General features: G+C 45.8%; 3 protein-coding genes across 13 annotated transcripts in view; all 3 read right to left on the bottom strand.

Moving 5' to 3' along the window:
- Nucleotides 1-2,383: 2,383 nt before the first annotated feature.
- Nucleotides 2,384-66,946, bottom strand: LOC144100046 (fatty acid synthase-like). Its single transcript, XM_077633094.1, is given in 29 exon segments — nucleotides 2,384-2,705; nucleotides 3,205-3,462; nucleotides 4,192-4,452; nucleotides 5,823-6,099; nucleotides 26,679-26,865; nucleotides 27,958-28,200; nucleotides 28,957-29,200; nucleotides 30,316-30,669; nucleotides 31,689-32,044; nucleotides 33,212-33,331; nucleotides 35,897-36,226; nucleotides 37,587-37,796; nucleotides 38,628-38,773; nucleotides 39,825-41,049; nucleotides 42,022-42,195; nucleotides 45,006-45,008; nucleotides 45,198-45,452; nucleotides 46,422-46,638; nucleotides 49,661-49,918; nucleotides 50,143-50,346; nucleotides 51,816-52,045; nucleotides 53,771-53,960; nucleotides 54,367-54,753; nucleotides 55,550-55,851; nucleotides 57,353-57,586; nucleotides 60,433-60,555; nucleotides 61,116-61,316; nucleotides 64,825-65,151; nucleotides 66,814-66,946. Coding segments are annotated over 29 exon segments (7,629 nt in total). The 3' UTR covers nucleotides 2,384-2,525.
- Nucleotides 66,947-91,000: 24,054 nt separating this feature from the next.
- LOC144100922 (fatty acid synthase-like) lies at nucleotides 91,001-162,297 on the bottom strand. Its single transcript, XM_077633844.1, has 29 exons — nucleotides 162,139-162,297; nucleotides 152,102-152,240; nucleotides 150,652-150,978; nucleotides 149,483-149,683; nucleotides 148,585-148,707; nucleotides 147,182-147,415; nucleotides 145,146-145,447; nucleotides 142,974-143,360; nucleotides 141,289-141,478; nucleotides 138,447-138,676; nucleotides 134,691-134,894; nucleotides 131,933-132,190; nucleotides 129,785-130,001; nucleotides 126,839-127,093; nucleotides 124,863-125,039; nucleotides 122,324-123,548; nucleotides 121,156-121,310; nucleotides 118,467-118,676; nucleotides 117,643-117,972; nucleotides 113,218-113,337; nucleotides 109,836-110,191; nucleotides 107,509-107,862; nucleotides 103,936-104,179; nucleotides 101,931-102,173; nucleotides 100,049-100,276; nucleotides 98,146-98,390; nucleotides 94,918-95,178; nucleotides 91,762-92,019; nucleotides 91,001-91,309 (listed from the first exon to the last, which is right to left on the bottom strand). The coding sequence occupies exons 1-29, from the start codon at nucleotides 162,139-162,141 to the stop codon at nucleotides 91,196-91,198; spliced, it is 7,590 nt and encodes a 2,529-aa protein (XP_077489970.1). The 5' UTR covers nucleotides 162,142-162,297; the 3' UTR covers nucleotides 91,001-91,195.
- Nucleotides 162,298-192,011: 29,714 nt separating this feature from the next.
- LOC144100920 (BAI1-associated protein 3-like) overlaps nucleotides 192,012-243,793 on the bottom strand; it is a 334,037-nt gene continuing 282,255 nt past the window's right edge. For 4 of the 11 annotated variants that reach the window (XM_077633833.1, XM_077633836.1, XM_077633834.1 and 1 more), the window contains 24 exons: nucleotides 240,856-241,065; nucleotides 239,414-239,517; nucleotides 232,509-232,632; nucleotides 230,825-231,100; nucleotides 229,829-229,918; nucleotides 229,302-229,361; nucleotides 227,676-227,800; nucleotides 226,408-226,498; nucleotides 225,536-225,592; nucleotides 223,882-223,979; nucleotides 223,472-223,523; nucleotides 221,628-221,797; nucleotides 220,664-220,787; nucleotides 213,484-213,552; nucleotides 212,709-212,783; nucleotides 211,952-212,053; nucleotides 210,263-210,478; nucleotides 209,229-209,297; nucleotides 208,295-208,441; nucleotides 205,015-205,303; nucleotides 203,782-203,820; nucleotides 198,299-198,422; nucleotides 196,606-196,802; nucleotides 192,012-194,434 (listed from right to left, as the gene is read on the bottom strand). In XM_077633833.1, the coding sequence (XP_077489959.1) occupies nucleotides 194,349-194,434; nucleotides 196,606-196,802; nucleotides 198,299-198,422; nucleotides 203,782-203,820; nucleotides 205,015-205,303; nucleotides 208,295-208,441; nucleotides 209,229-209,297; nucleotides 210,263-210,478; nucleotides 211,952-212,053; nucleotides 212,709-212,783; nucleotides 213,484-213,552; nucleotides 220,664-220,787; nucleotides 221,628-221,797; nucleotides 223,472-223,523; nucleotides 223,882-223,979; nucleotides 225,536-225,592; nucleotides 226,408-226,498; nucleotides 227,676-227,800; nucleotides 229,302-229,361; nucleotides 229,829-229,918; nucleotides 230,825-231,100; nucleotides 232,509-232,632; nucleotides 239,414-239,517; nucleotides 240,856-241,065 (2,994 nt within the window). In that variant the 3' untranslated portion in view covers nucleotides 192,012-194,348. The remainder of the gene's footprint in view (nucleotides 194,435-196,605; nucleotides 196,803-198,298; nucleotides 198,423-203,781; nucleotides 203,821-205,014; nucleotides 205,304-208,294; nucleotides 208,442-209,228; nucleotides 209,298-210,262; nucleotides 210,479-211,951; nucleotides 212,054-212,708; nucleotides 212,784-213,483; nucleotides 213,553-220,663; nucleotides 220,788-221,627; nucleotides 221,798-223,471; nucleotides 223,524-223,881; nucleotides 223,980-225,535; nucleotides 225,593-226,407; nucleotides 226,499-227,675; nucleotides 227,801-229,301; nucleotides 229,362-229,828; nucleotides 229,919-230,824; nucleotides 231,101-232,508; nucleotides 232,633-239,413; nucleotides 239,518-240,855; nucleotides 241,066-243,793) is intronic. The other 7 variants (XM_077633838.1, XM_077633840.1, XM_077633839.1 and 4 more) reach the window with 4 other exon arrangements.

Raw genomic sequence — 243,793 nt, 5'->3', positions numbered from 1 at the left:
TATGTATAATGAGCAATCTCAAGCATATTTGATATAAAGGACCTTGATTGATATTTTGGTCTCAATGTCTGAGAAAAGTCACTTTTGCAAAATTTCGAAAGTTATTTTCTTAAAAAGTACAGCTTTTAACCGTTTTAAGTCTGTTTTAGCTTAAACTACAGGAGCAAGTGAAAGCTGAAAAATAAAAATTGTGGCTGAAGCAATGCAACTTTTATATAAAAATTTTCTGAAAACGCCGTTTCTTATTATTTTACTGAACCAAGAAAGGGTGGCAAATTATTGCGTGGTTTCATTAACAAAGTCACATAAAGTAGTGACACTTGTGAAATATTCTAAAACAATATTTTTCAATGTAACTCTGTTTCACGCTTGATTTCAAAATGTTAACATCCAAAAAAATTTGCCTATTCGTGGAATCCTCGAAGAGCGACTCGATAAGCAAAACAAAATTTCTTCGAAAAAATACTGCTCCTCAACCCTATTCACACAAACACCAACTGATCCAGTTTTTTTTTTTTTTTTTAAGAATCGGCACGGGTCGCTTATGGCGCTTGGAACGTTTCGTGTGCAATGCCCCAGTATTGAAAGCGAAAAGGACAGTGAAAGGTATGTGTAGTTTGCAATGCAACAACGTACGTATTTGTGGCACCTCGAGTGGAATTTCTATGTGCTGCGTTTTGCTCCTGTGGCAGACACTTACGTACTCTGCCCTTGTATGTACTACATCGGCGCTGAAGGCCGACTACTATGCTGGGATTTTCTTCCGAACACGAAGTCATGGCGTCTGATGAACGTGTATTGTTTTAACCGCCTAACAGTCGCCTCACTATTTCCTAAAGCATGGAAAGCTCATTTCATTGACGTGGCTACGGTGTCATTTTATCGAAAGGCTTTAATTTTATGCGCTCGGAGGAACCACAGTGCCCCAAAGAATCTTTAGCACAAAGTTAGTCGTGGGTAATAAAAACGTACAGAAAACGTAGCAGTGGTCGATGCTGAAGGAATAGGTCGGCCGTTCGTTTCTTTAGAGCATTCAGTGCTGTTCGCACACTCACCCAGGTCAAAGCTATGCGTTTTAGTACTCCCCTCTCGTGAGTTAGTATGTAAATTTATGGCTGATCCCATCACTGGACATAATGTGATTCTGGTTCTCGTTGAAATTGGCCTTTTCAAATTGAAGCCATACCAGGCAGTTCCGAAGCTTTCTTATTTCTTACAAACCAGGAATTGATTACTGGTCTGCCCTCAGAGTATAAATCTTGTTTATACAAAATTACCAGCCACGTTTTCCGCTTAGAAAATGCTGCACAGAAACTCGGCGTAATTTCTACAGTCACGCGTTCCGCAGAGCCATGTCAAATGAAGTTCCCGGAAAAGAGCGTTTACAGCTTCTTCTGGTTTGCTATGTTGGATTTCGAAATGATGAAACCTTATTTGGAGTCGTAGGCATCACTTTACCATCAACAATAGCTCAAGTCTTATATAAGCAGTATATACTATCAGCTGCGAGACATTTTCCATTTCACGAGAGACTATTAGCACAGCTGAATGCCGCTACGCTGAAGCAAATTAGCTTGGCTGTCAAGACTGTCAAGGCTGTTTACAGCTATTTCCTGGTAAATATTTTGCTAGCTGCTGCACAGCTGTCAGTTTCGCTCGGCCTTTGTCTTTCAAGAGTCTCCGAGACCTGCTGGACGGCCCAGGTTTAAATTTCGTCGTCATAGCATTCCGCCGCAGCCGCGAGTCGCGGCGGAATCGTTGTACTTGTCGAAGCCTGGTCGGGGAACTTGGTGCAATCCGATAGGATGTGCATAGTGTCGTTGTGCAGGCGACTAAATAAAGTTGTTTCCTCCTCGTCCTCTAGTTGCTTCACTGCACAACTGACGCTGGCACACACTGCACTTAGAAGGCCAATGCCTTCTAGGTGCGGAAAGCGTGCACGTTAACTTTAGCTGGGTCCCAGGTAACGTGACTAGCGCTATGACGTTGTTGCGCATGGCTTCCACAGTGCGCATCAGAGCAGGTTACGTTCAGCAGGTTAGAGAAACACGCAACTTCTCGCCACTCCGTGGTCTACAATATAGCGGTCCATAAGACATCATCAAAACTCTTCCAAAGGCCATGAAACAGAATGATTCATTGGCTTTCTTGCTAATCCATACGCGCGGTTTACTGTGTAAACACAATTGCAGAAAACCGGCATGCGCATCAGCACCTGATTCTAGAAAATAGTTCATTCCCCGCTGTCGGCGAAAGAAATACAGGAAACTGAGATAGCCTTACAGAGAACGGAGATACTCTTCCTCGATAAGAGCCTTCCATCCTTACTGTAATCTCCTGTGTGTTTTTGTTTTTTGTTTGTTCTTTGGTTTCGTGCGTTTTTCACCGTATACATGTCACGTGTTTTCCCGATGAAATTCAGTTGCTAGACAGCGCCCGTGTCGTCTTCTCCTTCCTAGCTCCGTTGTCCGTTTTGCGCTGGTCCACAATAAGGAATAGAGGGCTGGGTAGGAATCATCCAGTCATTAATCACTGCAGTTATTGGTTTGGGCGTCCCCTTCTCTATGTTTGCCTCCACAGTCCTCAACTCTTCGCTGCAGGACATGACGAGCAATGATGGCTGCGCACTGCTGAGCACCTTGTCCTGAGACGAAATCTTCGTGGAAGCCATCTACCACTTTCACCTCCACTCTTCCATGCACAAACTGCAAAAAATGTTAGAAACACGAGAGTAGAACTTTTATTTCCGCACATCCTCCTTCTCAATCACAGTACGCATGTTGGAATGGGCGCGCAATGCGCTCCACGGATTGAAAAAGAAGGTTTAAAAAAACAGGAACAAGGATAAGCGGCACCATGTTCTCTAAAATCTGAAAGCGACATTCGCTTTGAAAACTCTATAAATATTCATATTGGATTAACGTACGACCAATTTTCAACGCACCACATATTCAAAGTCGAGTTGCTGCCATGCATGGCTTCCTTTTTCCATAAATAATGGCAGAAAATGTCAGTGTCATTGTAGTGTACGAGACATGCAATGAGGCTAAACGGACGTTTTCAAATAGTGTACCCTAATCACAGCTGTAGCCCGTAGCTTGCCATGCAGTGCAACCTTCTGACGTTTTTGAGCTCTTCGAGAATTTTTGAACAGCCAAGCTTTGAAACAAGACTGCCGTATTGAAAGAATTTCTTTGTTCTCACTTCTGAAAGGCCGTAGTCTGGTGGTAGCTTCTTCGGCATAGTTTCTGGCTTGGAGGATTTGACAAGCATGACGTCGCCGCAGAAGTTGAGGTGCGGCCGATATTTCGACCCCACCATGAAAAGGTCGCGGAAGACTTGCACCGCCGTGTCCACGTCCTGGGGTCTCGTCCTCAAATCCGGAATGGCCTTCAATAAAATGGCAGTGGCTGCCTGTTTCTTGGCATCCCAGTCTGGGCATTGCTTCAGATGGCTCCGAAACTGCGCAAAAATGGTGTTGATTGCTTCAGGGGCCGCGCGAGTTCTTGTGGGAACGCGCTGTACGCTGTTTTGCTCCATTGCTCAAATTGTGAAATCGCGAGAAATGCAAAAACATCCTAAATATTATTACGAGGTTAGTTCAGCAGCAGGAACGATAGGCCGCGCACAGAAGACGCACCAGAAACCAGGTCACTCAAGCACTAGGTGCAGCGTCTTTGTGGTCGTCGACTGCCCAGCGACAGAACAATATTTAGCCGCCACTCGGTGCGAAGATGTGTTCTCAAAACTCGTAAAGTCCCCTTTTCATTAAGTTGGCACTGCCTGCATCTAAGCAAACCTTCATTACTGACAAGAAAACATAGCACATGATGACTTAGGCCAACCTGTAAACTATTCTCCCGAGTGGCCAGGTGAACGTAGCAATTTTCGCACAACTGTTATACTGACAGTATCCGAGCCTGATATGAATTCCTCCACCTCGAGTTTCAAGGCACTCTTTCCGAACAAACTGCTGGATACTTACGCTCACTTTTTTAAAGTCTATACCCTTCTTCCTGCTTCGGAAATACTGGCACGGCTTCGTGCTTGCCCAAGCTGCATATAGTGATTTATATTTTCTGACAAAACAAAGGAGCAGACGGAAGAGGAAAATGGACGCTATAATCTCTAGATCGCACCAACTGACCACCGCTCAGTCAACGTGTGTAGCCTGCGCGCTCTTGAATTTACCTCGGAGACATCGACGTCTGCCTGTTGCATCAGGAAGGCCCTGATCAAGAATGACTCGAAATCGCTCTGCCGTCCCTCGTAGCGGGACTGGAATTCCTGCCACCGAGCAGCAACGTAGAGGGGAGAGCCATCAAGCAATGTGAGGCTATCCACGGACGCACCGGAGTTCTGGAGCTGCACGGCCATCTCGAACGCCAGCGTGGCTCCGAAGGAGTATCCCGCAAGGTGATACGGGCCTGTAGGCTGCACTTGTGTGAGTTTCTGTGCAAGAGAGAATTTAAAGATAATGCCCAAAACAGCACTGTTAGTTTTTTTAAATTCTATGTCAATTTGAGAGCCAAAACTTTGGGTCGAAATTGGTCTGCAGCCTTCCTGCTAGAGCGTCGCTCCTAGCCGATATGCAACTTGAGGACCTTTAACCCCATATACCTTACAATATCAAAATCTTGTGCTTCATCCTGCCGCTCAGCCCGGGCTTGGAGGGATAAATGAAACCGCGGTTCGGCCCCAACCATGCAGTCGGGGCTCACGAATAATAACGTGACCAGAACCAGGGGATAGCGAACAAAATAGAGCTTTACTCAGAATCTCCCCAGACTGGTGACACGACTTACCCTCGGAGGCAGCCAGGGGATAGAAGGGACGGGTGCACTGCAAAATGAGGGAGAGGAGCAGAAATCTTCTAGGATGATTCCCGCCCTCATGCAGCGCAATCCCTCGTGGACTTTTTCCTCATGTGTTCTCCGCCTCTCGATCTCAGTACCTCGGGGTGCCTCTCAAGTTCCCCTTTCTCACCAGATGGCGTAAGCGGTCTCGCTCTGTTGCGGGAGCTGGTGGTTTCTTAGGCAGCGCATAAGGGTGTCTCGCCTCTATTTAATCTAAATTAATGCCCGAGCAGAAATTACAGTTTCTGTAAACAATTTTAATTGCGCTAAACCAAAAACAAACAACCGAAAGAAAAATCTCTGAGGTTTTTCGCACGGTCATGGGCCCAAATCCTCACCGACATGAATGCGCAGCACCACCCCCTTTGCCAGTCAAAAGTGGCACGCCTAAAGTGTCCTCACCCTCCTGCAAGCTCTGAAAATCTGCGCAAAAGCTTTCATTTCACGTCACTGCCACCACTGGGAAATTGGCACTGAACACCGAAAGCTTCTGCAGCAATATTAAATGTTTGATACACCCCATCGATTTTCTGTGACCGAAAAACAAGTTGGTTCGAGCACAGGAACCGTCTTACAAGTCTTATTTTGCAGCAGCTAGGAACGATGTGCCGTCAATATCGGAATGTTCGCCAAGCCTCCCACCGCACAGTAAAGTTTTCTCACAGGTACAAGTGAAAATATCACCGCTTAGTAACTCCAGTGCGAAAGATGCTGTTAGCTGTTGATGTCCAGGCCACGGAATTCAATCGATTCCAAGAAAAACTGGACGTGGTCTATGGACGTGGTATTGTCTTGAGCAACCAGCTCGAAGGTGCCGGTCAACGTGCATGAGAATCTAGCTGGCTGCCACGCGACCGATAATATATGCACTTACGACGCGTACCGCCAACAAAGAATACCGGCCGAAAACGACGAGAACTTCATCACTGTAAAACTGCCAGCGCCTGTCAGCCCTCATGTACGCACCTGAAGGTATATGGCGGCCATCTCTTGTATGGAGTGTACAGGGATGTCGGTGGTTCTCTGTACTCCGACTGCGCGAACAGGGAGGTGCACCGCGACCTCAGAGAGATCGTTGACATGACCGTGTATTGAGTGCACCATGAACAGAGGCGTGGCTCCATCGCGTCCGTTCATCTCGATCAAGACGCGTTCGGGAAATAGGTTCCGCACGATCTTCAACCGCAGTGCCTGAGACTTGTCTGTCGAACCTGGAAGGCAAACAAGATTTTTACGTTCTTCACTGCATGCCACCCCACCGCCTCCACTATCTCCTTAAGACGGAGAGCAAACGTCTGAGATGCTGGCCACATCGATCGTAAACCTTGAATGCTTCAAGGCCTGAGTCCGGTCATTAAGGCATGTGTCCGCAATTATTTGAAACTTTGCAGCACATGCATGGGTAATGGACGCCCGTTCCTTCCACTCCATCTTTCTATTTTTCTTCGTCGAGTTTGGCATCTCGCCTTCTTTTTCTCCCAATGCACGGTTGCTCCGCGTCCTTTGGTTCAGTAGCTCGACACCTGTCCTCTGAACCACCACAGCGCGTCATATATCGTCTTGCGCTGTGACGACTGCGCACGTACTTGCTTTGTAGTGCTCGCTCGTCGCTGTGCGGCAAGGGAACGTGAGAGGCATATCACATCATGGACGTCTATAAGCGTGCCTTCGTCGCTAAACGTATCCAAACCATTCTGAACCCCACAAGGTAGGCAGACTTGCAGATATACGTACAAAGACCCGATTAGTCGCACTCAAAGGCGAAACGAGCCGATCGAAAGGCTTCAGCAATTTTGATCATACCACTAGCAGAAACCGCTATAACCGCCCTGTAATAGGTAAGCTAGTGTTTGTCAGACTACTTGCATCATTCAGATGTACTGCCTGAAGCTGTTCCGAAGAGTTTTAGAGCTGTGAAGAGCTCATTGTTTTCCTTAAAAGCGGCGCTGCAACCTGCTGACCTCGAGAAATTTACCAGTGGTTTCGGCCAGATTTCGATTCGTTGTTTTGTAACTGCTGGGTTCAAAAAACCATGGCGTGGCCTCCATGATGACTTATTGTCCCCACCTTTCTGCAACCCAATGCGAATTGAGTTTTGTTCGTCAGTGCCTACGTCATACCATGGCTTATGTCAGCAAGTTCATAATGGCTGGCCTGATGAAATTTTGAGACTTTACGTCTTTTTAAAACATCTACGCCTCAACTATTGCTGGCATAGGCTGGAACAAATGACTGCAGTTCCAAGAAGCTTAATTAAGGTCATCGCGGAGTAAAAATCTACCCTCCATTTGCCTGAATCTACTGCTGGAATTTTAATATATGTCCTCTGCCATTATATTAAGCGTGTTTGAGACATTTTTATGGTAAACGAAGCAAAACATTCTTAAAACCGACTTCTACCAGTATTGTTTAGTAGCGCGGCTAATTACTTCATATGTCACCTGCCCACAAATCCTCTTGATATCAACGTAATCGGTGTCAGTGTAAAACCGATTACGCACTCATTATAATGTCCATGACTTTTTCCATGTCGAAAAACAGGCAAAATAAATGCTTCATCCAGAAAACACGACAATGTATTAGTAAAATAGTCTCACATTTGTTTTTGTTTGGTGTTGAAGATATCTCATCGTTCCACAATATACAACCATCATCACAGGGCAATGCATCCCAACAAGAAATAGTTCTCCAGACAAAACCTAAATGTAGCAGTTTGAGCATGCATTACATGCTCTGCAATGTGCAATGCAATAACAGTAGGTATTTTACTTCTGTAGCATTACAGCGGCCAGGCAAATGAAGACTTGGCCCTCGTCAGTCGGTGTAGTACATCCTTCGAGAAAGGAGAAAATACTTATGACCTCGAACGATCGCGTCGACGCGAAAAGATGGGATTCACCTCCAGCTGCTTCGGACCAATCGGCGCAGATTTTCTCCTAGCTTTTTAGACTGACAGTCTCTCGTGGTATGGCTTACAAATAACGAACTTTTATCCGACCGCGATACAGCTCGAATTCAAGAGCATGCGGGCACTTGCACGTACCAGCCCAAGTTCGAAAGCATGGCCGGTTTAGTGCCAGTGCTTACTAACACAAGAGCACGCGGCCGTTTGGACGCGGGAGACAAAGCTTGAGTTCTTAGGCGGTTCTTAGGCCTACGCTTGGTGACACTTGATGACACGCTTGATCAAAGAATGAGAGAGCATGCCAAGCATCATTTCTCCCCGCGTGTTCAGCTGCTAGCCTCTCGCACTGTGGCACCAATTTGGCGGGTCGCACGCGCTATTTTGATTTACTGCGTAAAGTGGCCGCCGCGAGTCAGTGTGCTCAGGAAATCGGAGCCCAGATGCTAGCACATTCGCCTCCACTTCAATTTCATCGATCGCCCGAGAATTTTTTTCTTCATAATGCAAACATTCGAATCGAAAATGATATGGAAAAGCTCTAAAGGCAGCATTTGCAGGCGACGCTTGAAAGCTACCCACTGCAATCCTGTGTTCATGTGTGTTGTACTGAACTGGTGTCACACGCACTTTCCCGGAAGAAAGTCAGGAGAATTATCCCTCTTCAGTTTCACCGAGCTATGGACAGTGAGAAGATAAAACATTACAGGTGTACTCATGAACCGTTGATAAATCTGCCTCGGAGAAAACGCAAAACAAGACATTCCTTTTTCCGCAATGCAATATATTATGAGACCTAATGCATTTTCTTTAAAAAAGCTTGCATAATGTAGCATTTTCTGCTATTGCCGGTTGACTGTCTCAAGGAAGAAAAAAGAACTGGTACGGTTTTAACGTACTTAAACCGTGTGGCCGTCGTGCGAAAGCATGTGTTCAGCCTGGTTGGCTCATGGTTTTCCTTTGCCTGGTCGTCAGCACGTCTGGCGACGATATTAGATGGATAGTGGTATTAGTTCCTAAAGAAAATGATATGCGATGCACAGCGAGAGAGTGTGTATATTAGTTCGATAGTAGTATTAGTTGATGAAGACCACGGCGTGGAATCCACAGCGCAAGAGTTTGTTGGAGTTTAACGCGTGGCGTGATCGGCTGCGGATACCATGTTAAAAAAAATAAGTGGTGATAGCACAGTGCTCTTTTCTAGTGGCCAGCAAAGCTATCAGTTCGCGCTACCGCGGATTCGAACCTCATTCGCGGCAATATTTGTTTTATTTGTTTATTCATGGTTTGGCCTCGGTCACCCTTTAGGCCAAATTTCACACAAACTCTGTAAGCCGGTTTGACTTCGTGAAGTGATGGTTTCTCACTTAAAGAGCACAGGTTGAATCAATGGGGGAAAAAAAAGTTATCAAAAATGTATAAAACTCTCGATTAAATGAAAGCATTTTCCAAAACTTTCACAACCAGCGCTCAAAAAGTTGTACAGAAAGGATTGTCAAGATTAAGAGACAAGGGAAGCCAGTTCTCCGCTTAAGCTGCACTTGGAGAATATTAAACCATTCTTGCACGAGCAGAAGTAACATATTTAATAGCGGATAAAAGGACCTAGAGACAATTGCCGCTGAGCACAGGGCAGGAGCTACAAACGCTTTAAGTTCACATTTCTGGCAGAATGTCTACTTTGTGTGGTTCCTGCCCCCCCATCCGATGGTGCACACAGGTGCGGGTCACTTTTCGACAGCTAAAGCTGCCTGCCCTGAAAAGAAGATGTTGCCGTTGCATTTACCGTGATAGCATCATGATTATGGACATAAACGCAGACTAGGTGTTTCATTGTTTCACAGAGTAAGACATCAATTGCCCTTCTAAAGAAAGGGTCAAAATTTCTTATTGCCGGATAACTATCGTTGTTCCTTATTGCTGTGGTTAGTGTTTATTTTTATTTGGTTATATTTTTATGCTCCCCTACGATGTCTAATGTGGTATGTGTTTGGTTTTTTACGCTGCTGATATGGTATATTCACAGTAACGTAGACTTTGCTAATTTTTACACGAGTTGTGTGACGGTATACCCCTGCGCCAACGCTTTTTAAATCCAGCGATCGATTTCGATTTGCTTCTAATCTAGAGTCTATCTATTCTAGATTTCCTTCTAAGCTAATGGTTGTCTGCCCTTTTTCTCTCCAAAGTCCTGTCTGTTTCGCTCTAAGTTTTGCTTACAATGATCATTCAACAATTGACCCAATAGTCTGCGCTACTCACTTCCATTGGTACTCGCTGCCAAACCAAAAATGAAATCCCACCGCCCCTCACGTGCCCTTTTTCTGGCAGCACTGGGCCGCTCCTCCTGCTTCTCACGCCCATCTCTGAGGCCACTCCTCGTTGCCTATACCCCATGTTTTGTTTGAGCCGTTCCGCGCGAAACTCAGTTTCTTCCACTGGCCGACTTGTTACGTACGCCGAGTGGACCTCGGTATCGCAACAAACACTCTGTCGCTCTGTCTTTCCCACCGTTTGGCAATAAAGTCTGCAGTTAGGATCATGCCTTGAAATTCAAGTCTTGTGGCGCTCTGGTTTAAACTGCCATTCCCTCCCCAACGACATTCGAGCGCTCGCCGGCTTTGTAAAGATATACTGCCGCGGCCGGCCACCAGCGCGCCGAACGTGCAACCGCTGCCGGCGCTCCCGTCCAGGGCGCACAGCGTCTTGGCAGTCTGGCAACTTGGCAGTCTGCCAAGTTTCGAGCCACCGCCGCCGTTGGACCCGTCGCAAGATAAACACGCCGTGAAACATCCTTACCAGCGCGCTGCCAAAAGGCTTCGGTCGCCGACGACGGCGCGAAACTGAGGAACGAGCTAAGAAAATCTAAAATATTAAAATTATTTACTATATACTTTAACAGGAGTGCGAATCTAATCAGAAAGTAATCATGTGCGCGCTGCTTTCCGCGTGCTGCTCATACCTCGAGGCCAGCGCGTCCCGTCGCTGGTCACAAAGTCCACACCAGCATAGAGGTTCTTCTTGAACACGCCCAGATCATCTGCTTGTGCGAAGCGGGCCGGTGACCCAGTGATGGCTATTCCTTCCTTCATCATGGCCCCCTGAAGCGGGAAACACAATCGGCGCAAAAATGATGTCTACAACTAAGTAATTGCGAAATATTCTCGCACTTTTTCTGCGCGCGCTTTGAAACAGTGCTTGAGACCTATACGCACTGAAACAGGCAGAGGGAGCCTCCATTTCACTATTTTCGCGTTTTTTTTAATGCGATTTTGTAGCGCAACACTTCAACACATGAACACACAGGGAGACGTAGTGTTGAGCTACAAAATCTCGTTTTTGAATCATGAGGCAACTAGGCCCCAAACAAACGCTGCTGATCTTGCTGTACCGCAAGGAAAACTTTTGCTTGGTTTAAAGACAGTATTTAAGGTCTAAAGGATACAGTACCCCTTCGGTAAAAGCAGAAAACCGGTGTACGCCTGAGCAGTACTTGTCGTTGGGCTAGTCGGTTTGCTTCCATGCCCCATGCATTACCGCTCCGTTCTGTAGTCCTTGTTTTTGTGCTTCGTTTTTGTCCGCTGAGTCCTGCAAGCCCGGGCTCCGAAATTTTCGGAGCCCTTCACTACGGCGTCTCTCATAGACCAAGTCTCTTAGGGACGTTAATATATATAATTATAATTATAATTGGTTTTTGGGGGAAAGGAAATGGCGCAGCATCTGTCTCATATATCGTTGGACACCTGAACCGCGCCGTAAGGGAAGGGATAAAGGAAGGAGTGAAAGAAGAAAGGAAGAAAGAGGTACCGTAGTGGAGGGCTCCGGAATAATTTCGACCACCTGGGGATCTTTAACGTGCACTGACATCGCACAGCACACGGGCGCCTTGGCGTTTTTCCTCCATAAAAACGCAGCCCCATAAACCAAAATCAAACCAGAAAACCGGTATATCTACGCTGAAAAAAAAAAGAAGTACAGGCATAGCACTTATGTAGAACAATCGTCTGGCTAGACAGCCGAAAACGCGAACCCTCTCAGTAATAAAGCAGTGCCACAAAATCGGGCTGTAGAGAGAAAATGCCGTAGTAGTTTTAATCATCTAAAATGTAGTGGTAAACATCATATATAGTTGCATATGCAAATGTTTCTAGATATACTTCAGTTGCGAAATTCTTCGGCATGTCAATGGGGATTAGCCGACCCGCCGCTGTTTTTGCCACCTTGGCGCTCAGGTCGCGGATAGTGCTGTCGAAGCAAAGCGTCCTTGCCTAGTTGGGCAAAGGATGGGCCTGCCTAGGAGTGCCGAAGTCGCTTTGCAATGTTATTTGCGGCCTTCTTTCAACAATCGGCATTTTTTTTTACTTCTATATCGCGTGGCTACGAGCTTGAGAACGGCAGTGTTTCATTTTTTTTTTTTTGCTAACGTGACTTATGCCCCGAGTCTGCTGTAGCTGTCGCACAGCAATGGTAGGCACCTGCTGCGTTCACCGTGCTAACATCTGTTGCAGGTGCGCTGTTATGATAGGGTGCTAAGACGCGAGTGTTGGCGTGTAGCGAATTAATTTTAAAGGGGCTTGCTAGTCACGTACCGTGCCAGGTCAGGGAACCCCTCCGTGCACACGTGTCCCGGCGACATCATTTCTCTTTTTTTTTAATTTGCTCGCCGCGCCGGTTTTGTGCTTTGCGTTGGTATTCATGAGGCTCGTAATTTCTCAACTTGCTGTTTCAATATGTGCGAATTAAAGGCAGCTTATACTGTTCCCATAATTCTCAGTATTTTATTTCATTTAATTTATTTTACCCTCTAGGCCCGAGGGCACTGAAGAGGAAAGTAGTTGTACACAATGGTTGTGTACAGGGCATTTCAATTCTAATTATGCAATTGTAGCTAAGACAAAACAAAAATTTGCGGTGGATTAGCTCTGGTTAAACCTGGAGTGACGCGGCTGCTACAGCTGGCCGAGTGGAACTTGATCAGTTGAATTGCAAAGTCAGTCTTTCGCCGCTTCGTTTCGCTGGGCGTTCCTTCTTTATCTTCGTCCCACATGACACGGCGCATGCGCACAGCTGTTGCAGCTCGGTTTTGCCGGCACGCCGCGCCGCCGGCAGCAGCTGCTGCTCCGCACCACGTCGCTGGTCACGGTACCAACCACGTGACGAACCACGTGGTTCATCACTTGGCGCAGCCACAGGGTGGCGGCGCCTCCACCGCCACGCTGAAGGCTCGAAATGCTATCGTAATGTAGCTATCGCTACAAAACGCTGACAATAGATGATGTAGGCTGTAGTTCCGGGAAGGTGGCTCCAGTCCTTTGCTGTTCGTGGAAGAAACGACTCTGCTGCACATTTTGTTTTAAAGAAAGGAATACCTGTTTTTTTTTTTTTGTGAATGATCCAACTCGTGATGGCGCATATGATGGAGGCGGTATAAAATCGGGTGGGCTGTCTGGCGTTATGGTACGTTATTTTGTGCAGTTAACACAGACGAGCGTACTTTCGGCGTCTAGCAAGAGATGTTTACTGTAATGTATTCTTCATAGATATTGCGCTAAGGGTGCGATTAGAGTTCTGAAGGATGAAACGTGCCGAGTTATTGTGAATAAAGTTCAAAGCGCTGATTAGGCTTTCCGTGAAGAGGTCCCAAGTGGACACAGCATATTCCGACTTACTGCGGACTAGATATTTACAGAGGAGAAGTTTCAGTGAGGTGGGAGCAGAGAAAAAGTTCGGAAGAAGGTAGCCGAGGGCACGGTTGGCGTTGTTAAATATGAAATTGATGTGAAAATACCAAGTTATATCGCTCGTTATGCGGACGCTTAAATAGCGGTATGAAGACACTTGCTCTATTTCGATGTTATCAAGGTGGCAAGAAGTGGGGTGGGTAGAAATGCTTCGATACACGTAGTACTTTACATTTGATTTTGTTTAGTTCTATTTACCACGTGGTACACCACTCACAAATTTCATCAATGTCCTTTTGGAAAAGAAGAGTGTCCTTATAGTCGTCATTTTCACGAAATATTGCGCAGTCATCTGCAAAGAAATGAATGTTGGAAAAAAATGAATGTTGCCTGATGTAATATTATTGCGTTAATACCTACACCGTTATTAGAGTAAGTATGTATGATTAATAAAGGTTGCTTAAGCTTCACTAACTGTACACATTGTGCATGCTGCACATGTGCAATAACGTCGCTATAATGATACTGGAGATGTAACTTAGCTCGCATACCGGCATGGCATTGAAACCTAGGAAAAAAAAGAGACCGTCTGAATGAATAAATCACAAGGAATTGAAGCATTTCATACCACAATTAGCCAGACTTAACACGGCGGGTGAATGGTTTTTCCCATCGATCAGCAATTAATTTTTTTGCAGACAATCACCTGCCTTCCTACCACTGCCGCCGTTTCACCTAAGGACTTATTCGCCGTCTCTACTGCTTTCGACTAACATTTATATATATCTTCTTCGCACAAAGAGACTACCAGTTACCTACTGCGGCGGTAACTTGTATTGTCAGAGTGATACACCTATTTAACTAAAATTCCTTACGATACCTCTAACTGTCGTTTCCTCTTAATGCATAGTGCTGTTAGTAGGCCTCTTACTACAAATTACTCTTTTCAAAGGCTTTCTGCTCTGTTCTTAGCCTCAATGTAGCCTCTTTTGCGAGCCTTTCAAGCTACGGCTGAATAGGTGATAGGAAACCTCTACTTATCCGCTGCGACAGACAACGACTGGAAAGCCCCAGGTCTCATCGGTGTAAGTTTCTCGCTTTGAAAGTCCTCACGACCGTCATTGTTCTTCCCTTGATCAAGGGTTCGTGCACATATTGCTTCACTGCTGTCAAACTGTCCACTCTCAGGCCTACCAATGCACTCTGGCTGTTCGGGCCCTCAATCATTCCATGTAATTTATCCTCTGAGCTACTTACTGAAAAAATATCGTTAATTAGTGCCACCGCGCTTGCGTTCCCGGCATATTAAATTCCTCTGAAAACTTTATAAATATTTCTCAGTTGAAAGTTCTGCTTGAGTATTGCGCAAATACCGTTAACAACACGGTAAAGACTCAATTCTGTCCCCAAACACCTCTCTTAATTAGTGTCTTCAAGCTCCTAATTTGAGTGTACTGGGTAACGAAGCTTGTACAAATTTTCATGTACACTAAGACATATATCCTGGACGCATTGTGTACTCACTAACTGCGTGACCTTTCATATTCTCACGGAATCAAGAATTTTTTACAACTCGTTAACATTTCTATTGAGGATACTGTTGTGCGCTGCAACTCTCTCGCATCTCTATACACGACTCCGGTCTGCATTGCAAATGTGTTAAGACGCAGCTTAATCGTAAAAGTCATGTACCGGTATGATAGTAGCGATTGTCATAGCATGTTTCAAAACAGCGGGGAAAAGAAGATCATAGGGCCAATTCTAAAAAAAAAATTGTGGGAAATGTCGGTAAGCCCACGTTCGCTAATATACTTCCTTCGACGATTATCGCATATTGATATCCTGGATTTCAATCCAATTTTATTTGAAAGCTGGTGGTATCTCCAGCTTTCAATAATCTGATGTAATTCGAGTATCAACGGCTAACAAATACACTAGAGTAGTACTACTGAAAGCCAAAACATTGCTCCTATATGCAAGCAAACGTCAGTGCTCACCATCGCACTCAAGTCACTTGTGCAGCGTTGGGCTGTACCTTGTTCAATGGCACTCACATCTACTCCGCGCACATTGCAGGACACGATCTGTCGTACCCTGGAGACGACTGCAGTGTTTCACTGCGATAATACTCTATATTCACTGACAGTTGTATTTTCCCTGCAGGATGACAGCGAAGGATCTGTTGCCGCAACGTGGGCTTGAAACACATTTTGTCCAAAAGCGATTAAATGCCAGGCTGCTTTTGATTTAGTGATTTCTCTTTATTTTGCGTCAACGAAGTCAATCACCGAGACTGATCCGCAATAAAAGCTTGTTCGTGACACCAAGCATTTTTACTTATGTATTTCCTTCTAAAGAGCCCGTTGACAAAATGGGGGGGGGGGGGGGGGGGGGTGCTACATAAAACGCAAACTGAAAGGAGCAAGCTTGCAAAGCAATAATACCTTCAAATACGTTAACAGAACGTCAACAAACAGCATATTTAGAAATGTTAAAGTCAGATAATAGGCAACGATTATATGCAAAATAGAAAACAAAAAGAACAAGGTAAAAAGATGTGATTAAGAACTTTGCCGTTATAAGATGGCCGCTGCTGGCAAAGGACAGGTTTAGTTGGAGAGACATGGGCGAAACCTCCTGCCCTGCAGTGGACGTAGTCAGGCCTATGATGATGATTATAAAGTACAAAAGAACAAAGAACACGAAAAGAACAGAGCTAGACCTTGTACACGAGTGATGCGCCAAATGCGCACATTGAAGATCCCCACTTTGCAAGTATACAGCATAGGTACAAAAAGGCGTGGATGTCAGATAGCCAATGTCATCATTTTTTGCCCATAACAAGCTACGTTCAGTTTATGACGTCGCTTAGCCATTATGAAGGGGTGCGCGTCACTCCAGTGGATGCGTATCTACACCCGTAATGACCAAAATGCTGGAGGGCTGTGAGAGCTATTCTTGATATTATGAAACTGCGCCGTATAAATTAAACGCGGTCGGGTGCACCATCCTCCCTGCGGAGCGAAACCTTCGGTACGTGCGCTTGCAATAAACGGATGCGTAGCACAGCTGCTTCGATGTACCAGCCACCCGACCCTTCAGTTTATCCGTTTTGAAAAGCCTCATAAGATTCATAAGCACAATCATGAGCGACACTGCGTTCAATGAATGACGAGAGCCTCACCTATTGAACTCCAATTATCATTCTGTCACGCTAGCAGGTATGACTCTACCTTCGTACGCTGTAGTCTTCAATTCCTTACATGGAAACAAAAAAGTTTGAACATTTGAAGAAATTCGCTACGGAAATTTCTGTATCGCTGGCCTTCATCAAATGGCCAGCGTAACGGACCACTGTAAGAATAAAAAGTTGTGAAAATGATGAGGACACAATATGACTGTATGACAGAGCGGACCATGTGTCTGTCTTGCCGTCTTCTTGGCAGTTTAAGCGGTTTTTCATCCCCAAAGTCCCGTACCGAGTAGTCCCAACCTTACTGCTGGAGGAATGAAGAACTGGTAAGTCCTCCGAGCGTCGACCGCTTCTAATATTAACACGATTTAACAGTAAAGTAGAGCCTTATTGTCAACATTCTAATGCAAGTCACTGTCGCCAAACTATAACCATTTTATGACCATACTGTGGCGGTGTTTATAAAATTCATGAAAATGCACCGCAGTGTTGGCCTAATGGTCTGACATCCGCCTCGCATGTGGGAGGTGCGGGGTTCGATCCCCAGCGCTACCGGGGCGGCACCCACTGCTGATACAATGGTAGAAGCTTTTCGCTGGTCTGATGCTCGGCTTATTTAGGGTGAAACGCTTGGGAAATGGGTCTGGGACCTCCCCTTGAGTAGAAGAATATTCCTTGTTCCGTGGCGCTCTTTGGCCACAGATGCCCTTGCGCCATAAAAATTCATCATCATCATTCATGCAAATCCAAACGCCGTACCACCGCTCACAGGGGTTGCTGTTATAAAGTTGTCTTCCCTTCCTCTCAATCAAAACGCGTGCCATGCTCACTGGTACTATGACCTTTCTGCTGAAATAACTTGCGCACTTTTCTGTGTGGTTTTTGTGGCAGCGTAATTCATGAAAATGTTTCAGTGAGAGTAACTCAGCTTGGAAAGCAGCCACGCCTGCAGCCGCGTTGCAAAAAAAAAAAGAAACAGGATCTACATTCTAGGTTAAAAACCGAGCCCTCTATAACTCGTGGGAGTGGAGAGTGTTCTACATCAAGTCCTCATAGTTTTCATTTGACAGATAGTATCATCAGTCGATGTAGACGGTTTCACTTCACTTCACTTCACTTTAATACCTTAAAAACCCTCGTTAGAGGGTATTACATAAGGGGTGGGGCACACAGAAATGAAAAACAGAGAGACTAAACAGATAAGTTGAAAGTTATACAAATATAAGATTATCACTAAGCCAGTACACGCGTGATTTCTTTGATGAACAATGATTGGCATGTGATAGCAGCAAGTTCACGGGGAAGGCCGTTCCAGTCGTTCGCGGTCCGGGGGAAGAATGATGAAGAAAATGTAGTGGTGCGGGCGCGAGGTCGTGACACTTGCTGCTGATGGCCGGTGCGGAGGGAGATGCGTGGTGGTGGTGCGCAGATGTAGGGTTCCTGTCGTAGCTCAGAGTAAAAAAACTTGTGAAACAAACATAAACTAGCAATGTAGCGGCGATGAGCAAGGGTAGGTAGGCTGGACTGTGATTTGAGGGATGATATGCTGATATCAAAAGAATACGATGAATGAATGAATCTAGTTGCTCGGTTTTGGACTGCTTCAATTGAATTACAGAGATATGCTTGCTTTGGAGACCAGATGGGAGATGCGTATTCTAGTTTTGATCGGACTAATGATTTGTATGCGAGGAGCTTGACATGCTGAGGTGCAGGGCGTAGGTGACGCTTTAAGAATCCTAGTGTTCTGTTGGCGGATGATATGATGTTTGAAATATGCGTATTCCATGTAAGATCATGACAAATATGAACACCAAGGTATTTGTATGATTGGACAAGATCGAGAGGAACGTTAGATATGCTGTATTGGAACAGAAGAGGGTAACGGCGACGATGGAACGACATATATTTGCATTTACTTGTGTTAAGTGTCATTAGCCATTCACTGCACCAGTCTTGTACATGAGTTAAATTATTTTGAAGGGATTGTTGGTCAAAGGTGTTAGTGACGACTGCGCAGGTGCGCGTCTAGAATGCAGTGGTCATGTATCCTGAATAAGAGTATCAAGCACCTAGAGCCGTTCATTCTCTGGCAGTACAGGCGCACTGGATGCGATTACATGCCTCGTGTAACTACACACCGTCAACTATAAACCACATTTGGGACCCGACAAAACACGCTTCACCTGCCTATCAAAACACATCCCGGAGCTCCTCAAAGTGCACGCGGCATGCGCGTTTCCACCTTTCCGACTTTTTAGGGCGAAAGCCTTATTACTAGCCCCATACGAGAAAAGTCGGCAGCGAGTGCTAGTGAGTGTGCGTAGTCGCAGATGACACTGAAAATTTCTCAGGTGGCAAGGATGGAAAAAAAATTATTGGCGACAAATTTAAAGTGTTCTTGACCCTTACGGGTCACTGGGCGCCGTGGTCGATCCTCGGTCCAGAATGGCGCACTTGACGGCTGCCAACGTGGCTCGGTGTACGAGAAATCGTTGCGCTTCCTCGTCCTGGCTGGTCAGCAAGTCCTCCCATTTGTCACACTCGGGTGGTCTATTCTAGGCTCTAAGTCTGCCTTAGGGCAGGTCCATGTGACGTGCTCTAGTGTAGGTTTACCCTGGCACCATGGACATTCTCTACATATTGTGTAGGGATGACGTCAACAAGCGGCCGCGGTGGCTCAGTGGTTAGGGCGCTCGACTACTCATCCGGAGTTCCCCGGTTCGAACCCGACCGCGGCGGCTGCGTTTTTATGGAGGAAAAACGCTAAGGCGCCCGTGTGCTGTGCGATGTCAGTGCACGTTAAAGATCCTCAGGTGGTCGAAATTATTCCGGAGCCCTCCACTACGGCACCTCTTCTTCCTTTCTTCTTTCACTCCGTCCTTTACCCTTCCCTTACGGCGCGGTTCAGGTGTCCAACGATATATGAGACAGATACTGCGCCATTTCCTTTCCCCCCCAAAAAACAATTATTATTATTATTCTTAAAGTGGTTTTTGATGAAAAGAAATGGCGCGGTAATTGTCTCACATCTCGGTGGACACCAGAACCACGCCGCAAGGAGAGAGAAGTGGGAGTAAAATAAGAGAGAAAGAGGTCGCAATCTCAGACAATCATATAAATTATTGTTCTTCTCGTGACTGAAGGAAGGATGGAAAGTGCACGGGCCGGCCCACTGGCTCGACCTGAACCACAAACGCTGCCGCGTGCAGACAGAGGCGAATTGAAAGGTGTGCGAAGAAAGAACAAACAGTCGCGTCTGCCGAAGCGACGACACAGAGTTTAAAAGAACCCCCCCCCCCCCCCCCCTCTAACCGCAGGTATCTCTAATCAATGATTTCTTTCGCTGCATGGTTGACCCGCACTGAAAATTTTCACCTGTAATATAACAGCAAACATACACGACCTGGAATAAAGCGGTCGGGTTCTGAGATTTCTGCGGCTGTTTCTGGACACTGAATATAAAAGCTTTGTAAACTTTGTAAACATTGACTGCAGGGCCACTTTCCTAATATTTCTTTCCTGCCGTTAGTGTGCAGTCGCAAAAATCGAAAAACCACGCTATGAAATCTCTGTTTCTCTGTTTCTCAGGCGCCTGCCCGGTCGAAGAACGCTCGTAATTTCGTTGGTTGTAGCCCTTTCAATTTCGTAGGAGCTGTATTCAACATAAATTTCTCACACTGGCAGCGTTAGACAACTTTAACCTCGTAATCGCTCTCTTTGCTGAGGATACCACTTCTTGCATTAGACCAAATTATAAAACTGTTTTCTGCCAGGTTACTGCAGATATGAGAAAAATTGCATGCACGCAAAGTTATGACAAATTCCGTCCTCGATAGATGATATCCCGCTTTATGACAGCCTTAATGAGCAGAGCTCATAAGCCCGGTTCGTATAGCTTCATGCGCAACAACCCAGCATTGGCTGGCAGCAGTCCGCTGAACAGTCGAACAGGGTGGTCAAAATAAATGCACGAATGTATCCCTCATTAATTATTACGTGATCTTTAAACGATAAGACATAAAAATTCTTCATTATGTGCTGACGTGGTCGACGAACTTGAACTTCCTTTTGCAAAATAGTTGGCCTTTCGATCGTTCTTTCACTACTAAATTCGCCATTGCAACATTGCGTTACGTTTCGAGGCTTACTCCAGTGCCTTTCAGAAGTGTACAACAACACTCACCGTGCTTTCTCCTTAGACACAAATTTCGATAAAAACGCGAATGGTACACCTATGCAGCATAGGTACTTCGTAAACGACGCTGACCATTTGCAGTATACAACGTGGGCCATTAAATTTCAGCTTGAAGTGCGCAATTCAGACTTGAACAGTCATGAATACGAGTATCCGTGACTTAGTATTTCTGTGATCGTAATTAGTTGGAGCCTGATTGTTGATAGCTGTAATGCTGAAAACTGTTGCGATAATGCCGCTTTCGGATGCGTTCTTTTCTTTTAAGATCCATACCTGTGTAATATGTAACCTTGACTACATTGAGGCAATACCATTGGTCTACGTCGATACGGCCGCTATCTAATGTTAGCCCGAGAATAGGCTGGCAACCAGTTCCCGCCTAGGAAGTATGTCCATGTACAAACTCAGCCCTGGCTCGGCAAGACGGGTTGGGCTGAGCATTTTTTGAGCGAGTTAGTAGCGTTGGCTCCAATTTTGGGCCGAGGTTATATTACCCTTGGAATTAACACTATCGCTTTCATAGTGTGATCAACCTGATGCAATTTACTTTCGCCAAAAACTCCGTTACTGTTTTCGTGAAATGCTTTATTACTGAGTTAAGTTAGGTTAAGTTTAGTTAAGGACAACGCAGCGAGCCATAGAAAGAAAAATGATAGGTGTAACGTTAAGAGACCGGAAGCAGGCAGATTGGGTGAGGGAACAAACGCGGGTTAATGACATCCTAGTCGAAATCAAGAGGAAGAAGTGGGCTTGGGTAGGACATGTAATGAGAAGGCAAGATAACCGCTGGTCCTTGAGGCTAACGAAGTGGATTCCAAAAGAAGGCAGACGTATAGGGGGTGGCACAAAGTTTAGTGAGCGGATGAGATTAAGAAGTTTGCAGGCATAGGGTGGACACACCAGGTTATGGAGAGGGTCAATGGAGAAACCTGTGAGATGCCTTTACCTTGCAGTGGGCGTAGTCAGGCTGGCGAAGGAGAGGGTTCATTGGAGAGACATGTGAGAGGCCTTTGTCCTGCATTGGGCGTAGTCAGGCTGATTACGGTGATGATGATGATGATGATGATGACCATAAGTTACTATCACTGTACTCCTCCTCTTCCTCTCGTGCGTACGAGTGCAACGACATATCTGTTGACAACTTATTTCACTGGTACAAGCGGCTAGTCAGTTTTTCATAAATCCTGGAGGGCAACAAAATATTTAAATATGCATTTGTAAACGGGACGCAGAGGCAATCTGAGCCTCTGGAAGCCACGCTGGAAACGAATAAATTATCGCGCTTGGAATGCAGCGGCAGGTACCTACAAATGCATGTTCCAAGGATAAACAAAAAAATCGAATCATCATGACTTCTCTTTCGTAGCTGTTACATCATGAAGCCAGCGTTCTCTGCTCCCTGCGTGACAGAAACACAGGAGTACGTGAATAAATACTACTGCGCTGACTGTTCGCTGAACAACCGGATTAGGCAGCTACCGCTGCTCAAGATTGTCAGTAAAGCGAGACACTGGCCACGATTAGTTACTTAATATGAATACCTCCACAAATCGGGCTTCCGAGCAACTGTTCTAAATTAACTAACTTTTGTAAGCATTGTAGCGCGTTTCGCGCCCCCTCGATATGCATCCTGCGTGCCCACGACATGCAATCTCCGAGGCTGCAAGTGTCACTTTTTTGTGTAAGTGCGAACGGTCAGATTGTTGCCACGTGCATTTGTTTTTGCTACCACGGGCAAACAGTTTCGCTCTAAGAAACGAAGAGCACGTTTGGAGGGAAGACGCGCCACTACTGTTATAAATTTTCGCTCCATCTGAATCTGCAATTTTCTAATAGAAATCTGCCGACACAAAGCTGTTCCAAAACGTTTCGAGGTTTCGAGAAGACTTTGAGTGAGAACTCGAGCAACATCGCACTGTTCGGATAAAGTTGACAGATAAAACAGAAAGAAATGGGAGAAAGTGAATGAAATAAAAATGAAAATATTGGAAACTAAACCAAATTTATATCGGATGTGATCGTTTGTACCCGTAATAAGTTCAGAACCAGCATCACCCACTTCCACACGGTTGTGGAATCCTTACCTTGTCGGCCCACGAGGAGTCCTGTGCGCATTAAGGGATGAGAGAAGCTCCTCTAAACTCGTGAAGGGGCCAGGCGCTGTGTCCACTCCTTCTGAATGAAACTGAACAGACAACCCATATGTCTGCATCTTATTAGAACTATGAGTCCGTCGGAATATTCGCAGGCTAAAATGATATCGTATTTTAAAGGGACCATGAAATCACATTTCCTCTTGTTAGAAAAAACGCAAAACTTACGGTGTCTCATCATTCGTCGTGGCAACTGCAAAAATTGTTGAGCTAGCATCACTAACACCGAAGATATCATCCATTAAAAATAATTCTTCCCTCTGTCCTCAAGCCATGGATGACGATGCTTCGTACTAATAGTAAAGAAAACAAACATTCACTGCACTTCACCGTGCCCCTTCATGCCCAAGTTAATTGAGCATCCCCAGTCCAAGGTTCACCCAGATTCCCCATTTTACGTCATTAGAGGAAGGACGGCTAAGAGCGCTCTGCGAGTCGTCTCTTTAAATGTTTATCAATTGATAGGGTGCATGCAAAACCTTTAAATTGGCTCGAATACTTGCAACGACAACCTCTACATATCTGTTCAGTTAGCATATAACCATCAAACTCATTTCATGGTCCCTTCAAGCAACCCGGAAGTATATTATGCCCCAGATAATGCCCGCTTTGAGAATAGATAGTTTTCTTTCAAAGACGTACTTTCTTTTGGGACTTGAAGCCAAACTCTCTGGAAGTTTTTATTGTTGATGGAGGTGATGGTGGCTGTTACGGTAAGTCGGCATGCAACAGACACACCTTGGAGAGCAGGAGATGAGAAATCCGCCGCTGTTGTGGAGTTGTGAAGTTCTGCACTCAACGTTGCGAAGATTTTCAGTTCGGAACGCACAGGATATTGTGGTTCAATTTTTTTTTTCATTCACTGTTAACTAATCGTCAATAAGAAAATCACCACAACACTAATTCCTCTACTGTTATCCACAACGTTATATAGAACACAATATATCCATCTGCTTTCCTCGATTTCGACAAATGCTGGATTTTCTAGTAGGATGCTTTCGTTGTGCTTCTAGTCAAATGGCGGCTACTTTGATGTCAGTGCAACATAACTCTAGTCTAAGGATGAAGCCTGCAACTCGGATGGTGTTATTCACCCTCTACCAAAGTGTAATCTGTAAGCAGTGTTGCAGTAAATTGTTATGTGCTTCTGATGCTAGTGCCAGAAAATTAAGAGCCTGATGCCGGCAGTAGACAACAGAACCGTAGTACAGAGCAGGATGAAAGTACTAAATTTTTTCAGCAGTTCCTCTTTTTATTGTTCCGCACAACCAGGACTGCCTCCATTCTCTGTGATGGTTCTTCAGGGCCGGACCTGGCAAGCATTGCCAGCTGCGCCGAGCTTAGCTCCTTGACCCCAGATGAATGTTGTGCGGGAGGCTTCGACCACAGTGGCCTCCACTTTCTCATGGATGAACTGCAAAATTGTAGAACGGGGAGTGAAAGATGTGTTAAATTGGCAGATCACTCTTGAAAATGCGAACAGACATATTAATGGTTTTCTGCCAACGCCGGCAATTCGCGTCATGCCGTTTCCACTCCGTATGGTACTCGCTACTACATGCAGCTCGGATAGAAAGTGTGACGTCGACATGTTCTAAGGAGGCCGCATTTTTCGGTCAGAATGTTTGGTGTAAGTTTGAGCAAGCAGTGTGAAGGAAAGGGGTCTTCGATTGGCCATCTTTTAGCCAGCACTCAGTAATTCCTCGTATAGCGTTTTTTTTTTTTTCAAAAATATACCGCGAAAAATATGAAAGCATATGTGTGATTAAAAATTTTTTACTGTATCTAGGCTTTCAAATTGGCTCGAGGACATTGACTTGGTCTCCCACGCAACTAGGAGAACCTGCAAAGAATCTACCAAATGTTAATTTTTGCCAACCAATATCCCTCAAGAGAAAAGTGTACAACAGCTGTATCTTACCGGTACTCACCTACGGGTCAGAAACGTGGAGGCTAACGAAAAGAGTTCAGCTTAAGTTAAGGACAACACAGCGAGCCATGGAAAGAAAAATAATAGGTTTAATGCTAAGAGACCGGAAGCGGGCAGAGTAGATGAGGGAACAAACGCGCGTTCTAATATCCTAGTCGAAATCAGCAGGAAGAAATCGGTTTGGGCAGGGCATGTAATGCGAAGGCAAGATAACCGCTAGTCCTTAAGGGTAACGCAGTGGATTCCTAGAGAAGGCAAGCGTAGCAGGGGGTGGCAGAAAGTTAGGTGGGCGGATGAGATTAAGAAGTTTGAGGGGATACAGTGGCCACATCTGGCAAAGAACAGGGTTAATTGGAGAGACATGGGAGAGGCCTTTGCCCTGCGGTGTGTATAGTGAGGCTGATGACAGTGGTGGTGATGATAATGGCTAGACATAGTTTTCTTAATTTTTGAATTTTTGATGGCGCTAATAAAATTTTGATAGTGGCTTTTTAATGTGGGCAGATTATCTCGTATACGGTGGAGGCGATTTTTTACAACGACAGCTGCTTTATATTTGGCCGAGCCATTTAGAGCAGCATGGAGTCTACCGTCATCGAGGGTCGTACCGACAATCTGATTCGTAGCTAAACGACTGCGCGGCAGCTGAGTGCGAGAGAAAAGCCTCGTAAGTGCAGCTGGCCGCCGCTAGGAGCCCTAGTTTAGCCGATTGGCTGAGCCGACGGGAGAGGAGGAAATGAGGGTGTGCGGCCCAGCCAATCCGTTACAAAGGAAAGTAGGTGACGGCAGGGGGCGCTGGCACTGCTTAGGGAATAGAAATAAATCAGAGAGCTGTTGTAAGATTAACACTAGGTGCCCATGGCAAAATAACAGGCACCGTTCGAAAGACAGAAAGTTAAGAGTGAAATACTATAAGAAGATCGCCTGAGGAAATACCACGATAACAATTAGCAGCTGAGGCATTTAAATACTTATACGAAAAGTGCGTTGACTCACAGTGGCGGAGAAGGACCTAAAGACTAACCAGTAAGCATGCAGGAAACAGGGACAGAAAAATAAAAGCTTAAAACAGCAGGTGAAAAATGAAGAAGGTAAGACCTGGATTATTTCAATATAAAAGAAAGAGACCGTAGAACTAAATACAAATGAGAAAAGACAAATCAGAAATGAATCGTTCAGTGATAACTCAAGAGGCAGCGCTCTGCTCTTTGGAGATAGGTGACAGTTCCGTAGAACGCGAAGCTACAAAAAGAAATTTAGGCAAGATTATGAGACATGTGCAGTGTGTTGTATATGTTAAAGAGTAATTGAACATTTTATATTAAATGTGGCGAAATCCATCCGGATGTAAGCAGAGTCAATCTCTTTGAGACCCCAGTGCTTAGAGATAATAAAGGTATTGTGACTGAATCTGCGGTTGAAGTTAGTATACAGGGGTTTTAAGATTGGTGGCTCAAAAGCAGTACGGTGATGCAAAGTTCCAAGTTCACGATTAAAAATTGTATTTAATCCGAAAAAGGAAACTTTATAGATTTTACCCTTAAATTTGACAGATTACTAAAATGAATATAGAAAGGCGAGCATGGAGGCACCTTCCATCACTTCATTTCAAAGCGGAGTCTATGTTCTATCCATCCATCAATCCAGAAGGGAAAAGCCGGGTGCCGGTCGACGGCATTTCCTTTCCCCAAAAAACAATAATTGTTATTATTATTGTTAGCTTACTCTCGTCCCGTTTGGTTAAAGCTTCGTTTCGACTGGAGACGCTTTGTCGCCGGCTCCCTCCCCAATTTGGCGAAGCCTGCGGAGCGTAAGCTTGCGTATTTCGGCCATGGATAGGGTGACGTCATAGTCTCTCTCCAGCGTCTGCTGCACTTCGACGCCAATCAGAGAGTCCATGCCAAGGTCACCGAGGTTCTTGTTCGGATCCAGACTCCCACCGCCTTTCACACCTGCAAACGAATGCGGGAGGGATAAGATTTTACTTGGTGCGGAGTGTTCACTTCGACTGTAGCAAAATGCATGAACCCTTCCCCGCGGCTGCATCTCTGCAGAATCCGTAGGTACCACTTGACTACTTAAGGAGGAGGAGGAGGAGGAGGAGGAAAGGCAGGGAGGTTAACCGGAAGAATAATCGGTTTTCTACCCTACATTGGGGGAAAGGGGTGAGGGGATAAAAAGCGGTGTATTCTCGTACGCGCCTTCTCTCCTGCTCACAGGTAATAAATATCACGGGCCCACCTGTACAAAGCTATCTTTTAATGCAGGTAATTGCGAGGATTCTATAGGTAACGACGTATTACGACACCTGTACCGTTTACGCTGCTCAAAGTTTACCACATGAAAGGTTGGTTTATGGTCTATGGTAATGGGGGTTTAACGTCCCCAAGTGACTCAGGCTATGAGACACGCCGTAGTGAAGGGCTCCGGAAATTTCGACCACCTGTGGTTCTTTAACGTGCACTGACATCACACAGCACACGGGCCTCTAGAATTTCGCCTCCATCTAAATTCGACCGCCGCGGCCGGGATCGAACCCGTGTCTTTCGGGCCAGCAGACGAGCGCCGTAACCGCTCAGCCACCGCGGCGGCCCACCACATGAAAGGTATGGCCGTAATATGACGGCGCAGTGAAGTTATTGTTATTTATCGGACCGCTTCTTGCTTCCAGCGTCGCCATAGCAATGTATATGCTGACCACAATAGCCCGCGAACTGAACACAATAATCAACTACACTTAAAATTGGTTCTAAAATGTAGGCGGAGGCCCTTTTATCGCTGTCAAACCCAGTTAATCTATTTATAGTTGCTACTACCCCTTGGATCATGGGAAAATATAATTATCTTAAACTTTTCCTACGCCCTTAACTTCTCTAAAAGTACACGAGGAAAACCTTGACCAAGAAGACGAGTAAAACCAATTCAGTGAGGCAACCGGAGGCTGAGTCAACGCGTGAACAATGCTACCCCCTAAAAAAAAGAAAGAAAAAGAACCCGGCTATTACGCATAGACAATGCTGAATTACCATCTCGTCTCCACTTACCAAAGATATGTGTAATCGTATCCACGAGGTCCCGTCTCTTGACTTTGGTCTCGTCCGGGTTTGCGGACATGTCGGCCTTGACGACGCTGCGGACGACGGGCTGCCCCTGGTTCAGGAATAGGTCCAGCACGTTCAGGCAGCTGCCGATTCGCTGGGGAGCGTAGCCGGCGAGGGTCATGTCGGCTCCTTTCGTCCGGTGCAGCACGCCAACGTCACCAATCACACCCCACTGTATGGCCAGTCCTGGGCGAACAAAGGGCTGAATTTTTGCTCTTAATCTCGCGATTTCTCTAAAGTGCGTTTGTCAAACCGTTTACCCTTATGGAGGCGCTGTAAAAATTGGTACTAACCTTTAATATCAAATAAAAGTTATAAATTTTATTCAAAGCGGTTGAAAAAATTGGTTACAAAATAAAAAATACGGAGATTGTGCATTTATTCAAATGCAGATAATGAGCGCTAGTTGGTTTCCCCTTTTCTCGTTCCTTTTAAAAGCCTCGCGATTGAACCTTTTGCATAAATCGAAAATCTGATTTCTGCGTCATCAGTGGGGCCCCGCCGCGGTGGCTCAGTGGTTAGGCACCCGACTACTGATCCGGAGTTCCCGGGTTCGAACCCGACCGAGGCGGCTGCGTTTTTATGGAGGAAAAACGCTAAGGCGCCCGTGTGCTGTGCGATGTCAGTGCACGTTAAAGATCCCCAGGTGGTCAAAATTATTCCGGAGCCCTCCACCACGGCACCTCTTCTTCCTTTCTTCTTTCACTCCCTCCTTTATCCCTTCCCTAACGGCGCGGTTCAGGTGTCCAGCGATATATGAGACAGATACTGCGCCATTTCCTTTCCCCCCAAAACCAATTATATTATATATTATCAGTGGGCGGCTTCTGCTTCACGAAGCACGCAAGCCACGCCTGTATACACTGTTCAATTTCATATTGAGCGACCATCTACACTTACAATGTGTACGAGCCAGTGATCTGAATAGGTCTATTAACTCACCGGGCAGACCGTCCGCAGACCTCCGTTCGCAGATGCGCTCCATGGCTGAGTTGGCGTAGCCGTAGTTGGCCTGCCCCACGTTGCCGTCGCCAGAGACAAAAGATGAGAAGGCGACGAAATGGTCCAGATCCGGGCAAAAGTTTCGAGAGAGTTCGTCTAGGTGCACTGTGGCGTCCACTTTTATTCTGCACACATCCTCGAAAGCCTCCGCAGTTTGATTCTCGAGCAGGGCGTCACGAAGCACCTGAAAACAAGGAGGGGGTTGGTTTTTGAAAAGTCATGTCTATATCAGTCCGTTTATCCCAGCAGAGTACACCACGTCTCGTATATAAGGCTGCCTTTTGGTGTGCGAACAACAGCCTAGAGTGCGGTTGCTACCATACACGTAATAATTTATTTACAAATGTAATGGCAGTTAGAACAAGGTCATGTCAACGTTGATGTGCAAACACACGCAGTGTACAGACAAATTCATTGTGTAGAATGTGGATTGAGGAATTTTTCAAAAAGGAAAAGTTATTTTTTTTTACCGGCCTTGTTAATAAGTTTACTGGAATTCATAACGGATCTGTGAAAGGCATAACACTCCACTGTTACTGTTTGATGTGTTTCTTCGCGATATATACTACCATAGCACATAATAATCCGAGGAATAAGCTATATGAAATGTGACATTCATCTTAGAATATCTATTGAAAGGGTGAACAAGAAGCATTAAATTGTCATTGCAAGCATCGTTTCGAAACTTATTCATTCAAGCCTGCATTATAAATGCTGAACGCCAACAGCCTGATGAGATTTAGAAAGTTATATATGAAATACACGTGACTTCTTTGAAGGGCAATCAAGCATTACTTGATAGTTGTGGTTCATGAATCTCTACCGCTAATTTCAAACACGCTAGCCATGATTTTGCCTCTCTGGAATATAGGCATCCCTTCAACAGCCTAAGAAATAGAGCCGTAATTTTCTAGGCCTGCAAACCCACGAGTCTATTATTCCTTTGTAGGTTTTAGACTGTGGGGTTTAACGTCTAGAAGCGACACACTGCCGATGAGGTAGTCTGTGTAGTTGCAGACTCTGGAATAATTTAAACAACCTGGGGTTCCTTAAAGTGCGATATCGCACAGCGCACGGGCCTCTGTGAAATTCAAATGGTCATTAGCTAACGTGTTCATAACAATGGAAAGCAAGCCAAAGTTTGCAGTACCGTGGAAGCCTGAATGTGGGAATGAACTCAGCTGTGCTGCCTTTCCCGGCGTGAAAAATTTTCCACTTCATTCTTGGAATCAGCGGAGATAGTACACATATATAAAGTGCGTCCTATTCCCACAAAGGCTCATCACAGTTTTCTCTTACCAAGGCGACGTTGAAGATTCCGCCGACAGGTCCCATGGTCGATGCTTCCTCAATTATCTGCTCAGCCCCCTGCTTCGTACTGGCGTCTGCTCTGCTCACGATGACTTCGGCCCCAGCGTTCTCCCACTTCCAAAGACATACCCGCTGATATCCGTTTTGCACTCCCGAGCGGGAGTTGAGCAGGAGCTTTCGGCAGCCGCGACCAACCATCCAGTCGGCGAGCTCCAGGCCGGAGCCGCCCAGGCCTCCGATGATGACGTAACATTTGTGTGCGTAGAAATAGGTACGCGTCACTGCTTTCACGGCGAATGGCGGCATTGGGACTGTCTCGCGAGTGTTCTCTTCCGGCCGAACCTGCGAGCAGAACTCTTAAAATTATTCAAAAGCTGACCATATACAGTATGTTTCATAAAATAGGCCGTCATAATTGCAACACCTCTGGCGCACCGCTCTTGATTTTTTTTCATAGGTAGGGGTAAATAGGAACTGTAATAGAGTGTGGTTCCTTTTTACAGTGGTAAAGGGTTGCACGTGATACAGCAGCAGCTGCGAGATCACGGAATAAAACAATAGGCAGGGATGTCGCGTGGTACGGTTAGACTTGTCATTTGTGCATTTGAAAGTGCTACCCACCCGCCGCGGTGGCTCAGTGGTTAGGGCGCTCGACTACTGATCCGGAGTTCCCGGGTTCGAACCCGACCACGGCGGCTGCGTTTTTATGGAGGAAAAACGCTAAGGCACCCGTGTGCTGTGCGATGCCGGTGCACGTTAAAGATCCCCAGGTGGTCTAAATTATTCCGGAGCCCTCCACTACGGCACCTCTTTCTTCCTGCCTTCTTTCACTCCCTCCTTTATTCTCTCTTTTACGGCGCGGTTCCGGTGTCCAACGATATATGAGAGAGATACTGCGCCATTTCCTTTCCCCCCAAAACCAATTATTATTATTAATGTGCTACCGCTCCTTCTACCAAGGTACTGTCAAGTACATTAATATCTACATTGAGAGCTAGGTAATCACAATAATCTTCCAGTTCTTCTGAGCATTTCATGTCCTCTATCTTCGCTATTGTATTTTATTTCTCTTTCGATATCTCTAGTGTTGTGCCATCGCTCGCAATAAACTTTCCTTTGTTAACAACGTTCGCTTGAGGGGTAGTACATGGCCGACGCCGAGAATTAGCAATGTGTTCTGTCCACTATGGTCCTGTCTGAACGTCTACGTCATTCGTGTAGCATTTTTCATCGTAACCTACCCAAAGCAAATACGCTCGTGGTGCCTGGCACTGTTCATGTTTTTTCGAGCTAATTTACAAGTCATACACGCGTGAAGAATGCAATATTTTGGAGTTTCTTTAAAGTGCACCCTCACTTACTTCCAGCACAACTTTCCCGATGTGCTTTCCAGAAGCCATGAAGCGGAACGCCTCCTCCGCCTGATCCCGTCTGAAGCGAATGGCGTCCAGTGGTCGCACCGCGCCGGAAGCGATGCCCTCCTGGACGAGGTCCTTCACGCGACGCTTGTCGGCTGCCATGAGCGGGCCGTCCTCGTGCAGTGAGTCCAGCAGAATTCCACAGAAGGTGACGCTCTTGAGGAAAACCGACATCCCAAGCGGGGAATCCTTGGCCAGATCGAACTTGCCAATCTCAAGAAAACGGCCGTGAGTCGCCAGGCAGCGCACGCTGGCCTGGAGCTTCTCTTCAGACAAGGAGTTGAGCACCAGGTCTACTCCTGGTGTAAAGGAAGAGGGCGAAAGCGAACGCAAGCTTACTCAAAGCAAGGCGGATAGATGTACTCCCACAGACACAAGGTCTGTTCAGGAGAAAGAGAGCAGATCTCATTGCTTGTCGGCTTTTTTGTAAGTTGCTGATTTCATTTATTTTAGTACAATAGACCAAATGCAGTTTTACGAAAGAGCTCATTAGCTGACGTGATTAGGGCCTTAAATCAATTTCCCCGAGTATTTCAATGAACAGAAGGCTATAATCACGCCAACGAAATATTGCGCCCACTAAAAAAACCGGTCGGTACGCGGGTGGACTTGAGATTGAGCCCCGCACCTGAAAAATATCATGCTGATGCTTTGACTGCTATGTTACCGATGCATCACTGCCACATTTTGGTCGGCGAAAAGTTAATATTCTTCCGCGTGCATTTTTAAGCATGACGTCATTACACGGCCGCGCGAATTCGCTAAATGCACATATCGGCTTAGAAAGGAGCCCTTTTTATCAACCACTCCTGCTACTAAGACTTTACAACAACAAAATTTTTTTGCCTACTTATCAACATGTATTTTACAGTCATTTATTTATTAATCATCAGTGATTCACGCGGATGTTTTGTGATGCACAAAATGACGGTGGACTAACCAGGGGTTTGCATCATACAAGGCTGTATTCTTTGACGTTTTTGAACAAACCTCGATTGCAGTGACGGTCACTTAACAAAAAAAAACCTAATTCAGTCTCTAGGAATTGCAAATAAAGAAAACTGAATAATTATCTTACAGCTAGCTTGGTAGATATAGGTGCCGCCGTAGTGGCTCAGTGGTTATGGTACTCGGCTGCTGACACGAAAGACGCGGGTTCGATACAGGCTGTGGCGGTCGAATTTCAATGGAGGCGAAATGATAAACTCCCGCCTACTGTGAGATGTCATTGCACGTTAAGGATCCCCAGGTGGTCGAAATTTCCAGAGCCCTCCACAACGGCGTCCCTCATAGCCTGAGTCGCTTTGGGACGTTAAACGCCATGAAACCAAAACCAAACCCTAGTAGCGAAGCATTAGTAGAAGAGGCGATATACACTGCAGAACGCCACTTCGTTGCTTCATCTGGTTACTTGATTACGTATTTTCTAAAGTCTGCTCTCATCACACTGCGGATGTCTCACTTACCCCTGCCTCTGGTTTCTCGCAGAACGTGTTCTTCGAAGGATAGGTCCCTCGAATTGGCGATGTGTCGGTCCTCCAGCTGCGGAAAGCGACACTTGAGAAACCCTCGCTTTTCCTTGGAACCTAAGGGATGAGACGCAAGGGTATGGCGTCGTATTTTTTGAACTGTCGTCAAAAAACACTGCTTTCGCTGCACAGTGCAAGCTCTTGAAGAGGGCAGTAGTGGGAAGGCCTGAACTGCAGTATGGGAAGTACTAAACATTGATTTCAGTAATGAATGAAGCATGCTGCAACGAAATCATGCGATAAAAGTAAACTATCCTCAACGAAAGCATTTAACGTCTGCACACAAAATGAAGGACCAAAACGCTGTGTGCCGTAGGTTTCCCTTGAAAGATCTCTAGAAACGTTTTGTGGATCATCGAAAATGATGCACACAAAAACCTTCTACAAAGAAAAAACAACTGGAAGCAAAAGTGAATCAACAGCATTTCCATGCAACTATTTGGTTTCAATTTAAGCAACGGACTGATAAATCTTCAGGAACTGCCTCTGGCCACAACTCGGCCTTGTCATGCTCGCTGGAATTGTTCCTAAGATATGGCAGTGGCATCACAGTATACGTGAGTAATAAGTGTCTCGCCACCTTCCATTTCATGTCATGATTATATACAAATACAAAACCAACAAGCTTAGCTTTGGAAGCCTTTGCATGCAACACGAGAGAATGCTGCCGCGCTGTGTGCTGCCCCAGCTATGGTACAAATAAACAACTTTTGGAGGAACAAGATTGGCATTATGCGGATAAACGCGGCAACTGCGCTCATTTTCAATTGGTCACTATTTTGCACAAAATTATATGCGAGAAAAGGAAAGAAAACGAGGATGGAAGTATCTGCGGCGTGTTTATAGCTATCAGAACACTAACGCTTAGAGACGTTGATGATTTAGGATGCGCGAAACGATCTTTAATAGCTCCTTAACTTCTGTACCCTGCAGATATTCAGTAAAAAATGCATTGTCAGGCTTGTCTCGGTCTAAGAGACCTCCTTGAAGACCGGTACGACGAAGCAGCGCTGACGGACGGGATGGAAGAAGGCACAGACGCATGAGCTGAACAAACAACCAAATGGTTTATTGTGAAAGAAGGGAGGGGGATATAAAGCAGCAGAGAAAGCCAAAGCACAGAAGGGAAGCAAATGAGGCACAATGATGGCGTGTCATACAAACGGGACCTATCAAATCATCACTGATTAAGAAAGGGGAGCTTCTATGGGAATAGAGCCACCGATGAATGGCTTTCACACGAGTCTTCAAATTCGTGAATGTGATAAGCCTCTGGTATCAGGCGCGAAGAATGATCACTATACTTGGCGATGATAGTGATCCGGTTCAGAAACGCCTCACAGTCTGCGCAATCTGCGGAATCAGTAACAATGTAATTTCGGCGTGACTGGTTTTCAATATATTTCGCGTGTTCGCGTTGTCGTTCATTGGCGCACCGTCCCATATGAACCAACCAGCCCGACTCAGCCCTCTCCTTGAAGACCCCTGTATTATCTCTGCGCGGTTTCTTACTCAACAAGATTATGCAACTCGCAGTCCAAACAACTTTCCTTCTCCTTTTCAGGAAGTGATACATATGGTAATGCTCCTGGCATATTCCTGTACAGTGATCAGAGATTCTAACCCATGTTATTTGAAATTTAGTTTCCTTGGGCCACATTAAATACCAAACAGAGCAAAAAACTACCCAGAGGATAGTGTAAAGAGCTTGAAATCGTGATTGAGCCCCTAGAGTTCAAAGGCGAAGCAGATGATAACAGCAAATATATATCGTGGTCTTCAACACACAAAATCGAATTTCATAATGAAAACATCTTCATAGGTCTTTGTGCAACTGATTTCGTATCAGTATTAACTACTGAGATTATTTGCCTGGTTTCATGCGATTTCAGAAATTTTTGAACACTTAAATGGCTATGTATGGCTTTAAAAATTGCTGCATTATTTTTTAGCCCAATTTTATCTTTATTGCGTTGTGCTTTTCGTTTTGTTTTATTTTTAAATTTCTACAACACTTTCGTTCTGTATTGCGTATTATAATCTTTTTTGCGTGCATTACTTCTACCGGAGCCGCAGCGTGTACGTGGCTGCAATAATTTTCTAGAAGTGACAACAGCATGAATCACGAAGTTACATGCGGTTTGTACTAGCCCAGGTTCTCAGCCGACAAATCAACTTGCCCCTTTTTTTCATTGAAATCTTCTTTTTATCTCAAGAATCGCCTCATTAAGAGAAGAATTCAGCTTCGTAGTTTCTACTTGCGGCGGTTCAGTACGTATTGATTAAAACAAATGCGAAGACAATGGTTTAAGTTAGAAGGTGGCATTGAAAAATGCTAAGGCGCCCGTGTGCTGTGCGATGTCAGTGCACGTTAAAGATCCCCAGGTGGTCGAAACTATTCCGGAGCCCTCCACTACGGCACCTCTTCTTCCTTTATTCTTTCACTCCCTCCTTTATCCCTTCCCTTACGGCGCGGTTCTGGTGTCCAACGATATATGAGACAGATACTGCGCCATTTCCTTTCCCTCAAAACCAATTATTATTATTATTATTGAGGACGATTGATGTGCTGTGCACAAGTCACCCCTGGATTAGAGGCGCTGCCCTGGCTTTGACACTCACCTACGGTGGTGAACACGGTGCATCCCATAGAGAGGGCGATGGAGATAGCTGCCTGGCCAACCCCTCCGCTCCCGGAGTGAACCAGAAGCGATTCCCCAGGCTTCATGTTACCGCGTACCAGGAGTGCGTAGTAGGCAGTGGAGTACGCCATGGGGATCGTTGATGCCTCCTCTAGTGACCAGGCTTCGGGAACCTCCCAGAGGAAGTCGGGATCCGCTGAGACTACCGTAGACATTCCCTCCGCGGGCACCAAGCCCATGACCCGGCGGCCCTGGGTGTCACGGCCCGAGAACTCCATACCAAGGAGGCAATCACGGCTGGCCATGTTGCCTGCCCGTCGAGAATGCGAAGCGCGTTGAGCAAGCTCACGTGTTTGTCTCACCGCTCAAACCAATCAGCTTGATGCTCGGTCTTTATGCTGATAACCATTTGGCGCTTTTTTAAAACACAGGCCTTCGTGATACACCTATAAGTCCTGGAAATAACCCCTAACAAGATGTTCCCGGCGTTTTGATTCATTTATTCCATACCTCAATATGGTCACAAAAGACAAAAAAATAATTTTCGTAATGGAGTTCCGCAGCGTTCCCGAATTTGGTCCAAGATCGCTTAGCATGATCTTGGCTCTTCTCGAAAGGCCGGTGCTAGAGCAATAGACGGCACGGTGTACAGCATCACATGGCCATTACACACGGTTGCACCACACCGGATACTTGGCTTTGCGCATTGTCCCCGTCAGTTAGCAATAGTTTGGAGGCAGTGGACAATTAGTCTGTAGGCACAGTGCAGCCTGTCCCTGTGTGTAACATTAAGATCTCTCTCCTCCTCCCAGAGTGTAATTAAAGCTTAGCTGTGGCTGACTTTCTTGCGGCAATTCTTCAGGACGTCGTGCATCTGCGATGGCATATGCCTTTGGCGTAAATAGCTGCTATTTTCGTGCTATATATGATATTTTTTCCAGCTATCTTTTTTTTTCTTCGCCTTTATGTACCTCAGTCCATGGGAGCAATCCTCTACCTTGTGCTGGGAAAGCACCAGCCCTTCCCTTGTTCATTCTTTCTCTCCATTACGAATGCTGAATTACGTATGCTAAATTTTGGAGAAGATGCAACATGAACACAGAGAATTAAAAAGAGAACGACAAATTTAGCATACCGAACCGACTGGCCTCGGAGCAAAAGTTACTCAATATTCAGCATTCTGAAAAACACTAGCGAAGCACAGTGCTGAAAATTCTGGAATACAGCGTTTTTTTCATTGAGCGTACTTAGCATTGTGCATTGTTATATCCCTCTTGTGTTATCCATATGACAGCTTTAAATAGTGGCGCTATTAATGTCAACGTTTCGGTGCGATAAGCTTTACATAATGTCGCAATTCTGTCCCGTTCTTTCGTTATTCAACAAAACTGAGGTTAGAAAATTAGTTTCCAGTTCACAGCACACTCAACAAAAAAAATCCCTGCGGTTGACGCCTCTTCTCTTATCGTGCTATCAAGTATTTCGGGAAATTTCCGTGTGCTAATAACAGAGCTTCCTGACCACAAGCACCCTTTGATTAGGTGACTCTGAAGGACCTGACAGTGCTTCAACAGTCTTCAGTTGCAGTAAGCTTATTAAAAAAAAATGCCGTGGACTCACTTCCCGTGGAGCGTCATCATAGAAAGCAGGGACTCGTAGAACAAGCTCACCTGGCAGAGCGTCTGGAGAAAGTTTCCCCGTGGCAAGCATGACGTCGCGGAAATTCAGCGGAGCATAGTACACGTTGCACAGCACGTTGCCGACCTCGCCAGGTGATGGTGCGTAGCGGAGAGGAGATTCGTACCACTGTAGACTTGATAGGTCGCCGCGAGTCTGTACGTTGAGGAAGGCATACTCTGTCATCCTCTTCGCAGCTCCATCTGCAACACGTATTCAGGCATTTTCTTTAGCCTCGTGTATTCCTTATTTGAAGCCTGTTTTACTACTATATAACTTTCCGTCCGTTGGCCGAGGAATCCTAGTAAACTACATAATTAACTATTCGCCGTCAAATGCATATAAAGACCCGGTGAACGACCGATGAACAATGATTGTAAGTCTTGGTCTGGCGTCCGGGTTTCGAGAAACATTTAGTAAGGCAGCGCATGCTTAGTCGACATTATGAGTGGCAAGCTACACATAAGAAGACGCATGCTTTACTCATTATCATATCGACACACTATGCATCCCAGCAGCTATGGGGCAGACCGACAACAGCTGCTTAATTGTTCACGCTTCTTCTCCAGATTTGGAAAACGTTTATCGAAAGCCTGATTTTGACCCCACCTCATGCATGTTTTAGCAAATTTTTCTTTAACCTCCTTGCCAAGCCTATTTAAAGGCAATAATCTAACCTAAAATCCTCACTCCACAACAGCCTCAGCGGCTTTATGTTATTTCCGCTCACCTTTGTACTTCCTCACATGAAGATAACACGAGTTGTATTCTGAGCTCTACTACTTAGGCTATTTAGTTTTAGCTAAAATATCATAAACTCCTGTTTCTACGCTAATCCATGCTGTTCTGTATTTAGGTTCCATCTATTCTTTCAGGAGTCTGTCTGACACGATGCGGTCATTAGGTGGCATATATTTTACCCTTCAGCAATAACTAAGACATCTTTCTATATTGGTCTCCAGCACGTATCCCGAAGGAAGCTGTTCGAATTTGTGCAATACTCAAAACATTCACGACGAAGGCGATCCACTCACGTGTCTGAGTAGCCACGTGCCTGTATGATCCCCACTGTCCATCCCGATAGACGTTCATGACCAGGTCCCTTTCCAAAATCTTTCTGAATTCTTCGCCTTCCAGCATGAAGTCAACCGGGTTTTTCTGGCTCACGTCAAATAAACATCTGTGAACGACGCCAACGTAAAATAAGCGCAGAAAGCAGGGTTTAAAAGCAATAGTTCATTTTACAGAATATTTTATATGTAATTGATACAAAATGTATATTTTAGATGTAGCAAACATCCCTCGCATTCGCAGAAAACACGGCACCTTTAGGACACCACCCCACAGAAAGGTCATACCATTCTTAAGATAAAATTCTTACGAAGCCACAAAGAGACACGAATAAGAAAATTACGGAAAATAAAAGCATGCCAGTTCTTCAGCGCCCGAGTTGGAAAATGATTACCTTCGGCAGGCGTTTCGTTAATAGATTCTGTCTAACTTTAATTTAGCTTAACAGTGCGCTGAAAGACCGATGGTACTTCTGTCGATGAGGCATGCTTCAAGAATTGCTGCTTTTGTTGCTACCTCGGCGACGCAAAAAAACAGTTTTACGCTTTCTTCGCATACACTTTTTCCCATCTCCGGTGGCCGCGAAGCACTTTGAACTTAACTGCCCTGTTCACATAACTGGCGGTTCAAATTTGTTGCTTGAGCAGCTATACGTAAGCTCCTGGAATTCTAGTATTACTGGCACATTTGTGAGTATATATTTCTTGAGTGGCTTAATCCATCTGAGATGCATTTATTAGTAGTTCTGTGAAGACGTTACGAATCACTGCGGCTCACTAACTCATTACACTTGTGCTCGTTTTGTTAAGCGAAAGTAGTCAGAAATTCAACTTTTCAGAAGATCGTTCAATTTGACACTTTTATGCGGTAACTGTATGCTAGCTTGCACTCACCAATGTCCCTGGTCAACTGCACCTCAAGATATCTCTGATGTCAGTTGGCATAATGTTGCGCTCAGCCAGTTAAGTTCCCTCTACTACCGCAAAAAGCGAAGTAGTGAAAAGAACAGATCAGCAGACGAAAATCTGGGTGCTCTTCACTCTGGCTTTTTGCACGTGCTCTATGCTTGTGACCTAAACTTCTAACCAAGATTGTGGGATGCTGGCCCTAGAACTGGCACGCGAAACCTAATTTTGTGGATAACGTTTCATAATGCATACCTTATACGGTTCACACATCTCTCCACTCGTAGGCAGTTCACCAAACCGACAATACCACTGATGCGGGCATCGTCAGCGAGCAGCCAAACGTTCTTCCCCGCCGGGTTCTTCTCGCCTTCGAAAACATTGTTCTTGAGGGTTTCAACCCAGTGAAATTCCGAATTTTTTACTCTGACCACATCTTGCTTCTCTGCCGCGGCGACCACGTTGGCTTTTCTAAGTAGCATCAACGTCGACCACTTGTTCGACTTCAGGCCCACCAAGAAAAAACCGGAAGCTCTGAATGCAGACTCTACCACTGTCCTTGCGTGATGTGACAGCGGAACTCTCCCTTCTGTAGACAACAATCTCTCGGCGGGAGTCAGGGCTGTACGGTGATGAAGAAGAACAAACCCGCCCTCACCACAGCACGTTGAAATTTGTTCAACTAAGGCCTCAAGACTGTTTCTTTCGCTAGGCACATCGCGCACGACGATCAAATCAACCTCAGGTAACTTCGCTCTTGACGTGCAGGCCAGATCCCACACAACTATCCTGGCCCCTTCCGGCAGTTGCTCCATTGCGATGGTCTCAGGGCATGGGTGGGCTATGGTGTATTCAGACTTGATCAAGACATTGGAGAGAGGGAGCAGAGAGGACACCAGAGGTGTTAAGAGCAGATCGCTTCCGTCGACGGTCAATTCCAGTATTCGCATCCTCCTCGAACTTGTATTTTCCACAGCTACGTCAAGAAGGTGCCTTAGGGAATCTTCGCTGAACAACGCTGTGTTAAGGAAGTCTTTGTCCAGGTCTTTCCTATAATTTGCTAGTGCGGACTGAACTGCGAAAGCTAGATTTGTATCAGGGCCTTTCACATTCTTCTCGATGTCGGCTAAAATCTTCAAGGTGACTTTGTCCTCGGCAGGACTTTTCAAGAACAGTTCCAGCTTTCCTTCTGCTGTCTTGCACCGGCCCTTTGTAAGTTTTGATAACTCCGATATGTTTTGGCCGCATGCCGCAAGGATGCGCCCAGCCAGCAAGTTGCATACATCAATGTAATCAAGCACGAAGCCTTCCCGTTCGTTCTCGGTGGACTCGTCGTCGATGTATGGGACAAACTTGTACTCGTCGAGACGCTGCGCGGGCTGCGCATGGCGTCTGGGAGCAATACTTGTCTTCAGGCCTAGAATGGCAATTCCTCCAGCGCGGCATGTATTGAGACAGCTGTCGTATACCGTTGGTATGCCTGCAGAAATACAAACTTCCCATAGTTCTTATTCACTTGCACAGCTCTGGCAGGCATCAAAAGGGATGGGGCAGGGGGTAATCAACAATTCGTTTGTAACTAGAAAGAGAAAACGGTTTCATTATTCAAAAGTGCCAGTAGATTGGCAAGAAATAAACGAATATAAATGTCCAATTGCTTGAAAGGACCTTCAAATAGCACCTCATTCCTGAAAGGAATTTTAGAGTTTAGTAAAGCAGAAACTTGAGAAAGATATCGTATTTGCGTGTTTTGTAGTCAGCCAACATACAGCTCTTGTGCGGCCCTAGTTCTCATCTTTGTTAATGCTCAACTTACAGAATATCACTTGACTCCTCATAGAGTTAATTAGTCACGGCTCTAACACGTGATTTCTTTAAAACAGTTTTTCGACTAATAAATTAGAACAAGCACCGGAACGCGAAGTAACTGAACACTGCAGAGAAGCATATACTTATTGGTGCAATTTGGGCTGAAGGCTGCAAATTCTACAGCAGGTTTTTTGTTCAGAGTAAAAAATTTTTGGGATTATATAAGATCCTTCCTGAAAACAAGCAGTAAAGAAACAATCACACTACATCTTAGGTGTTTAGAATGGTTTCCCAAGAAATGCGCTATTAGTACGTCTTCTGATTTGATGTTAAAACGGCTATTATAGAAGCACTAATTATGCACGTATGGTCTTACTATTCTTCGTGTCATGTATCTAACTACTCTATTACTTCAACTCCAGGTTTCACTACAGGTCTTCCGACATACGCACACACGTGTGTGCGTGCCCGCGCTCGTGTGTGAGCGTGCGTGCGTGCGTGCATGAGTGCGCGCACATCTGTACGTTCAGATACACTAAATCACAAAAACCACCATTGTGGTGGTCCTTAATGACTTAGGCGAGAAGGTGCACATTTGTTGCTTCGGCTCACACCTACCGGCGTCACGAAGGTTTCCACTCACCAGCATCTCCGCACTCTTCAACGACCCGAGCGTGAAGATCAGGGTCAATGCGACATGACTGAATCTTCACTGGTAGCCTGAATGTTTTCCTGGGGTTCGGAAACAGAGAGATCTGCAGCATACCGTCTAAAAACGTAACCCAGTTGTCCTCCCACTTGATGGTGCCACAGCAGCCTGTGCGAAGTCAACCAAAAAAAAATAGCAAGCCTTTACTCACCGCATGGGGGTCGCAGGGGGAAGCAAGAATTAGTCTATATTGAAATATAAGGAGAAAATTGCGATTTCACATAAACCACCCCATGACCAGAAACAATAATAGCGACATTAAGGAGGCTATCTTCAGCACAGTCTTCATTAAATTTGTTCTATTTTTTCAACCACCCCTCGTTGGTAGATGTACAATAGTTCCTTAAGTCCTTCAAAAGGCATTAGTATTTAGTCTTTTGCCTACCAACTCGCAGCTGATTTGCTTATAAATAATAAGAAGCATGGGAGTTGACCTAACTGTTTCTAGTCCCAAGTTTTGAAACCTCTCTGTGCGGTTTATTTTATGCCCTGTCACATGCACTGGAGTAGCGCCATTGAATAAATAAACAGCTGCAACAGCATGAATGAGGTGTATTCGTTTTGCTGCCTAGTGTAAAATACTGCGAAACTACCACTTCAACTCTCAAAAGTGGTTTTTTTTTTGCGTCTGGCTACGAAGAGCGTAGGTATCAACTGTTACGCGGATTATATTTGTTGGAACTTTTCTGCAATACTGTATGGATAGGATATGATGGAAAATTCTTGAGTAAGCGGGTGTGATAAAACACCGCGTTCAATTCCTACCCTCCGGCTTTAAAATTTCATTGAAACCCGCCGTGGTGGCTTAGTGGGTTTGGCGTTCGGCTCGTCATCCCAAAGTCGCGTCATCGAATCTCTGCTGTTGCGGGCACGTTTCAATACAGGCGAAATGAAAAATACCTCCTGTTCTATGCGACGCGAGTGCAAGGTAAAGAACACCAGTTTGCCTCATTAATCGGGAACCCTCTACTACGGCACCCTTAACAGCTCTTGATTTGCTTCTGGGTGTTAAGATCCCCATACCACCTACCACAAATATCATCACAAAAATCGAAGAACTCAGACATTTCAAGACTCTCATTTCACTCCCAAATTCTCGCTAGCAGTACAAATGTTGTCCACTCCGCAGCGCCAATACTTACCGAAAAAACAGGCTTCGGTAGTTTGCTCACGTTTGCAGAGAATCTTCATGTTTTCGGCACTGAGTGACTTCTCTGGGCTACTTTAAAGTGCCGCAAGCAAATACCAGAACAACTAACTTTCACAAAAATTGCGTGTAAGTGTCGTTAACGCAGCTAAGCTTGATTAAAAGGGTGTAAAATTTTAACCTAGTACACTAGGGTTTTAGAATTGCGATACCAAGCAGAATTAATTCGAGTAAACCGGAACTGTGGTCCGTAATAGCTAGGCCAAATGAGGCCACTAGAAAAGTGAAGGTTCTGATGTTCTGATATATTAGGGAAGCTAACAGGCAAAGAGATGATTTTAATTTTTTGGGGGGTGGGGGGGGGGTGGGGGGGATTCTAGCCGGCTGCCAGCTAAAATGCAATCACGTTCAGTACTGTGAAGTCGAGCTCATGAATGTTACTGTTCACAAAAGAACGAGCTGTGGTCTCTATTATGCCTTCATTTTGTAGTTAATGTAACCATGAAAACACTTTACAACTAGAAATATATGGTACTTAAGTTCTTAAAGATAAATTTAAAAGGAGATCGATGATGAATAAAAAGTTTCAGTGCCTGGTTGTTCCTCCATCTCGTTCCATTACCGTGCTGAAAACTGCTTGTTTTGCAGCGCATAACGTTTTGAACAATGCCTGCAATTTTCTGGCTGCGAAATTCTAGTGCCCAAAAATTTTTGTCCTATACGGAAAGGAGGCATACCATTTGGTGCGTGATTATAGTGAACACAGCGTGCGAGAAGCGGTACAGCGAAGAGGAGAAACATGAGCACCAGCGCTGCTTTTTTTTTTACTCAGAACATCCAGTTGTCCTTCTGCGTCTTAGCCATGAAGGACGCATTTAAGCACAGCTCATTGCTATTCTTTACTGCGAAGGCCATACTAGTCAACTTATGCTTCTTCTATGCTTCTTCTCTTCCCTTCCCCGTTTCTCGCGCGCTGTTTTCACTATAACTGTTGTGCTGCTTGTAACAGAAACATTCTCCAATAGTTCATGTAGAAGGATTATCATTGAACAAAATTTTTCTGTCCTGCACTGACCCTAGATTGCAATCTTGCAATGCGCAAGAGCGACATCTTCTACATAATAATAATAATAATAATAATTGGTTTTTTGGGGAAAGCAAATGGCGCAGTATCTGTCTCATATATCGTTGGACACCTGAACCGCGCCGTAAGGGAAGGGATAAAGGAGGGAGTGAAAGAAGGAAGGAAGAAAGAGGTGCCGTAGTGGAGGGCTCCGGAATAATTTCGACCACCTGGGGATCTTTAACGTGCACTGACATCGCACAGCACACATCTTCTACATCTGATATCCATTTTTTTAGAGTACCGCATAACCTGCAAAGCTATGAACATTTCATTTTGTGCCGACACATCCGCCCGTCTCTTTTAAATATGCACATGTAAAGAAAATATGTTATAAAACCCCAGTTACCATCCTTCCTTGAATATGCCCAGCTTGTTCTCTCGCCCGCAGGTGGCGACTAACCAATCTGTAGAGGTCTCGAAGCTGTTCAGTGACACTGAGGTCTTGAGCAATACCGTCGCGGAGTCCGCAATAAGTGCTAGTGACTTTCATCCGTAACGCAGAGCAGGTCCAGTGCCGTACAAGAGTGCACTGTGATGATAGTTTTCAGCGTTGTTAGTTAACGCCAGGTCACGTAATGATATTAGTGCAAGTTCTAACATGGGACGCGCTCGAATAATGCTGCTCTTTACCTAATCGTCGCCTACGCGCTGTTTTCCTAATATGTGAGACGCCGTCTTCAGAGAGTATCTAGTGGCCACCAGTAACACTAGCCAGCAGAACTCTTATCCGAAGTCTTTGAATTTTATCTATTTCCTTGTTCGTATCATTCCGTACTGATCAAATGGTACAGCAAGGTATAGGCTCAGACAACCACAACGCACGAAGCATTCACTTACTCTGGAAGTCAATCTTCAACACAGCTTGGAACTTTCCTTGGTACTCGTAGCCCCTCAGCCTTAGTGCCTTGTAGAAGTCGTCGGAGTCCAACTCGTTCACAACATTCTCGGATGGTGGACCTGGCGGATCTTTGTCCAAAACTTTGTCACCGTCACCGGCTATGTGCATGCGGCCGCTAACCACCACTGTTCCTGCTTCGCAGATCTCGAACTCTCCCGACGCTTGCAAGACGTTCATCAGGAAACGTACTTGACCTGCTCCAAACGAAAAACGCTGCAGTACCTTTGGTAATCTTTTTTTCGACAGCTTGCCTGATTGAGCCGACATGCCTAACCAATTTCTTCACCATACACTCATTTACTTCGCATTGAAGATCAGGCTGTTCGAAGCAGTATTTTTGGAGTTTTTAGGTACATTCAGGTTTTCGGAAAATTCTTCATCGCTGTATTTGCAAAAGTTATGTGCACTGCTGGTTAGTAAGAAGTCAGTATGTAGACGTTATACCCACGGGTTTATATCCCCTTTATAGCGAGGCTGCAACAATTTTCATTGACTAACCTGTCATCTTTGAAATGACTGTATTAATTTTCTTAACAGCGAAGATACCGTACTGCCGTCTTCCTAAAATCCTCCAATCCACACTTGCGCACGCTTTCTGAGTATTACGTACTCCGTGGCTGTCTTACACCCCGGTGCATCTACGACAATATTTATTTGGGACTTAAGACCTGACCTTACAAAATACGTTCTGTTGCTTTCCTGTCTCGTGCTCAGCAACAACAAATGCCGTATATGGTAGGAATTTTTCGGTGGTACCATTCCATGCTAAATACCTTCGCTCACGGCAGATGCCAGTGCCCGAATAACATTTTAATGCTCAAATGCAAAGTAACGCGTCTATGTGCAGAGCCTGCGTTGTCGGCAGTGTTTTCATCTTCCTGAGAAAAATCACACCCTGTCGTAATATTACTTCATGATCACCACACAGTGCATACCTGCAGCTGTTCCGGCAACTTTAGGCACGTTCCTTTCACTAGGCCTGCACACTGCACGGTCTTGGGGAATTTAAACCAGAACAAGTGTGCTGGCAGTTTCTCGTTGAAAATGGTTTTATAAACACGCTTCTTGCAGGCACTGCTGACGCCGCAGCGCCTCATTTATATGCGCGCCTATTTACTTACATACGGTCCAAGCAATAATATACACGCCTTCATAATACTTACCCTTCTTGTGCAGAATGGTGGCCCTGTGAATTCTGACATCCTCGAAGATCACAGGTATCTGGTGGAATGGCTTGCCGTAGCGTTTCGCCAAATTCTTCCAGGCCATCATCATGTAACCGGCAACAGGAAACAGTGTCCGTCCGCCAACAAAGTGACCAGCCAAGTAGGCGTCTCCTTCGTTGTCCTCAAGGTCAACCGTGACGACATCCTCCGCCCACTGCGCATTTTTCTTGGTATACAATCCGAAACAAGTCGCAGCATCAGCTTCTTAAAAGTGCCAGGGTCCCTTTTTACACTCTCAGAGACATGACACATTCGCCGTGTGAATTCCGTAGTGTGACGGTTTCGTTTTGGGCCATCGCAGCGTTGTACTTGGAAATTGCCGTTGTGCGTCACTTTTTTTGCGTTCCCTTTACCTCCTCAAATTCGCGGAACTAAATCCTGACAGCAGCGGCCGGGTTTCTTCTAAACGCAGACTGGAAAAGTACCAATGTGCTTAGATATACCAGTGCCCTTTAAGGAATCTCTCGTGGTCAACCCTAATCCGGAACGGTCCACTCAAGCCTCCATCATACCCCATGGGCATCTTCCTTTCTTCATCTCTTTGTTTTCTTTTTAAATTGTCATGCAATGTCAAGTATTTCCCAATAGGCAAGACAAAAGGAGCTGATTGGCCTCCTTAATAGGTCATGCCTTCACCGGGCATAACATGCATTAACACTTCACAAAAATAAAAATCTTGCTGAATAATCATTGTACATAACTGTCAGCTCTAAGAGGAAACAGTTCTGCTCTCTGTTCTGTACGGAAAAATAGGATAATAGTCACAGGACGAAATGGCAGAAGGAGCAGGGACTGCATACAAAATGTGTTCGTTAAACACGAAAACTACCTTTGGAACATTCAGCCCCGCTACGATACCTTGTTCTTGTGCTCGTGATGTCACTTACAGCGGTACACGGTGAATTTAGAGCGAGACTAGCCAGCGGCGCTTCCAGCGGTAATACCGAAGTTCTCACGTGGCGTTTGCGGTCATAGAAGGGCTTCGCAGAGCTGAAGTCCACCCTACATACGTGAGCTTTGCGTTCGACGTAACTAGACGCGAAATAGCGGCAAGACTTTGTGGAGAGTTAACTTAAGTGTGGAGAGGAGCGTAAGTTTCAAGAAAAAGCCTACCCTGAAATGTCAGAAGCGATAGACTGCACGAATGCATCAGCGAGGGATTCGGCTAGAGGAGCTGTTCGTCGCAACGGACGCGGAATTTCACTCCTAGTTAATTCATAAGACAATCTATATGTATCACCAGCGCGAATACAATCAGGAAAAAGAACACGCAGATAGGACAAACGCTGAACTTTAAGCTTTATTTGAAGGGACTGAAATGCGCACTTATAAACACGCCAGGCCAAACGCCCACCAGGGGGAATAGTCAAGGTAACGTGACGGTCAGAGCGTGCGAACGGACTGGGAATCACATGGTGTCCAGTACATCTATGATATTGTTACGTGACGGCCAGCCGAAGGGGTTGACTGATGGCAATGAGATGATTTAATGGCCGCTCTCCTAGCGCGAGCGCTCCGTCCCGCGCCACTGCCAACTTCGTCCTCTTCGTCACGCTACCCGGGGCCACCGAGCGATAGTCCCGATCGGTGAATGAATGAATGAACGAAAGACTTTATTGTTAAGGAGGATTCTCGCGTCGTAGGTGGGTCCCTCAGTACAGAGCCCCAGTGGCCTTTGCAGTCTTGCCAGCCCTGTCGATCAGCTTGAGCTGTTCTTCAGGCTTCGAGCAGGACAGCGCAGCCTCGCACTGCTCCGGTGTTGGTTCGTTTTTAGCGCTGCCTGCGTTTTCTGACAGACCGGTGTAACATGATAAAGCACTGAGTGCTCCCCGCAGAGCGGGATTTTGCTGTCATATGTTGAAGGATATATTTTGCTTAGTAAACTGAGATTGGGGTATGTATTAGTCAGAAGTTTTCTCCAGGCAACCGACTGCTCTCAACTAAGGTTTTTGTGGGAAGAGGGTAGGTCCTCCTGAGGGCTCGTTAGTGTTCTAAGATGGCTCTATATCCTTCCGTGTGCGCCTCCCGGTGGGTGTATGCTCGAGCATTGGCGTCCGCATGTTGGTTCCCTTCGACAGCCTCATGGCCTGGTGTCCACGAGATTAGGCATCTCGTGAAGGTGGTTGTTGTCGCCTTGAGTATGCGGATGACCGCAGTGGATATGCGTCCACTGCTGTACCTTTTGCACGCCTTTTGCGAGTCTGTAAATATGTGTGCCTCGGGCTCCTCGCCCTGGCGGGTGATGGCGAGTGCGGTAGCTGCTCGATCGGTGACAAAGAGACGCTCAAAATGATGATGGGCTTCAGAGCTTGGTAGGACAGGAAGGAGAAAGTGGTGTGGTGCTGGCCACTATGATGAAAGAGATGGCTGAACGATTCCTGGTCCGCGAAGCTTCCCGGCCAGAGGTCAGCACGAGCTGACGGCCGAGACACCAGGACGCGCCGAACGGCATGGGCTGGGGAACGGAGTCGTCACGTGTGGGCAGCGTCTCGGGTCGGAGGGGTCGGCAAGTCGGGTCCTTGCGTCAGGTTCAGTTCGTCGTGTCGAATGGTCTGGGCAATGGATGGGGCAGGGAAACAACGGCGAGATCGGTTCGGGGCGGAAAGGCTGGGGCACGGCTGGGCGACGCAGGCCAAGAACTCACGGCCGACTACCTCGGCTGAGGCATGCGCCGAAGCTCCAGGACCAGGATGCGGATGAACTCCGCACCTTACACCAAATGTTACGTGACGACCAGACGAAGAATGAGGCGGGTTGACCGATGGTAGTGAGATGATTTAATGGCCGCTGGCCTAGCGCGAGCGCTCCGTCCCGCGCCACTGCCAGCTTCGTCTTTTCCGTCACAATATAAAGCACGAGCGGCATGTGGAAAAAAGGAATCGAAAAACAGGGTTGAGGGCCACGAATTAAAAATGCAAAAAAGAAAAAACAGAGTTGAGGGCGCGACTTCATAAAAAAAAACATGGGAAGTCGAGAAACGGTCGAAAGATTAGCGATACGAAGGATCAGCGCCAAATCGTCTCGCTGAGGCAATGCTCTATAATGGAGCAGTAGTCTCACAAGGCTTCCGTATGGAAGCCGAAACGTCGGTTTTGACAAAAACCTTTGGTCGGCGTCTGCCTTTTTTTTTTGTTGAAATGAGTCTCACATATTCCCGGGAACCTTAGCTGTCTTACCTGTCCAGAACTGCCGAACTCGTTCCACTTCGGCACTGTCCATCGTTGCGAGTGGTCCCAGCTGACGAGGTGGCCGATGCTGGGCGTGCCGCGTGGTACGGGGAAAGGCACCGGAGGGAAGAGAGCGGAGAGTTCCAGCTGTACGCCAAGCGTGTGCAGCTTTCCCAGCGCGGTGAGGAAGAACGTGCGGTTGTCCGTGTCGCGCTTCATCAGGCCTAGGCAGGTCGCGCCTGAGCCTAGGGCGCGCCGCAAGATGGGCTGCGAACAGTTCAGGTTTTAAGCCGGAGGAAGCAGAGATAGGAAGCAGAGCTCCTCCTCGAGAAAACTTAGTTACACTATGGGTTGTAATGTTCTGTGGCGAGGAGAGTTCTTGCACCTCATGATTTTCATTTTTAACCTGACGCAATTTATGTGTTACTCTCAAAGCGTTAAGTCTTTACAGAAGGGAGTGGGATTCCCGACTGTCGAAGGAGGCTGCTCACCTGGAAGAGGCAGTGGGGTGCGATCTCCACAAATATCGCGTCCTTAGGCATATGCTGCAGGGCCTCGCGGAACAGTACGGGCGACACCAGGTTGTTGACGTAGTACTCGGCCGAGCAGAGCTGGGCGGCGGGCTCGTGCCAGCGGCTGGCTGGTACCGAGGAGCTGACCCAGCGCTTGCTTCGACGCTTAGGTTGCGGAACCACCTGTTCGACGCAAGTGCATCAAAAGAAGAAATGAGGTAAATGAAAGTCCATTTTAAAGTAAGAATTGTAGAATAATAAATGAATTATAGTTTCGTTCTTCAGAGATCAGTGTTTTCTGCCTCAGCCACGTGTTGATTCTGCAGTAAAGAGAAAAGGTTTCATTATTTCCTCAATTCCTGTCGCCGAATCCTCTGCGTCCGAAAACTGTTCTGTGAAATTCCTTCAAAATATTTACGGCTGTCTCTGTCAATACCAGATTTACTCTCGTTTGGCGGTACTAATCGGGTCTACAGCCCTGTAGAAGTTGGCTCCACTGCTCACAAGTTTGGAACATTCGGTTCTCGGAGTGCCGATCATAAAAGTTTTCTTCTTTTTATTTAACATTGTTTTTTCTCATTGTTAGCTTACATTATTACTGCGCATTTTACTTCTCTTTTATTCGTCAAAACTATACCCGTAACATCACGCATTAAGTCATTTCTGTATTGCCAATGTCCACAAGGGTATGAGCCATGCACAAATGGTACAACAGAAACAACATTGTTTTTATGAAAGTTTTTGTTAAAGAAGTGCAAAAAAAGAGCAAAAAAGGTATGCCATGTCATGAATGAATACCCCAATGCATTTAGTACAGTAGCGCTTTTCACTGACAGCAAGGATGGCTCTTCAAGGCTTTTTTTTTTGCTTTTTGAGCTCTAATTATTCTTTTCCGGATTCTTATAAATAAGGATATCAAGACCTTGCCGACCTGCAGCCTACTCGCGCATAAATGTTGTGTGCCGGCATTTTGCGGAATGCTGCGCGTAGTTGCGCTAGTCTTGCTCACTGCGGCTAACACCTTCAGACGTTACGCGACTTTTCTCTTGTTAAAGGCATCCTTTTCAGCTGTCTCCACCTGTGCAGCACCACAGGTGCAAAGCTCCAGCGGGGGCTGGAAGAAAAGATAGAAGATGGCGAAGAAAAGCTCTGCTACTACGATGTCTTCAATCCGGAATTGTGACAAATGTACAATCCGGAAGTAGAGAGAAATACACTAAGAAAACTGTCACGGAACTTTAGGCTCAGGACCTTTTTAAAGCTGATCAGTCAGTGATGGAGCCTGGGGAATGAAAGCTAGAGCATTCATGTTATAAAGTCTGAGGCGTAATCTTCGCAATAGCCCAGGGTATGGGGCGGCGCTACAGCTGCGTTGTCGCATTGCATTTTCTGAAAAAGCTAGTTGATTCATGCCGACTGAAGAAATCTCTTCACAAAAGTAACCGCTTAAACACATAAAACCGTGGTGTACCATTCTTCAGTTTCAGCCGCAGGTCCCGTAAGAAAAGTCGCGGGGGAAAGGTTTTGGTGGTTCCTCTTGTTTACTGAGCTGCAAAATTTTCGCTTCCAAATATTCAGATGAATTCATGCACTAAAACCCTAAATTATAGCGACTATATTTCTGAGGAGCCCCGCTTTTAAAGGCTACTCACCTTTTCTAGAGCCTGTCGGAGCGCGGGTCCGATGCTCTGTACATATTTGCTGTGGAAGGCCACATTCATACTGTCCACCATCGTAGCGAACACCCCTTCGGACTTTAGCTCCTCAACCAACTCGGCAACGGCCTGGACAGGCCCGGATACGGTCACCGAGTCCTCGGCGTTGTGGCATGCGGGAGCCACGCCGTCACGGCAGCGCTGAGCCACCTCTTCCCATGTAAGCCCTACGAAAAAGCCGTGGTAATTTCAGCAGTCTACAAATTTTGTAATTTAAGGCGTTACGACCGTAAGCATGACACTGGAGAGAAACGTCCGCTTATTTTTGCTTAAACGCTCGTTTTTCTGTTCATCACTATTAAAACTTCAGCAAAAAGAAATTTAAGGACGCACACTTCTGCCACACCACGACTATGAAGAGGAAATGCATATTCCCAAATTTGTAATGTACGCTTTGTCCTGGCGCAAATAAAAAAATCACTTTCACGTAACAAGCGACACCCAATTTTCTAAAGTTCGGGTGCCTTCCGACTACAGCTACCAGCCGAAGAAATTTCTTCCCTGCAAGGGTCCCCTTCAACTGCCTTCTGAATCACCTTCAAACACCTTCACGGCACCCCCGATATGAGTTTACTAGTTTGTACCTCTGAGAAACTTGGAATTCACTTGAAGTTCACGGACGTACCACTGATCTTTCTGTCGCAAAACGTCTTTTTACGTCATGGAGCCGCTTGAAGTTACTAAGATAGGTGTGCGGCTGAGTAGAGGTGAAGGCTCATGAGTAACGTAGCAGGAGTCAGACACCTCAGTCACCTGATTCGTGGCCCTTTACCCATCATGCCTTAAGCTCGCCACTGGCGGTGATCGGGAATTCATCCCGAAAAGACTGCCTGGTCTGCTCTCATTGCAGCCTAAGTGGGTAAATGTACGAGCAACACAAACGGGAATTATTTCTTTCAGTTCAAGAATTTAATTTCGTTGCATCTAACTTGAGGAAAAGATGATCCACATCAGTGCACAAATGCACATGTAGGAGACAGACGAACGAAGCGACACCCATCGAAATACTTCCATTCCTAGAATATGCGCTATTTCGCATATGACAATTTTAATTTCCTTTCACGTTCGTTTGCTGCCATTAAGTTCTACGTTTGTCAGCAGAAAGGCTTAGTTAGAACCCTAGAAAAGCTTTAAAACCCGCATCTTTATGGGCAGCAGCCGAGCACAATAACCACTGAGCCACCACAGCGTATCATTTCAGTTAAGATCATAGAACTAATATGTTTTTTGTTGCCTCTAGCTACGAGTCCTTGATTGCTAAGAAGCACTTGCTGCATAGTACCTGAAGAGGTTTATTGCAACTATTTATTAACAAGACAATTAATGGCTCAGTTCGCCCACTTCCTAACTTCTGCCAGCGTTGAAATCATACGGCTTCGTAATTTTTTTTTAATTTACAAGAGGCGATCTTTAATTGTTTATTGTTAGATTCCAAAGCGCCCTGCGCTATAGAATGTATGCAGTCAACTAGACATCCCTAATGGGAACTTTAAGAGCAACTAAATTCCGGTCTTTGTTCTTAGTAAAAATAAGTTTTGTGGCTCTTTCCGGCTATGATATCGAATGACAGGCAGGAAAAAATGGATTTTCGGCGGAGAATAATGCCTTTAAAATTATAACGAAAACGGTCCCTTCCACTCAATTTAGAGTTCTTACGTCGAGACCTGGAAGCACGCCATGATGGTCGTTAGGAATCGAATGAAGGTCCGGCTTAATATCACCAACGAGCGGAACAAATTGTTTGATTCCTGTATTAATTTTTTAAACACTCCTAGCAAACAAGAGCTCCATAATTAGTGAAACTAGGCTATATGTCACTAAACCTCTGTAATTGATAGATGGAGACCCAATTGAGTTTTTCCCTGAATGCACATAAGCAGCGTGCTACTCACCCACAGCGGCCATGGCTCCAGGCGGCACGTTGCCGACATCCACACATTGGCCTCGCCAGTAGGCGCACAGCACGGACTCTTCTGCAGTGAAGCAGCCATCCGCATATCCGCAGGCAATCTCTCCCACCGAGTGACCCACGATGCCGTCTGGCTGCACGCCGACGGCGCGCAGCATGTCCACTAGCGCCACCTTTTCAGAGAAGAGAAAAAAAACATTGTCCTAAAACGACAGTCTCTAAACCTGAATTCACCAGACGAACTAGCAGCCAGTGCACGTGGCATCACGTGACGTTCTACTTCTGGCCCATCGGCTTCGCACCTGTCCCGTACATTTTTTTGGCGTAGCACTGATAAAGACCTCGTGCGCCTGGTTAATGGGCTTATGGCCATGAGTTAAGATGAAAGCCGTACCACAAAAAATATATCCTTTCCTTTGAAGCAGGCACAAACACTGGAGCCAATGATCAAGAAGCTTGGTAATCACATAATCTTCTAGAGGCCCGTAAATAGCATATACTCCGTCACGAAAGATGCAAGAAACATGAAGGGTATAGGTATGCCGTGTGCACACATCTACAAAACCATGAGAGGTGAACCTGAACAGCAGTAATGGATGCCAGCGTGGACGCGTGATTCTTTCCGAGGCTGTTATCGCTGGTCACCACTTCCATGAGGTCTATGCCAAACTGCCTGAGTGGCTCGGCCGACTTGCGCATGGATCGGGCGAAGGTGTCGAACTGCATCATCCCTCGGGCCATGCCCTTCCACTGACAGCCCATGCCGCTGAAGACGAACCACACAGGGCGCTTTTCTAGCGGCGTCTGCTCGACGGTGTGGAGAGGTTCTTTGCCGGTGCCGTCAACGGGCACCACGGAAAACCCACGGTACGGGAACTGCTCGGCGCTGCGCTGCCCGACCCGGTTAAGGAGTGCGTACGCAGAGTCGGGGTACGGCCCCTCGGCCTCCAGCCTCTCCAGGCTGCGCTGCAGGGGAGAAAGTACACTCTAAACACGAATGCACCTATATGGGAGTAAAAAGGGGGTAAACTGTCCTCTAGCGAACACCCCCTTATAAAACGGTGTGCGCTAGAGGCCAGTTTTACTCCATTTTTACTCGTTTTGTTTAGAGTGTAGCCCGAGAGGCGAAGTCCTGAGCATCACAACGCTTGAACGGTTCACAAGACGCAACAGCAATTTGCTGAAGGAGAGCTAGCTCCTTGTAAGGCTAGGGCAAGAGTCCTATTGTAATGCTTTGAAGTGCAAAATGAAATTCATGCGAATGCGGTAATCCCAAAACTATAGTGTTACAAATGCAACCCACTCTGAGGCCAGCGCATCTCTGATTCCCCCACCTAATTAATACTATGGTCTGAGTGATATGAGGCGGTTTCGAACGAATAATGAAATTCGAAGTGATCAACTCTTTAAGGTTCAGCAGTAATCAGAGGTACCCATCCTTGTTTTGAACTTATTCTTTGTAAATACGCATAAAAGACTGCAACAGTTCGCTCTAAACTTCTACCTTGTTTGGTGCGGCTGTTGCTGGTGGCTTTTGGTCTGTATTTGCATGCATGTGCTTGTGTCGGAAATTAGATTCCATCCGCCTTGAGCACTGAATCAGTGAAACCTGAACTAAACATTGCAAAAATTTACAGCGCGCTAAAAATATATTCTTGGTAAAATTATTCACTTTGTGAATGGTCTGGCGCAACCGTTGAGAAAAGAGCGGTTCTGTATAAATTGTGTATTCTGTATAAATATTCTGTATAAATAATCTCACCGCCAGCGACTCCGCACTCCTTCCAGACACAAGAACGAGCCGCGGGAGCCCTGTGCTTTCACGGGGGATGCTGTTTACGTGAGGTCCCGGGTTCGACTCCAGGATGGCGTGGGCACTGGATCCACCAAAGCCAAAAGAGTTCACGCCCACTATGCCACTGTTGAAAGGCGTATGATTGGCCACGATCTCGACGCTACCGTCGTGCAGCGCTGGAATGTCGGGATTTGGTTTCTCGAAGTGCAGATTGGCCGCTATGGTGCCCGTCTCCATGGCTAGGAGCACCTTGGCAATCGAGCTGAGGCCTGCGGGTAGATGACAATATACAGGCAGCGGTCAGGCTTATAACAACACATGACAGAAATCCAAGTTTGCCTGTATCTACATATTACCCTGCAGTGACCACAAACATTACGTTCCCTGAAATAGCAGCTTATAAGCTGACAGAAGAAAACAATAAAATAATCGCTGCTATTTCCGCGAACGGTTGTTGCTGCAAGCAACCTGCAGTGCTGGATAAACGCGTTTCCCTGTACCTCAATTCACTTACGAATTGTGATCTGGGAGCGACTGGATAGTAAGGCAGAAACTTGGGCTAGTTGGATATTGTTTGAACTAGAAAATATGAGTTCAAAGCGCCTGGATAGTTTGAATTGTGATCGGGGAGTGCCTGGATAGATTGGATAGCTGGAAAAAATATATTTTTGTTGCCAACCGTCTCAGCAAAAACGTCTCTTCTGCTCGCAAAGCAACTACATGGGAAGAAATTGACACACATAGTTGATATTTATTAGCAACGAAAACAAGAAGTACCTGTCCTATGTTGCTCTTTTAATGCGCAAACGTTGGACAATTAATGCGAAAGACCATCTCAACCACGCGCTGCCATCTGGACTCTGAGGCTCCTGACAAGTCGGTATTCCCGTAGGGCATTCAAAACGCACCTGCGACCTTTCCCTCCAAGTGCCATAGCGACGGCTATAAATAGCGCCGGAGGGCAGGACAGCGACGACGTGCGCAGAGAAAATGACGCACAAGTTCCAACATTGTGCCTAAGCCGTGAGCGTGGCACAAAATAATAGGAATGGGGCATCTCGCATTTCTGTAGAACATAAAGCGATAAGAATTTTGACGGGTGCACAGGTTCTCAACAAGGATGAATGCAGAACGGCTACAGAAGCGTTTGCATAAAGTCATTGGGCCAGCGACGTATAAAAATGCCTTGCAGTTTATCTCGTCGTCAAGAGTAGGTGCATGCGTGTATATAATTGCGAGAGATGGGCGGAGAACAGTATAGCATCGTTCATTGACGGTAACCGCACCTTGAAATGATTATTTACTGGCTGCTGGACGGGCGTCATCCTATCGAACTTGGGACCACGCATGGCCTCCGTGGCTGGTTTCGAGGCCGATAGTCACTTCTATTTTCTGTGAACAGAGCGCCGTTGGCGTTCGCATCTCGAAAAGCAAAACTAGTGAATAATGATGATTGCTGATCTTTATGGCGGAGGGGCATCTTTGGCCGAAGAGCGCCATGGCACAAGGTTGTTTATTCTCAAGGTGGGGGTCAACGACCCATTAACTAATGAAAGAAAGTTGTCTAAGGCGACAGACTGAAGGAGCAGCATGAGCAACAACCAAATAGAACACACAATGTGAGAGTAGGTGGTGATGGCCAAATTGTAGAAGGAATCTGAAAAAGAGGCTGCTCTGTTTAGGCTGCCCTGCCTCATGTTTCTGTTCCGTGCACTGCTTTGTGCAAAGAAGCGAGGTGTAGCGAGAAGTAACGGAAGTACTCATACTCACCAGAGGCAACATCGTTGTGTCCTACGTTCGTCTTGACTGCTCCAATCTTGAGAGGGCGCTCACGGCCCGCAGGACAGAACACTTTAGTTACCGCTTCCATCTCCTGCTTGTCTCCAGCCTTCGTTCCGGTGCCGTGAGTTTCGACGTAGTCTACTCCGCGCGGGTCAACCTTGGCTTCGCTTTATATATCCCGAAGGAGTTCTTCCTGCGCCTTGCTCGAAGGATAGGTGATTCCTGGATCGTCAGATTAAAGGCCGTTCAAGCGCGCCTTGAAGAAGCCGACCAACTAGGTCTCTTCAAACCCTAATTGTCGGTTCCTGATTTTATTTAACTCTATATGTGGACAATACGGGATGGCCAGTGAGCCAAAAGGTCAACAAAAAAGCTAGGAGCCAGAACATACTGCATCAAACGAGTTTCTCGGAGATCAATGGAAGCTATAAGCGCAAGATGTTGTCTTCCTGAAGTGCGCGGGTTACTCTTGAACGAGAGGGAACTGCCCATAGGCTCAGGATGTCGCCTAGCGCCCTTAGCTTCCACTCTACGGCGGACATCTGGTCAGATGCAGTACAAAGGCAGTGCAATACATGCAAGTGCATGGTTGGCAGTCAGATCATTGCGCCTTTCTTATCGAACCTGTCCTTTGGGAGTGGTCCAGCTTGAAGAATATCTCTTTACTCTTCGAGCAATCAAAAACAAAAAAGTCATTGTTTTCACAAGGTTCGTGGCATCCTGTGACTGAATGAAATGCTGGTAATTAACACAAGTTTCCACAGCGATGCCAGCTACCCTTTTGAAATGTTTTCCGTGGACGCTGCATTATGTGTCTGGCTCCGGGTTCCCTCTTTTGGATAAGCGGGACAGAGTCACCGGGCTAACAGGCACATATCGTGTGGTATTTGACGGGACACCCAATATGCTGTGGACTGGGAGCACCGACACGAGTAATCGAATGGTCCCTGAAGAAGCAGTTAACTCGTTCCAGCAACTACAATGAAGGACAAACCTTGCATCATTTTCTGCCCAAGAAAGGTGTACTCTCGTTTTCATGTCTGCCGTTAGGGTGTGCGTGACAACGAGGTTGCGGATTAGCGCGGCTCACTAGGTAAGGATCTGGGAACATAAACAACCGACCAGATGTTCAACCTTGTGATAAAGGAATTTTAAGCGATAGGGAGGCGATGCATAACGCTGGTTTCAGTTGTAGTGTATTACTCTTGGAAGGGGTGCTTTTGCTGAGGGTGTGGAAATAACCTGGTGCAGCGCCAGACATGAGGCATGAGACACGCCCTCACTTGCGGCATTCAAGTTTCCATGCACCATTTCCAATGTACGGTCACTTATCCATCCAAGGTGAGCGTCCGACGTTACACACGGAGCGAGTGGGAGCGATGCAAAAGGCGAGAAAAAATCTCCGCATTTTTCCAGTTTACTCATTGTGTTTGAAAAAAAAAACAATCAGTAATTGCTGATCTGGCCCATGAGAAAGGTACCTTGTTTTTACGTCATCTGTGAAGTCACTGACAAGTGACCACTTTTTGTGGCGCGCTGTCATGGCTTCTCATGGGTGTCGTTGTTGTCATGAAAGCAGGCTGCATAAACAGGATACATCGCCTAAACAGCTGCTGCTATAGAAGACAAGTCAAAATTGTCGCTGCTTTGTATGCGTCGAAAACAGAAACTGGCTGTTTTTATCACCTCCGCTTCCGCCGCTGTCATGACCTGTCGGTGCTTCAACAAAGAGAGCACCAAGGAGAAGCGCGTTCTCTCTGCTGTCTCTAAATTGCGGTCATTGTCCTACTTTTCATAGTAGCCGAAAGTACCCTCACAACGAACCACTTAGCTCTACCTACAGGCAAGGTGTTAGTGAATTTAACTGACATAGACATAATTACTGGAATGAGTCTTTCCGTCTAAATAAGCCAGCTGCGTAGTTGAAGGCTCCTTCGCTCGTCATTGCACCCAATTCTCTATGGTGAGCTCGGCTGACTTCTGCCGCCTCCTAGAGTGCAGTGAAACGTCCCAACTTGCTTAACATATCTAAAGGAACGCGTCAGCGATGCTTTAAATGCTTAGGAAAAGTTTATCTTCCCTGTAAACTACATTAAATAAAACTTTTCTGTACTTTAAACTTTGGTTAACCCTAGTGAGAAGCGAAAGCTTCCTTTGCATGGCTACGTTCACAAGCGCCACACACACTGCCGAACGGATTGACAGTAAAGCGTCGATTAAATGCCCGATGGGGCAGTTGCCACCTGCCACGGTAGGCAGATTGTGATTATGTCAGTAGGTGGCATGACCTGCCACGTGACACCACGTGACACCTGCCACTTGACTGCACTAACACTGCCCTCTTGAAAACCTAGCGTAGTGAAGCTTTCGCTTCAAAATGGCAGTGTCTCCAAGAAAGCAATATTTGACCAGTGCTATCGCTGTGGCCTGGAAGCGCGTCCTTGGTGAGGTTCCACGTCAGTTTTCTGCCATGTAAGGTATGACCATGCTGCTGCTATACGTGAAATATTGGTAACAGTGCGCCTCTCTGATAATAATAATAATAATTGGATTTTTTGGGGGGGAAGGAAATGGCGCAGTATCTGTCTCATATATCGTTGTACACCTGAACCGCGCCGTAAGGGAAGGTATAAAGGGGGGAGTGAAAGAAGAAAGTAAGAGAGAGGGGCCGTAGTGGAGGGCTCCGGAATAATTTCGACCCCCTGGGGATCTTTAACGTGCACTGACATCTCACAGCACACGGGCGCCTGAGCGTTTTTCCTCCATAAAAACGCAGCCGCGCGCCTCTCTGAGAGATGTCAAAGTAAAGGGTGGATACCAAAGAAGTCAAGGATGAGGTTTCGCACAGCTATAGGTATAGATGCCAACTATGTGAACACCAAAGAGGACCGTTCTCCTTCAATAAGGTAAATCTGCTAGAGGAGTATGATGCTGTCTGTAAGTTCAAAAAGGCGCTTTGATTAAAAGTTGCAATTAAAATTTATTTAATTCAAGATAAGATTTTCTCTTTAATCATTGCGCCAGGTTACAAAATATGTCAGATAGTACCATTTCAATAATGACGTCACCTTGAATTTTGTAGCCATCCGCGGAGGCCTTGGCATGAATCACCTTGGCGTAGATTCGACATGCCTCCGAGACTCTCTGGATGAAGAAGGCACCGACAGCTTCGCTTCTGACAAATCCATCACCTGCACCCAAAGTATTATCAACCGCACACACTTTGTTCCGGTTCTGCCACAGCGGGGGTTAAAAACACCTTCTACGAAAGCTCTTCTGATTTTTCTTCGTTATTTGTTACACAACAGTCTACCCGCGTGCCTGAATATTAGATGCATGTATTGCTGCTTGTTCATAAAAACAGCCTAGGCGTCCGAAAAACTGAGTCGGTTGCTGGAAGCTCTCCAAGTAGGTATTAGTGGCGCGGTAGATGCGCAGTATATTCAACGTTAGCATCGGTTTCGAGTTATGCTAAACAGTGGAGCCTACACAAACGCGTATTTGTATTTAATGTTCGCTTCCGCCAATTCCTACTATTTTCCAAGAGCGAACCCAACTATGCATTTGACATGGCTACTTGGAGCAGTGGGAAAGTGTTGTAAACGAATACATTTGATTACGATAAAGCCACGTTATCTCAGGAGGTGTCCAGGGTGCGGAGGAATAGTTAATATTTCATCGCTGGGGCAGGAGTAGAGCACCAAGAGTAGCGGACTAATTTAAACTGGACAGCCATTAGCGGCATACTCACATCGAGAATCGAAGGCCTTGCACTTTCCGTCTGGAGAAAGCATTCCCAAGCGCATGAAGCCCAAAGACATAGCCGGCTTCAGGCTTATCATGCTTGATCCAACGATGGCCGCTTCGCACTCTCCTGAACGAACTGCTTGCACCGCCTGGCTGAACGCTGTCATCGTGGATGAGCAAGCCGCGTCCACGGTGAAGCTTGGGCCTGAATGCGTTTTTTTAGGCTTGAAGTTTATTACTTGGTTCGTTGTAGAGGTAACAAATGGGCAATAAAGCAGGAGCTAAAAGCCTAGTCTGAGAAGGGCTCCTGCCCTATCGAGCAGTAACGGTAGACAGGATGTAATTTCACACAAAACTATCAAGCATATGCAACAAATCTTGTACAGACAGCAAACGAAACTGAACAGAACAGAAAAATGTAAAAGCACGGACAAGCATCTAAAATATATCTAAAACGTAGCACACGTTCAAACAGAAAGTTGAATTATTGTATTCTAACAAAGCAACATAAGGGGAACCTATGAAGTTAAGTATTTATTATTTCACTGTCCAGCAAGAATTTTCCTAGTGACTTCTTTGAAATACGTGACCTGAAATCAATACTGTTTCCTAAGTTATTTAAAAGTAGAGGGGCTGTGTAGTTTGCGCGTTGGGTGCCATAGTTTGAACGTACCGGATTGGTGTCTTACGCCCGGTATTCCCATGTAGCTTATTTTTTTATGAATTACGCAAGCTTGTAATAGAATATTTGTGTGTAGGTTTAATGATTTACTAGGTCTTATTAAGTAAGCCATGATGCCATTACAAAGACCATTCAAAGCTGGGTGTAGCCATATACCTCGCCCGACTCTTGCATAAAAGCTTGGAACTGCCACTTCCGCCGTCCCTACCTGGGTCAGATGCACACACCAGCCCATCAAGTAGTAAGGCGTAGCGCACGATTGAAAGTTTTAAATATTATCTTTATTCTTCGCGGTGTTCGCTAGTGTCGGCAAACAAATGACTCATGTTGCTCCTGTCCAGAAAAGCAGCTCATTTCGAGCTCCTATGCCTACTACTTTGTTGCGGTGACTCGATCTTCTGCTTTACACTGTGACGTTTAACATTATAGTAGGATACAACTTTAGAACACAGCTGTTGAAAGCAATGGGCAATAGTTCGCACCGTCCTCTCTTACTTGGCCGACGAATTAGAACAGTAAACGACATCAGCTTTTGGATGCTTACCCATATCATACAAGCCGGATTGAGGCATCAAAATTTTTCAATTTATAATTTCTTCTTGCGACTACCCTTTTTGTTCATTCTTCAAGAAAAGCTTTAATAAAAGGCTACATTTTTGTAGCGAAGGGATTCTGTCTGGCGGCCGTGAACGTAGGCGGAGCTTAACTGCAGACATACATCGTATCCGATTATCGAAGATCCATTTGTAAATTATTCAGTTTATTCGATTTAAACGATTTTTCCATTGAAACTGCCTCTCTATCGGAGATTTCATTCCTAGGGGTGTGGGATCTCCTGGCGCCTCTAGCTTGGATCATAGAACAAAATATCAAATTGGGCTGGCTGAGTGGGTAGAAGTGTATACTGTACTCCGTATCACTGAACTCAGCCGCAGCTGCTGCATTCGCCCGAGCACTGCTTGTTTCATCCTTGGACTTTAATTAAAGCCTCTGAGCAAGGGCACCTCTCTCGGATTCCCGCGCACCATCTTGCAAGTCTTCCTGCTAACCAGCTGAGTACATCGTTTGCGAAAATTATTGATGCCCATCGCGACTTCCTACCAACCCAATTTACACCAGCCTCTAGACCCTCTTCTCCATTATGGAGTCTAGCTGCACCAACCTCGTGTGCTTCTTTCCATGCCGGGCATCAAACAGAAGGCTGATTTATCGACGGCAGCACTAAAACCGACAACTCTAGAATATTTTCATGAGAAACACGGACACCGACTGCACGTATACACCGATGGCTCAGTGACCCCTTCCAGTTCCTCGGGCTCCGTAGTCATCCCCGTAAGGACCATAGTTAAGAAAGTGAAAACACCACACCGAACTTCATTGACTGGCGCAGAACTTACTGCTATTTGTGTCGCCATTGAGCATATCAGTGAAGAAACACCCCAGCAATGGTCTGTTTCCACCGATTCAAAGGCAGCCTTCCAAGCGTTGCAATCTGCTCTACGTCATGGGTCCCATGAACAACTTGTCGACGAAATCCGAGAGCTCTACCACACAGCCATCAACAAAGGGCACGGTATTGTTTACCAATGGCTGCCAGGACACAGCGGCATCGCAGGCAACCACCGAGCGGACGAGGCCGCGCGAACTGCTCACCATGAGGGTGAATGTCTGTCCATTCCCATCTCGAGAGCCGACGCAGCAGGTAGGCTTAGACCACTGTCGCGGGACATCACGCTTGCCGCGTGGAATTCAGGCCAATTATCGCATTCGCGTTTAAAAACCTTCGACCCAGATCTGAAATTTCGGCTTCCATCCGGCCTACCCCGACGTGAAGCAACTTTGTTGCGTCGCCTGTGGCTTGGTGTAGCTTTCACCGAGCACTACTACTTCTTAATAGGTATGGCTGACAGCCCTGCATGTGCCATCTGCGGGTGTGATGAGACAATAGCCCACATTCTTTGTGAGTACCCTGCCTACAGCGCCGAAAGACAGTCTCTCTGCCATGCACTGGAGCAGCTCGACCTACGCCCACTGACAGAAACGAAGATACTCGGCCACTGGCCGCGGCGGTCGTCGGCGATGAAGGCCTCCAAGGCACTGCTCCGCTTTTTGAAGACTTGTGGCCTGCACGATAGGCTGTGAATACTGAACGCTGTGACTTTACATAGTGACTTTAATTTCCTGTTACTGTCTTTTCTACTTCATCTTTTTCTCCCCTCACCGCTTTCCCCCCGTGCAGGGTAGCAAACCGGCTATTCGTCTGGTTAACCTCCCAGCCTTTCCTCCTCCTCCTCCTCCTCCTCCTTGTAGCAAGGTCGTACCTCTCCCTCCTTTGCCAAGCTTTCACACTGCTTGTCATTGCCGCCATGCCTCGCTGTGCTGACCCCGAGAGCACACACCAGATGTCACGCTGTTTCCCTTCCTGCGGTAACCTTAGCAGTACTCGTGCTCGCACGCGCGGCCCGAGGCGCCGAGCGGGCTGGAGCTGAGGAGGTGAGTAGATACGGACCCCGACATAGTTTTCGGATGGACTGTGTCCACTAACAGCTCCTGCCTCGACGCACCACAATTAAACAGCGTGAAGAGCAAGGCGCACACACTACCGTGAAGGTACGGAAGCGGACCGGACAGCCCTTAACCAGCTTTTCGTGCACCTGCCTGTTCCTTCTTGCTTTAGTTATTCATTTAGTAAGCTATTTCGTCGTTTGTATAATTAGCTAGACTATCATCACCATCATCGTCATTATCATAATCAGCCTGACTACACCCACTGCAGGGCAAAGGCATCTCCCAAGTCTCTCCAATTAACCCGGTCCTTTGCCAGCTGCACCCACCCTATGCCTGCAAACTTCTTAATCTCATTTGCCCACCTAACCTTCCGCCGGCCCCTGCTATGCTTGCCTTCGCTCGGAATCCACTTTGTTACCCATAAAGTCCAGCGGTTATCCTGCCTTCGCATTACATGCCCTGTATGTAATGCAGGGCATTACATGCACGAGGCTAAAGAAACGCGAAATGCGAACGCACGTACCATTAAAATCAAACGTGTAGGAGAGCCGGTTGGAAAGCATGGATTTGCAGGTTCCCAGTAAGGTGAAGCCATCCATTTTCTCCGGGTCCGAACCAAACGCCTCGTCAAAGTCTCCGATGCCAGATCCGACGAAGACGCCAATTTTTTTACCGCGCAGAATCTCCGGGTCGTAGCCGGCATCCACGATGGCCTCATACGACGTCTCCAGGAGCAGCCTCATCTGGGGGTCCATCAAATGTGCTTGGCGAGCGTGCACCCCGAAGAAGGCGGCATCAAAGAGGGACAGGTCGCGTATCCTCCCGAAGCGCTCAGGGAGACCGAGGAATCCTGCGTGCCGCGGAGGCAGAGAGCGCAAAACCACATTGGAATTCATTAACCGGTGTGCTGGAGCATTTAGATCAACGCCCACTGACGTAAAATGAAGATTCTCGGCCACTGGCCGCGGCGATCGTCGGCGGTGAAGGCCTCCAAGACACTGCTCCGCTTCTTGAGAACTTCTGGCCTGCAGGATAGGCTGTGACTTTACCGAACGCTTGGTGCGTTCAATTTCCTGCTACTCTCTTTTCTCGTTAATTTTTTTAACCCTCAACCACTTCCCCCCGTGCAGGGTATCAAACCGGTTTTTCTACCGGTTAACCTCTCTGCCTTTCCTCCTCCTCCTCCTCCTCCTCCATGAACCGGTCGTCGTTTTGGGCAACGATTATTTTGTGCAAGTTAAAACTTTTAATCTTCATTTATCTCCTGGTGAATGCACAACAAGTGGCACAGAAAAGTAAATGATACTTGTGTTGTGTTGTGTTGTGTTGGGTATTATGGCACATAGGCAACTGAGGCCATCATGCGCAATAAATGATACTTGCTCCCTTCTTATCGGGCAATAGCCTGAATCACGGGAGTATTGGCACGGGTATTGAAATATACCGGACGTGCTAAATTTGCGGTTCCTGCAGATCGAATCGCATTTCGAGACCCACTGCCTCCGTACTGCAGAGGCACTGCTGTGTTAGGCGGCCACATTACCAGGGAAGTGAATACGAAGCTATGAAATTACACCAACCACACACAGGCTTTCCGAGATCCCGTGACCTGCATGGTTCCCAGTGGGTGAGCGAAACCGGTCCTTAGCATCTTCATGCAACATGGCTTCCTCTGTGCTTGGACCGAATATGTTGCATTAAGCTTACCACGCTACAGGCCGCCATCTGCTGTATGCTTCACTCCAAACCTAAGGCAGTTTCTGAGCGACTGGCCGGAGCGGCTGTGGACTAAATAATGACAGGTACGGGAGTGAAAGGCGGGGTCCTGTTCGAGAAATTTTTGAAGATGGAGCGGTACAACAAGGTTATAAAAGAACAAGACACGAGTTCGCTCTGCTGTGATCTGCTGAAAACGTAATAAAAAAGTGTTTTTCTCATGTCACAAGGCATTGTAAGGCCGTATATTAGATAACCGATCATCACGAGGGCTGATGATGATGATGATGCATTTCGTGCTTAGATCTACTCTCGACGACGAGATCGACTCTCAATGTTTTTGTTTTTTTTCAAACGCGCTAACTCTACGTCTTATTATAAGCCGCCTTCTGAAATTCCTTGTGAAAAGAATGCTAGGGGCCGTCTTTGAAAAGTTCATTTCACCATTTTCCTCTTTAATTCCTCTCCCGTGTGCAGCCACCAGCAATGGTGTGAAGGTTGCTAGCCGACAAGGAATGTCACTCCCCATCTCCGTTGTCAAATGCCTGACTTCGCAATGACAAAAATGTTTATGCAGAGAAAAAACCTTTATAATATTGTTACGTGGTGGCAAGCCAAGGAAAGCACGACATGATGACAGAATGAAGAAATGATTTAATGGCTCAAGGGCCTAGCGCGAGCATTCCGTCCCGCGCCACTGCACTCTTCTGCGTCTTCATAACAATATGCAGCGCATGCGGGGTAAATATACTTAGTGAACAATCTTGCACACACTCTTTGCGCCTGCAGCTCATACCTCGGGGCCAACGGTCTTCACTGTCGGCGACAAAGTCAACTCCCGCGTAGAGCTTCTCCTTGAACTCAGCCAGGTCATCTGCTTGAGCGAAGCGAGCCGAGAACCCCGTGATCACTATTTCTTCCTTCGCCATGGCCTCCTGGAGCGCAAAAGAGGTTGACCGCAAGAACTGGGTCTTCAATCTGGCATAAACTGCTACCAAAGATCAGCGACGCATGCTTTGTATCACCGCACTAAAATGAGCAGAGCTCACGTGGGCACCTTGATCACTGTCCCTGGAACAGCGTCTGGAAAGCGGTGGCATGACCTGCTCTTATGGCTTTTGGCCACTTGTGGAGAAAGCTACCAGAAGAACACACTAGTAAAGAGACACCGAAGACAAATTGAAGTAGATCGCTACCACTATCACCACATTGCAGCGCCGAACAGGTCACTTGTATTGAAAAGCGAGCTCCTGTAACCGAAAAAAAAAGCCCCCAAAATTGAGATGATGCTGTCAACGTCGCAGGTGGTTTTTCAAGAAAAAAAAAGATTTTGATGATTTAGTGATCCCTGTTAGTAGACTTCTTGGGCTAGATTACGACCGCAGATATTTCCCGGATACTGTCTTGAGGTTCGTAATGCGTTGGGCGCTGTGATCAAAGGAGTCAATTTTGAGAGAGGTGAGTTTTTGCAATAGCTCACGCCCGCCATTGCACTTTAATGTCCAGGTCCTCAATCACTAAGACAGACGGACGGACAGACAAACAAACAAATACAGTAAAACCGACAGAGAGACAGACAGACAGACAGACAGACAGACAGACAGACAGACAGACAGACAGACGGACGGACGGACGGACGGACGACGGACGGACAGGACAGACAGACAGACAGACAGACAGACAGACAGACAGACAGACAGACAGACAGACAGACAGACGGACGGACGGACGGACGGACGGACGGACGGACGGACGGACGGACGGACGGACGGACGGACGGACAGACAGACAGACAGACAGACAGACAGACAGACAGACAGACAGACAGACAGACAGACAGACAGACAGACAGACAGACAGACAGACAGACAGACAGACAGACGGACGGACGGACGGACGACGGACGGACGGACGGACGGACGGACGGACGGACGGACGGACGGACGGACGGACGGACGGACGGACGGACGGACGGACGGACAGACAGACAGACAGACAGACAGACAGACAGACAGACAGACAGACAGACAGACAGACAGACAGACAGACAGACAGACAGACAGACAGACAGACAGACAGACAGACAGACAGACAGACAGACAGACAGACAGACAGACAGACAGACAGACAGACAGACAGACAGACAGACAGACAGACAGACAGACAGACAGACAGACAGACAGACAGACAGACAGACAGACAGACAGACAGACAGACAGACAGACAGACAGACAGACAGACAGACAGACAGACAGACAGACAGACAGACAGACAGACAGACAGACAGACAGACAGACAGACAGACAGACAGACAGACAGACAGACAGACAGACAGACAGACAGACAGACAGACAGACAGACAGACAGACAGACAGACAGACAGACAGACAGACAGACAGACAGACAGACAGACAGACAGACAGACAGACAGACAGACGGACAGACGGACGGACGGACGGACGGACGGACGGACGGACGGACGGACGGACGGACGGACGGACGGACGGACGGACGGACGGACGGACGGACGGACGGACGGATGTACAGGCAGACACAGACAGACACAGAGAGACGAAAGACAGACAGGCCAAGTGACAGGCAGGCAGGCAAACAAATTTTAAAGTGATAGCTCAATGCAGAAACTCGTTTCAGTCGGTGTGTAGATTTGACATTGAAGTGACCTCCCGACTTAGCGACCTCGTAAACGCAGGCTTAAGTCAGATGCCGACGCATAATTTGACTATGGCCAATGCGGTGGTGTCGCCAAAATTGCCTGGTCATTGCCAACATTGGCCCACTCCACAAATTTCGCCCAGCCCCACCCCCTAAACTTTACTCTCACGGATTTCGATAAAAAACGATATCCAACGTAATTTGAATGTGCCCAATACAATGGGGACCTAAGAATGTGGCCTTGGTCGTTTCTAATTTAGCCCACCCCCGCTCCCGAAGTCTTACCTCGGATTGGAACTGAAATCGATATCCAAGCTGAATTGAATGTGCCCCACATGATGCTGAACTCCAAATTTGGCCACGGTCAATTCCAAACTTGACCCACGCCACCCTTAGAATTTGAGTTCCCGTATTAAGACCACAATTGATATCCAGGCTAATCAGTAAGGGCGCAATACGATGATAACCTACAAATTTGACTCGGGCCACTCCCAAAATCTGGCCTACCCAACCCCGAAATTTGGCCTTCTCGTATGCAACAAGCCAAGAGATAAGAAACAACAAATCGCATTGAAAGCAATAATATCTATCGTTCGACCATTCGGTGCGAGAGTTAAAGCGCTGTAATTTTATTTGACTTTTTTAAGTGCATCACTTGAGCATCCCAAGCGCAATAGGTAATTAGAAAGTTCTCAATGCTCTCTTCTTTGTCAGCTGTTCAAGAGCTGTGAAAGACCTGTGTCACTTTAAACGACCTTTCAAGTTAGTTGCTGCGTTTATATGGTGTTTCTACTCCCAGCGACCAAAGAGGTCTCAGTTTTCTGTAATGTATCAAAAGAGGGAAAAAAAATCGAAAATTCATGTTTGGGGAAAGAAAATGGCGGAGTATCCGCCTCACATATCGGTGGACACCTGAACCGCTCCGTAAGGAAAGAGGTAAAGGAATGACTGAGAGAAGAAAGGAAGAAAGTGGTGCAGTAGTGGAGAGCTCCGGAATAATTTCGACCACCTGGGGATCTTTAACGTACACTGACATCGCGCAGCGCACGGGCGCCTTAGCGTTTCGCCTCCATCGAAACGCGGCCGCCGCGGTCGGGTTCGAACCCGGGCACTGCGGATCAGTAGCCGAGCGCCCTAACCACTGAGCCACCACGGCGGGTCTCAAAAGAAGACCTATAATCTTGATTCAATGCATGTTTTCTTGTGCGTGCATTGACTTCATACAGCCCATAAAACGTTGTTCCATGTTAAACGCCGGCTAAATTCTCTGTTTCTTCATTAAAGAGTCTCTCTCTCTGTTCCATGTCTTTCAAGATGCAGAAGCACATAGCGAGATAATGGAGAAAACATAGAGAAAGAACTGCTGTATCTGCTGCTGAATTTTTTTCCATGCATTCATTGAACACCCAGGCGCGAGAAATGCACTTTGAATTAACGCTGACAACGCGAATTTATGCTGCGGTCGGACTAGGACGTAGGGTGACTTCTCAAACCTATTTAGGCCAAGGTTGCGCAATGCCGAGCACTCTGGCAGCGTTTCCCTTCCCTACTGTTTCTGAAGCACCGCTGTGCCATGTCCTAGACTCAGCATTCAGCTTCCCACGTTTTAATGGCAGTCGCCTTAGCAAACACCATCAACCACAGGAAAAATGGGGCAAGACGACGGATATACGAAAATTAAATGTAAGGCGTCCTCTCAGAATGTTCTCGCTTCTTGTCCTCTTGTGGAGCTTATATGCGGACAGACTTTTCAGGTTTCAATCCGATATCCGTGGCAAAGTGGTATTTTCTGCTTTTATCAATTTTCTTAGACCGCAAATGTATGTGCTTAATCAATGCACTAAATCAGTACACTCGAAAGACGAGAAATCACTGCTGCAGAAAAAAAAAAACTGTCATCCTCACCATCACACTTAGGCCACCAGGAACGCGTTCGGCTGTAACTTGATTGTTGCTAGCCGCATGCACTGCGCGCGCGTCACAGGCCACAGAAAGACGCAGTTCCCAGAGGACTGCCCTTGCAACATTTGGCACGCTAATCAAACAGGGTTTGTCATGTACTGCTTATCCTTTTTAAGTGTTTTTGACACCGCTCGTCACTGAAGCAAATGAGTTTACCCCTTCTACTAAAAAAAAAGAGACTGAGACTCCAGGCAGCTGACTCGTCATTGCAGACATTTCTGAATCGCGGCGAGAAAAATAAAAAAAACCTGCAGTGCATTGCCTTCGACGGTAGATAAAATCCGCCGTACATACGCCTTTACACTTTTTGTCCGTACAGCTGAACAAATTTACAGTCGTGAGCAATGTGGGAGCGAAGACACGTTTCGCACATAATTATGAATTCTCTGGTAATTTCTCCGCGAAATTTCAGGATGACTTTTGGTTAATAAATGACTAGATTAAAACTAGTTTGCAGGCAGAAGAAACTGTCCTGGACGCACATAATTAATGAGTAACAAAAAAAATGAATGCTCAAACATTCTTCTCATATTGCTGATGACTGTACAAACCACCCTTCCTTTGACGCATGCACAAAAGTTTCTGGAAGAAAAATCGTATTATTCGTGACCGAAACTCAGTCCACAGATACTTGGGAATAAAAATTTACAACAATCATCATGAGTCGCATAAGTTTACTGCAAAACAAAAACCTTCACCTATTTCTCTCTAGCACCGGAGCAGTCGCCTCGCGGTATGGGCATCGGTCTCGCATGTGGGAGGTGCACGGTTCGATCCCCAGTGCCAACGTGTCTTCACAGGTGATACAATGGGTGCACACTTTCCCCTGGGCGAGTGCTAGGATTATCTGAACATTTCACATATTTGCCTGTCTGGTTGAGTTTTAAGACGTATAATAAACTGCACATCTCCAGCAAAAAACTAATTTCAAACCCAACGTTTCGAAGCCGGCTCGGCTCCTTCATCAGGGGTGACCGGGGGCAGTAGCTAGCGTCACCTCAGTCACCCCTGATGAAGAATCCGAGCCGGCTTCGAAACGTCGGGCTTCAAATTAAAGTTTTTGGTTGGAGATGGGCAGTTTGTGCACACGGAATAGTTGCAATAGTTGCAATAGTTGTGTGCAGGCAGAAAATTGACGGGAAATGAGACTTTGACGCCCTCTTGTGTCGATGAAAGTAACTTCATTCATGGCGCTCTTTGGGCAAAGTTGCCCTTGCGCCATAAAACACATTGTCATCATCATAATTCTCGGCATGTAACGTTCTGCCACGTCAGCTACGGTCACCTTATCAAAGCGATCTGCATTTGTTAATTTTTACATGAGAGAAAACAATTTCGAAATTTGAGAATATTCGAGGGATTCGCATTGGAAACGTCTGCCACACTTGCCTTTATGAAATGGCCAGAGCAAGGGAGATCCCTAAGCGTGAAAAAGCGGTCAATAATGACGCCGACATATAAAGGCAGACGCAGTGCACCGTATTTTGCTATTCTGCGTCCTCGTCGTTTAGAGCGCTGTTAATCATCGCAAGGCCCAACCAACAAACCCAACCCCTACTCTTGTCACACGACATGTTTTAACGTTCGAATTCAATGATAATGTGATCCCACTGATATATCATAGTCACGAAACTGTACACATTATTCAAAAAGCTTGAAATCTGGGGAATCAGGGGACATCTTTAGCGACTTATGCAGTCATACCCAAATTATAGACCGCAGTTTGTTAAAACTGAATCCTATCAATCTCAGTTAAGAACAATAAAAAAAGATGTTCTCCAGTGCAGCATTCCGAGTCCACTACTATTCGATGTTTATACTAATGACCTTAGAAACATTTTATTAATCCAAAATATGTTGATATGCGGATGACACCCGTATCTTTTTTGCCGCTCCTGATTGTAAAACACTCCTAATCGAACTAAACTCCGGCCTTACAAACGTTCGAAAATGATCAGTAGCAAACCAGTTATGAATTCACGTTAATGAAACATAAGCTATTCTAGTTAGGCGAAAATTTAGTACGGAGAGCTACAAATAGTCGATAAGATCAAAATCCTGGGACTAACTTTTTCCCAAAATATGTTGTGGGATAACCGCGTTGACTTCGTTTTAACAGGAACGGTATCATGGCTAGGACGTGTTTGTCATTTCAAGTGAAAATTGTTCTTTGTAAATGCATTTTTATTCCTATCTAAATTAGTGCTCTCTGGTTTGGGGAAAACTATGCGTACAAAGTTGAAAAGATATTCACTAAAAAAATTTTCTCAGGTTCCTTTATGACTTCCCTTATCACAGCCACACACGCAAAGCTTTTTTAAAAAACCTGCCTTAATGCCAGTGCAAAATTTTTTTTATAATTAAAAGCTAACTCTTGCCTTCAAACGAAAAATAACAGAAAATCGAATGTTTCTACAAGAATTCTCATTCTTATAAGAGAGCGTTACAACTTACACTACCAGTCACAAAGAAAAACGGAATGTTATAATACATTGCATTAATTACCTTGTAGAAAAATTGCCGTTCAGCTTGCCAGCCCTCCTTAATCAGTACAGTAAACCTGGGGTTCACTTTTCCAAAAAAGCTAAGCAATACGCCAGTGAAAGCACTCGTGCCAAAACTACCCCATTGACTTCTTGTTTTCGCTCTTGTACGACGCCGATGCGGTGGCTCAGTTGTTATGGCGCTGGGCTTCTGACCCCAGAGACGCGGATTCGATCCCGGCCACGGCAGTCGAATTTCGATGGAGGTGAAATTCTAGAGGCCCGTGTACTGTGCGATGTCAGTGCACGTTAAAGAATCCCAGAATTCCCCATTAACCATTCTTTGTTCGTTTCTCATGAAGGTCTGCATATTTATTAGTGTTTTACTGCTAGGTTACATTTTCATTGCAGATGCTGTAAATTTCGAAAATTTGTGTGTGTGATTCAGAAGCTGTGAATAATGTATTCTGAGTGTTTCCTTTTGCTTACTGTCGCCTTGTAGAAGGGGGCAGTGGCCTTTGATGACGCTGCCGTGCCTTCGGGCAGCTTTTAGCTGCAGCCCACTCCATCTCTTCGATGGAAATGATCTGATTGATTGATCGATCGATTGATTCGTCGATCGATTGATTGATTTATTGATTGATTGATTGATTCGTCGATCGATCGATCGATCGAACGATCGATTGATTGATTGATTGATTGATTGATTGAGTGGATGATTGATTGATTGATTGATTGATTGATTGAGTGGTTGGTTGATTGGTTGGTTGATTTATTGATTAATTGAGTGATTGACATTGTAATAAAATGCATTGACATCAAAGTGCAGCTCCAAGGCTAACAAATTAGCAATAACTTTCACTACAGTGAATCATAACGCCTGCATTGCGTTCTGGTGCAGTGAGCAACCTGCAGGCACCAACCAACCAAAATAGCCGCCGCGGTGGCTGTGTGGTTACGGCGCCCGGCTGCAGGCCCGAAAGACGCGGGTTCGATGCCGGCCGCGGCGGTCGAATTTCGATGGAGACAAAATTCTAGAGGCCCGTGTACTGTGGGACGTCAGTGCACGTTAAAGAACCACCTGCCTTCACTACAGTGTCTCTCATAGCCTGAGTCGCTTTGGGACGTTAAATCCCCATAAACCAAACCAACCTGCTAATATACCGATCTGACTCGTCGCAAGGCCTATGCAGATCTATAAGGACGATAGCAGAATGGAATGATTTACCAGCATCTCTCTTACAGTGCAGTACATTAACAACGTTCGAAATAGCTATCTCCATTTCATACTAAACGTTGTTGTTGTCGTTTTTGTTTTTGTTTTTTATGTCATACGCCTAACCACTTCGTGATTACATCTCGCCTAAAATGAAGGCCGGCAATGTAGAAAAGTTTTCCTTTTTCCTTTTCGGTGTGAAATAACTGTGCGTTTTTAAAGTGAATGTTTATTAACACTACTGTAAAAACAAAAGGAAAACATTACGCTGCAAGAAATATGATTGTGTATATGCCGATGACTTTGTATTTTTATATTTCTGTATAATGAAAAGGAAACCTATTACTCCTCATGTGTCACGCCCCACCACTGTAACGGCCCCACGGCCAACAGTATTTGCAAATAAAAATAAAAAATAAGAATGTGTGGCTTGTACGATAGCGTGCATTTTCAGAGTGCCTTAGCTAGAGCGACGCTGCTAGAAACGCAGCTGCTGCTGCAGCCACGCCAAAAATTAGAAAATAACTGTGCGCCGAGGTCAGTAGCTACGCCCTACATGTTTAGTATGCATGGAGAACGTCAGAAATCAAGCCGTCAAGCGTTCATTGAACTGCTGTGATACCTTGAAACGAGGCATGTCAGTTCCGTGCGCGACCAAAGCAGAGGTGGGCGAAAAAAAAATGCGATAATGTACATTGAACAAGGGGATCTGGCCTCTAGAGATTCTTTTGACTAATAGGGAAACAACGCTGTGGCAGGCACGAGACACGTACGGTTTTGCTATTCACCTCTTATTAACATGCCCCCGCAGTGGCAAGTACTCTATAACTGGCTTCCCTGGGCTGGGCAGCCTATTGTCAAATCTTGTAAGCTTCCGCTGCGGGTGTAGTGAAATAGTTGTGAGGAAAGCAAAGGCGCTGAAAACTTTTTATGTTCTTCATGAAAACATTGTTTTTTTCTTTCTAAAATAGTACCAAAATTCTCAATTTGCAACCGCGCAGCATTCTTTATGCTAATCAACAAAATGCTTTAGATGAGCCTTACTCGCCTGAAACCGGACACGGACTCTCAGAAAATCACGGAAAGCTAGACTCCTCAGTATCCAGAGATAGTTTTCTTATGACGAGCCTATTAACTCCCCAGCGCACTTTGACGAGCTATATCTCGTCCAAGTGCGCTAGGGGTTAATCTCGGTAGATATGACCACGATTTCAAAGCTCACGTCAATAACTCCACAAAGTGGGCTCTAGAGTCCCTGTACTTTGTCTAAGTTACCATTTGAGTAACTAAGAAAGAATAAAGTCAGTTCTGTAGCACACAGTCTTTTTTGGAACGGGTATGCTGACCAAGTACCGGGATAGATTTCAGTAACTATATATATATATATATATATATATATATATATATATATATATATATATATATATATATATATATATATATATATATATATATATATATATATATATATATATATATATATATATATATATGGAATGCTCCTGTTCGCAACGCAGGCACACCCCACCTGAAAGCACAGTAACTTGTTGCAGTTAGCACTGAAAGGAGGCTTTTAAACGTGGCACCGGTGGTCTTGAGCCCAGCAATATCAGACAAGATTGAAACGTCGGTTAAATTATTGGTAGCGGCGTGAACTTCGCATGCTTTCAAGAGTGGATTTGTTTCCTTTGCCAAACGTAAGTATAGAGTTTATTTGCGTTTGAAATTTACCCCAGGACGTAGCCAACATGCCTGCCCCTATTAGGAAGTAGGCTATAGCCTACTTCCTAATAGCATAGTAGCATAGTAGGCTATTAGGCCTAATAGGCCTAATAGCCTACTTCCTAATGAAGCAAACGGTCCTCTATATAGAGGACCGTTTGCTTCATTTTTCTCTCTTAAACGGTTGTTTCTGCTTATAGTGTAATCTACATTCTTTTTTCTTCTTACAGATAAAACTTGCTACCTATCCCCCTCGGAACAAACCCTACACGCCAGCGAAGTACAACCTTTGTTGAGATGGTCGCAGATTGCTTCTTCTTATTGGCTAGCGGCTGAACGCTAAAATATTAAATTCCAAATGATTTGAAGGTGACCATGTACCTTTGCTTTTGGTCGTGACAGGCTCACAATCACATGCTTAGAAACCATGAAGTAGCGAAACACTGTAGGGCATAATTTTTCGCCATTTGTGTGCTTCGTTTAAATCAGAGGTTTGGTTAGCGGGGTCCCCAGACACGAATGATTCTCGAGCACGTATTTGGATTATGTGCATCATTTGTTCTTTTAGTTACTTTTGTACGACTTTAACAGTGGCAATATATGAAATGTAAAGCTGTGAAGGAGAATTAAGGTGAGTTTGGTTTTAATGCCTGACAAACGAAATTTTCAGTCGTTCAAATCTGTTCTAACGTTGATAGGTTTAAAACCGAATCCACCGCACCAAATCCACCCAGCCCCTCTCTACTTTTACGGCCCACAAAGGGTACTCGAGAAACCTATGGTTCAGAGTCACTCGTCTATGCTGCCTGACAAGCAGGGGGCTGTGCTAGTCCTTGCGAATAAAATTAAACAAACATCGCATCTTTCCGTGGTAGTGACTTTAAACGGTCTAAGGTGACGCTGCCATTCATCGAGGGAAGTATACGATCTGGTTATGAACATAACTTGCGGTTAAAGCTCTGCACCTTTCTAAAAACAGTATCTCGAAAACCTGACGCGTACCAACGTTAAAAAAAATTGCATAGCTAGGTTTATCGGCTTAGCGCATGAATAACCGAAACCTGTTATAGCTATGGTTTAGCCATTCAACCCTGACTTCTGACGTGCGACCACCCTCAGGTTACACATTCCTCTACCACCATCATAACCCCCTCCTTGCATAACCCTTTAGGTTCTTACCGTGGTTTTTGCGATTCTAAATTTCAAGGGCATCCTTGGTTGCCTTTTTTCACTACGTCCTTGTTCGCCTGTTTGTGAAAGTTTGTTCATAAATGCTGCCTGGAAGACCCTGCAGTCTTGCTAAGTTCTGCTTATTGTTTTAGTCGCAGGCTTCAAGGCAGATTAATATTTTACCACAATAATTTTCTTTTTTAAACCCAACAGCGTTAAGGGTGCCATTCAACGATAAATCCGGCGTCAGTGTTGTTCCCTGAAAATCCCGATTATATGAGAGGGTCCTGAAGTCACAACTGCGTGTAGCCCGCGGGTAAGTTAAACACTCCACAACGAGCCCACAATACTAAACTTATGACGTCACTATGCACTTCCTCTTAGTCTACAAGGTCATGACGTCATTCCACCACCACAGGGGAGTGCTTCTGAGCAAAGAAATGCAGTTGCTTGGGAAAGAAAATGGTCAAGCCGGGCCTCTTAAGTCAGGAGCCGGAAGTGCTGACCCTCGACCACTCGGAACGTTCGTTCGACATGTTTAAACACAGACCTTGTGTTTTGGGCTAAATAAAAAATGAAGATAAACATAGAAATATAAAGTTAGGTGCAGTTCGCCTGCTTTGCCGTCGGCGGACGCTGCGCTACACGCACCGCTCCAGGGAACAACTCATGAAACAGCCCTTTTCGGCGTTACCAGCATCCTGCCTGGCAACATCCCTGCCTCGCGGCGCGTAAACGCTTTTCAAAGACACCCCCCCCCCTCCCCCCGGGCAAGTGGAAAGTGCCGCCACAACACGGCGCCGATGGAACAAAGCGCTAGCTTTCTTAACCTGACGGACGCGCATCTTAGCCCACGCCTACGGCTCTCAAGAAGCCGAAGACTACGGAGGACGATGATGTCTGTATGAACTTCTAGTCTCGAGCACAGAGTCATGATGACTTCACTCATCACGGAGCCGTAAGAGCCGCTCTCCACTTTCTTCTCCCCTGCTTTGGCTTGCTTGCTCAACGCTTCCCGGCAGCCACCGCTCTAGTCGCTTATCGGAGCACCGGCTTCGCTGGCGCGGCGAGCGAACGACGGACTGCGCGCGTGTTGTGCGGTGTGTTGGTGCGTTCGTGACTGTTGGCTTTTCAGCGAAGCCGCTCCATCGCGTGAAGGTTTGCACAGCCCGACCGTGGCGTTCGCCGCCACACCCGCAGCGGAGACGTCAGCTGGACCGCCAACGGGCACTCCTCCAAGCGGCTAGCCATCACCGCTGAGTGCCTTCACCCTCACACTGTCCACAGGACACTGCCGTGAGTCCGTCGCTGTTTCTTGTGTCTTTGTATTGGTTTCCTTTTCCATTTTGTTATGGTGGCTGACTTTCGGTTCCTTTTAACGTGCAATGATCCTGCAGTCACGACAAGCGACGGGAAGTGCTGCACTTTGAGCGCTCGTGTGCAGCTTATCTTTTTATTTTGCAGGAGTGCAATTTTCCGACCCTGTCGATGTTATTTTTCTCGTTCCAGTTTTCTTGTTCGTGTTTTTTTTTATGGCGGACTCGTGTTTCGCAGGGTCTGTTCTTGCTACGCTTGTCTTTCGCGCGCTTTTGGCTGTAACAGTCTCGTAATTGCGGTGGGTGTCTTTCTCGACGAGCAAAGGGTTTGTTTGTGTCAATTTCCTCCGCTAAGTCGCCTCCCACTTATTCGAACCGATGCCACACGTCCTATTAGGGGATTCCGATCGCGTCGTCGACTCTTTGTGCCATGTTCAGGGCCCTGGCCATGGCTCATGCAACTGTCATCCCAAGGAACTGGGCAAGCTGGTTCGCCAGCTGAACCTCACGGACGCTTAGGTGTCAATACACCGCGGGCTCTTCGCGTCAACTTGCGCGAGGGGATTAATTTCCCGCAGGCTCGACCGTTTCTAAATGTCTTCCACACTTGTTCCCCGTCTCGTGTCGTGTGAGCCAGTTCCATTTCCATCTGGCACTATAGACCTCAGCGACCGCTTTCCCTCCACGGTCTCCGTAAAATGTGCGTCCGGGCAATAAGCTTCTACCTAGGGCATGGACTTCTCAGAACTGCATGACGTCTTCAGTGCGGGAGGGATCGGGGCGGAGTTGATCCACACCATCGCCTGTGACGACGGGGTCAGCATCGGGACTAGCGGAACCATTAAGAAAAATTGGCGAGATATTTTAGTTCATGCTTGCAAGGCAAGTCTAGTGCGTAACGTGGCCGCACTTAATGACGTGCGCCGCATGCGCATAGTGGAGGCACCTGATTAGCAGCAGACACACGTCAGGGGCATTCGTAGGACCCTGCATAATTCTTGCACGCTCGTAGCCTCCGCCAAAAGAACGAACGAAAAGCACGGAAGTCCGCACTGAATACGTCAGCGTTCCGGACGGCAGTCCTAGCGCACTCTGCCGATGTTGAGCCCATTAGCGGTCACTTCGCAGCACTCTTTCCAACGCTGTTTATTGCAGCAAGAGCTACGCTGGGCTACCAGTCGAGCATTTCGCGGTACATGGGAGAGGCAAGTTGTGCGCATGCGCCGTTACCATGGCAAACGGAGAGAAGCAGCAGGTGCGCTTCGCCGTCGCCGCGGCCGCGCGCTTCGTCACCGCCTCGCCGCACGCCGCTCTATCTACCGAACCGCGCTTCTCATGCCCAGCATTGCGTATAAAAGGCGGAGATCTAATGGGCGGCTGTATCACAACGTTTGATATGAATGCACAGAAAGAGAGTCCAGCCGCTGCTGAATGGCGCTATAGACAAGAGAAGATTAACTCATCTGATCCTGAGGTTGTCGCCTAGCACTTGGCTACTCAACAAAAATAGAATGAGCGTAAGAAAGCGTAGAGAGCAGTGGAGACGCCCGAACAGAGAGAGGAACGGCTTTCCAAACGGAGATGCCAGACTGCCGAGCGTAATAGACGGCGCATAGCCGCCGAGATTGAGCCCAATGTCTCTCATGGCTAAACATACAGTGATGACAAGCTCAGCCAGGGAAACGTACCTCTCGCTAAGTATATCCTGGCATAGCCGAGCTAAGCCACTTCCATTTTCTTTCGCCAAGGAAGGTTTTGATGGCACATATGCTGTGTTCTGCGATGATTTTCCCCGCACACCCGACAACGCTGAAAAATTTGGGGGGGGGGGGGGGGGACACTTAAGCTCCACCTAGAGGGGTATGACGCAGCGGCGGCTCCTCTTGCCTCCGCATACATGGACACTGTTTCCCGTTTCACAAGCACAATCATTATGTGACAGACCCTCACGGCATATATATAAAGTCCTGCTTTAATCAAGCCGTACAAATATGCCTGCGTGGCGTAGCGATGGCGTCTCTGACACGCAACCCGCTAGAAACCGTGGGTCGGGTGTTTCCAATGCGCCGCTGATGTGGCTGGCGCCATCTACGGGAGCCTCTTGTAATCGACTAGTCCGGCAGTTGGTTCTTGATAATCACAAAATGAACAAGGGAGGGGAAAGCCTCAGGATGCTTGCGAACGTTTCGACTATGGGACTTGTCTTCTTGTGGGCAAAGCGTTCATCACCGGCCGAGTTTAAATAGGATCTTCATTCCGAGTCCTCTTGTCCGAATGTTGGCAAGCACGCTGAGGCTTTCCCTTTCCTTCTTTCTCTTGTTCAGTTTGTGATTACATTGATTGCACTAGTGTGTTAGATGCACAGTTGGCGAACTGCGCGCTCAGCTCGTTCATCATACCGTTTATCATGTAGACGCAAGTGTGAATGCGGCAATTAAATGCTGCACCGGATACGGGTAACCATCTATTAGTATGTGATGATCCAGCTGTATAGAAACAGCTTTACGTCGCCGAGGCAGCAAACAACGCGCTGTGCAGTAAACCTGCACAAAGGAAGACCGTCAGTCAACAGGTGCCTGTGATGTCCCGCTGCCGCACTCCACGCTAAGGTCATTGAAGGGGCATCTCTTTGCCGTGGATTGCCACACAGTTACTGATAAATTTTATAGGTGCAAATCTCATTTTTCAAATGCTGCACCAGAAGTGATGAACCAGCCTGTGTAAGGAGGTCTGTCTCGCACTGAGCCCCACAGACAGCTATCCGTATCCAAGGAAGCGCAGCATGTGCAGCTCAGACCTGCAAAATGCAGATCGCATCGCTTAGACTGTGTAGTGTGTTCACAGCTAACGCGCCAGAGTGCATCTACTAAGCTCCTCATGGCGGCCTGCTTGTGATTGCTTTACTCCTTACAAGTTAATCTTAATACTACGTAGAGTGGCTAAACAGCTGTGGTGCGTGCTGGGCTGGAGTACATGGGCTCCTAGAATTTCGCCTCCGTCGAAATTCCACCGACGCGGCTGGGATGCGAGCCTAACATTATACGAGCAGGATGTGTGCATGGCACATATACGAAACGGCTGTGTATGATGGCACGTTGGTGCATTTAAACGCAGCTGTTGTAACCGCCGCATCGCCGCTGCCAAAAGCTGGTCAAAGCGCGGGAAGATGGCGGCTGGCAAAGAGAGTTAGATGGCGAGAGTGCTACATGCGTCTGGAAGAGAGGGGTCAATGCACACGTAACCGCAAAAAGTTCGAAAGCACATCGTTTCCGCTTTGTTGAAGACCTGCGCATGTCGTCGGGTAAAATTTAATAAAAAATTACTGGCAGTTTATCATTGCGAAGCAAGAAATATTGTACGAAAGCAGTCTTTTGGAGTTGGATGTAACAGCCACGTACCTGTAAGCGCGATTGAGGTGTCTGCCGACACAGCGAGTCAGTCAGGATTCATTTCTTTCCTCAGCATCAAAGTCTGCAATGTGGTCAACCCCAACGCCAGTGAACCCATAGAACTCCGGTGGATTATTGGTGCAGTGCCCAGAGCTGCCAGAGCTGCCGGAGCCAACAGACATGTGCCAAATGCGCTTCTCATGACCACCCCGCTGAGAACTGTCAAGTTGAACGACACCTTTGTGTAAACTGTGAGGGCAGCCACTCTGCATGCTCACGCTCACGTCCAGCATCGAAGAAAGAAAAAGAAATAGTAACACTATAAGTTAGAGAGAAAATTACATTCAGCGAAGCGCGAAAACGACATTAATTGCGAAATGCAAGCTACTCCGCTATGATGCAGCCATAGAGTTTCTTGCTATTAACTAGAGATAAAGCTGGTGCACCGTTTATAGGTTCCTGAAAATTAGAATACCCTAAATCTTTTTTTTCTCGCTAAACAAACCCTTTAAGCCTTGTGTTCAGCATGTTATCTTCAGAAGCTCGACCTCTTCGGAGCCTCTTCAGAAGTTCTAAAAGTGCTTCGATTAATTTTATGATACACATCGGCCACTTCCTCTTTCCTGAAAGGAAGGCTGGGGCCTTTATTTCACGTGTCGGGAGCCTCGAGATCCTTGCCAAACGAAGGATGGTCGCTAAGATTACCCGACCTTCTTTAAAGGCTGTACTATTAGCCACTTTTAAAAATTTCGTTCATATTTCGTCAGTAGGTAGTACAAAGTAACTCTTTACGCCCCCTGCGCCACCTTTGTTTTTCTTGTTTTAATAAAATTGCGCAGAAAGCGGTTCTTATGCATAACTTGACCTTGGCGCATGATAACCTCACATGGTTTTGAGCCACTCAACCCAACACACAACAACAGCTGCCAAACAATTTTCCCCATTTAAGTATCAAAACTTCCGGGCATTTCGGGCTGCCGTTGGTGTAAAACTCACCTCTGGTTAATCCGGACATCAGTACTCCAGCAGGAACAAAACTGTTTTAATCATATTAAAAAAAACAGAGCCTAACCAAAGCCGTCAACCAACGCCAGAATTCTCTCCTATGTTTATTACCACTTTCTTTTTTTGGCGGAGGAAGGGGGGGGGATTGAAGGGAGCATTTGTTTTACGCTTTTGCGTATGGTAGCAGCGGCAAACGCAATTCATTGCGTTAAGATTGCAGGTGCCGTTCACGCGAAACGCTCGCTTTCGTCCATCCGTCCGGGCGTGCCATGAAAAAGCAGGTGGAAATGAAATCAATTGGCATAAATCAATTCAATTGCCACGTACCCACCGTGGCACAGCGCATCAGCTCAGAGATGAGCACCGTCCCGAAGAACTATCTTTGCAAAACTGAGCCTTACGGGTGCTCGGCAAGAGCAGCCTAGGTCTGACAAGCCCCATTGGTGGCTGTGTTTGAAGCATACCTGCCTGTGCAGGGGCGCATCGCTTAACCACAGCACCACTGCGCCAGTGTATGAAATAGAAAGTGGGCCTATGAAATAGAAAAAGTTCTTGTGCGGGAGGGACCTCTAATACTATTAGATTGTACTTTTAATGACACCTTAAGCTTTGTCGAAGTTTTGTTTTGCAATAACATGCAACTTAAAATGTCAGAGATTTTGTGTTCACAAATACACTAACGTCATGCTTTTCATCTTCACCATAGTGTTGCCTTTCAAAGGTGACCTGTAAATCCTGTGTGAGCGAAGAGCTCAATTTATTTTGCAAACAAACGTCACACACTTATAATATGGTCGATTTGAAATAGCCAATGCTTCTTCAAAACAAGAATGCGAAGTATACGATTGAAAACACACCAGACTGTATGTTCCGTTAGCACTATTAGCGTGAAAGCTCTAGTATATCGGGATCATACAGCATATATTTTCTGCAATAGCTCAAGTTGTATGCTAGAAACTCGGTTCATATATATATTTGTTTATGGTGATCAAGAAGAAGAGCGGTAACCTAGCGCCTACTGAAAAAGCATGGGGGGGGGGGGGGGGGGGGATCAAATGTTTATATACTCTCCCGCGGCTGGATAACGGTGGTCAATTTAAAACAAGGCTGTAGGAAAATTGGCTGAACAAACGATCAGCAAACAAAGGGTAAAGAAAACAAAAGTTTAATTTTATGAAACTAATAAAGAAACGTAGCTGTACGATTAAAATAACTATGGTCCTTAAAGGGTCAACGCCCCGGAGCGACTGAGACTAACGTCCAGAGAGAGAGAGAAAGATAAAACGTTTATACATTGCTCATAAAAGTATCTTGGGAGTACTCATGGCTGGAGTCCCTAAGTGCAGTCAGGGACACAACAGTGGAAGGCCCGTGACAGCTGGGTGTCATGAGCGACAAGCGTCAAATATGCGAAGTTGTGTGCGGCTGACAAAATAGAAACAGCACCAACGTCACCACTGACTTATTAGCTGTGCTCAGTGTATTCTTGGTTACATTGGAAAGTGATAGTGGAAGCAGTGCAAGCGGGATATACTGCACGCAAATAAAAAAAGAAACGCTTTCAGTAGAAAAGAAAGGCAGTCGTGCATAGCCGACATTTTGAGTCAGCCACGTGGGGCACATGGAAAACAGCTTGACTGCGCTGGTTCGCAAAAAGTAGTAAATCATCAAATGCTATATGACTTCGTTCATTGAGTTCACGCTGCAAGACTGAGGCAACAGTATGCTGAGTGCAGTGCGCAGCAGCACAGCTGCGTCAGAAAAATGCCAGCTGTACGTCTCGGTCATTCCTCCGGGTCGGGGTAAAATAACACTCTGCACAAGACACGTGCGATATCACTATTGTAAACAGTTCTGTTCAAGGAATAAAACTGAACTGAACAGGTAGACGAGTCCATGTAGAAAGAAAAGCAGTTGTGGACACAACTGCTGTGTTAGGGAGGGGTGAGGACCGCGTAACAGTGCGAAAATAAATAAAGAAAGAAAGAAATAAAGGAACAGAGAGAGAAAGAGAGCGAGAGAAAGAAGGAAATGAAGAAAGAAAGGAATAAAGGAAAGAAACAAAGAAAGGAAAGAAACAAAGAAAGGGAAGAAAGAGAGAAAGAAAGAAAGAGAGAAAGAAAGAAAGAAAGAAAGAAAGAAAGAAAGAAAGAAAGAAAGAAAGAAAGAAAGAAAGGAAGGAAGAAAGAAAGAAAGAAAGAAAGAAAGAAAGAAAGAAGAAAGAAAGAAAGAAAGAAAGAAAGAAAGAAAGAAAGAAAGAAAGAAAGAAAAGAAAGAAAAGAAAGAAAAGAAAGAAAAGAAAGAAAAGAAAGAAAGAAAGAAAGAAAGAAAGAAAGAAAGAAAGAAAGAAAGAAAGGTAAAGAGCACGCATTTTCGTAAGCAGAGGTACTTTTAAGGGACTCCAGTCGACAACTTCCGCTGGAGCACTGAAGGTTTGAAACATGAAACTGCGAGAAAAAGCCGGTTATACTTATGCTCTACTAGCTTGAATTTCCATTCGCCGATGGCTGCGGCAGAAGAGGACATAGTAACCAGCGGCTTCTCAGCCCTGTTCCCGCAAGCCGACAGCTTTGCCGTATTCAAGGAAAAGCTGTACGCGGGAGCTGACTTTGTCACGGACGATGAGACCCGCTGGCCTCGAGGTATGCGCGCTATAGAAACAAGGCTGAATTCTACTGTTTTGTAGCGATAGCTACACTACGCCACCTATTCGACCCTTCAGCGTGGCACCACTTGAACTCCGTGGCGCCACTTGAGCTCCGTGGCGGCACCGTTGGTGACGTGGTTGGTCACGTGGATTAATCACATGGTGCGGCCGTTGGTCACGTGGTGCAGAGCAGCTGCTCCTGCCGGCAGCGCGGCGCGCAACAGTTGCAACAGCTGTGCGCATGCGTCGTGTCAAGTGGAACGAAGATGAAGGAAGAACGCCCTGAGAAACGGAGAGGCGAAAGTGACTGTAATTCGACTGACAATAATTGGTTTTTAATAATTGGTTTTTGGGGGAAAGGAAATGGCGCAGTATCTGTCTCATATATCGTTGGACACCTGAACCGCGCCGTAAGGGAAGGAATAAGGGAGGGAGGGAAAGGGGAAAGGAAGAAGGAGGTGCCGTAGTGGAGGGCTCCGGAATAATTTCGACCACCTGGGGATCTTTAACGTGCACTGACATCGCACAGCACACGGGCGCCTCAGCGTTTTTCCTCCATAAAAACGCAGCCGCCGCGGTCGGGTTCGAACCCGGGAACTCCGGATCAGTAGTCCAGCGCCCTAACCACTGAGCCACCGCGGTGGGTAATAATTCGACTGAGCGAATTCCACTCGGCCACATGTAGCTATCGCGTCAATCCAGGTTTAACCAGTGCTAAACCACAGCCATTTCTTTATTTATGTCAATAAGTAAAAATCGCCCAATTAGGCATTAGTGTACGGGGGACAAGCAAAAAGCTGCAAATGCGAACAAATGTAAACACAAACACACCCATCAGCAGTGCATCTACAGGCACTTTCAGGAACTTTGGAAGTGATGTACAAACCCTGTAAACTGTTCAGTGTTAACTGTTTGCAAAACTCGAATTGTGCATAAAAGAAAATAAGAGAAACAGTCGAAAGCTTATGGTACATGGTACTATTATTCGTCTCTTAGTCACCGTAAATGTGTTTGACAGCGGCTTGAAAGCTAATATATTTCAATATATACAAAGCGGACCATTGGGCATTTGTTTACGGGTATAGTGTTCGATGACGGCTTGAGGAATGCACGCACAAAAAATGGCTCTGGTTAAACCTGGAGTGACGCGATAGCTACAGCCGGCCGAGTGGAGCTCTTTCGCCGCTCCGTTTCGATGGGCGTTCCTTCTTCATCTTCGTTCCCGGACGTGGATTCTTTCTATCCCCCCTCTCCCCCCCATTCGATTTCGCCGGCTCGCCACGCCGCTGGTAGCTGCTCCGCACCACGTGACCAACCACGTGACCAGCCACGGCGCCGCCACGGAGCTCAAGGGGTGCCACGCTGAAGGCTCGGAATCCTTGCGTAGTGTAGCTATCGCTACAAAAGAGAGCGGTATGCTTTTGCGGCTTGCGCAGTCAAACGTGCAGGCCTACACGACAGCCATGTCCGCATCTGGCACCATTATCCACATTACCTTATGAGTAATAAGCTTCAGCCTTGCAACAAATTATTAATAGAAAAAATGCCGAAGTCACTCCCGTTGAGACATGTGCAAAAGATGATAAATCAAACGAGACTATTGCAGTCAAGAGCAATTCTTTACGAAAAGACCGGCAATGGGCATGAAAAGAACCAGCACATGCGACCAGCTAGATTACCTTTTCGAGACGACCTCGTACCGATAAAGACTATCCAATGAAATTTCAAGTTCGTTATGACGAAATGAAAAGCGCAGTATCTTTTTCGCTTCGACTGCTGCGGCACAGAAATACTATTAGTAATACTAATAAAGTGGTTAATTGAAACTTTAATAGTCCACGCGATCACCTTCTCCGCTTGGTATAAACAAATTTGGGTCATTTCTCGCGCCATTCGAAAACCGCGCGCCTGCGGGGAGCGCAAAGCGCTGTATCGAATCCCGACACTCCGTCACGGTTTCTGATCAAGGGTCTCGCTCGAATGAACACCACCTTGCTATGTCATAAGCAGAAGGGATCAGCACGAATTTCAGCGTGGCGCATTACGCTACGAAAAGCTTTTGTGGTCGTCCTGCTCACTCTGCAGGTCGTACGATGACGTGGCTAATTTTTTATGTACCTTGAGCTAGCCGCAGAGCTCCAGGTTCTGTTTTAATAACGGGAGCGTGCAATCACGTGAACGATGCTGATGGCGAGGCTTTTGTGATTGAGGGATTAGCCTTGCTCATAAAAAAATGTTTTGCAAGCTTGGGTATCACCTTTTGAAGCCAACGCTTCACTACGGGAGCTCGTGCTTCGATCGCCGGGTGGCCAGTTTTCACCTTCAGCTGAGTTAGAGATGAAACCTTGAAAAAGCTAAAAAAAATTTCAATCAATATTGATGACCGGGAGTCGAACCCACGGCTGCGCGAACAGATCTCCTTTAAGGACCGCTCAGCGAGACCATTAGGCATCGCCACAGCTTTTTTTTTCTTGCATGGGAATAGTGCCTAAAAGAAAAATGTAATAATGCTTACTCTACAAAACACCAGGCCACCATACCCTGCACGGCCCCTCCTTCCAAAACATCAAAAGTCTGGGAGGCACACACATGCATCCAGATAGGGGAGACAGCTGGGCGGCTCTTCCAGGGCAGCGTATACTCCCTGCACCAAAGCGCATTGTTCACGAAAGAAATATTTCGACGACCGTGGTGATTCGGCGTGATTGTCCATCATGCGGTTCTTCTAGAGACTAAATAGTCCCAGCAACATAAATAGATCCACCACGCCTCGTGCCTCACACTCTCGCGCTGTGCATTGGAGAGCGTTGTCTTCATCAACTCCCATCTGCTCCGTCCCGCGGCACTGCCTGCTCATCGTCGTCTTCTACGCAGCACAAATCCGTGGTTTCGCTCCGATTCGAATGTAGTAAACATTGTCTGTATTTTTTTGCAATGTATAACCAAAGCAGGTGTTCGGTATGCCCCTTTGTTGTTAGTTTACTTTGCGATGTAGTCTAATACCCCTGTCACACGGGCATTTCGAGGGCCCTCGAACCGTAGTCTATCGACTCAAAGGCGATCGAGCGCTGCCACACGGGCAATTTCAATGGCGATTAAGTCAATAGCCTATCGAGTCAACGGAGTAGCGCAGAACTCCATCGAGATTTCGAGGGCCTTCGAGCGCTGCCCAAGGTTGCTAGCGTTGCTTCGAGCGGCGCCCAGCGCACTTTCGTACACGACACATTCACGGTGCAGAAACATGAACAAACTTTACTCGCATAAAATTTAATGCAAGCAGTCTGTAAAATTATTCTAAAATTATATTAGACTGGTTTTAAGCGCATTAATTTTGCGTTGCAGTCTTTGCGTTGCTTGCGTATTTAACGTTGACAACATGGCGGCACCCTGCCCGCCCGCTTCACAGCGATAACAGCTTCGTCGCTAATGCCTCAAAGCAATATCGTGTTCTAAGGTGTTGTATTCGCCTTCGATTTGCCCATTCTTACCCTCGTATAAAGTTTCAAGAGACAAATAGCTCTTGTTTTTCAGATATCATAGCAATTTCCCAGGTCTTAAGCCTGACGAAGCAGCGCTCCGACGCAGTTGGACTGGCTTTGTTTTAGCTCGTCTTGTATTAGAGTGGCTACAGCAGTGTCTGCTCATGTCCGTCGCGTACGTGCAATTAAAAGGGTTTTGAACGACTTTAGCGTATGCGTGTATTTCAGCATTTAGTATACATTTATCAAATATTTTTGTTATTTCTGCAAAATCCAAAGTAGCGATTGTGGCGCCACACATCCGTAGCGTAAGACACGAGAACCATTTCAATGGCCATTGAGATTTGCCGTGTAGCAGCGACGAGTTCGATGGCGATTGAGAATCTCGAAGACCCTCGACTCGAGGGTGATTGAAACTGGCAAGTGGCAGGGGTATAAGGCAACAGGCCTTTATTTCTATGCGAACCATACTTTCAGAAAATATAGCCATCCTCAGAAAATCGGAATAGTTTATCTAGAAACCAAGCGCTGTCATCTGGCCGCGCTTCATCAGTGAAGTTCAGGTATGCAGCGGGGTCATGAAAATGCATAAAATGTCATAAGCACCGAGGTAGGAGGTGTCTTTAGACATTAGCTTTAAAATGATAAAAAACCATCCGAGTCGCCTGCCCGAGAGATTTTGTCAACACAAGAAAAAAAATATGTGGCACACCACAGGAGCAGCACTAGAGCCAATAAGAATAACTTCCTTCCGGATAAATCTGTAATCACCATTCTACTCTATTCTACAAGATAATGTTCCAGGGACGAGTTCGCCGACGATTATCTACCATCGTGGAGGGAGAGGATAGCAGGTTTATCCAGAAACACGGTATTGCTGTTGGCTCGAATTCACCTGTATTGCGTCATATCTTTTATTAAGATTCTCCTTAAAAACCTCGACAACAGTTTTGCCGCTCTGCACAGCTAAAATGATGAAGCTTGAAGGTACACGGTTTTCGAGCCATTTCGCACAGGCACATCCCATTTACACAAGTGGCACTGCAGTCTCTCACGATAGTCGCAAAAGCGTGCGCACGGTACTATGAAATTATCCGCATTCCCCATAGCAGCACAAATCACGCGCAACAGTGTCGTGCAGTGTTGAATTATGTGCAGCCATGCTAGCGGGTAGGCGGAGTCGGAGACCAGGCGAAGCAAGAGAGTACCATAACTACAGACGCAGCGCAACACTAAGGAGGTGAGAGAGGCGGCCGCAGTGACGACAAGGGATGCACCACCACTAGACACACTCTTGCTTTCGGGGCAGCCGCTAATGTTGGACAGGATCTCTTGAGCAAAGGATTCAAAGGCCATGTTAACAGTGGTGATGACATTAGAAAAGTGCTTCAAGCGTACTGTAAATCCTCTCTGCGTAGACTTCACTTGGCCAGATCTCTGACTGAAACATCTCTGCAAGTGTATTGGCCACTCACGCTGAACTTGCTTTAAGGGACCGTGAATTTAGCTGCTTGAGAGCGCTGGGCGAAGTTGATGGGGGATGTCTTGCAACGCTGGGTGCTGCAGTGTCCTGTCTGAGCCTCATCGTCATCCATGCGTCGTCGTCACGCTCGGACTCTTTATGATAAGAGCCTAAACAGGGAGTCAGTGCTAGAACTTTTCGGAAGCTTCTATGTGAAGGTGGGGACATAAGCTACACATGAGTGGCATGTGACATTTCGAATGACATAACGATGTGCCTCTGTTTGCTTCCGCATAGTAGCTTGGTACATGTTATGTAATCGGAGTAGTAAGCACTCATCATTTCGTCGTACTCACCTCCAACGTGGGAGCCACTACCATATCAATGCAAAAATATCGATTCGCTACGAAATTAATAAAATAGCAAACACAAGAGCAGTTAGGTATTCAGCATGCGTGGTTTATTGTGTAAACATTGTTGCAATGAATCATATGTGCATGAGCTACTGGTACCAGAGAAGAGCTTGGTGCCAGCAGTGAACGACAGAAATTCAATGATCGGTTAGAAAGAGCAACAAAATGTTCACAGCAGGTCTCCTTTTTTTCTCTTTGTGTGTGCATCTCGATGATAATCTCCATCCCCTTTGGTGAATCTTCAGCGCGACATATGACTTGAAACAATGGCTGCGCACTCCTTGGCACCTTGGCCTAAGAGGAATGTTTCGTGTGAGCCGTCGACCACCTTGACTTCCACTTTTCCGTGAACAAACTGAAAAGTTGTGAAAATGGTGGAGAAGACAGCGTTACCTTTGGATATCGTCTTTCAGAAGGAGAACACGCATATTAAAATACACGAGCTTTAAGGCACCGGTTTAAGCAAGGGGAAGTATATGTCGCGTATCAGCCGCAACGGATTAAGCATCACTGACTTTGAAAATATCCGCAATATCAAACTTAAGTTTTATGAGAGATTCACTGCTGAATCATAGTTGAAGTGTTGTTTTGCGTGCCTTGCTTTCTTTAATGAGCAGGAAAATTAGAACACATAGACTTTATCAGCGCAGGATATTACGAAAATATTGTTATGCGGTGCTGCGTTGATAAGTATTTTATTGTTATTTGAAATAACCGGCAGCGGCGTTTGGATAAATCTGATTTTCTAACGTGAACACTTTTTCCTTCCATCTTTTTGTCTCAATAAAAAATGTGCACCAAGCTCACCTCTGAGAGGCCGTAGTCGGGTGGCAGCTGCCTCGCCATCTCTTGGGGCCTGGATGCCTTGACGAGCACGACATCACCGTGGAGCTTCGCCCGCGGCCGATATTTCGTACCAGCTACTAAGAGGTCGTAGAAGGCTTGAACAGCCGTGACTACGTCTTGGCGTCTTGGTTTCATCTCTGGTATCACCTTGAGAAGGATTTCAGCTCCCGCCTCCTTCTTCGCATCCCAGTTTGGACACTGGTTCAGTTCCTGTCGGACCTGCGGTATATGACGAGGCACTTGTCAAGAAGGTCGTAATTTTCTTCACCGTGAACGCTATGCCTGGCACTGTAAATTATAACAGCCGGCTGTTATAATTTAGTTCAGTCGAGTTATCCTATAACGCCCCAAAAAGTCTAACCTATTCGTTCCCTCCCGCGGCCACCAACCGACGCGATAGCCTTACTACTGCCGCCACACCCACGTTGACACCAGCCACTCCTAAAAACACCTTCATCACCTGCCGACATGATACATCAAGAAAGCATTCAAGTCCCGGTCGAAAAGTTTTCAGTAGTAGCCTTGGCCCACCAGGAGTAGTAATCATTATTCGCTTATAGGAACGTTTCACATGCTCCTGCAGCAGTAAAATCTATTGGCTTACTACAGCAGTATAATTTTTATATACCTGCTGATACAGGATGTTTCAGCAAAGAGTGTCGCAACTTTTCAGAAAAGGTTTTTTGAGTTAGAAGAGCACACTCTTGGGCATGTCATTGTCAGTAGTAGTGCGCATAAGAATACAGCTAAGGCGTGTTAACTTCCCGGGAATTATCAAGTATTATATAGTTAACATTTTACTAATTACTTTTCGGCTCCTCATTTTTTGACAGGTTTGTAACCCGCCGTAAGTAATATGCATATCAGTTTTCAGATTTTTGAAAATGCTATTGTCACCGCTGCAGCGCCAAAAAAATTTTGGGGTGGCACTCAGTGGAAGCGGAATCGCGCTGCCAGAAACGGCTGTAGCCACTCCTACGAGCTCACGTCACACAGAGGCGCGCTCGTAGTTGGGCGCTCCGAAAGGCGTACGTGCCACCCGCACAATTATGCGAAGCGGGCTCGTAGGAGTGGCCAGTGTTCTTGCCAGTCGCACGTTTTCGGTTTCACCTGTCTGTGGCCACAAACTTGGTTGCGCTGCAGCGGCGAAAATAATGGAATTTTCAGAAATCTAAAATTGTAGCGTATATAACTTACGGCTGCCTCCAACCCTCTCAATAAATGAAGAACTTAGAAGACTAGTCTTAACAGAAGTGTTATTAGCAGTGATAATTTTAAATTTGCATGGCTACCCATTGAGTATTAACTATTTAGTATTACCGTAATAGGTAATTACTTACCTTTTCAATATCAGCTAATCAGCCTGCTAGTTAATGTCTTAGCTGTATAGCGATGAACATCACTAGTTCTTCAGAAATTTCTTGTGAGTAGTGACGTGCATCACTATACAGCTAAGACGTATTAACTAGCAGGCTGATTAGCTGATACTGAATAGGTAGTTAGATACCGATTCATAATCAACTAATCAGCCTGCACACCATTACTGACAAAGAATTCCTGAAGAACTCACTCTTCTAATTCAAAAAGCTTAATTTTAAATGTTGCTAACAGCCTTGGGTGAACTTGCTTGCACAGCACCTCAAAGCCAAACTCTGGCCCCAGTCCTCACGCGTCGTCATGGAGGTTTACGGCAGCAGGGTGAAGACAAGTAGGTTGAAGCGCCGTCGGATCTGGGTAAATTCAAATGACTTGAGAAATCGCCATCCATGTTTACGCACTAATCGCATAATCACGGGACGTCTCTTATTTCCTGCGCTAATACCTGTCACGCGATCAGCGATTTGCTATACGGCAAAAAGTAGTTTTTCACCGCTGGTTCACGAATTCCGCGAGCGAATTCACCGCAGAGCCTATTTAAGAAAACGTTACCGGGCGCACATATGGAACTTACGTCCGAGTATTGCGAAAGCATTGGAATTCTATTCAAATTTTATTATAAATCCATTCTAATCCTATTTCATTTTTATTCCACTTCTGTTCTAATTTCATTCTATTCCTTTCTGTTACTGCAGTAGTCTGTACTAGACCTTATCCCCTTCAGGCGCTGCGCCCACATATGTGGACGCGACCTAAACCTGTACGTATTTTTGATGATTGTAAAACACTTTATTAGTCGGAAAGAGCTTGGTGCCAAGAGGTTGCGCTAAACAGTCGAGAGTACATAGCCCTCGACGACTTTGTCAGCCCACTCCACCGCCAGAACTAGCGTTCTGGGGTCAGAGCTAGCCAGCACGGTCTCCCACCGCTCCCACCTTGTACCCATTAGAAAACCGGTGGGTTCTCGGTGGTACTAGGGATCGGACCCAGCACCTCCCGAATGCGAGGCGGATGCTCTACCACAAACACGGGCTACCAGAGCCATCGGCATTCCTTCCCGCTCACTGCCACCTATCTGTGTCGAGGTGTTCATAACTGATCGGCTAACTGATCCGCTGGTCTCGCATCGGTTTCAAGAGCCCTGAACAGGAGAGATCATACGGACAACTTCATCCCCTCTTGCACGAGACAACGCAGGAAGCCGCTTAGGCCAGGAATGCGCGTTTAAAAGCGCACTGAGGACGAATATATATTGTCCTGTATTGACAGAGTACCGCATTCTGACCTCGGAGAGAACGCACTCAACAAGACGGGGCCTATACTGGAGAAGACCAGGAAAATAAATACACATGCCATCATAACCGGCCGATTTAGCGAGTAAAAGGCACTCTTCGACATCTGTTTTTCTGAGCGGATTTCATGGCCTCAACTAAACCGCCATTCACTTTAAAACGCCGGCAGCCAATCCTTTCAGGCATCGATGTCCCGACCTTGAATCCACTAGCAAACACATAGTTAATTCGATCTTTAAAGGTATAAAAGTGCCCCTCTTGCAACAGTACAAACGTCAACAAACAGAGACAGAGCTAAAGGATTAAATTTTTCTCGACTGCTCTAAATCGACGGAGTTGTTCCTAGCGTCCCCTGAATATCTGCGCCTTAAAATGACAGGACGATCGCTGCATAAGATCAATATCCACCGTTGAGCGACGAGTGAAAGATACGAGCACATCAGCTTACCGTGAGGACGTCGATGTCAGTGTACTGTATGAGGAAGGCGCAGATCAGAGACGCCTCAGGATCACGCTTATTTCCCGCGAAACGGCACTCGTATTCAGAGTATAGCGCCGCCACGTAGCAGGGTGCCCCATCGAGCAGTGTGACGCTGGCCACAGAGACCCCAGCCACCTGCATCTGCAAGGCCATCTCGAAGGCAACGGCGGCTCCGAAAGAGTATCCGGCCAAGTGGTATGGGCCGGTGGGCTGCACTTCCATCAGTTTCTGCGTCAAAGAGAACATAGCGGAATTATAACGTAGCAGCGTTACGTGGCTAATGCCTTAGAGACGCACTTCCTGCATGTTGCAGTCCCTAAGAAACAAAGTACCCATTTTAATAAAAAATATACACAGCAAGGTATTCACTTGACCACGGCGACTTTTTCATGACGTCCTTTATAAATTTTTCATGTTTAATTATTTCAAGAAAAATGACGCTCATTAATGATTCTTCTGTTAACATTTTCTCCAGTGCTGTTTGCAACGTTTTGTTCATTTTGCTTCCCATCCTGACATGTACGCTAAAGAACAATTTGTGCCTATGTTTGCGTGTGAACTCTAAATTGCCTGAGAGCTGTGCCAAATTATGACCATTTTTGTGTTTGAGCTGTTAGTTCCCTCTGATACTCTGTAAGCTGCTGCCTTGTACGGGCCGACCGCTGCAGTGGCCTAGTGGTTGAGCATCCGCCTCGCATGCGGGAGGTGCCGGGTTCGCTACCCAGTGCCACCGGGTACCCAGTGATGATACAATGGGCACGAGCTTCCCCTGGCCTGGTGCTCGGCTTAATCAGGGTGAAATGCTTGCAAAATTGGTCTTTGACACCCCACCTTGAGCAAACGAAAACACCCTGTGCCATGGCCCTGTTTGGCCGCAGACGCCCTTGCGCCATAAAAATTCACTGTCATCATCATCATCGCGCCTTGTACGGGCCCCATGAACTCTCAAGCTGTTTCATAGCAGTTTTTTTCGCCTGGGGACCCTCAACGATGTGTTTGAATTTAATGAAACATTATAGTAATACTACTATATGTTATGACTATATATTATTATACTATTCATATAATTATTAAAAAACCAGCGCGAAATCAACGACTAATTTTTGAACAAACACTGAAAGTGCGGAAGAAAGGAAACTGCAGTGTTTTGGTCTTAGCTGATGCCGCACGATCCAGGGGGCGCTGCCAGTTTCAAACCTTACGACTCAGCCATCGGTGGAAGCTTTGTTTGCGTTGTGGTATTTATTTGCCGCGTCAAGGCATATCTACCAAAATAAGATCACTTATATGCACAGGACAATTAGCACGCCGCCAAGTGCTGGTATTTCGTGCATTTTCGCAAGAGCAATTAGCGTCTGCAGGAGGGGCCGTAATGGTACAGTCTCAACTAGAAGGGAGGCAATGACAGACAAAACATGAACAATGGCAACTGGTCTGGGGTAAACTGGCTGTTGTCGTGAGTTTCCTTCAACAGTGGTCTCATTTGAGTGAAATGTGCTTTAGTGGAAAGTAACAGGTTCAGCTTGCGGTAAGACATGCGCACTTTCCACAGACGTTGGAGCTCAGATAGAAAACCAATTTCAGAGCGCTCCCGGTAACGCTGAGCAGTCATCGGGTATCGCACGGTGTGGAAACTTAAAACAATTTTTTTCCTGAGTGTCCTTTATAGGACGTCCGAAAAAAAATTGCCCCTTTACCGTGAATAAAGCAGCAGTTCACGGTTTCACAGTGCTTCGACGAGACATTTAACACTATACATTAAAATCTCATTAGAAGCCAAGAATCAAATGGCACAGCCTTGTTTTGTGCTTTCAGTAGGTGTTCGATAAGTAAAAGGTACTAGTGTTTGTTGCCGTACAGGAATGAGTGGGGCCGAATGGCAACAAAAATAGATGAATGAACGTGAACTGAGTCTGGTTATGGCAAAATTAAACGGCGATAAAACTAAATGAAGTGGCGAGAAGTGACCTACTGCCAGCGCAATATGAATCAAGCGCGGCTGACTGCTATGGTCTTAGGTGGCGCATTCTTCATATCAACCCTGGCGCTTTATAATACTGGTAGCGAACTTCCGCTTAGAAACCCGGCAGTTCCTCTCGGTCACAGCCGCGTCCAGCAGATTTTATTTTTCTACAGTGTTATAATTTTTAGAGGTGTTGAACATCTTGTTTTAACGCCGCAAGTATGTGAAATTTTGCATAACTCCATAGCTTGGCCCCATCAGAATCGCCAAACTCAAAGTATGCCCTCTTTTCGACAGCACTGGTGAGTACTTGCAGTGGTTCACGAGTGGCGCTCGCCAAAGTGCATCACGTTTCATCGGCCATAAAGTGCCCTAAAGAGTATTTGTTTAAAACGCATTCCCGAAATAAAAAAGACAGAACTAAAGCAACGTGAACCTCCAATAAACTCACTCTTTGATCTGGGCTGTAATAAATTAGCTGCATTACGAAAATTTTCTGGCCAATTGGTACATCCCTATCAGCACGGCTAATCGGCCCAATGTCAGTAAGGTATTCTCAATGGACCAGAGTGAAACCATGCAATTCCAATATTGGGCCAATTACCTGAGATACATGGAATGATTCCAACGAAAACTGCGCGCGAAAGACGGGACCGAGACTAGGAAACACGCACACACTCAGAAATCGAGAATAGGACTCAGAAATTGAGAATAGGAGACGCACACACAGACTACTGATCCGGAGTTCCCGGGTTCGAACCCGACCGTGGCGGTCGCGTTTTTATGGAGGAAAAACGCTAAGGCACCCGTGTGCTGTGCGATGTCAGTGTACGTTAAAAATCCCCAGGTGGTCGAAATTATTTCGGAGCCCTCCACTACGGCACCTCTTTCTTCCTTTCTTCTTTCACCCCATCCTTTGTCCCTTCCCTTACGGCGCGGTTCAGGTGTCCAACGATATATAAGACAGATACTGCGCCATTTCCTTTCCCCCAAAACCAATTAAAAAAAACACTGACAGAGCGCTGCGTTCTTGCGCGTCTCCTATTCTCGTTCCTGTGTTTCGCGCGCTATTTTCGTTGAAATCGTGGCTGTAAATAAGGCACACTGGTTTCAAACTTCATTTCACAAGGAAAATGCTGGAGATAGGTTACTGATTTTCTCGTTAGGTTGGTAGAGAAAACTCTAATACTGAATATATTCGCGAATCAGCTTCAGCGCATGCATGTGCATACCTGCAGATAGGTGGCTGCCATCTCTTCTATGGAGTGCACGGGGATATCGGCGGTTCTCTGCAATCCGACTGCGCGAACGGGCAGGTGCGCTGCTAGGTCGAGGAGGGCGCTTATGCTGCCCTGTATGGAGTGCACCACGAACAGAGGCGTGGATCCTTCCAGACCATTCATATCGACCAAGACCCGGTCAGGAAGTAGCCTCTCCATGAGCTGCAACCGCGGCACTTGCGAGGCTTCCGCGGAATCTGCAATGGAAAGCATTTATTGTCGCTTATCTGATCTGTGCCGATAAATCTAATTACTGCTCGGATGTAGCGCTATCCAAGGTGGAAAATAAAAGGGAGAAAAAATTATTTCTGCAAAAGCGGTGCTAAGATACAGCTGATGTGACTTGCCCACCACGGCCATTAGTGGCGAGGATTTTTTTTATCAATAAAGGCCCAGCTGTTTTGTGAGTACACCCCTTGAGACAGAGTACAGAAGCACCATTCCTTGCAAGCGGATCATTCATAGTCCCAGTCTTATTGTAACCTAAAAGCACATCACTGATTGCTTTTAGAACATAACAATTATACTTGTGCCTTTTCTGAACCGGACTTCACAAACGCTGAACTTTTTTTTCCCGAAGACTGTTTCCAAATAAAGAAAGAGCAGTGGCCTTCGCTAAGTGCTCTTCATATTAATCTCTCCTCATATCTTGGGAATCTTTGGAAGGGCCGTGAGTAACTACTGGTTTTTAAATAGTAAAGACCAACTCCGTGTTTGCGAACATAAGGGGTGCTGCCAGACGCCGTAGCTATTCTTCAAAGCAGTCTTCTTCAAAGAACTCAACTGTTAAAAAGAGCCGCTTCCATGGGTATTATGTGAAATGGGAAAAATGTTTCTCAAAGTTTCATTTCTTGTGTTTTAATGGGCCGCACTCGCGTTGCGTGCCTCCAGCCGGGAATGATACCTACGCGCACGTAACGTGGTGTTTTAAACATACACCACCTTCAGAATGACGTAACATACTTTCACAACCTGATCTATGATAAACTTGGTTATTTTTCACTGAGGAATGACATCACAGGGACACTGTGAAATAAAAAAAAACGCTTTGAAGAATTTTGATTAGATATATTCCTAAAGCCATTAACTCTACTTTTCACCCTCCCTCCCCTCCCCCTTCTCCTCCGGCTCCGGCGTCCGCGAGCGCCAGCTATATTCCAAACCAAACTCCGGAATCATATTCTAGTGTGAGTTATTAGCAGCAAAACAGGAAAGCCTCCACTTAAAACTATTCACACTTATTGGGTATGTTTAATACGAAAAAAGCGACGTGAACGCAAGGTGAGGGGTGGAGACGTAATAATGAGACTGTTTAGTGTTTGTGGTAGGTTTTTTCTTAATTTTTGCCAATTAGTTATTACGTGATGAATTTTATACACGTTTTGACGCATTACGGGGCTTGACAGTCATGAAGCGGTTCGTTACCACATCTCTTCCCCCTGCGTGGAGACAGTCGTTTTGAATTTTCATAGTTTATGTTGGCAACCTTTGCGCATATACTTCGCTCGTAAGAGTATAGGCGTTAGTTAAATGTGCAATGAACATTACTGCTTCTCCGGCTGTGTTCTGTGTTCTCCTGTCATGTTACGCTGTCATGTTACGTGCCTTTACTCGTGGCAAGTATCTCTAATTTAGAAAACCAACTAATGCAAACACCTTTGCTCTGACTTGCGGCAGTGTACTCCATCCCAAACGATTTTGTCATGTGCCACAGAGACCGATGGGGTATAATTCTTTATTGACTAGCGTGTTTGTGCGTGGGAGCACCGGCATAATTTTTATAGAAAAATGATTGCCGTCAGCTAATTTCGGGAGTTGTTCGCTGCGGTAGAGAAAATTTTACAGCGTAGCTTACCGCTTTCGGGCTTCTTTTCGTCTGCGTTTTCGACTGGACATACTTTGTCGCCAGCACCCTTCCCAATCTGTTGAAGTCTGCTCAGCGTAAGCTTGCGTATTTCCTTAATAGACAGGGCAACGTCGTAGTCTCGCTCCAACGTCTGCTGCACTTCGATGCCTATCAGGGAGTCCATGCCAAGGTCACCGAGGCTCATGTTTGCATCCAGGCTTGCTGAGTTTCTCACCCCTGAAAACAGGTGTCCCAATAAGAAATCCTGATGTAGTCGAGGGTTTGACGGCATACCGTCTGGTCAGGAATCATGGTGATGCAGAATGCTGGTCACTGGCCAAAAAAAAAACAGCATTCTGCATCACCAAGGAATCCTGATGTTTCGCGGAACAGAACAATCACAGCACGCTAAGTGTCACGTACTCAAACCCTAGGAATATCAGAGGAATGTTCCGGCTAAACAACATGAATTCTGTTGAGCTGAATACTACTAAGAAAATAAGGAGTAGTGCACAGTACTCACTGGCTGTCATTTTTGCAAAGCAAACTGCTATAAAAATAGTTTTTTTGGAGTGTGAAGCGTCTTACGGAGCGCCCCCTCCCTCTGTGCCGAGAATTTCACTGTAACCTCCTAAGACACAGCTGGCGCGATCCCAGACTCATTGCGGAGCCTGAGATAAGATACAACTAAGGAGAAAATATAGATTGGGGCCATGCTTTATGCGACACGAACTTTCGCGTGCCGTACCCGCGCGCCAGCTTCAGTTTTGCTAGTGTTATGACTGACAAATATCTCGTCCGTCTCCGCTCGCAGCAGCGTAAAAGTCATCGTCGCTGCAGAGAAGATCCTGCCTTGCGCGAAAGAAATAAAGAAAACAGATGTTTCAAATTAGATCCTGTCTTTAGAGTGTGTACTTGGCACGCCATAGCAAGCTTGTGTTTAAAGTAGCTGTTGTGCGCTATGTAAGCAAAAAAGCAAGGCAACACAGCACAGTGTGCGGTGAATCTGCTCTCGACAGAAATTTTTGAGCTAACCAGCAAAGCAGCATGTGGTTGTTGTTTTCAGAACAACGAAGGAATGCAACGAGTGCATTACTGTCTTTTTTGAGCCCAATGAGTTTTCGATAAGACTCGCACATGCCATTTTTTTTTTGACAGAGCGCCTGGAGTGGCGTCTGTGGTACTAACAGTTGTTCTTTTTGATGCACATCCTGTTTAGTTGTTTTGTAAGCTTCTCTGGTGCAATGCCTATCTAGCTCGGGCCAAAGCATTAGCCAGCAGTTTGTTTAAATGGAAAATAAAAATAGTTCACCGTAAATGCAGGTAATCCGACAATGCAGAACACATGACTAGATGTGCAGCCATTTCGTGAGCACCTTCTTTCTGGCTTACTCATTTTATGTTGTTCGGGGTTACTTAGTCTACGCTCCATGTGTGGAGCAGACAAAAGCAGAACTACTTAGTCAAGAAATACACAGTACAGATATCCCTCTTACGACAGGTGCCAATATCCGAGATTCCCCTCCCTTCATTCCTAGTTTAGAGGCCGGAAACAAGGCAATGTTAGCATATAAGCCTCGACTGATCTCGCTTTGGTCACGATAAGTAGACGGAAAACTTACCCTAGTTGTAAAACGTCAATAAACCAACTGCACTCGGAATTGGCTCGTCGGTGTTTAGTAATTTACCTGTCTCACTGCTTAATCCCTCCAACTCCAACTTTGCAAATGAACAATACACCAATGATACCTTGACCAAAAAAGCGAGCAAGACCAACTCACAGCGACGCCCGTTGGCTATGAAGTCACTGACTAAAGAATAGCATCCCTAATCCCTAATAAGCGGTGATTAGACAGAGGCCATGCGGCATTAGGCACCGATCGTCGCTTACCAAATATGTGTGTAATCGTCTCGACGATGTCTCTCGTCGTAGGTTTCGCTTCGTCCGTCTTTGAAGACCTCTCTGTTTTCACAAAGCTGGACACCACGGGCTGCTTTTGATTCAGGAACCGGTCTAGCACGCTAAGGCAGTTCCCAATGCGCTGAGGGGCGTACACATCGGCCGCGGCGTCGTCGCCTTTGGTTCGGTGCCACACTCCAACGTCCCCAATGGCACCCCACTGAATTGCCAGTCCTGGAAGAGCAACGCGCGAAGTTCCGCTGTTAATGCGGTGATTTGATTAGGGTACATTGAATTGAATATTCGAGTTTGTCAACGTTGCAACCACCGTAGGTTTCAACATATTTATGCTAATCAATTCCACTGTTCCGGTCGATGTAACTCAGTTGTTGCAGAATTCAGCAGCTGGTTCAAGGTGGCAGGGTTGTATCCTGCTAGCGGCACTCCTTAACTTTGATGGCGGCAAAATACGAAAATACCCGAGGGCTGTTTAACCTCACTACAGGTTAACGAACCTCACGTGGCCAAATGTTAACTGGGAGGCTTCCGCTACGACGTCTCTCATTTCCTGTGTTCAGCTTGGAGACGTGAAACTCAATGCACCAGAATATGAATCATTTGGGTCCTTGTATTAAACATGCATAAAAATATTACATAGAGGAGGAGGAGGTCCCATAGGCGACGAAAGTATTGGGTCTTTGTTGGGACCAATACGCTGATTCATTTGAAGTTATGGACGATCCGCGAACATCGCGAATAAAAAAAGTGAATGATGACAGCCAAAATAAAGAGTACCCACTGAAACCTACGGAAAACATTACTGTGATTGTCGGCGGCTGTATAATATGTATGCAGTCGCCAGCGAACTGAAGCCAGGCATTGTTGCTAGGTGCTCTTTCAATATTTCTTCTGGCAATTCGGTCTCGAGTTCTGCAGCGGACAAGTTACGAAGCGGGCTAGTTCCTTCTTGATGAATGTTGGATTGGCGCACAGAACCGAACAGAAAAAAAGGGAGTCATACCTAGGCGCCACGCTAGAGTCCTCTTTCTCCTCTCCTGGCGTATGCACTGCTTCACAAGAGTTGTGTGACGTCATTGTCACCCATGTTCATAACACGGCCCCGGTGTTCATAAGACAAAGTGCTAAAAATAAACCATTTATATGAGCTGAAACTTGCTAATCATATTAGGAACGAAATCATGCGAAATCCGTCAGTGTTATTCAACTTGCGCCAACCCACCTTTTCTTGACTTATCGCAGCAATGTAGAGAACTCAAAAGGTTCAAAAATTCCTTCGGAACGTACATACTGTCCAATTCAAAGCATTAAGCATACATGTTTTGAAAACCGACTAAACTTTGTATTGGATGTTAATTTTTGTCATTGCGTTAGCGCTTGTATAATATTGTAATCCTTTGTACATTTCAGAGCACTGTATGGGAGACAGGGCCTTCGTCAAGCAGAGAGCATCAGCATTTTGCTCTGCCATCCTAGACCGTTTGTGTCTGCAAGAATGTTACAAACAAATGTGATAGGCAGGTATAAATACTTTCGTCCAAAAACACACATGGGTTGACAGAACAGTTATAATCTGAGTTCATTAGTTAAGCCTCTGAAACTGGCCATGTCGTGTTTCTTTCCCTACAGTAGAACCCTGACAGCACTGAAATTCAGTTTACTGATTAACAGAGAATGCTACAGTGCAAGTTGTAAACAATTGTATTACGCTTTCATATATGATGAAGGCCCCCAGATGTTCTAAACTGTGGAGGGATTAACAAGGAGTAATGAACCCCAGAAATGTTTCCGCGTTTCCAAGAACTCAAGTAAAAATGCCAGAGCCCTGCATTTACTGCCCTCTCTAAACATTCTCGTAGTAGGACTAGAAAAATCCGTGTCGCATCTACCCGGTAATCACCAAAGGACCCGGGGAACCACTTAGAATTCTTGCACGTGTGTGTACTCACAAATGGTATGAGTGGGACTTTTTACTCACCGTGCAGCCCATCCGCGACGCGGCGCTCACAGATGCGCTCCATTGCAGAGTTTGCGTACCCGTATCCGGTCTGTCCAATGTTGCCGTGACCAGAGGCGATAGATGAGAAGGCAACGAAGTGGTCCAGCTCCGGACAGAGCTTGCGTGAGAGCTCATCTAAGTGGCGTGTGCCGTCCACTTTGATTCTGCACACTGCTTCGAAAGCCTCAGCAGTCTGATTCTCAAGAAGCGCATCACAAAGCACCTAAAAAATGAAAGGGTACTGGTTTCAACCGACAAAGATTTGTCCCTCAGTATAAATTTGCGCTGCAGAGCGCGTATGCGAAATCTGTCGTCATAAATGTCATTATCCATACGAAGTGACATTTTGCGATGAGAGAACAAGAGATTGGAGTATTTTCGAAAGCTGTATAAGAAAACTCTGCACTCGAATTGGACAAAAAGACAGGAAATTTCCTTTTGAAAAAAGCGTTCACGTAATGTGTGGGAGCAATGGTCTATATCTCTTAATGATGGCAAAGTCAACAATTGCTAGGTCGATTTCTTGTGATGCATGACAGCTCTACAGTGCAGATCAACACGTATCCTGTATTTGATAAAAATTTTCTTCAACCACACGATCCCGATTCTCCTTGAAACAGCGAACTTAACAAATTATAGCAGAAATCACACATATGTGGCAAGCAAACTCTCGGGAAAGTAGAAACTGGTGTAAAGTCTCCCATTACCGCTCGTTTTGCAAGCTTGACAGGTGTTGCAATTCAGACCCAGAGGGCCATTTACCAGCCTTTCGACATTTTATTGATTACTTCGCCTTATCTGATAACATTGTATCTCATCCTGTTAATTGCTTTGACCCTATTTTGCTTTCACATTTTCTCCTGTTTAATGTCCTTCTGGGTCATTAGGGTAATTGAGATAAATAAATAAATTAAACAAATAAACAAGCGCGGTTCGTATATCCGCCGTTTATGACAATTCCTGCATAAAATGATACACCTAAAAATGGTAAAAGTTCAATTCAAAGCCCTAACAAGCCTAATTTTTGAGAAAGGCAACTTCTTCGTCCTCTGCGCTGACAACCTATTATTGGCCTGACGTCTCAGCCAAGGGCATTCCGCTGGCCCATCATTCTGATTGACGAATTAAGGGCGTACACAGCCAATGCATTGATTAGCTCGGGACAATATGCTTCTTACATAGCCGCGTCGTCCCCTCAATGCGCGAGCATTTTTCCGTCCTACCTTCCGTTTTACCGCACATGCGCGCACACACATCAATACATATAGGTATATGCACATGTATCTACAGTATGTGTACACGAGAACGTGTGTGTATGTTTGTGTATGTATACATGCGCAAAAAAACAAGATATTTATATGTTTGTACCAGTCCGTTTATGCTTCAGAGTGTTTTGCTTGCTGTAGGGGTCATGGAACATTGACCTCGTTCATATTTTTTTCATCGTACACCTCTCGCAGGCGAACCGTCTTCGAAGATAGCTATTTTGTACCTCCATATGAAGACCACTGCTCTCTTGCGCCTCCTTTCGCCCTGTACTGCAGCGTTGATTACCGTGTTTAATGCGAAGCGTGACGACCAATAATGCGGTGCCCGCCACACACTATAAATACCACGAAAGCTTTCCGATCCGGCATGCAAGGCGGGCTTCATTTCAACGCGAGTTGACAATCACGAAATTTCCGGTCGTAAGGATGTGACGACGCGTACGTCAAGAACTTTGGGCTACATATCAAACAACGCGCATGGAAGACAAAAATGCCGCCGAGAGCTCACAGGAAATACTGCAAATAGCAAAAATGAATAAGAAATGCTTTGAAAGGTGTCTGTGCTATGACGTAGTCATCTGACGTTCCTCGCACCTTCCGTCAAAATTGGAGGAGGAGGCAAAATTTCGGTCGCGGTGGCTGGTCGACCGGCCGGGACAGCAAAGCCTCGGAGAGGGCAGGGAAGGGGAGATGATTGGCGCACAATCGCTTGATTGCGACTGCTGCAACTCCTCGAACAACCAGTCTAAAAACACATTAGAATTTGTTTTGTCATCACAACCGATTTTCTGTTCTTAATTTTCCCCATGAACTTCGAGCAATAGAACTTTGTGTAGGTACTGCTGACAATTACTACAAAACTACACACTACAAAACAGCAGTACAAACAAATACAACAAAACAACAAAAAACTCTTTCGTTGCGAGAAAACAACAAACCGTTATGTCGTATTTTCGACACAGTTCTGTCGATTTTTTTTCGATTAGATTATGAGCATTCTCTGAACTTGTTCATTGAAGAGGCGTCTCCTTACTTCTGTAGCAAAAATGGACATGCGTACCAAACATTTGTGGTCATAAAACGCGCCACCAAAATCAGTGCACCCAACACAGAACTTTCAATTCCCAGTGGTAAAAATTCACTGACCCCTTGCTACCACACTTCTGAGGCCCCCATCTGGATATCTTCTAAGTTTCAAGAATCTCACGCACGGTTTTGTTCTTTGCATAGGCAATTATCTTTGTCTGCCGGGATGCTGTCGTTCTCATAAGATTGGTAATGCACCGGCAAGTGCCTCACACGAAACCAGTTCAAAGATCTCGCATGCTACTGCAGACGCTCAATGATCCAGTGTCTGGTTTGCCCAAAGACGTAAACCGTTTCGCTCCACAGCGGAGTTCCGCTCACATGGAAATCGTAATTTGGAAGGAATTTAGATTACTCTTTTCGATACAGTCATTTTGTTGGCGCGTTTGGCGAAATGCATATTTCTTGCACACGACGCTGCTGCTGATGAAGTAAGGAGACGTCACATCAATAAACTGTCTTGAAGCCTGCGCCGTGTCCAGTGCTCTTCTCTCTCTCCTCCCTTGCGCAGTTTTTGTGTTCTCAAATCCTGGCACACCAACTCACCCTTCACCATTCGCTGTTAATTACTCTCCTCAAAAAATTTCGCCACCGCGCGTTTCAGGGGACAGTGCCTCCCAACTACCGGGATGTAACACAGTGTTTACCGCCAGGTGGCTGGGAGCCCAGTCAAGGCAAATTTCAGGACTACCCTGTCGGCAGCCTGTTCTTAGCAAGAAAGAGTTCTGTGGCTCTTCATCACTGCGCTTGATTCATTTCTTTCGGCAGGAAAACACGCGTTCATTGCTGAAAAAAATCACATTTAAAAATAGAACTTCTGTTTTCCTCCACCCACGGCTATCGGTCTCTCCCCGTCCAGACAGAAAACGACTCTGTGGTTACTACTTAGCTGGGAACCATGGTTTTACCTGGACTCAGGGATCAGGGTATTAAAAAAATTCACTTGTCACCGCAGTTTCCATGCTGAAATGGCCTTTCATGAGTACTACTTTATTTAATTTTTTTTTACGTTTTATGGTTTACAAAGGCTCGTTTTTCAGTCAAAGTAGTCTCTTTGCGTAAATATTCCGCAATCAACCGATACATGAAAACCTTTGTCTTCAGTAGCCCATTCCTGGCTTCCGCGTGTTGAAAATGTCCTGTTCACAAGTACAGTTGATCGTATGCCTCAAAGTGGCCATCGTGCTTTTCAACTTACCAATGAAAGGTTGAAGATTGCTCCGACCGGTCCAATGGCTGAGGCTTCCTCTATGATCTGGCGGGCCCCCTCCCCCGTAGAGGCGTCAAGTGTGCTCACAAGGACGACTGCTCCGGCCTGCTGCCATCGCCGAATATGGAGCTTTTGGTATCCCGTGCGCACTCCCGAACGGGAGGTCAACATCAGCTTACGGCAGCCGCGGCCCACCATCCAGTCGGCGAGCTCGAGGCCGAAGCCGCCCAAGCCACCGATAATGACGTAACATTTGTGTTCGTAAAAGTAAGTGCGCGCTACCGCCTCCACGGTAAAAGGTGATGCGTCGGCCGTCTTCAGGCTGCTCTCTTCAGGGCGGACCTGGAAGCAATGGTGACATTCTCTCAAGTGACAACGTTTTTATGGAGGAAAAACGCTAAGGCGCCCGTGTGCTGTGCGATGTCAGTGCGCGTTAAAGATCCCCAGGTGGTCGAAATTATTCCGGAGCCCTCCACTACGGCACCTCTTCTTCCTTTCTTCTTTCACTCCCTCATTTATCCCTTCCCTTATGGCGCGGTTCAGGTGTCCAACGATATATGAGACAGATACTGCGCCATTTCCTTTCCCCCAAAACCAATTATATATATTATAACCGTAGGCCGACCACTTTTTCCACAAGCATGAAATCAGAAAGGGCAGCGGTAAGGTTAGCGAAGAAAAGCACTAAATATAGCTCCTTCTTCTTCCACTTTCACATTTTCGTGCACCACATTTCGACTCACAACGACGCGGGTAAAATTGATCGGCATTCCGAAACCCTACACAAAGACACTAGCCATGAAACCAACAAATAAACAAACAAAACACCCAGCTTTGAAGCTGCAGCATTTACTGAAACAGGCATAACTTAACTTGCTCTCGGTGTGGGTCTATATTACTCTCCCGATAAACAGTTCGCTAAGGCAGCAAAAACCTCTGATGGAAACCTTTTCAGAACAAAAGACAAGGGCTGTGCACAAATCACGGTTCTCAAGATTACTACTACTAGAATTAATATTACTGCTATTACTGCCTGCGTTGACGTTGCCTACTGTTACAGAACACTCAGCTAACGGCGCCACTGTTGATGCCATCGCCAGTATTCGAAAGAAATCATTATCGTCGGTGTAACACGCAGTTCTAAGATATGCGAACACTAATAATCGTTCATGTATTCATGCCTTATATAGACAGCCACAAAAACGAAATCAAGACGTTTCACCATATTTCACTTATCGAAGTGGATCCAGCAGCTTACTGCGTTCGCCTCCTCCTCTTCTTGCGTCAATCCCAAGGCCTACGTACACCCGGTCGACATAGATTACATTCCCACGCAGGGCGCATTCTTCAGAACACTTTAATCTTGGCTCGCCCGTACAATATGTCAGAGGTCTTTTGGGCAACTTGATAGACCATGCAGCTTATAGTGACCTGTGTTTAATGCAAATTTACCGTCACTACCCTTTGCACTTCACTCCGTTTCATACATCATATACAGCGCTGTCAAACTAGCTCTGTTTTTTGGCTGTCTAAATCAGCGAAAACAAAGTAGTGCGTTATTTTTGGTGAGCATACAATGAGAACAATTTTGCCTGCAGGCTTATTACATGATACACTTGTCACAACGTTGAATAAATTTACTATTTCTAACGACAAGCTGTCGTTCTCTTGTGCCTTTGATCATTCGGCCACAATACAAGATCGGAGTAACACGCCTGTCTTAATTTTTTTTCATGCAAACTATTTAGGTGCCTTCTGCAGCGTTGCACCTGTTGTTTGAAACGGAGCATAAGTAGTCTTGATACTCATCCGCATACTGAGATTGAATTTCTCGGACTGTCGCCGCGGTGATCGACAGGCATGAAACGTTCAAAGCAGCATTCCCTTTGCTGGGCGCATCGTCCTGGCGAGATATAGTTTATAACTTTGCCCCAAGCGCAGACTTTGACCTCCTTCTTCCGTACTTGTAGCACTTTCAATTCTACACCTTCTACATCTCCTCTTCCCCTCACCCAAGCAAGGTAAACAGCCGCAACATGCTTACGGTTGCCCTCCTTGTCCTTCCATCTCCTTTCTATCACTACCTTGGCGAAGTGGTGAAGGGCCAGATCATAGTCATCCCAGATATCTTCACCGTAGGGCCAGGTTCCACTGACTTCCAGTTAGCCCTGTCCTGCCCCTGCGACCGCCACCTTATCACCACAATCACCCTGACCTCTTTGTGCATCCGACTCTCCGCCGCCTCCAGCCAAGAGGCAGTTTAATTGAAGACATTCGCCTGTCGATCTTTTGCAGTCAAACATAAACGGACTTACCTCCAGCACAACCTTCCCAATATGCTTTCCGGAAGCCATGAAGCGGAACGCCTCCTCCGCCTGGTCCCGCCTGAAGTGAGTGATGTCGAGTGGTCGCACAGCACCGGAGGCGATGCCCTGCTGGACGAGATCTCTCAGGCGGCGCTTGTCGTCGGCCACGAACGGGCCATCCCCGTGCAGTGACTCCAGCAGGATGCCACAGAAGATGGCGCTCTTGAGGAAAACCGACATGCCCAGCGGGGAATCCTTCACCAAATCGAACTTCCCGATCTCCAGAAAACGGCCGTGAGTCGCCAAGCAGCGCACGCTGGCCTGGAGCTTCTCTTCCGACAAGGAATTGAGCACGAGGTCCACTCCTGGTATGAAGGATGGGATTGATGGGAAACGCTTAGTGGAAGAAAAGAGGCAAAGAATAACAATGTACTCCTATTGATTTCAATCTCCACTTTATTCCAACTGATTTTTTTCCCTGGTCAACACCGACTGTATTCGAAAAGCTCCAATGGATTCAACTTCATCTGACTGCAACAAATTTTCGACTTCCCGTTACAGTTACCATGTGTCGACTGTAGCTGCACAGGCTGGAGGTTCTGGCCATTAGGTGAAAATATTTGAAGCTGAGTATCGGCGACTTATTGTGTAATAGGATTCCGGACCAACCTCGACTATTGCCAAGAAAAAATGCTCAGAGGTTTGCTCGTGCACTAGATGCGCTCACTTCAACAAAATATTTTGGGCCCGAATAAAAATCAACTTTAGAACACTTCAAGCTTATGAGACGGTAGAAGTGTGCAATAACGTTCCGCATTTCGTGGTCTATTTAGATATTTTTATTTATTAGTTTATTTATTCGGCTTGAGAGCTCCACAGGCATCTACAAGCATCAAGGCCCAGAGGACACATAGAGGGCTAACATGATCGGAGACGGTCTTCAGTGTTAGTTATGAAGAATACGAGATTTGTGATGATGAGTACTTTGAACGAAAGGTCACTCTAATCTCAATTTGTCGGAAAATGGCGACTCATCAACTATTTCGGCGTGAGAGTTGTGAACGAGATGTCATTAGGGTGGTCAGTGCGGGAGGTGCGGTGAGCGCGTGACAGATTTGGTAACATGAAGAAAATGTTATTTTTAAAATTTTAAAAAGATGCGATTATAAGGCGACAGGATAAAGAAAAAAAGGAAGGTGACTCAAAGTGAGGGACAAAGGGAGGTGATATTTTAAATGAAAAAAAAAGCACCATGGTGGCAGGGAAGAGTAAGAAGGAAAGAAGGTCAGGTTTCAGCTTTATGAATCAACACTGCGCAGATAAAGGGGAGAGAAGATGAACAGCACGCACGAGCACTGTGTGACTAAGGTTTGGTTTCAGGAACGGATTTTAAGTCCAAATGAAAACATTGAAATAACAACAAACACAAACACATTTGGCCTTTATGCGTTGTTTTGGCAGCACGTGCTCGCTTTAGGATTGTAGAAAAAGTAGCCAATGCCACACGAATCACGAAAGGAAAGCAAACTCTGTTCAGTAAAGACTTTTACGAGAAGACGGTTTCCTACCAGAAATTATGACCAGATATTTATTTCTATAGTAGGAAATTTATTATTCATTTATTTCGTGCTCATCTAATTTGGTAAGGGAATAATATATTGCTTTTTTTTTCAGTGAGTGATTTGGTAACATGAAGAAACGTACAAAGAAGCGTTAAACATCACACGCTTAATCTTTGAAGTAGAAACAAGGAAATGAAGATTTATGTTATTATAACACACAGCTGCAGTTCTAAACATCGCTATGAAGAGAGGAACCGCACCTACGCGGCATTGCTATGGGCGCTAAGTAAGAGAGCGCGATAGACTATCTATAAAAAAGCGTCACATAACAGAACAGTGAGCCGAGTAATTAATACACGTCGCATGTCGCTTGAAGGCACAAAAACAAACAGCAATTGAAAACAGTAACTGCAAAAGAAACGATGTATGCAGCAGTGCAGGACCAGTGGACACACGTACGAGTACAGCTTTATTATAGAGATTTAAGGGTACAGACGCTTAATGGCGCTATACATACACTGTTACATCAACTGATTTGTTTAAAGTGCGCAAGTACTCAAGATAGAGTCCAGCTGTCCGGTGTTTGCGATGAAAATCTTTTTCTGCTAGCGTAGTCATGCGTCTGTTTACTCGCAGGAAATGTCGATACTATATGGTCAACGTGGAAATTGTTAAAGAATACGAAGACGCTTCTGCTTTATTTTTAATATATTTTATTTCAGACAACATGCGCCAAAGGCAAATCCCTGATCTTTGTATGTAGGCCCTGAACATATGAGGGAACAGTGTAACAAAGAATTCCCTCGGAATCCTGTGAATATTGGCTGAATGATAGTCGTGTTGTCAGCGTTATCACAATTAAGTACGCAATAACCGCGCCATCTGAAGTATAATAATTTCCTTTTTAACCGTAGTGTATGCCACGCATAGATCTCAAATACCGCTTCGCGCATGCGCATTTCAAAGCACGCATGTTTCAGCGTCCTTCGTCGAAATCAAGAGAAAGAAATGGGCGTTAGCAGGGCATGTAATGCGAAGGCAAGATAACTGCTGGTCCTTAAGCGTAACGGAGTGGATTCCAAGTGAAGGCAAGCGTAGCAGGCGTCAGCAGACGGTTAGGTGGGCGGATGAGATTAGGAAGTTTGCAGGCATAGTGTGGGCGCAGCTGGCAAAAGACAGGGTTAATTGGAGAGACATGGGAGAGGCCTTTGCTCTGCAACGTGTGCAGTCAGGCTGATGATGATTATTAATATTATTTTAAATATCTTTTTATATTGCCATGAACATAAATGGAGATGTTAGTGCCTGATTATGGTGCCGGCTACTCTTTGCACATTACTGAAGAAAAACACTTAAACTAGCGACATACCGCTCAGCAAAGCAAATCTACAATGCACACAAGGCACAAGACAAATAATTCAATGGACTTGCCACAAATGCTAACATAAAAGAGAAAAATTAACTATAGGTATTGATATTACCTAGTGAGATGAAATGAAGATATACTATAGGCAATAGTATCTACTAATAGTCAACGGCATAAAAACCACAAATTGAAGAAATTAGGAAGAAATTATGAGCTTCAACAGTAACGATCACATATATTAGATACATAATATAAACACACATAATTGATTGCCAGGACATTAGAGAACAGCAACATTAACAATATCGCATACATCAGATTCATAATAGAAGCACCTAAGGTTGCCGGGACTGATATCTTAGCTCTGCGTCACTCTTTTTACCCTGCGCTAGAAAAAAACTTTTCATAATTTTTTACCACATTTCATCACTCGGTTTCCATCCCGACCTGCGCTTGGACTCACCCCTTCCCTTGGTTTCTCGGCGCACGTGTTCCTCGAAGGACAGGTCACGTGAGTTGGCGATGTTCCGGTCCTCAAGCTGCGGGAAGCGTCGCTTGAGAAACTCTCGCTTCTCTTTTGAACCTGCGGGGTGGGCCACAAGGCTTATAAGAACTTTTTTTTGCGGTAAGCTTCTCGGAAGACATTCAAGAATGAAAACGAGGTGCTGTCGATCATCCTTCCAAGTACAAGCCATTCAACATCAGGAACCTTTGGTCGTTTTGTCGTTAAACAAGCAATGAGCCATGCATAATTTGACATTCTTGCAATCTGGCCTCTTGTAAACTTGTCTGCTAAATGTATGTATGTTTGACTGCATGAGTTTATCTTAAATTTGCTTTCAATGAATGTTTTCGTTTTGAGTAGGAGCCCTTTTTTTTTCATTAACCGTGCCATGCTCTCCTGTGTCTGCAATACGTATTTCTGTTACGCTCTAATTTTCTAGACACACTAAAATAATTTTGCTCGGTTTCGGATACTGTATTTTCGTTTTAACTGAAAGCTTCCGATAATGCATAGAATTAAAATAAATACTCAAAAACATCATTTTTTTCGCATCCGTTTCCTGATAAACTTGTCTGCACTTTCCTCAACGGCAAGTGTAACTTTTGACAGTGACACTGTGAAAAATGACAATAAATGACACAATGACCAAAAAGCGGAAAAGGTGGAATTCTTTAAAAATCTTCACAAAACATCGCCCTGTAGGAAAGTAGCCACAAGACTTGAAATTCATAAAATGAAGTGGACTGAATTCGCGTTTACGTGCTCGTTAAGGAAACAGCTCAAAATAGAAAAGGACGAGATACAACAACACTGGAGCGCCTGTGCTGTCGTGCCACGTCCATATCTTCCACTCTTTCCTTAAACTGACTTCATGCACCAACCAGCACGCCAAAAAGCCCTTTTGGAACCCAACCGCAGCAGCTGCGTTTCGATGGAGGCGGAACACAAAAGTCGCCCGTGTGCTGTGCGACGTCAGTGCGCGTTAAAGATCCACAGGTGGTCGAAATCATTCCGGAGCCCTCCACTACGGCACCTCTTTTTTTTCTTTTTTCTTTCACTCCCACCTTTACGGCGCTGTTGAGGTGTCCGCCGAGATGTGAAACATACTGCGCCATTTCCTTTACCCAGCAAACAATTTAATTTGCGTGCAAACGGACGAGACGTATAACAACATTCGGCATCTGTTTTGTTCGAAGTGCCTACAGGGCCTTGTTCCAAAAAAACTCTAAATAATCAAGAGGTAACTTCGTTCCTTTGTCGAACAGTTTGCAGGTGAAAACACGAAATGTACCCGCCGTGGTGGCTCAGTGGTTAGAGCGCTCGGCTACTGATCCGGAGTTCCCGGGTTCGGCCCGACCACGGCGGCTGCGTTTTTATGGAGGAAAAACGCTAAGGCGCCCGTGTGCTCTGCGATGTCAGTGCACGTTAAAGTTTCCCAGGCGGTCGAAATTATTCCGGAGCCCTCCACTACGGCACCTCTTCTTCCTTTCTTCTTTCACTCCCTCCTTTATCCCTTCCCTTACGGCGCGGTTCAGGTGTCCTCCGATATATGAGACAGATACTGCGCCATTTCATTTCCCCAAAAACCAGTTATTGTTAGAAGAAAATTTAAGGCTAGGAGAAATAACTTCGAAACAAATAAGTTTAAAACGTGTATTAACATGCGCTAAGGTTAGCAAGCCAGCTGCGGCTTCGTTGAGCCCGCCAATGGTTGTCCGTAGCAGGGGATTACTGTCCTGCTGCCTGCGTTACTAATCGTAGCCTTAACTACAGCCATTGCACGAAATAAAATGGCAAGGACCGAATAAGTGTTACGTGCCTGTATATAAAATGACGCAGTATGGTGCAGCATCACAAATTGTTTAAGCCTAGTTTAAATACAAACGTGAACACGGTGAAACAGTGATGATACAAACAAAGAAGGGCAATACGGTGCAGCGTCAGTAATTGTTTCAACCTAGTGTAAATAAACTTGAATATGGTGAAAAAGGGATGTTAAAAGGACAATCCACTGACTAAGTAAACTTGACAAAACAACTGTGTATAGATATCCTAAGGACAGTAGTCCATGGAAATAACCAAAGCGTTTTTCCGGAGTTCGTTAGTAATATTTGGAACCAACAAAGCAGTAAGCCGGGCTAGTTGTGTCTTCCTTTCTTGGTCCCATCTGCTGCACTGTTACCATGCAAAAAATATTTGGAAATAGGTGTTTAGGTTAAATGGACGTTTCCGTTGCCATAGTATTGCAGCCTGTAGCGCAAACTAGAAAACTGCTAACACAAGTGAAAGTAGCAAGCATTTGTGAACTTCAACCCAATAGGCAACTTTTTACCTATTGCATTGCTCGTCTCACAGTAATTGCATGCCTGTAACTGGCCGTTACAACTAGCCATACTCAGAAACACCTACAAGGGCACGTCGCCCCGCGTCTTTAACAGCCATTTAAATAAGGCGGTTTAGCAACGCAAGACTCAAAAGATTTAGTTTCGTGCTGCTGAAACGAAATAAAATATATTAAGTGTGTACGCAGCCAATGGCTGCCAAAACTTGAAATTCCATGTATTAGCAATGAAGAGAACTCCGATAACTGTTATAGGCTCGGTAACATTTTCTGAAAGCTTATTTCCTTTACGTCTATTCGCAGAAGTTGTTGGATTAGCACCATCGGCTTTCCGCGATTCGTTGTACAACCCCCCGCCCCCCTCATACGACACCCCAAATTTCATCCCTCTTATATATGGCTACCAATAGCTATGCGATGTTAACCAAATGAGTCTAGCTGCTATGAGCAACTCTATGCAGATGACAGGTAGTAAGTTGGAGCCACTGCCAATCCTTGTAGTATCCAAGACTGCAGCAATCCCTGTAGGTCTCGCTCATAGGTAAAAGATAGGCAGCAGCACAGCGACACTCTTAGTTTCGATTAGACAGCTACGCAGCAGAGCATGAGCGGTTGGCAATTTTTTTGTCTTTATTTTCGCTTGAAATTTCATATGTGCTATGTGTTTAGGCTTGCCTTTCATTTTATACTTTTGCGTTGCATTTTTCTTTGTATTCCATAATTTTGAGCACAGATGTACATACCATACAGTATCTTCTAAGGGGCTTAGAACTAAGTGATGAAAAAGGAAACAAAACATTACTTCGTACGCCGCCGCAGTAGCCCAGTGGTTATGGCGCTCGGCTGCTGACCCAAAAGACAAACTGTACGCGGAGGAAACAGCGCTACAGAACACAAAATACACGTAATTCAATTTCTACTCCAGTAGGAAATAAAGATAATAAACAAATCGTAAGCACAGCCGCCGCGGTGGCTGAGTAGTTATGGTGCTTGGCTGCTGACCCGAAAGACGGGGGTTCGATCCCGGCCGCTGCGGTCGAATTTCAATAGAGGCAAAATTCTAGAGGCCCGTGTACTGTGCGACGTCAGTGCACGGTAAAGAACCCCAGGTGAACGAAAATTTCCGGCGCCCTTCACTACGGCGTCCTTCATAGCCTGTGTCACTTCGGGACGTTAAACCCCTAAAGACCAGGACTTCTTACGTGCTTCTGTTTTACCCAGCTTCTGTTTTGGGTATTTTATAATCTTTATTGCTGACATTCTTTTTCTGTAAAAGAAACAATGCAGTCGTGGACGCATCAACCACTCATGGTTTACATCTAGCAGTACATCATCTCAAGCACACATGGTCATATTGTAACAGCACACCTCACGGAGACTGCAGTCGAAGCCAATAGAGAGTTTTAGTTTCACGTACGTACAGAGTTCACGTACGCAAACGTGAGAAGTCTACGTAGCATACGCGCATGTCGTTTCAAACCCTTTTAGTTGCACGTACGCTACAGACGCCGCGCGTTCTTCCTAGCGCCAGCTACTGACAAATTAAGACTCTGCTGTAGCCACGCTAAGACAAGAGGAGCCAAAGCCATGCCAGTCGTACTGCGTCGCGCGCTGCTTCTGTAGGCTTAACAGCTGGGAAATCGCCCTTCTATCTGAAAAAACAAAAGCTATCTGTCGCTTGAAACTTTATGCGAGGGTAAGAATGGGAAAATCGATGGCGAATGCAACAGTTTAGAACACGATATCGCGTCGAGTGATTAGCGACGAAGCTGTTATCGCTGTGAAGCGGCGGGCATGGCGCCTCATGTTTGTCAACGCTACGTACGCAAGCAACGCAAAGACTGCACCGTAAACATTCGAATCTCACGCACGTACGTTAGACTCGCGCATACCCTTTGCGTTCTGCGCATGCGCACTGGTCACCCGTAAGAGCTCTACGTACGTGAAACTAAAAGTCTCTATTAACTCGCATTGTCATTGAGAAATCTCCAGGGCGAGCGCCGTCCCTCTGCAAGCTTCTGCACTTGGCATTCGACACTCACCAACGGTGGTGAAGACGGTACATCCCATAGAGAGCGCGACAGAGATGGCCGCCTGTCCGACGCCACCGCTGCCGGAGTGGACCAGCACCGACTCTCCGGGCCGCATGTTGCCTCGCACCAGGAGCGCGTAGTAGGCAGTGGAATAAGCCACGGGAACCGTGGATGCCTCTTCCAGGCTCCATGCATCAGGAACCTCCCACAGGAGGTCCGCGTCTGCCATTACGACCGTGGCCATTCCGCTAGCGTCCAGCAACCCCATGACCCGACGTCCCTGGGGGTCGCGGCCGGAAAACTCGAGGCCGAGAAGGCAGTCGAAGGTGGCCATGTCACCTGCGCACCATGAATGGGGGACGGTCTCAGCACAACCCTTATATATATATATATATATATATATATATATATATATATATATATATATAGATGCCACATTTTCTACCACTACATATCGTAACATATAAATACTTTAACAGCTGTCTTGGATTCTCGAGTTAACCAGTGGTAACCTTCCTGCGAATTTTTTCTTCAACCACGGTCTCTTGCGAAGCCTTCTTGATGACTGAAACGCTCCATTACAAGCAATGTCTTTCTTCGGATGCCTTGCTTCTTTTAACATCTTTCCAGCAATAACAACACTTTAGCCACGCACTTGTCAAATCCGACTAAAACACCATGGTCCACCATGGTCTTTTCATCGCTGGCCAGTCGGTCACAAGGCAAGTTCAAAGTAATCTTCCCCAGCAGGAGCCATATGCAACCAAACAGCACGGTTTTTCACGTCATCCAGCACGGCTACCCGATGAACAGGGCTCAGTGAGGAAACTCACCGGGAAGTGCATCCGGAGTAAGCTTCCCCGTAGCTAGCATGACGTCGCGGAAGTTCAGCGGTGCGTAGTACACGCTGCACAGGATTCCGTCGATGCCGCTAGGGGGCGACGCATAGCGAAGCGGAGACTCGTACCACTGCAGGCTGGAGAGGTCGCCCCGTGTCTTCACGTTGAGGAAGGCGTACTCTGTCAAAGTCTTCGGAGCTCCGCCTGCAGCATATATACAGCCAATACGTTCCTTATAAGCTGAACGGTTACCAATTTTTTTCTTTAGTCATTAGTGCTATAGACCAAACAGCTATTAAATGAAGAAGCTGAGAAATCTCATTCTGACATTGAAAGCGCTCAGAAAAGACAAGTACGACAGAATGAGAGAGAGATACGAAGAGAGACATTCTGTCCTCATTGTCTTTTTTGAGCGCTTTCACTGTCACAGTTGAAAACAAACTCGCCCACTCCCTGCCATTATTCGAGAAATCTTAGTTTTCGGATAAGCATGGCAGGAGACACACAAAATTAAGAAAGTCAGTGATGTTTATGCCAGCATCAAAGTGTAGTGAACGAATCTGCTTAGGCTATTCCATGAACCTTCTCAAAGCATAATATGGCGTGAAAGCAGAAAAGACGAAAAATAAACGACACCGACCAAAAGAAACGATGGCGTTTCCATACTTATGTGTCTCAATATAAAAGCGAATGCTGTTTTCAAATACACCAGCTCTGCTCTCTCGTGCCTCTGGCGTTAGGAGTTCTCCGGAAATCGTAAGGGAAGGCGATGTGTCGAATCTTTATCGCACTACAGTTGCGAAAACGACTATTCCGTTTGCTGCTTTATTTGTGGCAAGACGGTTCTCTTTTGATTCTGGATGGATTTGCGGATTCATGGAGTTTCCCAATTTCCAGTGAAGTACGTCTGCCCTGCTTTAAATTCCCAGGTCATTGCGGTTGTCGGCTTAGTGTGAGTAACGCCGCGCGGCGGTTCGGTAAGCCCTCCTGCTACTTCCATAAATTCTGGGCGATAGTGAGGAATTGCGCTACCAGGTACGTCGTTGCTTTCGCGAACCTGCGAAAGAAACGTTCGCCTGCGCCCCTTTTTGAAAGTCGACGTTCTACATTTAAAAGACGTCTCGGCATTTGAAACTTGGTGATAGGTGTTGCCGTTGTGGAAATAAAGGCGACAAATTTGCATCGCTACAACGCCACTTAGTATGGAGCGTTCACTAGCTGTCAACGCTTAACGACAGCATAAGTGTACTGTGAAAATCGTTTGTTTAAAGGTATCCGTTAAAACTGTAGGCCTCGTTCGGTCACTGCCTGTTTGTGTTAACGGCAGTAATATCCTCAGCAGCACAAATAATCGGCCCCATATTAGAAATGGATGGTTTCACTGTGGTCTTTTGTAGGACCGGTCCTTGCCAGTACATTTTCAATGTTTAGCCGATTAGCTGTGCTGCTGGGGATAGACCAGTGATCAGTTAACAACCGCCTTAACGACCGTGGATGAGAGGGCTTCAACCTGAAACTCGTCCTATTCATAGCCCGTTGTGGCTATATGTTTCCGCAATCAGAACGCATCAGAGGTAAAAGATCGCTCGTTCTAATTACCAATGTTATGTTCCTCATGTTGTCTGAAAATGTCACACACGAAGCGCGTTTCTCACGAATCTACGCAAAACGATATTGAGCGGCAAGAACTACGTAAAGGCTACAGATAGAACCAGGCAAATTGTGCGATCATTTATATTTGCCTCCAACTTGATAGTTTCGCTTAGTAAAGCTGACACGAGTTCATTTCAACCACTCATCATTATTAATAGCCACGCTGACTTCAATTCGGGTGAAATGTAGAGCCTTGTTCAATTATGAGACCGGCTTTCTTTTTGGGCTATGCAGAGTGGACGGTTTTGCATCACCATTGTACCAAATCCATTGTTGGAAGCTATCCTCTACACCCTAAGGATGCTTTGGGCTTCCACGAGCGCTACAGAGTCTGACAACGTGTCTTAGAAGCTTCTTTAGCAGTATTCCATTGACCAAGGCTGTAGAATCTCGCATTGATCTCTTGTGGCTCATGGCTCGCACCAGCTGTTTCTTAAGCCTATCTACTCAAGTAACTTTCGCTTTCGATTACTTTTACATTGCCTTGGTTCCTGCTTTGTAAATCTAAGATACCGCCAGTTTATCAGGTGTAATATTACACCTTCATAAAACACGTTGCAAGGCTATAGTTGGCGATGCATTTTTCCTTTCTTGAAATTAAACAGCGCTACATATATAGACGAATGCACAGAAACACACGACAGGACGGGCTCTGCCATGTCTGTCATGTCCGTCAGCGCCTGTCCTGTCATGTCTCTCTGCGTATTCGTCCATATATGTAGGACTGTTTAATTTCAAGAAAAGAAAAATATTACACCTTCCACGTGGTAATTTCGTCCTCCTGAATTCAGCTCGGATATACACTCGCGCATCATACTTGACGTAAGCTGTTCTTTTCGTTGGCGTTAATATGAGACTATCATTCGGACAGCATATGGCACCTGTCAATGCCATTACCTCGGAACATGTCATCAAAGCTTCCGCGCCATATGCACGACCCTTATTAGCACAATATCCTACTCACAGAGTACAGAAAGTATTCGCACCTCCGAAACGCTGAGCGGATATTAACCACGATTGACCCACTCACGTGATTGAGTAGTCAGGTGCCTATAGGACCCCCACTCTCCATCACGGTAGATGTTCATGACCAAGTCCCTTTCCAAAATCTTCTTGAAAGCTGGCATTTCCAACATGAAGTCGACTGGATTACTCGACGGCTTTTGGCTCGCATCAAATAAGCATCTGTGGAAAAACATAATGGGCATTTACATAACTAATGTACAGATATACAAAATATTTTGCATTAGCTGTTTGCTTTAATTACAACGCTCAGAATCTAAGGGGATTATTTAATGCAAACGTAAGCTTATACAATATCTCCACAAGGGAAACAAAAGCCTCAGAAAAGAACCGAAGCGATCTGATACTGGGCGAATTGTGCTCATGGACGACACTGTCGACCATCACCGCCATCCGGTTCCGCATCCACATGTTTCAAACAAAAGAAATGCAAGAAGTCAGGAAGCAAAAATTACAAATACAAAAATGAATGCAACATGCAAGACCATCATCACATTCATCTCGGTTTATATCACGTATACAGTCTAATGTTGAATTTTGTCTGAAGCGCTAAGTTGTTACTGTTAAGCGCCATCTTTTTGACCTCCAAAAATATCTGAAATGCACCGTGAATCTGCTGTCCGTCCTTGCATGTAATACCGCACCTAAATCCAGCTACTAAACAGTTAATATCTATAGCTGAATATTCATATTCTCTGCGTTAGCAATGCTGTGGAAGCTGCACCTATACTTGCCAAATCAGACAACTGAGAAAATATATTTTATGGCTTCACCTCCATGCCAAACATTTTGACCTAGCGAATCAATTGTTTTTTCTCTTCAGGCACTAATCCTGCCAATTTCAAGAAACTGATCAGTGTTGTGGTTCTGCAGCTGCTAGCATCAAGTTGCCAGTGTCTCAGGTAAAGCAACTACCCCCCTCCCCCCACCCTCAATATTGAACACAGTATGGAGTAAGGCCAGTTCATGCACATGTTCTGCTCTAGACTGAAGCACCCAAAGAAAAAAAAGCAAGGCAAGAGAGCAGGCAATTGCGTCATGTTTATTTCGCCTGTTCATTTGTTTCTTTGCAATCAAGTGCTTGTGTATACAATTGATCGTAAGGGTCCTAAGCTGCTGGGTTGAGATTTATATGCTAAATGAATGCTTGCTATTAACAGTTTACTAATGCATACCTGATATGGCTCACACCTTTCTCCACTCTCAGGCAGTTCATCAAGCCAACAACACCGCTTACACTGGAGTCATCAGCCAACAGCCAAGCTTTCTTTCCCACCGGTTTGTTTTCACAGTTGAGAATGGTCGCCTTTAGGGTGTCAACCCAATCAAATCTCGAGTTGTTGACTCTGACCACATCCTGATTTGTTAATATGGCAGCTACGTTCGCTTTCCTTAGTAGCAACAGCGTTGACAGGTTGTTACATTTGCGTCCTACCAAACAAAAGCCGCAGGCTCCGAACACAGACTCTACCGTCGCCCTGGCGTGATGTGATACAGGAACATTGCCTACAGTAGACAAAAATATCTCGGCCGGAGTCAGTGCCGTACGGTGCCAGAAAAGTATGAATCCGTGATCAGTACACAACTTGGAAAGTTTCTCGGCCAGAGCCTCAAGATGGTTTCTTTCGCTGGGAGCATTGCGGACGACGATCAAGTCAGCCTCTGGTAGGGCTGTCTCGGAGGCACAAGTTGGGTCCCACACCACTTTTCTTGCCCATCCAGGCGCTTCTTCCAGTGCAAGGATTTCAGGACGGGGGTGGGCAATGGTGTACTCAGTCTTAAGAATGGGGTTTGACAGAGGTAGCAGAGAAGACAGCCAAGGTGCTAGAAGCAGATCACTTCCTTCAGCCGCCAGTTCCAGAACCCGGAATCTCTTCGAACTTGTATTTTCCACCGCAACATCGAGAAGATGCCTTAGCGGATCCTCTTCGAAGAGGACTGTGTTGAGAAGGTCTTTTGCCAGTTCGTTTATACGGGTGGCAAGCGCTGACTGCAAGACGGAAGGCAGATCCGAGTTAGTACTTTGTAAAATATTTTCTATGTCTCGAAGAACACTGAGTATGATATGGTCCTTCGCAGGATTTTCGAGATGTCGCCGAAGGCATTCTTCCGATGCCTTGCACTTATCATTCTTTAGTTCGGAGACCTCTGTCACGCTTTGCCCACATGCAACGAGGATGCGTCCAGTGACCTTGCTGCACACGTCAACGTATTCTTGTACGCGAGCCTGCCGTTCGTGCTGGGCAGATTCCCCGTCGATGTAGGGAACAAACTTGTACTCATCGAGGCACGGCGTCTGATCCGCAGTGCGCCGAGGAGCGGTGCTTGTCTTGAGGCCTAGAATGGCTACGCCTCCAGCACGGCACGTATTCAGGCAGCTGTCGAATACCGTAGGTATACCTGCAAGCACAAAAACACATTGTAACAGTTTTCATCGTTGCACCTCTGGCGGGAAACGAACGGAGCTGTGCAAGAGGGTACATTCGTAAAACAAATAAACTGCAAAAAAAGTATGGTAAACGGAACGACAAATCAATTATTCTATAGTAGTTTACATTACCGGGCATTTAAATTTTTACGTATGCATTATAATAAAAAACCTGATTTCTGGAAATAAGCTTCTAGATTTCAAGAACACAAAGGGTTTACATTAAATTTAATTGAATGGACGAATTCGTCTGGGCTGATAGCACGTGCAGTTGTTTTAACAGACAATGCCAGCGTAGCATGAAAGACGTTGGATGCTTCTGAATTTCAAACTCAGATGGGCTAAAATACCCAACAAGAGTAAGTTCGTGAAATTGCTAAGTTCTGAACTGAAGCTTGAACTGCAACTGCCGACTAAGGAACAAATACTGTACGAAGACATTGCTTGATGCTCTGTGTTGAACACAGTGTTGAGAAAATGAAAAAAAAATGTGAAAGAGTTTAGCTCTTAAGAAAAAAACTGAATGATGACTTCAGTTTCTGGAACAACGTTATCGTTCTAACACTTATAAGAGATATCTAGAGTCTGTCAGTATCTTAAGTTCTCTAAAGCAACCGTTCTCAAACGGCTATTTAACATTTGCATAGCTGCATATTCCTAGAGTCACTTTATTTGCTTAACTTAAAATTTCGATTATGACCACCGTTTTGCTAAGCACGTAATGGTGTGTGTGGGACAATCAGAGCCTTGGTACACGCAGAACAGAGTTTAACAAGAGCGCCCTTGAGGAGGAGGAGGAGGAGGAGGAGGAGGAGGAGGAGGAGGAGGAGGAGGAGGAGGAAAATGCAGGGAGGTTAACCCGAAGAATAATCGGTTTGCTACCCTACATGAGGAGAAAGGGGCGAGGGGATAAAAAATGAAAGAGAAAGGAGAGTCACTATGAAAAGTCAGCGTTCGCAAAAGTCACAACCTATCGTGCAGGCCAGAAGTTCGCAAGAAGCGGAGAAGTGTTTCGGAGGCCTTCACCGCCGACGATCGCCCTGGCCAGTGGCCGAGAATCTTCATAGCCTATAGCGCCGCAAGGCAGTCGCTCTGTCGTACGCTGTAGCGTCTATATCCACGCCCACTGACAGCGCCAATATATGTCTCTCACAATCAGATAGGGCTGCAGGTGACGCTGAAACCACTAAAGCAGCCATGTTAGTCGTGCATAATGAGATAAGTGTCAAGGCGCGTGTCGGACGTTTCCTACCGTTTTCATGGACACAATGGAGACTTTTACTGACCAGCGTCTGCTGATTCTTGGACGATCCGAGCGTGGAGTCTGGGGTCAATGCGACACGACTGAATCTTCACCGGTAGCCTGAAAACTCTCTTAGAGTTCCCCGGTAAGATAGAGAACTGCAGCATATTGTCGATGAAGGTCACCCAGTTGTCCTCCCACTTGACCATGCCATGGGAACCTGAGTGAGGTAGAGTAGAAAGGAGAAAGGCATTACTCGCTACGCAGCGGTTGCTGCGATTAGTTCGAGTAGCTAGTATAGTGCGAAACGTAGTGTAAACCAGAGTGAACAACATACGTGTGACTTTGAGAGGGAGTATTAATCGAGGAACGGGCTCCATTATGCTATCTGGATTTTTATTTCACTTTAATTCGCACTAAAAATGCCCGGCAGTGGTAGACGCTTTTAAGGTCGCTTAATCACATTTAGAACACGTCTCAACACCGCCTGCCAACCTCGGAAAGGTAGTGTTGATTTGCTACCAATAATAGGCACGTAGGGTGCTGGCATTGCTGGAACTGTACGTCTGATTTCAGAAACATCTGTGAACAATCGCGATGAAAAGATATGCGAACAACGATGCGCCCTCGAGCTCCGGTGTTCGAATTTTGTTTCATCGCGCTTTCACGTGGGTGGTAAGAAAATGACGTTAGAGTCGTCCTAGAATGTATCATGAACAACTCGAATGTCTCTTTGTTACCACCGAAGTAAAAGCGTGATGGTATGAAATTAGAACTGCGGAGTGCATAGGCTGCACTCTGTTCGCATCTTTTAATCCCCACAGTACTCTATTTGTTATACGCTTCCGTAGTCACTGCAAGATCTTAAGTGGACACTTTCAAATCAGCAATTTATCGGCATCTTTTTTTTTAGCCTAACTCCTATTTGAGACTTCAGTGACGTTAGCAATACAGGGGTCGCCAAATGCGTGGTAGTCATTGTTCTCAGCGTGCTGAACACTTTTTGACACTTTGCTAAAAATGTGATGAGACATTTTTTTTCCAATTGCATTGTTAACTGCTTTCCCATGTCTCTACACGCTGCATTCTTAATGTGGGCCATGCTCTCTTTAAAGGCACAGTGGCAACTAATTGAAGTCGGCAGGTATCGATAGAGTACGGTATTAACGATAAAAAGACCGCTCTCTGAAAAAAAAAAGAGCCTTTAAAAGCTAGAAATGATCAAAAAACGAAATGTAATGTTCGCCACTAGCTGCCAATATCTCGGTTAAACTTCGTGCGTCGACACCAAATTTCGAGCCCGGATTCTAGATATCATGCTGCACAGCCTTTCACCTCAACATGCCGGCGACCAAACCTTTTCGATGTGGACGCTACGAGTTTAAATCGAATGGATGGGAATTTTTAAAGTCAAATTTCTTAACTATAATTTGATGCAATTTAAGAAAGCAGCGGCTTTTCCCCGCCAAAGGACCGCCTTCCAACAAATCCAGCCAATGGCGTCGGCCGATTCTCATGAACCTGCTAGCGTGACAGTGCAGGGAGCAGCACCACAATGGAGAGAGGGGTCTATCCCCGACCTTAGAGGGAAGAGATGATCGCATTTTCATCTATCAATCCTTGCTTTGTCACACTAGGAGGGTCATGAAAATTAGCCGACGCCATTGGCTGGAGGAGGTCCTTGAACGAGGAAAAGCCGCTGCGCTCTTAAATTGTACCCGATTATGCAACCTTACTTTTTTCTTCCGGAGGTACACCAACATAGACAGAAAGAGCCAAGACATCATTTTTCGCCGAGAACATTAAGTGGATTGAGTTGTGCTCAGTGCTCTCTTATTTCGTTTCTAGTGGCTACTCTGCGAGGTCACCCATGCAGAAAGAACCAGAAGTATGCACAACTGAAAGCTGTTGTGTTTCTGTTTTGCTCCTCTTTCCGCAATTTTGCGTGCCGTACTTTCACGTCGAACGACAGGATAAAGGAACAATAACAAACACCGAGGGTATTTTGAGTTCCCTTACTTTGGAAATCGGTCTTGAGGATGGCCTGGAACCCCCCGTGGTACTCGTAGCCCCTTAGTCTTAGTTCCTTGTAGAAGTTCTCGGAGTCGAGTTCGAAGATCACTGTTTCGGACGGCTGGCCCGGTGGATCTTTGTCCAAGATCTTCTCTCCTTCGTCGGCTACACGGATGCGGCCACTCGCCGCCACCATTCCGGCTTCGCAGATCTCGAACTCGCCCGACGCTCGCATGACGTTCACCAAGAAACGAACTGGACCTGTGCCGAAGGCATCGTATTGCCAGCGACTAGCTTATTGCTCATGGCTCCTATATGCACGCCAAATATGAATAAAGTCAAAATCCGAACCGAATTGGTCGGCATGAACCACTTCTAATAGGCCTTGAGGACCCAACAGTGAACTGAAGACAAACTTTGTAGCAACACTTCAGCACGCTGTTTTGTGCCTTGAGCAGAGTTAGCTGCCAGTGGTTCGCATATACAGCGTGTCTCTACAGTGTGACAGAACGCATACATCTTGACAGCGCGTCAGCTACCTGATGCGCCCGCAAGTAGAGCTACACGAACCGTGGAACTAGAGTCACTAGAGAGTTTTAGAGTGCCGCTTACGTTTGCATCGCGCCGCGGAGCTTAGAAGGAATACGGCCACCGTGTTGCCGTGTCACGAAAATTTCCGGAGTATTGCATAAGGCGGTAGCCGATCAAAGCCTCAGGGCTCTCCTGTATACATGCCCAAGGTGCTGCTCAAACGAGCTAATAAAGTCTTTGTTTCCATTTTGTTCTGAGTGTTTGTTCACGATGTCACTAAAGCTGCCTCTGCTAACTACGCCGAAGATTTTTTTTTTATTTATAGTACCGACATTACGAACGCACTACACCGGGCACCACTGATTATCATGATTGTCATGTGGTCAGCGTCAAGCACCGGCTGTCATATACCTTCCAGGTCAATTGGTGGGGAGAGGGGGTTCGCGGAATTCTGATTTTTCCAGTGACTCTACGTAGAACCACGTATCAAAATTTTGAGCTACACTCCCAAAAGTGTAGCTGTCTGAAAAAGAGTAAATCGGCCTCTGTATTCTCTTTAGCAGCTGTTTACATCACCTGATATACTTAAGAAGTATTTTGCTGCCTTCGGTAAAAACTTCCTGCGCATTCCATCTGCTAGCGAAAGGAGTTGAAGGATTCTAATACTATCCTTGCTTGCCTAAGGCAGTAGACTTACACGGCAACCTGTAACCTCCATCTCTTGCAAAATGCTTCAGTTGCTTATTCCACTGACTGCAAATAAATCGACATTGTTCTGAGGGGCCAGAGTACATTGATGTACCGCAGAAAAGTCTTTGAAACGCTGCCAATCACCGATGGTGTCCACTTGAGTATCTATGTTTTATAAGAGACTGTCTCGTAACTAACTTTCGCAGTTCCCGATTTAAACAGGCGAAATTCCGAGAATGAACACTACGCAGAAATATTACGAGGGTTTGTCTCAACGAAAGCGCTTCCTCGAAATCGCAGTCAATCTTCACGAGTTTCCACGAAACATCACTCTAAATGCTTCGTATTGCAGTGCTATTACGGTGTGAGTACTGGACGCGATCGCATGTGGAGCTTTACTCGTTTTTGATACCAATGAATACGTAGCATGACGCCAGTGTCTTCATTTCATGAATGACGCACATTCAACACACCGTACCCGATGAAATTACTTCCGGAGGAAGATCTCGGTGGCGTGGAGCGATTGTCCGATTTCTTTCATCGTTTACTGAGCGCTGAAATCTGTAACGCGACAGCGATCGGGTTCTCAAAGACGACGCAACAAAATGCTTGTTGCTGGCTTTCTATAAAACTAGTCTCACTATTTTAGTATTCTGCTTAATTGCAGAAGTAATCAAAATGAATTAACCAACTTGACAAAAATTACAATTGGAAAGTTGTAGAACGGTCCGCGAAGCGTCCGACTGAAGAATTTTGAACTTCCTATCTATTACACATTACTTTTACTTTTCGCTGACTGTAGCTGTCACTGCCATACAAAAAAAAATATCAAATGACATTCAGGCTGTGCGAGCCGTGATTTCAATGCCCCCCAAACGTCACTCATACAAGCGAACATGGCGTTTAGCCAGATGTGCGTCCGCTTAAAACACGACAGGTCAGCCACGCAGGCACTGGATGTGCCATTTACGATAGCGCAAGCGATAAGCGCTTCGTCTGCTTGTCGTGATCATGAACCACCGCGAGGGACGGGCTTACATGGGGAGTGCGTGTTTGCTTGCAAACTTGCGTGCATATAAGGATGGTTAGGTTTGCGCAGCCTCAGTGCCAGGAAAGACCCCTTCACACTGTAACAAGCCAAAGCGCAGAGGAGAGTTGCAGCCCAGCGTTCGTGGAAGAATGAACGAGTGGGGAGAAAACTACTAGGAGAAGGATGGGGTAGCGCCGTGTCTCAAGATATAGTTGCTGATTTATTCTTTATATTCTGGTTAGGAAAACCCCTTTAAAAGATGGGACTAATCCGAGGGAACCAAAAAATGTGAGTCGATACCATCTAAGCCCTATCTATGTGTTTCGTAATACGCAGAAACGACAATGAAGAGTGCGGTATGCTCTACGTCATGGCGCGAGCAGAAGTAACAAAGATTTACCGCTCAGCATGCATTCATCTTGGCTATACAAATCCTTTTTTCCAATGCCGGTGCATCGAAACCACACACAGTAAACACCTATGTTTAATAACCCTATCCCCGGGACGCCGCGTAGAGCACCCCGTGAACACGGCATTAGTTTAAGGCTTCAAACATAGAGCAGTTGACTTTGTGATCTGTTATGGCTCTCTGGGACTCGCCATCCTCAGCCTCGGCCGTGCCTGCGGTTGTATTTAGATGTGCGCCACCTCGCTAGCGCGAGTCCGCAGCGTTAATACGCGCGCCTTGTCCAGAGACTTACCGCTCTTCGGGAGAATTGTGGCCCGATGAAATTCGACGTTATCGAAGATCACCGGAACTTCCTGTACTGACTTGCCGCTACGTTTGGCCAAGTACTTCCAGGCCATCATCATGTAGCCAGTGGCAGGGAATAGGATGCGTCCGTCGAGCTGGTGACCGGCCAAGTACGCGTCTCCCTCATTGGCCTCTAGGTCTACCTCGACGACATCCTCAGCCGACTGCAAATTTTTTAGGCATATTAGGGCCGTTATTGTGGTCTTAGCCGTCAGAATTTTCAACTGCCTTTCTTCATACAGTCGAAGCTTTCAGAATTTCTCCCCAAAAAATTCCGAGAAACCCGCAGTCACGTTGTTTACCATCGCATATTAAAGCTCGGTGCGCTCACTGGTGCCACTGGACAGTTAAGTTCCAGTAACAAGACCGAAACGGCATAAATTGCTGGAGGCCAACTTGGGAAACAGTCCGTAGCCAAGCTGTCCACATCGGTACATCGTCATAGACTCCCAATCTAAGTATATGTTTGGAAGTGGAGAGAAGCCTGCAGCTGGCCAAGAAGACTTAGCATAGGTAACGATTGCAAGAACATTCTACTGTGAATGTGCCAACGATTAGTGCACTTGCACTCATCTTATTTCCCATTTTAGGGCAAAAGCTTTTTCCAATGTTTGTCATAGGACTTATTTAGAATTCACTCTATGAGTTTCTTAGAATAGACTGGCGGACAGTGTTCTGATAGCTGGCGAATGCTAGCGTGAATATTAAGTTTCCTGCCAATTTCGTCTCCTGCAGCAGTAAAGTTTAAGCGTAGCGCCGAGCTTAATGAAAGTGTTGAAAACTCGGCCGAAACACACAATATATCTGGAAAAAATCACGCGTAGGGAAAGTATGCAGTCGCTAAGACATATATGAAGGAAACCAACCGCTATTGAAACCAAGGAAATCCGGGTAGGTGTTTTGTTTTTATTTATGATATATCAACCCAAAACTAGTAGCGTGATTACTTTTCAAGTGAAAGATAATTTATTAGAAATTAGAATAGAATGCAGTCACATGCTGGGATCTGAACTGAAGTCACTACCTCCGCATTTCGCTTACGGTGCCAAGTTGTTTTTTCTCCAACTTCTATTCTACTTCTACGTAGATGCGCTTACATAATTTTCTATGTTTTGTGTTTGAAATTGCAGAATCTAGTTGACTTTACTGCACTTTCCATATTACATCATTCACTGATCAGCTTTTTTCTGTAACCCCTGCTCCTCAGGCTGTTTTCCATTTTGTATCCTATGAGGGACATTTTTAAATAAATAACGTTACCAAAACGAACAACAGTGGGAACTACGTGTTAGGCGCATTGAGTCTGAACCGCTTGTCCCGTACATCTCAAACGTCGCATACATTGAAGCTCACACTGAGAAATCAATTTTTCGATTACATTTTCGGAATAACACCACCACAGATTTAGCGGACGTATCTGTTGTCATGATGCAAGCTTTGTTTAGCAGCGCTTTTCTCATCTACCCTTTTCATCATTTTCACTTCGTTGGTGTGAGGTTTCAGTCCAATGCACTCCTTCTAGCTCATTTGTTCAAATGAAATCTTTAAGATTGCTTTCTGATTGTTGTTCATTACCCCTCCCTCCTCCCTCCACGCACGCTCCTGCATGCTAGCTGTATTTCACCACCCTCCTCGCAAACGCCATTAGTTCGCAGCGCCACCTGTATAAATAAAAGTGAAACGAAATGCATCATCGCTCCACTGCCGTAGAGGCGGCAGCGTTTATCGGCGGAATCCTCCAAACCCGAGCGGCACTCATCCCGTGCTCTCCTTAACAGAGTAGGCAATTGTGTCTATTTTACTTCTTGGTTAAAATATACGCCGACAGATTTATCTTTGACCGAAAAGAGAATGCGCAAGTTTTCGATTAGGACATATCTCGTTGACACTGGCATTGTTCAGCCAGTTACGCATTTGCAACCATCGCAAGCAAATTGGAGTACTGCTACATGAACCCTCAGGGCTGGTGATCGCCACATTCTACATTGATACAATCCAGAAGACCCCCAAACGAATTGCTGTCAGTTGGAGCAACGCGCGATATTTGTGTGTGCGTACTCGCCAGAACCGTTCGTGGGAACGTTCGCCGCCTTACCTGCGTGAAAGCAGCGTAGTCGCTATATTTCGCGACGGTCCACCTCTGCGAGTGGTCCCAGCTGACTAGGTGACCGATGCTCGGGGTTCCCCGAGGCACGGGGAACGGCACTGGTGGGTACAGAGGGCTCAGGTCCATCTGGACTCCAAGCGTGTGAAGCTTGCCCAGCGAATTGAGGAAGAACATGGGATTATCCGCATTGCGCTTCATCAGCCCCAGGCAGCAGGCGTCCGGCCCCAGGGCACGCCTCAGGATCGGCTGCGAGCAGTTAAAATGATGAGACGTTACGCGATACGAGTTATGGTTGCCAAGAAGCCACAGCGATGGGGCGAATTCCGCAGAAGAGATTGTATGTAAGTGTGTCGTTAGCCCAGGACCGTACGAAGCATGAACTTCATGAGAAATCACCGTGACTGCATAGCTTATGAGAACTTTGCACAAGCGGCAGCCCAGAAAAGTTCCTTGTTTACCCTAGCACCGCAATGTGCTGCGTAGGGCTGAAAACAAAAATCAGCACAAAAAATTCTGAATGTTCAGTTCATCTCACTCAATTTTATGGCCGTGAGAACTAGTCTGTGCAACGGCGGGAAGCATTTCACAACTCATATTCTGTACCCCATAGGTAGAGTATTTCATCAGCATCCGTTATTTTGCCTTTAAAAACTCCAAAGAGCCAAGCAATAATGCGAATGAGCTCAAAACACTGGTGCCCAGCGAGAATAATTAATTCCAGACGATTTTCTCCCAGTAGTCTCCGTCTCAAACGGCGCCAGCTCTGTAGTGCACATTGACGTCAGTCACCCTGCAAACCTAGCCTACCACAATCTGGGGACGTCCACTTCGATGGCAAGCACTGGTTGTATCTTTCAACAGCCACTAGGTTCCGTGACGTCACAATAATTGATCCATGTGTGCCCTAATATCACTCGAATCGGGGGAAAAAATCAAATTCAGTTTCTGCCCCAAATCCAACGTGAGAGCAGCGCTTCCTGGTCAGAAGTGTTGTTCGCGCAAGCATTTCATGCTTCTCTGACTATAATGGAAAGCTTTTATTAAGCGCATTAGAATTACTGTGTGTGCCTAACGCTTCACTCAGTATTAGACTCTCCCCCTTCTCTAATTCAGATTTTTTAAACTCCCCTCTCTGCAACTCACATTGAGAAGGGCCGCATGTGTACATCAACAAGGACGACACGTTCCCATTGCTGAGCATACTTGTTCGACAGATAACAGGCTTGGACTGCGTTAATGATCTTTGACGTCCTGATCGATTCCGTATTTTCTATATTTTTTTCAAAAAGTCAGACATACCCTGAAGCGCCTTTCACCATCGCTCTAAAGGTACATCCTCCATATAAGCAAACGGGAGTTCAAAACAAAATGGTAGCCGTTGATAGACTAACTGAGGAGGAACAAAAGCGACCGGAAAACCTAAACTAAACAGATAAATTAATTTCACAAGCAAATGAATGTGAACAAACAAGTATAGCAAAATGTGGAGTGTAGCATAGGCGACTCAAACGTCTCTTTGAAAGAGTAGCTGCGTAAAAAGCGAACATTTGCTCAATCGCAATAGTATACATTATCATCCATCAAGGGAAGCCTTACAGCTACAGAGAAAAGCTACACAACTTTCACAGAAACTTCATCGTTAAAGAAATATTCGTCCAAGTCCACGGTTTGAACCCGGAACAACCGCATCACCGGGGCAGTTGCTGTGCCAGCTAAGCTGTCAGGGAGTGCTGGAGTTTAGTAAGGCGAGAGCGAACTGATCAGCAACTCTAAGTGCGAACGGTGTTAGTTCATTGTTTAAATAAATCCCCTAAGTATGAGTAGATTTGTAATAAGAGAGTAATTATTCATTAACATCGACCCAAGCACCGTCACACGGCTACAAAGGAAAGCTATAGACCTTCAAGAAAAAATTCGTAGTCAAAGTAAAATTCTTCATTTTCCGGGCTTTGAAACCGGAAACATCGGCTTACCGGGGTAGTCGCTTTAGCAATTGAGCTATCCGGGATCACCAGCATACGGACGGCTATGAAGTTTCTTTGGAAGCTGTATACCTTTTCTGTGGGGCCGTATGGCTCCCCTGGGGTGAATGAGTAATTACTTCATTAATACAAATCTACTCCACCTTGTAGGAATCCCATTGGACCAGTAGCTATGCAACCGAGGTTTTGCATTGCGACGTCACTCGTAATACTGAAGACACATCGGTCGGTGGATGAAGTATGTTGCGCTGATAGCGGAGCAACCAAATTTTTATAACCCTTAAGAAATCCTCCTCTATGCTGCAAAGTTGATAAAGTTTTCTAACTCCCTCAAACGTAGTTTGAGATGCAGTGAAACAGAACAACTCTCGTACTGCCTTGTTCACTGCACATGAGAGCTAAATGTTTTAGAGATTTACGGCCAGTTGCACTTCCCCACACCGATTTATTGAATAGGTAGTGACTGCAATGATGATTATAGTTTAAGTTTAATTGTGCAAGGTTAACTTGGCGTGCAGGAGCCACGGCTATCGCGTTTTCTGGTCTGCACGAAAGCAGTTCCGAAGCTCATTTCTTTTAGCACTCCAACCAGGGTTAGTCAAGCACAAGAATAAGAGATATCTCGCACACATCGGAAAAACAGGTGGGCATCCGGTGGCACCGGGGTTCAAAACCCCGCACTTGTCACATAGTAGGTGACATTTGGACTACATTCCATCGCTCATGGTGCGCAGTGAAAATGTTCCCGACTGGCGAAGGCTTACCAGAAGGAGACAGTGCGGCGCGATCTCGACCACGATGGCGTCCTTGGGCACGTGCTGAAGGGCGTCTCGAAAAAGCACGGGAGACACAAGGTTGTTCGAGTGGTACTCCGCAGAGCATAGCTGTGCGGCAGGCTCGTTCCACCGACTGGCAGGCACCGAGGAGCTGACCCAACGTTCGCTGCGTTGCTTAGGCTCCGGGATCACCTGCTCGGTGGAGATGTATTAAAACGATCATCTATGTTGAGGCAACATTACTAATTCTGCAACTTTCATTCTATGTTTTCCAGGTAGATACGAGAAATAATTCTGTAAAACATGTTTTTAGATGGTTTGTTCGCAAATGTTGTGCTCTAATTTTAAAATTTTGCTCTAATTTTATTAGTTCCCATGAGAGCCAGAGATAGCTGGTTCAGCGGGTGCAGCAAACAGCGAAGGCCGTAGGTTTTGTAGACTAAGGCGCTTCTTAGTTGGGGGGCCACAAAGCTATTTATCGAATACACTTTACCGCCACCACCCTCCTCCCGTTGGCTGCAGCTGGCGCGACGCTCCTTTGAGCTCACACGAGTTACTCCGAGCGTCATCTGGACATAAAGGCTTTTCTGCGAGTGACTCGTCTACCGCTAGCACACCAAAAGGGCACGACTACGTGACAATCATTGCTGATTTGTCTTCGTACAATGGGTGCTCAGTATTTCCAACTAAAAGAACCCCATTTTCGGCTCTTCATCTTTCTTTATTTCGTACAACTGCACTTCTTTTGCACCTTCTTGCGTATAAAACATGCCGCTCGATTCCTTTCTTCACAACCGCCCCATCCTTGATCAATTTCTTCAGTGTAATCTTTCGAGTTAGTGGACGCAGAAAGTTGTGTTACGCCATGATGACAGAAAATGCTGTAGCGACAACGGACACCGCCCCGTAGTGCAACAGACTTATACAGGATGTTTCACCTTCGATCTAAAAAATTTAAAAAACAGGCCTTTTCCGTGAGAAGAGCGCTTTTTTCGGCATGGCATCGTCAGCGGTGTAGTACATCGGAATACAGCTAATACGTGCTAACTTAAAGGCTGGCAACAATATTTAATAGTTAACTTTTTAATGTTATCGTTAGGCTAATTAATTACTAAGGTCGTGTAGCTCATCGTAAGTAATATCTATATCAGTTCCAAGAATCTTGAAAACGCAGTTACCCTCAGCGCTGTAGCCCAACAAAACCTGGCTAAATCGCGCCAAAATACATGCGCTTTCGAGAAGCTTGCAGGCAAAGCAACCTCTCCAGTGCATATAACTTGCCGAAATAGCCGAAATTTGTTTGATCACAGCGCCGAGGGCATCTGCGTTTTCAAAATTCTCAGAACTGATATAGATAATACTTATATTACCATCATGTTTCTCACTAAATAAGGAGCCTAACAGTAATAGTTAAAAAATTAACTATTCAGTATTAGTTAACAAGCGTGCTAGTTAGCACATCTTAGCTTTATTCTGATGTGCTACAACGCTGACAATGCTAGGCCGAAAAACCGCTCTTTTAAACCCAAAAGCCTAGTATTAAAAATTGTGTAAAGTCGTAGGTGAAACACCCTGTATAAGGGCATGGAGAGCATGCAGTGACTGCCACAAGTGCCCGGCCTGGTGTCTTTACAAACTCCCTTAAGCTCCAGGTGAAACATGAAATGTACGCTACCGCTTCCGCTGCTGCTACCGCGTCGTATTGAAAATGCCAGAACACAAAATTCTACTCTAATCGCTTTAAGCTGACTAAATTATTTCTGCGCGCAAAAAAAAAAGTGAAGAAGTAAGTGATGGATCAGTTTCGCCGCCAAACCCTGGTTATATATCACCGCACAGCACATCACTTTATTACCTTAAAGACCGCCAATTAGGGGATATTACATAAGGGCTGGGTACAGATAGTATCAAATTTTATGTACAAGGATGTTATTCGTTAAATATGGCAGTTATACAATTCGAATATGAAAAAGGACAGGTGGTTGCAGTGACATCGTGTGGAAGGCCGTTCCAGTCTTTGGCTGAGCGAAAAAAGAATGATGCAGCAAACGTCGCAGTATGAGTCGGTGGACGGGCAACTTGCAGGGGATGACCAATGCGGAGGGAAATGCGTGCTGGAGGGCTAATGTAGAGTGGAATACGAAGCGACCATTAAAAAAAATCTTATGAAATAAGCACATACTGGCGATACGACGACGGCTAGCAAGATTTGTTAGCCTCAACTCTGCTTTTAAAAATGATATGCTGATATCGTATGAATAGATTTGCTTAGGGCTCCTAATAGGGTATGTGTATTCTAGTTTTGTTCGAACCAGGGACTTGTAGGCAAGAAGCTTATCATCTGGTGGTGCCTGGCGCAAATGATGTTTCAAGAAGCCAAGGGTTTTGTTTGCTGATGATAGAATGTTAGGGACATGCGCATTACAGGTTAGATATTGGCTTAAGGGTACACCCAAGTGTTTATAGGAATTGGTTAATTCTACTGCGACGCCAGAGATTACGTAATAGAATAAAAGGGGCTTACGTTTGCGGTGAAATGACACGTGTATGCATTTATTGGTGTTAAGCTCCATGAGCAAGTGGCTGCACCTTACTTCTATACAAGTTAGGTCGTTTTGGAGTGCTAGCTGATCGAATGGGTTAATAACTGTGCGGAAGGCAACGCAGTCATCGGCAAGCATGCGGATGTTAGAGGAAGCATGAATGAGTAAGTCGTTGATATAGATCAGAAAGAGAAGGGTACAAAGCCCTAATCCTTGAGGGACACCTGATGTTACTGGCGGTGAATTAGAGGATTGGTTATTAACATAGACAAACTGGGAGCGACCTGCTAATATTGTTTTGTCCATTCTAATATATAAGGGTGTAAATTTAACAGGGAAAATATATTTTGCTGCTTTCAAATATCTGCAGTAAAACATCGCAGTGCATAAATGTGAGAAGAAAGGAATGCTGAACTACCAGCATCGGTCTATGATATAATCATGAAGCGGCGGCGTTGGTTTCACCGGTTGGAGTTTACGTAAGTGTCAGGCGAATAGGAATTCTAAACAAAATTATTCAAAGCAATTTTCTCATTTCAGAGTATACTATGTGGTAGTCCCTTTGTAAAGAAAATCTGATTACAGTCTGAACAGAATCTTTAAGAAGCAATGTCATTTAACGTCAGATGTATTATTGAAGCACTCCAGTATGTGCGTAACATCACTTTAATATGTTCCGCGCTCCAGCCGACCAGCCCGGTTGGAGTTACTTAGCTGGATCGCGGCCCATAACAACACAAGTAAACAAAACTACGACTTATGAAGCCGTGAGCAGTTTGCAAGTACATTTGATAATAATGTAAAAGGGTATGCAACCTCATTTCGAATCTGGCGTCTTGATATAACGTCAAGATAAACGAGTATTGTGATGCCGGGGACGTAGTTCCCTCAGTGTCTATGCACTTATGCACTCAATCAGCTGGATATTTTTCTTAATTGGACTGGTTTCTGCTTTAGTGCGATATGCTGTCGAATCTGCTACATTTGATCGCGAATGCACTCGTTCAAACTAGACAAGCTAGACACCTGTAGAAAAGCCGCTCACAAAAGCCATGATAACCGAACCGCACGCCGCGGCAGGCGAAGCCAATAATGCTGCTGCCTATGCCCCCAACCACCTCGTGCGCCCGCTAGCGCCACCTATATTCGCAAATATGGTGTTCGTCTGCACCATCGACAGTTCTGGACTTCGTCACTTTACCTTCTCAAGCGCCTCGCGGTAAGCGGGAGCGACTCCTTGAACGTGTTTGCTGTGGAAGGCTACGTTCATGCTGTCAACCATGCGTGCAAACACGTTTTCTGCCTTGAGCTTCTCGACCAACTCGACCACGGCTTGCACAGGGCCGGACACAGTCACCGACTCCTCAGAGTTGTGACACGCTGGGACGACGCCGTCAGGACAGCGATGTGCAGCCTCTTCCCATGTCAGCCCTGAAAAAAAAGCCGTTTTCTTGCTTTCAGCGCAATTCGCGGTTCAGGACATCACACTCGCGTGGATAGAATACTGACAAGATACACGAGTCATCATTACTTATGAGTTGTGTTATGTTTTGTACACAACTTTTTAGGCCAACCTGCGGTAGTGGCTCAGTGGCTAAGGCGCTCGACTTCCGAGCCACAGGCCACGAGGTCTAATCCTAGCTTCATTTCGGCGGAGGCAAAATTCGAGACCTCCTGTGTTATCTGAGATTTTAGTGCACCTTAACGAAGTCCAGGAGGTCGAAATCATTCCAGGGCACTCCACTTATGGTGCGCCTAATACGCGACTTGCCGCTCAAGGACATTCCGCAGAATATAACACAAAAGCTGATTAGGCCACAATTCATTCAAAGGAAATTAAAGGGCCCAAATTAACCCCACAAAATGACGAGGAGAAGCAAGATAAATCTTACAGGTCTTAGGACTTGCAGTTTTCTCTGATTAAAATACATGCTACAGATTCTTCACACCTACAAACAAGACAAATGTTCCTTGTAAATTACCTCTTCTTGTTGTATACTTGCATTTATTGTACTTGCTTCCCCCCAGCAGTGCCTGTGCGGCCTTGAGGGCTGCTAAAGGGAATTAATAAATAAAGCTTGATAGTGGAAGGGAAAGCCGACATATCATAGCCTTAAGCCCCCTTCTTCCGTTATTATTGATCCCTCTTTTAGTGACCTAAAGTTTTTCTCTGACCAACGTTTAACTCACCTTCTAGATATTTCGCTGTGTTTCGAATTTTACTGAGATTCCCATTTTTATCAGCTGACAACCTTCGCTTTCAAGGAGTGCATCTCTGACTCAGACTTCGCTCGAATGAACTGTTAATTTGAGCAACCCTCTATTCTTTGGAATAGAAGTATGCAATATTGTATGACAGCGTTAATTGGAGAGGTATGGGAAGGGCTATTGTCCTGCAGGGGATGCTGCTGCAGCTGATGATGGTGATGATGACGATGACAATGATGATGATGATTATGTTGATATTGCCGCGGCTCCCTCGCTCATTTAACCAGTTTGTAGCTCTCAACGACAATTGCCGGAGCGGCTACGCAGAAGGGTAGCTTGCCCTCGGGTGATAGGGATGTCCTCAGGAGCAAAATGTGAGTGCTTCTTCCTCGCCCCGCACAGCCTCGGTTTCAGAGAGGCCACCCTGCAGCATTTCCACTTCGCCCGTGGTCGTTGTAGGCTACAAACCTATGACATTGACTGAACTGAACTGAACTGATCTTTATTTACCAGAAAGGCTGGTGGGTCACCCGGACTAAAAGCTGTAATGAAACAGCTTGACGAGGCCCAGGCAACCCTTACAAGGCAGCAGAGACGAGACCACTAAATAATAATAACACTAATAAAAATGATGAAAAAAGGTTTACATGAAATATTCAGCTTTACAAAAAATAAGAAACACTTTCAGGTAGTTCGATAGAAAATTTGTACACAAAGACTGCATTTTTTGTTACAGATTGACACAAATCGCATGAATAATGAGAAGGCATCTTCGTGAGCAATTGGAGGGAAGCTGTAAAAGAATAACTAAGAAACATTGTAGCGAAAAAAAAACAAAAAAACACATTACAAATTGGAAAAAAGATTTAGCAGTTGAACAGAGGTCAAACATTTGATGTGTTGATATTTGTTTAATATGGACGGAAGATTGTCACGTAAAGACTGGAGCTTGTAATCAGTGCGGAAAAAGGGTACGAGCCGTGTGTCTTTACTGCGTGTGTTTAGGATGTTAGGGTGATGCTGCAATGGATAAGAAATTGCTAAAAGTGACCGAAAGCTGACAGGTGAAAAGTAATGTGAGCGTAAGAGTCTGTATTCATTCATGCAGTTTACATGAAAAATTTTGTACTGCTGGAAAAAAAATGTAGGGTGGAAGATAGATAACCTAGACAAAATATATGATGAATAGCGTTTTTTGTAGCACGAGAATTTTGTTTAGGTTCTGTTTAGTTGTTGTTAGCCACACCAAGCTGCAGTAATTAATTTGTGAGGCAAACAAAGCGTAATATATTTGAAGTTTTATTTTTACCGGAAGAATGGCGCGTGTACGTGATATTGCCCCAGTTGCAGAGGAAAGCTTCTTACATAATTAATCAACGTGTAAATCCTATGTTAAATATGAGGAGAATGTCACGCCTAGAATCTTGCGCTGCTCAACCACTTCAATATCCTGTCCATCAAATTTAATTGGTTGATCTAAAACGAATACTTTATTACGAGCCCGGAAAAGCATGACCTTGCTTTTTTTAAGATTGATTTTATGTTGATTTGATTGTGACCAGTGACCAATTTTTTCAAGCAAATGATTACATCTGATCACTAAATTATTTGCATCTGTATATGAAAGGAGAATATTGCAATCATCAGCACATATAACGAAATTAACTGTCGTGTCGACACAAACTATGTCGTTAATGAATAGATTAAATAAAAGAGGACCTAACACGCTCCCTTGCGAGACGCCATTTAATATCTGTAATGGGGATGACATTCGATTGTTAACACAAACGCATTGTGAACTGTATGTTCCCCTCTCCTGAACAACCCACACTCACCGACGGCGGCCATGGCGCCGGGTGCCACATTTCCAACATCGACACAGCGTCCTCGCCAATATGCACACTGCACGGACTGGTCAGCCGTTAAGCAACCATCGGCGTAGGCGCAGCCAAGCTCACCGAGCGAGTGACCCACCATGCCATCGGGCTGAATGCCGACGGCTTGAAGCATGTCTACCAGCGCCACCTATTAACAAAGTGCACAAAAAGAGATAGAAAGTCCCCTTTGCCCACTCAGAGCACTCGCCAACAACAGACCGAAAAGGACTAGAGCTGTTGCTGTTGTTGTTAGCCTATCAAAACATGGCACATACCCACACTGGGGGATCGGCCAAGAATCGGGTGGCTATTCACCTGAACGCAGTTAACAAAAAGGAAAAGCACGTGGGAGCATAACACCGGTGAATTTTTCGTCATGAACAAAAAAGGGATGAGTGCTTGCGCTTGTGTGAATAATAAGCATGTTTTCTTTCTCATTCTTCCAATTATTCTTTTTACAAAACTTCTTCCCCGCCGTGGTCGCTCAGTGGTTAGGGCGCTTGGCTACTGATACGGAGTTCCCGGGTTTCGAACCCGACCGTGCCGGCTGCGTTTTCATGGAGGCAAAACCCAAAGGCGCCCCTGTGTTGTGCGATGTCAGTGCACGTTAAAGATCCCCAGGTGGTCGAAATTATTCCGGAGCCCTCCACTAAGGCCCCTCTCTCTTCCTTTCTTCTTTCACTCCCTCCCTTATCCTTTTCCTAACGGCGCGGTTCAGGTGTCCAACGATATATGAGACAGATACTGCGCCATTTTCCTTTCCTCAAAAACCAATTTATTATTATTATTATTATTATTATTATTATTATTATTATTATTATTATTATTATTATTATTATTATTATTATTATTATTATTATTATTATTATTATCATTATTATTATTATTATTATTATTATTATTATTATTATTATTATTATTATTATTAATAATATTATTATTATTATTATTATTATTGTTGTTATTATTATTATTATTAATATTATTATTATTATTATTATTATTATTATTATTATTATTAATATTATTATTATTATTATTATTATTATTATTATTATTATTATTATTATTATTATTATTATTATTATTATTATTATTATTATTATTATTCCTTTCCATATCTGATCTACGGGAGTAGGGTAAGAGATTTTTACAATATCTCAGTGGACTAGGGGCACAAATTTTAGAGTCAATTTTGACCTGATAATGGCGCGCGGGATGTTAGGAACGACAAAATGGTGGTAATGATGATTTATCTCTTACAAAATTTTTAGAAAGTTTATACACTGTCCATAAACTTCTGTTTATAGTCTATAAACTCTCTATATACCAATCCTTGAGAACAGTCTATAGGCAATACAAATGCTATACATAGTCTATCAACAACCTATAGATTTATGGCTATACACTTTTAATAGACTTTTGTCTATAGACAGACTATGAATAGACCAAAATAAATATCTATAGGGAGGCAATAGAGTCTACAAAGAGTCTTTAGACTGTCTGTAGACCATTTTTATAGGGGATTACGCCAATATTTCTCGCTAAGAATTTGTGCTTATCAACATATTGCTCTCAGAAATGTTCTCTTTCTCTAATGTTATTCCCATTACATTTTATTAAATGACTCATAATGGGCGCACCTGGAGAGCCGTAATAGATGCGAGCGTCGCAGCTATGCTCTTGCTGGCTTCATTGTCCTTGGTCACTAACTCAATCAGGTCGATGCCGAACTGCCTAAGGAGCTCCTGAGTCTTGCAGATGGAACGGGCAAACACGTCGAACTGCATCATCTGCCGCGCCATGGCTTTCCACTGGCAGCCCATGCCGGTGAAGACGAACCATAGGGGGCGCTTCTCCAGCGGCGCCTGCTCGACGACCTTGACAACTTCACTCCCGGCGTTGTCCACAGGCACCACAGCGAAGCCCCTGTACGGGAACTGCTTGACGCTGGGCTGCCCAATTCGGTTTAGCAGGGCGAATGCAGAGTCCGGGTACGGCCCGTCGGCCTCCATTCGCTCCAACTTGCTCTGCAGCGGCGGAATTAAGACGACAGACAAGCAAAGCACAGGGATTGACTCCGCTGCGGTGTAGGGCGTGTCACGAGAGGATCGAAGAATTCTCCGGAAACATGACACCTCGCCAAATGCTCTATTTATTGCACATGCTTGTGAAATGCTAGCGTACTGCACCTTGTAACTTTCCGATTACTTTTATAAAGGCCGCTAAGCGCTGGCTTCCGCAAGCATTATCCGAAGACGGAGAATTTCATTGTTACAGGAATGGGTAAAGTGTACTCATCATCGAGTGCTACCAGTGCGAGATATTCCTCATTTTCTGGGTAAGGGCCATCGCAACCAAAAACAATATTCTTATTTTTCTCTCTTACAAAAGGAGTGTCCTGAAAAGCTGCACGCGCGCTTTCGGTCTTGCTTGGCCCAACACCCATCTGTCTGCACATACCTTGAAGCAGCGTTTGAGCATTCCTGCATTCTTAACACTGAATTTAATCTTGTATTAAGAAACACCTCGCCATCTCTGTAGATGTACATCACTTCGTGCTTCTACACTGATCCTCGTTTCCGTGAGCATTTCGTCCTCGTATCCATTACAATACGGATTACATTCAAGTTGAAGTTTCAGGCTATCACTCGCACTATGTTTTATAGTGTTATCTTAGCATTCGAATGGCATGGCGGCGCACGCTGCCCCACCTGAGCCCTGTTCCTTAAACACTCATGACTGTCGAGGAGCAGACTGATCACAATTCAATCAATCAGCTTTATTTGACGCCACCTGTAGATTAGTGGGGCGCGGCACAAAGCCTCAAAAATAGGTTTCTCAAGGGCTTCCGTCCCTTCACAAACATATTGCCGCGAATCTTTGTTCTATTTGTTTCTTCACAGCTCAAAGCCGCCGGCCCACGGCTTTATAATTTTGTACGTGACGCGAGATGCGTCGAGATATATCGATTTATCGTGGCCACTCCCAACTGCTTCTACATTTTTCCAGATTGTTGTAGTTGCTTTTGGTTCTTTATCTTGAAGGTTGACTGCCAACTTTAAATTGAGCGCGGCTAAGAACTGCACACATTCTTTTCAACGACCGCCGATCCCGCTTGTTGCTACGCAGGTGTTTTTCATTCCTTGTTAATGTAAGAGAACTTTTTAATGAGTGGTATGCAGTAATCTTCATAGCTTTTCCTGCGTTGCACTAGGAAACATTTCTGCGAAATGTAGAATGTTGCCAAAAATAGTGCCCCGATTTTTTATCTTGCCAGAAGCTCGCATACAAAGAAAACCATTGAAGCTGAGTTCAGGATGATAATGGGCGCGCCAACAAAGCTGAGACAAAGAAAGAAGACCACAAGACAGGCGCCTTCCTGTATTCTGTGTCTCAGTTTTGTTTGCGCACCCATTTCATCCTGAACATTATCCAACTAGGCCGAATTTCCATTCTGTTGCGCCCAATTCAAGCATATTATTTTGCATTCACTGGCTAACGGTCTGTTCAAATTAGGGGAGTGTATTTAATTATGCGTATGAATGAACTGAAATCATGAAAGCCTCTTTAAGTGCCGCAAAATGAAAAGAAAATGAGAATAATTTTATCGCATGCAGTGCACCGAGCAGAACAGTGATTGCGTTGTGAGATTCCTCTAAAAGTGAATGGTCTAGTGCATTGATTCGCTCCTGTGAGGTCCACTAGAACAGTTTTGAGAGTAGCAGTGAATCACTTTCGATATTCTTGATTAGCTAGAACCGGTTTGAGAGTAGCAGTGAATCACTTTCGATATTCCTGACTGATGAGCTCACCGCCAACGATTCCTCGCTTCTTCCAGACATAAGGACGAGTCGCGGGAGTTCAGGCTTTCCACGCGGAACGCTGTTCACGTGAGGTCCCGGGTTCGACTCCAGGATGACGTGTGCACTGGATCCACCAAAACCGAAGGAATTCAGTCCCACCACGCCGCCATTGAAGCTGGTAGGTTTGGCCACGATTTCGACACTACCGTCGTGGAGTGAGGGAATGTTGGGATTCGGTTCTTCGAAGTGCAGATTGGCCGCGATAGTGCCAGTTTCCATGGCTAAGATCACTTTGGTGATAGAGCTAATTCCTGCGAAAAGATGTCGATATGCAGGCAGCCGTCAGGCTTAAAGCACAATCGCTGTATTGTATAGACGAAAGAAAGTCGCAAACATCGCATTAATCAAAGGAAATACGCCGGCTTTGGTTTCCGGTTTATGGGGGTTTAACGTCCCAACGTGGCTCAGGCTATGAGGGACGCCGTAGTGAAGGGCTCCGGACATTTCGACCAACTTGAGTTCTTTAACGTTCACTGACATCGCACAGCAAACGGGCCGGTAGAATTTCGCCTCCATCGAAATTCGACCGCCGCGGCCGAGATCGAACCCACGTCTTTCGGGTCAACAGTCGAGCGTCATAAGCACTCAGCCACCGCGGCGGCATATGACAAGTCTGAAATTGCGTGTTAAACTTGAAGCTTTAAACAATTTAGCCTATTGCGCCCACTTCTCCACAGCAATGGCCGAGTGAGCAACTATTGTGATGTCTATGAGAAAATCGAGACGGATGTATGTCATGCAAAATATTTGGCTAAGCAGGAAGTGTTAGAGAGCAAGATTAGCTAGAACACGTGATTCCTGGAGTATCATGTTTGACTACGTTTATACCAAAAACAAGGCAATGTGACCATTAAAAATGTGCTGCGTTCTCATCGTTTTAACTGCTTAAATGACCACGGTGCCATCCAAAGCTAACCGACAGCTAACACATGACCGTGGAAAAAGCCGAGGGTCTGCAGAGGTTAACTGTTTCGAATATGCCCTTCACACAAAATCCTTTAAAGAATAGAAAGGTGAATTCGTTGTTCCAAGTATTAAAAAAATGGAAGAAAATACTCCTCTCCACGCGATAATTATGCTAACTGCTATGTCAGTTTTACACCAACGACCGCATGCGTCTATGGAAAGTTTTAAATTAAAGTAGAACACTGCTGACCATCGCTGCCTCCCGATCAGAAAGTATAGAGGCGGTTACCGTGCAGTTGTGATCTCTTTTTCTTCTGATTTTATATGAGGTGGCCCTCTTTACTGTAAAACCGCTGTTTATTCTTTACGGAGAGTGAACTGTTGGGAGGGAAACCAAACACAGTGCATTGCACAGCATGCGTTGCGTTTGCAGGGGCACTCAACTTCAAGATTTTTACTTCACAAACTAGCCTTATAACCGTCAACATATATGCACCAATTTATTAAATAAAACAGAAACCAGCGCCCAAGCAATGTCGTAATGTTCTATAGTAGTAACTTTGCTGGCCGGTTAAATTGCCTTTCACAGCTCATCAAGTGAAACATGAATTACCAGAACTTTGTGTTCGTTGAGTAAGAAGCTTCAGTACGAAGGTGAGGGCTTTGGCGGCTCAATGCGTGCTTTTTTTTTTTTGCGGTGGTCTGTGCGGGGCAAAAGAACTCCTCCGGAAAGTTCTGTACTGATCAAAGTGGAAACTTATAAAAGAGTACTTGACTGAGCTAATCCGTACATTTCACAGGAAAAGGTACAGCGCAAAATAGACTACAGGACACAATCGCTTGTGTGTGTCCGATCCTTGAGTCCGGTCTATTTTGCGCTAACCTTTTCCTGGAAACTTAGTCTATTTGTTCATGATCATTTGAATTCATAATGCCGAACGCTTTAGAAAAAAATTCCGAGTCAACGGAACACTTCTAGCCTTAACTGACGCTGGACCGTCTTCGTGTGTTCTGTTTTGTCTTTGGTGTTTATCTAAAGCGCTAAGCTTAATGAATTCACGCTGCACTGATTCACTTACCAGAGGCAACTTCGTTGTGTCCTACGTTGCTCTTGACGGCTCCAATCTTGAGAGGACCCTGACGCTCGTGCTGGCAAAAGACATTAGTGATGGCTTCCATCTCCTCCTTGTCTCCTGCCTTTGTTCCAGTTCCGTGAGCCTCGACATACTCTACTTCGAGAGGATCTACCTTTGCTTCGCTGTATATTTCCCGAAGAAGCTCTTCCTGGGCCTTTCCTGATGGGTAAGTGATTCCTGGAATATTGTAGAAGATGCACATTACGCGCCTTTTACGTAATGTAGCCGACGGACGCTTCGGATATTCCTGACTTTAACGCACAGTTAGTGTCGCCTTTCGATACACACCTTGGGTTAGGCAAGATACCATATTGTTAGCAACAGAAGCGGTAGCAATAAGTTCTTGTAAAGTCATACAAGTAGATATGTCTACTGCTCAAATGTTCCCGCGCCTCTCGTTCAAGTGTTTTGTTTTTGTTTATTTGTGGTAACTAGTGGGTTCCTTTACTGTAAATTAATCTATAGTGGTTATGCGGCGAGACATGAAAAGAAAAATGACAAGCCTTTCTCAGCAACGACAAAAAGAACTAGGTTGTAAACAAAATGCTCTTATATAGAACGTAGTGTGTCCAGGGGCTCAATTCGACATCGGTAATGAAGACGATTGTGCCGAAAAGATTAAGACGTGAAATGGCATGAGGCAGTGCGGATGGATTGAAAGCACGTATTTTGCCAAGAGTGCGTTTGTAGCTGCATTGAATACGAAGCCTTCTGCGCTTTCACTGTGTGTGCTTAAGGAGAGGGAGGTACTGTCTTGCCAGAAGTGACATATGTGGGAAAGAAACCTAAAGGGCTAATATTGTGATTCCTGAAGAACCTAAGCGAGTGATAAATGTTGCGGTGGTCATCACTGCGCATTAATGGGACAAAAATTGCAAAAGTTAGCAGGAATCTAAAAAATCGCAAGTAGCGTCAAAGCGCCCTTTAAAGCGGTCTGGTGCGAATGAACTTTCGCGTCTTTGGATGGAGATTGCTCGCAATAAATCGTAGAGTACGTTGGTCTCACGTAAATATAGATTTCTCATTGCCGTTCCTGCTAAAAGCTGTACCGATACAATTTCGCTTCTTATACAACCGACTGTAGACTGAAACGCAAGGTTCTCGTGGCTGAAAAACTTATACATGCATGTGTACCTACATGTATAAATTCCAACTGCATACATTTAACACGTACAGGTTTCCTTTATGCTATTTTGGTAGAAAGATGGTGGATGTTGTCGTTTCCAACCAAAGACACCGCCCTGGTAAGTGCACTATTAATAATATATTTCTTTTTCTTTGGCTGTGCATTGGGTAACATGTTACAGAATAGCACACTATTGATATTTTTTGTACAGTTCAATCACCTTGAATTTTGTTGCCGTCCGCGCTGGCCTTGGCGTGGATTACCTTGGCGTAAATACGACGAGCGTCGGAGACTCGTTGAATAAAAAACGCACCCACGGTTTCACTTCTGACGAAGCCGTTACCTGCACACAAAGAATTACATCTGCACACTCCGTCTCACTTCCGCTTGAGCCAGGAGTAAAAAGAGTCTCTACGAACGGTCTTAGCCTACCTTCACTCGAGAAGGCTTGTGTTTGCTCGCGAAAGCTGCTATCCTCAGCGAGAACTTTGCACTTAGACAGTACAGTCTGCGCCACGCTCGTGTACAGCGCTTGAGCGCTGCACTTCCCTTCAAACAAATCCAGATCTTGTCGTAGTCTCTAGGGTTGAGGTAACACATGCACGGATGTAGTGCCAGATAGACTCGCAAGCAAAGTAGGCAGGAACTCTTTGCTCAGAAGTCAGGGGCTGCTGTCTAATTTCAGTTTTTTGTTACCAGGTATGCACTGCATGAGCGCTCGACATAAGGGTGCCGTTGACTGTACACTGCTTTCCGTACCGCTACTAAAACGATGCAAGGACCCAATTCTTGGGGTGTAAGCTCATTGCCGTCATCTGGGCCACTAGTCGAAGCTTTGGCTAGCGGACTGAGGGTCCCCTTTAACTATTTTCTCTTGGCATTGTGTTGCCAAGAATCCCATCTTTTACCCTCTTTCTACTGCGTACACAATACGCGCAATATTACATGTTGCAAAACTTATGTCCCACTACGCCCCATGCAAAAACCTAAATGTTATACCCTGCTGTGAGATTATTTTGAGGGTGCGTATCGGAGCACAGCACATCCTAGTTTGAGCACAAAACTGTCTAACAATAAAAGCCTAGATACAAAGGGACAAGCGTGGGCGGCATACTTACAGCGTGAATCGAAGGCCTTGCACATTCCATCTGGAGAAAGCATGCCCAGCTTCATGAAACCCACAGCTGTAGTCGGCTTCAAGCTTATCATGCATCCGGCGACAATTGCCGCTTCGCACTGTCCACAACGAAGCGCCAGTATGGCCTGGTTGAGGGCCGTTATGGTGGACGAGCATGCCGTGTCCACGGTGACGCTAGGGCCTGAAAGCGAGGCACGGCGACACTGTACAGATTTCTTGGTGTTAAGTTTTCTGCCCACATCTACAATACGTAGTCTTAGCAGATAATGCAATCAGGCGATAAGTGCAGCCAGTGAGAGGTAACACTAGTCAGCAGCTGAAGCGCTGCTTCTGGCTCATTTAGTTTATTTAAGAAAAACTTAGTTTCTCCCCTTCAAAGCTTTAACCCTCGGAAAAGCAGTAGTTTGGCAAGCTAAGTGAACCAGCTTCAAATGCGAAATAAAAAAAATATGCAGTTCTGGTTCATTCATTGCGAAATCAGTGGGACAAAAAAGCCGTGCCAATAAATAGGGCCAAATAAAGCCAACGTTAGCCACAACTGCAGATGAACGCGAAAAGACAGCGTCTGATAGATTTTGAGACCTTATTCTTTTGCCTGCTTCAATTTGCTGTTAATGTTTGTTAATCTGCATTGTGGGCTGCGCAGTTAGCGAGCGTAGCTGGTACCATAAAATTTACAGTGGCTTAATTAGGCTATAATCCTGGAATTCAGCGAAAAGCAAGCACGCTTTCTAAGCGTCTGAGGCTCGTCCATGGCAGCTCGGCTACACGCTCGCGACAGTCGTTCTATATACGCCCACACGACCACGTAGCTATGACGTGGTATCATATTGTCTTACGACACCCCCACCGGATGTCATCACGTGGCTTCACATCACCCCATCAGAGGTTCTTGAGTTCAAAGGTCAACCCAAAGGTCACCCAATGTCAAAGGTCAGAGATCAAAGTTCAAAGGTTAACTAAAGGTCATGCGTCAAGGGCAGGGATCAAGGGTTCGACACCATAACTGTAACACAAGTGGTCATGCACAGCTATCCTTGGTTGGACTGAAGGTCGTTTAAGGTCGTTGTGCTGCCTAGCTGAAGGCTGCGTTACATAGCATAGTGATGCTTTTCGCTTCAAAAGCAAGCGGAAACAAAATTTGCGCACCACGAAAGTCGAATGTGTAAGACAGCCGGTTTGAGATCATGGCCCCGGAGCTGCCCAACAAGCTGTAGCCATCGATCTTGTCCGGGTCAGAGCAGAACGCCTGGTCAGAGTCAGTCTCGGCGCATCCGGCGAACACACCAATTTTCCGACCCCTTAGCGTCCAAGGGTCGTAGCCGGCGTCGACCATGGCCTCGTAAGATGTCTCAAGCAAGAGTCGCATCTGAGGGTCCATTACGTGAGCCTGCCTGGGATGCACGTTGAAGAAGTGGGCGTCGAAGAGCGACAGGTCACGGATTGTGCCCAAGCGCTCGGGCAGACCCAGGTAACCTGCGATCAGCGAAAATAAACACAGTTTCAAGCTTAAATGAAAAATCCTGAGGGCACATTCGGACAAGATTTAAATATTTTAGCCCTTTTCCAGCGGCACTCAACACCAGCGATGTAAGGGTCTAGAGAGAGAAAAACGAACGGAAAGGCAGAGAGGTTAACTAGGCGGCGCCCAGTATGTTACCCTACCTGTGGGAAGGGGAATGGAGGGAGTGATAGAAAGGGGAGAGAGCAAAAGGAGATCACTTTCCACATGTCCTTTGGCCATTACTTGCAGGGTACACAGGACACACACTGATAGTTCACAACCTAGCACTTAGTCCTGAGTCCTTCAAGAACTTGAAAAGTGCCTTCAAAGCTGACCTCTGCGATGAAGGCTTACTCCAAGGACCCAGAATCTTGGCTTCAGTAAGGGGCCGAGGATCTAAACGGCGGAGTGTTGCAGCCAGGAGGGCACGCTCACGCTGAAACCGAGGGCAGTCACAAAGTAAACCTTGCAGGCAGTGCCAGTCGTCGGCGTAAGGTAACAAATGTGGGATTTACGAAGGAAAAGTATCTACAAGAACGCATTGGCAAAACAATCGCTGCGAATATGGCCCCTCTTTTGTTTGAAGTTTAAGTGTTGTGTAGGTTCTGCAAGAGGACCCGGAATCGCAGAGAATTTCTGCCTCCGCCCGGGCACTGGACGCCTAACATAACCGGTTCTCAGTGTAGCTTAGTTTCTGTTTCCTCGGGCACCAGCTCGATTAGGGTAATCGCAAGCGATTTCTCCTTGTTGTTTCTCTTGACACAAGAGATACCAGTTGGTTTCAGGAATTTAAGCCAAATGAAAGATGTCACTTCATTGTATTTGTTTTTTTTAACTGACTCCGGAACTGCATTTTTTCTTGCAATTCCTTCCCTTTGAATAAGGTTTTGTGATCTAACATAGGTGTGACTTCGCGGTCAACTGTAGAGCAGGAACATGGGTTGGTTCAAACCAAAAAAATCTTTTTTTCAATTGTATACGCTAAACCCATCTTTTAGTGCGGCAGCGGATGACACTTTGGGCAATGGAACCTTGAGGTTTCAATCCATTCAAAGCCTAATTTTACACCAGTGGATCCGTGTGCGTTGCTCATACCTCGAGGCCAGCGAGCCTCATCGGCCGTGATAAAGTCGAAACCCGCGTAGAGTTTTTCCTTGAACTCGGCCAGATCATCCGCTTGTGGGAATCGAGCCGATAATCCAGTGATTGCAATGTCCTCATTATCCATGGCCTCCTGCAAAGGGACCGACAGTCAAAATAAAAAAAAAACAGTTTCAGCGTTGCCCAACAGCTTCATGACATTGGAAACATGTGAAGTACTGTTTTTATCCTAACAGCGAAATATAGCAACGCGCAAGACAATGGCGCCAATCTCCCAAAATATTGAAGGGAATGCCAGGGGTGCTACCCTGAGCTGAACAAAGTAACTGCCATTGTGAGGGAAAATTCTAGGCTAAAAAAGAGAGAGAGAGAGAGAATGAAGGAAACGCAGGGAGGTTAACCAGATGTGAGTCTCCGGTTTGCTACCCTACACTGGGGATGGGGGATAGGGGTTAGAAAGATGACAGAGAGGTAAACGCAAAAAAAAGGGGGAAAAAAGGAACATGCACACATGGAGACACACACACACAAGGCGTTCCAGTTAGTCTTTCACACAGCCCGGTTGATTGTAAGAAGCGCAAAAGCGCTTGCACGGCCTTCTTCTGCGACCAAAAAAAAAAGAAAATTTTAGAAGTGGCATGCATGCGGACTATGACACACGCATTAGTGAGCCTTCTGTGGCTGTAGATAAGGACACTCAGTTTTTGCCGAGATAGGTATGCGCTTTTTTTCTTTTAACGCGACAGCGTGTCGCAGAAAAGCCGGAGTCGTCGGCGGCGTTGGCCGTGAGCAAAAAATGACGCAGTATGTGTCACATCTTGGTGGACACCTGAACCGCGCCATAAGGGAAGTGGTTTTCCTTCCCTTACGGCGCGGTTCGGGTGTCCAGGAGAATTGTGAGACAGGCGTCATTTCCTTTCCTTAAAACCAATTTTCATTTCATTTTCCTTCATTTACGGCCCGGTTCGGGTGTTCATCGAAATATGTGAGACAGTCGTCCCTTCCTTAAATTGTCCAACGGGCCACGCGTCGCGCCGAACGGGCGATGGCGTTCCGTGGACTCTTGGAAACGCTGCGACACACTGTCGCGTCTCACTCTTAAAGACGAAGCTTAAGCGTCCTCCAAATTTTTTTTTCTTGGTGCCTTCTGCTTTATTTTCGTCAGGTTCAATACCATTTTGCGTGAATTCTGCCACGGCCGTTCACCTTACTCTGTTGTGGTACGGTTTGCGCAGGCGCACACTTTTCTGACCATGTCCTTTCCAATAAACCCCAGTTGCTAGTTGCCGCTCGTCCTGTCCACTTCACTTCCTACGTCCTGTACCTGTCGCGGATATTTTTGCCCTTGAACATGTCGAACCAGCTGGCCCAGAATAATAGTAGCCACAACTTGAGAATCATCCCATAACCACAGCAGGAATAACGAGTGCACTTACCCAATTTGGAATTCGTGGCAGCTCCACGAGGAAAGCTGACTAGAGCGATTTCGTAAGTCAACGTTTTAGATGGACAGTGCACGCCACCAGGTAGCACAAGTCGATCATTACCCGAATGGCACCGTTATATTAGCTCGGTGTTAGTAATTGTTCAACCATTGTGTTAAAGTAAAACCTTCCTGACATTTACGACCCGTAATTTTAAAGTCGTCGCCCCTAGGTACAACGTCAAAAGAATAGAATAATTGGTTTCCTGAAGTATATAACTAGGCAACTGGCCTTCACCCCCACTACATCGATTCAGGAACATACGATACTTGTTGTTGAGACTGAAGGAATAATGAAAAGGAAAGTGCGACGATCCTGTCCACTGGCTCAAGCTAAGTAGAGCCACTGGATGATGATGATGATGATGATGAAATAACTTTATTTGCACCCGTCAAGGAATCAGAGGGCGAAAAAGACGAGTCTTGACCGCCGTCATCTTCCTCCCCTTTCAGCAGGCTGGGATCCCTTGGGATTCAGCGGTGTCCAGGGCCAGACGGATGACTTCTTTTTGTTCTTCTTCTTTCTGGCTGGCCATTAAAGCCTCCCAGGACTCTATATTCCTGTCTGGTTCGTTGTGGCTAGGGCATGTCCACACCATGTGGATCATGTCTGCTATTTCATTACACTGTTTACACCTGGGGTCTTGGATCGCCGGATGCCATCTGCTTAGTGCGAGTGGGTTTGGAAAAACTCCCGCCTGTAACTTTCTCCATATGACCTCTTCCTTTTTGCTGAGGCCCTTGCATGCTCCAGGTAATGTCTGTCTTCCTAATCTGTAATGGTTAAGAATATCTTGGTACGTGTTCAGCTCCTCGCTCGTCTGAAGGGACTCTCTACTCGACGAGACCGCATTGGGGTCCCGGTGTGTGAGTCCTCGGGCCAATGCGTGCGCTGTCTCGTTTCCCCGGAGGCCCTCGTGGGCCGGAGTCCAAACAAGGTTAATTAGTTCTGCCGGTGTCGGGCCGGCTGTGAGAATTTTGACTGCTTCGACAGATACCCTGCCTGCGTTGTAGTCGCGGATAGCCGATTTGGAATCTGTTATAATCACCCTAACATTCCGTTGAGTTAAAGCCAGCGCAATGGCTACCTCCTCAGCCGCTGTTGCATCACTCTTTTGGGTGCTGCAGCACGAGACTCGGTCTCCGCCCTCCCTGGTCGCCAGGGCTACGAAACCCGTTCTGCCTTCATATTCCGCCACGTCCGTGTAAACCACGTCCTGTCTATTGGCTAATTTTTTCTGCAGAGCTTTCGCTCTGTCCTTTCGCCTACCCTCATGGTGTACCGGATGCATATTCCTTGGGAGTGGTGGGATTCTGATTTTGTTCCTTATGTCTGTTGGGATATTCTCCGTGTGTTTGCGCCGCGCTCGAGGTTCGAAGCCTAGCTTTTCTAGTATTTTTAGCCCCGAATGGCTGCGTAGAAGTCGTTGTTGTTGCGCTACTCTGGTAGCCTCAATGAGCTCGTCTAGGGTGTTTGAAATCCCCATGTTCAGAATTTTCTGGGTGGATGTGTACGGGGGGAGGCCCAGAGCGGTTTTGACGCCCTTCCTAATTACGATTTCAATCTTGTTTTTTTCTGCTTTGGCTAGCCGTAGGTATGGTGCCACGTATGTGATTCTGCTGATTACAAATGACTGAACTAGTCTTAAGAGGTTCGTCTCCTTCATTACCGCGTGTTTATTTGCTATTCTTTTGAGTAGCCTACACGTCTGGCTTACACTCGATTCGAGTTTTCGTATCGTTTCGGTGTTCTTACCGTTTGTCTGTATCCTAAGACCCAGTACTCTAATCATCTCCACTGATGGTATTTTGTCCCCGTTTACCGTTAGCGTTATCCCATGTTCATGGGGCTTTGTTTGTCTCTTTTGTGGGCCGAGGAAGAGCGCTTCAGATTTCTCGGCAGAACATTTGAGTCCTACTTGTTTTAGGTACGACTCAATTTCCTCGATCGCTCTTTGGAGGGTACCTTCGATGTGCGCGTCACTGCCTCTGGTAACCCAGAGGGTGAGGTCGTCCGCGTATATTGTGTGGTTGAGCCCTTCTATACGCGTCAATTTCTGTGGTAAGCCAATCATTGCAATATTGAAGAGTGTCGGTGATAGGACCGAGCCTTGGGGAGTACCTTTGTTGCCCAGCCTTATGCCTTTCTCTTCCTTCCCTCCTAGGCTGATAGTAACTGTTCTGTTTGAAAGAAAGTCCTTCACGTAGTTGTATACCTTTCCCCCTACATTTAGAGTTTCTAAGCGTTCTAGTATGGCTGCGTGGTCAACGTTGTCAAAAGCTTTGGCCACGTCAAGGCCGACTATTACTCTGGTATCAGCTGTTTCGTTGTCTAGCACTTGTTCTTTAAGTTGAAGCATAACATCGCATGCAGAAAGATGTGTCCTGAATCCGATCATTGTGTCGGGGTAAAGCTTTTGTTCTTCTAGGAATCTGTTTCGCCTCGTTTGAATAACGTGCTCCATTAGCTTACCTACACATGAGGTAAGCGAAATGGGCCTCAGGTTTTCGAGACTTAGTTTCTTACCTGGTTTTGGAATAAGGACTAGGTTGGCCTCTTTCCACGAAGGTGGTATTCGGCCCTTGTCCCAACATTCCTGCATGTACGCTGTTAGGTTTCTAATTGATGCATCATCCAAATTCCTCAGCATGCGATTGCTGATTCTGTCTGGACCTGCCGCAGTTTTAGTTCTGAGTCTGTTCAACTCCGCCCTAACCTCTCCGATGGTGATGGGCCCATCTAGAAGAGGATTCTCTGCGCCCTTGTACTCGGGGAGGGGTGTGGGTGGTGTGCACCTCAAGTACCTGTCCCTTACTTCAGAGATTAGTTGATCGCTAGTGCCTTCGTATTTATATACGAGTTTCTGTAGTTGTTGTCGTGCCTCATACTTTGTCTTGTCCGGGTCTAAGAGATGTCTGAGCATTTTCCACGTGTTGGCTTTGCTGATTCTGCGGTCCATCTGCTCGCAGATACTACCCCAGTTTTGTCTGGTTAAGTTCAGCGCGTGCTCCTCGATATCTCTATTCAGTTTGGCTAGGAGCTTACGTATGTTTCTGTTCCCCTTGTTTTGAGCAAGGTTTTCTTCTAGCTCCCTTTTCTTGCGCCACAGGCCTATCATACGCCTGTCTACCTCCTCTTGCGTTTCGTCTGCTTCCACCTCTTCGGTGGCTTCTTTAACTGCTGCGAGAAGGTCTGTGCCCCAAGATTCTATGTCCCTGATTGCGTCTCGCGTAGGAAGGTTCGCCCTGAATAGATCCCAATTTACCGCTGCGACCTTTTTGGGTCTCGGTGTGGGCGGTCCGTCTTCTACCACAATCTCAATAATTTTGTGGTCGCTTCCTAGGTCCTCCCCCGTGTTACACCACCTTGCCGTGATTTGGCCTCCGGTGAGTGTTAAGTCAGGTGTAGTGTCCCTACTCACGCTATTGCCCAGTCTTGTTGGTTTGATGGGGTCAGTGATCAAGATGAGCTCATTGTGGAGAATGCTGTCCCAGAGTTCTCTGCCCTTGATTTGCGTATATTTGTATCCCCATGCGGGATGATGAGCGTTAAAGTCCCCGACAATGACGATAGGGTTTTTGCCCGCTATCTGTTTCGTTTTTGCGAATAGCCTGTCGAAGCCGCAATCCTTTCTCTGTTTCGGAGAGCTGTATACGTTTAAGACGAATAGGCTGTTCTCTCTCCGCTTACGCGGTATCATTTCGATTAGAGTGTGATCTAATTGGACGTGCCCTGTCTCGTGCTGCAGCGCGGTAACGTTGCGTTTGACAAGGGTGGCAACCTGCGTGTTGTCCCCTCGGCCCGGGTACGATTTGTAACCGGGCAGCTTCGCGTTTTTCCCGCGCTCTTGTAAAGCTATAATTTCGGGTTTGTCTCCGTTTGCAAGGAACGATTGTAAAACGGCCCGTTTACGCAGAAAGCCCCTACAGTTCCACTGCCAGATAGTATTATTGTTCTTTGGCCAAGGCATTTTTGGTTGCTTGGAATTCCGCGTATATCCATTGGTCCCTTTTCTCAAATTCCGCCGTGAGAGCAGCGTCTCGCTTTGCAAATTCTGCTCTGATCGTTTCTGTGACTTGTTTCATGAATTGCATTAGTGTTCCGTTCAGTAGTTTCATGTCCTGTTGTTGTTTGTCGTTTAGTTGTTCGAATTTGGTCTCAAGATCCGACTCTTTGGTACGTTTCTTTTTTGAAGGGGGTTTTTCAACCTTCTCTGTCTCAACCTCTCTATCCTGCTCCACTTGCATAGGCGCCATTGCCTTTTCCTGTTGCGGTTTGTTTTCCTCGGGTTGTTTAGCTGTCGTTTCTAGCATTTTGATCCGCTCTTCTTGCTTCTTAATATAATCAGTTAAAGTCTTAACCTGATCTGCCTGCTGTTTAATAAGTTCTTTTAATTCTTTAACTGTCTCGGAGTCCTGGGAAACTTTAGCTGGCCAGCTCACCTTTGCAGCTTGCTCCTTGCGTGGCTGTTGCTGTCCGGTTTGTAGCCGGGGGAACGACTCTGACCGAAACCTCGTTCTGCTGCCGGATCTATCACGGGAGCGGCTGTTCCTTCGGTCTTCTTGCTTCGCTTCTTCAGCCTCCTGTTTGGCTTCCCATTGGCGTTTCTTGACAATATAAGGGGTGCGAAAGAGATTTTTGCACCTCTTGTCCCCGGTGTAGTGTTCTTTGCCACATAGTTGGCACTGCGGTGTACATTGGTGCCCCTCGGGGGGCGATGTCATGCCACAGCCGCGGCACTTGGTCACCTCACTGTCGCAGACGTCCGAGCGGTGGCCAAGTCCTCCGCACTTGTAACAGACCTCATAGCGTTTCTTGTATAGAAAGCACTTGAAAGTGATTCCGCTCAAGACTACTCTAAGTGGTACTTTCTCTTCTTCAAAGGTGATTAGGAAAGATTTAGTCTTCCCCATTCTTCGTGCATCTATGACTAGAGGGTTGAATCCGTTAATGTTCAGTCCTTCTAGTACATACTTGTGTGTGTATTCCACATCAATTCCATGGATGACTCCCCTGCCGCAACTCTCTGGTGCGTTCATGTAGGTGGTCACACCGCGTTCCTTGTCTCCGATCTTGACAGTTTCAAGTTTCTCCACCTTCCTCGCGTTTTCGTAGCTAGGCGAGTGGTAGGTAATCGTTCCTTGCTTGGCGTTTATAGCTAGTCTGTCCTTCAGTGCCTCCTCGTCCTTGATTCCGGCGTTCTCCCTGATGGCCGCCGCAATTCTCATCTCGGTGGTGCTCTTCAGCATTGTGAGTCCTTCTTTGGGACGCAGAACTACTTTTCATCCGGTCGCTGGAAGTCTCGGGAGGTCTGAGGCTATTGAACGTTCAGCGAGTTTCCGTCCCACCTCTCTGTAGGCTCTCGTGTCACTGCCGTCGGTCGTCGCAACAGTGGCGGCTTTCGCTGTCGCCGCGTCTCCGGCACCATGTGGGTGTCCTAGGTGGCGTTCGTTGTTCTCCAATTTTTCCGCTCGCTTCTTCAGTCGCATAATCCATTCTTCTTTTTCGGTTTCTTTGGGGTCGATGTCGGTTCCCACCACCGCCACTTCCATCGTCATCGTGGAGCCAGGCGCGGTCGGCGATGGCGGGAGCTCGCCGGTCGCCGCCTTCCCGGTCGAAGTAGGCCTATCGTAGCGTGTAGCGCTGGCGAACTTGGAGTGACGATATAGGCTTTAAAGATGCACTTACAGGCACAAATGTCGTATCCTCGGGTTACTTGCACCTTAGGAAACAGGTTTCAAGGACATTTACGGTCAACGTAGGAAAAAATCCGCCATGAAATCACTGATTTCGCGGAGCCGACGTGAAACGCGTCCGTACTCCTCGACGCCCCCTGGCGGTCCCTCAGCCACTGGAAAAATTTTCAGATTCTAGTGACCCTAGAGCTAAGCCTCAATTACTGCTACGTGCGGACAGTAGGAGAATTAAAAGAAATGTGACTTGGCCTCCGCGATCGGTTCCAGCAGCGGCGGCTTGATCGCGGAGGCCATGGATGTGAGAAAAAAGGACTGAAAGAAGAGACCCGCGTCGCAACTACGTCCGCCGAAGCGACGACAACGGCTTTAGCAAGAGGCACCCCCGCTGGCAAGGAGCCCTTGCCACATTGGCGAGAGCCCCTAGATCCCAGCACCGTGGAGTCGGTAAGGCACCATATAATATTTGCCAGAAAATATCATCCTCCAAAATATTGTCACGTAGTGGTGACGGCAGTCGAAGCAGCGATGAAGACGGACAAAAGGTGTTTTAAAAGAAAACTGTTTATTGGGCTGACTTGCGCCCAAAATGGACTGAATCACTCGGCGGCGGCGAAGCGACAAGCGTGCTCGGCGGTCGCCGAACAGAATGCCCACCGCTGTCGGCCGTGCTCAATTTAAATCTGATAGGGAACTTTACAGATAAAGCGTGCAAAGTTACTAGAACATTCTGGAACAACATAGAATCAGCTATGCCTGGCTGCGATCAATCGAGATAAATCTAGTCGCGTCTTGCGTCGTAAACATAGCGATGAAGCATCGTGGCGGCAGATTTGAAGAATGAACAAACACTGCAAAGATTCGCTGCAATATAGAAACCCGATTTTATACCGTTGGGCATCCACAATGGTCAACGCGCAGCCCATGGTAAATACAATAGATTGGCCACATTTTTAACCAGCATAACAGAGTTTGCTCCACACAAAAGCCTCAATAAATCTCTTGTTGCTTTGTGCCATAGTAGGCATAATATGGAATTGGCGGGTTTAGGTGTTTACCGTCCTCAAACGGCACTGAGACAATGGGAGTTGTGCTGCGGTGTGATACTATTTCGATTTCTTCTTTCACTTTTTTTTCGGTGGAGTTTAATATATTTTAAGCACGGCCTAATTGTACGTAGTGTTTATGCAAAATATTCATGTTATTTTTGAGGATGTTTGCGATAAAAATCAACCAGGAACTTTCAAACATGATTCATATCTTTTCAGAAATTCGTGGCATCAGAACCACACCACGTGCGCTTCAAGGATTTTGACACTCAAATCCTTTCTAGCAGAGTGCGCCATGTGAAGCCAATGTATTCTTGCGCTATAAGCGCTACTCGTGACGTCACCCCTCACGCCATTAGGAAACTCCTGTTGCTAGATGGCCTTCAGTTGTGGGAGAGGCACTCAACTTAGCAAAGTCTACGATGTCGGATTACGCAGTCTCGAGCGACGCCTAAATGATATGTGTAATCGAAAGAAACCGGCAGAAATCACATGTACTTTGTTATTCCTTCATGTGCTGCAGTTCAGTTCAATAGACAGAATAAGAACTCCGTGGAATTATCCAGTAATGTGTGGAAGAGGAATTCACAGCACGGTGATAAAAATAGTAGCTTCGTGCTCTGCAATGATGAAAGACTCTGAGTATAGAAAAACTGCAGCATATAAATGTACCTGCTGCAATTTATTTTTCAAATTGCCAAATGTGAACATCAGGATTGGCACCTTCAGCACGAATTAAGCTATTTTAATTTTTAATGCAGCTTCGAGAAGGAAGGCTTGAAACACTTCCTATGTTGGCAGCATCTTTAGTTCAACGTTTTGGTAAGGACTACTGACCAAGTACTAGCGATAACTTCTAGCGCTTCAAATACGTGCCGCCTGAAAATTGCGAATATCTGTGAGTACAAAATTTAGTTCTCTTCATCGTTCTGAAATTTGTAATTCGAGCTCAGAGATCTACTAGCATACTGTAAAATCATCAATTGAAAGTGCGGTGTCTAAAGTAAGCAGTAAGATATTTTGTAAGAAGAATGAGATTCTTGAAATATTTTAGGTTGTTACTGTAACATATGTCATACTACAAAAAAACAAAAAAAAATATTAAATATTTATTATATTAATCTAACTACGGAAAAACGTGATCTCGCTCAGGGATCATAAATAAATATATTCATTTCATCCAAACGCGTTCATATATCTAAATACTAGCACACGGATTTAGTACGGTGGGCTTTGCGCATTTGCGCGCTTAGCGGAATAGCGCACCCAGAGCGCGAAGACGAGGCGCTAGTGTTAGCTCAGGCAACCAATTTTTAAAGGTTACCGTTGCGGGTTTCTCTCGCTCAGCGTCAAAACATGCCAACGTCCATCGGAGCGGCAGGCGTCCGCTTCTTCCGTACATGCTATCGTTAAACACAGCAAATCAACAAAACGAATAGCACTTAAAACGCGATCACTTGTGATAATACTCAGCAGTTTCTGCGCCCACTTTGACATCATCGCCTCCATTCTGTTGTTCGTAGCAAACATGTTGCTAACACACTGCACTGAGGACGCAAAAGAAAAACGTTATTAAAGAAATTATTCCGGAGCCCTCCACTACGGCAACTCTCTCTTCCTTTCTTCTTTCACTCCCTCCTTTACCCTTCCCTTACTGCGCGCTTCAGGTGTCCAGCGATATATGAGACAGATACTGCGCCATTTCCTTTCCCCCAAAACCAATTATTATTATTATTATTAAAGACATGAGAACTTCACGATAAGCATAAAAAATTACGCCATTGAATAAGAGGTTCGTGCCTCACCATCACACTTCGGTCACTTGCGTAGTGCTCGGTCGTGGAGGTTCACAATGCAGGTCGTAGTGACCACATGTGTATCAAAGACGAGGATGAGGCGCACAGCGAGAACTGCTGCTAATGGAGGAGCTCGGTTTTTGCCTAGTCCGGCACTACGGAAAGGCACACCTGCTAGCAGTCCTCAACGCAGGTTTGCTGCGAAGGGAGCTTGCGAATTGCCCGCTGTCGCACTGTCGCGGTGCCCGACGTCCGTTCGCGCTGCATTCCAGTACTCCGCTGCTTGTTTTTTTTTTGTAACTAGTTTTTACTTTGAGGCAGCGGGATCAGTCACCTCCATTCATCCGCAAATGAAAACACGTGCGCTGCACGACCTTTCCGCCCTCATCGAGAACGCTGTTCAATCATGAGCTTCGCTGTACTTTTTTTCGTCTACAGTGACACCACCGGACACTCGAATAAAGGTGTTGTTAAGCCAGGGCTCACTGAACTTACAGGACGGTTACCAGTGTGTAAAGCGTGACTAAGCGATAGCTTTTGAAGTATTTTCATTTTACGATATATTGACGTGACGAAGTAGCCATCGACATTGATATGTGTATAATTATAAAGCTCTTATCACGTTTACATACATACTAGTTCGAGCAGTGCTTTCATCCAGTCCGCCTTTCAGGCGAGCTGCGCAACAGCCGCTGAGCTTCTCCTCGGGTGGAACGGTTTGCAGCAGCCGCTGGAGGCCAGCCCCGCGTCGCTTCGCCACTCAAGCCATGCTGCCCTCCTCATTCTACGGTAACCACTCTTCGCATGTTTCCGGAGGAAGGAGCCCTGCGGTTGCTCATACCTCGCTCTCCCCGCACCCTCCTCCTGCTCCCGCCACCATACCCTCTTCCTTCCACAGGGACCTCTCTCCAGTTGCATATTTTTACGCTATCGCCATGGCCTCGCAAGCTAGAAAACCTCCGGGTGGCTCCCGTGTCACCACCCGGTGGTGGTTATGCATTCCTCCGCTCTCGACATATCTCATCCTTTCATGGCTAACGCCCTCTGGATGCTTCCTGTGGTCACGACCTGCGCGTACACATTCCTGCGCTGCCGCCACACCCACCTCCTATCATGGTAATCCTCCTCCTCCCTCCACCGTAACTACCCTTCGGGTTGCTCCGATGGCAACCACCCGCCTCGGTGGCTGATTGGTCGGGGCGCCCGGCAACTGATCCGGAGTGCCTGGGTTGAGACCCGACCGCGGCGGCCGCGTTTCGATGGAGGCGAAACGCAGAACACGCCAGTGTAGTGTGCGATGTCACTGCACGTTAAACAACCAGATGGTCGAAATTATTCAAGAGCAGTAGACCATGCTGCCCCATGAATTTACACTGTGCCGCTGCCAAATCTGAACTCCTGCTCCTTCCCTCACACCGCCGTTATGGACCCTCTCCCTCTACCACTGTTCACGTTAATTATCACGCAATTCAAAAGGCCTCTCAAATTCGGGTACCTGGCCTTTTCGTTCAGGCCAACTTAGTTAACACTCTTACTCTTCAAACCCATCGCACGACTGTCGATCACACCCTTACCCTCATAGGGCGCGTTCCAACAACCACGGAGGTCTCCGTGAGTCGGAACTTCTTCGCTTTGTCCAGGTTTTTGTCCTTAACAGATTTGCATACACACTGCCGTACCTTCGCCTCTTCAACGCGGAAATCGACGCCGTGGGCGTCCTTCTCCGTCGTGTTTATAAATACACTCTTGCTATTTAGTCCAATGTGTCCTCCGAAAGTTTTCTTGAAACTGGAATCCTCAACACCTCCCTGAGATAGTAGAGGCTAATCTCACCTCACAGTATGCCCTTCTTGCCCGTACCACGACTAGTCGGCATATACTTCAATCCCTACCCATCGACTTTACCGTGATTAATCAGTCCAAGCACACTATCCCCTACTATATTCATCAACACCTATATATCCCCCTTAACCAAGAACATATGCACCCTGTACACCATCCGCAACGACGTCAAAAACGGTAGGACGCCCCTAAAAAAATGGCTGTGGCTCAACTCGGCTGACCCGACCACGGCGGCCGCTTTTCGATCGAAGTGAAAAGCAAAGGCGCCCGAGTGCTGTGCGATGCCAGTGCACGTTAAAGAACCCCAGGTGGTCTAAATTATTCCGGTGACCTCCACTACGGCCCCTCTGTCTTCCTTTCTTCTTTCAGTCCCTCCTTTACCCCTCCCCTTACGGCGCGATTCAGGTGTCCGCCGAGATGTGAGGATAGATGGATGGAAACAACTTTTATTAGACGAAAAAAATATGCCGCAATCGTCTGGAAGACGTTCAAAATAACAAGCGTTAGCTCTTTGGTAGCGCCATCTATCGTCCATGCGATGTATTACTACGTGATTCAGCTTCCGAGTGCTGACGTCACGGTCGCCACGTTAAGCCTGAATATAACTAAATATCAATCCAATTGACTGATATTGGTGTCTAACATGTTCTTCTCATCGACCTCGGAACGAATATGCAATTGGTTATATCATGACGTTATCGGTTAATTATAAGCAATTAAATATAAGCCTAATCATTGCTAAATATCAACTTTATTAGTTAATTTCTAACATGTACCGTGTTCTACTCATTTAGAGGATTGCAAATATCTAATTCGTTTTATGATGACCTCATTAATGACTTATTTAAAGCGATTAAACATAATCCCGTGACTAGTTAATTATGACGCACAAAATCAGTGACGCCCCCAATCAATCACCAATTTGATACACTTATGACGTCACCAATCAATCATCAATTGGTTGCTATATCGATTTATTATGGGGGCGGCCATCTCGAATTCCTCGGACTTGGAAAATTTTACTCCGAAAGGAGGTGGTAGCAGACCTCAAGAAATCGAGAAGCGTGATGAATAAGAGCTAATGCTCCTAAAGAAACCTTCCACGGGTTTGTGCTTCACATAAATCCCGATCCACCAGCTATTTTTGGCCGTCGGGCTGAGCGGTCCGTAAAGCAGCCTCCCAGGAAGAATGAATGGGATTGGGTATGGGGGGGGGGGGATACTGCCTGTGGGGAAGGACATTCCCAATGGTAGTGAAAAAGTGGATCTGGGCACACCACAGGTACCCGCCGCGGTGGCTCAGTGGTTAGGGCGCTCGACTACTGATCCGGAGTTCCCGGGTTCGAACCCGACCGCGGCGGCTGCGTTTTTATGGAGGAAAAACGCTAAGGCGCCCGTGTGCTGTGCGATGTCAGTGCACGTTAAAGATCCCCAGGTGGTCGAAATTATTCCGGAGCTCTCCACTACGGAACCTATTATCCTTTCTTCTTTCACTCCCTCCTTTATCCCTTTCCTTACGGCGCGGTTCAGGTGTCCAACGATATATGAGACAGATACTGCGCCATTTCCTTCCCCGAAAAACCAATTATTATTATTATTATTACACCACAGGTGCTACAACGAGGAGGGAAGCTGGTAGATACTGCGCCCCTTCCTTTCCATAGAACCAGTTTTCTATTTACAATTTAAGCTAGGCTGAGCCAGGTTGTACGGAGCGAAAGGCAGCCGAGCCAGTTGCCGATGTCGACGTGGAGACGTGAGCAGCATCGGCTGCCCGTGTTCGCTTGAGATACTCTTGCTGCCTGTGCCGCTGCTTCTCTAGGCGTACCGCCTGTTCTTGATCGGTTTCGTCAAAGCAACGAGCGCACTTTCGCGACTTGTCTCTAGCCAACGCGGCTTCATGACGCTCTCTGTCGTAGGGATCGCTAGAAGCAGCCCGGCGCCTCTAGTGCTCAGTTGAAGAACTCGTCCTGGTGACCGGTTCTGGCTGCATTTCTCGGCGGTGGCTAGTTGTTGTTGCGACTGCAGTGAGAATGGACAGTGCACCGGCCTGCCCACAGGCTCAAGCTGAGCCACAACCGCTGCCACGTGCAGACCATAATCAAGTCCTTCAGGTAGCAGACATCCGGAGTAATGTACTGGGCGCAGATATATTGTAGTCATAAACACTCCCATAAAAGGTGATATATTGTCGGGCTCACCCCTGTGATGGACAGCAGGGGTTGTTGAGCTAGTAGAGATGTGAGAGGAAAGATTGAAAGAAATGACGCGCGGCGTAACAACCGCGTCATCTGAAGCGACGACGACAGTTTAGCAACAGATATCCACGATGACAAAGAGCCCACGCCACATGTCCTAGAGCCCCTAGAACCCAGCCCCGTAAGGCAAGAAAGCCCCCCCCCCCCTTCCCCCAGGTGTTGTTGGCATCAAGCATAACAGCCTATTGGACAACACTTTAATAAGCGCATTCTTTCTGGCCTGGTGCTTCCCGACGCCGTTGCACTGGGTGGTAGACGCTCCCGGGATATTTTTGAATGAATCAATAAAGCCTTCACTGCAGGAGAATGATGGCACTCTGCCGCTGTTGGAGGATTGAGGGAACCGGATATTATTTAAAAATTCAGAGAGCACTTAAGACTGCTTGCGTGCTGTGAACGTGAAAGCATTATAGGGTGTCATCCTGAGCATTCGACCTTAATGAGCTTGCGCACTGAGAAATGAAACGAGGACGCACTTCCCAACGCTGATTCCACAAACGCTGGACCCACAAAGGTCAGAGTGAAACACATTTCGAATACCTGTGGCTAGCTAGCCTCCAACCTAAGAGACATGTGCTATATACAAGAAATCACTCGACACACCCCCAAAGGTGTACGACGAATGCTTGCGCCACAATTTTGACGCAAAAAAAAATTTGCCGCCACCGTCTGGAAGACGTTTGTGTAACGAGCTTTAGCTTTTTGGCAGCGCAATCTTTTGTCCATACGATGTATTACCACGTGATTAGGCCACTTTTCTATACCTCACGGCAAGCGGGCGCTTACCGCCTTAAGGTCGGATATTTTTTACCAATTTGGGCCGAAGAGTTTTTCGACTCTTTCGAGGGCCATTTTTCCTTACATAAAGGTGGCAGGTGCCCGGTCGCCATGAGGTATGAAATTGTGAGCTGCCGAGTGCTGACGTCACGGCAGCCATGTTAAGCCTAACCATAACTAAATATTAACCTAATAAGGCGATATTGGTGTTCAGCATGTTCTACTCACCAAGCCCGTTACTAATATGCATTAGGCCATGACGTCTGTGATTACTAATTATAAGCACGTAAATTTAGGCCTTACCTTAACTAAATATTGCGTTAATTAGCTTATATTTGTGTCTAACGTATTGTACTCATCTAGAGGATTCCAAATATCTAATTCGTTTCATGATGCCTACATTAATTACTAAGTTATAAGCGAATAAAGTCACGTGATTAGTTGCTTATGACGTCACAAAATAAGTGACCTCACCAATCAATCTCCAATTCGATATACTAATGACGTCACCAATCAATCACCAATTGGGTTGCTATATCTATTAACAATGGGGGCCGCCATCTTGAATTCCTCGGACTAAGAAAATTTCACACCGAAGGGATGTAGTAGCAGTCCCCAAGAAATCGAGAAACGGTATGAATAAGACTCTCTTGACAATTGTTTTTTTTTTTTTTGGGGGGGGGGAGGAAATGGCGCAGTATCTGTCTCACATGCCGGCGGACACCTGAACCGCGCCGTAAGGGAAGGGATAAAGGAGGGAGTGAAAGAAAGAAGAGGTGCCGTAGTGGAGGCCTCCAGAATAATTTCGACCACCTGCCGGTATCTTTAACGTGCACTAACATCGCACAGCACACGGGCGCCTTAGCGGTTAGCCTCCATCGAAACGCAGTAACGCTCTTAAAATTGGTTTATCAGCCGTACCCGTCGCGGTGGCTCAGTGGTTAGTGCGCTCGGCTACTGATCCGGAATTCCCGGGTTCGAACCCGACCACGGCGGCAGCGTTTCGATGGAGGCGAAACGCTAAGGCGCCCATGTGCTGTGCGATGTCAGTGCACGTTAAAGATCACCAGGTGGTAAATTATTCCGTAGCCCTCCACTACGACACCTCTTCCTTTCCTCTTTCACTAACTTTTTTTATCAATTCCCTTACGGCGCGGTTCAGGTGTCGGCCGATATGTAAGACAGATACTGCCCCATTTCCTCTCCCCCAATACCAATCTTTCAATTTTCCAGTGGACCCGCCGTGGTGGATCAGTGGTTAGGGCGCTCGACTACTGATCCGGAGTTCCCAGGTTCGAACCCGACCGCGGCGGCTGCGTTTTTATGGAGGAAAAACGCTAAGGCGCCCGTGTGCTGTGCGATGTCAGTGCACGTTAAAGATCCCCAGGTGGTCGAAATTATTCCGGAGTCCTCCACTACGGCACCCCTTTCTTCCTTTCGTCTTTCACTCCCTCCCTTATCCCTTCCCTTACGGCGCGGTTCAGGTGTCCAACGATATATGAGACAGATACTGCGCCATTTCCTTTCCCCAAAAACCAATTATCAATTTTCCAGTAGCATGACAGGTGACCAGTTGCGTGGGATAGACGAGACACCAGTTAACCCGCCGCAGTGGCTCAGTGGTTAGCGCGCTCGGCTACTGATCCGGAGTTCCCGGTTTCGAACCCAACCGCGGCGGCTGCGTTTTTATGGAAGAAAAACGTTAAGGCGCCCATGTGCTGTGCTATGTCAGTGCACGTTAAAGATCCCCAGGTGGTCGAAATTATTGCGGAGCCCGCCACTACGGCACCTCTTTCTTCCTTTCTTCTTTAACTCCCTCCTTTATCCTTACGGTGTGGTTCAGGTGTCCGCCGATATATGAGACAGATACTGCGCCATTTCCTTTCAGCCAAAAAACCAATTATTATTATTTTTTTTCAGGACCCGCCACGGTGGGTCAGTGGTTAGACCGCTCGGCTACTCATCCGGAGCTCCCGGGTTCGAACCCGACCACGGCGGCTGCGTTTTTATGGAGGCAAAATGCCAAGGCGCCAGTGTTCTGTGCGTTGTCAGTGCACATTAAAGATCCCCCGGTGGACGAAATAATTTGGGAGCCCTCCATTACGGCACCTCTTTCTTCCTTTCTTCGTTAACTCCCTCCTTTATCCCTTCCCTTACAGCGCGGTTCAGGTGTGCGCCGATATATGAGACAGATACTACGCCATTTCATTTCCCCCAAAACGAATTATTATTATTATTATCCAGGCGAGCGCGTTTTGATGGAGGTGAAACGCAAGGTCGCCCGGGTGCTGTGGGATGTCAGTGGAGATTAAAGGCTCCCATATGGTCGAAATTATTCCGGGGCCCTCCACTAAGGCCCCTATTTCTGCCACTTTTCTGGTGAGAAAGATAACCTCGACCATATGATCTGGGCGTGCCAAGTCCGTAAGCCTCTTCCAGAACTCTTGCTTGATTCCTGCACGGAAGCATGGGATAAGCTAAGGCTCAGCGATGACCCCGACATTCAGTCCAATGCCGTCGAATGGCCAGCGTCGCCAAAGGTCTCCGTGGCCTGCGGCACGCTAGTCAACGTGCCTTAATCCACTACGCTTATGTGCAATAAGTTTTGTCAGCCTCAGCCTCTTTCACTTCCACCTTGCTCTCTTCCCTCCCACCTTCATCCCTTCCCTTACGGCGGGGTTCGGGTGTCCACCGAGATATGTTAGACAGTTACTGCACCAATCCCTTTCCTCAAAAAACAATTTTTTTTCAACGCGTTTTTTTCTCTCTTCCTGTCCCCTGACCTCTTTCATTTCATTTCTTCATTTTGACTGCTATCCTTTATTTCCGCTGCCCCAGCTGTCTGTCTGTCTGTCTGTTATTGCCAGGAAGACAGAAAAGGAAAGTGCACAGGCCTGCCCACTGGCTCTATCCGAGCCACAATCGCTACCACGTGCAGATAGTAGGAGTGTTCAAAGATGGGATAGAAGGACAGGATAGAAAAGACGCGCGGTATAATAACCCAGGCCGATCCCGGAGGCAGTGCAATACCGGGCCAACCGGTGGCGGAAGTGAAGCAACCTTCAAGCACTCCGCCACGTTTCCAGAAATAAGTCCAATTGGGACCCGTATCAGATATTCTACGAGGTCAGCTCAGGTGCTTCAGTATCGATGGCAGATGCCGGGGCTAGCAAAAATGACAGTGGCTTAGCTCGGCTATGCCAGGATAAACATAGCGAAAGCGAGTGTGAAACTCCCCGGTTGGCCTTGTTCACATATTCCACAATGTATGAAGCACAGGCATAAACGTCTAGTATGACCTGTAGGTCCATGTTTGATTTCAGCAGCGAGGCTATCCAAGGACAGAAGGTGCCGCGTCACTCTTACGCCTATTCTCTAGGCTAACGGCACGTTATTCTCAGGTATCTTCAGCCCACCGCTGAAGTCTCTTTGTCGCATTCCATCGTTCATCACGGGCCGTCTTCAGTGAAGCAGGACTCAGGTCTCTCCTCCGGCTGCTGCCGCTGCTGCTAGCGGTCGAGACACCGGATGTTAAACGTGCCTGTCTCGCGGCGGCATATTCACGGCGGCGTTTAGCCAGTCGTTCGGCGCGCTGTTCGTCTGTTTCCTGGGCGATTCGTTTCCTCTTCACCTCGTTTCGCTGTCGATTCCAGGCCTCCTCCAGCTGTGTCACGTCCTACCAAATAGCGGGGGCGGCGAGCGGCGCGGTGTGACGTCATGCCAGATGGCGCGGCGAGCGTGCGAAGCACAGTAACCTTCCACGGCGAGGCGAGCGTTGTGACGTCACGTGCCTTCATGGAGTACCGCCACGGCGAAATCGCGAGTTTGCGGCCAGTAAATATTTTGCTTTAAAATCTTTTTCTTCCTTTTTACTATTATTTAATAAAAACCACTACCACCAACACCATCAACGCGGTTGAGGTGTCCACCCAGAAGTGAGACAAAAATTATGGTGGGGCAAGAAAAAAGATTGAAAAATAAAATGCCCCAGCCTGTGTCACTAGGTATAACGGGCTCCAGAAGACAGTTGCTGCTCGACTACTGATCCGGAGTTCCCGGGTTCGAACCCGACTGTGGCGGCTGCGTTTTTATGGAGTTTTGAAAAACGCTAAGGCGCCCGTGTGCTGTGCGATGTCAGTGCACGTTAAAATCCCCAGGTGGTCGAAATTATTCCGGAGCCCTCCACTACGGCACCTATTTCTTCCTTTATACTTTCACTCCCTCCCTTATCCCTTCCCTTACGGCGCGGTTCAGGTGTCCAACGAGATATGAGACAGATACTGCGCCATTTCCCTTCCTCAAAAAACTAAATGTACCCTTAGCCTTCCAGATTGCGCTAACGGTATGTGGGTTACTAGTCAAAAAAATGCTAGTGGTTTAACTTCTCAACCTAATTATAGAGAGCGAAAGCTGCATTACACTTGGCTTGAGGCTTGAACGCCACGGCAGCCGTTTCAGGCACACTGAGGCTGCTTTACGGACCGCTCAGCCCGCCGGCCAGAAATGGCTGGTGGATCGGGCTTCATGTGAAGCACAAGCCCGTGGACTTTGGACCAGAGGGGACCACCCTGTAAGATTTTTTTTCGTATAATAAAAGTTGTTTCCATCCTTCTTGTCAGCAGCGCTCTCATCTATATATGGAGAAAGTGCATGCGACAGCGGTGTCGTCTTCTTAAACGAACGCCGAGTGACGTGCATAATCATATGACCACATCTGGCGATGCGGCAGTCGGCGCACCGTGGTAGCAGCAGCGGTGCGGCGGATGCAGCTGCGGCGACTCACGTGGTCTGACGTCACAGCCACACCTCCGGCGCTCCTCCTGCTGAAGGTCAAACTGCAACACCCGATGACCTTGGCGAAACATGGCATAGTGCGTAACTTCGCATTATTATTATTATTATTATTATTATTATTATTATTATTATTATTATTATTATTATTATTATTATTATTATTATTATTATTATTATTATGCGTATTAGCAGCGTAACTCGTAGACGGCCTGTTACGCTGCTAGCCACCCTCAGGGATCTCTTGGCAGCCACCTTCTGGTTGTCCATTCCTGCGCTGTCGTCGTGGCAGGTGGCGTTCCGCTCTGCTGCTACCTTCCACGGCTGTCCTGTGGCGCTTTACGCTGACTACAACGATGACGACGGCGCGGAATTCACGAACTGCTGCTTGAGAGCTGCGCTCTAAAACATTGCACAGCATCCGTGCATTCAATCAGTGGGGTAGTCTCTATTTGTTATCTATTGTTTTTATTTTGTTGTGCCCGAAGGAAAAATGCACTTAAAACATTTGGTCGAACATTACGACAGCCGGTAATGCGAAATTGGAGCACAGCTGTATTGATCCGTATTTGAAACACAGTCGATCGCACACGGAACACACAGGGCCAAGCGGAGGCGGCGCTGGGCCTCTGAATCGACTGCGCGCATGTGCTCGGCTGGAACATTTTGCTCCAGCTGCCGATGATGAAACATGACAGGTTTCACCTCTCTTACCGTTCGCATTTATCTTTACGCTCTCGCCTACTCCTGCCACACCCTCGTCTACCGCTTTCCTCCTCACGTACCCAGCGTAACATCCTCCTTCGCTTCCGTCCTTGCACTCTCTTCACTACCGCCGTACTTGTCGTACTTTCGTCCTGTTCTCCTCGCTCGCTCTGCCAGATATGCGGAGGTCGGCACCGGCCCCGGAATAATAATTATAATAATAATTGGTTTTTGCGGAAAGGAAATGGCGCAGTATCTGTCTCATATATCGTTGGACACCCGAACTGCGCCGTAAGGGAAGGGATAAAGGAGGGAGTGAAAGAACAACGGGAGAAGGAGGTGCCGTAGTGGAGGGCTCCGGAATAATTTCGACCACCTGGGGATCTTTAACGTGCACTGACATCGCACAGCACAGCACACGGGCGCCTTAGCGTTTTTCCTCCATAAAAACGCAGCCGCCTCGGTCGGGTTCGAACCAGGGAACTCCGGATCAGTAGGCCCCGGAACGGGCGGTTCCACAACTAGCGCGCACTTGTTTACACTAGAAAAAATACACGGGGCTACACTGTTACATAAAAAACCTGATTCTTCGAACGGGTGTTCTCTCCTGAGACCTGGGCGTTGAACTCCATCCCTGCTGTGAGCGGATACCCAACGGTTTCTTAATGGTTCCAACCTTTCTGATGGCCTGGTATTCGGCTTCTCTAGAGTAGGATTCTTACTGAAACTTAACTTTGTCGCCTCCTCATGCCGCTAGAAATCGATGTTATCCACGGTGCTATTTCGCCAAAGCCGCCCTTAGGCGACTCAAATGAAACCATCGTCGCTCCGGGAGCGCGCCTTTAGTGCTGCGCATAGCGGTTTGTCGGTGTAAATTTACGAAGGCGCTGAGGTGCAGGTGGTCGTATCGTATAGTGGAAGAATCGCCGATGAAACACTGCGCGACTTCACGCGCCCGGTGCAAATAGATGAGTGAATTAAGTGTATAAGAAAAGCGGGTGCGCACAAGGCTCATCAGCACTCCTTTTCTCAGCCCTCTTTTTAGGCCTGGGCCAGGCGGCACACTGAAGGGAAAAAGTATGTGGAGTGTTGGAGAACCTAGAGGAAACACTAGGATTGTTTTATGTGAATATAAAGCATTGTATTAGCATCATGTGATTGGAACAGCCTGCCCGAACAAGAAGTAAGAGCTGAGATTCGTGAAGTGTTTTCATCACTGTTACTTAACATATTTAAAATGGAATGCTGTTGTACTGGGTATCGGTATACTTTGTACTGTTTTACATTTTCTGTTCCTTTCACTTGTCACATTAAGAGGTATTACAATAATTGTAGTGAAGTGTTTTGCACTGTTCTGTTCTACAGTTTTCCACCGTTTTTTTTATTTCCGTTTTGATACTATGCCGTACGAGACCGCTCCTATTGTTGTATTTTTGCACTGTTTGTTGTTTTCACTGTCTGGCACTATTTTTTTCCTTTTATTCTTGTATCATGTAGTATATAACCACTCCTATCAAGGCACTATTTGGGATGATAGTACCAATAAATAAATGAATAAAATAAAATCAGGTTCCGTTCCGTTCGGAGTGAACTTAAAAAGAAAGACCTCTGATGCTGGCGACCTTGTACTGTAAGATATTTTCTTCGGTGTTTTTGTGCATATTAATAATAACGTAATGGGAATTATGGGCGCAATAAGCACTAAGCACTCAAATGCGTTCATTGACGGTTTGTGGTCGTTCAAGCAGCAGCAGCAGCCACACTGCCGCTTCCGCGTAGACAGCTCGTCGTCGTCCTCATTAGAATAATTTACTAACTATAATGACTGTTCTGCACAGAAGGAGCTACATAATCAATCAGCACATCACCACTGCGTGTGGAGGCCTATCGGGCTGTAGCGTGCAGCTGTAGCCCCGACATTTCAAGACATCGGTATAATCAGATAATACGAATAAATTCAAACGCCAAATTAAGACAGGGCTGACACGCGGTTGATTAGTCAACGTTGCTGAAGTTATTGCGGAAATAGACGCTCAGCGCGTAATTCCTGATGGCAAACACATGAGCTAAGAGAATGAATTGAGAATAATAATAATAATAATTGGTTTCGGGGGAAAGTAAATGGCGCAGTATCTGTCTCATATATCGTTGGACACCTGAACCACGCCGTAAGGGAAGGGATAAAGGAGGGAGTGAAAGAAGAAAGGAAGAGAGAGGTGCCGTAGTGGAGGGATCCAGAATAATTTCGACCACCTGGGGATCATTAACGTGCACTGACATCGCACAGCACACGGGCGCCTTAACGTTTTTCCTCCATATTGAGAATAGCGGGAAAATAATGTTTTTCGAAGAACGGAGACAAGACGCATAACATATTGGATTAGAATACGGATGGGTATGACGAAATGAACGCACTGGCACAAGTGGCACAGAAATTCGCTGCGCTAGAAATGAGCAAAAATGATGATTTGAAAAAAAACGCGTCAAATGAAGGCTTATGAAGCGATGAGAAAGCATTAGCAGACACTGCATTGTCAGTATAATGTATCCTAAGGGAAGTCATTCAGGAGACAAGTTCCAAAGCGCGATCAATCGTCTGGACAGGCAACGAAGAATAGCGGGTTCTATCTGCCGTGTCATACCCTGCCAGGACCGTTATTGTATCCAGCTACACAGGTGTACCGACAAAGCTAATTGTCTGCGTCAGGCTTCCATCCCAGTGTTCTTGCAAAGAGCACATGCCACAAGCTTTGATCCATTTTACCACGGTGAAACAATCAGCCTGCTTGAAAACTGTGCAGTTCTTTCTCGACGCATTTGGCCGAAGTCCATTAAACATCGCCTCTGCAGATTGCCTTTCCTATTCCAGATGGCTGTGACAGAGAAGGACAAAGTAATTACTGCTTCCTCGGCTGATTCACTGGTAAACAGATTGGCTGAGTTCAAAAAATGCTAATAGAAAAGTGTATTGGCCTCTTCAGAGACGATGAGGCCCGTCGGCCTCAACACATATCTCCAACCCGCACAAGCATCGGCTCTCAAATTGCGTCTACAGTGGCATGAAGAATGCATGCACAAAACGACGGCTGCATTTTAGCGTTTCTGTTAAACAGGCGAAAGATTTCCTAAGCGAGAATTGCCGTATATATTTAGTCTCGAACGTTCTGCTTCAAACATTGGCTTCCAGCCTCCCTCTACGCTAATGAACTGCAGAGATCATGTAGGACTCATCCCTTCTTCAACGAAAAGTAATTCAAAGGTTTGCCTCAGCGTACGAGCTTCAACATAACATGAAACACCACAACCTATGCGGCCTTCGCAGGGCAGTGGCGCATCGATTAACCGCTGCACCAGGAGTGGTACGAGGTCTCCCAGAGATCTACGAATGTAGAGTCGCCAATGACCAATTACTCATATATGAGATATAAATCTTTAACGCTGTCGCGTCATACCCTGTAGGCAGTTTAAATGTTCCCCACCCCCCAGTTTTTAGAGCAGAAGCTCTACCTCACGACCAAGGTTGCAAAAGCCGAGCCATCATGAAGCCTTGACCTTGAATAAACAAATGTTGCCGCGACTGGCATTCGAACCCGCGGCGGCGTGAACAGATCCGCTTCGCTGGCCACTGCACGAAAGCCCTATGCATATTATCACCGCAGCTGATCACGCCTCATGTTAAATTGCAACACACACTCGCGCTGTGCACTGCACATCGTCGTCTTCATCAACTTCCATCTGCAGCGCGAAAAGACCACATCAGCTTAACCTCGATCACAGCTGATCCTGAGTCTAAATCGTCGCCAGACATGCCGACGACCCAGCAAAGCAAAACAATGAGCCAATCAGGCGGAACACATTCCTTAGCTCATCTACTAGATTCAACTACGTTGAAACTCTACTATTTTTTTTAATTTCTTCTATTTTTCATTCTTGGTGTCTTCGTTTTCATACCTTTCAACTCCCGACATCGATCATTCTTTACATCTATAGACCCCTGGGAGTACTCACGCCACGCCTGGCGCCGTGGTGCAGCGGTTAAGCGATGCGGCACAGCCCTGCGATGGCAGATGCTGCCATCGGTGGGGCTCGTGCAAGCAAGGTTGCTCTTCCCGGAGTACCTCTCGCGACCAGTCATTAATTTAACTGCCACCTGCCCCCGTGGGCAGTTTGGTCACAATTCGGTGGGCGGGGCTTCACTCCTAGGGTTTCACCTAGGGCTTAACGGTCTCCGTGACATGTTCCCTCGAGGCTCACGTATTAAAATTTTGAGAGTTGTTGATGTCATTACCGTGGTTACTTTAGAGCACTAATGGCGGCAGGACATTCGAAGTAGGGTGGCGCGGGGTACCAGCTTGGGGTGAGGGGGAGAGGGGGAACCAAATTTTAGGTGAACATGATGTCTCTGTAGCATTGCTGTTCATAACTATAAATCAAATAAAATTTGATATACAGCGGTGGCAGCTTCACATACTCGCCTCTAATAAGAGGGAGGGGGGGGGGGGGGGGGCAGGTTACGATTTCACGAAATGCTCTCTTCAGCGTCTGTGAAACCAGTCGGCGGATTCCGCTCCTCCCCTTGGCGCCGTCAGTGCTTTTGGGACTGTACTAGAGAGGTTAGGGCTACATAAATGACGGGCTACACAAGCGGCGGTAAGAGCAAAAGAGTCCTCAGAGAAGCAACCTTGGTCGCCCACTTGTTACTTCAATAGGCCTCATATGTCACGTCATCTGGTGACATCATCGCGACCTGTCCACCGGATTGTGAGCAAACTGCCCACCGTGGCTGGGAGCAGTTAAATTAAAGATTGGTGGCGAGATGTTGCTTGGGAAGAACAACCTTAATCTCACAAGGCCCACTAGTGGCTGTGTTTGACACAGCCACCTGCCGGGAGGAGTGGCGCATCGCTTAACCGCCGCACCACTGCGCCAGGAATGGTGTGAGGGCTACCGGCGAGCTGTGAATAGACACTTTTAGTTGGAGCGTACGCAGTAAGCTTGCGTGCGCTGTGAATATGTAAACACGATACTTTTAGTTGGCCGTGCCGTAGCGTCCCTCAATCGCACGCGTAGACAGTAGCGCCATCTAGTGACAAGACGTCAAAGCACATCAACGCTCGGTTGAAGAAATTTTCATCCGTGATTACTGATAACTAGGGTGAGTGCATTGCGAGCCTTTTGTTGTTCCAAGAAGAAAAAAACTGCACACCGAAGAAAATGTAAGAACTGACTAGAAGCTAGAAAACTGCTTCGCCAGGTGTTGTTGCAACGAGGAAAACACACTGCATTTTTATTTACGCCTAGGAGCTTGAAAATCGCCAAATTATCTAAAAAACAGGGGCTAATTATCGCTGACGCCGCTACGTGTGGGCAAGAGTCGGCGAAATCAAAACGAACCGCTCCCATTTGAGCGAGCTATTGTGTAAGAGAATCCACCGGCGACACGTATTTATTCCGAAGCGGGATGGATGGGCGCCGCCATGTTCTCTACGCAGTACGTAGCGTCCAACGTTGCGTACGCAACGCTATGCTTTATAGCCGGCGGGCGTCCGCAACGCGCGGCTAGATAGGTTGCGTTCTGCGCATGCGCATTTGTTACCCGCAGTGTCGTTGCTTGCGCAAGCTCACTGCGTACGTCTAACTAAAGGTGTCTAGCGTCAAGTAGAGAATGACGAATTCCACGTTTATGCACATCAACCCATTAACGCTGTCGTGTCACGTCCTTAAGGCGGAGCTTAAGGGGAGGGGGAAAGGGAGTTTTTGTTCAGTTTTTCTTTGATTTCTTTTGTGAGGTTGAGTGGAAAATTACCCGAGTAACTAATCGTCTTTTAGCGTAAAGATAATATATTGGAAATTAGCGAAAAGACAACCTCATGTCGCCTTTGGGATCCGAACTCACGAACTCACGACTACTGTACTGTTGTAGGACATATGTATTAGAAGAGCCCTTTATGAATTAGTACGGCAGCTTGTCGGCGAGTTGACCACAAAAGAAATTTTGGACTTTAATACCGAAGTACTTTTTCTGAATGTTCTGCTGAAAAGAACACTATATACTATTGATAATTATCAGGCCAAATGCCTACTATTCTGGAAAATACTTGCATATCTGTAGTAAGCAGTCACACGGTGAGAAAAAATGTTAGCGGTTCGGGCTATTATTTAGGCACCCTTTGTTATAAAAAAATTGGAGGACAGTTAAGCTTCGTCTTTAAGAGAGATGCGACAGCGTGTCGCAGCGTTGCCGAGGAGTAAAACGCCATCGCCCGTTCGGCGCGACGCGTGGCCCGTTGGACAATTTAAGGAAAGGACGCCTGTCTCACATATCTTGGCGAACACCCGAACCGGGCCGTAAGGGAAGGAAAATGAAATGAACAATTGCTTTTAAGGAAAGGAAATGACGCCTGTCTCATTTCTCGCTGGACACCCAAATAGCACCGTAAGGGAAGGAAAAATCGATCGGTCGATGGATCGATCGAACAATCAATCAAACGGTCGATCAATCAATCAATCGATCAATCGATCGATCAATTATCAATCAGTCGATCAATCAATTGATCAATCGATTCATCCATCAATCAATAAATCAATCAATCCGTCAACAAATCCCTTCCCTTACGGCGCGGTTCAGGTGTCCACAAAAATGCGTCATTTTTCGCTCACGGCCAAACACGCCGACGCCAACACCGGCTTTTCTGCGACACGAGCTCCTTAACGCTCTCGCGTTAATAACATTTTAGACGTCGTCCATTCCCCAGAGAGCACATTAAAGCTTTCTTGGCTCATGAGTGGCGCGGACGGAAGTTGTCCGCAGGAACTCTCAATCATTAGTTGTGTGGTAAATAAAACAAAATGCAAAAGTTTGTTAAGGAACAGAAATGGAAAATAAAAGAAAAAGAAAAACAAACAAAACATCAAAACAAAAACCTAAAAAGAAAAAAAATTGCAGAAAATAAAAAATGTTGGAGAACGCTTAAGCTTCGTCTTAAGAGTGGAACGCGACAGCCTGTTGCAGCGTTGCCAAGCAGTCCACGGAACGCCATCTAATCCGGTGCGACGCCTTGCCCGTTAGACAATTTAGGGAAAGGAAATTACGCGTCTCACACATCTCGGTGGACACCTGAACCGAGCCATGAGGGAAGGAATTTATCCGACGCACAGTACCGACTAAACGACGCCTTCTCGAAAAATGAAGGGAGAAAGAGAACCGGGAAATAGTTTCGCACTTGTGCTCATAAGTGAAATCGTGTAACTATTTCCATTACTCTTCAAGGCTTATACTGATTTTCCATTACGGCTCAAGACTTGCACACTCGAAAATGAACACCCCTAAGAGCCACATTCATAGAGATGGAAGTACGCACTGTTACGTGGAGTGTAGCCTCATTGTCACTTCAGAAAACATGCGAATATGTGCCAGCTAAAGTAAACATTTCTGCCCCACATTTCACCAGTATCTAAGCGCTAGCCGTGGGGCATCGAAGGATTGCGTCTAATTCAGGACAAAGTGTAGGTATTTTCATTTTCCTTCTTGTGCGACCCTAGATTTGTCGCTTGGGGCTGAAATTGTTTCATGGGGTGTTGCAACTTTGGGGCAACTGTTTTCCTGGAAGTGCACGCAATGCCATCGCCCGTTCGGCGCGACTCGTGGCCCGTTGGACAATTTAAGGAAAGGGCGCCTGTCTCACATATCACGGTGGACACCCGAACCGGGCCGTAAGTGAAGGAAAATGAAATGAAAATTGGTTTTAAGGAAAGCAAATGACGCCTGTCTCACAATTCTCGCTGGACACCCGTACCGCGCCGTAAAGGAAGGAAAATCCCTTCCCTTACGGCGCGGTTCTGGTGTCGACCGAGATGCGCCATTTGTCGCTCACGGCCAACGACGCCGACGACCCCGGCATTTCTGCGACACGAGCTCCTTAACGCTATCGCGTTAAAACAAACGAAAGGTCGAAGGGATGAGTTTCTAAATACGCGGGTGTATCAGGATAGTTATATAGGTGATGGGAGCAGGCAGAGAGTGAAAATGAAAATGAAATTTGGTTTTGGGGGAAAGGAAATGGCGCAATATCTGTCTCACATAACAGCGGACACCTGAACCGCGCCGTAAGGGAAGGGATAAAGGAGGGAGTGAAAGAAGAAAGGACGAAAGAGGTGCCGTAGTGGAGGACTTCGGAATAATTTCGACCACCCAGGGGTCTTTAACGTGCACTGACATCGCACAGCACATGGGTGCATATGGGTTTCGCCTCCCTCGAAACACGGCCGCCGTGGTAGGGATCAAACCCGGGAACCCCGGATCAGTAGCCGAGCGGCTTAACCACTGAGCCGCCGCGACGGGGAACAGTTTCTGTAAGTCTTTTTTTCTGTAGAAGGAAAAAGACAGTTTATCTATATATTTACAGGTAATACACGTCCAGTTATGTCCTTGATAAGAGTAATATCCTACAACCTTACATGAGAACTGAAAATCGTTCACAGTGTATTGAAGAAAACGACACAGAGAAAAGAAGTAATTAAAGAGGTGCCTTTATTACAGCTTTCTTCATAAACGGGTGATCATTGGCCATGTCCGCGTGTATAATATATATAGTAATATATTTGTATGTATATATAATATATCATAATATGATGCGTGTAGATACAAGCCTTCACGATATGATGTGACACAAACGAAACAATCGCTTCGCCAACCATCGCGCGCAGTGTTTATACAAAGACGGGTGCGTGTGGCAACAGTCACGATCTCTTTCATCCCATTTTTTTCAGCACCGTAAACTGGGTAGTAGTAAAATAGGTGTGTAGTGCTTTGGTGGCGGGGGAAGAAGTCGTCATAAAAAATACCCTCGGCACGTCGACAATGGGCCACAGCTTAGCTCGAAAAAAGCGTTGGAACAACACCAGTCGCGTTTATACAAGTACAAAAAACACGGGGCTGACATCACTGGACCGACTGCAGTCGACCCACACTGAGGGCGCTGGCATCGAATCTTGATGGATCAATTGGCGGCCACTGTGGAACTAGCAACACAAGGCTCTTAAAGGAAGCGAGCACATGCTTTGCTTTCCTTGACATTTTATACGTAACAGTTTTGATTTTTGGCCGGATGTGCCCTTTATGCATGCATCAAAGAATGCAACGAATCCGCCTCCTTAATTATTTGTGCATGGGATCTGTATAAGCAGTTTACTGAAAGAAAATATCTGATGATGTTCGTCATGGGAATCAGCAATATCTAATCTAGTACTTAATTATTTTACTTCCAAATTATTACACGAGGTATGCATTGTAAGCAAAATGGTTTGAAGCAGCTGATCGTTCCAGATACATTCCTCATATGAAAATCGTCGCAGTTGCTCTTTCTTTCCAATTCACGTATACGCCGCATCCTAAGCGGCACCGAACCTTTAATCCGTGAAAGTAGCATCTGCTTATTTAATGAATCTACATCGGTCGACCCTCGGCCGCCATTTGCTGAATTAAAATCCGATGTATACGCGCATTGGGAAGGACTAGCAATTTGGTGATACAGTTAGGTGACCAAAAGCAGTTAAGGATTTGGACATTCAAGCAAAAAAGGCTTCAAAGACAACTCGCTTTCACTGAGTAAACCATGCTATAATATTGACAGGGTAGGGTGCCGACATAATCTACCGTGATATGCAAACTGCCTTTTATTTTTGTAATTACCTTGTTGGAACCAGCAGCTTTACTCGTGGCTTCTTCAAGCTCGTGCTCCCATGTAACGATGTGTATTGACCCAGAAATCTTTCACTCAACATTAAGGGTGGCGTGTGCGGTGTTAAGATGTAGTTTCGGCAAAAATGCAGAGCTACAGGGAAGAGCTATACAAGCGACGAAGTAAAGCGAAGCAGATAAAAAACAGGCTCTTTCTCAAAAAAAAAAGGAAGACTCGGGAGCAAAACACAAGAAAGCTCCGCTGTCAGAAAGTTCCAATAATTCGCCCATTGCAACAAGAGCAGAAATATGCTAGAGACACTTCTTTGTTGAAGAACGTCACGCGTTTGCTGAGACATTATTCAACACAAAAAACTTAAGAGGATAAAAGCCTAAAACGTTCACTACAATTTCAAAACTTGAAGCAAGAATCTGCCACCACACACCATGAATGCCAGGTTGGTTCAGCTTCTGTTCAGCCAAACACTCTGTGAATTACAAACTCTAACAAGCTCAACCATAACCATAGCTTCAACGGTGTATAACCACACACACATTCGATTACAATCAAAGCAATAAAGAAGAACATTCAAGCAAGCAATCAAAATAAATAGCGCAGTACACAATCCGTCATATACAAGCACACAATCAATCCTGAAAACAAATAATTCCGGAAGAAATGAGCATTGTAATGAGATGAAATGAAGCTCCAAGCTATCTGCAACACTAGCAGCAAGCACAGCATCACATTGGTAGTAAATATAAATGATCAGCATCCCAGAAAACAACGTGCCTAAAACAAGAAAGAATCACAAGCACGGGAAGTAAAAGTGGTTGTAACCTTGAACAAGCGCCATTCGTTATGCGAATGGTTGGAATCCAAGGGTGGATCATTTCAAGGTACATCTGGTCGTGGGTGCCTTCCAAAAAGTGCAAATCTCCTTTCATGAGGTTAATTAGCTTCAATGTGCACGCTGGATCAAGTAAACATTCTGCCATAGAGTTGCTTGAATGTGTAGAATTAAAAATCTTAAATAGGAATATTGTGCAACAAAAATATTTTTATGAACGACAAAACTAGCAAAGTTTACAGACTCAATAGAACCTCAGCTCCCAGGAGTAGATAAAATGAAGTTCAGGAATTGGCCCGATAAACTCAATATCATTAATAATCTCCCAATGTTCCACCTCTTCCACGCATCTACATAGCAGACATAGAAGAAAATGAAAAGGAAAAAGACATTTCACTCGTCAAGCAACACCTGGACCCTTTTCTGGAGATGAAAGTTTATCTAATCTGCTTTTCTTGTATTTCATGCATCGCACACAGATGGTAGCAATGACGGCGTACTGTAACAAATCACTTTCTGCTATCGCCAACACGACGTGATATGCGTATGCCTGGAAGCAGGCATAGATTCACTGTTAAGTTTTGGGGGTAAATTTAGGTATCAAAATATTTCTTCCCTAGAAATAAACGAGCTCTCAATAAGTGTTGAAGGTTGAAAACACACATTCATAAATATAACACTCCAGCTCATTTCGGAAATTGAAGGTTTCCGAAGAATCCAACACCAACATGTTCATTGTAACTTCAGCATCAATTACCCAAGCCAAAAGAGCCAACAAGACACACATCATGCAAACACGGCTTTGGGAGCAACAGTTAAGAGGGCGTAATAGAAAAGACGCGGATGTAGCGATGCGAACGCTCGCAGTGATATGCACCGCTATTTAGAGTTTAGAACTGCTGCTGAAAATCGCCTATTAACCACCCTGACTGAAAATGGGGGTTCATCCTATTTTAGTGAGTAATTTTGTTTTAAATTGAATTGTGGCATAGATTTAGGACCTTGCAATAATCGGGACCCATTTATACAGGCAACTTGAGAACAGAAAATCCCGACTAAAAAAAGTACAAGTACTCTCCATTTCGTCATACACAGTGCTCCTTTTAACTTTCGCTGTTTCAGTTCTATTTCAGCAACATTTTAAGAAGGTCTGATGTGTCAATAAGTGCAGGTAATTTAATGATATAAATTATTCTGAATTCGACTACATGGGATGCCGCAAGGAAAGTACCAAGAGAATATGATTTGTTAATTGTACGTGTAAATCAGTGCACACATATACGTACGAAATGACCCACAATGTGTCTCCGTTTGAGGAAAGATGCCTGAAAGCATGCAAATTTTCGTCCCTCAGAACGTAGCTAATTCCTCTGCAAGCACAATTTAATATTAGATGCATCAAGGCCGGCAAATTATTTTCAGCAGAAGCAATACATTACCAAGCCCGCATATATTTCCCACGAAAGCACACTGAACTTTCGCGTCGCTCAATTCCGCAACCCTGGCGTTGATGTGGTTACAATCAATCACAATGTCACATTAAAGAAGCAGACATGGTGAGTGGTGATAAATACCTTTAATCAGTCTAAACGCGCCTGCTCATAAGCAAAGTGCCTCTTCGTGAGCATGAAAAAGTGAGAAACCAACTAACAGCCTACTTGAAGCCCCTAAAACCTGTTTACTGGATCACTGATCTCACAATCGATTGTAAAGAGCAAAAACAAAAACATGTAATCATCTGCCGTCCACCAACAGTACACCATCCATCCCGTCCATCACCACCGTCCATCATGCGCAGGACTGGAGAGCTTAAAGATTATTTTGAATTCAGTTTCAACGACAGATGGTCGTATAGCGGCCTAAAAATCACAGTCTGCGCGCTTTAGAAGTATTCGAATTACACAGGCTCATTTGTGGGAACTGATTAGTGATATTTTTTTTTGAAGTACCAAAACTGTGTGCTATTGATTGTGCTTTGTTGGCTCCTAGTTTTCAGGTCGGGCACATTGCTCGCACTGAAATATGCAAAGAAGTAGCTCGTTAACGACAAAGTTAACGTTTCAAACGCACATAACGTCAAACCGCAAAACAAAGAGATGGTTTCCAGAGGGTATGCAGGCTGCAATCCCATCACACGATTTCCAGTAAGTAGCGACAGGGTGCCGTATCCTGATACCTAGGAAACAGAGCTGCATCCCTGGCACAGTCGAATTTAAATTAATATTGGGCCTATATGTGCCACTCACTCTGGTCCACAACGCCAAGTACTTTGATGGTCACTCAACGAGGCAGTCAGCTCAAATCTGTATGGCATTACAAGCAATATTAATGGTCGTTACAACAAAACAATTGTTACGGTGGTGCGGGGATGAGGATGAACTGGATCTCGTCTATTGTTACAAATTTGACATTTGATTCCCAGGCTTTTTTCATCATGACACCATGCATGATGAATGAGCAGAGATATGTAAAAAATATATATAGCAGCTCAGGAACTGCCTTCCAAGCATAAAACCGGCCATAGTGTTTCCTTGCACAAAGCGGAAAAAGGCAACCAAAAGAATCATTGGGTCATAAACATTGACACTATAAGAAGACTTGTGCGTACGGGACATAGCACTGCAGAGCCTTAAATACGGTCTTTTTCTTCCATTTCATTTTAAACTTACTTTTATTGAAGCCAGAAAACTGGAAACACAGCGTACTGTCGAACGGAATGTGACATTCCAGAGCGATTTATCATCGGAGTGATGAGCAGTCGCAGCTTGCCTGGCGAGGCGGGAGGTTTTCTATTTATCGCCTAATCGAAAAAGTAGAGTTGCACGCAGCCTTTTGCATGCTTACTGTTGTGCATTCCAGCTCAGTTGATTCTATAAAATAAGAAATCGCATTATGGTCGCAGCCACCATGGGGTCAAACTGAGCTCGACAGCATTTCTGAACTAATTCAGTGAAGCTCCTGCGCTATGTTATATGGGAAAAATTTGGTGACCGTGACTTAACTCTAAATCTGTGCGGGACAATATTTATTACAGCTTATTGTTTTTCATGCAATGAAAATCTCAAAGTTGTCACCCAAAGCACTGCAAGCGTTCAGCAGAGTTAAAGAAGACACTTGCTGTTGAGAGATATGCAGCGACATATGTGTGCGAATCGCAACGCTCAATGGCTTAAAATGAAGTCGCTTAGAAGGTGACGCATCTATTACGCTAGACAGTCAGAGAGAATGTAAGCTGCACTTAAAGTAAATATTCACGCCACTTGAGCCTCGAGAAACGTTTCGCCATTTGGGGACTAGTGCAACCTGTTTTACAGAGAGATCGACGTATCTAACTCTAGGACAGAAATCTACACGTCAAATGATGTGAAAAGCCTGCGTGCAAGCTTTTCAAAGGCATGGTGGTTGACGACACACACGTTTTTTTTAGTAGCAATGGGGAGTGCATAGCAAGGGACCCTTCAGAGATACCTCAGCAAACCTGACACTAGTCAGCGAGAAGCAACACTCCAACATGAATGGATTTAACATTAAGATCCGTAGTACGACAACGCACTCTAAGTACCAACAGTAGTTCTTGCAAGGGCCTGATTCCAATTTACAGGATTAACGACGTGAAGACAAGGTCGCTGTAGGACAAAACAAGTCAAGTTGTCACATATCTGCATAGCTAAAACAACACTTCTCAGGACCGTCTAAGTAGAAAAGGCATCGGCATTCTTTTATGTTGCCGCCGTGCTTCTCACTTTTGCAGCTCCTTTTTCATTTTTTTCCTCACTGGTGGTCGACCCTGACTGAACACTTCAGTTCTATTAGGAAAAAGGTTCAACATTTGTGCGCATGATTACCAAGTGAGTTTAATAAAATTTTGCGTATAAAACAGATTTCAAGCTATGGGGGAAACCGTGGCACAGCTTCGCCACTTTACACGCGCTGACATGCAGTCTCTCATGCAGTCATTAGTAATGGGGTTTGAGGAGGAAACCCGCTATGTAGAAGGAGGTCACCACTTCCTCTACACACAGGTATACTTTCATTTCCTACTTCCAGTCACTACATTTTTCTGTACGAATGGAATTATCCTCAATACTCTCGTAAGACTCCTCGTAAGAGTAGTTCGAGTAATTTACAATATCCCTTTCTACAAATAGCCAAGCGGACATTAGTTTCGTCGCCATGTTTAGCTCAAAACCGCTGTTGTTGACCATAATTAGCAGCAAGTTTTCGATTCAGTGCGAACAAGGAGGTTCGGAGGGTCCCTTACAAATGGTAGCTGTCTTTAGGCCAGTCCAAATTGGTGACCACCATTACTTTATCCCACGGTTAATGCTGAAAACGATCAGGCGTCTGAATGCGTGTAGCAAGTATAGTGCTCTATGCTTGCAGGTGCATTATGCATGCACCACCTCATAAAAACTGAATTGCACGAACGTTTTATTTATTTCCTAGAAGATCTCCGACTATCTTGACACGTTCCGCTGGCAGCAGCGAACTTATCTCCATCTGTAAACATCCAATATTAAACTTAATACTTATGTATGCCACTGCTAGCCCAATCACTCATGTAGACGGCCTCCACTTCTGGCTATGTATCCTGACGCTATTTTGACTCTGTGTTAAGTTTTTTTTTTTTTTGGCGGCTTTAAAGTAGGCCCTCTGCAGTACCCGGTTTGCTGAGGTTTCTCTGCAAACACATTTAGGGTGGAAGACGAACACCACCCCTATGAAAAGCTACACGGTACTCAGCAGCATCCCCGTCCATCCCCCCACTCATCCCCTCCTCCCCCAGATACGAGATTTACCAGGTGATACACGGAAGCGACCCTAGGTGTCACCACCTGTAGTTTGTGTACGAGTTGAGTGCTCTGACGACGATCTCAGTGGAACAGGTTTATTCTGCAGCCCTCAGTGGCGGCCGACGTACAACGACAGTGACGCGTGTTCAAGAGGATTTACTGAAGCTACAACTACTCAGTGGCTGAATGATGTGCGCTAACAATCTGAACGCGAAGTCAAACTCGAGCTGGTCAGCTTCAGCGTTCATCAGAAACTCTAAATATGGAGTGAAATGAGCTATGTCCCGCGAGGTTCGTTTATACATATATAACTTTTTTGCCCAGCTAGTTCTCTTGCTCTATTCGACGAGGCATGATGATGTTTCGTTTCATGCTCTCTGCTTCCTTCGTGTTTTTTAACGAACAAGTTTTTAATGTTCCATGTTTATATGACTATTACAAAAAAAGCAATAGAAAACAAAAAGAGCATTGGCTTTCATCCCGCCCTTATGCTGGGCTGCTCATCCTGATGTGCTATTTTTGTTCCATGGGTTAAAAACAAATTTCCCACAGCTTTCTGCCAACCGGATCTCATCTACTGTCATATGGTACCTTCCTAAAGACCAAACCGAGGAGGACTGTTGGCAAACTGCGAATGCACAGCTTTTAGCTATCTCGCAAATAACTATGGCACATGCCGCTATATTTAATTAGCCACCTAACTCTCTACTCGTGGTACAACCGGCGAAAAAAGCTCTTGTGACAATGACACAAGCGTGACTGACTTTATCCGTATAAGCAGGAAACTGGGCACATCTTAAGGGGGCTCGACAAAGATGTACAGAAAAAAGCAAGTATGGAGAAGATTTGTCGTGCACTGTTTTCAAAAAAAAACTATGCGCCTTGAGAAGGGTTTTCTCATCACGAAGTAGTGTGTGCATTTTGACACCTGACGACACCGGGAGCAGCGCTGGCTCAAGACTGACAATTTATAAACTCGGAAATCATTGCGCTTTTATAAGCAACACGCCTTTAAGGTTAAGCATGAAATTTGGGCTTATTGGTTCATACTTCTGGCCAGTACCTCAATAAGACAAGGGACCGAGAAACGAGTAGACACACACAGCGCTAACTTCCAACAAATTTGTTGGAAGTTAGCGCTGTGGAGGTCGGCTCGTTCTTCGGTCCCTTGTCTTGTTGCGCTACTGGCCTTCGATATCCGGATCCCCCCTGGTAAAGCAATTCTGCCTTTCCCTACCTTGTCGTGACCACGTAGTATGCTTTGCAGTACTACTAGTGTGTTAAAAGCGTGAAGCGCATATAAACTAAAAAATACAACTTCGTCAAGCTGTAGGTGTACTTGCTGCATTAGGGCGGACTGCGAATAAGGATTCGCACCAGTATGCTTCTTATGAAATGGTCAAAGCCCTTTCTTTTTGCGGGCAAGACATTTTTTTCAATTACAACTTACATTCACAGGCAGCAGGCGCGGTAACGAATGGCCTTCACCATTCGCTCAGGTTGCACATAAACCGCTCACTCCACTCCACAAAGAGGATAGCTTTAAGCGCTGACAGGATCATCCTGCTTGCGAGTGCCAACGCTGCTTCAGGTATCCCAACTGGCGCCACTCTTCAAGGAGCTTTCAAACTCCACAAAATGTGACGACCGAGCAAGCCAAAGCATTGTGACGCTTTACGGGTCAAGCTTAATTTGCGTGCACCTATTTTAATCAAATCCCTCGAGACGTTGATGATATTGACAGTAATGCTTCCAGCGTCCGGAACAACGCACTACACGCGTGATTCAACTCAATTTTCCGCTTTCAGAGGCGGCGGAAAGCCTCAACATACACATTTGCGGATTGAAAGGAAGAAAATCTGAAAGCTTGTGCAGTCTGTGCGGCGGAACTCTTGCTGACATGCCGAGGTTCAATAACCTTTGGCAATGAAGCTTCAGCGCGCTGCCAGTGTAGCGACGACCCCCTATCAGTAGATTCGCCAGTGATTTGACCTGTTTTAGAAAACCACGCATGTTAAGCAGCTGTTCAGTGACACATAAGCCAGTATTCTGGAAGTGTCAACAAAGAAAACATTCCGCATCGGTCCACGCTTATTGATTCCAGCCCGAATTGCGAAGGTGACAGCAACGTGACATCAGCTGAGCAATCTTCCCTGTTGAGTCGTTTCTCTTGAAAGTGCACCTGCCAGTGCATGTATAATTGTAGTGAAAATATGAACATTAGAGAAATTAGTGCTGCAAATACGTACCATTTAGTTCAAAGGGTTCCAAAAAAAATGTGTGCTTCTTTTAGACTTGGTGGAAGTTTATGCAACTGACGCCATCCGAGACGGCGGTATTTGCCATTTTTCAGAGCAAGTGATCGGGTTCAGCATAAGCCACGCCCCCTGGACAGTCGCATTTAAAAGACACTTCCCGAATGCGGGCCATGATGTCACGCTGTACAACAAAGGAAGCTAGAGCCAATGACAGCCAAAAATGAACAAGCGTTATGCCGTCCCTTTGAGGTCCTACCACTCGAACAGGAGAACCCCATAGGTGGCACACTCGACAGGAGGAGTTCACTATAGAAGTTGGCTATGCTCATTGGTAAGCAGCGCACAACTTCTGCAGCGACGGCATGTGCGTTGGAGGGCTCGATTCGCTGATCAAGTTTGATCGTTTCTGACGCCAGCAGCGCGCAGAAGCGTCACCGTAGGCGCCGACGTATTTGGCTGAAGATGACGCGAGGACGGGTCTCTGTACAGCTTATGAACACCTCTGAAGTGCTCAGCTAGAGTACGACGCGTACAAAGTGCGGACAACGATGACACACAGCTAGGCGCTCTAAGCACAATGCGAGTCGCGTGGTGTGGGAGGGAGCTTCGCTAGGGTATCAAATGGTGTGGCTGACCGCTTCCCTCCGCTCTAGACACCCGCGGCCGTTTACGTATTTTAATTAAATCCAGCTGAGACTGGTCAACAGGGTGGTAAGTGCGACGTTACGATTGTCCACCGGAGCGCGTACAAGCGTACCGCAGCCTCGCGAAGCCGGCGGCGTCCTAAGGTCTAATATGTAAGTGAAAAAAGACCATGAGGCTTTCCTGCACAGCGCCTTTCTATCTATAGATAATTTAAGTGTGTGGGTTCAAAACGAAACATGCGCTTTGGCTTTTAAAGACAACAGGGAACCTTAGCAGGTATGCATTGCGTGAAACTAGTTGTGATTGAAAATAAAAATGCGGAATTATGTCCTAGCTGCAGTGCTTCATCAAGTGATTACTGTGAGTACGCTACAACCTCAAAAGATATATTTTCTTGACTCATGTAAGCTGGCATTTCACTCCGTGATATGATATATCAGGGCAATTTATTCTCCAACGTATTAATATAATCACATGTTAAGAACTGCACCACATAGCAGCAAATTAACGGGCAAGAAAAGTGCTTACTTGTCAGCAATGACTTTTGGACGTTTTCTATTCACCGTAAGGGTCATACTCCTGAGATTGCACTGAAGATAATTTTGCAACAACAGCCTTCGGAAAGAGCTTCAAAATTAAGTTTTAGTTCCAAGCCAAAAACGCAGCCTGTGTTTTTTTTTTTTTGCACAGAGATTTATCAACGACCGAAAAATAAAACGACTGATAGCTGCTAGAAATCATGTTCTGCAGGACGAGGACAAGTACAGTGGTATGCGACAGGTGCCCCAGGAAGTCACATTGGCCGCCGTCATAGAGGCTGTTGTTCACCGTCGCCCAGTAAGAGATCTGTCAATACTACTCAAGGTGCATTAAAATGGATGCTCTGAAAATCGAGAAAGAAATGAGCTTCCGTAAAAGCGAATTATTTCTTTGGCGTAATGTCTTCGCCTAAACATCTGTAACATCTGTAACCAACATCTGTAACCGTAGAGGTGGATATGAAGCTAAAGACCCTGTACAGATTTTAAAAGGTCCAAAGTGAACAGGTTTTCCGGACACTTGCTCTGGCTTTTATGTACATAAGTGAACTAGGTAAAGACCCAAAGCATAAATGGCTATATGTAGTTCAATCTGGCATGCGTCGTGCAAAAAAATGCGCCTGCTTGTTATGCTGACATAGCACACTGAAAGTGCAGTAGAGGTAAACTATGCACCCATGTGCTCACAAGCAGAGCTCAGTAATCATGCTATTTGGTAAGCAACAACTCGTACTGGCGAGAAGCTGATGTGAAAATTGATCTTGATACGTACCCACTCTCTACATTCGCCTACGCAGTAATAAGGAGTAGATTGGTCACATCCAAAATGAGGCATGCGCCAGCCCAGCTTTCAAATTAGCATGCAAGATGGAAGATAAGATCCCACGCGTATGTGCACATCTCTCTTATGCAACATGCGTTGATGCCACGGCGTTTCTACCTCTAAATCTGGACCGCTTCTTACGACGCCCTTCATCACACCATACCTCAGAAGAACTTTCGCCACAATCACGATCAAGAAACTCTACTGAGTGAGCGCTATGCTGGACGCTAAATGTTGATGCCATATTCCTTCTATTACCGAATAGTGAACCTCCTTGTGTGACTGTCTAGAAACATCTGTTACCTAACACAAGGAACACAAGAACCTAATTACAAGAAATCAGAGCGTGATGTCTAATTGCAATTCACACGCTGGATTAGGACGGTATGCAGTGCATAACAAAACAGCCATGCTCCCTCTGTCCAGGACAAAAACGCAAAGTGCATGAATAAACAAAAGTAGATTGTGCCAAGATAATGTTTACAGATTTGTCCGCCAGCTCTGCGCTCAACATGGCATGTCACTGCTTCATTTAAACTTTAATGATTATAAAAATTCGTGAATGGCAACCAAGTAAACAACTTTGCGGTGCTCACTTCCGCTATTATGGAACAAAACTGCCAAGTAGACATCGAAGAAACCGAACTGCTTCTGCAAATAACATGGGTTTTTGTTCTCGATTTGAACTTATATTGCGTGTAAATTGTATAAAACATGTGCGGGAGTTAACATTTACTGCGGTTAACAGCGGCTTTACTTTAAAACAACTTGCCGATTCGCCCAAGTTACATCTTCCTTTTAATATCAAATCATTTCATAAATTGCACACATAGATACATTCTTTGCATATTCAGGGCGTGGCAGAGGCTAAGTAATTTGGCCACCGTACAAGTGAAGGTTCATCGTACGCCCAGTATGCAACCAGCAAAGCAACCAGGCACTGCCCCAAACAATAGCTCACATATGGCTCATAAAAGCGCATGCACCATGGACACAACACTTTTTTACCACGACTAGAACACAGCGTGCACTTGTGACCAATGATGACAAAAATTTCGTGACCCGAAGTACCCCAGACATTATTAACCAAAACACAAAAGGTGTTCTCTCTAAAACAAAGACCACCCAGAGTAAAGTGCACAATGAAACAGAATGCAAAATGTTTCCGAAAAAGAATCCAGCTTTAGAAACACGCTCGTTTTCTGCATTCCCGCCATCTCCACCCCGAAACATGCCTTAAGGGCAAACACTTCGTTTCACAATTCCTATCTCATGAACAAGCACGCAATCAAATTGTAAAGTTTTGATTGTGACAATGACGCCGAAACGGCGACTCAACACTGAGCCGGCGCCTCAACAGTTATACCAAGTTAATGTGAAAATAAACTAAGTTTAAAGCAGTTCCACGTGCACTGAAACTTAAGGGCCCTAGAGCTGCAATTAGGGCAACACTAGCCTTCTGCTGCCACCGGGAATGAGGATTTTTTAAAGCAATTGCGAGAGTAAATTTCGAGTGCCTCTGTTTGCAGCAGACTGAACCAAACACATTCTATATACAGATCAGCGTCTTATCACGAGCTATGTAAGGGCACAAAACTGACTGAATTCTCACATCCAGCTTAAACCTAGGAGCAACAAGCAAAGGAAGGAATGAAAAAATTCTCACAGAAGTCTAATCGAAATCGTCGGTGCAGGTAGATTAAACACAGTGCCGCGTTGGTGCTAACGATCAAGCACAGGACCAGCATTGGAGCCGCTTTTTCACAGTAAAAGATTGAAGTCATTATGCACAGACCATACGTCCTCGCCTTTTCGCGCACTTCAGCAACCTCATCGGTTTCGCCACACACCAAATCATGTGGCACAGATTGATTCCCGCTAACTTATGTTCCGCACAGATGAACATTACGAGAAGCAGCCGACGGCAAAGCAGTGACAGGAGAAGAACATTTTTGCCCAAGTAGCACAGACAGATAATCGGCAATCGCGACTAGGCTTAGACGAACCGCCTCTCGACGACGCAGTACCGCCTCTCGGTACTGCGTTCGACATATACTATATACCCCACGATGATGGTCGTTCGGACGAAGTCACCCCGGTTACGTGAAGGGCACGCAGCCCGACGAGTCACCGGACTTGAGTAGCAAAGGCGGCGGGGCGAGGCAAGACAGGAGAAGATGGCACTTGAGGCGGCGGCGGCGGGGGCTGGCTTGGCGAGAGGGGGCGCCGTGGTACGTGTGGCGACGGCGGAGCCCCACTCAGGACTTCCTCTTCTTCTGCTGCCTCACGAATTCCAGGGCGTCCTTGTCCCACGCCCGGCACTCCAGGGCGCACATGATCTCGTCTGCGGGGCGAGAGAAGTTTCGCTTTAACGCGAACTTCGTATTAGCGTCCAGTGAAGTTTTCAGGCATAGGGTGGGCGCAGCTGGCAAAGAACAGGGTTAACTGGAGAGACATGGGTGAGGCATTTGCCCTGCAGTGGGTGCAGTCAGGCTGATGATGATGATGATGATGATGATGATGATGATGATGATGATGATGATGATGAAGCAACAAGCGCCGTACTATTCCTCATCTGCATTACCTGGCAAAGAATCCATGGGCGGAGCCAGCGCAAGTTAACGAAAGCAGAAAGTACGACCACAAACCCTGTCCCCGATATTATGTTTAGCTCTTATCTCAGGCCTATTAGTTTGCATCCCTGTAGAAGTCATTAAGCCAGATCACCAGCCGCCGACCATAAGAGGCTGTACTCCCACCGTCGTCCCGTCGTAGCGTGAACTGGTTTTTCTTTAGTGCCATGTACACTCTAACACACACTACAACGCACCAGCAGTCGTCTTCTTGCAATTCGCCTTTAGTGCTGAGCAGCATTCTTACGCCAGCACACTGTAACACATCATGAGACTTCCTGACGTGTTAAAATCTTTGAACCGTCAAGCGCACATAAAAATACAAAAAAGAAACAGCGGCGGCTTTATTTCTTTCTAATTCCGGGTGTTTATACGTGGAAAAAAAGAGATGGCGCCACGAGCTCACTCATGCTAGTGTTCCTGTATATGCTCCCTGCGGGAGCATATACAGGAGCACTAACTCATGCTAATTTGTACGGGGACTCAACAAGGTTCGGATGTCTGTACGACGGCTCCAGCTTAGATGTCGTCAGTTAGCCTTTCCATCGTACACAGATGCAGTTTCTTGAATTTAACTGACAACTGCCGTTAGAAGCTTAGTTCTGGCTAAGGGCATCAGCTTTTAATAAGCTGCTAATGACTGCTAGCATTAAAACGGTCAAATTTCACCTTACTAACTACGTAACGCAGTAGCGACAAAATATTTCAGAGCCGTTGATTTCTACTCTAGACAGGGCGCTAAGAAAAAGATAGTGGCACGCATAACATCGCTATGCTATGCTTTTGTTCTGGAAATTACTTAAGCTATCTTCATATTCTTGCAGTTAAGCGAAGAAACCATTGAAAATCATTTTGAAGGGATTCTTTTCTCGATCCGTTCTTACATACCCTTTCGTCATACGCAACCCCACCTTTATTGTCGCAGCCTGGGAATGAAATTATTCGCTAGCATTTATGACACAAATAGCTACTGTCTTAGACACAGGGGTAAAAAAGCTGCACGGAAAAGGCCCTCAATTAAATGCAGGGTCATGTGCTCTAAGCTGTCCAGCAGAAACGTCACACCCTTCCACTTTTAGAACTTAGCTGTTAAGTGCGTGAGTTCGGAGCTTTGCTTCGTAGTTACCTCTATGAAGATGCGTAGGAAAGCTCAAGGAAAGACGGAGAGAGTGAAAGCCCTCCGAACAAGAAGGAGGAGGAGGACTGGCTTGAGTAGGAAGTGTTTATTGAAAAATAATAATTAAAAAATATGGAAGTTAAAAGACTTTTGCTAACCCCTGCATCTGCCATCACTGTGGCGGCGGCACCTGAGCTGGGCAGCGGAAATAAAGGATAGCAGGCAGTATGAAGAAGTGAAATGAAAGAGGTGAGGGGACATCAAGCAAGGACATAGGGAGTGGTCATATATAAACTATTTACAAAGGGTAACAATAAAGTTGTCCAGGTTGTGCGCATCTACAGTCAAGAAGGAAAAAATAAAAATGAAAACACACGCGCACAACACTTTGCACACAATAGCTGGGGTGCGGCGCCCAGCTGTTAGTCGTCCTAGGTAGTGCACGCGTAACGTTCGGTCACTGCGCGTTACTACCTGGTGAGGAGGTTTGAATATGCGAAAAAAAAAGGTGCTGGGACGCAACTGCCTCAACGGGCGCACTGCCCACTCAAAGATCAAGTAACTACTCGACTGATTTTTTTAGGTTAACTTCGTGCACCCACACTGTTTACACTGAATTTAGATGAAGAGGTCCAAATATGTGAGCAGAGGTTCGTGGGGTGTAGCGGATGCCAGGTTGACGCTACGCATGCACTGCTCCACTGGCCAACTGCATACACGAAAAGGCATAAATTTAGAGCAACTTTCTTTTAAGCAGCCACTCACTCTTCTCCTTTGGCTGCAGCAGCGGCAGGTCGACAGGCTGCGAGGGTGCGATGGGCAGCGTCTCCTCTACTCCGGGCACGGCGGCCAGGGCAAAAAAGGCCTCGCCTTCGAAGTCATTGCGTGTCATCATGTCGTGGTCCATGACCGTGAAGCTCAGCAGGGCCACCGCCTGCCGGCAGCGTTCCTGGCCCACAGAGCTGTAGTGGAGGCGCAACGAAAGTGGTGCAGGAAGCCGAGTCAAATGGGTATACATGGACGACTATTGTCACACTGTAAAAGAGCAGCTGAGTAAAGCTGTTCTGCCGAGGAGAAAGCAGTAACCGATCTAGAGACGTTTGCTTGATTCAGCTTTATATTGTGCCATCATCATCAGCAGCAGCAACCAACTACGTCCTCCGCAGGACAAAGGCATCTCAAATACCCCTCGAATTTACTTTGTCCTTTGCCAGCTGTGCCACATTATCGCCGCAGACATGTTAATCTCATCCGCCACTGCTGATTTTCTGCTGCCTCCTGCTACACTTTCGTTCTCTTGGAATCATATGTGTTACCCTAAGCGCCATCGCTTATCTTGCCTTCGCATTATATTTATTTATACATTATATATTTTACATTACACCACTTCGCTAAAGCTTCATACGAAGATACAAAAAACAGGAGAATGGTGGAGGCAACTTGCGATCTTTATATGTAGCCATTTTGTGGCGCTTTTCGCTTTGTTGGTGCTGTGAGGCAAGAGTTTGCTACTCTCTTCACCAACTGCAAAACAGACGGTGGTGAAAACAAAGAGCATGCGCGACGGTGCAGGAAGAAGACGATGCTCGGTTGTTCTATTGCGCTAGCACTTAACAGTCGCCAGTCCCCATCTTTATTAACGATGATTTTTTCAAACACGTTCGTGCATGGCTGCGGTGCAAGCAGCACCCTTTTCAGTTGTACCACGAGCTAACCATAGCGAAGTGCTTTGCTGTAGCCACTGCTCCATTCATTGCACTCGTTCAAACACAGAGTATCCCAAGTGATCGGAAGTTGTGGCGCAACTCTAATTGCTGTAATCTTTCAACGGCTGTTCCGCTTTATTTGTTTCCTGTAAATTAAAGTTTTATCCTGTGGGCCCGTAATAAGCAGTGTTTTGTCTGCTGCTTTGGGGTGTGTTACTTGTCGGAAAATACCATGGCTCGCGAACAACCCGAACGAGAGAGGTGTCCGTCGATGCTGTATTTAGCTCACGCTGCCGGAGGTGCGTACACTATGAATTCAAGGCTATCAATTCGCAGCTGCATTGGAGAACTGACAAGAAGTTAAAAGACCAAAACAAACGAAAATATTATACCCGGGAGGAATGCGAACAAGCATGCAAAACAAAAACTCCATGTCAGTGCATTATTAAGTATGTTCTGGGTGACATGTTAGAAATTAAACTAGAATTTATTGACTTTTGCTACGATTCTGGCCCAAGTTTGAATTTTCCATATCAAATTTTCTATCGTGCTCTTGTTAAGTTTTGACCTTAGTTTATGAATATTTATTCTGCTTTTTACCTATACATCTGCAGGTAGGTGCCATCTAATGCATTAGCTAGCGTTCTCCGTAAGCACTAAGCACGAACAAGCACATCAAGTGCCGAAAAAAAAAGAAGCAGAATCACAAGCTTTGTGTTTAGGAGTACACATGAGTGGACAGTAAGGCTTACAATTCGAAGCTTTCATCGAAGAGCGGGTACAGCGTCTTCTTCTGAACCCGGGTCCTCTGCTGAGGGCAGTCCGGGAAGAGGTGTCTTGGCAGAAGCTCCAAGATGACGAAGGGGTCACTGTATCCTAGAGTTTTGGGAATGAGTGGAACGGAGCAGGTTTCCACAAAAAGCAATACGCCCACAGGATTGGCACACAGGAATAACTAAACGCGACCATGCTAGGCACACGGCTCTAAAGGCCATTTGCTTGTCTGAGTGTCACACGAAGGAACACCACATGGAACCCATTCATGGCAACTGTCTGACAAAGTACGTTAACAAAGTACGTCTGACAAAGTGCAGTTGTTGGCTTTGGGCGCAAGAGACCAACCACACCAATTTTTCTACCAAGCAAGTGTTAGTCAACCAGCACCAACCACCAACACGACCACCACCTCCACAAGCACCACAGTCCACTGACACTGCACCACAAGCACAACCGAACCGCCACCACTCAGACGACGTCACAGAACAAATTCCTTCCTCACCCCCGCCATCATAGCTATAGTCACCAAAAGCAACAACAAAAATTCCTAAGATGGCAACCTTGTTTCTTACGATTATCCGACTCCTATCCGGCATGAACACCTGCGCTGCAACATGCCTTATTCATCGCAAAACGAACAAATCCCAGCATTGCCCCATGCGACTCCAAAAGCATGCAAAACAAAACTAGAACAAACTTACTGTCGTCGCCACCTGAAAACAAAAAGAAAGAAAAAGAACGAAAAAAAAATTCTGCGTTAATGGGCAGGTGGCGTTAGGTTCCCCTATAACAATTATACTAAACTTTGGAAAATAGTGCTGCGTCAAAATATGCATGTTTTTTTTTTTCGCTCTACAACGACTTTCAATAATGAACTGGAGGCAGAGGTTAGATGCACTCAGTGCATTCTAAAGAAACAACAAAAATAATGAAAAATTTTTTCCAGAAAATATATTCAAACTGAAGCTCCTACAAAGGCTTGGAATAATTGGCCAACGCGAGGGGTATTTATGTTGGGATGTAAAATACGAGAAAAAAGAACAGCCGCAAAGAGGAAAGAGGTGATAAGGACGATGGCTCGCACACTAAAAAATTCAGTCATGCTTTCGGCATTTTGTTCAAGGAATGACATCACTATTGGTTGACAGAACCCATCTAAAATTCCTTAAAGAAAAAATGAAGTAGTAAGCATGCCGTAATTCGTTTGACATAACCGTCACATGGTGTATATACAAATATTGTCCTGAACAGCATGACACCTTCATTTTCTTGCAGTGCCCACATTGGAGAAAACTTGAGAATTTATATAGGTCTATAATTTCTTGTACAAGAATTTCCCTATGCTCTCCTCGAATTCCAGAATGATTTAAAATGTTTGTTCTCAGAAAAAAAATGTGGTGCCGAAGAACTAATGAATCCACCCAGTTAAGAGGCAGCCCTAAATAATTGCATTAGCACTAAGCCGTGCTACTGTTAGGTTTCGGGAAGGGACACGTGACCACTTAGGTGCCGCTCTTGACTCTGCAGTCGTGCACAATACACGCCAGAAATGGCACACATGCTCCCGCGAACAAAATCTGAAAAACCCGCTTTTTCCGCAACATTACCCTCACTGATGATTGTCCCGTTCAGCAAATACGAAGACGCAGTAAGGTGAATTCTATTATCCTTGTACGTGGAAAATGACCTGTATAAAAGCAATTTATGCCATCAAGCGTCATTGCAAAGATTTGGTTTCTTTGTTAAAAAACTGAAGCGGAGATGACCATGCCAGTTCATGAGGGCCACTCCCGTTGATTTCTCAGAGTATCCTGAATAACATTCTTCGCACATAATCTTAAGTATATAGCTGCGGCAAGTGTCCCTTGCCATCACATAAAATCGCATGGCCAAATGCAGCGCGACAAACGGTGTCAACCCCAATGTGTACCGTCATTAACGACATTACAGTGGATTTCGCTTATCAGAAGCAACCCGCAAAAAATTTAGCCTGGCAAAAATTATGGATCACGCAAGGAACATCAATATATCGAAGAGGGATCCGTCCGGCTCATGCTTCGTTGGGCCAAAGTGTTTCATAGAACTGGACTCTTTAATATTATGCTAACTTTCAGTTTTCGGCTTAACAGATTTATGCAATATCCACAGCTAGTTTGAGTCCTTTTAGGCGGAATCGTCATGTTCAGATTTCACAAAAAATTCCAAGATATCAGCAAAAAGACTATTTTCAAAGTATTGAGCCAGCGAAAGAGATCTCCTCACCTCTCAAAATTTGCCCTTTACTATTTATACATGTAGATCATGAATGACGTCTTTAGACACACTGCGAGCGGTCAGAACACATGCAGCCTCATTTAGGACGCTTTACTGAAACTCAGTAAACGACTTTTTGTCTCCCTAATCCCCATTATACACAAGCCAATTGACGATCAATCAAATCGCCTTCATGTTTCACATCAGCCGTGTTATGTCAGCACTGACGAAGTGTCCATCCCACCAAAGTGAACCCTATATTTACGTTAAAGCTCGATTAGGCAGTCACCCGGAAGAGTGAAAATTTCTGTTTTCCCCATTCATAAACGTTCCCGTTGGCTCATTGGTTAAAGCGCTCGGCAGCTCATCCCAAGGACGCGTGCTGGATCCCGACCGCGGTGGTCGCGTTTCGATGGAGCGGAAACACAAGACGCCAATGTATGGTGCGTTGTCAGTTGCTTTGGGATGCTACACCCTGTAACCATGTTTGCCCATTCATGTTCCAGGTAACAACCTGCCTTTGGGACTCCAACAGAACAGTGTGCTATCTTATGCGTTAATATCGCCTATGATCTCCGCTACGCACTGCCCTAAAAAACGTTTCGTTCCCGAATGCATGCGCGTCTATAGTCGAGACAATGTACAGCGTGCTATCTTAAACAATGTTAAAGCGTTCGCCGACTGTCGGAAGCCATTGAAAAAAAATATTGGCTTAGTTTGGTGGGTCCTGATATATTAATGGTGAAAGCACAGAATGGTGTTGCAAGTCATTTACGTTTTGACATCACAGGCAAAAGCCAGAGCACACGGCAGCGCCGCTCTGCTGGCAGAGGGTGTATCGCCTGGAGTATATACTGGACACTATGAATACGAGTGAGCAGAACGCAGGGAGTTTTTTTTTTTTCTAGGAAGGAACTTCAGAGGGCATTTTTTGTTCTCTTTCAAATAGCCAGTGCTCCTTGCTGCGTATAATCTCACTTTTTCGGCGTGTTTTAAAGTGTTTCGATAAGACCGACTGTCACGGAGCTGACAGTAGCGCTGCCATCAGCAGCACTACTACCGGCAAAGTGTGTTAGTGGATTTCTGGGGTGAGATACCACCGTTCTTACTTTTTGATAGATTTTTAAAATTCTGTCAGCGTATTAGGCTATAATTTCAGAAACGTTATGCATCACGGTTCATATCCCGCTCATTGCGGCTTCAGAGCCGGGCAGCCGTTAGCGCGTTTCGAATTTTAGGATTTCCAGACGCCAAATACAGAACTGAAGCAAGCATTCCCTTGTCAAAAAAAAAATTATGTTTTAAACTGTTCGGTTGCCCCGCCGCGGTGGCTCAGTGGTTAGGGCGCTCGACTACTGATCCGGAGTTCCCGGGTTCGAACCCGACCGCGGTGGCTGCGTTTTTATGGAGGAAAAACGCTAAGGCGCCCGTGTGCTGTGCGATGTCAGTGCACGTTAAAGATCCCCAGGTGGTCGAAATTATTCCGGAGCCCTCCACTACGGCACCTATTCGTCCTTTCTTCTTTCACTCCCTCCTTTATCCCTTCCCTTACGGTGCGGTTCAGGTGTCCAAAGATATATGAGACAGATACTGCGCCATTTCCTTTCCCCAAAAAAACCAATTATTAAACTGTTCGGTCCTGTTTGTCAGCCCCACATCTGCGTATACGTAAATTTGGAGGAGGTGCTTTCCATTACCATTAAAAACGTATGACCCATAAAATTTCCTTCGTCTCTCGTCCCTTTGATGTCAACAAATCTAAGTAGCTTCACAGAAGACTACTTTGTCTTCAACGAGGGGACTGCCACTTAATTCCTAATGTTTTTTTTTTTTTTCTGCTCTCCACAGTCTACGCGCATAGTCTGGTTTCTGTCACCTCCCTATTTTTCCTGTCCATTTTTTTATGTTACTTTATTTGTATACTGTTTAAGGCAGAAAACTGGGCAAATTGGCGTTTAGACAGACAGGATATAGCACTAGCGCTAAACAACACGGGCGAAGAGAAAAACGACAGGAACGAAGGGAGCTAAGACAGCATCAACGATTCTTCGCCACCGTCCCTGTCGTATAGCGCTAGTACTATGTGCTCTTTGTATACTACTTCGCCATTAATCTGCGATGAGCCGAAGCTGCGCCTCTCCTAGTATTTGTAAATAATACTTCATGCCAGCAGGCACACTGTCGCGATAATAAAAAAGAAAGTGGCCCTTCTTTGCCTGCCTCTTCCCTTACTTCGCTCTTTTCGCCTCTGTTTTGCACAAAAAATATGGATAAAATATGTGATTATAATATTGACTAAATTCATTTCTAAAGTAGCTAATGCCTTCAATGCCGGTTTTTGCTTCTGTTCCTTATAGCAGCAGCAATCAATAGCCGTTTCAAAGGCACCTGCGCAACCCAGAATAGCAGCTACGCGTAACTTCATTGATCCCTAAAGGGTGGCGCCACCATACTGCTCCACATGAACGTATGGCTAACCGGCAGCGACATGGAGGGCCAGCGATCGTATGCTGCCTGCGCGCCGTGTGACAACCCTAAAATGGGGGGTAGTTGTGGGTAACTATTAAAAGGGGCAGGTAGCGGCCAGCTGTGTGTGGGTGGGTGGGGGGATGGAGGGGCAGGGGGTGTTGCTTTGCTTTTGCTTTTCTCTGAACACTTTACACTGTCATGGATGCTGCTGTGATCGTATTGAGACCATTATGAGAATAATATTGAGTACGCTATATTTACAAGTGCACTGCCAAAACACATTTTGCGAATTTAGCCGGCATCATCCGCCATAGCAGTTAACCAAGGTTACGTTGTGCACCGTGCGACAATCGCATAACTTCGCAAGGGAATGTAACTCCAATGTTTATTACAATATGTATGGCGTGGTATATATTCGTGAATTAAGCGACATTAGTCGCTAGCACAATCACATGACGGGAATTTTCAAAATGTTGACTTCAAAGCAGGTTCGTGCGGCAAAGACCTATGACCAGTTCGAAAGTACACCACCGCGTGTTTGCGTTGAGCACCACGCATGCTTATCTGTTATGACCATTTTGATACAAGGAAGTCTGCAGAGATGAGTACACACACAGCGAAATGTATGAAAATGATAGGTTATCGTGCACTACCGAAACAGTCGCTCGTACTATTGTCAGAAAACAGCATTTGAGCAGAAGCATAAGAAGAGCTTACACATTAAGCACATACTCACCGTTAGGGTCCAGTGGCTGGAGGTCCCGAGCATTCATCACTGAAATCGGTAACCAGGTTGGAAATAGGTCACTCTGCTGTGCAGGTAAATGTCACTATTCTAATAAATACGGCAGAGCATGAATACTAAGCTGCATGCAATCAGCTTATTCCTTAACCCTGCGCCATTTCAGTCTATGAGCGAGTAATAGTACATAATTATGTGAGCGTAGCTTTGGCAGTATCTCCATTGAAGGTCAGACATCACTATGCGAAGTGAAAGCGTCAGTTACGTACCCCCAAGTGCTGTCAGTTACTTTAACATAGAAATACCACCTATCACGAATTGCTTACTGGCGTTAAAAGTGGACATTTTTAGCAAACTATCTACACCTGCGTTCTCATGCTTACAAGGGGACATAGTCGCCCCAGGCTGTACCGCTAAAGCTTATATATTTTGTTTCTTTGGGATATATAAAAAACACTGCACAAGGCTATTACGTCTTCCCAATATCATTGTCGACTGTAACAGGGGTCGTTTTTTAGGTGGCGCTTTCCACCAGACACAGCAACCTTTCTTGGCAGTCCTACAGAGCTTCTGAAGATTGCACTGAACCTGCACAGACGCTCGATGCTTCCTTGCCAATAATTGGGAAGCAAGAATGCGCCGCGCACTGCTAAGGCAAACGGAAACTCTGCGCTTTCTCATTATGCCGTACAGCACAAGGACAAGTTGTAATCGAAAACAATTTGCAAGGCTAATTTAACTCGGAAGTGCGAGAAACGAAGGAAAGAACATGTCAATTTCTACCCAGCACTCGCTTTCATGCAAATTGATGACACAGCCCTTTCTCCCCAGCACCGCAACGGAAACATTCATAGTGCATCATGCGCACAGGCAACAACTATGAAAAGAGATGTCGCAGCGTTACAAATGGTGTCATAGTTTGAAATATAGTGTCATGAGTATAGAATTAAAATATGAGATACATGGCCTTACTCTCGAATGCCAGCGTAGGTGCAAACGTCAACATTTCTATGTACATATTCCTGCTCCCATACTGCCATTAAGCGACAGCAATTATTTTGAAGGCGTACATATACGCGCACTTGTCACCTGGACAGTGCGGTCTCATTGACTAAGAAATCAATGAGAGGCTTTCAGTTAATAGCGACCACACCGACAACATTTGAGCGGTAGATTTGTTACAATCTGTCGTCGCTGCAAAGCAGTATGGTCGTTGAATGAGCTCACCGTCAACGCAGAGGCTCTCTGCCGTGGCGTTGTAGCTGAGGCGCACCGTGAGCCACCCGTAGGGCGCCGCACCCGACTGTATCTGGCGGTTCTGCTCCTCCAGGCGGTGCAGGCAGTAGAGCTCGATGAGGTCCGCGGTGTCGCCCTTGTGTAGTTTGAGCAGCCGGTCCAGGTCCTGGTAGGGGAGGCTGTGCAGGGATTTCAGGGAGAGCCCCTTGTCCTCGGCGTGGAAGAACTCGAGCAGCACTCCAAGCGAGGAGAACAGGCGCTGGAAGAATCCCACGCGCTCCTGCGATGGTTCGGAGAATGTTGGGCTTCACACATCTATTCAACGCCAGCTTTAGTGAGCCTCACAAACTAGTGCCATCTGTCGACCGCCTGTAGCGAGTACAACGTAGCTCAAAGGAGATATTTTCGCTGGCAATTTTGAGAAAGTAGTTCAGCGTGCAGTGATGCTCTGCTAGGCAGCGTGCAGTGATGCTCTGCTAAAGGACGTTGGGTGATGACCTACACCCGCCGCGGTGGCTCAGTGGTTAGGGCGCTCGACTACTGATCCGGAGTTCCCCGGGTTCGAACCCGACCGCGGCGGCTGCGTTTTCATGGGGGAAACACGCTAAGGCGACCATGTACTGTGCGATGTCAGTGCACGTTAAAAATCCGCAGCTGGTCGAAATTACTGCGGAGCCCTCCACTACGGCACCTCTTTCTTCCTTTCTTCTTTCACTCCCTCCTTTATCCCTTCCCTTGTGGCGCGGTTCAGGTGTCCAACGATATATGAGACAGATACTGCGCCGTTTCCTTGCCCCAAAACCAATTATTATTATTATTATTATTATTATTATTATTATTATTATTATTATTATTATTATTGTTGTTGTTGTTGTTGTTGTTGTTGTTGTTGTTGTTGTTGTTGTTGTTGTTGTTGTTGTTGTTGTTGTTGTTGTTGTTGTGACCTACAGATTCTGCATGTTGCGAAATCTAAATTTTAAAACGCTTCCTGTGCTTTCATCAAAAAGTTATGGCAGCAACTAAAAAGGAGTGGCAACAGAGACACAACCAAATATACGATATTCCCGGGCTAATTTGGAGTGTTCAGTTTCATGCGACCTGTGTTGGCAGGCATACAAACTAAAAGCATGTATCCAGGCTACCACGTGTAGGTTTGGGCTGGTTCGTAGTTCATTCTTGACAACAAAGCGTGCAGAAAACGACGAGGACGAAGACGAGAAAAGAGACAAGACACCTTTAGCATACCGTGCACCATGTTACCGTTACCGGAAGCCCGCCCACCACCGGTGAGCACGGGCTGATTGGTCCCGATGCTGCAGGCGCGCGCGCAGCTGCCGGGTACCTGGCGCCATCTGGCGCCGTCAAGGCGATGGCGATTCGCGCATGCGAATTAGCAGCGCGCGGGCTGCCGGTACTACGGTACCGGTAATGGTAACACAGTACACGGTATGCTATAGGGGTCTACAGACAAGCGTTTGTCTGTGTATTTTCTCGTCTTCGCATTTGTCGGTTTCTGCGCGCTTTGTTGTCAGGTTACCAGCTGTTGCCAATCAATCTTTACAAGGAGGCACAGACATCGCCTATGCGCTCGTAGATTGAGAGATGTTCAATAAAATGTAGCGCGTGCGTGCGCTCATTGTTCAGCGCGTAAGTTCTAGCATATATCTCAAGAATTACTTCTACTTACGACGCATGTTTATTAATGCTCAGAGAAGTGTTTAATGCTCGCATTTCAAGACTCCAGCCGCAGCAAGAGGCTGTTGCTGAGACTTGTAACTGAAGACACAACGCCAAAGGGGCAGTGGAATATGTTGATAAAACCAAACTTACGGGACGTGTCAAATAATTGCCTTGGAACGTACTTATTACAATAAAATTTGTAGTATAGTTCGTTGTCGAGAGTAGCGCATGATCGCCCAACTGCTTTCACTTCCTTCACCGCATTTGGCACTTAACGCGTCGCTGCCTTCAGCCGCTTCTCCTTTTCGCGCTTTGTTTCTCGCTGTTTTGTTTGTTTGTTTGTTTGTTTGTTTGTTTGTTTGTTTGTTTGTTTGTTTGGCGCAAGTGCTACTGGCGCCAAGAATTGGGAAGCAAAGAAAGAAACGACGTTATAAGAAGACAATTTATAATACGCAGTGCGAAGGGCTCTGGCGAGGTCGAATCCATTGGGGAACGTATACCTTTTCTGTTTGCGCCTTCGATGGTCGCAATTCCGCTCATGGCTGTATAGTTGGGAAGTTTCTTTCTTCTGGATATCATTTGGACAGAGACAGAGTGCCCGGAGACTGCCGATGTCTTCCAGGCTGAGCGTGGTTGGCGCCCCTAGTCCAAGGCACCACTGTCCCTGGTCATCCGGCATGCGTGGCTCACTAGGTCCCTTTGGACCCTAAGCTGGCTGCTGGTTAGCCGGTCCTCCCACTGCTCCGCATTTGGGTCTTTATTATTTCGGAACGCTACATTGTGTATGCATTCCCATGTGATATGATACAGCGTGGGGGTTGCCCCGCACCACGGACATGTATCCCTATACTGCTCTGGATACATCTTATGTAGGACATGAAGGTTGTAGAAGGTCCCTGTTTGGAGTCTTCTCCAGCATGTCGCCTCGTATTGTGTTAGCTGAGGGTGTGGCGGGGGGTATTTGCGCCTTCTGCCTTTAATGAGGTTGAGGATAGCTGCGTACGTGAGCCCCACCGTCATCCCCGGGCCGTCCGAGGCATTTGACGCACCAGCTCGGGTAGTGAGCTCGCGAGCTAGCTTGTCTGCCTTCAGATCTTCGGAACGTTTCAGAAATTTAAGTTTACTGCTCGGCTTCGTGTTCGGCCATCGGTTCGCAGCAGTTTCCGGGCGATGATCGCCTGAGTTAGCCGAGACTAGGAGCTGCTTGCATTTCATCCTTTAAAAAAGTTGACAACATTGACAGCTGAGAGCAATTTTAAGTCAGCTAAAGATTTTGCATATACTTTACTTGAGCTCTTGACTCGAATTTGCAGAGACCTAACTCGTTGAACGCGCGCTAAGTGCGCATGTGTTAATGTTAGTAAGATTACATCTTGGAAAATTCCTAATACTTACACGGCTGAGATGCTATTAATAACACGACAAAATAACACGACCTATATTTTACTCTTGTTATTATATCACATGAGAAGGTAACAAAAAAATTAAGAATCCTAGAATGATCTACGTAGCCTTTTTTGTTTTTCTGTCGGTATAAGCGTCGGCGCTGCTTTCAAGATAAGACACCCGCCGAAAAAACGCGAGTTCGTACCCCAAGGTTGTTCCTGGCGGTTAGCATGAGTTCTTGCAAGACGACCCTCCAGACGGCTTCCAGTGTTCGGTAGAAGTTCACCTTCATCAGAGATTCGTACAGGGTCCGCAGGTTGTTGTCCAGGTAGTCTATCAGGGGACCGAGTGCCTGCAGGAATGGAAGTCGTCATCGATATGTAAATTTTATATCCAGGCAAATTTAACGGAGGTTTCTTCTTTCAGCAAGGGCGCCATTAAGCAGCGTATATATATTAGAAACCAGTGAAAAATGCGTGGATTAAATTAATGTGAAACTCTGGTGTTGCACCTTTCAGGGAAGGATGGAATCATAGCTTGTTGACATGAATCTCAAAAGAATAAAATAACTACATGCAAATTGCTACTCCACGTTTTCTTGCCCTCATAATAATTTTCTTTCTTATAGTACGACTGCGGCTAGAAATTAATGAATAATAGGCCGAATAGGCAAGTATATTTCGTGATGAAAATTCGGAGAGAGTGTAGCGGTAAAATCTATTCCCACATTACCTTACTTTTCGGAAAATCTCCGTGCATATTTATGAGAGACTCTCAAAACTAAGACTAAACACATCGTCTGTTACAAAAGCCTGTGATCTGATATGGGGTGTAACTTACAGCCAAGTAACACACAAACACAAAAAATTTGCGACAGCATTGGCTTCATTCCATATTACGTGTAAAAGACTGCAAAAGTACAGGACACAGGGTAAACATCGTCCGATTCAAGGGTAAGTGAAGACAGTAGATTACCATCTTACTAGATGCTACCATGAAGCTCAGTCCACTTGTATCCATTTGCAAATTGGATTGTAGCATTTTGCAGACATTTCTGCGACATTCCTTTCTTCCTTACACAAGCCAGCTCTAACATCGTAATATGTATGTAGAAATCTTTAAGAAAACGTCATCCTTACACTGTCAGCATCTAGTCTTTCTGGTGCCCAAGCCAGGTGGAAGAGAAACTTTTTGATCTCGGGTCGCATCTGAAATATGCGAGAAATGATAAACAGTGCGATGAGCACATGTATTAGAAAAAGCGTAGATTCCTAGCAAAGATACCGGTTTAGTAAATGAGGAAAAACATGCACTACATTTTCACGGCCCGCCTTGTAGATGTCTTGGATGAACAACCTCAGAGCAACTTTTGCGTCTGCGCAAGACGCTGAAAATTTGCGCGCCATATTTTTATTGGCGTGACGATGGCTTGACAGGACCAATGATAACTGAATAATTGAACATGAACTGGTGGGCGGGTTGGTCAGACATGGTTCTTGTAAACCAGCGTAACGGCTCGAAGCCAAACAAGGAAGGGACAAAACGCAGCGCTGAACTAACAACAGAATGGTTTTATTCAGGACACCAGTGCTTAAGTACACGCTGGTATCGCCAAAAACAGAAAAATATAGAGAAAACGTCAAGTTTCTCGAGGCTAATGATTCTGAGCGTGCGGAAGCCTTGTCGATGCACCTAATCTAGGATGTCACGATGCACGTAATTTAGGATATCTAGGATATGCCGACCAATGCTCTAGAAGTGCAAAGTGAATAGCAAAAAGTAAAGACCAGCTCACCGGAGAGATAATTTAGGCGTCAGAGATTATGAGGCTAGGTACAGAAGGCCAAAGCACCCCTTCTGTTGCTATCTCGAAGAAAAAGCACGAATACTTGATATCCTAGATTACATGCATCGACAAGACTTCCGCTCGCTCAGAATGATTGGCCTAGTGAAATTTGAAGTTTTCTCTATATTCTTCTGTTTTTCTGCAATAGCAGCGTGTACTTAAGCACTGGTGTCCTGAATAAAACCATTCTGTGAGTTCAGAGCTGTGTTTTGTCCCTTCCTTGTTTGGCTTCGAACCGTTGCGCTGGTTTACAGGAACCATGCATAAGTCAGGCTTGACGAGCACCACAACACTGTACATCTCCGAGTAGTCCGGTGACCACTGCACCTTCTCTGAGAGTCCAGCGATGATGGTGAGTATCTTGTGGACGACGTCCTCGTCGGCGTTGTGCAACAGTGCCTGGAATGCGGCACGGCACTTGTCGGCGGCGCGGTCGCCCTCTGCTTGCTCTATGGCGGCGATGATGGGCTCCAGTTCCAGCTCGTTGTGCAGCGGCTTGAGCGCACGCCGCACGTACTCCATGTTGTTGATCACGATGCACACCTGGGAGGAAAGCACCGGTTGCGAACGCTCGATGACTGCGCCTTTGATAATGTTGCTAAAGCGTACTTTCGCGAGGTCTACACCAGTCGAATTTCGGTGCGGAGAGGCTAAGATTTTTCTGCACGCAGAAGGACCGTAAGTGGTCGAAATCAACCAGGGGCCATCTAACCGGATGCCTCTCCTAGCCGCTGCCTTACCTTTGAGACTTGTATTGCTTGTCACACATCGGGTAGAAGGGTACATCCGCTTTCAGTCAATGTGTGGAAGTCATGGCTAATGAGCAATTTGGGCCCGCGTTAGTTAACGTAATTAGCAGCTTTGGATGTTTGTGCAGCGTTAATCCATGTGTTCTTGTCTCTCTGATACCCCGCTTGTCCTTAATGGCTTACTTCCCTGACGGTGCTGTTCATATATGAATGAACCAAAACCTATTGTTATCCCACCTGGAAGGACCCAACCATAACGGGCATTGCCACATGGGTGCAATTTGCGCAGAAGCAGTCATGTAAGGGGGGGGGGGGCAAGAAAACAGGTTATAAAAGAGAAACGTGTGTGTTGCGTCTTCCTTGGCGATTGAGCACAGTAATAAAAATTTTAATTGTTTTTTTTTGGGGGGGGGGGGGGAAGGAAATGGCGCAGTATCTGTCTCATATATCGTTGGACACCCGAACCGCGCCGTAAGGGAAGGGATAAAGGAGGGAGTGAAAAAAATGCGATTCTTGTTTTCTTCTTTCACTCCCTCCTTTATCTCTTCCCCGACGGCGCGGTTCAGGTGTCCAACGATATATGAGACAGACACTGCGTCATTTCCTTTCTCCAAAAAACCAATTATTATTATTGTAAATCGCACACCCCTTTTAATCTGGATATTTAGGGATGGCCCACATATCTAAAGAATATCAAAACAAAATACTGATGAGAGACTGTGTTTTCTGACGTTTCACTTCGTTTCCATTTGATTTAGTCATGAAGTTGATATCGTGAACAACAAAGAACAGAATGTGTGGAACCAGAGCGATAACCGTACGTACGGCCGGTCTGGCAGCGGCTCCGCCGTATCTAGTCCGGCCGAGTGACCGAGACCATAGTCCTCCGGTTCGTCGCTCAATCAGCTCAAAGTTCCTTTTTCAAGATTAGATTTACCCCGATAAAGACATCGGTCAATCGGTGCAGCGCGGACGTGCGACGGGTTTATGTCATATAAGTGGCATTATGGGCATGTTTTTTCCTCGGCCAGCGTGACGTTATCTCGCCCCCCCCCCCCCCCCCCCCCGGCCTGCGTCACCGCAAGACACTACCAGTGTCAGCGGATCAAATGAAGCGAAAAAAAAATTCATCATTACACAGGAGTTGCATGATTACGCGTGATTGCTTTCACTCTCCTCCATGTGAGCATTAATTATGGTGTTGCCAAAATAAAAGGAAAGCATTAATAAAACTCGTTTTTTCTAAACTTATTGGGGACTTTCATACCTCCTCAGAAACATCAAACTGGCCTTCTTCGTCGTAGTAACCAGCGTTTAGAAGCTTCTGGTGGCAAAGGTTGGCGTAGAACATGGCCCCATCACACACGGCCTGAAACAAAGCACGCGGTTATGCACTTTTTCACACTTATCGAGTGAAATGCTTACCGATATTAGTGCGAGATAATAGTGCACCGCATTACAAGTTGAAATTTAGATGCACAGAGCCCTGTTTATTCTCAACTGATATCTTCACTCATGTGCACTACAGCTAGCAGCACATGCAAATTTAGTGACAGCGCCTGGCGAGGGGCGTTACTAAAACAAAGCCTGCCAAAAATGGAGACGGCATTGCGATGCTTACACCAACTTTACATCATTCTACATTTTTTGTTTTACGGAAAAGAACATTCGCAGCGCAATTGCAACGGCACAACTTGTACTTGCCCCGTCTGTCCTCGCTCCAATTCCTTGAAGACGGCAATGACCTATTTTCTGGAAATATGTTCGAATCTTCATTCAGGTAACTTTCGCCCAGTTAAGTTAACTCCTAAGGGGTTTCATTCACCTCACCTGAGGAACTTGGTCATCCCTAGAAGCAAAGCATTTGGGCGTATCGCCCTCAACAGCGGACTTAGCTGGAATTCGTGCCATTTTTAATTGTATGGAATTTATATTTTAATGATATGGGATTTATACCAGTGAGAATAAAATAAATTACAGCATAAAAAACCAACCGTGCCTGCTACAATGGTAAGAAAGCCTACCTCCAGAATCTTGAAAACGAAGGGGTACGATCCCTTCAGATCCGGCCATGCAAGCTGCCTCCAGAACTGTTTGATCTAGAAAAAAAGAGCGAAATGACAGGTATAACCCGTCCGCGTACGACTGCAACGCAGTGACAAAGTAAACCCGTAATGGGTTGCTTCCAAAAAGCAGTGTACTGAAAATTCTTCAGTTGATGGAAGGTCTCCGTTTTTGTTCTAGTTTATCTGCTCTCAGTCAAAAGAGACACAAGTCTGTCGTTCATTTTTCTGAAGCAGTTTCCAAGAAGCCTGCAGCGTTTCCGATATTTTGCGCAGCAATGCTTGGGCTGCCTTTTTCTGGCACAACATACCATTTTCAGCGGGCGCTGATTACGTTTTGTTGTATATGAGGAAGCTAGATTGTTTTAGCACAGCTCAGCCGTACTAGTCTATACATACACCTGACCAGGTCGGTAAGGTGTCTTCTGCGCATGCGCAATGACCAGATAGGGGGGATGCGCACCTGCCAATGCGCATACGTAGCCAGCATCAAGCTAGCACTGCATAAGTCAGCGCTAGAGCGTTTCCTCCACGCTAGAGCTCTCTATTAAGTTCTGCTCGGTATGCAGCCATGTGGACCGTTTTCTGCGGTTCTACTGCGTTGTTCATCTCGCGTTGTGTACTTGCTCAGGTCGTTAGTCCTTCAGTCGAAGCTTTCCCTATTACCTTCATACTATGCAGGAAGTGTTAAAAAAGTGATGAAATAAATGCAACGAAAGGAATCCCATATACTCACTTGGCCGAAGCACGTTGTTGTGTCGACAGCCGACGTGCTGTGCTGGACGTACGAGTCGATGCATTTGATCTGTGCGAGTCAAGAGGGAAGGCGTTAACACTCACAGATAACTTAAATGCACTCAACACATCATGAGAGCACTTCCCAACTCCCCCCTTATCGCTCCAGTACCAAATCACAACGGTAACACAACGACTTCCCAGAGTATTAGAAAGTGGAAGCATGCCACAGTGCGATGTAGACTGTACAGGCAGCGTCATACAGTGCGGGCAGAGACTGTTCAAAGACACGCAGTGTTTCACAGACGAAAGTGAATTTTACGGGCTACAACGAACTACGTTAAACGGAGCGTGAAAACCAGAGTTATTTTCACCCATGAACAAACACGATTTGTCAGCGAAACCGACTTCGCCACACAGAGTAGCGTGCTGATCGATGAAATGTGCTATGTAGATTGATGGCGTTTTTAACTATTTCTGAAAGCATTCTCAAGAGCAAACAAACCCCCTGGGCTTATTAAGAGGCTATGGTTTTACAAAGTGCATACTGCATTTTGTTTTGTTTGTTTATATATGAAATAACTGAAGCCTAATTATTTTTCTTCTAGCATTAGTGATTCTGTTTCCGAACTTCTACCCAAGATTCAGCACGTAGATTGTTGAGACAACATAACAAATGGGGGGACTCAAGAGCATGACCGCTAGCAAAGCTAGTTTTTGTCCAGCGTTACTTGGGTGCCAGACAGTACTGTGCAGTATTCGCTTGATTGGTGACAGTCAGTTTATAGCAGGGCAGATATATCTGCGTTATAACATTTCACCATGCGATTTATGCTGGATTAGCTAATTATGACTTGTATGGTATGGCGCTTTAGATTTAATACAAAGAAGTTTTTGAGCGTAGTGAAAGAGTACCCCATGTAGACTTCTCGAGCGCTCATTTCACGGCCGTGTCTTATTAGTGCTTCTAAAAACTAGCATGATGACAAGACCAAAACCTGAGGAAATCTGACAAAAAGATGCCCGTCTATCAGCGTTTATTAGAAAAAAAATTGTAGTACAAATACGGCAACAAGTTCTGCGTTAGGTATGCTCCCTTCAGACGTTCTACCATTATAAGGCACCGCTTTTTTATGTCGCTCAATAAATATAAAACTGTACACTTATAGGAATCACCTAAGCGCTGACAAAATCTTTTCGTTAATTTAGATCTATTTTTGTTCTTTTTTTGCTGCGAATGCGTTCGCTCTATGCTATGATTGAACATTCAGTTAGATCTCTCCCAGCCTTTCCAAGATGAGCACAAGAATTGGTGCAGTAGAAAAAGCATTCCGCTTCTCAAAACTTGGTGCAGAAAGTGCGGCCGGTGGCCTAATCTCAAAGAGAAAAGAATTTGCGGCAGAAAATTGGGTTGCTTGAATTGCTACGCTACTTGAATGTAAGTACGTGCACTTGAATTGCTCGCCTAAAAATCAGTGCTTTTGCCAACAAGGCCAGGCCCCTTGAGAGCATGTCTTTGCAAGCAGAGAGGAGTCTAGTGTCCTGAGAGTGATGTGTTTACTAGGAACCAAACTGCATTCGATCAGTCTTGCTACACAATTAACGATCAGCCCGCGCCCACACGGCACAGTACGAAATCCGCAGTCCAGCCTAGACACGAGACTCACTATTCGAGACACCACCACTGCGACACCAACAGCGCATGCAGCACGACACCCAAGCACCAGATCGCAGACACAGCGGGCTGACGACTGTAACCGGGCAGGCTACTGTACCTTCTTTTTATTCAGAACAAAACCAGCAGGCATCTGCGGGTTTCCCAGGGGGACGGCGAGGAGTAGGAGTAGGTGGAGGAGGGAGGGAGAGAAAGCGGGGCAGTCAGGAAAGAAAGGTCTGACAAGGAACGCGCATCAAGCAGGGCCCCTATGGCGAGTCTAGTCCAAATTGGGAGCACATCACCTTTCCGTCTACTTGCCTACCAGGGGTGTTCACGTCGAGCCGTAGCCACATCAGTTCATTAAAGCTGCGAACTGGACGAGTTGGTATTGATTCATATTTGAACAGCGCAATAAAACAACGGGACAAAACGAAGAAAGGACACCACAAGCGCTGACTCGCAACTAGATTTTTAATTCACGTCAAAGCATCTTAAATACTAAGAACGCCAAACACAAACAAGAGGGAAAACCAAAAGAAAGACGACACAAAGCTGCTAATCATGCCCACAAATCATGCTCGTCTTAGTGAGCACCACAGGTCCCGAGATAATGGGTCTTCTTGTAACCTTGCCCGTCATTGGAGAGAAGGTACTTGCACCCCTCTGTTGTCTAACACCGTCATCCTAGGAAAACACAATGACAGCCTAACGCGGGAAATTTTGGAAGCTTTTCACATCCGCTTGGAACCTGATAGCTGCATTAGTGATCCTTCTGTCACACTAACTGATAAAGAGATTATGTTTTTATCCGGCCAAGATGTGTTGTCTCGCGCTCGTGTTGATTGTCACCTTTGTGGGCATGATTAGCGGCTTTGTGTCGTTTTTCTTTTGGTTTTTCCCTCTTTTTTGTGTTTGGCGTTCTTAGTATTTAAGATGCTTTGACGTGAATTAAAAATCTAGTTGCGAGTCAGCGCTTGTGGTGTCCTTTCTTCGTTTTGTCCCGTTGTTTTATTGCGCTGTTCAAATATGAGCCATATCAGTTAACTGCTGCCCGTGAGGAACAAAATATACTGTCGCGCTCAATATGAACTGCAACGCATCCATATTAAACTGAAAGAAGCTTCCAATTCATAGCATCCCAATGTGTTTTCATACAGGCCGTCAAACATGCGCACTCAGGGTACTCTGCCTCCTCATTGGCAAATAATGGCATAGCTTTCCAGTACCGCTGACCTTGCACTGTTTCGTTATCTGAACTCCTACCACATATTGTATGTTGCAGATCATATTCAGTCCGACAGCACATTGATCCAGTCTGAATTCGAATTGATAACCAGTAGCAAAGCAATGGTGACATCAGTGCTCTTGAGCCATTAGACGCCAAAGCTAGGCCTCGAGATTAGTAGGTGCATGGTATCGGCCCGATGCGAAGCCCTAGCGAAGGCATGTGGCAAATGGCCAAAGCGCAGACAGGTTGAGTAGGAAGTGGAAGAAGCACTGATTCTGTTAGAACTCGGGTACGGGCAGGCTGTGGAGGGCCAGCGTTCTTGGACAGCGCAGGGAAGAATTCTGTTCTCGTTACATACCCCACACAAAAGCAGATGTACGCCAATTTTTTTTTCTCATGATATTTTATATAAGCTGGCATAAATCGCTACCAATGGCTCAAATGACGCGAAGCACGTGGGATCTTTGCTGATTTGCCGGAAGCGACATTGTCATGATTTCTAGAAGGTATGAGTGGACCGCGATTGTCTAGAGCCCTGAACATATTATTTGGCTTTATATTTTTTGGATTCGTGGGCGTAAATTGCGACGCGGCTTACCCTGCTAGTACGTATTTTAACGTATCCAGCAGCAGACCTTTTGATCTTCATGACACTCGATCACTGTGGAACACTTAACGGAAATTAAGCTCTTTTGAAATGGCTTCTTAAAGGGACACTGAGGAGAACTCTATCAATTTTTCTTGTTAGTAAAATCTGATAGTTCGGCATTTCATGGCTTTGTTGCCCCTTGCCTGGGCACGAAAGATGCATTTATTTCAAAGAAATTTGGATTCGAAGTTGAAAAAGTTTTTCCCGCCCCTCTGATTCAAACGCAGGGAACTCTTATGACGCCACGGCAACTCTTATGACGTCACAGAACGCAGTGACGTGAATCGTGACGTAAACGCAGACTCCGTGATTTCTGACGGCTAGCGGTTCGGTGCGCAACCTTCCTTTGCAAGCCTCAGAGATTCGTGACATCCATGAGGTAAGGAATATTCCTCCAAGGTGGCGCCTCTTGTCCTAGGAAGTCATCACGCTTGTACTTGCGAGATTGGCCTGTGGCGGCGATACCTGTATTTTGGTTCTTGCTATTTTCTACATTACAAGAGCTTTGTTTTCAGGAAGAGTGGCGTTTTTGTGATCAGGAGGTGGTGCTCTATGGATACAAGCCAACTTCAATTTCTCCTCAGTGTCCCTTAAATTAAGGTCAGATTTCGATTACGCTTTTGAGGCGTTCATTTCTGCCACAGCTTATGCGGTACCAATTGTTTATGTCATGTAGTTGGTTGATTGTTGTTCTGCGTAACTGTATCTCATGTATGCTACTGCGACAGTCAGTAGTTGAGCCAAGGGAAGCGATTCACTTCTCGTTTTACAGTAAAGTTGTTTTTCTTCTTTTTATGTTGGTCTGCACAGTGTTGTAAAAAAAGTGCCACCAACTCTTCTCAACGTAAATGATGGGCACACTAGACAGGAACAAATCACATGCTTATCCTGTTTTAATTTCTTCTTTGTGCGAAAGGTTGAATCAGCCTCGTAGGTAGTACCTGTGTCCAAGAAAGCTGGCTAGTGAAGCCATTTTGAAGATGGGGACAGGCCACCATAGGACGGATGTGGGATTAAAGCATAAGCAGAGAATAAATGAAGCGAATATGACGCATGCGTGAATAAATATCAAGGCAGCGGCATTTACAGTCCTAACGCGAAGCTATACATAGGAAAAGGATAGATATTTGTCCATTTTTTTCAATGAAATTATTTGCAAAATGGACACAAATCTTACATCAGTGCACTTGAATTGTTGAAAAGCTCCCACTCCGATTTAACGGTACTTTCTGCAGTTATGCAAAGATTCACAGCGCTCTCTTAAACTGCAGTAAAACTGACAAAGCAAAGAATGCGAACGCGAGACGATTGTCGACAATTTATGCCCATTCACAGTCTAGCTTTAGTGAAGGTAACGCTAAGACAGGTTAAAAACACGCCTAAAATGTGACTGCAAAGCGATAAATAAGAGAGGCGATTGAAACCACAGTGGCGTCAGCTCCGGACAAAAAAAAAATGCGACAGCTTTTCTTCTAAGCCTTTTAGGGACTGCCTGCTGCGTCTTCTTATATGTTTTCAGTCTCCACCCAACTAGTGGGTTCCAGGTTTCTCTTCTGAAGCGCAATGCGGCTTTTTCTGAAGCGCACAGAGGTTTTGTGTGTTCAGTTGCTCCACTCATACGTAAAATAATTTGCGGAGAAACGCTTCTGTGCCACCCGGCCAGCAGGGTTACTTTTCTATGGCGCCTAAAAATGCTGAATATTACCAAAGGCAGCCGCTTCGCCATTCAGGGGCACTTTCTAAACCGACATCTTGTTTGTTTTTTTTCTCACAAAAAACACACTTGTGGAAAATGATTCAAACGGGAGTCGTCGACAGGAACGTTAAAAAAAATTCAAGATAACTACACTTTCTCGTGGCCACCTTTGTAAATCGAGACGTTTCTATTTAGAAGTATTTGCAGGAGGAACGCACCTAAAGGCTAGGACACTGAGGTTCACTACATCGAATTTCGTTTTTCGTAAAAAATAATTTTGTACGTCTCTGTGGCTATGCTGATATTTTCTCAGTGCGAAACATTCTTTTTCCCGCCACAGGATTTAAATTCGTGACGTGAGGGCCGAAAAGGACTTCGTGATCATTGTTTGAAAGTGACACGAGCAGTAGCTATAGCCTCAGAATTCCGAGGTTTTCATCAAATTAGATTGCTTCTCACTGTGCCTGGCTGTGGCGACATCTGCATCCTATTTTATTCGCATTTCTAGCTTACAAAGACTCCTTTTTTGTGACTCTATCCCCTTCATTATAAGGCGATAATCTGTCGATAGAGACGAACTTCTGTGTGTTATCAGCGCGCTTTATGCTTGCGGATACCGGCTTCACGTGACACACAGAATAGACCTTAATGAAGACAGTGACACAAATCAAAACTCTGCTCATTTGCCCTTCATTAGTAGCATGGCCTTAACCTACAGAAGGTATGTGTTTTATCAATCACTGCCTTAACGCGTTTTGCACAACTGCAGTCAATATTAGGCCCTGGCTCAGCAAACTATATTTTACAGCCGTCTTGTGTTTAGAGCGTTAGGGGCTTAATTTTCGCTGCGCCAATTTTAAAACCACAAAGACCGCTACCAACTGCCGAAGGAAATAGTTCAGTGTAGTCGTTTTCATGGGAGAGAGAGCTTGAAAATTTGTTGCGTAACGTGTTTCGCCCACAGGTATATCTTCATAAGCCCTCGGAGAAGACGAGCATTGTTGGTTCAATTCTCACTCGATATTCGGAAAATTTTCAACATGAAGGAAACCCAGCGTGAGCCAACACTGCAGATGTAGTGAATTTACTGCGAATGAGCAGGGGCTGTCATGAGGCAAAGCAAGGCGGTGATGGGACAAGTGCGTGAAGCAATAACTCACCCTCTATCCAGCGTGCCGGGGAAAGCACACAGAAACACAGAGGGAAAAAGCAGGTCACACATAGGTCAAAATTCTTGGCTTATTCTAATAGCTGGGGACAGAAAAGGCATTGGAATAGATATGAATAGAATAAAAGTATAACAACTGTAACATGCCTTTCGGTTGTGTAATTTCCTGCGTGAAGTTATACTACCCTCTTTCACAGTCAACTAATAGCACAAAATACTGAAGGTGCAAAGCAGATTCTAATGCTCGAGTGAACTTTCCCACAATCCCTGTGGTAGCGACTTAGTGCCGACCTATTTTCATATTCCCGTTCATTGACGAGTGTGCTCTGCGGATCTATATGTGCGGATGAAAGGGGATTCGTTCAGAAAAAACGTGGTTACGACATAAGAAACCAGTCTGGTGAGAGAAAATCATGCATGCTTCTCTTTCCCACTGCGTAATGCTGTAGAAGTGGACATAAATTAGGTAGATCGAAAACTAACGCACGTGAGGGAGGTAGAGGGCGACACTTCATTCGAATGACATGAATTCTGAGTAAACCCTACTCGATAACAATAATTGACAGGCATTACTTCCCAGCGCACCTATTTCATTGGAAGCAGCCACGAATGCCAAAACTGACTTAAGCCTTGTTCTGCACATTTTTTCTCAATACCCTCCTTTTATATGCACTGCTTCCTTTCACCCGAAGCTACAAGACGCATTCGGCATTAATAATTTTGTGTAATATGCAGTAAAATTGTAGTGCAGTACTGATCTATCAAGCACAATAAAAAACGCACCCTGTCCAGTTCGAGGGCTTTCCGGATCCTCTGGCGGGCCTTGACCTTCGCCACCGCAAACCATCCTTGAACTGAATCGGCGAACCACAGGTGATAGTTCTGCATTGTGAGCTGCGCCCAGTCCCTGAAAGCGATAGGTCACACCCAAACTATTATATAATCAGCATTTGAGGTATACTGAAGAGAGATCGGACAACGCGTTTTTTTCTCAACCACAAAACAGGCATATTATCCAGTAAGAAATAAAATGAATTAATGTACGAATGATCGGGATGGCTTTTTGGCCTGTACGTGGAGCGGGAAGATGGCAGTGGCAGTTTTCCGTTCTCTAGTATCAAGTTCATATGTCAGTCACGCAAAGAAATATAAACCTCTCGTTACTGCATAGCACAATGCTCTCCTTCGTGCTACTGTTGTCGCGACACGGATAACAATGACGAAAGTTCTCATTGTGACTACGGCAAGATGGAAAGACTAAAATAAAAAACTGGCAGTGACTTAACTTGGCTATCCCTGAAATTCAGCGAAAAGCCAGGATGCTTGTTCAGCGTCTGAGGCTCGTCCATGACAGCTCCGCTACACGCTCGTGACAACCGTTCTATATATATCCGCATGACCAAGTGGCTATGACATGGTAACACATGGTCTTACGACACCCCCATCGGGTGTCATCACGTGGATTCCCATCTCCCCATCGGATGTTCTTAAGGTCAAAGGTCAACCCAAAGGTCACCCCTTGTCAAAGGTCGGAGGTCAAAGGTCAACTAAATGTCATGGGTCAAGGTCAGGGTTCAAGGGTTCGACACCATAACTGTACCACATATGGTCACACACAGCTTATGTGCTTGAGCTGAAGGTAGTTCAAGGTAATTATCCGGCCCCCATGACGACTGCTTTACCTAGCGTAGTGAAGCTTTTCGCTTTAAAAACAGTAGAAAGATGTGCTAATAGTTGCGCTACTCACTCCTGGGGGATGTGCTCGCGAAAGCGGACGAACTCCTGCAGAGCCATGTACAGTTCAAAGAGGGCTGCGCCCATAGAGATGTGCTCCTGGGACAAGTCCTGAGCTGCCGAGTCGATGGCATTCACTTGGCCGCACACCTCCTGCACCTTGGCAGGGAGCTCGGCACCGGCCTGCAGCAAGGGACGCGAGAGAGATGTCAGGCTCCTTTTTGCAGTAGTGGCCACCCATCTGGTGAGAAGCTAAGGACCTGGCTGCATCTCTTGCTGCTGCAGCGACGCTGCAGCCAGCGCAGTCAGGCCTCCGTCTAGATGCAAAGAAACTTTGGGGAATACTCTAAAAGGGGTGCTTAACATATTTCTGAGAAACACCTAAGCTGCATGAACCGGACTTACTCGAAGTTCGGAAGCGACATCATATTAACTTGTAAATGCTGATATGGTTTTGGTACTCCGCTTGAAGTTACTAATTATATAGGAACCATAGAAGCCTAAATGCGCGAGTAGAGTATATATTTAAGCCATACCAACAGAGCAGGTAATTAGGCCAGATGTACCAAAATTACAGCGATGTTTAACTTCGTTTTCTCATCATAAATGCGTCTCGACATGAGCTGTAATTGCTCCTTTCATTGGAGGTTTATTTAACAATCGGATACCATGGTTAGACATTTCCTGCTTGATGCTACACAGTGCTTTCCGATGATATTTGTCTCTCTGTGGCTGAACAGCCCTTTCGGAAACGTTAGAAGCACGCGGAGAAATGTCAACAACAGCGACCAGCGGAATCCGCCGAGACTGCATGCCAAAATTGCCCTGACTTCGGAAGCGATAGGAGATACATAGCCCGGTGCAACATTATTGAGCGTGTTAAGGGGGGCGCACATTCGCAAGCACAGTGAATACGCCCACAAAGCTGACAGCACATGGAATCCTATTTACAAAGCCCCACACGCCAACAATGGCAACCCACCTCTGGGCAGAGCTTCCTGGCGACGCGTTCACGCAGCTAATGCAGCGTGCGAAGAAGGAGAGAAGAACAGTTATGAAAAGAGCACAGATTTCGCCACACAAAGGGGTGAGCGTGCGCACCGCTGCCGAAAATAAATGCTTACGAGAGTAAACTGTCACAACCTGAGCACTGAAATAACAAATGCCAGCCCCGTGATTACAGAGATACCACCGAACGACGTGCCCTTATTTGGTCTCACTTACGGCGATGGGGCGTTTGTGTCATGCCCATGACGCATATTTGGCTGTGGCAACAAGGAGCTCCAGAATTAAGAGATATTTAGCGATTGCAGCGAACCACGGTCATGTTCATTGGAAGAGCAGCCTTTTCAAGCATATTTTTCTCTTTTTTTCAGGCTCAAAACTAGTATACCCAGAAAGCTTTAAAGAGACAAATATACAGGCCTCCTTGTTTCAATAACTATGACAACGCAATGTCACATACACGTCAGACAAAAAGATCAGTCAGATAGGCTCCCGCAGTAACCCTATTGCCATCATCATGAAGAACGCAGTGAAGTGCTCTAAAGGCAATTTAACTGTCCGCTTCCCTAAAAAGCATGTTCAGACTTTCTCTTCCCATCCAAAGAAAGCATGACGTCGCAATTGCTGAAACTTGGGTACATAAACACACCGGTATTGCTATACATAACTTGCTTGGGAGCTGGTCAAGGTGAGTGCGTTACTCTACAGCAGCATACATTCATGATCTGCTTGATGAACAAGATTTCGTTAGCGGCTTCCCGCCAGACGAACATAGAAACTATAAGCGAAACGAGATAGAAACGTGAACATAGAAATACTACATTCAATTATCATCGGCCGTGCAGAACTTACCAGTTTCTCTAGCTGCTTGTACACGACTGCCGTATAGTTGACACCGACGTACCTGAAAACCAAAATATGAGTGAGCTGTTATGCTGCCTGTGTAAGCCGACATGTGACCAAGAATGAGAGACGAGGCTTTGAAGCTGATGAAAAGCACTCGAAAACTGTCGCAGTTTCTAATATGATCACAGAATTTCATACCACATTTCCTCTTGGCGACATTACAGAAATATAACAATGCAAGCAAAAAGTAAAAAAATCGGATCCTCGCTCAATCTCTATTTAAGCCTAATTACATTTTAACTCCTTTTGGTAATAGGAAGTGCGGGAAAATGAGTAGTCATGACTGATTCGAGTCGGACGAGCTCTAGCTAAGATATGTTGCTATAACCACGAAAAATATACCAGCGGGTGCTTACGTTTCGAAGACTGGATTGTAATACTTGATGCCCTTGTGGAGATCGGCGTTCAGAGCGTTCGTCAGTTCGGTGAGACTAGCAAGCACCGTTTGCTCAGTCTGGAAAATAAGATCGCACACTATAAGGCACAGATGCTTTTAGTACATTCAGTAAGAAATTACAACTGTAAAGTCTCGAGTTCGTTCCTCAGAGACACGCATATCAGCCGAAGGTGTTTGTAGTCAAAGGACTAGACATCCCAAGCACCGCAGCGTTGTATGAATAGCGAACCCCCCCCCCCCCCCCCCACCCCCCCCTCCATTTATGGTTGCCAGTGCAAACTTGAGCTTATAGAGTGCAAAAACCTTGGCAGCGCTCCATTCTGTTGCCTTCGAGCGAATCTCTCGCAGCCCGAAAGACGTGCTGCAGTTTGAGCTCTTCTGTTGGAGTCTACTTTAGTGGCACCTTCGGCGCTTTCACCCATCCTTCTGTCAGCCTAGACGTTGCGCGGCAAAGACCCTACAAATATGCAGCTTTAAGACTACTTCTCTTCCACGCCTAGGAACTGCGGCCTTGCGCAGACACACTCAGAACTGGGTATGGCATCGATTCAGCAGCGCAATAGTAGATATCAATCTTTTGAAAAGATAACTGGTTCTGAAAAATGAACATTTTAATTAACTAAGGCTTTCTATGTAAAAAAGCTTCGCAAGCAAAACTTCAGAACAAATACTTCAAAATGGAATCAGTTGGTCCGCAGAAACTACAGTACATTCTCTCCTGTAAAGATCGTGGCAGTCAGTAAAAGGCGGTCTGTTTGAGCGTTTACTTACGTCTTCTGCTTAACCGTTTTCCTTTCACCTGATTAAAAGGAGCAAAAAAATGAAAACAACCAGTCTAGGTCGACAGGTTAGCCTGAAACTATGTCAAGCGTTCGGATCTATGCAGGCAGATTTATTATATCCGGGAGCGATAGCGATTCGTACCTTTGGCAGACGCCGATCACATGACCACAATTCTGGAACCGCTATATATGAAGATTACGCAGAGCTTTCTATATGAGGAGCCTACATTGCAGACAATAGTTCTAACGTGCGTATCATTAGATGTGTGTGACGCGACACTGATAATGATAACACATGTAGTCTAAGCAGGTAAAAGGACAGGACCGGCCAAAAGCCCCATAAAGAAGCCTCGCGATTTTTTTTTTCAGACGCGCGCCCACATCGGGCCAGCCTATCTCTTCGTAGCTCGATTTCCAACTTATTACCCCAACTTTCTTTACAGCGTAATTAATTCGTTCTACATCCTTATTTGACGTAACGATATTTCAACTATGCTACAAGCTGTCACAATTTAACTTCAGTTCTAATCATTGTCATTCCATATTTCAACTTGTGACATCTAAACCCTCTCGACCAATCCTGATTTATTGTGACAACGCGCAGCTTTTGCTCCAAACGTTTATAAAGCACACCTTGTGGCCTGAACCGCCAAAGTGCTACTTTTTTTCTTCAAAAGCACAAGTGCTTCAATGAGCAATTTGCTTTTGAAACATCTGTTGCATTGTTTTCCTGTTTAATGATGATAAGCTGTTTCGTTCCATGCCCGCCAGGAAGCGATTCTCTATGATTTGCTTTTTGGACGACAGCCAAGAGATGAATTCCTCACTCACCAGAACCAAGGGTTGGTGAATAGCATGGGTGCACCGAAACCAGTCGGCACAGCCTTTCTGCAAAATAAAACGGACAGCGATGGAAGCGCTCAACATTGCACTGAACAATCGTTCTTTAATGGCATACAAGCTTTTAGTTTTGTAGGCGCGTGACTTCCCAGCCTTCCAACCAGCACACCAGTAATATCATTGCAACAGCAAGACAATAAAGAAGGTACCGAGGTGGTCTCGAAACGTTAGATTTAAAATAAATTATTGGTTAATGTGTGTATTTCTCAACTTTTATTTAGAACCCAACCAGACTGACTTCTGTCGAAGACACTCTCGCGCAGTAGTCGACCTCAGATGAACGCCCAGGGGAGACAGTCCTCAACAACTATAACATTAGAATGACGGAACTCACAGCTGACAATAAATTTCTCCCGCTGGAGACGGCAACAATCCTTCCAGAAAAGCTGTCATTCATTAGCTACTTTGGATGTCACAACTGCAATAGTATTTACATGGGCTTTATTGTAGCTGATCATCAGAAAAGGAACACTCTCATAGTTTTCAGGCTATCAAAACGCACGTACGCAGCAAACCTAACGCATTCTTTTTGACAAGCCATGAGTAAAAGTCTCAGCAATAGCAATACCACGGCCTTCCTAGTCAGCTGCTTTTCTGACTTCCAGTTTTTATGCGCCATCTTGTAACTGGTTGCATGGTGTAACTGGTTATAGAAACAAGACACATCTTATATCTGACCAATTTCGCTTTTACCTCTGTAAACAGGAAAGCAATACATTTAAATTTGCGGCTAATGTTTTCTTATTTGAGACATGCACATGCCTAGATTGATGCTTTGACGATAAGCTCATTAAAAGCCATACCTTGAGTGTGTTGGTGATCTCTACGCTAAGCTGGTTCCTAAAAGGACAGCACCATTGGAATGCTTTCATCTTGTAGATGAGTGCCAGACATCTGCGAAAAGTGGTGCAAAAGCAGTTATATCTCAACGAGAAGTGAGTATCTAAGTGTTCATAGCAAAGGCGCTGACATAAACTATAAAAATACAGAATAAACTCTGCGGCCTTTTTTGTCAAAATGCGTCTGTTTTTTTATGGTTTTTGTCGGGGGGGTTTCGTTATTGTCTTTAATTCTGGCAAATTATTTCATGACCTGTTTACTGCGATCGCAGGTAGTGTATGCACCAACACTGTTACGTTGCGGCCAGCAGAAAAATGAGGCGCGATGAACGACGGCAGAGATATAAGATTTTAATGGCCGCTGGCCTGGCACGAGCGCTTCGACCGGCGCCACTGTCAGCTTCGTCTACTTCGTCACAATATGTTAAAAGAATGGAGCGAAAAGAAAGTTGGCTCGAACGCATTTCATGGAAAGCTGAGTGGGTGGTTGTCGCTATGTTTCTTTTTCCGCTCTCGAAGTGTTCCGTGTGAAGGGGTAGGAAAAGCAAGTTTAGAATCGAGGATAGATTCCTCACTTTAACCGCGAAAAGAGTGACTAAACAAGGAAAACCGAACAAAAATGCCACAGCATGTTTACACGCAGAGAAAACAAGACAGCTAGGAATAAACATGTTGCTAATCAATCTCGTGGCCTCTTGTCTGTCAATTTCAGGTGACGGGACGATGACAAGCGAGTTTGAAGCAGCAATAAAAGCAATAAGCGCGCACTGTTTACGAGGGGAAACAGAAAGCAATCATGCTGAAGCCAACTCGCAAGAAACCACATGTAGCGTTTGCGCTTCTTATAACTAGCATTATTTGCCATCGACGCTGAACAACGAAGCATAGCTCACGGGAACAGATGAGATCGTATATTTGCCCACTGTCTCAGCTGGTCAGCTGCCACTTTTTTTCTAAAAGAAGGTGTGGTATAAAATACATTGGAGCCTCAAGCACGTCGTTCAAAATTTGCTTGTCTTGCTGTAAAACTAATACTGATTGATTGATTGATTGATTGATTGATTGATTGATTGATTGATTGATTGATTGATTGATTGATTGATTGATTGATCTATCCATCGATCTATTTGTTTGTTCTATTATTTATTAATTCATTCATTCACTGGTTTACTGACAGATTTATATATTTACTGATCGATCCACCTGACTGCCAAAATCAGTCGCTCACTCACTTGAGCAGATGAACCAGCTTGTGTTCGGCTTCCACGTGCGACATGGGAAAGAGGTCCCGGTGCTTCTGAAGGAGCTCGAGGCAGTAGTCGATGAATACGTTGAACGACTCCGCCAGACAGGCTTCCTACGCGCCAGGAACAATATAAAAAAACCATTCAGATGAGCGGGACAAACGCTTTATCTCTCTTTCGCCTCTGAAGACATGATTAATGATGCCTGACAAAAGAACCGGCTCGACAGAGTCTTTCCATGAACTGTCATTTGTCTTAACAGCTTTGAGAGACATACCACGGACCTCTTAGTAACTCTGTTGGTAGCGGGTCGTCTTTGTTCTTGTCAGAAGAGACAATTTCTCTTTTGTGCTGGTCTTTGAGACCTTTAGGGCCGTCTGGCCGGGGTGCCATTTGTTCTTACCGATAATGTATATGGTAGCTATCCATAGATGGCGCACTTTTCTCCTCTTCAGTAGCATGGTAAGAACCATGGCAAAGATTCCTTTGTCCTCCTTTCTGAAGAGTGGGGGCTGGCTAATCTCCCAGCCCCCCGTTCGTGAGCACCAGTAGTTATTTTGCTTAGTCGTTAAACGCATGTCCATGTTTCGTGCAGATTAGAAAAGTAATGTGAAAGCAGACGGGCCAAGAGAAAGAGCACTGCATATTGAAGTAAATGCAGTATGGATAAAAACACACGTTTTTTGCGCGGTTTATCGAAGACCGCTGACAAAACAGAGGAAGCGACAGAATGTGGACGTGACAGCCGGGTGGCATTGAGTAGAGTAAGTTGTGAAGAACACACGCATAGAAGAGGTCTGAGAAAACACAGATGTTCTTCCTTGAAAGGAAGACATCGTATGCGCTGCAGAAGACATTACAGAACATAGGCTTAAGCACATATATTGACAATAGGGCGCCACAGATATACAAGCGTCCACTACGAGGACGCAGCCAGCGCAGACGTAACACGCAGAAGTGAGCGCATATATAATGTAGCAGAGATAAACTCACAGAGTAGCCTCCAGTATCTGCTGACAATATCTCTGCCGTACTCCGCCCTACGTTGCAGAAATTCAGTGATCTTAATAGAGGTAAGTCGGTATACATACAAGTAGCAGCCCATCAAGCTACTGATCGAGCTGGCCAACCGGCCAAATTAATTTCGCGTGTCACCAAGCTGAAATACTAGGTAGAACCTTACTTACAGTTATTGAGGCTCTTGCCTGGGTTCTCAGAGTTAAATACCAGCTGCCCCTAGCCCTCTCTCCTTCCTCTCTTCATTTCTGAGTATGTGTACGCGTTATAAAAATTTCGAAACTTATTCATATCCACATAATCCACGTCACTGTAGTTTTTCATGCCGCTCACCTTGAAAGCGCTGACCTGTAGTTTGCTTCATAAGTAAATAGTTTTCGAAACGCAACTAGATAATATATGTCTTCACTTCGTGCAAAAATATTGATCCTACCACGCCCGTAATGCGTCATAGTTCTGAACTCAGCGGCAGGCCTTAACACGGTAGTGTCTCAAATCCCGAAGCCACTCTTTCAAATAAACTTAGTTTTCAGCGCAAGTATTGCTTAAAACACGGAAGGGCTGAGAACATGCATAAGAGGCAAAGAGAACCCTCACTTCTTGAGGCAACAATCGACCTCGCTGGCCCTCTGGTCCGTACTGGTTCGCTGAAGGCTCCTGGCGAAAGTAAGTGACGTCATTGAGTGTTTTGAACCAATAGAGGTGTTAGTTTTTCATGCCTGAGAAGTCAAGAGGGCGCCTGAAAGTTGCCCTGCTCATGCCGATCACAATGCGGAGCTTTTTGGAGGCTTCTCCGGATATGCAAGGCTGTCGGAAAGATCTGTGGCGACAGGCGTAGATAGATGCATACAGTCATACAAGCGAAGAGGGCGCTGCAGTAGGAAAGCATATTGAAGACATACCGCAGCGAAAAGAGTCAAGAAAGAGAACTTGAAAGTAGACTGAAGTTGAGAGCAAGATCAGAGCAGAGAGACATTCAGCAGCCGACCACCAGAAGCAGTGTTAGTGCTCTCAGCAGTCAAATGAGGCAAGAGGTGCATTTGAGGCGGTGATTCCAAGAAAGACATAGATCGTGGAAGATGATGGCAAATCGATCAGACAAAGGCACCGTTCAGCAAGCTCACTTCTTTCTTCGAAATCATGGGGCTTGTGTCCTCCTTGACGTCGGCCTGAATGACAAGCCTCTCTCGTAAGGGGATGTCCTCGTTGGGATCCTGAAAGAAAAGGACTGACATGTTACGCACACATCTGACCCTAAGTCTTCGCAGGAGTATTACAGTATTTTACGGATAGCAGGTATGCCGTTTCAGAAGCCAAAGTCGACGCAGAAGCCAAAGAAGGAAGCGATGAACAGGGCCAAAGGCAGCCAAGCGTCTTGTCTCACATTTCATTCTTCTGTGCAATGCACTTAAAGCAACGACGCCGTTGTAGTTTGGCGTAAATCTTCGTCCTTCATGACCGCAGAGCTCGGTCGTCCATCACAGGCGTATCTTGCGAAAGCAAGTTCTGCCAAAGCAAAGAGAAAAGCGCAGTTCAGAAGTGGAAGTGCTGGAAACAGGCTTGTCGTTCACATCCGTACCATCGCTGTTGCAGGCGCCTCACTTTAATCGGTAAATGTCGTCTTTCTAACATTTTAATTCTTCTTTTCCTTCTGCCTCTGAGCGGGAACTGACTGACTCATCTGAAGGGCATCACACCTTTCAGATCTCAAGAAGACAAATGCGTGCTGACCGTTTTCGGTCACCGTAAGCTAAGGAAACAAAGGAAGTGAGTCTCACTGGAACACCAATACATTGCTCCACCGGACTTCTGGAAAAGGCTGCAACTTTCCCTTTCTTTGCAAGTGTTTTAGCCAATACGCTGTGTCGCCTCTTGAAGCTGTGTGTATAATTATAAGTTGTACATTGAGAAGCGCATAGCTGAAGCATCAAGCAGTCCTTTGTTGCAGCGCACATAATCCTGTCCACCACAATCACTAAACGCATTGTGTCGGTAAAGAAGAGTTTGCGAAGGATGCTGAGGAAGCAGTTGAAGACGCAAAGCACACAGCAAGTCCAAATAGACTCTTTGAAACCGTAATCTTCAAAAGGAAGACCACATCAATCGCAGTCAATCCACACCTCGATAGTGTCCTTGACCACGAGTTCTCGTTCTTCATCCACTTGGGGCAGCTTGTTCTTGATGCTGGCCCGCATCGAGGAAAACTTGCGCTTGCGTTTCTTCCAAAACTTAACCAGCTTCCGCTTTAAGACTGGGAAGCGGCGCTGCTTCTCCTCGCCCTTTTCGGGAAGGAACTCTACGCTGACCTCTGTGATGTCGGCGTCTTCGCAGCGCAAGGCCCCGTTGGCTTGGCACTCGCCCGTAGGTCCTCGATGTCCACCGGTGTGTGCTGCGTCCTATGCAGTTATCGCATGTAGCTCGAGCCCACACGTAACGGTTGAATTAACGATGTTTTAGGCTCCACTGATGGAATGCAGGCAACATATGAATGTACATTCATGTGCGTTCATGGTACAGCCTAGATATCAGTTCCGCAGACCACATGTCTGCGTGTTGACCCGTCTAGTCTTGGACCAGCTGGCACTGGCAACGTAGGTGCAGGACTACCTGACGCTTTGCGCAGCGTCGCAATAAAGTTCTCTCTTTTTCCCTGCGCTCTGTATCTCAGATTGCACAAGTTCCCTTCGGGCTGATTAACGATGCGTTAAGCCAAACAGCTTTCCCTTGCATTAATTGTCCTCTTTGCTGTATTCGTTTAGTATTTTTTTAAATTAATTCCAGCACAAGTAAACCCACGTGCTCCAATTATCAAAGGGTACGTTCGTACATTAATCACAATAATTATTTGCGTGTACAGTAGCCTATTATTGTTTTGATTTATTTAAATTATTTGATATCAGTATGCTTACCGGATGAATGCAGTCGCAACAACCACGCATGAGAACGAAAAGACGCGCCAAAGTTAGGCATTACCGCGTGTAAAATGCAAACTTAAGGAATGTCCAAATCATAGTTAACATAGATCTCAGCAAATAAATTTCGAAGTTTGTTGTACAATATTACTGCGTCAGCGAAAGAAGAAATTACGCAAGACGTTACTGCGAGCGATATAGGGATGAATGATAAGATTGTGGTTTCTGAACCGGTACTACCAGGAGGTCGTATTATTATAGGTCCCTACTACAGATCCACTGCTCTTAATATATTTTGAAAAACAATTTTATGTAATTTATTGTGTTTTTCGTACGTCAAGGCCTCACAAGAACAGAACACCTGCGTGAAGGAATAAGTTTTGCGCTACTCAGAATATAGTAAACGCGCAGATAGCTTCAATTCACTGTCCTTAGTTTCAATGATCTTTTGGTTCGGGGCTTCGTACCTCTAGAACTCAGTTTAGAAACAGGGCTTGAAATCTTTGCGATTTTTTTCCACTAGATACGAATGTCTGTGTAGCCAGGAAGCTTTTCTTTATGCATGCATGTTTGCATTCACGCATATACCTAGCTGTAATTATTCTCTCACCAATTTAAAACATGGAAGCCACATAGGCCGAGCTAAGCTTTTATCTAATCCAATGCGCTGCGACTAATCTAGCTTGTGTGTCTGATTGAAAACAAGAAGAGAAAAAAGGTCTCCGAGAGACGTCTTCCCGCTTAGTGGTTCATGTGAACAGCGTTACTAACTTTGCACCGAAACTCCGCGTGACTGTATACGAGAAGACAGAGACAACTCCGTACAAAAGGGGGCGCGTGCAATCCGCCGCGTAATTACGCAGACGGCGCCGTGAGGATTGGTTGGGCTTACCTCGTCCCTCGAAAGGGGTCGGTCGGAGTCTTCCCAGGCCCGGTCGAGGTCGTCCAGCAGTTGTAATAGGAGGGCGTAGTCCAGGGACACACCCATGTGCTTCCTAGAGTACATCACCCACCGGCTGCACAAGAAAAGGAGACACCGCAAAAATAAAAAAAGCGCGAAGTTCTTTTCCAAGCCCACAAGAGTGTATTCAGTAACGTGTCCCGTACGCGCGCCCCTTTAAGCCTTTTTGGTTACTATGTGTAAACGTTAGTTCTTTCGCATTTGTCTTAGTTACTGCTCTCAAATACTGCACATCGAATGCCAATAACTTTGCGGCTGGCTTTACGAATGGCTACAGATTTTGCGACAATCCACGCTAAACTATTTCAAGCCAAGCACAAGAGTTAAAACTCTGAAATTCGCTTTTAACACGAACGCATCGACGTTTAATGGTAGCTGTGATGAGTATCAACTGGTTGTATGCCTTTATCTGCTGGTTTTCTAAGGATCAGTGTTCTATCTGAAAGGCCTATATTTTCTAATTACTTCGCGTAACCCTTTTTTTAACGCCAAACGATTGCTCACCGGATAAATGGGGATGTTCGTGGTAACAACATATTACGACATGAGCGCTAATACATTTTACGCCGTTAAAATCATCTCGTACAACTTGAAATGTAAAACTTCCCCTGATAGAAGAGATCAGAAATGATCAAGCTCTGCACGCAAAGCTGCTTTCCCGTGCAGTGCGATTACATCCGGTTCGAAGCCCGGGCTCCAGTTCACCTTCCGAGCTAGCGTTAAGGCATATCCCTCTCACGCTCTTCTCCTCAGTGATTCATGTCCCAAAGCACACCGCGCTGTGGGAGGCATCGAATTAATCTTCGCCAAATCCGGCACCAAGCGGCGCGAAATCGCCACTCTCGCGTCTCGCCGCAAACTGAAGCCGGTACACAGCGGTGGCCCGACCTTTTCTCTGGGGGGATTAACCGCGTAATCCCTGTCTCATTGCCCACAGTGTGTATTGTACCATGTGTTAAGGAAGAACATATAGCGAACTTTTCTTGCCTCTTTGCGCCGCCTTCCTCGTTAGCTGTGAACTTTTACAAATACTAGTACATCTCGTTAGTGCTTTGTCCGGGAAGTTTTAGCCGTGGTTGTGTAGTTACCTCAGTGCTTTGCAGTGAATAATGTCCGCGCGTTAGCGTACGCTTCTTCAACAAAATGCGTGCTTAGGCTGCTCGGTGCATGTTGTGACGTCATAACAGCGGAACAAGCACAGAGGCAGGAAGTGGGCTTGAGGACATACAAGGCGCTGAAGCTGTGGTCCTGTTCCGGCTTCGTTGCCTTGTTTTGGTTGGAATTTCATCCCAGTGCCAACACCTGGTTTTCTCCTTTAGGGCAATTTTGTGCCAAGCCATTCGGGTGGTTTTAATGTAGAAATGCACTGTACGGTTTGGGCGCTAGATTTTGGCCTAATTTTCTGCCCACGTATCGAGACAACACTTCTGCGTCCGCAATGAAACGCTCACCCGACTAACACTAACATTAAAGGCCACCTGTGTCTTTGAAACAGTACACTTAACGCATTTTCCCCAAAAGCCAATTATTATTATTATTATTATTACGCTTCAAGCATTGGTCCTTAGGCGGGAGGTCATGTTATCGATTTCATCCAGCTGAGCTTGGAAGGGAACAAAGTATAAGAAGAGGCAGAAGTTCCGGCCAAATAATAAGATTCCCGCGTGCTTTTCATTATAATTACCTGAGTACAGGTAAATAGCCACCCGATTCTTGGCCGATCCCCCAGTGTGGGTATGTGCCATCTTTTGATAGGCTAACAACAACAACGAGATGACATACTCGACGATATACAGGGTCTTGTATGGGGCAATGCTCAGAATGTATTCCTGCAGCAGTTCCACTCGCTGTTAAGCGTCCTTATCTGCGTTTTTTTTTGTGTGTGCATACGGGTGTATGCATTCGCCAAAACAGCATTAACACACTGTAATAAAGCCGGGCAAAGCTACTGAAATACATGCAGTGCAAGAAAAATTTGCTGGGCTTCCCGCAGTTTGTGTTTTTCACAGCGGCTTGCCACTCGAAACTATAGCTCCAATGACAGTGTAGAAAGAGTTAGCACCGATTTTTTTTGTAAACGTGCCATCTGTATTCCGAACAAAACCACTATTCGCGTTTTGTGCACACCTGGGCCGCCTTCCTGAAGTCTGCAGGATAAAAATGATATCGATCTTTGTAATTAATGACCCTATAAGTCGCAAATTACTTCGAATAATTTAGAGGTTATGTGCGCAAATATATATATCACAGTATCTTGATGGTATAAACAGAGAAACAAAGAAAAAGAGTCTGAAAGTAAAAGGACTTTCTTCTATACTTTATTCTATGCCTCTTCGGGCTAGCAGACGAGCCATGTAAATTCCCTTCAGCGCCGGTGAAGCGAGCAACGCGTTTTTTCTGCGTCATCGGGCCATGCATTTTTCACTATCTTTCCTACGCGCACTGTTACTCACGAGCACACGCGCTAAAAATCAAGGAAAACTGCCAAAAAGCATGACGACTGCGATCATTTTTTCCTTCATTTTTTTTCCTTTCTGCTCATCTCTCTCGACATTCACCTTCTTTTCTACGGTTGCTGTAATCTAGCTGGTTCAGGAAGCGACTGCATGCATATACACACGTTGCAAAAAATTTCCGCATTTAAGGCCAGCCATATTTTTACCGGAACTCTATACACGCTGAGCACTTCTTCCACCAGTCGGAGTATTTGTTTCCGCTCTTTCCCATTCCGCCCCACTTCCAAGCCGCTCCAAAGCCCTTCCTATCATCTTTTTATTTTCCCTAATCCGTGATCCTTCGTCTCACCTTTTTTCCCCTTGATCAGGTTGAAAAAAAAAATCAGTAAGCTCATCGCAAGCGCGCTGAAGCGGTTCCCCAGGCGGAGGCGTTAATAAAGCGCGGGCAAATTTAGCAGCTTGCATTGCCTCAGATGAAAGATATGATCAGCACACCTCCTGGTCGGCTTGCGTCTGAATACAAGAGGTACAAGAAAAAGTGTTCAAAAGGTGTTCACATAATATGCGACGTAAGTTTCGGCGTCAGTTATTATGAGAGGAGTATTATATGTCATTTGGGAATGATATATGTGTGTGTGTGTGTGTGGGGGGGGGGGGGGGGGTAGAGAGAGAGCGGTAGGCAACAGTCACCAAAACCAAGATGCAGAGGGGAATTTTTTGTTAATTTGTAGTGGTGATAAGCGGGAGAATAATACTGAATTTCTCGCTTAAAGAACACTACTTATAAAGCAGCAGAAAAAACAAAGATGCCGCAGGTGGGATACGAACCCACGACCTCCGAACATCGCGTCCGGTGCTCAACCAACTGAGCTACGGCGACGGCTGTCCAATCTGCTGCTCTCGTGGGTATTCATGTTTATTGCGTGTAAGCGAATCTTGAGAGAGTTCACAAGCGCCACCCTCGTCCATAGCAAAGGAAATGAGGGGCTCGTTTGTCAAACGAGCCCCTCATTTCCTTTAAGTTGTCTGATATATATATATATATATATATATATATATATATATATATATATATATATATATATATATATATATAATATATATATATATATATATATATATATATATATATATATATATATATAGGATATGAAATTCTTCACGGCCACTGATTAAAAATATAGTAAGTTGGGGAAGTCACATTGAAAAACGTAAAGAATTTATTCAACGTTTCGACCAGGGACTGGTCTTTGTCAGGACTGGCAAAGACTGGTCTTGACAAAGTCCAGTCCCTGGACGAAACGTTGAATAAATTCGTTACGTTTCTCAATGTGACTTCCCCAACCAACTTACTATATATATATATATATATATATATATATATATATATATATATATATATATATATATATATATATATATATATATATATGTATATATATATATATATATATATATATATATATATATATATATATATATATATATATAAATATATATATATATATATATATATATATATATATATATATATATATATATATATATATATATATATATAGTAAGTTGGGGAAGTCACATTGAGAAACGTAACGAATTTATTCAACGTTTATTAACGAATATATATATATATATATATATATATATATATATATATATATATATATATTGTTCATACATATACGGTCTTATATATGCGCAAACGGAAATGCGCTAATGGGGCCACATGACATGATGAGAACAAATTACCTAGGACCCATGAGTGATGTCATCCTAAAAGGCTGTAACAGCGTTGGGCTCAATACCGTACAGATTAAATTCTCTAAAGGCCGGAACTCCCCAACGTGGAACTTTCCATAGCTACGTTTCCAGAGAAGCATTTGGCAGCTACATGTCTCATGTTTCTTGCAGAATTTTCTTTTCCTTGAAAGGTAGCAAGCAGAAAGAAAGCAAAAAAAAAAGAAATGGAAAACGAAGAAGAATAAAAATAGTAGGCTGCAGCAAACGAAAACTGCTCAAAGTATTCTCGCAGCAAATCCTAAACACAGTAAAACTAGAAAACTGCGCTTTAAATTGTGGCCTTTCATGCTGCTGTACTTTTATTCGTTTTTAAAACACACCGTATTGCCCCCTCTATGTGACTCGGCGCTTAGGACACCACGGACAGCTCTTTTCAAGTGCTTATTGGCAGGCAGCCTAGAATGATAACGATTTCAAGGCATCTACAGAAATTCCAGTTAAGATAGCTAGAGCATAACAATAAAACTAACCTACCATATAGTGAGTGGAAAAGCAAGACGCCACCTTAAGAACCGCAGGGATAAACATAAATTAGAATGCAATCCCAAAACAAAAGCGATCTTGGAGTCCTACACTGTCTTGGCAAGTAACCGACACACGGACGAAAACCACGAGAGTGAGCTTCTGCAAAAGCAAGAGCCAAGCAGCTACACCGAGGCGTGCTCCCCTCAGAGGCCAGTGAAATTGGAGGAGCCGTGCGATTGGGTTCTCAAGGGAGGCTTTTCCTTATCGCACTCAGCGGCTTTCAAGAGCCATGCAACGCACAAACCGCGTTGTGGCGAGCGAGTACAGAGCCGAGGCAGTTCCTTTCTCGCTGCCTCTATTCGCGTCCCGCCACTTTGGGTCGTTGTCTCGGCTCACGAGGAGCACAAATCCACTCGGGCGTCAAAGTCCCAGGGAGCAAGATAGGGAGGCGGAGGATGAGAAAGGCGAGGAAAAGCAGCGTTGCCTAGACGACCGCTGATGGCCTCCAAGCCGCACGGCTTTGTCGGGTCTCCGACCGCGGATCACAAGAAAAGCCGCCACACGTGTTGTCCGCACTGACGCCAGTAAATCGACCTAAACTAGGCAACTGTACGCTGCTAGCAGACCCCTTTGCTTTCAAAGAAGCTCGGGTAATTTTGAAAGGAGAGCCAGTTTTCCGCGGAGACGACTGATGCCTTCTGGCGGCACTGCGCTGTACTTGAAGTATGGCCGTCACCAGAAGCATGCGTCAGGTAGCCTGGTGTAAGATAAGGCATGAATTGGCAAGCCGACCATCGCTTAACTCCCATCCGTTCTTGCCCTTCACCTTTCTTTTTGCTCTTAGAAGTATGTAGTGTAAAGTATTTATTTAATTGTGTTGCATTATATTTTGTTGTATTTATTAATAATAATAATAATAATAATTGGTTTTTGGGGAAAGGAAATGGCCTGGTATCTGTCTCATATATCGTTGGACACCTGAACCGCGCCGTAAGGGAAGGGACAAGGGAGGGAGTGAAAGAAGAAGGGAAGAAGCTAGGAGGTGCCGTAGTGGAGGGCTCCGGAATAATCTCGACCACTTGGGGATCTTTAACGTGCACTGACATCGCACAGCACACGGGCGTCTTAGCGTTTTTCGTCCATAAAAACGCAGCCGCCGCGGTCGGGTTCGAACCCGGGAACTCCGGATCAGTAGTCGAGCGCCCTAACCACTGAGCCACCGCGGCGGGCCTATTTATTACTGGTGTAATTACGTTTATGGGATTTCAGCAGGGAGCCGAAATGAACGTTATAGGGAAAATAATGGATAAACGTACATGCTAAACAGAAGTTAAACCAAGGAAAAAGTAATGTCATATTTGGGATTTTTTTCCCAAATTGGCATACAAAAGAGTACGTTGGCATATAAGGCACCAGTTCTTGTCGAGCTATAAGTAAGCTGAAGCAATCAAACGACACTATGATTTCTAAGACAGCATGTACAGCCGCCCGCACGTTTAACACGAATAACTAACAGCGCAGATTAGACTAACGCCAGCTCCGTGAAGCGTTAGCCACCTGGTGCAAGATCACGCTCTCATATGTTTGCTGCGGCTGACAAAAGCTGGCGCGCAGTTCGATCCGACTGCTTTCTCCACCTGTGCCCCGATCGCTGCGTAGACAGCGCGCTCAAGAAAGGAGCGTTTTTCAGCGTTTCGCTCGCTGTTGCCGCTTCGTGCACCGAGACAACACGTTGCAGTTTTCCCATCGCGTTAGCAGCTGACGATGACATTGGTGCACGTCGTGAGAGAATGAATAAATGAGAGAAAAGGCTGACACTAATTCATACGGCAGATTTATTTACTATCAAACCTTACCAGCTGCATGAGCTCGTGCTAGCCCTGACGATTGTTTTTCGTGCCTAAAGCGCAGCACACAGATCATAACATTTATTTTTTTAGATCGGCGGCCTAGGACCAGACTAGAAAGGCGCAGGAACTGCAACAACTTCGCGCCCAACGTACCGATCCCGCGATAAGAAAACTTCAACGTGTTGCCTAGGCGCGCGGATGAAATTGCAAGTTGACTGAAATGTGAGCGTAGCGAAGCAAGTCTTTCTCGGCACTATGCACCCACCAGATGGCCTGCTGCAGCTCCGTGAGGTCTCCCTGGATGGCGTGCTGTTGGAGGATGGTGAGAGACGGAGCCGGAAGGTCTCCCGCCCACTCGTAGGTGGGGCACTGCAAGCAATGGTTGAGAAAAGCCAGTTTAGCCGAAAGAAATGAGCCCCACGACTTTTCGCCCACCGCTGAGCCGAAGACGTCATAGCAACAGTAGTGCAACTTAGCCTCCTGCCCTGTAGGACCTGCTTGCACTTGCTCAGACCCCAGATCTGAATCGCAGCGCCTCAAAAAGAAATGTTTTGTTGCCCAGCAGGTGCAGGCGGAAATGCTACGCAGTCATTGGTCAATGAGTGACCACGTCATTCCTGATGCGATTACGTCATCAGGTTTTCTGTTTAGACAGATATTCTGGTGCTGCTACCACGACGCCATAACCATACGGAGACTTCCATGATACATCCAGCGATGTAGAACACGAGTAAAACGTATTAATCTACCGTTTCTCTGCATTCTGAGCAACATGAAAGAGCTGGGAGCGCAGTTGGGTGTCCCTTTAACGTGCTAAGTTCGGCTTCAACCCCGTTTTCTTTTCGGGTGCCTTGCAACGCAGTGTAAACGGAAATGAAGATATCTCATTTTCTGTTAAATACATTGCGTTCCTCGCCCTGGTTGGTGCGCTGCCCACAAGAAACTTCTAAATGGCATTCGAGAAGCGTTACTTTGCTGTATTACGTAAGTGCCCCGCTAAGCTGGCAAGAAGTCGGCGAAGAATGTCGGCGAGCGTCCTGTGCGAGGATTCGTTAGCAGAGGAAGTGTTGGCGCATCCCATAACTGGAGTTACTATACCGGTGCTATTCGCTTTGTATAGACGCTTGCTACATGGTGTCAGGTACCGTCCACAAGCCAGTGGATGCGCCCAATGAGCCCTGACCTATGTGTCCAGCATTTCGGGACAAAAATTTTGAATGTTGTAGAATTGTAGACTACTACTGTTACGAAAATATTGAGGGTTATGGTCCATTCTTGCAATGCGTAGCAACACCGTTCTTTTAAAGTTTTTCCATCGCTTGCATCGAGTAGTTAAGACTGCCATAGAAGAACAAAGGGCAACGTTTTTGATGAAAGCAAAAACTTTAATGGCAAATAAATGCAAGCCTGCCGGCGGGAGATCGGCGGACATATTGACTGTTACAGTGAAATATTAAAATATATGAAAAAATTGCATTCATAAACTTTTTCACGTTGAAAAATGATTTTTCAAGAATTCTTAGGTATGCTTTCGTCAACGTTTTTTCGCAGTTATCTCCGCATCCCTACGGCGTCCCTCATAGCCTGAATCGCTTTAGGACGCTAAAAACCACAAACCAACCAGCCATGAAAATTGTTTTTAGACGAAATGAAGCACCGAGGAAATCACAGTGAGGGATACAGCACACCGGTAGTTTTGCAACGTACCTCCAGGTGCCTGAGCTCGTGCTCGATGAAAATCCAGAGCAGCTCCTGGTGCTCAACAACCTCTTTCCAATTGTCGTCGATGGAGGCCGCCAGGCCTCGATCCTCCCGGGTGCCCAGGCACAGCTTTAGCCTAATCTGGCCCTGTATGGTGGACCGGTTAGAGCGGCCCTGCAGTGGGAACCACCGGTCCACACCCGAGGAAGGGATGTCCTGCAAGGAAAGAAGCAGGGGTGGTGTGGAAAAAACAATGCCAGAGTGAGATCAGCTGGGAAAGGCTGGTCATGTATGAGTAGCTTTAGATTGGTTTATTCGCTCATTCGCTCGCTTCTTCGTTCGCTCATTCATTCATTCATTCATTCATTCATTCATTCATTCATTCATTCATTCATTCATTCATTCATTCATCTAATTCTTCGATGCACATAAAAAAAAAAGCGCAGACCAAGAATAGCTTGTCCCACCAGCTAGCATAGCTGCACTAATATTAGTAGTAGTAGTAGCAGTAGTAGTAAACATAACTGCACCTTAAAATAGAGAGCTTTAGTATAGCGTTGGAGTAATAGAGGACCTAAGAGAAATTACGTTAGCGTGCTGCAAGCAACTATCCCCACAGACAGCTTTAGTATAGCGTTCTGAAAACGTTAAACGTGTTCTGCTTGACCCGCCGCGGTGGCTCTTAAGGCACTCGTCTACTGATCCGGAGTACCCGGGTTCGAACCCGACCCCGTCGGCCGGGTTTCTACGGAGGCGAAACGCTAAGGCGTCCGTGTGTTGCGCTAAGTCACTACACGTTAAAGATCCCCAGGTGGTCGAAATAGTTCAGGACCCCTCCACTACGGCACATCTTACTTCATTTCTTCTTTCGCTCCCTTCTTTATCCCTTCCCTTACGGCGCGGTTCAGGTGTCCGCCGATATGTGAGACACACACTGCACAATTTCTTTTCCTGAAAAACCAATTTTCAATTCTTTTTCTGCTTGACATGGAGGCGAAAGGTCTTAGTCAACCAAAGCCAGGGTACATTTGTTTCTTTCCGTTGCCAAATAATTGTTCAAAAAAAAACGTAAGCAGGTTTAAAAGAGCTAAATGTCAAGGCTGATGATTTTCACTCCGAAACCATTAATGCCTGCTGCAGCGGCCTACAGAACAATATACCACGAATAAAGATTCAAACGCCATAAAATCTCCTAGGCGATCACTGCTGTTTTCTTTGTTTTTTGTCTCAAGCTTGAAAGCCCTCTTCGTGACCGTGACGGTGGCGTTCGTCGGTTTGAGCAACGCGACGAGGTATAGCATGCTCGAGTGAGCTAGACCTTGCCCAGCGAATGAGGGCTGACTCACGCTGCGCGCTTTCGGTCAGTCGATGTAGCCGGTGGTTTTTACCGAAAGCGGCAACAAGGCAACAATGGACACAGAGTGCGCGTTTTGTCATGGCACATTTTGCAGCTGACTAGAATGGCTACTAACCGCAAACAGCCAGAAGCGGGTGAGGAGAATTCGACCACTTTATTATCCACCACGAGTAAGCTCGAGTATCTCCCTTCCTAGCAAACAGCTAAAGCTATCTAGTCGGTATATATACTATGGCGGAGCAATGGTGAGATATCTACTGTGGGTCCATGATTGCTACAACACGATAGCACGCGTACCAACTCTGAGAAAGTCGGGCGGAGGCATCCGTCCGCGCTGGCTTGCCGCCACTAGCCTCTCTACCGCTAAAATATCCCTGCCTGTTAACCTTTCCCTGATTCTGCGGGGCGGTTGAGACGCAAGTTCAGTGTGCGACAGTCGCATTGCTATTTCTACTCTCAAAACTCATTTCACTATTTCAATTGACAACACAAGCAGGGACATTAAAAGAGTGCGTCGCTTATTGCCGGCGTCTTTACAAGTGATATCATTTTGGAACCACTGGTAGCGCCATTTAGTAAAGCAGGAAATCTTGTTCATAGACCGGAAAGCTGCTCCTTTAGTGCTTCAAAAGAGAAAATAAAAATGAAGGGACGTTCATGTTACGGCGAAACATGCTACAGCGTCAGTTGTTAAGTGTTCATCCATGGTGTGTAATGTGATCGCGGACATTAACAAGGGTCTAAATGGTTCACGTATTACCTATAGTTCATGTGCCTCCCGCCTCGGTTACTAGAGAATACAGTCGTGACACTTGTGTCAGATGAAAACGCGGTGCACGCGATGGAGATGCTGGCTTCCGTGGCTGGTCACATGACTGTGACGTCATTACCGCAGTCTCTGTAAAACAACTCTATTGCAAAGCACACCAGAAAAATTTCTGTTGCTACCATTGATTTTTGGTTGCATTCTGTGATATCGCCTTGTAGTAACAACAGAATTTTCAACGGTATTGAGCAGTTCCTTGCCGCGACAAATCACTTCTGTCGGCTGTTACAACAGGCGACTTCGCTGTACTGCCGAAAAATCTATCGGTTCGACAGGACGACAAAAGAGTTTGGCGTGTTTTGAGCACGACATCGTCATTCTTTTTTTCGAGTGCCAAACATGTACACAGCTGGCGCTGCAAGAAAACAAAACGACTCTCCGACGTATAAACATCCCTGCCACTTCTCTAACGCAGACGATCGCGAAAATTCTGACAAGGTTTTGTGCACAGATTGCACAAAAAACATTTGTGAAATATTTTGATGTTTTCTCGTGGCAGAGGTCGTAAACATCGGCTTTAAGAGCATTCGTATTCCCTATTTTTTTCGTCAGCTCCACATATCCGCACCTGCCAACAGCATCATTCGTCACTAATATCTGCGTCAACCAAACCAGTGGAACTCGTCGCCACTAAACACAGGCCTTCAATCTATTCGCACCAACTTGACTCTCATCGTGCACTGAACACCAAACAAAACAAATCTGGCGAACACCGTCAATTCTCTTACAAGTCATTCACTACTAGCGCTTCAAAAGTTGCC

The sequence above is a fragment of the Amblyomma americanum genome, chromosome 8, assembly GCF_052857255.1.
Source record: "Amblyomma americanum isolate KBUSLIRL-KWMA chromosome 8, ASM5285725v1, whole genome shotgun sequence".
Lineage (NCBI taxonomy): Eukaryota > Metazoa > Arthropoda > Arachnida > Ixodida > Ixodidae > Amblyomma > Amblyomma americanum.
The sequence above is the reverse complement of the archived record's forward strand: the minus strand, read 5'-3'. Positions and strand labels throughout refer to the sequence as shown.

Excerpts from the sequence above, each read along its gene's own strand:
- LOC144100922 (XM_077633844.1), bottom strand. Across the intron at positions 125,040-126,838 it reads CCTCAAGACCGATTTCCAAA|GTTCCCATGGCATGGTCAAG; the intron begins GTAAGGGAACTC and ends TACCTCACTCAG. Across the intron at positions 95,179-98,145 it reads TGGCAGCCACCTATCTGCAG|AAACTGATGGAAGTGCAGCC; the intron begins GTATGCACATGC and ends TCTTTGACGCAG.